Below are 214,555 nucleotides of genomic sequence, written 5' to 3'. Positions count from 1 at the left end.
GCCCCCTTCCCCGGCCGCCACCCAGCCCTGCACCCCCTTCCCTCCGGTGCTACCGGCGTGCCCCGATCAACCAGGCACCTCGCAGCCAGCCGCCTCCCCGCCCCGACACCGGCACCTGCAGTCAGAGCTACTGTCCCCTCCCTCTGGCATCAAGCTCCCTCGCGCAGTGGCGGGTAACCAGCGCCCCAGCCGCCATCTTCCCTGTTGGCACCTCCACCCCGCACGCGGCCGCTGCCCTGAGCTGCAGCTCCCTTCGCTCCCTCACGCAGTCCGCTGCCCACCATTGCCCACCTTCTCCCTCGCCAACACTATTACCTGCTCCCCTCCACGCGCTGCCACGACAGGCCGGCCCAGCCGCCGGCCGTGCTCCTCCTGCGATGCCGCTCCGTAGGCTCCCGGTCGCCTTTTCAGCACAGCTGTCCCCCCATCCCGCCTCATCCTCCAGACTTGCAATCCACTCCCATCTTCTCTCAACCGAGAGCTACTTCTGCCCTTGGAAGCCCCAGGAGCTCCAGGTGACGCTCCCACCCCATCCAGACTTAGGATTTTATTTCCATCTTCCCTCCTGTTAAAGGAGGGATGTCACTGACCGGATAGAAAAACTAGTTATCACGCTATTGGAAAGCCAGCCCTTGCTGCCTACCTGCAAAGGACGTACGTCTATGCAGCATCTCAAATGGTTGCTCTTTCCGTATCGTGGTTTCATAGAAAAATGAGCAGCTTCTCACAGTGTGCAGCATCATATGTTCCTGTTTCTATGGGAAGAGAATGTGGAAAATCGTAGTATGTGCCTGTGTGGGAAAGCCACCGTCAGTGAATACCGTGCCAGGGACAAAAGAAAGTTAAGGCCCGCGTCCTTAAAAGCATTTGTACACCTTAATTCTCACAGCACCTTCAGTAGGTTGCAAGCTTGTGTACAATGGTTAGACAACGAAGCCAAAACAGAGTAATGGGCATAAATGTATGGCATAAATGGTCGTACAAGACAATGTTGAACTGAGCATCAAGGGAGAGGAGCAAGTTCTCATTATGAAGCAGTCTTTGAAGAAAAATCACTTACTGAGGCTGTGAAAGAGGTAAGCCAATCCGGGATCTAAGATTAAAGACCACTTCTCCACCTCCTAAGTGTGTCTCAATCTGACTCCCAGAATTATAGCTTGCTTCTTTTTCTGAAATGTAATATGGTACATGCTCTAACCCGTGATGTTAGAGCAGCCCTCGGCATTTACGTTGTGAGTCATAAACTCGCAGAGGCGTTGGCTGGAAGAGACATCAGGAGGTCTCTAGTTCAGTCCCACCTAAAGCAGCACTGCCAGCAGCATTAGGTTGGGTGAACTGCGGCTTTGTCTGGCCACGTCCTGAAATCACCCAAGCCTGGAGATTCCCCCACCTGCCCGGGTAACCTGTGCTCACCTACGCCTTCGGGAGGAGTTTTTCCTGCCTTCCAACCTGAACCTCCAAACTGCGGGTTGAGCCACTGCCCCTCGTTACACCCCAGCACCGTGAGCAGTGTGGCTTCACAGCCGTCCTTTAGGTAGCAGTGGGCTGCTCCTAGGTGCCCCCAGAATCACAGAATCACAAAGGTTGGAAAAGACCTGTAAGATCATCAAGTCCAACCATCAACCCAACACCACCATGTCCATTAAACCATGTGCTGCAGTGCCATGTCCACACGTTCCTTGAACACCTCCAGTGATGGTGACTCCACCACCTCCCTGGGCAGCTTATTCCAGTGTCTCACCACTCTGTCAGTAAAGAAATTTTTCCTAATATCCAGCCTGAACCTCCCCTGGTGCAACTTGAGGCCATTTCCTCTTGTCCTGTCCCCCGTTTCAGTACGGGGGGAATGGTAATTTTTCTTCCCATAACCAGCATGCCACTTGTCCGATTTGTGGTGAGGTCGCACTGTCAGCTCATGCTCAACCATCTGACCTTTTTCTCTGGGCTCCTCGTGTCCCCGTGCACCTGGTGAGATGCCTTCATCGTCTCTTGTGGCTTAGCATTGTTATCCGTAACTGCGAACTTGCCAGGGACATGAGTTAGAAAGGGGACTGTGTTAGTGTGCATTCTGCTGTCTGTCTGTACTTCACTCTAGCTTCCAGGGTTCTAAGAAAGAAAAAGTGCACATTTTGGATAAAGTAAAACCAGATCATTCATCCAGTGAGCTAAGGAAACATTTGTGGAGTAAGATAATCACCTATTAATTGATTCATCTTAAGGATATGAGCCATCATGTTATTCCACGCCTGTCCACAGTTATTCCACTGTAGATTTACATTAAACCTGGAGTTCTGAGTCTTCAGTTACCGTCTGAAGGTCATTTAATTTCCAAACTGGAGGACAAGCTGGAAGATATTAGTCACTGGCTGATTGATAAATGACACGGCCGCAGCAGCAAGCAACCCTATCTGATAGCAACTGACTGCAGGAAAGGACAGAGTAGGAATATAAGCATTTTCTGCAAAATTATACACCAAATATGAAGTTTTTAAGAGGATAGGTGAGGGGGCCACTTACCCCAGATGTGTAAACAGAACTTAAAAATCTTTATCTAAGAGATTTTATGTTATGGCAGTTACACTCTTTCCACAAATCAGTAGCTGGGAGCTGTCAGCAAGGAGTGGAGGTTATCTTTGTCAGTTTTAGATGTTCTGCCCTCTTTTGCTGTGGATCAATGACAAAAATTCTTGCAGATCCTTAAATTCTGTAGCAAACCACCTGGCAGTTAGAGCATACAAGCGAGGTTCGGGTACCAAAATGCCTTTCAAAAACTGAGAGCTTAATCACAGGCCCATTTAGGGCTTTCTCTGTTCAATTAATGGATGTAAGTTAAGTGCAGCCTCTTCTCCACGTGTCCTTGACCTAGACAAGATCTTTAAGTATAGTGGATTCTGGTCCAGTGTCTGCTGCAAGTCGGCCTCCTATTATCTGTCCTATCCTCCTATCCCTTGAAAATAGACCAAAGATACAACATGAGATATGTGGTCAGTGCACAGAAACAAATACTGAGTTCATATTTACAGAAATATTTACTCTTTACAAACAAATCGGACAAATGGTAATTCATTTACTTACGTATAGTTGGCATATGTCATTGGTTTATTTAACTTAAACAACCAGTTAGTTAAATACACACAAAAAAATTGTGCACATCACATGTGCATGCTTCAAAAGCTCAACACAAAATTAATTGTAACTCTTGTCTTTTCAAAGTACCCCTAATGTTTCCAATCCATAGTGAGGTTTGTGCTAGACTCCACTCAGCTGCAGCCATTCAGAACATTATTCAACAGTCTTGGGCAAGAATTCCCTGTCTGGCTAAAAACGCTGGAGAAATTAGGTCTAGCGACAAAGTGTCCTTTGCAACTTACTGTGTCATTGAATTCAGTATTTCTGGGGAACTGGTCCCCCTACGCTCTCAAGTTCTTCAAGTAAAGTGCATGAGCCAGTACAGCCATTCTCTGAACCGGTTGAATCTATACGTCGTACTGGAACATGTGGCCTGAATTCTCCCCTCCTCATTTGAACCCCGCTCAGGGTGACCATTTACAAGTTCAAAAATGGCTTCTGAGCAGGTCAGAGTTTAATTTGCACCTTTGATGTAAGGACCCACTGATGCAGAGACCTTACATCAGCAGGTTCTAGGCATGGCAGAACTATACCATGGAACATACCACCTTCGTCAGGAAGGATGGTAGCGGGTGTGTAAAAATATCTAATATAGCAGCTTTCCTCTCGATCAAATAGAAATCTCATCCAGGCTGTCACATACCGTACCTCAGTTCCTGCAAAATCCCTCTCCAATGCAGTCGTGCCCTCATTATATCCATCCATTTTCATTTCACCATTTTCTAATCCAGAATTACTCTTCCCCATGGAGCTCTTCGCTGGCTCTTATCGTGTTAAAAATAAGATCCCTCTCTTCCTTTTCAAAAGCTTTCACATCCTACCCTACTTACCGGCTAGCATTCAACTACGTGCCCAAACCCACTCAGCTGGTGATGCCAGCCTCCACTGTCCGCTTGATTGATTTTCAAACCAGCACATTTCTATGCCTTAAAATGTTACCTCTGCCTCCTGTAGCTATCCGTTGTCTCTTCCTTTATGCTTAGACAGTTGTTGCCCCTGCACGCGTGCTGTATTTCCAAGGTCACAGGGCAATTCTGCTCTACAACCAAGAGCTCTGAATTCTACAGTGGGAGTAGCAAATACTTATCATTTGAGATCGAGCATTAGAAAGCCAGCCCTTAGTTCATGTTTCTTACAGCACGGAGTTGCCGTATCCAGCATATTCCTCTCCCACTTTTCAGTCAGCTATAAGCTGGACATGGCTGAGCCAAGACTTCAGCAACTTTCTCCTGCACTTCTAGTTCCAAAGCGGGTCCATGAAGTTGACATGATCTTCCTTTCGTCCTAATCAGTTCCTGCGATGGAACGAATCTACATTTTTCAGACACTGGGACAGGCATTACTAGGCATCAAAATTCCTTTCAGAAGACTCTGTTTCTGCTCTTAAGTCATAAAAGCACAACTCCCACAGCTGTTGTCTACCGCATTCCCCACATCATTCCTTTTAAAGTATAAAATCAAGGGTAAGTTTGTGTACTGCCCTGTTTACAGCCCCCACGCTGGCACCTGGTGATGCATACGAGACGAAGCAAAGCTAGGATTTAACGTGATTCTTCAGCCTTGTATCTGAGTTGGGAATGCATCTCCAGGAAGAGAAGCCACTGTAAAACTCAAGCAGCCATGGTCTGTGTTGCGCTCCGGAGCCTGAAAGCTCATCTTCCAAAGTAAAAATAAAACATAAACAGGCATGACTCACCAAGGCATATATTTTATTCGTAGTAGTAGTAGTGCTGCATCTAGTGTACCACAGTTTCCTTATTCAGAGGAGCATATAAAGAACATAAAGCCAAGGCACATAAAGCTGGTTTTAGAAGTAAAGCCAGCAGCTGTTATGAGGAGGTAAAGTAAAAAAAAGAAAAAAAAGAAAAAAACCCAAACCAACCTCCTGGCCGGCAAGCGAAGAGCGAACTCCCTGCCGTCAGCAGGCAGAAGCGCGCCCGGCGCTCCCCGGGGAGCATCTACAGCTGCACAGAGGAACTCCTGCTCCGCTCTGCGCGCGTAAGTGCCAGCTCACAGCTGATACCAAGTGCTGCCGGTAGCAAAATGGGTCTGCTTTTCAAATGCTTCCGCCGGGGACTGAATAAAACTACCCGAGCCTTTCCTGGGAAACCTGCGGAAAATAATTTGCTCCACAGGCTTTCTTTACAGTGAAGACTTCCCTCTCACTCTTCCCGCTCAGAAGAGATTAACGCAAGGACTTATACAGAAAAAAACCCAAACAAGAGGGCTAGAAGAAACAGTGCATTGATTCAACTTGGAGCCTGTTAGGTAAAATTCTGTCCCCTAAGGTATTTGGGGGGGGCATGATATTTACCATCTCCTTATGGCTTCAGTCAACAGGACAACACATTCCAGCATTCACCATTCCTCTTCTCTTTTGTACCCCGTTAATAATTTGCTGTAAGGGTGCGGTAAAAACCACCATTTTTATCCCGTGCAAGAAAACCTGTTTAGGGCATGACCTTATCCAACCCGGTAAGAGATGGACGGGAGTTGGGCACCGGGCGCCACAGCCGCAGTTGGGAGGAGATCATCATTTTCAGCCAGCTGAAAACTGCCTTTGCTTTAGTCTAGTGCCCCAAAGATGCTCAGAAACCCCAAATCTGCCAGTCTAACAAATTCTGTTCCAAGTAATCTTGCTTCTCTTTGCTCCTACCCAAAGATCAGCGTCACGTTTCCCTGATGGTTTATTACAGCGTTAGGCAATGCGTATAGGCTGGCAGGAAGCCTAGTTTGATACTGCATTTCAGAGAACTGGTACAAGTTATTTTGGCTTCTTTTACCTAGAATGCCTGCACTCCGCAGCTTCGCTGGTGTGCCTTCTGCGGTATAGCTGCACCCACAGACCCTTCCAGGAACCGCCACACTATTCACCCGACTTGCTTTTCTTCTAATATGTCATTTGACTTCCACCTGCTTTTAATGACACGCACACGGGTGACTTTAGCTCTAGCTGTTACCAAAGCCCACTCCGACGGCAATCATTAGTAACTTTGCATACAATGCTCTCATCTGAAAGTTTGACTTGTCCTGGATTTGCACCTGTGCCAAGCTGAGTGTAAAACACTACCCAATGAAGGTTTTGCCTTTTTAGAGATGGATGATATAGCAGCAGCGTTGTCTGCAAAAAACTAACAACAACAGGCAAAAAACCCAGCAGCCTGCTAAAAATGAAACAAGGCTAAAATTTATCGTTTGTGAAGTTTTAAGATGTGCTTTGGGCATTTTTCAACTTTGTTTCTATTATTTCAAAAATTCTGTTATTTCAAATTATTTTGTTTCTAATATTTCAAAATTATTTTCATAACAGAAATTAAAATATTAAAGCTCAAATTATTATCCAGTCTTATTCTTCATGATCATGGGTTTTAAAAGAGTATATCTGAATGTTCTAACACTTAGAATCAGTTTCTGGTTAGCAAATTAACTTTAATTTTTCGAGGTCACTTTTTCACAAGTACTAACAAAAGGCAGTGGAAATAAAGAATCTTTTTTGCTCCTTATCCGTTTTTCCTTGCTTCTGCTTACCTACTGGAGAGCCTACAGAGTCGCTAGCGTATTGCCCTTACTTCCCTGCCATGTGATTATTCCCGCTGAAGCAATAATGTGGTGGTGGTGATTCAAAGTTCAGAAGACATTGGGTATGTTTTTGAAGATATTTGCTTACTTTCCCCTGTAGGGACAAAATGAGATTGACAGTAAAGCTGTCCTGCCCAGGGCAGCCCTGTTCTGCACCTTCCCAAAGGGACCGGGCGCTTAGCAGAAGTTAGAGGCGAACCCAAAATCGCTGCGCCGGCAGCACTGGCAGCTCAGGTGCGGTGCTGTGCTGACAAGGCTGTCCGGTTCCAAACCTGACGCAGCAACTGTGAGCTCAGGGAACGCTGCACCACGTCTCTTTGTGCACTAGAGACCTATCTGAAAGCCTCTCAGAGACCTGAGGAGCTCCTTACCCGAGAAAAGCAGGTTTCTTTGCGCTGTTTCCAATATTATCGCCCCGTATTCTTCCTGTACCTGGAGAGCCCACGCAGAGGAGTCCCTACATGGCGGATAGTGCTGAATGCCCAGCCCGGAGATTTGTCTGTCCAGTGCAAGGACTGTTCTCTAGTCCTGGCATGTCAGGAAATGGAGCAAAGCCCTACAAGCCAAGCAGGAACTACACGCAACCAGGTGCTTCTGGAGAGGACATGCTACCCTGCACGCTGGCACCCCCAAGGACCCATGCTCTGGACAGGTCTGTCTTCCAAAAGCAGCTGTGCAAGCCACAGAACTGAACTGTTGTTATTTATTTCAAAAAATATTCCTCAATCCTCTTCCAATTCATCATTTATCTAGCTCTCAGTGCGCCGAAAGTATAATGGCTGCAGTACAAATTACAGCTTATTAGAGAACGAGTGGCTCGGTCAGCCAGCTGCTCTCAGGGGTCCGTCCCCTCAGATCTAATTTTATCTCTTCAAGCTGTATAGGAGGAAGTGAAGCATAGTTCATTGTAAGAGGACCGGTTCATCCCTGATGGTAAAAGGAAGGACTGACCTTATTATATATGAACCCAGCGCTATCCCACTTTGTAAAAATCAGGAGCGAGGTTATTACGATCATTTTGCTTTAAGCTTAAATAATTCATATTTATTAAACAGGAATTAATGCTAAAGCAGAATTGGTACGTCTGTTTAAATCCTATTTCCAAACTCAGATCTAAAGCAGGCAGTGAGCTGGTTGCGGGTTGATACTTCCAGCCAGGAAAAAGAACATGCAAATGTCAGATTGCTGAGCTAAAACAATGAGCAGATGGCCTTTCTCGTGGGGGAGGGTTATGGGGCTACAACTTCACAGTAATTATTTTAAGTTCTGAAAGTGATACAAAAACCAGGAACCCAAATCTTTGTGCAAATCAATGAATGCAACCTTGAATGCAAACAAGAAATACAACATGGACACTTCACAACAGAGTCGTGTATCGTCTTCTTGACTGTTGTTGCCCATTGGCAGGATGTCTGGGTTGTTGGGAATGCAGATACCTGACCTGGGGTTATGCAGAGCCGGCTCAGGTCCAGCAAAGCATTATCCCCATCAAATCCAAGCAGGCCTGTTGCAGAACCAGCACGCTCCTCAACAGTTGTGTTATTAAATCTGATATAAGTGTGATTGGATGAACCACATTGCTTCAATCAATGTACTGCTTCTGGACTTGGGCTGACACTTTATATTTTCTGAAAAATGAAGTAGTAGGGAATATGGTGCAGTGGCAATCAAGCCGAGTATTTAGGAGCCAGTTTGGCTGCAGGAGAAGTAACAGCTGTATTACTTACATATGTAGATGTGGCACTTGGGGACATGGTTTAGTGGTGGACTTGGCAGTGTTAGGTTAATGGTGGGACTCGATCATCTTAAAGGTCTTTTCCAACCTAAACGATTCTATGATTCTACTTTGAATTTTTCACTATTCGTATCTTTACCTTCCACTGCTTCTGATGGTGAAGCGCTGATTGTTCTTCCTAGGCTCAATGAAAGATTCCTGGCAGCGTTTCTCTGCTGGTCAGTGACGAGAGTGAGGATGACTTCTTAGAGACATGAGGTGTGCCTCCAGACACAACTGTTTCAGCAAAACCGTACGTCTTGCTTGAGAAAGCTAATGTTCCTCTGTCAAGAACTGCAGTCTGCAAGTGGGGGGGAAGATGAAGTCCTTAGTCTTTCCAGCGGCCCTAGCCACAGGCATGGTCGTAAGCCACTTCAAGAGAGGCTCATCAGAGCTCTGAAATACTGCTATGGGCACAGCCCATATGCCGTCTGTACCAGGGTGAGGAAAAAGACAAGATCCTGAAGCCTGGACCTTCCTCACCACATTCCGTTTGCTCAGCGAATCCCAGATTATCGTGTTGGCATGTATGACTGCCCTGGTGCTGCCTTCAGAGCATCCCCCTTTAGCGCCCACACTCAGTCCAGTGAGACTTTTGTAGGTCCCAGTCACCCGGCAGTATCTCTTAAGGCTCCTTTGCCACTTCTTTCCAATAGATTCCCCTCCTTTGCTGTGAGGTGACACGCTGGGGAAGCTCTGGTGTCCTCAGTGTATCGTCACTCCTGAGACTTGCACTACTGGCAGAGTCATCAGGAAAAAGAAATATAAAGGCAGGAACAGAGGCCTTTCATTTTCCATCAGTTCTTCTACCTCAGCAGACATACAGAGAGGCACTCTCTGTCTCCCCGATGAGTGCCTACGGAGGGTCTCGTCACGCTATTAACAGCCTTATACGGCAGTTAGAGGCTTTTCTGGGCTTCAGTCCTCATGGGTTCCTGAAGAGACATACAAAGAAAAGGAGAGCGTTCCCTTTGAAGGAAAGACTTTGGTTAGTGCTGATAAGGGAGAGTTTTTTAACTCAGCTTTGAACTTGCAAGCTATCTTACGATCTTCTGGGCTCCTCCCTTTACCTTGCAGACATCTTAGCGTATCTCCATTGTTCACAAAACTCTCTGTACCTCTCCCTGCCTCTCAGCATGCACCAGGAGCTCCTAAAGACATCGTACCATTGACTAGTGGTGTGATGACTAATGGCCCCATTCCTTTAGTACCTCACTCCTCTGGAGCAACAGTCTGAAGTTACACCAAGGGTGGGAATGAGGATCAGCCCTCCTACCCACCATCACCTATGCCCAGTTATTCAGAAAAAAAGTTTCAGATGATGAACTGTCCTGGCAAGCTGCTACCTCGAACAGTTGGGTACCAGGACTCCCCAGCCTGAGGGTACAGCATCAAATCCTACAAGTCCTCCCATTCCAAACCCCTCTTCAACTTCTTCCAGGGACTCTTCCCGCAATGCCTATTTCAGGTGAAAAGTCATTTGATCCCAAGACGTTACACAATTATTATCTCTTTATTTCAGGAGAAAAGAGTCTTATTACAGGCCATGTCCTGATACAGCAGTGAATAGCAGTTGGAGATTGATTCCGGCCTTAGGAAGGCTGAGCTTCCTTGCTCAGAAATTCAAGGACAGAGTGGTGACACAACCTGGGGCACAGGAGGAGACATACGAGAAGAAATGCAAAAGGAGGAAGCAAAGAAAACACATGGAAAGCAATATTGCTGGGGACATAGCTGGAGACACGCTCTTGGAAGGTGGCACTTTGTGCCAAAGGAGGTACCTCTGACAGGTCCGTGGCGTGTGGATAAGCCACACCGGAGCAGGGACACCCCCAAAGGGACTGCAGCTCCCACACCAGAGCAGGGGAGGTGCAAGAAGCAAGGAGCAGCAGAAGAAAAGAGTAAGAAGCAAGGAGTGGTAGACAGAAACCATTAAGCACTGACCCCAACCTCCTGCATTGCCCATTGCCTCCCCAAAGAGAGTGAGGGCAGTGTGCGGTGAAAAGATGGGGAGCTGAGATTAGCAGGGAGAAAAGCTGTTGGACTGAACTTCAGCCTGGGCAGGGGGAGAAACAGAATTTCCCTAAGTCTTTGTTGAATTGCTTGTCTTCTGGTTTTTCTCAATACCTAAACCAGTAATGAAAAGCTTATGTTAGTTGACAATAAATTAAACAAAGTGAAATTCCCTGAGTTGAGACCGTTTTGCCCATGACAACCTATTGACCTGCGAGACGTTTGCTCCCTCTGTAGGGATTTATCTTCCCTTCAGTGTGTGGCTGATACAACATCCTGTGATTTTTGTCTATTCGCAGGGTCACGGATTTTCACAGAAGTCATGGAATTGACTGTGACCTAACTAAGAAAGGGCAACTGATGATTCCCATCAGGCAAGACAATAGATTAACAAAACACCCTCCCTAGACTGACTCACGGACACTTTGGGACTCACTCTAGATCTTCTGAACGTGGTGGTGTTCTGGGTGAACATGCGGAAATTCCAATTTCTTCCCTCAAATAAGTGTTTCTAGTTGCTATCCTGGATTTATCCTTGGACAGGATTTTGCTACTGCAGAAGTTGTTCTATGCTTGTTTGAAATCATGACTCAGTCAGGCGCGCACCTAGCGATGGGACCGATCAATAAACCCCTACAACGGAAGAAGGCTCAGGGGAGGAGGGCAAGGGCTCAGGGAGCCCAGGGAAGAAAAGGAGGAGTGACTCACCACAGCTGTGGCAAATAAACCTGAACTGATCTCAACACAAAGGGAACTGGAGGGTAGCCTTTGTTATAGATCAACTGGCTCTATCAGCTGAGCGGATCAAGTGGTTGTGTAAATGTTTGTCCCTGAGATAATCGAAAGGGCGTGAACGCCTTCCTGAGTTAGCCAGACCAGCAATAGGGGAGCGCATCCGTGGCTCAGCCCCACAGAGAGTATAAAATCTGGATGAGAAGCCACAAGAGCTCTGAAGAGAGCAATGGGCCTGAGCTGGTCTCAACCTACATATTCCTTTGCAGGGACTAGGGATGCTCGGGGTCATGATGGGGAGCATATTACGGAGACTGGTAATGGGAATCACGTTTGTGTTGTGATTCAACAGTGTACTGCAATTGCTGTTTTCTGCTAACTGTCATATCGACTTGTATTGTGATTTCAGTTCATTGCTGTGCCACTCTGCTTAATCAAAATCACTTGTAACGTCAAATATCTTCAAACAAGTAGATTTGGTATTAAACGTGAAACCCTCCATGCGTGGAATATCTGTAAGATCCTGTTCAGAGAGTGTTGGGCTCTGACAGGCTATAGGTGGAAAAGCTGGCTGGGGAGTCCTGAGTCATTGAACCGCCTGTAACCATATGATTCCTCCTGAGAGACTTTACCTGATCTCCACAAGTTTCACTCTGTTTAGTGTAATTGCCTAAATATCATTTAGTAACCATGTGTTCTTTCAGACAATCACAACTGTCTCTGCTGAGCGCAATTCTAGAACAAGGCACGCAACAGAACGACTTCCAGCGTGCTTCCACGATCCAAAATGACAGTGGAATGTGCCTTGACACTTGGGTGTGAGATCATTTCCAACCGTGTAAAAGCTCAGAGCTGGTGATCTCACCTGTCATACAAGATGCATCAGCATCCTCGAAATCAGGGAGCGAGGAGAGCAGGTCTGTCGTTTCACTCATGCCCACAAGATTGTCATATACGATAACAAACAACAAGATCACTTTGTTCTATTTCCACAAAAAGGATGCAAACTTCATTTCCCTTTCCTTGGGAAGTGATGCACTAAGCACCAGGTGCAACTTTCCGCAGTCTGGAGTCTGGAACGTGTTAGCGGATGGGTTGTTTCGTGCAGCTGGGTTACGGGACCTGTCTTCTGCAGCTGGAGTTTTCCTGTCCGCCTTCGCCGTGCGCAGAAAGAGGAAGGGCAGCCTCCCGAGCCGGGCTCCACGGGCCTCCCAGGGGTATTGTTTCTCCCTTTGTAGGGGAAGTTGATGTACTGCTTTTCTCTTCTGTTCCAAACTCAGCTGAAGGGTAAGGCGGGAGCGATGTGACTAACCGTTTTGGTCTCTGATGGTCTGACATCGTCGCTGTACCAGGAACTCTGCTGACTGGCTGCTCATCTCATCTCATCACTCTCGGTTCAGCTACATCTTCCGACAGCTCACAGCGGGGTGCCGCATGCTTTTCTGAGCGGAAAACATTCCAGTGGACATCTAACCAAAGGGGCTGGAGTTCCTTCCTGATGAGCACCCACCCCAGCGGCCTCCATTCAATTTATTCCACCTAACGTTTTACATTACTGCTGGGGCTGAAATACTCTGGGATCTTCACTAGCCTCTTGTCATACATTTAGTGGCTGTATCTGCTCCCATCCCCAGCAGGAACATTTCTCTCTTTTTTCCATGTTTACAAGTTTGATATTCCTTCAAAGGTTTTCCCTCGTTATATGTAAAATTCCTTGGCAGCGTTTGAGCCCAGTCTCATTTCCTCAGCGGAGCTGTCATGCAAGCCTTTGGCTATCCGCTGTCTTCATCTTTGAATAAAGACAGACTTTTTGGTGGCTATCACCACCGACAAGCTGAAGGGGATGATTAAAATCTGTGAGATTGACTATTCTTCTGTTGCTACCACTTGGGACAATATTACTGATAAAATTCAAGCCAAGTTTTCATCCGAGGTTTAGTCTGAATCTCACCTTGTCAGTATGCTGACTAGTCTTTTCCCCCAAACCGCGTACACCTAGGTCTGGTGTTTTCCCCATATGTGATGCGGATGTCTCTGTTCTGTAGCATGGCCACCTCAAACCCTGTCCACGTTAGCTGAGCCTAATACCATTCATGAGGTCTCCAGGTATGTTCCTGTTGTTGGAAGGATGGTCCTCTGAAAACTCAGATGCTCTCGTCCTAATATTTTGCCACTGAAAACTCTGATGCTCTCTTCCAGCTATTTGGTGGGGTTTGGGTGGTTCTGCTTGCATTCAAATGGAGATGAGCACTCACAGGAGAAGGAAAGTTTAATTCCTACTTCTTCCCGTCCTTTAATATTGCTTTGAGACTGAGGGAAACTACAAGGGAAAGTACTTCCCGAGTACAGACAAGGGTGGAACGGCGTGGGAAGCCAGGAGCTGCTGGGTGTCCCCACCAACGTTGCTCTTCAAGGGTCAGCGCTTGACCGTGAGTATACCCACAATGTGAGTAAGCATATAGGCAACACATTTTAAGGCAGAACAGCTACAAATAATTAATATATCCTTCTCCTGGCACAGAAGTTGGGACCAAGAGGACAAAGCACAAGTATATTCTTCCAGACAGAGTCTAAATCTGGGGAAATTCATTGTGGAGGAGGTCTCAAATCACCAGGGTCCCAGTGGACAGATCGCTTGGAACACCTGAAACCTGCTGCTGCATGGCAAGGTGTGCCGAGGAGCTTGCTTGGTCACGGAGAGGTCTAGGTCTCTCCACCACCTAATTGCAAAACAACAAATGTTAGCAAGACAGCAATGCACAGAACAGCGTACGCCAAATACTCTTAGTGACACGGCTGCCTTGCTAAAAGCCATTGACGACTGAGGTAACAGCCTGAAGAAAACAAGACACTAGAGAAAAATGTGGGGAAACGGAGTAGGAGAGCCGTTGGGGAGAAAAAGAACGAAATGCTTGGGTCTTTGCACAGCTACAGTAGTACAGGGAAAAGTCCACAGGGTGTCATCAGAGCATCAAGGAACAGCAAAAAAACTCACCAAACAAACCCAAAAAAACCTTGCTGGAATAAAGGCTTCCTGCGCAGCTTTTGTCTTGGGAAGTCCATGCAAAATATTTATAGTGGCTGTAGTCACCTTTGTGCTGAAATACTTTAAAATCTACTCAACAGTAAAAACATTTCGCTCTTTTGCAACTTTTTATAACACGTGAATCTCAAAGTACTTTACAAAGATGATAATAAGCTTTAGCACTGCTTTAGCGATAGGAAGATGGGGATTCAGAGTAGCTTGCTCATCATGACTCAGGAACGGGGTCAGGAGGAGAGACGGGCTCCCCGGAGAGCCGGGAGTCCTGATGGTCTTTGTGTCCCCTCTGTACGTGCTCCTGGGACAGGCGTGCGAGAGCAGCAGAACCTCTACCACCACCATCACGAGTGGCAGGGTAGGACTGAAAGAGGAGCAGGGCTCAGCGACAGCAAATATTACCGGTTTTCTTGAATGAGACAAATATGAAGCGTTTGGTAAACCTTGCTTTGAGCTACCTTTGCGTAACTTATCCACACCTCCACGTTTCGGAGACAAGTCGCTGTCTGGGTGGCTCATTCTTCACACACAAGTGGAGAGCAAGAAGAAGAGGAACCAGGAGCTGTATAAATTTCCCTGGACACGTCCTTCTGTCCTTGGCATGGGAGACTGAGGGGTGGCCATGTCAACCCCCCCTCCCTTCCCAGCACAGATGTAATTTTGATGACCCTGGCTCTAGCACCCAGTTCCACTTCAGACACTGAGTCCTCAATTCACATCACTGATCATGTGAATGTCGTTGCTCTAAGAGTGAATCTGGTCCAGAGACCAACATTGCTGGAAACTGCTCTGCAGCCGGGCAGTGACAGCAGTCACTGGCCGTGGGGCAACCCAACACGTTTCTTGCAGAGCTCTCCACTCCAAACCTCTCGCCCATGTCTTACACCGCAGGGAGCAGCTATGGCTCTGCAATTAATTACCCCTGCCCAGCGGGTCTGGGCCCACTAAAACCATCTTCTAGCAGTTTGAAAGCAGAGCTGGATGTTCTTCAGGGAGATGTAATTACTTGTAGGCTGTGGACCTTGCCTCGGTAGCCATCTGCCTTCATCCCATCATACTCACCCTCTGTTAGAGTCACAGAAGCTTCTTGCTGGTTCTTCTGAAGCTCTTTCAACACATGTCTTCGGAGGGATTTCCATCTCCAAGAGAATCTGAACATTGGGGGTTATGTCGGGATTTATTTAAGTTATAAGTAGCTACTCTACCTCTGTGGGCCCCTGATCTTCACCACAACAAACTGCCCACCCGAGTGTATATGGCATATGTTACGTCTTTGCTAGTTCAGCTTCTCCCTCTCTTGATCCTTTGGTTTGTACCACGCTTGTGCCTCTTGGGCCCCTCACACTTGTACTTTCCTTCGTTGTACCTGGACACGGCAGTCACGGAGGGGCAACGAGCCTCCGTGGGCATTTTTCTTCAAAGGTGGGGTGTAGATGTTTGGCCCCTTTAAAATTTTCACTTATGTCCATCATTGAAAATGTGAATATTGGCATATAGAACCATACAAATCTTAGGAATAAATTTTAGATTTATGACAGAAAAAGTCCTATGAATTGTAGTAAGAAAGAAACCAAAATTGTTATAGTGAATTTACCCTATATTTTACAGATTTCAATTAAACATTATAATCTGTTTTGAGCTGTCAGTAGGTGGGACATAGCTCTTCAAAGTCATGTTTCTATAACCTGGTTCCATATTCTCGTAAGAACTGCAGGGTTCTGTGTCATCCTGTAAGGGACGGTTGTTCCAGGGAAGCAGAGCGATCTTGAGTCTGAGAAAAGATTCTCCTCTCTGCTAAAGCCACTGAACGTTGTTATCAAAGATATTGCAGCAGACATTTGTAAAAAGACAAACCAACCCCCCGAGAACAAGGCAAGAAATCACAAAACAAAAGCAAGCTAAGCTGGAAAACATAGACGCTCCTGGGTATTTTCTGCATTGCAAATGTTATGAACTTGGATCATCAACATCCATGAAATGCAGGAGCTGGGGGCACCCAAGCGCTGCACAAACCTCGTGCACCCTCTCCAGGCGCTCGTGCCCTCTTGCCATTGCCTGTGCGCGGGACAGGAGGGAGAGGCAAAGACGGAGGAAATGTTCCTGTTCGGGAAGCCAAACCAGCAGCTGCTCTCCTGGCTGACGCTCTGCCACTGGTGCGGGGAAAACCCAACGGCCCCAAGACTGTAACAGCATTAACCAGACACTGCGGAATTTGCAAGGATGGTGGCTGGAGCATTTTTTCCTACCTGAAGTCACCTTCTTGTCCCGTGGGACATACCACATGCATTGCCAAAGCTGCCAGTTCAGAATGGTTTGGCAGTTACGCTTGGCGTGGAAAAATCCTTGGCCCTTCTCTGCACCTTTCATGCATGATTTCTGAACTCCTTTGGAGGAAGTAGAGCTCCTGACTGCATGGCGAGGCTTATTATTTGATATTTTCCCCCTTTTATTCTCTCTGTGCTGCCTAGGGACCTTGCTCTCTGATCTGCTTGCAGGCCGCCTTGGGTGGCAGCGGAGAGATAAATTGAACATGGCAAAACCCGACGTTCTCCCTTCCTTATCTCATCCCTCTCCGTTTCTTCCAGCTCTGCCCTGGGTGCGGCTGTCCTCCCAGGCGCCCAGACTGTACCTTGCAGTAATTTCAAATCCCAGAATCTCAGAAAATAGGATCGGAAGAGATGGTCAGGGGTTATCCTGTCACCCTTTGCCCTCCAGCGTGATTAACTGCCTCATAAACGGTTCTTGACAGCTGTCAGTCTAATCTGCTCTTAAAAACCTCCAGTGGAAGCAGTTCTGAGTCATACATGTGTAAACTATTCTAGTGCTGTGTTATCCTTGGGGCCTTACAACAGTTTTCCTAAATTCTAATATCTAAAGCTTTCTCGCTGTGTTTTAAGACCAGGAATTCTTGTCCCATCTCCTTTCGGTAGCTGAAACAGGATCATCCCCTCCTTTTGCAGCAGTTGTCTTCAGTGTTTGAAGATCATGATTACCTCTCTTCGCAGTCTTCTAGCCCCGGGCGGAAACCACCCGGTTTCTTTCAATCTTTCATGTTTTCACATCATTCCCACTGATTTCTTGCAAAATCTTTCCAAGTGGTCCCGTTCTTGGTTGAAAAGCGGTGCCCGGCGTGGCTCACCCGTGGAAGTGCTGGGCTGGAGTAGAACAAATCACATTTCTGTCTCTGCTTCCCTACGACCTGTTGTTCCTTTTGGAAAAATCTGCCATCGTTAACTCCACTTCAGCCTCCCGTCAGTGAGCGTGTCAAAGATTTTCACCAAAGTCTCTCAATATGTCATAGTTCCTGCCTCCTCCGTCTCGGCAAGGTCTCTTACTCTTAGCAGAAAATTAGGTTGGTTTGATGTGATTTGCTTTGGACCAAACCACGTTGGCTGTTACTTTTCCCCTTGTTCTCCTGTCGATACAGATGGATTTTGTTGACCCATTCAATGTCTTTTCAGGAGTTAGATTAGGTTGAGTATATCATTCCTTGAGTCCTCCTTTCCCCCATTTTAAAGATACTCTTTACGTTTGTCCCGTTCCTGTTCGGACACCTTGCCTCTTCTTTACGAGTTCCTAAAACCCCTCACTTGCAGATCCGAGATTGCTTTACCAACCTCCCGACGTACATCGGTATGAATTAAATCAGACCCGGCCGATTTGGAAACATCCAGTGCGTGTAAGAAAGCTTTAACCTAACGTTTTCTTATTTTAGCCTGAGTCCTCAGCCCTTTTTCGCTGACATTTATTGTTAGCCATCTGATCATAGCTGACCTTTTAAATGAAAGGTGAAGCAAAAAAAATGCTTGCATGCTTAGTTTTTTCCTCTGATACTATCATTCATTCCCCGCTGCATAATGAAGCATCCTTCTTTCATTTTTCTCTTACTACTGATGCAGCTATGGATTGCCTTCTTGTTCCCTTTCCTTTTCCTTCTCATCGTGTGTCTTGTCCCTAACTTTGTCCACGTCCTCGCCCCTGTGCCCACGGAGGCAGATCACGAGGCAAGGCCGGTGTTAACACAGGCTGGGGAGCAGAGGGAGCCGTGACGGCGGCCGCGAGCGACACCCAGCATCGCCTGCCTGCGCTTCTGCATGCCTTGCGGGTGCCAGGACAGGTCAGACTGCCGAGGACAATCTCGAAGCATGGGAATTCAGTGCCTTTGCAGTGTTTTCTTAGCAAGAGCTGCTTTAGTGCTTAAGACATGGGAATTTCCCCATTTTCCAGTGCCACGGGAAAAATGCCGCGGCACTTGGGAGATGACCAGTCTCTTCCCTGCTCGGTATTGCTGCTCCTGAAACAGTGAAGCCCCAAACTCCTGTTTCACCACCAGCTTTGAGTCTCTTGAACGTCCGTGGGTCCTCCCTCGCTTTCCCCGTGGGTTTAACCTCGCTTCCCTCACTTTGCTTTTACCCCCAAGCTCTTCACTCCTTCCTCTGCAAGACGCACCCTCCCCACGCGCGTGACCTGCGGGTGCTCCTGGCCAGCCCTCCCGCCCGGCTCCGGCCTCCCCCTTTGCCAGCCTCCCGTGCTGCGCCCAGCGCAGGCTGCAGACCTCGCCGCATCGACGCGGATAAACCCGACTGCGCCGGGGCCCGTTCCCGGTGTCGTGAAACAGCAGAAATAATACATGGAGAAATCCATGCGGGCAGGCGTTGGTGCCCCAGCTCGCACGGCAGCAGGAGCCCAAATCCCAAATCCTTGTCTCTAAACACACGCAGCCCGTGAGGTGCCCCTGAGCAGGGGACGCGATGCGGAGCTGCGCTTAGATTAACGCATCGGCTGCGGCACCGCCGTGCCGGCGGGTTCCAGCCGGCCGGCGCTGCGGATGAACGAGGCTGCGGACGCCCTTTGCAATGATGCTCATTCCTTTATTGGTGTCAGTGCCAGTTTTCCGAAGGGTGCTGGCGCTTTCTGCTCGTTCCCAGCACTGGGTCAAAGCTACGTTACAGCATATTGAAGAGGTGTCCATCCAAAGCCAGAGGGAGTGTGAGATTAATGACCTCTCTCCATACAGTATGTATAATATATATATATTTATAATATGACCTGTATATTCCTATGTATAGAGTGACAAGGATGGGCCACCATACAGTAAACTTTTGATTTCTAAACAAATCACCAGAGCAACAGGCACGAAAATTTGGTCCTAATCAAGCCCTCACCTTGTCAATCAATCCGAAACAGACCCGAACCACCCCCCTCGCAAAAAAAATATGCCCAAACCTGAAACCCAAAATAACTAAACAAACAATTAAACAATAAAAAAAAAAGCCCCAGCCCAGCCCCGTCCCCCCCTCCGGGATTTGCCCCCTGTACAGTCACTCACATTGACGGTAAATAGATCCCTTGGCTACACGCGCGCGCGCATCCACACACACCTACACACACTCCTATGTAAATACACACGCACCAACATACAAAGACCAAAGAACATTACAAATATACATCTGAGGTTGCTGCAGCGACGCAGAGAGGCTGCGGAGCCACCCGAGGCGGAGGGGAAAACGCCACCGTGAGCTCGCCCGGTCTCGGCTCAAATCACCAGCATCTGCTTACAACCTTCCTCGGGGTTTGTGCTAAGGACGTTGGGAGGTCGTCGGCAGCGGTGGAGAGAGACGGAGCGCGTGCACGGGAGATTGCCGGACCCACGCACATGATAGATGCGATACAAGCGGCACTTGGATGTTGCAAGCGGCTCAGCCCGTCCCCTGCTCCGGCTGCTCGCCCGCCCGTCCTGTGCTCTGCTGGAAGGGCTTCCACACGGATCCCACCGTGACCACAGTCCTGCTGGACCTCGACCTGTCCTTCGCCGTGACACAGATGAGGACCAAACCGTGGAGACCGTGGGGCACATCCACCCTTCGACACGATGCTCCATCGCCTGGGGCGAGCCAGGGGGAAGGAGAGGACACCATCAGCTCTTGAGCTTTGTTTCCCATGCCCTGGGTAGAGAACGGAGGTAAAAGAGACTGTCACTGGTTCACCACCTCAGGGCTCCACAAGCTGCTGATCCAGCTGAAGATGAACTTGGGGCAACTAGAAAACAAGGAAGGGAGGAAAATACATTCCTGCCGACCTCCCTGCAGACAGCTTCTCCCCTTTCTGAGGCCTGTGCTTCCTGACCCCGATGCCCAGACGCTATCCTGAAAATGAAATAAAGAACCGGGTCTCTCCTCCACTGGGTTTCACGGGGCCAGAGCCAGCTTGCTGCGGGGGATGCACACGGACAACGCCTTGGCTGCCGGCGGTACCTCATCCCAAGCCGTGGAAGGGACCCATCTCTCACTCCTGAAACAAGCCAGCTGCTGGGGCGGGGGAGAAGGGGACAAAGATCTCAGAGAAGGCAGAAGATGTTACAGAGCACAGGTGGGGAAGGGAAGATGGTGGCGGAGGGCAACAATCAAGAACACGAGGCAGGACAACGTTACAGGGATGGGGAGAAGACACCGCGCGGCAGAGCAGGGGATGTGTCAGGAGATGGGTGGGAAGCTCCGTGGACGCCCCAGCCCGGCCACATGGACCATGCCGATGGGACACTCCTGTTGGGTGGGACTTGCACTGCTCTGAAGTAGACGCAACTGATGTTTCTGCTCCGTGTCCGTGCCTCGTTCCCTCTCCCTCCCTCAGCCCGGGTCCTGCATGCAGGAGTCACCGGGGCGAGCGGTGACCAGTCCTCCAGTGGAAGAAACTCTCTTCATCGCCACAAGACACAGTTCCTACCTTGCAGTCTTCTCAGACCTGCCTTCCCAGGGACTGGCCTCAGCATACATCCGACTGAAGACCCGTATCCTCCCACGTGAACCTGGGGGTTGCTCCCTCATTCATTAGGATCTTGTCAAACAAACGGATCTCCCCACCTCTGCACATCCGGAAGCCGTCCCAGGGAAACCACAGCTGCTGGCCTGGCACTGCCAGGGATGGTCTTCAACAAGGACCCACCTTCCCTCAGTCGAATTGCTGAAAGCCGAATCTCTCAGGGACACCGAGGGATGTCCTGGCACCTACGTGTGCTGCTGCCTGGGACAGGTTTCAGATCGCCAGAGTGGCCTCATCGCTTGCCCCCTCTTATCCACTACCCGCTTCACATCCATCCCTCCATGACCCACGCGATCACCAGGAAATTTCTCCCAACTACGAGGTGGTAATACCACCCAACCACGTGGTATTAGCCAGCCCGGAGGAGAGCGATGTTGACGTCACCCCTCCGGGCATGACCATCTCGCCCTGCTTTTCTTCATTGCCTTCAGTTGCCAGGACGGTGATGACTCTCACCTCTGGTTTCACTTAGGTAGCGTTGCTCCCCAGACTACGTGCGCCTTTGGGAGGGGTGGGTGGAAGGGGACGGAGATTTCCATCTCCTGTTCTTGCTGTAAGGAGTTAAACACCCGCTTAGGGATGGGAGCAAGCGGGGGGTCCGGCAACGGAACGGGACAGGGCCAGCCGTCTCCAGAGTGTGGCACAGGCGAACAAAGTCCCGGCGCCACCGGGCCTGACTTGGTTTGGTTAATCTGCAAGCCCTCTGTGTGGATGGAGGTGGCATTCCTGGAGTGACAGCCATGCCCAGAAGTCAATGAGATGTCATTGCTGCCACCAGTGTTGACGTAGGCTGGAAAGTCCCTCTGGCCCTCTGACAAGCCCAGCGCAAGGTGCTGTCACCACGAAGTCCCCGAATCCTTGTAGAGATCGCCAAATTCCCTGGCACCCAGCAAAGCAAACGTGGCACCAGAGTCCAGGGCTGCCTCACCTTCTGCCAAAGCCACCAGAGAAGGGCGTGTGCTCTCTCCTGCCTGCTCTGCGGAGCACGACGGTGACCAGTACGCCGGTGGTGCCCACCCCAGCGGTGTCCCCGTGCCCCAGCCCTGCGGGGGGGCTGCGGCACCGGTGGCGTGGGGAGAGCTGGGAGCTGACCGTACCCGAGGAGCGGTCGGCGTGGTGCCCACTGCCAGCCTTGGATGTCCTCCAGTCCAAACGCGCCTCCTGACTCTGCGCATCAACCACTCCATAAATAAATATGTTAAATAAATAAAGTGACAGATCCAGATCGGGGAGGGGGGGCAGAAGGAAGGAGGGGGTATCTCCCCTCGCCCCGGGGGCTGTTCGTGAGTGTCTCACACAAACACACGCGCACACAAAGTAGCTGAAGACAAAGACGAACTGGGACCGGTGGAGATGCTGCCGGTTGGGGCCCCTTCCTCGGCCGTCGGTGGGGCACAGTCCTCACTGCGAGGCAGTGCGGGGCACGAGGGGGTCCGGGATGTCACTCCTGAGCTGGCATCGTGGCGGTGCACGGGGAGCTGGAGGTGAGGGAGACATGCGTGGTTGAGGATGGCAGCGACCGCGGCGTCTGGCACCTGGATGGGGAGACGAACAGAGAAAACCTGATTTCCTTCTCCTTCCCCTTCCCCTGCCTCCCGCTCTCCCCAAAATCCAGACATTTTCTCAGTCATTTGCTACGCGGGCAGCACAAAAGGACACCCAGTGTCGGGCAGGACGATACCGTGTGTCTTACCATGTGGGATATATCATCGAATCGCAGGATGGATTGGGTGGGAAGGGACCTTTCCAGGCCATCTAGTCCAGCCCCCTGCCATGAGCAGGGACATCTCCAACCAGACCAGGTTGCTCAGAGCCCCGTCCAACCTGACCTGGAATGTTTCCAGGGATGGGGCATCTACCACCTCTCTGGGCAACCTGGGCCAGGGTTTCACCACCCTTATTGTAAAGAATTTCTTCCTTAGATCTGGTCTGAATCTCCCCTCTTTTAGCTTAAAACCATTCCCCCTTGTCCTGTTGCTACAGGCCCTACCAAAAAGTTTCTCCCCATCTTTCCTACAAGCCCCCTTTAAGTACTGAAAGGCCGCAGGAAGGTCTCCCCAGAGCCTTCTCTTCTCCAGGCGGAACAACCCCATCTCTCCCAGCCTGTCCTCACAGCAGAGCTGTTCCAGCCCTCTGACCATCTCCGTGGCCTCCTCTGGACCCGCTCCAACAGGTCCATGTCTTCCCTGTGCTGAGATGTATATGATGATATATGACATCATCACCTTGGTTTTAATACGCATCCGACAACCATTACCAAAGCAATGTCAGCCGTATTTTAAAATCTGATCGCACCCCAACAACTCATGGCCAGTTTCAACCCCAAAAGGGGGCTTACAGCTCCGCCGTGACTCCTCCGCCCGCTCCAAGCCCATGTGCTGCCCCACACACAGCATTCCAGCCACGCCGCAGCCCCCCGCATCCCCCCCGCCGCCAGCACTCACCAGGAGCGGGACTTCCTCACCCGGGAGGCCGCCGGCCGCTCCAGGAGGCTGTCCAGGTGCATCAGCCTCTCCAGGTGGAGAGCCCGGGGGTCCTGCTCTGCCGGGTCCCTGCTCCGCTCAAACTCGAAGATGGCCGGAGGGGAGAGGTCCAGCTCCAAGAACATGATGTTCTCAGCCTGCAGCAGGACAGGGCAAAGAGAAGGCCAACACGGGGAGTCACCACGTGGCAAAACACGGCACCAGCTCCGGCAAGTCCACACTGCGGAGAGAAGCTGACTGGCACACCGGGGAGTGGGACCGTTCTCTGGCTGCCGCAGCCTCAGGGCAAACTCCAAACTGGAGCGGAGGCTCCCTGCCCTGCTCAGGCTCTTCTGGTCTTGCCTGGGGCTGAGTCAGCATGCAAAGCTGAATGTCCCTGTCCTTTCAAATGGCAGGAGCTGCCAGCGCCAGTGAGCCAGCAGCTCAAGGACCGGCTGAGAGCACGGCCACTGATCCTGCCAAGTGGGAGGATAAAGCTGGGAGCTTGATCTGACCTATCTCAAATCATCGTGAGGTTGTTTACTCCATCTTCTCTCCCACTGTTCATCCATCCATCCATCAACCATCTATCCATCCAACCATCTATCCATCCATCCACCCACCCACCGACCCACCACCCATCCATCCAACCATCGATCCATCCAACCATCCATCCATCAACCATCTATCCATCCAACCATCTATCCATCCAACCATCTATCCATCCATCCACCCACCCACCGACCCACCACCCATCCATCCAACCATCCATCCATCCAACCATCCATCCATCCATCCAACCCTCTATCCATCCACCCACCCATCCATCCAACCATCCAACCATCCATCCACCCACCCTCCCACCCCCCACCCACCCATCCATCCATCCCTCCCTCCCTCCCTCCCTCCCTCCCTCCATCCCATTTATCCATCCCATTTATCCAATGACTTCTTGTCCCGCCGGCACGCACCAGCGCCCTCTCACTTACCCGGTACCGAGGATGAGATCCCATGGCCATGGCCACGCGGGCGTACTGGCTGATGGGTCTCTTGTACCCCACCGCAGAGGTAGGCCGCTTCTTCATTTGGTTGCTGTTTCTAAAAAATACATTAAGAGAGGAACATTTATTGGAGAACATAAATTCCTGCTCAAAACGCATCCAAACAGTGACGAATGGAGCTCATCGACAGGGAGTGAAGGGTGGCCCTTGCTGGTGGGGCTTGGCTTGGAGAGGATTTCCACCCGTAGACACCTGCAAGCATCCCGGGGTCCCCGATGCCCGCCCAGCCCCGGGGACATCCCTGCCCCACAGGCAGAGGCTTCGTGCCTGCAGGTCGGCAGCGCTGGGGCAGAGGGTGGGTCGGGGCCCGGGACGTACCCTCCGGTGGGCACCAGCGGCTGGAACTTCCACTGGTCCTCCTCACCGTCGAAGTACAGGCGGTTCATGATCTTGTTCTTCTCTTCCGGTGGGATGAAGTTCTCGATGATCAAGTACCTGAGCGAGTGACCGGCCAAGAGAGAGACGGGGCGGGAGCAAGGGGGTGGGAAGGAGCAGGAGAAGAAGGAGTTAATGTGACAAGTGCCAGAAAACAGGTCGGAAAGGGACGTCAGGAAGAGAGGGAGACACAAGGAAATGGGAAAACATCCAGAAGATGGAAACACGACGGAAATGGAGAGGTTGAAGCAATAGATCCAGCCGACAGAGAGGCGAGAGAGGCAGGAGAGGGAGCGCAGAGGAAGACGGTCATCAGAGAGGAGCAAGGACACTCTCCAAGCAAGGACACTTCCTCCAGGCAGGGACCCCCGTCTCCTCTCCGCACCCGTCCGCTCCCCCAGCTGCCCAACCAGGAAATAAAGGAAATAAAGGGAAGCTCAATGATGCAAAACGGACCCCAAAGGGAATCTTTTTTTCCCCATTTTTTTGGGGCAAATTGAGCAGCTGCAGAAAATTGTTTCGAGTCGCTGAGTTGCTTCATTGAGTTGCCGGCTTTTAAAAAGTTTGAGTCATGTTCGAAGGGAAAGGTGGCAAAATTTGAAACGCAATTTAGTTCCTAGTAAAAGTATAAATATGTTATCTTGAAAATGCTAAAATATATATATATACATAGGTGGGGTTTTTTAAAGATACTGAATAAGATTGTTTGAAGTGGAAACAAACCCACGAAAGGCGGTGGACCAGCAGCTGCATCTCCTGCTGGGAGGTTCCTGGAGGGAAAACGCTGCCCGGCTTTGCCGGCTGCCACTGTCGTGCCGGGAGCCCCCGCGGGGCCGGGGCTCACCCCGCGTCCCCCCGAAGCTGCTCTCCCTCCGAGGACCGCGCTGGGGCCGGAGCAGGTCTCCGGGTGCCCTCGGGGGACGCTTACCTCCAGCCACCACCGCCACGTCCCGTAGCTCAGCCGTAGCCCACACTGCTGCTCTGCTGCCGTTTCTCCTTGTGTATTTTCTGGTTTTTCACCTTTCTCAGCAACTTTTTAATACTCTTGCATGCGACTCACCCAGCGCAAGAGAGTTAAATATGTTTTACACCTTCTGCCACCGCTGACGGGGTAGGAAGCGCTCAGTTGTCCCTGTCAGCAGACGTATCGCTCCCTCCAGCTGCACACCCCAGCTTTGCTCCGTGCACCCCAGCTCTGCTCTGAGCACCCCAGCTCTGCTCTGAGCACCCAGCTCTGCTGTGTGCACCCCAGTTCTGCCCTGCACACCCCTCACAGCTGTGCCCAGGCGCGGGGGACGCACGACCACCTACTTGAGCTTCAGCTCCCGCGTCTGCTCGTTCTGCGCCTCCTCCAGGTCCTGGCGCACGCGGATGTACTCGTCGTGCTGGTCCTGGATCTCCGCCTTCACGGCCTGCAGCTTGGCGTACAGCTGGGGGAGAGGAGCAGCCCCTCAGCCCCGCGCCTCGGGGGCTGCGGTCAGCCCCGGGGCTCCGGCGGCCGGAGGGACGGTCGTCGCCGCCTGCCACGCTCTCACCTTCTTCAGCTTCTTGGTTTTGATCTCCACCTCCTGCTGCAGGGAGGTGTACGTCTCCCGCAGCTCCATGGTCTCCTCATCCCGCAGCAACATCTCCTGCTGCATCTCCCGCTCCCGGCGTTTCTGCAGCGCAGGGGGAAACTCTCAGAGCCGGGAGGGGGAACCGGCCCCCCGGGACGCCCCTGTCGCCCGCCGAAGCCGGGTCAGGCCCCCGTGCCGTTACCTGCTCGGCTATCTCCTGCCGCTTCAGCTCCAGCATCTTCTGCTGCTCGTTCGTGTGGTCCACGATGGTCCTGCCACCGATGAGCAGCTTGCTCTCCATCGCCTGGGAGGGACAGAGCGGGGTGGGGGGTCACAGCACGGCCCCACGGGGTTTGCCCCAGGCCATCCTCACCAGGTGGTCACCCCGTCCCTGGTCCCCGTCCTGGGCACCCTGTCCTCACCCTGGTTTCAGGGAGGTGGGAGCTTTCGGTGCGACACACGCTTCGATCCCCAGCTAATGGGGAGGGGGCTGCGCATGGATGCCAACGAGCTTGGGGCCGGCTCAGCGCCGCCGGGCGCAGCGGCGGGGGCTGGAGCGGGGGCTGCGCGTGCCGTGCCCCCTCCGCAGGGACGTGGCGTGGGGCTGCTGGCGCCGAGCCCAGGCTGTTTCGGGTCCCGCTTCCTTCCGCACAGCTGCGAGCCCGCGGGACGCCGCGGATGTGCAGCAGCTGCTGGCAGCGGGGCCCCGGCCCCGGATGCCCACCCGTGGCCAAGCCATGCTGATCCGTGCCAAGCCGTGCCGAGCCGTGCAGAGCTGGGCGGAGGGGCTCTGCCCGACCCCCTCATCCCACCCTGTCCCATCCCACCCATTCCATCCCACCCCAGCTGCGTTTCCCTTTGCCTCCCTGGGGAAAGGGGCTCCCCTGTCCCATGGCTGCCCTCCCGCACGCACATACGTGTACGTGCACACACGTATGCACGTGCCTGTGCGCAGTCACACCCCTGCACACACACGCACTCGTACGCATGCACATGCACATTTCTACACACACGCCCAAGCGTGCAGATGTTTACGCTCACAGACAGGCACACTCCCCTCTACCCCATGCACACGCACATCAGTACGCTCATGGGCGCACACGCATGCATGCCCATGTGTGTGCACAGGCACAGCGGTGCGCACACACGTGCCGGCTCTGTGCACACATGCCGGATACGCGTGTACACGCGTGCCGGTGCGTGTACAAACGCCGGGTGTCTGTGCGCACCCATGCATGATGTGAGCCTGCTACACAGATGCGTGTGCACCCGTGCACAGCGTGCATGCACACCCGTAGCCGCGTCACCGTGTCAGCGGGACAGTGTGGCTGGCACTGCGGGGGGGCACCCTCTGCCCCCCACGGCTGCGTCTCAGGGGCGTGAGTGGGGATGGATCCAGACATCCCAACGCCACCACACACGGCTTTAAAAATTAATCTCCCAGACAGCGCCAGCGGCAGCACCGCCCGCCGCCGTCCCCAGGGTGTCCCTGCCAGCCGCTGACCGCTACCGCACCAGCACGTGACTGCCCTCACCCACAGGCATGCATGCCTGGGGTCCCCCTGCACCCCCTGAATTGAGAGCCCCGAATGCGGAGCTCCGTCCCTGCTCCCCGCCGCACCTGGGCCCCCCCCCCCCGCTGCCATCGCCAAGGCCCTCCCAGGCAGGAGGGCCGTGACACCACGCCAAGGGGGACGCTGGCGCTGGGGGGGGGGGCACACGTGGCATTCATCGATGCCACCCCTGGGCAGGGCTCTTCTGGGGGTGCTGTGTCCCCTGGCCGCACCCCAGCACCGTCCTGGGCACAGAGGTGGGTGCTCAGGCAAACCGCAGAGCGCCGTTCGCACCGACAGCTAGCTGGGGCCATACTCCATTCCCGTTTTTCCCATTTTCTCCCCTTCCCGGCCCCACTCCCGGCGGGACGGCTGCGGGAGTGCGCAGGGTGGGGTTTTAGGGGTGTGCAAGCGCCCCCCCAGCACCCGTGGGACAACCGCCACATCCCACCATACCACCACATACCACCACTTCCCACCTTCCCCCGCCCCCCTGAGACCCTCACAGCCGTTCACTGCTGTGGGGCACACAGCCCCCCCGACTCTGCTGCACCCTCCCGCCCCCCGACACCGGGGATTCATCCTTCCTCCTGGCCCCACCACCTTGCGTTGGGTGCCACTGGCAGGGCGTTTTGCCGGGAAGCCACCGGGCTGAGACCCCCAAGGGCAGCCCCCCCTGCCCAGCCCCATGCCATGCCCGGGGCAGCCGGACTGGGGGCACTGGGGCTCTAGGGGCCCCCCGCCCCTCACACCTCCTCCTCCAAAGCTGGTTCTTGGCTGGTCCCAGTTGCACGCCGTGCTGGCCCGTGGCCCCTGGGCCCTGCTGGGGCGCATCCTGCCCCAGCGGTACCAGGTGGGAGCAGGGAGGGGACCGGGGGGGACCGGGCAGGTGCTGGGACGATGCTTGGCCAGGGCACGGTGCTGCCAGCCCTCCCCGCACGGTTCACCGCCAGCTACCGCCTTCGCCGGGGGATTAAGGGGCTTCTTAGCGCTGATGTTTTCTCCCCGCCAAAGTATTTATTCCCTTTAACGAAGACAACTCCCAATCTTCTTTAGCGCGTGGGACAGATTGAATGCTAAGCCTCTCATGGCAACTCATTTCCGGCACCCAAATAACTTCCCCGGCACTTTCCCGCCCGCTGACCCCGGCCTCGGCACCAGGCAGAGCCGCCGGGCGAGGGGTCCGGAGCAGCCGCACCCAGCACCCTGGGCAAGCCGGGGCAGGGGCTCCCCCGCAGCCTGCTGCTGCAGCACAGCCCCTCCGCCAAGGTGCACATCTGGGCGCCAAGGTGCACATCTGGGTGCCAAGGTGCACATCTGCCGGGGCGGGCTGGCCCCCGCCTCTCCGAGCTCGATGCTGCTGCCACGTCCCAGCTGGTCGGTGGGGCCGGGCCCCAGCTGTGCCAGGCGGCAGAGGCAGAGCTGACGTCCATGAGCACGACGGGGAGACGGGGTCCAGCGCGCGTCACCCGCGTGTGTGTGGGGCACCCCGTGTCCCACCAGTCACTACGGCTGCCTTTGCCGTGGTCACTATGGAGCCGTTAAAACGCATGAGCAGGACACGGCTCTTTTCATGCCGGGGGCTCCTTGCCTGGTCCCGCTGCGTGGCGGAGACGCCCGCGGGCACCGGGAAGCCACCCAGTGCCCCCCACAACGTCCCCCCACGCAGGCCCCTGGCAGTGCCCAGAGGGGTGAGCGTCATGGCAGGATCTGCCCCTCCATCGCTGGCACAGGGGGGATTTTTGCCCCCTGGGGCGATACCTCGCTGGTGTGACTGTACCATACCCCCGTGCCTGGAGGGTCCCAGCGTGGGGAGCGGCTCCAAAGGCCACCAAAAGGGATGCGGCGTCATCTCGCCTCCGGTCCTGCCTCGTTACTCAGCAGTTACAGGACACGCAGTGGCCCCGAGCCAGCCCCGCTGCGCCGTGCCGGACGAGGAGACCGCGCGGGACGGCTGCCAGCGACAACCTGCACTCCACCGCAGTGGTGGGGGAAACGGCTGCGGGGAGCCCACCTCTGCGCCAAGCATCCTGCTCCACCGGGACACCCATCACGGGACATCCGTCATGCCAGCCAGCGAACGGTGTCGCTCCCACGGCTTCGCTCCGGCGGCATGTCCCAGCGTGAGCCTGCGGGTCTCTGTGCAGGCATCCAGGCATGGCCACGCATCCCTGGGAATGATCATGCATCCCTGGGCACGGCCACGCATCCCTGGGCACGGCCACGCATCCCTGGGGCTGCACCAAACACGGCTCTGGCCATGGAGGAGAGCACGAGAGCATCCCCCTGCTCAGCCCCTGAACTCCCAGGCAGGGACCGACACCCCGGGCACGTCTCCGCCTGGAGGGCTCCGTGCCAGGTCTCCAGCCCGGCCACCGCATCCGGGCCACCACGGTGACGGAGGGGCTGTGCCGGAGTGTGACGCGGCAGGTCAGGGTGCTGGGGCTCCTTCCCCACTGCCGTGACCGTCGTCCCAGCCCTGCGCTCACGCCGGCCCCGCAGCAGCTGCGGGTGGGTGGGAGTGGGTCGGGACCCCCCAGCCTCACCGGGGACAGGGCTGGGGTGGGGGGGACAGTGATGCGGCCCCGGACCCGCAGCACGGTTGCCTGGGGCTGGGCTGGGGCTGCCGCGACCCCGCTCGTGCTCAGCCCCGCGTTCCCCAGCACCCCTGAGCCGGTGGCGTGCAACACCTGGAGGGTGCCAGTAACGTGCCCCCACCCGCCCCGCTCCGGCTCGGGGGTGCCAGGAAGGATTTGAGGCGGGGAAGGGGGACAGGGGTCCCTGCAGAGCTGCCAGGCCCTGCCTGCGGGCTCGCAGCCCTGCCCGTTCCCAGCGGAGCCCTGCGGGCTCGTGGGAGCCGTGGGGTCGGCCAGAACCGGGGGGCAGAACCGGGGGGGCAGGCGGTGCCGCGTCCCCAGCCCCAGCCCTGGGCGTGTTCCCGGGGCCACGGGGGACGAATCTGCAGCATCACTCCCCCCCCCACCCCGCTGCAAGATGCTTTGTTGTGCCGAGGAGGGACGAGAGCTGAGCACAGCAAACTCATGCCACCAACGATCCACTCCCTCACGGCCCTTCCCACCCGCAGGAGCTCCCGCACAAGGTCCCCAGGCAGGTCCGCGTCTGAGGGCGACCCCAGCCCACCGCTACACGGGAGCACGGGGCTGCCCTTGGGCACCTTGCTCGGACATCCTGCTCGGGGACCTTGCTCGGGCACCCTGCTTGGGACCCCTTCACGCACCCCACGAGGGGCTGGAGGCAAAGCAGGGCTTCCCCCAGCATCGCTCGCGAGGGCGCGTGGCGACACGTACCTTGTACTTGGTGGCCAGCAGCTCCGTGGCCTCCTGCTCCTTCCGCAGATCCTCTATCATCTTCTCCTTCTCCTGCAGCAGCTTCTGCTTCTCCTCACTGACCAGGCTGTGGTCATCCTGGATGGCCGCCTTCTCCTCTTCCAGCCTCTCCTTCTGCTCCTTCAAGTAATTCTCCATGTTCTTCTCCAGGCCGTCCTCGTTGTCGTCCTCCCCTTCGTTCTCCGTGGCGCTTTCTCCATCCACCACTTTCTTCCTCCGGCTGCTCCTTCTCCTCTTCTTCCCCAGCATGCCGCGTTTCTCCAGCTGGGCTTTCAGGCGGACAATCTCCTCCTGGAACTCCCGCAGCAAGGTGTCCTTGGGGTCCTCGTTCACCCGGGGCTTGTTCTTGATGTTCTTGGCCCTGTTGGCGAACCTGAGGGTGGAGAGGCTCTCGTCGTAGCTGTGAGAGGCCGGGCCCAAGGTGGCCACCATGATGGTCTTGGCGTTGCCCCCGAGGGAGTCCTGCAGCAGGCGGGTCAGCTTGGAGTCCCGGTAGGGGATGTGGGTGCTCTTGCCGTCCACGAGGGCGGAGATGACGTTCCCCAAGGCGGAGAGGGAGAGGTTGATCTTGGACGCTTCCTTGGGGCGCTCTCCGTGGGCCCCCATTTTGCTCTGGCGCTCGCTGCCGGCCAGGTCCACCAGGTTGAGCTTGCCCACGCGGATGTGCTCCTCGCCGTCCGGCCCCGTCTCGCTGCACTCGATGGTGATGAGGAATATGGCGTGGGAGCGGGAGCTGTGCTCGTTCATGTTGGTGCTGCCCACCGACCGCGTCTGGCTCCCCAGGTTCATCACGTGCTCGATCTCCTTGACGTTCTTGGTCACGAAGGAGGAGAGGTCCTTGATGTACACCCCCGTCTCGGGGTTCTCCTTCAGCTCCAGCTTCTTGCTCTGGTCCTTGGCGAGGAGGTCCCTGATCTCCTCCTGGTAGATCTCCAGGTACGAGGCCCTCACCAGGTACTGCTGGTTCTGCGAGCGGGAGATGTGGGTGAAGATGTGCTCGAAGGAGATGGGGATGATGCCCCGCTTCTCCGGCTCCGCCCAGGCCCCCTGCATGGTGTAGGTCTTGCCGGTGCCGGTCTGGCCGTAGGCGAAGATGGTGCCGTTGAAGCCCTGCAGCACCGAGTCTATCAGCGGCCGGACCGTCTCGTCGTAGAGGTCCGCCTGCTTGGAGCTGGCGTCGTAGACGGCGTCGAAGGTGAAGGTCTTGGGCAGCTCGCCCGGGGCGGCGCGGGGGTTCCGGATGCTCACCTGCCCCAGCTTGACGTCCAGCTCCAGGACGCGCTCGTAGCCCGCCGCCTCCTCCTTCCTGCTCATGGGCCGGCACCGGGCCACCACCTTCAGCGCCTCGCAGCCGCTGCGGGACTTACCGGCCATGGCGGCGGCGGGCGGGGCCGGGCGCGGCGGCGGCGGCGGGCGGTGGCGGGCGGCGGGGCGGCTCAGCCGCGCTGCCCCCGGGGCATCCCCGGGGCCGGGGCCGGGCGGGGGCCGCGGGCGCGGCGGGGCGGGGGGCGGCGGGGCGGCCCCGCCGGGCGCTCGCTCATGGCAGCGCGGCCGCTGCGCCCCGCCCGCGCGCGGGGACGGGCGGGGCGGGCGGGGCGGGGCCCGCGGGGGCGGGCGGCGCGGCTGATTGGCTGCGGCCGCGCGGGGGCGGGGGCGGGCGGCGGCGCGGGGCGGGACCGGCCCCCCCCGGGCAGGCCGGGAGCTGTAGTCCCGCCTTTGTGCTGCGCCGCGGCGGGGGGGGGGGGGGAGGCGGGAGTGCGGGGCGGGGGTGCGGGAGGCAGGGCTGGGATGCAGGATTGGGATGCAGGGCTGGGATGCGGGATGCAGGGCTGGGATGAGGGATGCAGGATGCAGGATGCAGGGCAGGGATGCGGGATGCAGGGCTGGGATGCAGGAGTGGGATGCGGGATGCAGGGCTGGGATGCAGGATGCAGGATGCGGGATGCAGGACTGGGATGAGGGATGCAGGACTGGGATGAGGGATGCAGGATGCAGGATGCAGGATGCAGGGCAGGGATGCAGGAGGCAGGGCTGGGATGCAGAGCTGGGATGCAGGATTGGGATGCGGGATGCAGGGCTGGGATGCGGGATGCAGGGCTGGGATGCGGGATGCAGGATGCGGGATGCAGGATGCAGGGCAGGGATGCAGGAGGCAGGGCTGGGATGCGGGATGCAGGGCTGGGATGCAGGATTGGGATGCAGGATTGGGATGCGGGATGCAGGACTGGGATGCGGGATGCAGGATGCGGGATGCAGGGCAGGGATGCAGGAGGCAGGGCTGGGATGCAGGATTGGGATGCGGGATGCAGGATTGAGATGCAGGATGCAGGGCTGGGATGCAGAGCTGGGATGCAGGACTGGGACACAGGATGCAGGACTGGGATGCGGGATGCAGGGCTGGGATGCAGGATGCGGGATGCAGGATGTGGGATGCAGGACTGGGATGCGGGATGCAGGGCAGGGATGCAGGAGGCAGGGCTGGGATGCAGAGCTGGGATGCAGGATTGGGACACAGGATGCAGGACTGGGATGCAGGAGGCAGGGCTGGGATGAGGGATGTGGGGCTGGGGTGCGGGATGCAGGGCAGGGATGCAGGACTGGGGTGCAAGATAGAGGACTGGGATGCAGGATGCAGGGCTGGGATGTGGGATGCAGAGTGCATGACGTGGGATGCAGGATTGGGATACAGAATGCAGAATTGGGATGTGGAATACAGGACTGGGACAAAGGATTGGGATGTAGAATGCAGCATGCAGGATGTGAGATACAGGATGCAGGACTGGGATGCCCGAGGGAGGGTACAGGAGGTAGGATACAGGTTCAGGATTGGGGTGCGGGATGCAGGCAGGACACATGATGTGGGATGCAGGACTGGGATGCAGGATGCAGAGTAATTTTGTGGGATGCAGGAGGCAGGATTGGGATGTGCAATGGAGGGTACAAGACGTGGGATAGGGGTTCAGGATTGGGATGCAGGATGCAGGCTATATGAGTGGGATGCGGGATGCAGGATTGGGATGTGGGATGGAGGGTGCAGGATGTGAGCTGCAGGAGGCAGGACTGGGATGCGGGATGCAAGGTACATGATGTGGGATAAGGGATGCAGGACTGGGACGCAGGGTGCGGGATGGAGGATAGGAGAGGCAGGAGAGGGCAGGGGGAAGTGCCCAGCCCCAGCAGGCCGGCAGGGAGAAAGCTCTTTCCTCGGGCCTGGCACCTCGGGCAGGGACACAGGAGGCAGGGCTGGGATGAGGGATGCGGGGCTGGGGTGCGGGATGCAGGGCTGGGAAGCAGAGCTGGGATGTAGGATACAGGACTGGGATGCAGGATGCAGGGCTGGGATGCGGGACTGGGATGTGGGATGAAGGATGTGGGATTGGGATGCAGGATGCAGGACTGGGATGCGGGATGCAGGGCTGGGATGTGGGATGCCCATCTCCTGTGGGGCCAGGGCAGCGTCGCCCTCGCCAGCCGCCCCTGCGGCGTTTCGGTGACGCCGGGCTGCCCCAGGCTGTGCGTGCCCTCACCGCAGCAAACCCCGGCCTGCCGGTCCCGGTCCCCAGCCCTGTCCCTCTGCCAGCCCCGGCACGGCGGGCGCGTCCCTGCATGGGCTCGCTTGCGGCCCAGCGGGAATAATCCTGGCGCCTTACGGGAGAGGCAGCCCGGGGCTTCGGTGGGAGATTAAACGTTCTAGCGGTTAATCGAGTCTCAGCAGCCGCCCGTTCCCCGGAACCAGAGATTATCCCATAATTAATTAATTAGGGTATTTGCTGCCATAGGCAGGGCTGCCTGGTGCAATCCAAGCCCTCTTGCGGGACGGGGCGGGGGGGACGGGGGACGGTCCCCTCCCCAGTGGCACAGCCCCAGCGATGGAGGGGGACAGAGGTGACAATGGAGGGCATGATGGAGGGGGTGGAAGGGGGATGCCGCAGGGATGGAGGGGAGATGGAAGTGGGATGGGGGGACAATGGAGGGAGGATGCAGGGGGGGTTGGAGAAGATGATGGGGAGGGTGGAGGGGGGTGGAGAGGGGATGGAGGGGGATGGAAGCTTCAGTGGAGGGCATGATGGGGGGGGTGGAAGGGGGGATGCAGCAGCGATGGAGGGGGGGATGGAGGGGGGGTGGGAGGGACAATGCAGGGGGGGGATGGAGACCGAGGCAGGGGTGGGATGGAGATGATGGGGAGGGTGGAGGGGAATCGAGGGGGCAATAGAAGTGGGTGGAGGAGGGATGGAGGGGGTGATGGGGGGATGGAGGGGTGGTGGAGAGGGGGGTGGAGGGGGTGGAGGAGGGATGGAAGGGCAATGGAGGGGATGGGGGCACTATGGAGAGGGGATGGAGAAGGGATGAAGGGGGCGATGGGGAGAGGGAGGGGGTAGAGTGGAAGGAGGGGATGATGGGGGATGGTGGGGGCTATGGAGGGGGTGACTGCTGGGCTGCCCCGAGCCCAGTGCTGGAGGACGAGGACAGGGCACCGCAGGACTGGGGTTTACCCCGCGCCAGGCTGCAGAGTGGGGCCGGGCAGCACCAGACCCCATGTGTGCGTCCGGGGGGGTCCCACCAGGCTGTGGGTGGGACTGATGCCACTTCTCCCCACGGGCACCCGGGGCAGCCGTGCCCCTGGCTCCGTGCTCCCCCTCGCCTCGGGCTCTGCCAGCACCCGGCACTGCCCCATGGCACTGCCACAGCCTCCGGGATGACGCAGAGCAGCACAGGAGTCTGCACCAGGGCCGCCTCCCCTCTCCTGCCCTGTCCCAGGGAAGGGTCCGTCCACAGGACCAAGGGTCTGCCCCCCTGCAGATGCCCCATGCCATGGGCATGGCTGTTAGGAGGGGGTCAGCCCCCCCCAGGGCCAGCACAGGCCTGATGGTCCGTCCCTGCTGCAGCCCCTGCGTCCTGGCTCCCTCCTAAGCCCCTGTACCGTGGGGCAGGGACCCTGGTGCTGCCCAGCTCTGCCTGTGGCACCGGCCCGGCGTCCCCAAGGCGGATGGGTTCAAGGGCGCCGTAGCCCTGGTCCCCCGGCAGCCCCCGGCCACGGTGCCCCTGCCCCAAATCCCCCGCAGGACTGTGCTGCGGTGACGGGTAGGGGTGACACGTAGGAAGGGCATGACATAAGGGCAAAGTGACATAGAGGGACAAAGTGACATGTCAGGATGGGGTGACCTGTAGGGACACAGCGACATAGGGATGCGGTGACATGTAGGGGCAGAATGACATGGAGGGACACAGTGCCATGCAGGGCAGGGTGCCACGCAGGGCTGGGTGCCACGCAGGACTGGGTGCCATGTAGGGACAGTCCCTCGCCCGCAGGTGTCAGCACCAGACCGGAGCACGCTGCGGGTGGCCGGTGGCCTCTGGCCTGGCCTCGGGGCTGACCTTTAGGGCAGCCCAGGGCTGCCCCCCCGGTGGTGGGGCTGGGGGGCCAGCGGACCCTCATTGTGCCCCTCCTGGGCCAGCCCCGGGGTGCATGGGCAGGGGCACTATGGGGCACAGGGTCACCCACCCCACAGCAGCCCCCAAAGCAGCCGGGGCAGAGCCCTGACCCCCCGCTGCTCCCCCCGCTTTGTTCCATGGGGGAATACAGTGCCTATGGGGCCACACTGTGGGCCCCAGGGGACCCCCATCACCAGCTTTATCCCATCCATGTGTGAGGAGGGGGTGTGGGGACCCTGGGGCAGCCCTGGCCGGGTAGGGGTCCCGGTGGCATGGCCGGTGATGTCCCGGTGTGGCTGGCGGTGCGGGATGGCTGTGGGTGGCCAAGCGCCCGTGGGGCCGGATCACTGGGTCCTGAGTCACGGGGTGGGGTGCAGGGTGAGTCCCGGGGCGGAGGGAGCCCCGCAGTGACTCACGGCCCCCCTGGCCCCCCCAGCGGGTCCCCGTGTGGGGTGAGGGGGGCACCGCCCCGCTCCCACCCAGACCCCAGGGTTTGAGGGTCTCTATGGCCCCCCAGGGATGCTGCCCCCTCCCTCGTTCGCTGCAGGTACCGCACCGGTGTCAGTGCCATGGCCAAGGTGGGGCCGAGCATCATAGGGGGTGACACTGGGCTGGCCAGGACGGGGGACACGGTCCAGGTGCCACACGGGGGTGGGATGCCATTGGAGGCCTGACGATGGGCCTGGGTCAGCCACAGATTGCTGGTGCTGCTGCAGCGGGGCTGGGGGGGTCCCAGTTCCCGCAGCCTCAGCTTTCCCGTTCCTCCCTGTCCCGTGTCCCCATGTCCCACGGCCACCCGGGGACATTGCAGCCATCCCTCAGGCATCATGGCTGCTGTCGGAACAACGCAGACACCCCTGAGAGGTCATATCCATCCCTTGGAAATCTGGCTGGCTTTGGGTACCATGGCCACCCCTGGGACACCACTGCCCTCCCTGGGACACTGTGGTCACCCCCAGGCCACTGCAGCCATCCTTGGGACATCGCAGCCGTCCCTGGGACACTGTGGCCAGCCCTGAGGCACCACTGCCAGCACCGTGGTCAACCCTGGGCCACCAAGGTTGTCCCTGGGACAGCACAGTCACCTCTGGGACACTGCGGCCACCACTGAAACACTGTGGCCACCCCTGGGACACTGCGGCCATCTCTGGGACACTGCAGCCATCTCTGGGACACCACAGCTATCTCTGGGACACCTTGGCACCACTGCGACACTGTGGCCACCCCTGGGACACTGCGACCATCTCTGGGACACCGTGCCACCCCTGGCCATCCCTTGCTCTGCCCCGTCCTGGCCGCCGGTGGTCCCCGGCCCCCCGGGGTGCTAGGCAGAGGGCACTGGGGGCAGTTTCCCCTTGGGTTTCTTCCCACCCCACTGCTTCCCGGGTCCCCCCCGGCCCTGCCTGTGCTGGGTCCCCAGTGCCGCCCCATCCCGGGGTGGGATGGGAAGGGGCTACAGCCCCCGGAACCCCCCACGCTCCCATGGAAACACAGCCAAGCTCCACTCTGGGGAGATGCTCTGCGCTGGAAAAAATGCTGGAAAATGCCAAATGAGCCAATTCCTAGCCCTCGCGGGTGGCCGGGGGGAGCTGGGGGGGCTGTGGTCCTGTATCCCCCCCACCATTGGGACACCCAGCACCCTCCATCCCGGGGCAGCCCACCAGGACAAGGCATCTCCTGGGGATGGGGGTGTCCGGGGCTGCCCAGACTTGGCAAAGCCGTGGGCTGGAGTCATTCAGGAATTCAAGGGGAGAGGGAGGGAAGCCCTGCCGAGCCAGGCAGGTTTCCGGCAGCAGCTCTGGCCAAATCGTGCCAGCGTCACTCGCAGTGAGGCCGGAGGCTGTGCCGATGAGGGTGGCTGTGATGGAGAGCCCTCCAGCTCAACGTCCATGGCACAGTGACAGCGGGGCAGCAAGGATGGATGGGCAGCAGGGCCCTGCCAGTGCCGGGTGCTGGCAGCGGGGCGGCAGGAGACCTTGCGACGCCCTTCCCACCATCTGCCCCAGCCTCTCGGGTTTCCCTGGATGCCTGGCCTGGGCAGCAGCATCAGCCGGAGCTGGGCAGACGTGGGAGGGGAGGGACGCCCAATGCCGGTGCTGGCGGTGATGCTCTGACACCTGCAGGACCCTGTGGTCCCCATCCCATCTCCTTCAGCGCTGTGGTCCCTGGGGCAGTTGGGCCACCCTGGGCTCTCTGCCGCGGCCCTGCACAAGAGGAAATGGTGCCAGGGACGTGCTGCGACCTGCCCCACGTGCCCCAGTGCAGTAGCTCCCCCAAGCCACAGACAGCCCCGTTTCCCCATGGACAGACGGTGCTCAGCCCCCCGCTGCACCCGCCGTGGGGCTGGCCAGTGCCGCTGGCTCCCTCCTCCCCAAGCCCTTGTCCGAGGTTGTCTCAAAACTGCTCCGACCGCAGCCTCAACTCAGGGCTGGGACGCAGAACGGGGCTGATGGCACTTGGCCTCTGCTTCCTCCCGCTAGGCTCCTCATCATCCACACGATCCCTCATTCCCAGGTGCCGGTGCCATTCAGCGTGGCTCGCTGCCCCTGCCCGGGCCTTGGCAGCCCGAGGCTGCAGCAGGAGCGCTCCCAGGCTGCCAAAACCTGCCAGAAAAATGGTGCTGGGGCTCAAGGAGCATCCTCTGGGCAGAGTCCTGCTACAGCCGGCGGGGTCCCAGGGGGCACCACCGTCCCTAGGGGGGACCGCAGCCCTCTGTGATGCTGCTGCGGGGACACACAGGAGCTCACAGGTTGGGAGTGGGGACATGGGCTGGGATCAGGGACACGGTCTCCATGCTGGCAGCATTGGGTTGACATTCCTTAGGCTTTTTCTTGAGGTTTGACTAACTGGTATTGGTGTTGGTCACTCCTCATCTGCCATGCGCTCCTGGTTTCCCTTGTGCCATCCCCGTTTCGACGTGCCGGGACACTGGCGGGGGAGCTTGTGAAGCAGCAGAGTCTCTCTGGCTGCTCCTCTCTTCCCGGCACTGCCAGGGAGCGTGGAGGGTGCCCAAGGAGCTGCTTGTCCCAGATCCCTGGGTGAGCTGCCTCCCAGCGTCCCCAGCTGAGCCCCATTCCGCAGCCAAGCAGCTGGAGCTGGGGGGAGCTCGTCCGGTTGCCCAGGAGTTGCCTGGTGCGAGAACCGGCTGATGTTTGCCTGGTCTCTTCTCCTCGGGACCTGGAGCTGCTCCAGCTGCCCATCGTAGCCTCTCTGAGAGCAAAGGCCACCCCGTTCCGGGGTCCCCCTGCTGCCACCCCCTGCATGTCTCCCCTCTCAATATGGGACACCTTTCTGTTTCTCTGTGGCTTCAGAGATGTGTCCTACCATGCTGCTTCTGCAAAAGATATCTGGGAATGAGCCTCCAGCTGCTGCTAAATCCTCCCGACCTGCGCTGCGAACGCCTCATTCCCTCCACAGACACCTCATACCCAGCGAGTCAGGTTCCCTGCACAGGGCTCGGAGGAAGAAATGGCTCCTGGTTGTCCCCCACGGACCCTGCGGGCAGGACCAGGCTGCCTCCACCTCTCCCAGCCACCACACCTATGGAAAGAGGCAGCGCAAGCGGAGGCCGGTGCAGGGTGGGCTGGGGGAGCCGGGGGAAGGTAAGCTCTGCTGAGGGGGACTGCGAATGGCTGCCGTGAGCATCCCTGGTGACGACCGGCCACAGCCTCAGGCTCCAGCCACCCCTTGGGCTGAGATCAGAGGTTTTCTGGCTTTTTTGGATTGTGACCTGAGCATTCGTAGAGCAGCAGAGTCTGCCCGGACACGGCATGGGAGGGCAGGGAAAGGGGAGCTCCCACAGCCACCCGGGAAGGCAGCAAGGGAATCGCTCCAGTACAAGGTTCACCCCATATCGAAAGGGGGGGCGAGTTGGAGGGGCAAGCGCAGCTCATACTAAGCCTGGATTTAGGATGGATCAGTTTGCCGACAGCTGACTCCTCTATAATTAGATGGCAGCGGCGGTATGGGAGCCAGCTCAGGGCGCAGAGCTCCAACACCTTCCCACCCACAGCCATGTCGCTGAAGGAAACTGCCCTTTTTCCAGATGACCCCCGGATGCTTAAAACAGCCGGGTGAGCGACGAGCTGCATCTCCTGACGAACGGGAGATGAGGAATAAAAGCTACTACAATGTACTGCCTGTCCTGCAGGCCCTTGGGGCTGCCCTTGAGGAGAAGACCCTCTGATGCGGCCCCAGAGGATAAATCCTGTTGGCATGCGGGACTGGATGGCTTAGTGGTATCTCGTGCCACTTTGCCGATCACTAGCCACGCTAATAGGGTGCTGGAAAGGAGCTGCAGCCCTGCCCGGCTTCGGGGGCTGCAGGCTGGGAGCCTACACGTGCCCGATGCCCCTTGTCTGCAGCCCCCGAGCTGCGTCCCCGCTCTGCCCCGACACCTGCGTCACCTGGGGGAACTCCGCAGCTGCCCTCTGAGGTCCCGCAGCCCTGGGCTGTGCTCCACCGTCCCTCTTCCCATCTCTGCTGTTGTCCCGCGGGAGCTGAGAGAGGGGATAAAAGGGACGGCTGGCAACCACGTGGGAGGCTCCAGGCTTTTATCTTGGATCCGGGTTTTCAACAGATGTGGTGTGAGCAATGTCTGTAAGGCAACTAGATCAGCATCATTGCTGAGAGATTAAAGGATTTAATAATCTGCTGGCAAGATGTAATTGAAAGAGGCAGAGCTCTGGTTGTACAGCGCTCAACAAATGCACTGGGGTGTTCCCACGCTCCCCCCGAGATCCCTCCAAACCCTCCCGTAAGCAGAATAAATCCCCAGTGCATGCGGGGCAGGGCTTTTCCACAGGGATCCAGGGACTAACGCTTCATCTTCCTTTGTAGGTAACCACTTATTTATCATTAACGTGCTTCTAAAGAGCCCTTCATTCGGTGATCTCAGGTTGCTCCACAAAGAATAAGGAATCGGAGGCGCCGCTGCCTCTGCGCCAGGTACGCGGCGAGTCCCCGGGCACTGGGGGGGAAGCGGTGCTGCTGCTTGCCGGAGGTCAAAGCGTCATTCAGCAGCGGCGGCGAGCCGGCAATCGCTGCTTCTCAGTCCCTTGTTCTAATCGCTGCTCCACTCCCTGGTGAAAAACCTTAGAAAACAAGGCAGTGACTGGCTCTGCAAAGCACTGACGACAACAATGCGGAGCTTCTTCCCCTGCTCGCCAGCAGCGTGGGATCATGACCCAGCATTACCATAAGCAAGTGGTGCTGCAAGCGCAGGGCAGAAACTTTTGGCAGCAGACGGAGGGGCTGAACGTCTTGGAGGGGGGCAGCTGTCCTGGGGGGGGCAGAGGCACGGGAAGACCAAGGTGCTTAAGCATTAAACCTGGGGAAGGAGCCCCCGCGAGCGCATGGCCGAGGTCTGCCCCATCGCATTGCGCAGAGACAGACCGGGCAGCGGCGAGGGCAGAAAGCTCCTCGGAGGTGCCCAAGCGTGCTGCCCACCGCTGGGCAGAGCCCCACTGAGCCGCCCGTGCTGGCAGTGCCTTGCCAGAAGCCAAGCCGAGGTGACTGTGCAGAAATAAGAGACATGCCCGGCACACCGAACCCTCTGCCAAAGGCACGCTGGGCTCTGTGTGTCCTTTGCATCCTCCCTGCCGCCTGGAAGTGCTGACCAAGTCCTTCTGCTCTTGACAGGGTGGTGCCACCTGGAACAGAAAACAGGGGAGAGGGTCCCCGTTTCAGGGACATGGAGCTGCCCTTCTTGTTCCTCTTATTCTCTGGCTGTCCACTACAGCCCTGCCTGGGAGACAGACGGGGTAAGAGGCAGGGACGTGCAATCCAAGGTGGTGAAAGCCCGACCCCGCCGGCAGCGGTGGTAGGAGCCGCTCCAAACACTGGCCTGTGGCTTTTTTGGAAGCTGCTCGGCCTGGCTGTGCAGATCAGCTGGAGGCAGGAGGGTGGCTGGGAAGCCTGGTGAGACCCAACACCATGTATGCAAGTATCTGCAAAAGAGAAAAGCAGTGCGGGGGACCCTCCTTACATCGCTTTTACTTCCCCTCCTCAGGAATTCATCTGACGAAGCTTGCTGGTTTCTCCAGGGGTGTCTCCAAAAATTCACCCAGCTCCCAGGTATAGTTTGGTTTTTATTTATTTTGAGTTCCCTGCCTTGACGACAACAGCGAAATCAAAAAGGCAGCTTGGCGCTGCATGTGCCTACAGCCGAAGGGGTGGCTGGAGTTCAGAGCTCCTGGTCTGGCGCCCAGGGTACTCGCAGCACGGACCACGCTGTCGTCACCGCTAAGAGGAACGGTGTCACAGGGCAGCAGGTGGAGCAACTACAGCCCCTTTTCCGTTCCTCCTCAGACAGCGTGCTGAGCACTGGGGCTGTCACCACCAGCTCCGTCGGGGCTCCTGTCCTTACACAAGTTTTGGGTTCCAGCTGTTCCTGAAGCGGTGGGAGCCGGAGGTGACTGAGGGCTGGGAGGGTCTGTGCTGGAGGGCTCCATGGGAGCTCATCCCTCAAGGTGAGGAAGCAGAAATGGTGGGACCAGACCCTCCTCAGGTGGCCCGACCTGTGCCTGTGGCCGAGGAGCAGAGCCCCTGTCCCTGCCTTGGCTGGGGAAGGAGTTGGAGAAAACAAAGCTGCTCGTTCGCTGCGGCGGTGGGGCTGCTGATGCCTCCTGGATGACAAAGATCTCTCCCATCCCTGCGCACACCAAGGGCTGGGCCCTGCTTTGTGAGAGGATTTGAGTAACCAGCAAGCCTAGTATGTCACCGCTCTCCTCAAGCAAACCTCCCCAAACTTAAATACTGTTGCACAACTCGCTTGTGATTCACTTTTCCCCTCCCCATGGCGAGATCTGGAGGGCATGCATCTGCGGCGTGGTGTTGCAACCCCTGCGGCTCAGCTGTTCCTGGCAAGCGGGCTCCAACAGCCGGGAAGAGGCTGCCGGGTCCCGATGGCTCTCCCCTTCCACCCCATTCCTCCGAATTTGGTAATTACCCCTTGTCATATCAGATCAGTGCCTTCTTGAGATCAGGGCAGAAGATCCTTGGGAGGATGTGGTGGGGATAGCTGTGAGAACTGTTCCACCTCTCGCTGGACATCCCCAAATATACTGGCCCTGCAGTGACGGTCTCCTGACCGGGACTCATGGAGCAACCAAGAGCAAGGGTGTCCTGGTCCTTGGTGGGGTGTCTCCTGCAGGACCGGCTCCCTCAGGGGGTAACATTTAACATCAAGGCCAGTCTTAGATGTCAGACAGAAAATACTTTGTCTTGTTTGCAGTGGGATATGCAAGACTTCGTATTGCTTCCTCACTAGGATCCTAGAAGATAAAATTCTTTGAAGTCCTTTAACAAACACTCTAGGACAAAAGGTTATTGTAAACATTGGTGCAAACATCTAGTGATGTGCTCGTGCTGATAAACCTTCGGGGACTGACTGGAAGCTGCCCGCCTGTGGGTCCCCAGTTGGTATCTGTGGCAGTGCCTTCTCCGCGGAGCTCTCCACGAATACTGGCGTTTTTCTCCTTATCTGCTCAGTCGTAGACAGGAAGCGTTTCATATGGTGCCCTTAAACTGATCTAGCAAAGCGCTAAAAATAAACCTTCTTTGTGAAGCCACAAACTCCTGCCCTATCTATCTCCTGTGTCAGCTCCTGGAGACAACCTACTGCAAGAGTGCAAGGTTTCTTGAGACAGAGGCTTGCACCCCACTCACCACGGGGGAAGTGTGCCGGCAAGCCGGAGCTGCGGAGGCTCAGAAATCAAAATACAAAGGAAAGAAACCCAAGTGTCTGTCTTCAGAGCCGTGCTAAGCCGTGCTTTGGGAGGGGCCGGGTGGGAGGGATACAACTTGCATTAAACCTTTTGAGGTAACTCATCCTGCTAACAGTGGGAAATTACTGATTGCAGAATACTTAATTATGTACGTGAATTGCAGTTGGCAGTGTGCTGGATCGCGCTGCAGGATGGCTTGGGTTGGAACGTGCGCAAGCGCTCGCTTGTTTGGAAAGGGCTGCTCCCCGCCACGTTGAAGTGACGGGGTCTCTAGCAGCCCCCTGTGAGGCGGCATCTCACAGAATCACAGAATCGCTAAGGTTGGAAAAGACCTGTAAGATCAAGTCCAACCATCAACCCAACCCCCCCACGCCCACTAAACCATGTCCCGCAGTGCCACGTCCACACGTTCCTTGAACACCTCCAGGGATGGTGACTCCACCACCTCCCCGGGCAGCCTCTGCCAGTGCTTCACCACTCTCCCAGTAAAGGAAGAGGCTTCGGCGGTGACTCTGCAGCCGGGCTGTTACGGGAGGGTTCGCTCTCCAGTCTGGTAAGAGCGGGAGCTGTGACCAAGCGCCCACATAGCTGCTGGGAATGACCATCACTTCTGCCGGCGGCGTGACCTGGTGCCCACCGAGCAGCCGTCCGGCTCCGCGGCAAACACACCACGTGCAGGAGGTGCCCGGGCTCCCGGCGCTGGCCGAGCCCCCGAGTCGCCGCCTTCCAGCCCGCGCGGTTGTCTGGTTTTTGCTCCCCGTTTCTGGCAGAGCCTGCCCCAGGCTGCCCGGGGTGTCCCTCCGCACGGGTCCCAGTGCCACTGCTCACGGGAGCTGCCGCGCTCAGGGCCCCGCTACGCCCTCGGTCCCCCGGGAGCGGGGCCATGGCGGTGCCTCTCCCCCGCCGACGCCGGGCTCGGACCGGCTCTCTGCAGGCGGGCGGCTGCTGTGGGGCTGTGCTTACCGCCCCCCGCCTTCCCCGGGTGGTCCAGGGCCCAGGCCCCGCGTGCCGGGCCCGGTGGCTGCGGCCTAAGCGGCAGGCGGCCCGGTAAGGCTCGGCCGGGGCTGGCGGGTCCCGGGCCGGGGGAGGCCGCCGGCTGCAGCGGAGGGTCCCTGAGGGGGCTGGGGGCCACGGCGCGGGCGGGCGGGGCCTGGGGACCCCGCGGAAGGGCCTGTCCCGGGGGGGTGGGCACCGGGGGGGTGGGCACCGGGGCCGGGCCGGGGTCCCCGTGAGGGCCCGGCGCCCGCTCACGCCGCCAGGGGGCGGCCGCCGCCCCGGCGCCCCCCGCCGAGGGTCGTGCTCGCGCCCTGCCCCCGTGACGTCACCCCCGGGGGAGGCGAGACTGGCAGGCGGCCGTACCCAATGGGAGCCCGGCGGGAAGGCGGGACTTCCGGCGGCGGCCGGCCGGCGCAACGGTGGGAAGGCGGGGCCGCCGCCCCCTCAGGCCCCGCCCCGGTGCGCGGCCGCGAGCGCGGGTGGCGTCACCACGCCGGGGTTCTGCGGCGGGCCGCGGGCGCGCGCGCCGCCCGCCCGCCCTCCCTCCCCCCTTGCCGCCCCATTGCCGCCAGGGGCGCGCGCGCGGGTGTGCGTGCTGACGTCAGGGCGTGCGCGCCCCCGCCTGGAGGCCTGCGCGGTTACCGAGGGGCGCGCGCAGCCTCGGCAGCGCCTGTGAGGAGGAGCCGCCGCCGTCCCGGGGAGCCGCGCCGGGCCGGGCCGAGCCGAGCCGAGCCGAGCCGCGCCGCGGGGTTATGAGGCCGGGCGCCGCCGCGTCCCCGTGAGGAACAGCGGGCCCGTGGCGGCGCGGGGAGCGCGCGAGGCGCCGGGGCCGCCCCGCGACAGGAAGCCATTTTGTGGGCCCCCTCCTCCTCCTCCTCGTCCTCCTCCTCCTTCGCCGCCGCCCTCGCGAGCGGCGCGGCCGGTGCTGCCGGCCGGGGTGGGCGGGCGGACCCGCGGCGGGGGCGCCCGGTGAAGGAGGGCGGCGGCGGGGGGGGCGAGCAGGGGGCCGGAGCGGGCGGCGGCGGCCGCCGCGCCTCCCCATGGCGAAGAAAACCTACGACCTGCTCTTCAAGCTGCTCCTCATCGGGGACTCGGGGGTCGGCAAGACCTGCGTGCTCTTCCGCTTCTCCGACGATGCCTTCAACACCACCTTCATCTCCACCATCGGTCAGTGCCCCCCCCGCTCCCCCGGCGGGCCGGGCCCCCTCAAGCGGGGCTCTCCGCCCCGTTCCCGCTCCGGTGGGCTCCAGCTGCCCTGCCCTGCCCCCGGGGCGGCAGCCCTGCTCCCTGCCTTGCCTCCCAGCTTTCGGCCCCGTTTTCTCCTCTTGTGGCAGCCCTCGCCTCCGTGGGTCCCCGGGGACCCCCTCTCGCCCCCCCCCCCTTTTCCCTCCTTGCTCTTTTTGTCGGCATGACATCCCCGGGGAGGCGGCCGCCCTGGTCACACCCGGCACCGGCTTCGCCTCTGCTGCAGGGAGGAATGATTCGGTTTCTCTCCGCAGTTGAGCGCAGCAGTTTTCTCCGCTGTGGGTGACCCTGAGCAACCCTCTCTTTCCCTCCCTTGGGGCTGGCCTTGGCAGCTTGTCCCCCGCACCCTCTGCCAGCTACAGCCAGAGCCCACCTGGCTCCTTCCGTCACTGGTGAATCTCTCCCCCCCTGCACGCATGAGGGAGGTGGGGTTGCCATCCCTGCACAGTCTCTTCACCGCTATTGATGTGGCTTAGCAGAAATGATTACACTTGTGGGTGGGGTCTGTTTTCTCACCCAACAAAGCTGTCCTTCCCTCGTTTGTGACTGAGCCACTGGCCTTCTGGCAAAGCTGATTTTAGCCCTTCGTTGGTGGGCAGCTCCTAACTACAATAGTTCCTTCGACATCATGAAAGAGAGCTGTGTATTTTCCTTAGGCTTTCCTCCTTCTATTTCGTCCACGCTGTGAGACAGGCCTTGTACCTAACATCCTTTCTCCCTAGGTGTATCAGAGAGTTTTGTTTTTCTTCTCCTGAACACCGTCTTGTTTTGCAGATGAAGAGTTCAGGTCAGCAGCTTCTAAGCTTGGTGTCTGACTCTGGCAATTTAAGAGAATTCGTGCCTCCACTCTTTCTTGCAGTACCTGCTGGTGTAATGTGCAGATACCTACCACACATCTGGAAAAAAGAAAATCTTTTGTTCTGGGGGGGGGGCTGAGTTGGATCTGCCTTTCTGTGCTTGATATAAATCCCTGATTGGCCATACAGGTGTTCACCAAGGGTAGGAGAACATAGGGTGTAAGTGTAAATCTTTGTGCTAGGTGTAAGTACGCTCCTGTGTACTTCCTCATCAGTGTTGAAACATCACCCTAAAAATTGCAGCTCAGATGACAAGACATAAAAAGACCCTCTTAAGCAAGGCTTGGGTAATTTAAAGTGGAAGAAAGTATATTTGGGGGACAACTAAGTGTCAAGACGCAGTTTTTGCCTAAAAGCTCTTTGGCCCTCAACTGAGGGTTTTACTTAATTGTTTGGGGGGGGGGGTGTCACAGTCACTTCATCTTGTCTCTTAACATCGCATACCTTGACTATTGAAGGCTGTATTTATTTTGCTGCCGTGGCCGTGGTGTAATTCTGCGCTGCTTGGCAAATTCTCGCTGGGATCATGTGGCGTTTGTTGCTTTCTGAGTTTGCTGGGAAGGTTTATTTCAATTCTCAAAGTTAAAAATAGTCAATGTCATAGTGAAGAAGTCAGCAGATATATGGTGGCTCTTGCTCCAGAGAACTTGTGCTTTTCATGATCAGGGATTTTTAGTAATTAGTAATTAGTATTAGTTCTTGGTCTAACTGCAGTTTTTGAGCATTCAAGCTGAGTATCATCAGGTTTAGTTGCAGGTGTGCATGTGCAGAGTTTGGAAGTGTTTCTGAACATTCAAACCAATTGAGACCAGTAGGTATTTATTTCTGGAGAACATAATCTATTTGTAGTGCATGTAGACCAGAAGGCAAACAAGTTTTATTTCCTAAATTCTGAACTAAATTTCTGGTCATGGTAGCTGTGAACACCGCTTGATGACTAGTTGGTGTGTCAGACTCGCGTCTTTGCGGTGAAATTTAGCAGACTTTGGGGTACAAACAGATTTTCTTTGTGGTGCTGAATTCCAGGTGCTAACCTGCCCAAAGATGTCTTAAATGAATTGTTTCCTTAGTTGTCCTGTATGTAATTGGTTAATGAGGAAACCTGGTGGGAAGGTGTCCCATGCAAGCAGTGTCAGTTGAAAGGGAGACTCTACACTAGCACATTTTAAAAAGCAGCCCATCCGTGAAGGAAGAATCTTGAACTGGGTTAAAACACCTGCTCGCTTAGTTGTTCTCCGCATTGTTGCAACAAAGCAATTGAGTAATCTGTCTGAAAATACATGATCTCGAATTACCACCGGTAACTGTAGTTTTTAGACTTTCTCAAGTTTTTCTCTGCTGCAGCGGTGACGGCAGCAGTGGCAACCCAGGAACGTAACACAGAGCCTGAGAAGATGCTTTGCCTGGTGGGACCTGCTGTGATAAATCCCGCCACGGTAGCTGCACGGTTTGGGCTGGTTCTGCAGCCGGAAGAGGAGAGTTTCAGGAAAAACCTCAGATGGAGTCTTTGACCTGTAGCAACAAGGAAATACTATTTCCAAAGCACTTGTGTACACAGTAGATGACATTGAAGGTGACTGGCTTCTTGGCTGAATCTCTCCTTATACTTAAAAAAAACCAAAAAATACTTGGTAGCATGGCAGCTCTGATTCATGCTTCTCTGTTTACACTGAGCCCCACCGGGAACCTGAGATAGTCAAGCATGTAAAATGTACAGTAGTACTGATGGCTGTAAGCGAGGACTGGTTCAGTCTTTCTAGTCTTTATAGGACAAGGAGGGGTCTCAAAGAATATTGAAACTAGCCCACGTATATAAAATACCACTGGGGGAAGTGTTTTAATGCTATAAAACCAAAGGCTTGTCTGCATATGTAAGTGAATGTACAATAATAATGCATTTCTACTTCACATTAGTAACTTGTAAAGATGAAAGTGAGTGAATACATGTTTTAAGGACTGATTAAGCATGATCCATGATGGCAGTTTGGATATAATTTACTACATGTGTAATTTGGTATACTGTCTTTAACATTTGACTTTGAATCACTTCAATCTAATATTTCCTGCTAAAATAGCAGTTAAGCCTTTGGATGTGATGAGGTGCCTGTGTGAATGATTTCATTACCCTGTCTAGAGGTGCTATAAATAATCCAGATGGCTCTTCTGCAAGAATCCCTAAGTCATCGTAACCTCCCTGGAGAGCGCAGGGGCCTTGTCCTCAAATGCTGTGTTGCTGTTTTCAGGTAGAAAGGGCATAAAGTATAGAAGACTTAGTCTATCACAAACCATTCTTATTTTTAATAGCTCTTCAGTAATTCTCTGGTGCAAAAAATCATTTTTAGGGTATCTTCTTTTGAGAAATTGTGGTGACTTTTCAGTTGTGCTCTACAGATACTCTACAGTTGGGTCAGGTCTGTCTGTGGTAGCTGTTCCTCTGGGCGGGAACATATTGGAGGCTTCTCTTAGACGGTTACCTGGTCTCCCCTCTCCCCAAATGCTACTAATTTTAGTACTTTCTCTGCTGCCACTCCTGTTGCTAGCAGATTTTCTTTATTTTTAATGTTAAAAACGCTAGTATAAGTAGCTTCCAGTCAAGGTATACTCGAGATCTTAATTTTCTCTAGTACTTTTTTAATTGTCATTCAACGTGTCAAGTTGATGACAGCTTGAAGTGAAGAGTCGAAAAATGATCTGTTGGAGCTCTGCGGGCACGCTTTGTGAAGCTCTTCAGCAGGTAAAGCACTGGCCTTTGCTGCCTGGGCATAGGCAGGTAGAGAGGGCTGCTCATGCGAGGATGTCTGTCTAAAAATTTGAATGTCAAAACTGAACTCAAGCATATAATTGCTATTGTTTGACTAAGTAAAATGCAAATTAAGGTGAGTCACAAAAAAATGTTTTCCCATGAAACCTGACTACCTCTAGTAATGTGCTCAAGAGAACAAAGCGTATGTAATCATCGTGAGATTCCCTCTAAGAGCTACTGATGTAGGTAAAGCTTTCATGGACCTTAGCCCATACTGAAGATGCAGTGGTATTCTGTGTTTCTGGTCTTTACTCGCACTGACTGCAACTCTGCAAATCCCGAGAAAGAGAGAAAAAACAGTATGATATCTGAGGTTTGATCACCCCGTATTTTATTCTGAACAGAACAAGGTCTTGATGCCAAAGCTGTGCTAGGAGTGTGCAAAACTGTATTGTTTTAAATGCAAAGGTGTATGAAAACTATTTTCTGATGAAATTCTTTTTTTCTCAGGGTTTTCTTATTTCTTTGGCCTTTATTAGAAGTGATTTTGAGTTGCTAAGCACTTGCTTTGGCGTCATTGCGTATTGGTACATTTAAGCAGTGAAATTTTTTAAAGTCAGTCCTCGGATATCAAAAATAGGAAATAAAGCAAGTTTCTTCATACATCTTGTGAGGATTTGTTTGCCCATGATTGTCATATAGTAATATTGGGAAGGAAGGAGTCCCACGTAGAGAATGGGGAAAAACTTGGTTGATCGTGGGAAGACAAACTAGGTGGAATTTATGTTTTGAATTGTGGAAATGCTTTTCGCTGTATGACGGTTGCAATGAAGTTGGAAAAACAAGTAATTTCTGGGGTCCAAAACCAGAGTATTACTACAGCAGTTGAAAGTACTGTCTTGCTTTTTCCTTGGATTCCTTTTCTGTCTTACATCTATAGCTTGTCGGCTTGCAGGAGCAGCAACAACTTTGAGTTTTGTTTGTATTGTGCCCAGGCTATGGGTTCAGTTCCTATCTGACTCCTGGCAGATGAATCAGAAATAAAAACCAAACCAACAAACCACCTCCCCAGCAAAAACCCCACCCCAGCTCCTGTTCAGTCATTTCCATGACATGGAGTCCAGAAATCATCAGGCAGCAAGAGATGCAAAAATCATTTCTACACATAGGTAATTGAGCTATAAAACTTGATGTCATGGGAAGTTTTGGAGGGGAAAATAGAAATGGGTTCAGAAAGAAAGTAGAAAATTGAAGTGGATCCATTGGTGGCTGTTAGATGTGATGGTTTGGATGCAGTCTGGAGCTTGGGAATCCCCTCAGCTCTTGGTTGCTGGAGGCGGAACGAGTATTCTTTGGCCTGGAGAGAGTGGTTCTCACCTCTGTCTGCTGGGACGCCCAGGAGAAGCGTTACAGAGTGAATTAGACTTAATGGCGTGATACGGTATGATTGAGGGTGTTTGGGTTTTTGTTTTTTTTTTTAAATCTAGGTCATGGATAATGAGCAGCAGTTTTGCTTGTGCATGCCTTGCAGTGCTGATGAGAAGTATGTGGATAGCTGTATGGTGAAGCGCTGAGGAACTGAGCTGGCTGGAAACTTTATTTTTTTCAAACATAGCTATTTTTCAGCTGAGCTGGATCAGTTCCCTGATCTGGCTTCTTATGTTACCATGTAAATCTGTACTGGCAGAGTGCATAGGGCATCTGGGGACATGGAAAGACTGGAATAGGTGGTACTCATACCGAGAGGTTACTTGTAAAAACTCACTTTAGGGTTGCTGTTCCATGCTAACAAAGCGCTTGGCAGCATCGCCGGTGCCTAGTGTTCCCTCCTCCCTGCCCCCAGTGTGAAACAAACCCAAAACTGGGCTTGCTCCTCTCCCTGTGCTTCTGCTGTCACTGCCTCCCGGCAAAAACAGTTGGTGAAGATTGAGAAGAACGCTGCTGAACTCCTTACTCGGGCACATACCTGTGCGGTGGCAGCACAGGACACGTAGCCCTGCTGCTCCTTTTCCTCTTTGTCCTTGCACTGACATGCTATTTATGTTCAGCTGAAACTAATAGGCAGCTGTTACCTAAATGTGCTAAGTGTGATCAGAAGACGTGGAGTCGAATGGGAAGGAGTGTGTGGAGGGTGGCTGCTCCCGCGCTGTGTCCAGGAGGAGACTGAACTGTGGCTTCAACAGTAAGTGGCAAAGATAAAGAGTGGATGAAGTCGCTAATGTTTCCTAGGGTAGAGTGTTTCAGATTTGGAGCGCAGGCCTGTAGCTTGTGACAGGCTGTCCGAATAATCCGTGGTCTGCTCTTGAATTTTACAAGACCAAATGAAATGCCTGTTGACGTTGGTAGAAAACTTGCTCGGGAACTAATAAGCAGGGATGCAGCCTTCATTTTAAGAAACCACGGACTGGGTTTTTTAGTGCCTTGCTGAGTGATAAAGCACAACTGGGGGGTGCAGAGAAGTAATTACCTCTTTCGAAAGGAAAATCTGTTACTCTCCTCAATCCTGAGAAAATGCTTAATCTTTTCCACCCTTACAGTTAATATTGGTATTTAATTAGAGAATTAGTTGGGAGTTTATTGATAAATACTTCATCAGGAGATAGGAAAAAAAAATAATCCCAAGGTGAAGGGGTTTTTTTAGCTTGTGCTAAGCAGCTGTTGCTGCCTGTAGTCCAGTGGTGCTGCGTGTGTGGGGTTTTGTCTTGGCAGGCCACGCTCGCTGTACCTGCTCCTGGCAGCCCTCGGGAGCAGGGTGTGGGCCGCTTCCACCGTTCGGGTGGCAACAGCTTGCTCTTGTCCTCCTCTTTTCTGGAGCTGTGGAAGGGCAGCGTGTTCTTGCTTGTTAGCGGTGTTGTAGAGGAAAGAGCAGGGGAATCTCGGGAAGAATGGCGGCTGGGAGCGGGCTGCTCCTACCAGGAAACTTCATCTGCCTGGGGTTGAGAAATGTCTGGGAAAGACACTGAATGAGAGTGGGTTGCACGGAGTCTCCTGGCAGTGGCAGCCAGTGCCTGTTTTGCTACGTGATCTTCTGGTGACACGTGGAGAAGGGTTTTGTGTAACCCTTGCGAGGGGGTAAGGTACTTCAGAAACACTTTGTGAAGAACGGGCTTGCCAAATTCCCAGTGCTTTGGGAGTTCCCTGTCTGGCCCTGGGGAAACAGGAAAGGGACCAGAGTTGCTGCTGCAAGTCTTGAATGTTCAGTGTTTCGGTACAACTTAACTGTGTGGGTTTTTTTTCTGCGTGGGTTTAACTAGAAGTCTTGTGTGGGTTTAACCAGAAGTCTCTGCATGTTTTTGTTCTTTTCTGTAGCTAAAACAACTCGAGGCTTTCTTTCCCACTGGGATTGTGACTGTCTTACACTGCCTAACCTGCAGAAATACCCGTTTGTCTTCATTTCCAAAATCTGACTTAACGCTCCCTGAGAGAGGCCTGCTTGCTTGATTGCCGTTAAGTGTGGAATACCCACACTGACATCCATACCTGTACAGCTTTGTCCTCAAGGATGCTTTTCAAACTGGTGTTTTTTTCACATTCAGACTAATGATTGGCTCTACAGATACCAGATACGCTGAAGCAGTTGTTGGATTGGGGGGAGTGCTGGAAACTCCCTTCCCGATAACGTGGGTCTGGTGTGGCATGCTGCTTCATGTACTGGGAGTTCCTTTAGTATTGCAGTCCTGCAGTACGGTCCAGTCCAGTACTGCAGTACAGGGCTGTGATCGACATAATGGAATCACAGAATAGTTTGGGCTGGAAGGGACCTTTCCAGGCCATCTAGTCCAACCCCCTGCCATGAGCAGGGACATCTCCAACCAGACCAGGTTGCTCAGAGCCCCGTCCAACCTGACCTGGAATGTTTCCAGGGATGGGGCAGCTACCACCTCTCTGGGCAACCTGGGCCAGGGTTTCACCACCCTCAGCGTGAACAATTTCTTCCTTCCACCTAGTCTGAATCTCCCCTCTTTTAGCTTAAAACCATTCCCCCTTGTCCTGTTGCTACAGGCCCTACCAAAAAGTCTCTCCCCATCTTTCCTACAAGCCCCCTTTAAGTACTGAAAGGCCGCAGGAAGGTCTCCCCAGAGCCTTCTCTTCTCCAGGCTGAGCAACCCCATCTCTCCCAGCCTGTCCTCACAGCAGAGCTGTTCCAGCCCTCTGACCATCTCCGTGGCCTCCTCTGGACCCGCTCCAACAGGTCCATGTCTTCCCTGTGCTGGGGACCCCAGAGCTGGACGCAGTGCTCCAGGGGGGTCTCACCAGAGCGGCGTTGAGGGGCAGAACCCCCTCCCTCGACCTGCTGGCCACGCTGCTGGGGATGCAGCCCAGGATGCGGTTGGCTTTCTGGGCTGCGAGTGCTCATTGCCGGCTCACGTCCGGCTTTTCATCCCCCAGTACCCCCAAGTCCTTCTCCGCAGGGCTGCTCTCCATCCCTTCATCCCGCAGCCTGTGTTGATACTGGGGGTTGCCCCGACCCAGGTGCAAGACCTTGCCCTTGGCCTTGTTGAACCTCATGAGGTTCAGGTGGGCCCACTTCTTGAGCTTGTCCAGGTCCCTCTGGATGGCATCCCCTCCCTCAGGAGTGTCAACCGCACCACACTGCTTGGTGTCATCTGCGAACTTGCTGAGGGTGCACTCGATCCTGCTGTCTGTGTCATTGATGAAGATACCGTCCTCAGTGGGAGGCCGTCTTGGCCCAAGATCTAAGCTTCAGAACCCTTAAAAGATGTGGTTATGAAGGTGGGTAGTACTGTGATAACTTCAGGTGTTTACCCATTTTAGGTCGGGGTACAGTACCACTTACTTGCCTGTCATTTAATTTACGAGGCTATCAGAAGGTTCATTAAAGCTGGTCTTGTCAAGTTGTGTCATCTGTGGCTTATGAGGTGGAACTCTTGTGTCTGTTTCATGGCAACAATCACTGAACAGTGCGCACCTGGTCCTGAATAAAAAGTTACTCTGTCCTCTGAGGTGGTTACATCTTTACTTGGACTCGCCAGCTTTTCCGTCTCCTGGAGTAAAGGTGATTTTATGTTTTACTTCACACATTTGGTTATTAACTTCAGGCCTATGAAGTTAACGTACTGATGCCTGACCTATTGATGTGCCAAGCGTCCTCTGTCCCGCCCTTCTAACCATAGGCATGTTACCTGTTCTTCCTCACCTCCGAACCTCACTGGCAGCTGACTTCCCTGTAGGTAACTAAGTTGATTGCACTTCTTTAACTATTATACTATTGCAGATCTATAGTAAATGTCTGAACTTTGATAATTAAAAAAAGTTGAAAATGTCGGTAGTGGTATTTAGATGTTTCCAGTTCTTAGGTAGCAATCTTAATTTCACACCTTCCAAGGCTTGCTGCAGTCTGCGTCCTATCCTGTTCCCTTTTCTGAAATGGGATTCCTCTAGCATAACTAGCTTGTTAAAAGCTGAACTGTCAGCATGGGCTAGCTGTCTAGGCTCCTTCTGTAACTGGGGCGAAGGAAAATAAGAAACTCCATCCATCTGAACATGGCAGTATGTACGCATGCCTTTCTGTCACTTTAGAGGAAGCTTGGATGCGTAGCTTAAATATAGCTGTCTTAATTGTTGGTTAAAGGAATCCCACCAACGCTTCTGTTTTATTAAGCATGCTGTGAAACGCTTTCATCTCAACATAACTTTTTGATCTTGCCAGTAAACAACAAAATGATTTTTTATTTTTCTTAGCTACTCAAGTTCCTGGCAAAACCAAAGATACTACTGGCTAGTTCTTTGGGTTTTGTACCTAACGTTGGTATGTCTGGGACAGCAGGGACCAGAAATGTGAGTTCTCTGGAAAGTCTGGTGCTTCTCATTCCTATTTCAGTGAGCAGGGATGGTGAACAGAAATGCTGGTGGTTGGGGGCTCAAAAACTCCGCCTGTGACAACGTTAGACTGCTAGTGTCTGCGCAGTCGTGGTGGCCATGTGCCACAGGGCATGTGTCCCAGCGTGCTTGAGGCCTTGACCCAGCCGGAGAACCAAGGGGATGCGGCTGCCCAGGTTCGGGTCCCCAGCGTTTGCTGCGGTGCTGCCTGAGGCTGCTGCCAAGGGCCAGAAGTGGTAGACACAAGTCTCAACAGGGAAAATTTGACCTGAGTATTAGGAAAAAATCGTGATGAGGGTGGTCTGTGACTGGAACAGAAATGCGGAGAGCTGGTGGGACTGCTGTCTGTGGGATAATGAAAATATTTCTAGAAGAGACCCCAAGCAACCCGACTTAACGTGGCCCTGCTGTAGGGTGTTAGAAGTGCACACTCCACGCTCTGCAGCCTGCCTTAGTCTCGCTCTTGGTGCTCGGTGCCAGGACAGGACCTGTGTTGGGGGTCCAAATTCCCAGTGTGTGTCAGAGCTGCTGCTGGATCCGATCAAAAGCACTCCAGTCTGGAGAGATTCCTGCTGGAAGCCTGCTTTTGATCTTCAGGGTGTTAGATAATGGCCACCAGCTTTGTAAAGAGCTTCTAACAAAGTACTTTCTTAAGAGGTAGAAGAAACAGCTGATAAAGAAGGCATGTGATGTCTTGCTCAGAGCGAGCTCAGGTGCTCCTCATCTAGCTTTTGCAGGAGCTTCAGTACTGCTGCCGAGCTCAGAGCAGGCGCCTCTTTGGTCGGAGTTGCTGTCAGCTTTGTGGTTTCTCACCCTGTAACTTACACTGCTGCTGGTCCGGCTATTGGTAAAACTCTTCTTTAACCTCAGTTCTTTCCGTGTAAATCCTGATGTCATGTTCTAACATAGTCCTTTTCAATATCATAGTCAGATGCTTTGTTGCGGAATAGATGTGGGATACAGGGAGTCAGCGCAGGTCCTTTGCCGAGGCGGGATGGCTGACTGTGTGACCACTCCCGGCTCCCTTCAGTGCAAAGGGAAATGGGTTTATTCCATGAGAATTGAAACCTTGCAAGTGAGCATCTATTCTCATCGTCCTGAGGCACAATGCCTTTACACTGGAGGTGAGAGTTGGCAAGGTGCTAGCTTGGGGCTTTTTTCTTCTGGCAGTTGAGGTGTAGCTAACCTTGTTGCAGCATACAGCAAACTAGAGAATCCAAACAAGTCTTACGGCCTTCAGTGCTGCCTCGGGAGAGGCCAGTCTTTTGGGGTAGCAATAACTTTTGATTCTAGGCGTGTCATGCGATGCTCTTCCAGTTTTTCCACCCTTTCAAAGGTACATAATTCCTGTTTCTCGGGCTCTTTCTGTGGTTCGAGTGTCGCAGTATCGGTAATAGCTAAAAAAGGTGATAAGACTTACTTAAATGTGATGCTTCTGGGCAATATTGTAGCAATGACCTTTTTTTTTCCCTTCAGTCTTTTTTCCTGCTAATGAGCTTGACAACACTGCCATTTATCTTCTTGCTCACTGGAGAACTTAGAGAGGTTGGGTAGAAACATCTGGTGGTATAATACTTGATCTCCTCCAAGAGTAGGGAGGTGGAGGAACTTTTCGTGGTCACGCTGTGCTTGAGGTGTGGCAGTTGTCTTACAGATCCCTAGAACTTGGTGTAAACCAAAGATAAGTACCTGCTGCCATGCTTTGACTCTGTGAAGTCTCTGTGTTTCTTGATGCTGAAGGGTTCATACATTAAAGCTTTTTATGAAACTTCAATGTTGGAATATATGTGTAAGTTGATACTCAGTAACTGAAAACATCCTAAATCATATGGCCACTGCTTCAGTAAAATACGTATTGAATTGTACTGATGTAACGCAAGCAATGGAGCTTCATAGTTGAACATACTATATTTAACACTAGACACAATGCCATTCTTTGGAGTCTGTGTAGAAATAATAGGTGTGGCCTTAACCAGCAATTCAGTATTGAAAATTTCGCACAGAAAGGGCTGGGTCACAGCTTATCTCCAACCCTCTTGTAAATGGGAACGATGCTTCTAGGCTGCAGTGCTCCGTGCTTTAGTAACGCCAGTGCGTACCTCATGCCAACGATGACAAAACTTCACCTGCTGCTGTGATGTAGTCTAGGTAGCTTGAGTTAGGGTGCTTTCATAAATAATGGTAATATTTTCTATTTGTAATGAAAGAGACCTGGTTTTCCAGCAGTAAGTAGTTACTTACAAGCACATGTGTTCTTTTCAGTGAGCTGGAAAAGGCAGCTGGTAGGTGGTTTCACCAGAGAAAACATTTAAAAGTCCAAGTGCAGTAACTACCCGACTCCTCAGTTTTGCTCTTAGAAGTTTGAAATCCTGCTGGCGTGGCTGAAACTGGTCAAATACAGGTGGGTGCATTCACTGAGAGTTTACGTTCCAGCAAGTTGCCTGGTCTGAAAATGTAAGTGATAGTCTGTCCTTCCTTTGATAGTTCTAGCAGTAATGAGTTTTAATTACTGAAGCAAGAAGTAACTGACCTGAGTTTCTGCACTGCAGTAAGTCATCGTTAGGGATGTTGGGAAGGCAGAGAGCTCCTGGGCACTTCTTGAGCTTCTAAGTATTTAGAACAGGTTGGCTGGCTGAATCTTTTTAATGACCTCCAAGACACAGTACTTGCCTCTTTGGTAAAGCTAACGCTTTTCCTGAATGAATCTCCTTCCCTTTGTTTGTGTTATCTGTCAATCTGCTGAGTATAAATTAGCCAGGGTAAGTGTTAACTTGAATTTTATTTTTATGTAACTTGAGGACAAAGTTACTGTTACAGCAAGAAGTGACAAATTTTCTGTTTCATAAACAGAAGCCATTTATGTGAAAGCAGATTCATGTACCATATTTATTTTCTAGCTAACAAATATAGCATAAGTAGGCTAAGACATGCATGAAAACCGATTTAGTTGGCTGTAATTGAACTTAAACATAGCGCCTGTTTGCTGGTTTAGAGTAGAATTCCAATTAGTCGTGAATTTGTGTGTGGACTGTCGGCTTGCTGGAGTCCAGACCTTTCCCTGCTGTGATTTTAGGTGTGGGACCTAATGGGCTTCGCTGACAAAGGGGTTCACAGGGAGGTATGGCTGCTTCATGTGGTGCCCTCCCTAAAAAGACATGCTGGTAAAGGCGACTGGCAGAACTCTGCTACCTGGGCCAGAAGTTTACGGGGTATATTAGAAAATGAAATATGTAATGGCAGAGAATTAAATCAGCCCTCAAACCTGGAGTTAACTGACACTAAGCAGAGATTTTTGCTGCATGGGAACAACTCTGAAGTATGTACTGTTTCTTGCTAGAGCTTCATTTCCTTTTTTTCCTTACTACCTTGTGAATAAAAACCTTCTTGTCTCTTGGTATGCATAAAACCTCACTAAAACAGCTCCTTTGTTCATTTTGTCTTGTTTGTGGGAGCCTTGTGTAAGGTTTAGCTGCTGGAATGGCAAAATGATAAAAGTTTCTTTTTTTTCTGGAAGAAGGAACTGCTTTTGTTGAAACTGTGCGTGGTTTCATAGACCTAAGTGGCAGTGTAGGTGGTATCAACAGGAAGCTTCTTTCTGAGCAGAGATTTTTTTTTTTATATGTAAATTTGAACTGTACTTTCACGTGACTTCTGAAACTCCTTCCTTGGAAGGAATACGGTTAAGTGAGGAGAGATCCTGTGGGACCCTCACCGGTTGATCTGCTTACTTTCTGTGGCCGCCTCAGATCTTTCTGTGCAGCGTGCTGTATTGAGGACTGTCTAACACAATACTTAAACTTCACTAGACAAAAGTTGCATTAATGCATTAAATGAGATGAAGGCAACTGGGGAGGAGAGGATGAGAAGGCTTCATAACTGGTTCTGGCCTGAGAAATGGCTTCTGTCCCTGTCGTATGTGATGGGTTACTTGCACCAAAGTGAGACTCTGTGAACCTTCGTCATTGTCTGGGACCTCAAGTTTAGTCTGCTTGGTGTGAATGGCAGGTCGACTCACTGCACCCAAAATTCACGGCAGCTGTGCTTTGAACACATCTACTGAGCTTATGCTGAAGTTGAAGTGCCAGATTCTTAACCACTGGAAACTGCTGTCACTTGATATCCAGAGCCGGGTGCTTGCATCCATTTTATTGGGAAATGGTCTTTGCCCTGATTATCTCCTGAACTTTGCCCAGGCCCTGATATGGAGAGTGCTAGCTCTCAAATCAAACCCATGAGATCAAAACAGTGCCACGAACACATAGTCCACTGGCTGAAGTTCTGGTCCTGGGCACTTCCCTTGCCATCAGCTGACTCGCTGCTGGATGTGGCCATAGCGTGCTCTTCAGCGTTTAGTACCCTGGAGGGTTCACGGGCATAGCTGCGGCGGTTAAAGAGCTCGCCCAAAGTCCCCTGCCCTGTTGCTTTGCCAGAGGTAGAAAACCACGTTGTTCTTTCGTACTGCCTCAGCAGTCTCCATCAATTTAGATCACCGGCAGTGCATTTGTTAATCACCCAAAGTGTGGCTTGAATTGCTGAGGCGTGAATGCCTGTGCCATTGTCACTCCCTCTGAATGTGGAGGAGGACGTGACGCCTCTCAAGGAAAGGTTACTAGAAATCGGGTTGGTTTGAGCTCTTGTAGATTGAGCTTTAGTTCATTAAGACACCTTTCCCTACAGACCTCTAGTCAGGCACCTCTAATTAATGTTTTTAAGCTCATGGATCTTAGTTCCTCCCTTGGAGGAGTCATTGTCTTCACTTTACAGGAAAGTTGTATTTTCTACTAGTCTTTGCAAAGAAGCTTTATTACTAGCTTTTTAGTTTACAGATCAGTATTTAAATGTATGCAGTAGATGGAGTAAGGGAGCTGGAACTTGAGATGTATGTAAACTTCTTAATCGCTGTCCGTGTCATTGTTGAATGAGACAGTGCCGTTTTAAAATGCCTTCCAAGCCGGTACATGTGATGGGACCTCAACTACGACTGTGTGCTGAATGGTAATGGTGCCTTTCTTACCTTCTGATTATTTGGATTTGCTGTTTTAATTCCAGGTATGGGGATGAACAGCACTTCACATTGTAATCAATCTATTAAACATCTGAACAATGTCACTTGAGGAGAAGCAGCTTCATGGAATTCTTGACGTGTTGATACTGTTTGCTTCCTTACAGCCTTGTGGCTTCTGAGACCTAAATGTGTGGACGCAATCTGTATTTGAAAAAGGAGAAGGAAAGCCTCACTGCTTGTGTTCCAGCTAATGTAAAGAGTTGCATCTGCAAATATCCAGTGCATAGTGGCAAGATAATGGAATTCTCTCCGTTGGAGGGGAATAAAGTGGAACAAAAGAGATCTCAAGATTTGTTTCTGAAGATGATTAAGTTTTTAAATATAGGTGACAAGAATAGTGGAGGGGTGGAAGGTCACAGTTGCTATGCAGGTGCAGCAACCTGGTTTATGGATAGCAGATAATTCACAACACCTCTGTCTCCTTGATTATTTGAGGTTTTTTTTTTTTTGATACTGCCCCCAAGTGCTCTTAAAGAATTTCTGGTAGCAATACTGACTTCTGTGATGATTTACTCCATTATTAACATGTAGGTGTTACCTTCTGGTTTTAACATAAATCTCTGAAGAGTGATCGTTGAGGAGGTTACAAGTGAGGCTAGTAATGAGAGGAAATTTTTGGTGCACTAGAAGGCTGTAGTCTTGACCTAGATTTAATATGCATCCTTGAAACGAATTGATGCACAAAGGAAGCTTGCATGCTTACAGCTTGTCTGCCGCTTTGAAGGGAAACAGGAACACTTCAAAAAGAATTTCAAGTTGGGAAAGTGTCCTTCGCTCTGGTCTTTCTGAATCTTGTAATTCCGAACATTGTTGTTTGTCTCTGAACTGGCTGGTGGCTGCGGGTGGAATACGAGGCAGACCGCTTGGAAAGCTCCAGCGAGGCAGCTGTGGATGGGAGGCAGCAGCGTGGTGTGAGGACCCCCCATTTCTGCAAACGATGAAGATGTGAATGAATTCACAGTATGTGGCCTTTCCCAGATAAGAGGTCAGGCTGGATAACAATGGCCTTCTATTGTTTGAGGGGGATTAAGCCAGATATTGGGGGGGGATACGAGCCAGAGTACTGGATTTGTCACCAAAATGAATATTCAGCTGAGTTCCCCATATCAGTTAGTCAGTGTTGATTTGCATAAACCAAATATCCCTGCAATGCTGAGTCGTATTTGTTTGTGATGTGTGACAGCATTTGAAAGCACAACAAATGCAGGCATCTAGGCTGGAAGAATGTAGGTCACACTGAGAAGCTGCCGTCTCGCAGGATTGTCATCTGCTTCGTTAAGAATAGATTAATTGGTAGGAGATGATCTGGCAACAGCACTACTGCTAATGTCCCACATTCTCCCTTAACGTGACCGAGTCTGGAATTTCTCCGTATCGATACGGTATTAGTGAAACTTAGCCTGTAAAGGTAGTTTTATGAAGATACTGTAAAATCATACTGAAAAACTGAAGATTCAGGAAAGAGCCGTGGGGATGGTTTGGAGGGACTGATAGGACTTGATCACTCTGTTGAAGAGGAAAGATACCTTTTTTTTTTTTAAAGAATCTCCCATTTAATCTCTTGTGTTAAAAACTAAAGGTAAGTTGATTGATTGGATTTTGAGAATCTGCTGCATTCCTAAAAATAGATGCTGTAAGTAAATGAGTGGTTTATTCAGATACACACCATCACACTAGCAAGTATCACTGGTTAAGAATCTTTAGCTTATCTTTATAGAGAGAGGGGTGTGGTCATAATTACTTTTCTTGATACCTGCTCTACAAAAGCACACATCTCGGGTACTGTGGATCCCTAGCAGTCGAAGATACAGCTATTCTCCCAGTAGTTTCTCTGCTTGTTACTATGAATGTCACTAAGAAAAACAGTTCCGTGGTGTAGCTGTTGCTATCAGGGTGGTGTGGATTGAGGCTGGTGACCTCGAGATAAAGGAGTGACTGTTTACCCAAGTGATAGTTCATGAGGGTACTAAAACCAAGTGTGCGGTGGGTTGTGCAGTGAGTGGGTGCCGAATGCGGAAGGTCCTTGGGGAGAGGAGAGGCCTCTGGCTGATAGGCTCAGTGTGAGGGTGGGAGGATTGACACCAGTGATGGGATGTGTGGGAAGGAGGAGCGGAAAAAAAAAAGTAACACTAATCACATCATTTGTGGCTGGTGGAATTAAAGTAATTAAATCACTTGTTTCTGTTACCATTCTCCTCCCATGCCTAGCTCAATCAAAACTGGGCTCTCAAACGGGACACTTACCTTCATGGATGTTTTCTCTTAGCCAGTTGTTGTGGAACTTTCTTAGACTACTAGAATTAACTAAGTGTACCTTTCCTAAGGTTTCCTCTAAGGTATGTGTTACTTTATTTAGATGCAACTTCTGGTGCTCTGTAAATGCAGAATTGTCACGACTTGAAACCTTGCCGAGCAGGAAGAGTGAGTTCTTGTTGCTGCTCTGGTTTGCACGCTCCGCACTAGGAAAAACTTAGTGTGGAGTTGATGAAACACATGAATTCACTGAAGTTTTTTTTTACTACCACATGAATCCATAGTCTGCCTGTATCTAGAGTCCTTCGTTGCACTCCTAGCCACTGAATGTCAAAAATTATGGGATTAAAGGTTTAGAAAAGGACAGCAAAGACAGCCAAGAGGCCATTTTAGTGTTGCCTGCTCTGTGATTCCTGATAGCCTCTGTGCTGGTCCTGGGGGCTGCTGCTGGTTCTCCCCATGGCCTTCTGCACGTGGTGGCCGTGGGAGTACTGCACTGCATCGATTCATTTTCTGGGGCCCCTTTGCTCCGACTGCTGAGGCTCTGCTCACCGCTCCTGGCACTGGGCTGCTCTGCCTGAACAAGTTATGTAGGTGCTCTCTAGCCTGCAGTTGAATAGGAGTCCTGACTCATGGTAACTTTGGCGGCTGCAAGGAAACTCGGTCATGTAAGTTTGTATCATAAACGACTGTAGTCTTTTTTTTTTTTTGTAAGCATTTATTTTAGGTCTGACCAGTGCGGTAGCAGCCTTTAGTTAAAATGAATGGGAATCTGCAACATGGTCTGACGTAACCGCCAAGTGTTGTCTGTCATCTGTGTGGAATGGGTACCCTACATTATTTATAACTTGTTTTGTTTTGCAGCAGTTTGTATGGGGTTATCTTAGGCTAACAGCAGCAGTCAGATTGCCTGGCTCCCTGTATTCAGCTGGTGAGAGGTACCTGTTTGCCTCTGTTCTCCATCCACATCGGGCTGTGTTGTTTGATCACCCTGCTTAGCTTAAATTTTTGGAAAGCAACTTATAAGCTTGTTGCTGCATTAGGATATAGAATTTTGTTTTCGCAGAGGAACTAAACTTGCCTTGAGGGCAAAACATTAACTCAGTCACTGACTGATGGTTGCTACCTTGTACAGTTCCCTTCTCCTTTTGTCTTTCTTCTCCCACCTATTCCCCTCCACTAACCAGAACAGGCAGGTTCGGAAACATCTTGTTAGTTTTTGAAAAAAGTTCTATTAACCTATTTATTAAATTTATTATTAATTTTCTTTCATATAGGTGCCTCATTTTTGCTTTGTCTTACAGCCGTGTTTGCTTGTAGTAGATAATGTCCTTTCAGCTTTTGGAGTCACCTGCAGTAGTTGGTGCACTTGGAGGTTTTAGTGTGAGGTCAAGAAAAACGAGACAAAAGGAAGAGTCTTGCTGGAGAGTGTAGCTTGCTCCATGCGTCAGTCTCGAGCTGTTGTCTTGCTGCTTTTATTGAAATTAAGATGACAAAATGGACTTGAGACGCGTAAGTAACTTGCCCCGGCTTTTGTAAGGGGAGGAACTGCCGCTGTATATGCTGTGTGCGCTACGCAAAAGAAAACGAGCCAATAAGCATGCATGTGAAGTGAGCTTTCTCCTGAAAGAGGAAGACTAGCTGTCTTATTTACTTAGTTACTATCTTGTTTACTCATGAGATTAAATGTATTTGAAAGCTGGAGAGGAGGGTGGATTCAGTAGTGTAAAACCAAGAGGTGTGGAGCTGCTGTGCTGTTTGTACATCCTCCTACAAAGGCATGAGCAAAATTAGTATTGCCCACTCAGTTTAGACTAAGAACACTGTGTGTGTGCATCTTGTCAGACTCTGAAGCATCGATAGGCTTCTCATTTTGATTCAATCACTCGTTTTTTGTTGCTGGTCATGCTGCCTTTCCCTCTTCCCATTCTGTTCCTTCCCAAGTAGCTGACCATACTACACATGGTCAGGGCTAAAGACAAGGAGGAGTTCAAGTGCAATGTAATCCCTCACTCCTGATGAACAAATGTCTTGTTAGAGAGGGTAGTTATGACCTAAAGTACCAGTTCCTTACCTGGATCTACAGTTTCTCAATATGCATAAAAGAAGCCAAGTCGTCCAGGTTTTCAGGTTTCCTCTTGGTCTCTGTCACGCTGATAATCTCATTCAGACTTGTTTTAGTGAGCAAGAGTTTGAGACTTTGTCTAGCAACTCCTTTTATTGTTTTATTACAATTTTATCCAGAGAAAGAAGGTGCCACAGAAATCCACCTGTTAGAAGTCCACATGAGATCTAAGCTACAAGCAATAGGGGAGGATAATGTGGGTTCCAGCTCCTTTTAGAGACCAGTTATTAAGAGTTCTCTCCTCTCTAGCTGAACGCCATGCTTTCTGCCAAAGGTAGCAAATCTGTACCTCAGAAAGAATTGCCATGACTGTAGAGGCTTGTCCCAGCTAGCCTAAAGCTTCCTCCTGTTCCTTACTGCGTCAGCTGAATTTTGCTCTCTCTGATAAAACTTACGCTTTTGCTCAAGCTCTTGCCAAAGGATGAGTCTGTGAATAGCTTGAGTTCCTCTTCCAGAACAGTCTGAATGGTGATTAGTTTGCACACTTGCAAAGTATTCCTAAATACTCTACCAAAAAGTTGTAAATCTCAGAAGTGGCACTTTGGAATGGATGCCTATTCCTTTCCTATAGCTGACAAACTTACACAGACAAGTGACGGGAGACATCCCAGGGAGCTGTAGAGAGGCTGCTCCTGCGGCCCTGCAGCTGCCTCCCGGCAGCCCTTGCTAAGAGTAAGAGCTGCAGCCCGTCTGGCAGGGGGAGAAGCCCTGCTGCAGGCGAGGCGAGAGACCGCCTGGGAAAAAACAGTCCTTGGATTTCATAGAATCATCGAATCGCAGGATGGTTTGGGCTGGAAGGGACCTTCCCAGGCCATCTAGTCCAACCCCCTGCCATGAGCAGGGACATCTCCAACCAGACCAGGTTGCTCAGAGCCCCGTCCAACCTGACCTGGAATGTTTCCAGGGATGGGGCATCTACCACCTCTCTGGGCAACCTGGGCCAGGGTTTCGCCACCCTCAGCGTGAACAATTTCTTCCTTATATCTAGTCTGAATCTCCCCTCTTTTAGCTTAAAACCATTCCCCCTTGTCCTGTTGCTACAGGCCCTACCAAAAAGTCTGTCCCCATCTTTCTTATCAGCTCCCTTTAAGTACTGAAAGGCTGCAGGAAGGTGCTTCCTTCTCAGGAATGAGAATTGAGATTATTACCGGATAATCTAATCTGTAAGTTTGTCAGCTATAAATGAACTGCTTTTAAGAAGTCACTGCAGTATTAAAACCGAGTTCAATTTAAGTTTTGCTAAGAAGCAGGTTTAGTTTTTTGGGGTTTTTTAGGGTTTGTTTTTTTTTTTTTAATGTGGAGTTAAGGTTCTTTAAAACAGGTTCGTATATGCTTGTGTAATCCATGTGTACTTGCACAGTTCTCTGTAGGGCTGAATCAAGTGGTGCCAGTGTGCTTAGGCACAAAACAATCACCTGGCCTGGGGTTTGCTATTGCTCCTCCAAATAAACTCTTCTGTCTGAATCTTGTGCTTCGAACACCTTTCACCCCAAGTGCAAAGCATTGTCTCAGCAAAGTCCCAGCTCTCAGAATCGGGTGTGACAGCTGGAAAACCCAATGTTGAGACTTTGTCTTGTGCTGAAGGTGTGAAGAAGGGAGAAAACTTTAGATTTCTAATATAAAGCCTCTGAAAAATAGTACTTAAAATGTTGAGTGTGGTTGGGAATGTTGTATATTCATGCTGTGCAGGTATGAATACCTTGTAGGATAAATATTTTGAATGACCTAAGTAGTAACTGAGATCACTTAAGAGCTTAATTAAAACCAGAACTCTCATCTCGTACCTGATACGCTTGGAAAGAGCAAGTGTCTTTACAGCTGAAGCTTTCTTACAGAATATTTGATCTTAACTGCTTCATTGATGACAAATGTGAATGTCTGCATATTCTTAGTAAAATAACATTCTGAAGTGTTAAAGCTTGTTTGCAAGACTTATGTTGATTTCGGAGAATTTATAATTCTGGACTTGCTATATTTGGAAAGCTTGTTACTGGGAGGGCTTGGAGGAATCACCTTTTTATTAGTGTTATGCTCTAGAGATTAATAAACTTTATAAAGCAGTATCTGTCTTAGGAGTTTGTTTTAGAAGTCATCTTCTGCATTAAGGTATTAAGCTTCAGAAAGACTTGTAATAAATCTGTCTTGAGAATTGTGGGATCTCATGATCAAATAGTTCTGTGCAAAAAGACTAGACAAAGTTCTACAAAGGTCTATGCCCGAAAGTTAATTTTGTAATTTTAGAAGCGTCCAGGCTTAGTTATTGCTGTATTTTCCTACTGTTGGTAAGTTTTCTTGTATTGCGTTTTTGCTTTTTAAATAAAAATATTTTAGGGCTGTTTATTGGGCCCTACTGTAGGCTGTGAACATACCTGAAGGATACAGATTTTCTCTCTGCTTCTGTGATGGTAGTGGTGTGCTGACTATAGGTATGTTGCAGTTTGCGCTCTTTGTATTAATGTGCCATAAGTCAGTGTTCCTTCTGACTTTGTGAATTTGAAAGCTCTTAATTCAGAGAAAGATAGCAGATAGGTTTCCTTCTGCTTGGTCAGTCTCTCTCTTTACTTAATGCTGGAATTTCTAAAAAGTTAGGCAGTAAAGATAACATTTATATCCTTTTGTGGCTATTAAAGCACTTGCAAGAGCTCCACCTTGCTTTAGTTGTTTGAAGTGGATTAGTGTGGGGATATTCAGATGCACCATCAGACCCCTGGAGAAAGTGCCATAGCTCAGGCTGGAACCATACCTCCTTCAGGAATACTGACTGCTGGGAGGGGTGCAGGCGAAAGGGGCCATCCAGGTGCGCATCAGAAAAGTCGAATGTGGCCCGAGTTCTGCCGTGTTAATCTGGGTGTTGATAGCTGCGGTTTAAGTACACTGCTAAGAAAAATACTTGCTGTTTCCAGAGCCTGTAGCACAAAGGTGAGCAGCGTGAAGACACGAGACTTGAGTATGTATTCATGCACGTTTGCTTTTCTTTCCTGAGTTGAAAATACATACTGCTTTGCAAATATACTTTAACAGTACTTACTAACAAATGAAATACAAAATGCACTTATTCATATGCTGCTTACGGTCTGCAGTTGATGGTGATCTGACGTGCAGGTTGACTGTCAGGCTCCTGGCGCGGCAGCGTTGCCCCTCTCTTGCCCTACATTCCGCTTCCTACCTCCCAGCGTCCTCACCGAGCTGAATGCTGTCTTTGTTTGGAAAGAATGCAAACAAAATTCGTGCTGTCTGAAAAGGGCTAGCTCATCATTTGTAGCTCTGAAATGGACTGGAAAATAACTTTTTCTCCCTCCCTCTTGTACTGATGGCATTCTGTCTTTCACTTTTCAAGAATGGTTGGTTTGTGATTTAGCAACAGAAGAGTGATCTTTACAAAACCTTGGCAGGGGCTTGAGATGGTGTAAAGTGATATAGAGCTGTTTGGATGCAGTGATTATGGATTTAAAACACGCCGTTCTGCTGATGCAAGTCCTGGGTCTTCATTAATGTCTTTCGTCTGAGAGCAATGGAAACGCAAAACCCTTGAGCAAACAGTTCTGTATTCACCAAGACATTCAGATACTTAAACTTACACAAATAAAACCAGAATGCTTTGTCGGGAGTTGTTGACAATAACCTCTGCTGATGTAGAAGATGATGGAAGAGCTCAACTTCAGTGGCCTGATGCACAAATCTGACCTTCCAGCTCCTGAAACTCTTCTTGGTCAGCGTGTTTACAGTGATGAGGCAGAAGTGACTTTCAGTATTTGTGTAAGGGCAGATCTTGTTTGCACACATCATGAGATGAACTAATGGTACTTCTTAAGCTTTGATACTCAAAGACCAGTAACCTAAAGGATCCATAGATGGCTTCTGTTTTTTTTTTTAAAGCCGTGAGTTCAGGTTTTGGTCAGACCTGGGCCCATATATTACTATAAGCAACTGGTACAAGACTTGAAATTGTATGGAAACCCAGAAGTGAGCCAGAAACCAGGGATGATTTGCCTGTAAGGAGATTTCATTGTTAAACTGCGTGAGCTATGCTGAAGTGTAACAAACATTTCCAGATTTTTATTTGAAAGTGTAGAGTTATATTAAGTGTTTAATAGGCTGGGAGCATACTTCCAGGTTTTTCTTTGAATTCCAGTTTGCCCTGTTGAAGTTGATGAATATCTTATTGACACTTAATGAGGGAGTAATTTCATGCTCATCTCTAATTCATTAGTTCTGTCATTATCCTCCTGTGATAGTAATATGTCCATTCTGCATGCCATTCAATTTTTATGCCCGTTACCCTCTTAAACTCTTTCCTGAACTTACTGGAAACTCCCCATACCTGTAGTCTCTTCTCTCTGAAGCTTTTGTGTTTCTGCCGACACAATGTCGCCCGTGACTTCTTTGGGAAGACCTAGAACTGAATAGGCATTACAGTGATGCAGAAGTCTAGTTTTTCCAGTCTGTTAAAACTATTTTGAAAGTATTTAGAGGCAAATAGTCATTGCTATTTATAACAATCTTTCTGTTATGAAGGCTGAACTAGTATTACATTGTAATCGGAATGGAAGCTGAGTATAACATGGGATTAGAGATTTATTTTATCCCCAAATACTAGAGTTAGCTAAATCCCTCTCAGTGCAGAGAAGAGTTAATTTCCTTGGCTGGGTTAATAGCTTACTTTATCTTAACGCATAAAAAGTGGCTGTCAAACATCCTGCTTTATCTGGGCAGAACCTAAAAGTAAGTGTCACTGTATAAAATACTTTTATTTATGATCTTTTGGCAAATGCTGTGTTCATTTGTTTGATAGCGTTGCTGTGGAGCACTAGATCATAGCAAAAAACTTGGTTAAATGCTACAAAACGTGGGGATAGTTAAGTGTATTTGGGGCAATTTTGTGTGTTGGCTATCGATCATTCAGGGGGTTTATTTTTCAAACCACATGCATACGATACTAGCTATATTGCTTCATAAATTTAACATCACGTAAGTGATGAAGTACTGCTTTGGCTAACTGGAAAAAAAAAGGAGCACCGACCTGAAACTGCAGTCTGAAGGTCCCAAGCTGACGTCCTAGAATTAGTGGACAACCTTCACCTTTAGTCACTGTACTGCTTTAAATCCTTAGAAATGGGGGATTTTGCCCCTTTACACTCTGGTTCATGTTTATGAAATACTTGGTAACTGTAAGAGGCCCCGTGAGGAGCTGCATTTGGTATTCATTTAAGGGTTATTCTCCACTTTCCTTTTTGGCTGCATGTATGGTGGGTGTCCATCCAGACAGTGCCGTTCCCATTCCTGCCCCTGCGCCACGCAGGCCTGTGGAGAGGGGATTCTCCCCGTGTCGTCCGTCACACACACCCCCCCCATTATGTAGCCTTTCCCAGAGAGACTCTGGTATCGTGATTTTTGTGTGAAAAGATTTTAATAATTTAATATTTCAATGTTAAAATGAAGCAGTGTGTGCGGTGTATATAGAGCTAGAAGGAGTTGGAGTTGGTGGAGTTTAAAGCAGACTTCCCATGTAGACTTCTTACATAATAGTGTGTTTCATAAATTCTATTTAATCTTACTTGGTATAAAATGACCTTGTAGATTTAGGAGGGAAGTTTGTGATTGCGGCTGCTGCCTTTTAAGAAGTCTAAATATAAACAGATTTTTGGAAAGCATGAAAAGTTATCAGCGGTGTTTCTCTGATTTGAATTGAAAGTCAGAACTCTGGCATCTAATTAGTGTCAAAGCATTTTGAGAAGATGGCTTGTAGTGCTCCTGCTCCACTGGGTATAGTCTGTGCTAATAATTCTTGTAGGCAGTTTTGGGAATCACAGAATCACTAAGGTTGGAAAAGACCTGTAAGATCATCAAGTCCAACCGTCACCCCAACCCCACCATGCCCATTAAACCATGTCCCGCAGTGTCACGTCCACATGTTCCTTGAACACCTCCAGTGACGGTGACTCCACCACCTCCCTGGGCAGCCTCTTCCAATGCTTCACCACTCTCTCAGTAAAGACATTTTTCCTAATATCCAGCCTGAACCTCCCCTGGCGCAACTTGAGGCCATTTCCTCTTGTCCTATCACTTGTCACTTGGGAGAAGAGACCAACACCCACCTCACCACAACCCCCTTTCAGGTAGTTGTAGAGAGCGATGAGGTCTCCCCTCAGCCTCCTCTTCTCCAGACTGAACAACCCCAGCTCCCTCAGCCGCTCCTCAGCAGACTTGTGCTCCAGAGAGAAGGTTGAGGGAAGAGAAGGTTGAAACAAGACATGATCCTCAAGCCTCTTCTGCTATGGAGGAGCTGGTGGGGGGTCCTCATCCTGGCTTGTCTTGCATGGCATCTGCCTCTGTCTGAGCTCATCTCTTCTGGGGAAGAGCGGTTAGTTTGTACACGTTGCGCAAATGAGCTTTCACCAAGGTCTTAGACAACAGTGTTCATATTTCTCTGTCTCGGATGGAAATTTCTCACCAGGTATGTGCCTGTTCTAGGGGTTGCCTCTCCATTGGATTATAGTTACTCCGTGAAAATAAAATGGTAATCTCGCAGCCTTCTGTCTCTCGTCTTTGTCATGTGAAAACAGCTGCTGGTTCACAGAGAAATTCTTAGGTAACAGGCATGTAATAATGCATTTTGTACTGCTGACACCCATCCCTTGTTCTTATTCTGTCTTCAAATTTATCAGTTTCTTATTTTAATCATCGTTTGTACAGTGCCTCTCACTTTTGTAAGTAGTAGACTTCAGATAGGACAATTTACTACACCAGGATTAATAATGAAAATATTAAATACTGGTTTCACTATTGGTCTCAGCTAAGGATCTGTCTTCAGTTTGACAGTTTCTTCTTTCCTAAGTTTTCTCAGTACAGCTCTCCTTCGTCTCCTCTTCAGTCAGTCTTTGCAAATCCCATCGTTAACTAACTTCCTTGGGGTACCATTTCAGCTTTGCCACAAATTAACACGTGAATTATTTTGTATTAGTTGGTATTAAAAGTAAAAACCTTACTCATGCTCTGTCAAGATGGTCTCTGCTAACTCTGAGTTTTGAGAGTCGTGGTTACACACATCTGTCAAGTCATGACTTCGCTTGTGCCGTGTCAGAGGCTGGAGCAGGGATGGACCCGGACGAAGAGACGTGGCAGCTGGCTGCCAGCTTACGCTGACAACTTGCCTTTTATTGCTGGTTGAAAGCTGCGTGTTGCTTAAACCCTTCTGCTTACATTATTGAAGCTTGAGGTTGACTGTCTATAAACCATGCGCGTCTGTGTTTCGGTCAAGAGACAATTTAGGGCTTCTGCTGCTTGTTTCAACAGCGTAAAAAGCGAGATGACTGGTTTTAATAGTCTGGAGTCTTGTCACATGCTCTGGTGTAGCCTCTCGCACTGACCGCTTTGAGTTATGTTAAGCAGGGAACAAGCATTAAGATTTCTGTAGTTAATGTTATTCTTACAGGTAGATTACTGGAACACGATTAATGGAAAGGAGAATCTTGGAGAAAAAGGGGCTTCTTTTTTTTTTGGAGAGGTTTCTGAAATGGTCGTATCATAATGATTAGGTATAAGCATAACAAAATAAATAAAAATAAAAATTCACCACAGTATTTCACAGAATTTTTCAGTGTATGCGAAATATTGTGGTTTAATCATGTTTGGGAAAGACTCTTTTAAAAAGTAAACAAGAAGAAAGCTTTCTATTTTGTTTAGGTTGTTTAAATTTATACCCAAAGTCCAAAATTTCTTCTTTTTGGAAGTTCTCCAGAAAAATTGCAAAAACCTGGTATTTTCTTTCTTAAAACTAAGCAAGAAACTTACAGGCTTTTACAAGCCAGATCACCTTAACAATGTTAGCTGAAGGTGTCCGTTGACCGCCTGTAGACCCTTTGAGCCCCTGTTTGCGTTGGGAGCCATGCTCCTCTTGCATTCCAGCTTACTCGGACATCCTTGGTTTACCTGACGATTCAGTAAAAGAAGAAAAAAAGCTGTTCTGTCTGCAGCAATTCTGAGTGGTTGTGGAATTGCTTTTTTTGGTAAATAAATGCTAATTACTTCTTTATGTGTTTGTTTATTTTAGGGATAGACTTCAAGATTAAAACCGTTGAATTACAAGGAAAGAAGATCAAGCTACAGATATGGTGAGTAATATACCCAAGAAGCTACGGTGTGGCATCCTTCCGGATGGCTTCTGTCGGAAGCAGGTTTTCGTGAGAAGAGATTACTCTTTCTGAGATTACATTCAGGTATCTAATTTTGTAACTGTGTTTTGTATTTCCAATAGTGGTAAAGCTCCGTGTGTATTCCCGTGGACTATTTTTAAGAAATGGGGAAGAGATCTGTGTGTTGCTTTTATAACCACTGTTAGTGACTGCTCCCTTGGAGGCTGTTGGCAAATCTCCTGTTTGGGAGGACGGGATCCTCACAGTGGTTAGTGGGGAAGTGTTTTGAAACTGGCATTTTCGAATTAGGAGCTGCCTCGAATCTATGACTATAAATTGACTAGTAGCCTTGCTTTGCATCAGCAAGAAAGTGCAATCCACATCTGCACTTACGTTTTTCCGTGGTAAACTGTGGAGAGTTTCTCAGCTGGCTGAGAACATGGCTGCTTTTCTGTTGGGAAGTCTTAACGTGAGGCAAAACTTAAACTCTATCCTTTTAGCTTGCTATGCATGTCTAACTAGAGATTTTCCTTCTGTTTTAATGGCCCTGTAACAAGTCAGGTCAGGAAAGCTAATGGCTTCTCTTAGCCTGCGTGTTTGTTTGGACTCCTTCCCCAGCCACATACACACTTGCTGGTGCATTCGCCAGCTTTACTGAGAGTTGAGTACCTGAATTTGGTTAGAACTTGAATTTAGCTATTTTGTCCCTACAAATAAAAATATTTTGACTTGATAATGTTGACGTTTGTAGATACAGATGGATGTGTTCCAGTTAGAAGGAAGCACTGGTCTTCCTCTGTCTGGGGAAAACTGGCTGAATGATTATCCTTCCTAATGAATGTATTTCGAATCCTTCTTGTTACCATCGCTCTGAGCATCCACCTTGTCTCTCAGTTGTTTCTCATATCCCAGTCCTGCAAGCAGAAGTTGGCCAACTTGGTTATTTTGGTTTGTGCTCTGCAAGGGAAAGAGTTGTCGAAGTTGATTTTGTTGTATAAACCGCGTAGCCAGTCGATAAGGAAGCACTTGGATGATGAAGCAACACAGCACGCTGGGATGCTTCAGCAGGGAGCCGCAAAGGGTAACTGTCTTTGTAAGGGCAGTGTTTTAGACGGAGCTGTCTGAGGAAGGATGGGTATAGATCAACTGGGAACCGAAAGCGGAGCAGCGGAGAGGAAGGGACTGAGAACATTAGCTAAAGAGGCGTTCAGGTGTAATGCAGCTTCATTGATTGACTTGCTGGGCAGCTCTTGTACGAGTTCACCGGACTGTTAACATTCAGATTTTCAACCCAGATCAAACCATAATGTCTAACTATCATTTTGTGTCATATTTTTCTCCCCAACAGGGTAGGTGCTGTGAATTACTGTGGGATAGAAAGGTAGAACAAAACATTGGAATGATTTAAAGGAAGTGTTAGATTAAACTTAGGAAAAAGTCATCATGAAATGTAAAAACTGAAAATATGGAATACTGAGGCTGTTTAATGTGTATACAACAAAGAAGCTGTATGCATTGTGGGTTTTAGTGGCTTAGAGAAATGAAGAGGGGTTTGGGTGAGCTGAGTTTTATGAAATTGCAGCTTTTAAACGTTGGCAAAGTTGGGAGGCCGTTGTTGGAATCTGCTTCTTCTTCCTGCCAGATCAAAATTCCACATTTGAAATGAAACTCGGAAAGCAGAAAATGAAGTTCCTATGGGACGCACTTTTGGTGAGGGGAAAAAAAAAAAAGTTAAAAAAAAAGTCTAGGCTTTGTAATTTCCAGCTTTTCCTGTACAAAGAGTTTTGCCCAGCAGTGGTTTGGTGGCTAGACCAGCAGTGTCTTTTTGGTGAAGATATTTTGTGCAATGCATCTATATTTAACCATCGCTTCCTGTATTTAAACTCACCCTGTACTTCTAGGAGTTGTGCAACATATTTCCACAATTACACTTTACTCCGGCTGCAGCAGTTTCGTAAGCAAGGGATGCATTTAGAGGAACGTTTCCCTTGTAAACCTGAGGCTGTTCTTGCAGCTTTTCTTCTGTCCAGAGTATGGGTCGTGCTTTTATAACTGAAGTAAACGCATAGGAGCTGAATCAACAAAATATGTCTTCTGAGTCGTAGGCAGCGCTTCCACTGAGACACAGCTCTACACTTGATTAAGCTGATCAGAAGATAACAAAAGATGGGTGGTGAAGAGAAAGCAGACTCTTTCGGTTAAGGACAGGAGATGAGACCCGTGGCGCTTGTGGGCTTTCAGTTAGTACCGCGTTGCAGGTGTGCTTGTATTTATGGAGCATATTCATGCTCAGAATTTAGAGGAGGGATGACAGCTATTTCATTTGTGGTTTCACCCCCCTCTGAAAAACTATCATTCCGTTCGTGAGATTGCCTGTCGCTTTGCCCTGTTTCTTGTACACACATCTGAGCTGCTTCTGGTGGCTTACAGAGACAGGACAGCGGGTGCAATGACATTGGCCCAGTCCACGAGTGTAAGCCCAGCCACGGCTTTCCAAAGTGCCACCATATCGGAGTCCAGCCCTTCACAACGCTATTTTCTTGCTTCCTAACAGTCTCTTGTTAGAAGCAAAGGCAGTTTTGTCTTGTCATTGTTGCTGTTATCATCATCAGATGATAATACTCAGATTGAAACCTCTAGGAGTGGTTTTTTTTTTTAGAATAGTGACATTCAGCTGTTTGCAAAATGACAGATGATGGCAGAATTTTGTACCTTAAAGAACTGAGTATGTGTTAGCCATTTCCCAAATATGACTGAGTTTCTTTACTTAGAGTTGCTCAGTGTTTATGAAGGAGCTGTGTTCAGTGAGCCATCGCTGGCAAAAGTGGTGGCTGAACAAACCTGTTGCTTACCGAATAAGCTTTCTACATCAGTGGGAGTGATTAAGTATTCAATTATGTAGCATTTGTTATTTACACAGGTGTTTTCACATACAGAAAACAACAGAAATAAACCGTTCCTCAGTTTATTGACCTGCTTCTTGCTGATCCATGTAATCCTCCATCACCCACATACTAAATCTTTCTCGTGCTGCTGTCCTGGTACAGGACTTGCTCTCAGACTGCCTGCAAAGCTGTGTCACTGTGTTCTACTGTGGCTGGTACTGGCTTTTGTCCTCCTTGGGGTGGGGTGCAGTCTCAATGGGCAATTAGTTTTACAGAAAACAGATAAAACCGGCACTTTCTAATACAGCTCTGCTGCTTTCCCACCCTGCAGGATAGCTACCTGCCTCTTCCTGGGTATGGAAGATGAGCAGACGTGGCAGTATCTCAGTCGTGCCTCGACCTCTAAAATTATATATAGGAGTAAAGCAGGAATACAAAGGTCAAACTGAGTTAAACCTTGCCAGAGGTGAGAAGCAACTTGATGCTTCATAGCTATTAAAAACTGGGGTTGCTGTTCAGTAAGGATCAAGCTAGGATTAAAGCGTTTTCATATTGCTCCAAATGTAAATGTGCCTGTTGTGAAACGATGTTGAACTGGGGAGAGGGGAGGCTGGGACGAGAGGAAGGGGAGAGTGGTGGGGCTGGGTAGCAAGTGGGACTGTGTGTTCAGGGAGCTTCTGGAGAGCCTCAGCTAGGCTGGGCACGCCCGGTGTGGTGCCTGGGCTGCAAGCAAGGGCAAGGTGGGACACAGCCCTCGAGGCTGGCCTTCTGGAGGAATGAGCTTGTTCAGGACAGATCCATCAGGAGGACTACTGCTATGTCAAATTCTGGGTGGAAGCACATAGAAGAATCGAGTATCTTCTTGGTTAGGTTATTGTACTACTTGTCTGTTCAGAAAAATTGTTGATGTGACAGTATATGATACGATGCGGTATGGAAGGTGACCAGTGGTGGGCTTAGTACAGGATTTGGGAGAAAGGATTTAGAGTATAGATTGGGCAGTAGAAATACTTATGAAGGGTGGGACCTGGGAGGGTTGACAGTGATGAATGTCTTGAAAAATATGAATACAGTAATGCTCGTAGTACGGAGAGGGGAGGGAGAATAAAAGAACTAAAATAAGAGATTTCTGCTCCAGGGAAAGATGGTGTTACCATTGCAAAAGCGATGAAACGCTTTAGAGGAATACAGTAGTAGAGCTAAAAATTCAGCTATGAAGAGTGTAATATCATACACTCCAGGAACTCTGATAGAATTGCTGTGAAATGGAAACCAAAAGGCTTAGGCATCCTGTAATTCACTAAACTTATTAGCATAATGTAGCCATTGAAAAACTAGATGTGATTTTTCTGATACCGCTGGTGCGATCATTTCCAGTGGGCAGGGAAGTAAGTGTCCCAGTCTTGACATAATGTACAATTTTGATTAGCATGCCCTAGAAAGAAAGGGGCAAGTAGGATGATCAGAGGGGTGTAATAGCTATTTTACAAAGAACTGGAAAGATTAGGATTCTTCAGGATGTCAGAGAAGTGACCAAAGCACATTTTTAAAATCCTGAGTGTAGAGATTGGTATAACTCAACTGCCTTTTTCCAATACCAGAATGTTAGTTTTGGCGTAAGGCTAGAAGGTGGCACATGCAAAACACGAGGAAATGAAGTTAAGCTGTGAAACTCTTCATCACAAGATGTTGCTGTAGCTGCAGATGTTCACGGGTTCACAAGGGATTCACGAAGGAACAGTCTGCTTTGGACTGTTAAATACACAGATGGGATCTCTGGCTCCAGAAGTCCTTGAACTACACGGAAGTGGAAGCTGGAAAACCTCTGGCCTGACCATGTACGGCTTTCAACTGCTTGTGAGAATGCACAAAAGTCAGATCTAGGTTTGTCATCCTGGTGAAGCGAAGGCTGAAAGGAAATACTGCTGTCATCTAAAAAATGCATAGTGGTAGCAGACACGGAAGAGAAGGAAGAACCAGCAGAAGTGTGAGACTCTGGGAAAAGCTCTAGTTCAGCGTAATGGAAATGAAATAAAGGGGAATGCGGAGGGGAAAAAAACCTGGATCGGCCAGGTGTTTCAGAATAGAGCTTGACAAATAAGAAGATTGTGGTGTATCCTGTTCTGCTATTGCAGGAGCCCTCTTTCCAGTTACTCACGAATATTCTGTGAAAATTAGTTGCAGAAAATACAGCTACTTTCTGGTCTCTCTGCTAACAGACTCTGCAATCTGAGGAAACAACTAGGAACGTAAGAGGTAATCCTGAGGTGGATTTACATGATGTTGATATTGGGAGAGTGAATCCAAAACAAAGCAAAAAACAACAAAACCCTGATGCTGACTGTGGAATGCTGGAGGGATTGCCATTCAAGAAATAACTGCAGTGTTTGGGAATAGGTTTCTAGGGATTATAAACTGAGTGGGGTTGTGTGAACAGTGGGTGACCAATTGGCCTTTTCAAGAGGTCTGTGTTTGCTTTTCCAAGTCAGAGTAGTAAGTAATCCCAAGTTTCCTTAAACAGCCATGTGATGTATACACATCTAGTGTTAAACAGTCTTAAACTAGTCTTAAACTGATGTTAAGGAGTAACCAAAATACATGGGTAGAGCTGTATGAAGAGTTAGTTTTGCAGGGGTTCATGGGGACCAACAGTTGTTGAGTCCTCACTTGTGACTTTTCTATTTACCAGTTTTTGTGCAGATGCCTGGCGTTGTGTCAGTGTGTGGTCTGTGTTGTTAAGCCAGAACAAGGAACTCTGATAGATTGAGGTGAATGACAGCAGGCACAGGTTAGCAATGTGCTTGGTTCTTGTGCGCCTGGGACAGGCTTGTTTGCAGAACTGCTGCCCCAGGAGTGTCTGCGCAGGCTTGTTGCAATGTGGTCCCTTGCATTGTTAAGGCCAGAAAGTTGAGATCTAGAAGGCTGGATCCTGAAGAGCTTCCAGAGCTGGGTAAGACAAATGATCCGTTTCTCTTCAGTGGCCTGTGAAACAATCACACTTGATAGTGTTGTGTTATTATGGAAGCAGTACGATGACAGAATTGATTCTGTAGTAAGCTGAAAAACACTTAATTCGGAGATTTGAAGACATCTAGATTTTTTTCTTTTTTTCCTACTTAGCTGCTACACTGATCTTCCTGTCTCTACATAAAACTTGTATGACAGTGTATTTTCCTACAGTCTTACTGACTGATTCCAAATTTTAGGAACGGCCTTATTTTTTCAGTATGCAGCTCTTAACTGTGTAGAAAACCATAAAGTAACATTTTCCTATCAGTGCATCTTTACTGGGAACACTTTTACGTGGCTAGAAAAGTGTCCTCAGAATTTTATTTTATTCGTCAATGAGCTCGTTGCAAAAATAATCATCCGACTTGGAACACCCGTCCAGGTGAGAGAGATGTGCAGCAGCATAGCTATCCAAAATAGTTACACGTGTGGAAATTCCCTGTTATATGCAAGTTCTTACATTTATTAAGTATGGTGGTGAACAGCCAAAGCTGCAGACAGCACCACTAACTAGGGTACGATTAGTCTCATTAATTTTTGCAATTATCCTAGGAACTTCTAAAAGTTAACTCTTGCCACTGAGAGCTTTTGAGACCATTCACCGCGTGCATAGCTCAAGTTAGAAGAGACTCTTCTGGCATGTCAGTCTGACTTCCTATAAAACGATTAGATACTTCACTTGTTATAGATTTATATTTTTTTTTCTGGCTGAGTATTTTTCAGAAAAGCTGAAATTTGCTGGTCATGAAGTATCTTATAGATGTTCCTTTGTGAAGGAAAGTCTTCGACCCAGTCGCTAAAGCTTCCAGAGTGTGCCTGATACCAGCAGTACAGTTTCTTCAATGCAGTATTCTGCTGCATAGTTTTAAAAATATTATAAGAAGAAACAGTGGGACAGTAATAAAATTCCTAGGATTATTTTGCTAGGAATTATTTTATTTAATACGTTGAAGACCTTTATTTCAAGCTATGTGGACTGGAAGGATCTTCACAGATCATCAGATATAATCTCTTCTTGTTGCATCCGTGTAAATCTTTCATAAACAAATCATAGTACATTTTAAGGTTTCTTTAGTCTCTGCTAGGTCAACCGGAAAGCTGTCCCAGAAATTCCTTTCTCTGTTGTTTAAACCTCTAATATGATATAGCTTATGCATACTTTAATGTTGGCATGAGAATAACTTAAATAGATTTTTCACTTTCCTTGAGCTTCTTCCTAGTCCCACAGGACGATCTTCTTTGTCTTCATTTTGCAGTGAAACAAAGCAAGTTCTCTCGGTTTCCTCCTGTGCAGTACGGCTTCATTTTCCTTGCCTATCTTAATAGTCCTTTTTATTTTAGCTTGGAGAGCTAGCTAGCTTCCACAAATGTTTTTGCCTGCATCAAGGATTTATTGCATACCCATAGCTTTGGAGCATATTCTTACATCCTAGAGGTTTGAACAAAAGAATGGCAAGCCAGGGCAGTAAACAAGGCATGCGGTCTCCAATTCTCTCTCTCCATTTGCTTAGGGTGGATTCATCAGTCATAGGCAGTTTGAAAACCATAACTCATTTCCTCTGTTTGCTTCAGTCAGTTCTCTAATCTCACATCCATTAAGAGTTATCTCTGAATAATGAATGGAGAATCCATTAAGAAGGGGAAAGGGCAAATATAGTACTTATTTAAAAAAAAAAAAAAAAAAAGGTGGAGGGGGGGAAAACACTCCAGGTTCTTTGCTTTTTCCCTCCCCAGCTTTCTTTTCATCCATTATCTTAGCTTCAGTTGCCAGAAAAAACACTGGAGGAGTTAACTAAGCAAGTTAGTTGTAGGTGCATAGAACAGGACAAGCAATGAGTAACAACTAAGTGTTGCCAACGCCAAGTTGTGTAAAATCAATCTGAATTCTTACTGTGATGGCTACTGACCTTGTCAGGAGGGGAGAAACGGCAGATGCCGTATGTCTCGATGTTTTTGGTAAGGCTTTTCTGACACTGTCCTGCTTGATACAAGCAAGTTAGGGGGAAAAGACTTAGATGAAGGTGCTATCAAGTGGATATAAAACTCACGGGGAGAGAAAATAAATGATGTGTGAGTAAGAGTTGTGCTGAGATATTTTGCAGAAGTCTGTCGCGAGTTTCACGATAGGCAATGTTTGCTTTAATGGTTGGGATAAGGGAATAGAGGGTATGTTTATTGTATTTAAGCTAAGCAGGAAAGGATGAAGTTGCAAAGTACAAATTGTGTAGAGGACTGGATTATAATTCAGATTGCTTTTGACCACTTGGAGGAACGTCGTTGAAAAAGTCGTGTGAAATTCAGTAGAGACAAATGCAAAGTTATCAAGTTCAGTATGTGTAATCAGTTACTCAAATGTCAGAAAAATCTGCTTCATCATGAGGAAAGGGAGTGGGATGTGTAAACAGGCGTGCCTAAGTCTTCTAGAAAATATTCCTGTATGAGGCTGGTAAGACTTCAGCTGGAGTAGTGTCCTGGTTTTTGCTAAGACATGGGCAAATTGGAAGGATTCCAGAGAGTAGTAAGTGAGGCTGCATATCTTAGACCTTTGGCCGCTGAGTAAGGTCTAAAGAGCTTGAGGTGGCTTGAGAAAATTCAGAGAAGGTGCAAGAGCCGTGTTTGAGTATGCAAAAAGCAGTTGTAGAAAGAAGGGAAATGAACTCCTCTTGTTACCTGTGGAAGGTAAGACCAAGGATTGATGGCCTTAATTTGCACTAAGGAAAACCCAGGTGTGCCATCAGGAGAAATGTCCAAATGAGACAGAAAGGAAATGGGGGGGGCGGGGGGGGAATTCAAGGCAGCAATTGTCAGAGGTCTTCGGCAGAACATCAGGCATCTTTCAGGAATAATGTGGGTATCCCTCAACAATTTGTAGAGCCAGGGAACGGACTGGATTGCCTCTTGAGGCTACTGCCAGCGAGCCAGAGCTCTGCGCAGCGTGGCCTGTTAGAACATCTCTGAACAAAAAGGTGCTCAGGTTTAGGACCTGCCCCTGTTCCTCCTCCTCTGCTCTTTGCCCTCTTCCTGGTGTTTGTCATCTCCTAGGAGGAGATAAAAGATGGGGAGCAATCAGCCTCTCAGGCGGCTATCGTGTGTGCTAAAACTGTGATCTGGGGTTTGAGCTAAACAGAGCCAAGAAGACTCTTTAACAAGAAACTTCGTAGAGCGTTTTCCCTGCATCTCAGGAAATTTTCCTCCATGGCATCTTCAGAGTTCAGGTCTTTTTAATTTACTCCCCATTTGCCAACTGATACTTGGCCAGAAATCTGACGCGTGCTTAAACAAATTGATTTGGCAACTACAGTCCGCATTTGTTGGTTCAACTGTAGGTGACGGGGCAGTGGGGAGAGCCGACTTTTCACAGGACTCGGTGCCTGGTGCTGTCCGTGTTCTGCCGAGGCGTTCACTGTGACCTCAGGAATGGTTGAGAGGGAAGTGAGTTGAGCTAGTTCAACTCAGTCCGTGATCTTTTCTGAGGTTACTGGTTTGTGAGTGAGGAAATGTGGGTCAGGGGGGAACGCTGTGTCTTTCTGAAGGTGGTTAGGGAATGTTTAATCTCAGTTTAGACCAGTTTAAATTTGGAGGCACCTTTGATTCTACCTTGTGTGAATAGTGTCACTGAAAACGCTCTGTGAACATGTAATCTGTTAGCTTTATGTCCTCTGCAAGACACGAGAATACACAGTTAACTTCTAATTCGCAACTTACTGGCATGTGCGTTTGTTTACCCAAATCTCATGTGTTCCATCAAAGATATCAGAATTAGATGGGAGAATACATACTGTCATTAATCTTGCATGATCAGTTTTCAGCATATTGCTTATAGAAATCAAGGATTTAATGTTACAGTTACAGTACATCTTCTAGATTTACTTCCATACACTTTGACCTAAAATTTCAGGAATATAAATTTGTAAGATCATGTTAAAGCTTTATAGAACTGACCTGAAAACAAAATTCTTCTCGGTCTTAAGTCTGAGTTCCAGAAAACGTTGAGTGATTGTCTTCATGGCTGCTCAGCAGCCGCTGAAATGGAAAGCGATCTTCTTGGGCACTGCGGTGGTGTTGACTGGATAGTTGGCTCAGGTCATTGCTGGTTGCAGTTCCAGACTGACTTGACAGTGGCACTGCTAAACAACCTACGGTGTTTTGGGAACTTCCTACAGAAACTTGAGTACTGAATCAGCTGGGTTTGTGCAGTGTCTAATCAGGCTGGTCAGTGATTATGGTATGTAACTTAAAAATTGTAGATGGAGTTTTAAAGTGGCTTATTTTTAGGTTCATTTGGAAAGAACTGGTCAGTAACAGGAGAGTGTCTGGGACAACAATGTTTCTGGGGTTGTACAGACACTCCCACTGCTGGAGCTCACAGTCCCGTTGAAGAGTTGGTAGAGCATTTCTTGCTCCTGTTTTCGTCCTGTCCGCTACCGGGTTCCACTGAGGCTCAGAAGTCTGAGGCACTTCCCTGAGATATGAGACTTGGAAATAAAAGTTTCTCCTTTTGGGTGCAAGTTTCAAGTTGTCAATAAAAATACAAAGTTTATAATGAACAAATTTCTACCATGACTTGATACTGCGTTTATTTATTGTGGTAAGAGACCAGAAGACCTACTGCAACTTACCACTTTGCTGTTCACCACTTTGCTGTTCAACAGATAGCTTAATCTTCTGCCACCTTAGTCGTCTAAGCTCAGTTAAGCAGTCCAGCGTCTTCTGTCTGTCATAGTTGACTCTGAAATGTGTTTTGAAAAAAAACATCCCCTTTAAAGTAAAATCCAAAAGAGAAACTTCAAGCCCTAAGTTTCTGTACCCTCATGGGCTGGCTTACTGAAGCGTGCCCTTTTTGTTCTCTAAGTGTTCAGCTACGTCTGGGAGGGAGTGGGCCTTCCTTGAAGCTACTGCTGATGCACATTGGAGTGTGTCCTACCGCTCTTGGAAGACATTGCGCATCCCTCGGTAGTGGTGCAATAGAGCACGTACCACGCCATGCACACTTGTCTGATAGGTACACCGTGCTGGTTTCTTTAGAGCTTGCCTCTGATACGTACTCTTGTCTGTTTTCCGCAGGGACACAGCAGGGCAGGAACGATTTCACACCATCACCACCTCCTATTACAGAGGTGCCATGGGGATCATGCTAGTATATGACATCACCAATGCCAAGAGCTTTGAAAACATCAGCAAGTGGCTCAGAAACATAGATGAGGTGAGTAATGTCTCTAAGATCCCGGAATTGAGCTGTTTGTTGTGACCCATAGAGCATGTGATGAGTCCCACAGAACTCAGCCTCTGGATTGCAGCTTCTGCTTCTACCCTGGCAGAAGGCATAGCGCATGAATTAACACGGGGGTTTGGATGCGGTTCTTAGGCTGGCCTATGTCCTATGTTCCCTCCCTCCACTCTCCCTCGAGCAGTGGCGTGAAGGATCGCAACACTACACAGGGGCTAGTGGTGTCCTAAAGCGTCCAACTCGTACATGAGCAAACTTTGTTTCTGTGCTGGAGAATGCTTAGAGGTAAGGAATACACCTTGTGCTAACTGGGAGTTGCAGTTTTCAGGAGGAGCTGGCACCACAGAGTGGTGTGCAGAGAAGCAATGCTAAGCTGTGAGCTGTAGAGTAGCTATAGAGTACGTCATTTCTAGTACTAACCTGTTTTATAAGGACGACTGTCTAAAGCCTCAAAGATAACTAAATACGATCACCTCCACTCCTTCAAAATTGATGTCATGAAATATTTGCAAGTTTATCATGGCTGTTGCAGGTAGTATGGCAAACTGCTGTTGGTGAATGTTAGCAAACTACTCAAACCTGCGTAACTGAGTTTTTGTCCTTGTTGGAAGAGTACCGAACAAGGAGGCTGGTAAAATTTCAGGGAAGGTCAAGTGAAGCACAAGAAACTGATGTGGAAATATTCAGTGCCTGGATCCCGAACAGCTCATTCTCCGGGAGTTCTGAGGTGTTAGAGAGCAGCACAACTGTTAGTTCTTGCTTTTGTTATGCTGTTCCCAAGTGGAATAAATGTTTGGATTTTCCAGCTTCATTATTTTCTTGGAAAGCATCAAGATGGCCCTGTGGGACTGAGCGTCAACAGTTGGGTGCTGTTGGGTGTTGCTAGTTGAAGCCTTGAGGCTGGTGAAAAGTTCTTACGGAGCAAAAATGGGACTTAGTTTCCCATTTCTCAGGCTGGGATATCAATACTGTTTATGGAAAGGTACACGTTTTGGTGGCTATAGAAGCGGGGGGGGGAGGAAGTAAGACAGCACAGGAAGAGACTCAGCGGTGAGTTGAATGTCGACTTGAAACCAAGGCCTTTAGATGCTGCAGTTGCTTTGTTTAAAGAAACGTAGTAGTATCCAGGAAGTTGAGTAATGGATGTCATTCATGCCGTTGTGTCTGAGCAGCGAGTGTTTTTGCTGACCTCATGTTTTCAAATCTGTGTCACACAAACTCTGCAGCTGATTTCAGGTGCGTTGGGAAGGCTGCATGGTTACTGCAGTTTAATAAGGGATGTTTGACACCTTAGGAAGGCTTTTTTGTTACAGAAGGAGCTCACTAATGGAGTGCGTTTGCAGAAATGGCGGGTGAAGTCATCCTCTGAGGCTCCAGATGCAGTGTTGAGGCTTCCTGCTAAAATGTGTGGCAGGTGTACCCACTTGTGTACAGGATTATTGCAAATGATAGTTGTGGATGAAGTAACTCAGTGCTTTGGTTTTACAAGGAGTTAATATTGCCAAGGATATTCTCTCAAGGAGGAGAATTTTCAATAAGCAAGCTGCTGTTCTGAATTGCTGTTCTGTGCAAGGATATTTGTCTTGACTTAGCAACAGCCAGGAAACCTAGAAATGTTACTCTTTGGTTCTTGCTAAATGCTTAATTATTTAAAGGTCACACATTCTGCAGATATGTACTATGCCGTGCGCTTTTGCTTTGGGCTGGTAGGCATTAGTTGAGTTGCTCAAGTGCACATTTTGTACGTTGGAGCTGGCTGTATTTGAAAGAAGTCTGTTGGCGTGTAAGCAGTTTTGTGTGTGTGTGCCTGAAAAGTTAACGTTTTCAGAGTCTTATTCTACGCGGTATCTTAATCTGCCTTCACTGTCTGATTGCTCTTCCTCCTTGTGACCTGAAGGAAAAAAACTGGGGGTGATTCTCCTGAGGAATGTGAAGTGGGTTATTACTGTAAGCAGGAGTACTGGGTACGGGGATCTCTTGCCTCTGTAGTTCTATTAGTAATTCTACCGTAAAGTAGTATTAAGACTGTTGGAGTGAAAGTAAATTTAGATTAGGCTTTCCAGGAAGCTTCTCATGGCAGGTTTCAAAGTACTTCAGTTATCCACTTAAGTGATGCTTTGTGCTGCGGCTGCTGAAGCTTTTCTGCTAGTCTGGTGGATATCTTTGGCAATATTCTTTCCTTACTATGATGGATATTGGCAGTACTTCAGTAACTGAACAGCCAAGGATTTTTGCTCATTCAGCATTCCTTGAGAAAGCGTTGGCACTCGCTTTTGCCTTACAAAGGTGATTCCCTGCTGTGTGGTCCTGCTTTTCTTTGGATCCTGAGCGTTAGTGTGGTGCTCACTTCAGTTTTCCCTTTGCGATGTCCTGGTTTATGTGCACTTGGTATACAGTCTGCGTGCCGTTTCACTGCATGAGTTTCTCAACTTCTGTGTGAAGTACTCAGCAGATAGAGCCAAAGCACAAAGCTGACATGCAGTCTTGCTCTGATTGCAACATCAGAGGAACAGCATGATGCTAGAGAGCTGTAATTTCCCTTTGCTGGTTAACTCGGTAACTCCTCTAAAAACAAAAAGTACAGGCAAAAGGGGGTTCTACTGACTTCCTGGTTATTTGGCTTTGTGATGGTTGAAAGCATAGTTGCAGTTGTTAGGGAGACTTACCTGTTTACAATAAAACTATGCAAAGGATCCTTTAAACACAAAAAAAGTAGTTGTGTCGGCTTGGGGCCGCTCCAGTGCATGAACCTTGATTGTTGGCAGCTGTAGACCTGGGGTGGTTCTTGTGCTGTAATGTTTTGTAGCATCATGTCTGTAACGTGCTTGTCTTGCACACATAAAATCTGACACCTCTAAGTGCCAGGCAGGAAGTTGATTCTTGTCTCACATCACTGAATGCAAAGTAACGAAGATTTGGTTAGGCTAGTGTCGTTAACTAGAAGGATCTGCGTTGCAGAACAGCACTTAGTCTTTTTCAGAGAGGAAGACTTCACGCTTAAACTACAGAAATAAAGAGGAAGGGGGGAAATTGCTCGCATTGGGATGGTGATAGAGCTGTATCAAACCTGTAGCTGTTGTCCCATTCCACTTCCAGGGCACATGAGCAATTCAGGCTAAAGGCACTGTCTGAAGAATGATTTCTAGCAGCCTTTCTTACAACTCAGGAAAGTGCAGGATGCCAAGACCTGTAAACATTAGCCTGGACTTCAAACAGCCTGGAAATATGGAAGCAAAGTAGGTATTTACCGCTTGTTGGGGGAGACGTGTAAACCTGTCTCTTGTCTCGTTTTAGCACGCCAATGAAGATGTGGAGAGGATGCTGTTAGGAAACAAGTGTGACATGGAAGATAAAAGAGTTGTCCCTAAAGCAAAAGGCGAACAGGTGAGCGTTGGACGGAAACTTGCTCGTCAAAGTAAGCAAAGCAGTGCTGAGGCTTCCTACCATCTCCAGGTGGTTGAGGTGCCACAACGGGATGTGCCGGGGAACAAACAAGGTAGCTGGATTTGCTAATGGTTTGTAAGTCCAGGGAATGTTTTCTCAGAAGCTGAGTTGCAAAGAACTGCAGTGAATGGAACGAGTTCGGCTGCAGTTTCTCCTTTCTTTGATAACTAAAAATTTTCAGGCATCCTTTGTTAAGTTACTTACCACATGACAGGCTTGTATGGTATCTGTTGTCTTACGTTCAGACACTGACTTGTGATGTAATGCACTTTAATTGCTGTTTCTGAATCATTAAGTTCTGAATCTTCCTTTGTGACACTTTGCCTAGCTAGTACTTCTGATGCCTGCTACGGCTGAAAGAATATTACATGCTTATAAATGCCGCTAATCCCGAAGTTGTAGCAGCACCAGTTGATTAACTCTGCAGTAACGCTAACCACCTTCTTTCTTTTTTGGTTTAGATTGCTAGGGAGCACGGTATTAGGTTTTTCGAAACTAGTGCAAAAGCAAATATAAACATTGAGAAGGCATTCCTCACATTAGCAGAAGACATTCTTCGAAAGGTAGGTGCTTACAGGATCCGTTTGGAAAAAATACCCTAAAATTTCAGCTCCTGTTGCTTTTGATGTTTACCTGAATTGTTGCAGCTTTTGACTTTGGCAGGCTAAGACAAACGAGTCCCTGAGGGAGGAATATTGTACATCTGAAGCTTCTAAGCTTCTAAAGCTTGTTTGATGTTTTGTTATTGTAGGGGTACTATCTAGAGAGAGTAGTATACATCAAGGAGCCAAGGAACGTAAAACTCGTAGTTGTTTGGCCCTTAAACTCATGGTCGTGTCATACCTGTGCTTGGAGTGAAAACAATTCACTTGGCGCGGAAGAGAATTGTCCTTGCCCTGCCACCATATCCATCGATACGCAACATTGTCTAAAAAGTCCTGGGAGCCTGTTTAGGTAGTTTAGACGTGGTTGATAGAATAGGTGAACGGGCTCTGTCACTTCCTGCCTTGTTTCCAATGATTAGCCCTCTCGGCCTCCGTGTTTCGTTGGAGGTTTTATTGGACGCTTATATTGCAACTGAGAAGAACGTGGATCACCAGTTCTTCCTGGCTCCCCCTCCTGAAACGTGCAGCGTACACGTAAAGATGGTTGTCTTTCCTGTGGCGTGTACCCAAATCTTTGTACGCCTAGAGCTGCAGGATACTGCTATTCTTGTATCCCTGGTATCTTTGAGTAGAAAATGCATCAGCTTTCAAGAGCTGCCACTGTTTTGTTGCAGGATTGAGCTGGGCTGGATACGTGGGTGGCTCCAGGGCTGGTTCCCGTTAGTTGATGTACTCCCATAGCCAAGGACTTGATTTGCACGGTAGCCCCTGTGCTAGCACATTCCTGCTTACCACCCTAGCACGGTTCCTGCCTCTCCAGCACCGAACCTCCGTGGAGCTCGAGAGGTGTGGGTTGGCCAACTCTAGCATATGTGCTTTGCTCCTAGCGAATGACCCTACGTGTTTTTTCTGCACTCCAGCTTAGCGCTAGGGACTGCTCTGTATTGAGACTGCCTTCCACCGCTCTCCTGCTATTGATAATGTCATCCGAGTTAATTGGTTAGGAATTTAGTGCGAGGTCAATGATGAATCTTCGCAACCCCTTTAAATACACATCTGCTCAACAATGCCTGGTTCGCCGCTGTAGTTCTGAGTTGTTTCTTAATCGGATTTTGACAAGCTTTTTGTGAGAAACTGGATGGAAATCCCTGGCCTTTGGTGAACGGGAGGTCAGGCTAGCAAGTTTTACTGAGCCTTTCGACCTTTAAATTTTTATTTTGGGCTGCAGTGTCTATCTGAAGAACGGGGGCTGTGTTGCTTTTGCAAGGCTGTGCCAAAGAGAATAATAAAAGGAATACAGAGACGGAACTGCAGTATTCTGAGGAATGTTTAGGTTAGTTTCTAAACAGCTGAAAGTAGATGTTAGCATCTGGTCAAAACCACTTGACTTGCATTTTTGCTTTGGTCTAACCAAGTTCACATCCCATGACGCAGATGAGCCTGTTTTGTCCGCTGCCTCAGAAACTGGTGTCCTGGTTAACTGGAAGGCAGATGCTTTTGAACAACCCCTCTTTATCCATAAATTACTCTGTGTTTTTTTGAGGTCATTAGTTCACATAATTTAACTTCAGCTTGTGTTGTTGTACGCTGTGATTTACTTACTCCACCAAAGTCCAAGTGTCAGTTCTAAGAACAGGATCTAGAAATAGTTTTAGTTAACTTTGGGGTGGTCCAAGTTCAAAAGGGGGGGTTCCAGCTTTTTCCAATCATTGTTTATTTAAAACAAAACAAAAAAACCCTTAAATTTGCATACTTCTGCTGGAGGAGGGAGGAGGATTCCCTGCATTTCTTTGGAGCTCTTTGTCCAAAGTTTATTCACAGTATTCTTTGGTGATGTAAGTCTTTTTGTAAGCCGCTGTCTCATTGGCTTTGAATACTTTTCCTTCGGATGTCTCGAGTCATCTAACTTTTTTTTCCTTGTTTCATTGCAGACCCCTGTAAAAGAGCCCAACAGTGAAAATGTAGATATCAGCAGTGGAGGTGGGGTGACAGGCTGGAAGAGCAAGTGTTGCTGAAGGTTCTCCTATATCACCAATCGCCATCCACCGCCCCTTTTTTCTCGCTGCAAAACAAACCACTCTGCCCGTTTTTAACCGTAAACCAATGTTTTGTTCCTCATCTTAACAAGCTCCTGTCTCCCTTTGTTTTTCCGTTTAGGACAGCTTGCGTACTATAATTTTCTCAACAATGTGTATAGGAAAATCATCTCCGTGACTTCATTTTTTTCATGTACCTGCTCAACTTACCACTACGTTTTGGTTGTATTATAGTCCCGTTCCTCCGACATTAAAACATATAGCAATCATATTCAACTCTATTCTGCAAATTGTATAAGAATAAAAGTTAGAATTAACAATTTATTTTGTACAACAGTGGAATCTTCTGTCATGGATAATGTGCTTGAGTCACCGTATTCTCTAGATGCATCAGCAAAAGAGCCAGGAAAACACTCATTTTCGCCTTGAGTCTGTGAATGGGGTTTATTTTGTCCTGTGCCTTATGTGGAAAGGAACTTCTGTTTTCACTTTTTTTTTTAATTTCTTTTCTTCTGGTGGAAGCATGTGCAGGAGACATACCATCCATACTTGACCATTTTAAAATACTGAACTCCTTTGTGATTGCTTTCTGTAATTGTTGGTGTAATGCATCGAGGACAAAGGGTGGTGCAAAAAAGAAAAAAAAATTACATTTAATCTGCTGTGTCTCCTTTTTGGTGATCTAGCCATTCAGAACTGTTCCTGCTGCCATTTTTTTTTCCTCACTTGCAGCTCTTTCCTTTTGCCTGCATGCTGCTTTTATTTGCATTTCTTCATGGTGTGATGTGTTAATTAAAAGGACGGCAACGTGGTATGTTTGCCAAAAATTTAATACAAAGCACTGATTTAGCTTTCAAGGTAAAAATGTTGACGATACCTACTAATTTCCCTCTAGCCAATGTCAGTTCACTAGTATATCTTCTCTCTCCTCCTGCATAGCCCTTGGGTTTTATGATATGGAAGAGTTATTTGCATGCACTAGTTTTCTATGGAGGGTGATGTGGTTGTCTACTTTATGTGTATGAATATAACATGCAATTCCCAAACTGACAGCAGTTAACATGAACTTTTAAGTTCTCTCTTACTCTTAGACGCTCCAACAAGTTGTTCGGTAGCCTAGCAAAAGGCTGAGTGAAACTAGAATTTAAAAAAAGAAAGGAGAAAAAAAAAAAGTTGGCAGTTTAATTTATTACCTCCCTGAAAACTTTCCGTTTTCCAGTGTTAAAGCTGAGTCATGGGTACTCGGGTCGGCCTTGCTCTCAGTCCCGTGCTGTGGGAACGCGGCGGGTGATCCCAGCAGGGCTGCTGAGCCCCCCGGGGATTAACTCGCTTTTCCAGCTTGCCTTCTCGCTCCGCCCGCAGCTCCGGGCCTTGCTCCGGCGTCGCCGATGGCGTGGCTTCGTCATTTCTGAAAGGAAGGGGGTTAAGGACTGCCAGTCTGACTTTGTCCGCTGCTCCGGCCGAACCGGGCGTTCGGTCTGCAGGAGCGTTTGTACGTTCGCTTGCCTTGCGTTTGAAATGCCACCTAGGAGAGCTGCTCCTGCCGAGGACAAAAACGTTTTAAATAGACGCTTCTTCCTCCCCAAGCCTCACGTTCTCTAAAGTTGGACAAGCTTGTGCCTCGCTCTTGTCCGCTTGCGTTTTGGACTGTCTCCAGTAAAGAATTAAAGTAGTGAATAACGCTGATTTAATTTTAATGAAATGACAGTGTTTAAACATTGAACTTCTAGTTTTGAACGGCTTCCCCTGTAGTAACTTGACTGAGGTGTCCCCCTTTTCCTCTGTGTTTTGGCATTTTGTCTCCGTGTGTGTTAACCCTTCCCAGTCGAGTGGCTGTCGGACTCCGGCAGGGCGCGGGGACTGGCGGATAAATTGGCACCTTGGCGTTTCTCACGTCCCGCACCCGCCGGTCGGCGTTGTAAATAGAGTACGTCTACCTTTTGGTTAAATCTGCACTTTCTAACGTTATCAAAAAGGGAAAAATGGAGAAATATACATCAAGGGTTGGGGTTTTTTTTTATATAATCCTTGTTTTAAACGTGAGCTTTTTATTTGCTTCCCGGGGCTCGGCTCCCTCTGTGTAAATCCCTCGGGATCCTTTGTAGACGCTGTGTTCGTTGCAAGCCAACAGGTAGAGAACAGGCCACTCGCTGGTACTACTAGCTCCCACCTCCATTTCGTATTCTCCTTACCGAGTTAATAAACTGAAATATTTCTAGATGGTCTACTTCTGTTCATATAAAAAAAACCAAACATGAATTTTAACCGCGGGGCTTGGCTTTGTTTTGTGTTGTGGAGTGCAAGGCCCAGGCGAGGAGGAGTGAGCAACGAGCGTCGATGCAGATGCTAAAAAAAACCAAAAAACCAACCCCAAACAAAAGTAATAATCATGTTGGAGGAATTTGCAGTAACTTTATTTCTGCTGGTATCTAAACTTCCTGCTAGCTAGCCAACTAACTGCTTGTGAAACCTCTACTTGGAAGACACCCCCCTCCCCAGCCCTGTGCGTGGAATGAAGCCTCAGGCCAGCCTAGAAAAGGATGCGAAAGCAGCTTTTCCCCGCGCCCGCCGCCGCCGTGCCCGGCTTTGCCCGGTGCCGGCTGTCGCGCTGCAGGGAGGCTTTAGCCCACCCGGCCCGTGGAGCAAGGCTCGATGCTACCTTTTTGTCAGGGCAAAAAAAAAAAAAGGTAACTTGATTAAATTGGTCACGATAAACTAAAACCCGAGGTTGAATCTATCCTACGAGTGTGTTCACCGCTTTCCGGTCAGTGCTTCGGCGCTGCCCGGGGAGCTGCTGGTGCCGCGGCCGTGCGCGGCGGGTGTAAGAGCCTCTCGGACTCGGATGGTGGAAAAACAGCATCAACTTAAGGTCTAGGATTAATTCCCATGCCTACAGTTTTTTACTTAATCTTTTAATATTTTTGCTACTCCACTCTGGCTTTTTATTTAAAACACATTCTTTTGTACCACTTACTGTATCAAATTGTATAAAAGATCACTGTCCCATTCTTGGTCATACCAAGAGCAAATAAAAGCTTTTATAAACTTGCATTGGTTACTTCCCAATTCCCTCTCGCCAAGCCTTGGCCGGGGCGCCGGCGGCCCTGCGTGCCGGGGAGAGGGCCGAGCACCAGCCCCGCTTGCGGCTGCCCCTCGGAGGAGGTGGGGGCCGGGGCTGGGACGAGACCCCCTGAGCCTTTGGGGCCAGAGGAGAGCTTTGGGGCTGCTCTGAGACCTGGCAGCTGAGACCGCTTGGCCGAGCTGCTGAAACCTGGGAAGCACAAGCTGCTTTCCACCGCTGAGAAATTACTTGGCTGGGGGTAGAGCTGATGTTTTCTGTCTTTTCGGCAGAAAAGCTTTAGGCTGTTAATTTTTCCAGGGCAGGACGGTGCTCCGAAGTGCTGCCGGCGTCTGCCTGGTCCCAACGCGGAGCCTCCGTGGGAGGGGGTGCACCCGGCTCTTGGCCGTGTCCCCGGGGATCCCCGGCTCCTTGGGGAGGACTTTCGCAGATGCATTTTTAAGGAGAGAGGGCATTTCAGCCCTTCCCTCTGCGCACCCCCCAGGTCCCAGTGGGTGCGAACTACGGGCGCGTTTTCCAGCTCCCCGAGAGCCCCAGCAGCCTCCTGGCTGTGTGTATGTATGTCCTCTATTTATTTACGTCCTTCCCCGCTGATCGGGATCCGTTCCCCCGTGCTGGTCCCCTCTTTGCGAGCTCTCCTGCCCGTGGGGCTGTGCCTTTGGGCACTCCTGGGTCGGGGATGTCACCCACCTGCAAAAGCTGGGCGAGGGGCCTGTCCCCATCCCCGTGGCGTGGGATGGCAGAGTGGGGACGTGCTTCTCCTCCGTCCTTCCCGCTGCCATGGTGTCGGTAACCGGGAGAGGGTGTTTTTGTGCTGCTGTCAGTAATAAAGCTGCTGCCGAGGCTGCGAGCGTGTCACGGCTGCGGCTGCAGCCCCCGGCACCCCGTGGGTCCCCCTCGCAGGGGGACGAGGCCGTGGGGAGCAGCTCAGCGATCCTGATTCCGACCCGGAGACTCGGCAGCGTTCTGTGGTGGGGAGGGAAGAGGTTGTCCCTGGCCGGGTCAGTGGGGCTCGGCTGCTGCTGCCATGAGGAGCCGGGGCCTCGTGCGCTGTGGCGGGGCCCGGGGGTTCACGGCATCACCGTTGCGGTGCTGTTTGTGCGAGGGGTTCCCGGGGGGCTCGGGGACCTGACAGGGACCTTCCCGCACGGACACCATCCGGCAGCTCTCAGTGTCCCCCCACTTGTTGGTGGCGTCCCTGTCAGTGAGTCTTTCCTTCTCGTCCTCCTGCCACTGTATCGTCTCTGCTCCATTTCCACCCCTGCTTCATCCCTGTCCCTGCTTCTTCCCCTTCCCTGCGCCTTCCCCATCCCTGCTTCATCCCCATCCCTCCTCTTCCATCCCTGCTCCTTCCCCAGCCCTCCTCCTTCCTGTCCCTGCTCCTTTCCCATTCCTGCTCCTTCCTGTCCCTGCTCCATCCCCATCCCTGCTCTTCCATCCCTGCTCCATCCCCATCCCTGCTCTTCCATCCCTGCTCCTTCCCCATCCCTGCTCCATCCCCATCCCTCCTCTTCCATCCCTGCTCCTTTCCCAGCCCTCCTCCTTTCGCATCCCTGCTCCTTCCCCAGCCCTGCTCCATCTCCGTCCCTGCTTCTTCCCCTTCCCTGCGCCTTTCCCATCCCTGCTCCTTCCCCATCCCTGCGCCATGCCCATCCCTGCTCCATCCCCATCCCTCGTCTTCCATCCCTGCTCCATCCCCATCCCTCCTCTTCCATCCCTGCTCCATCCCCATCCCTGCTCCATCTCCGTCCCTGCTTCTTCCTTTTCCCTGCGCCTTTCCCTTCCCTGCTCCTTCCCCATCCCTGCTCCATCCCTACCCCTCCTCCTCTTCCATCCCTGCTCCTTTCCCAGTGCTGTGCCATGCCCATCCCTGCTCCATCCCCATCCCTCCTCTTCATCCCTGCTCCTTTCCCAGCCCTTCTCCTTCCCGTCCCTGCTCCTTTCCCATTCCTGCTCTTCCATCCCTGCTCCATCCCCATCCCTGCTCCATCCCCATCCCTCCTCTTCCATCCTTGCTCCTTTCCCAGCCCTCCTCCTTTCCCATGCCTGCTCCATCCCCATCCCTGCTCCATCTCCGTCCCTGCTTCTTCCTTTTCCCTGCACCTTTCCCATCCCTGCTCCATCCCCATCCTTCCTCTTCCATCCCTGCTCCATCCCCATCCCTGCTCCATCCCCATCCCTCCTCTTCCATCCCTGCTCCTTTCCCAGCCCTCCTCCTTCCCGTCCCTGCTCCTTTCCCATCCCTGCTCCTTTCCCATCCCTGCTCCATCCCCATCCCTCCTCTTCCATCCCTGCTCCATCCCCATCCCTGCTCCATCCCCATCCCTCCTCTTCCATCCCTGCTCCATCCCCATCCCTGCTCATTCTGGGAAGATTTTCATGTGTCCCGACAGGTTTGGGCTTTGCCCCGCAGGACCCCACTGCCGCTGCTCCGATGGCACCTTTGGGTCCCCCCAGGACCCACAGCAGGACCCCACCCTGCGCCGAGTGGGGCCCTCGCGGAGGGGTCGGGCTCTCGGGCACCCCTCGCCGAGGGGCTCTGGGGCAGCCCCTGTGATTTGCCCGGGGGTGCTCCTGGGGGACAGCGGGGTGGCAGGGCCCAGCGCGGGTGGCTCGTCCCCGGGGCTGCCCACTGGCCCCGCAGGCGCCCTCCTGGTCCCACATCTCCCACTGCCCGGGGGGGTGGCCGGGGGTGCACCCCGAGACCCCTGTGGCACCCGCGGGGCCGGAGGGGGCCCCGAAGCGGTGGCCGGTGGGTGATGCTGAGCTGGGCCGGGGCCCCACAGCCCCCACGGCTGTGAGCGTGTCCCCAGCGCAGGGTGTGGGGCCCCCCCAGCCTGCTGTCCCCAGCTCAGGGTGGCCCTGAGTCCCCAGGGTGCGGGGTGTCCCCAGGGCTCGGGGTGTCCCCAGGGTGCGGGGTCCCCCCATGGCGCAGGGTGTCCCCATGGCGCAGGGTGTCCCCAGGGTGCGCTGTGTCCCCAGGGTGCGGGGTCCCCCCCAGGGTGTGGGGTCCCCCCAGGGTGCGGTGTGTCCCCAGGGTGCGGGGTCCCCCCCAGGGTGTGGGGTCCCCCCAGGGTGCGGTGTGTCCCCAGGGTGTGGGGTCCCCCCATGGCACGGAGTGTCCCCAGGGTGCGGGGTGTCCCCATGGCGCGGGGTCCCCCCAGGGTGCGGTGTGTCCCCGGGGTGTGCTGTGTCCCCAGGGTGCGGGGTCCCCCCATGGCGCGGGGTCCCCCCAGGGTGCGGGGTCCCCCCCAGGGTGCGGGGTCCCCCCATGGCACAGGGTGTCCCCAGGGTGCGGGGTCCCCCCATGGCGCGGGGTCCCCCCAGGGTGCGGGGTCCCCGCTCGGTGAGCCGGTGATGTCCCCGCCGGGGGGTCCCGGTGATGGTGACAGTCCTCGCCGGGGGGTCCCCGCTCCCCGTGCCGGTGCCATTCGTGTCTCGGGTCGGTGGGCAGCGCTGGGCCGGGGGGGGCCCCGCGGCGGATGGGGGTGTCGGCCCTGTCCCCCGCCGAGGCCCTCCGCGACCCCCGGCCCCCGCAGCCCCCCCCGTCTCGGCCCTTCCAGCCCCGGGGGCTCCTTGGGAACCCCCCGCCGAGGCCCCCCCCGCCGCACCGGGGCCGGATCCGGCAGCGCCACGGGCCGGGGGGGGGCGGTCACCCCTCGCCCCCTTCCCTCGGCGGCCAAAGGGAGCCGAGCCCCCCCACGGCGCCCCCCGGGTCGGCGGGGCCGAGCCCCCCCCGCTGCCCCCCCCCCGCCCTCCTCCGGGCGGCGCGGGCGCGGCCACCCCCATCCCCGGGGCAGCGCCCCCCCCCCCCCCGGCACCCCCGGGAGCAGCCCCCGCCCGGGGGGTCCCCGCCGGGGGGGTCCCCGCCCGCCGCCGCCGCCGCCTCCCCCCGCCCCCGGCGCGGGGGGGTCCCGCCTGTCGGGGCGGGCGGGCAGGAGGGGCCGGGGGCGGGCGGGGGGCGGCTCCCGGCGGCCCCGCTTTGCCCCGGCCCGGCGGCGGCGATGGAGGCCGGTGCGGCCGCCCCCCCCCGCGGCCCCGGGCCGGCCTGAGCCGCGATGCGATGGAGAAGCTGGCGGCGGGGCTGGCCCGGCTCCGCTGGAGCCCCGCGGCGCTGCCCCTCGACGCCATCGTCAGCCAGTGCCGGCTGCCCACCCTCGTCTGCCTGGGGCAGGGTGAGCGGCGGGGCGGGGGGCCGGGGGGGGCTGGGGGGGGCTGGGGGGGGCTGGGGGGGGCCGGGGGGCCGGGGGGGCCCGGGGGGAGATGAAGGCGGGAGGGGCCGGGAGGAGAGGGGGCCAGGGAGGCTGGAGTGATGGGGAGGAGGGAGGGAGGAAGGCTGGAGTGATGGGGAGGAGGGAGGGAGGAAGGCTGGAGTGATGGGGAGGAGGGAGGGAGGAAGGCTGGAGTGATGGGGAGGAGGGAGGGAGGAAGGCTGGAGTGATGGGGAGGAGGCAGGGAGGAAGGCTGGAGTGATGGTGAGGAGGCAGGGAGGAAGGCTGGAGTGATGGGGAGGAGGGAGGGAGGAAGGCTGGAGTGATGGGGAGGAGGCAGGGAGGAAGGCTGGAGTGATGGGGAGGAGGCAGGGAGGAAGGCTGAAGTGATGGGGAGGAGGGAGGGAGGAAGGCTGGAGTGATGGGGAGGAGGGAGGGAGGAAGGCTGGAGTGATGGGGAGGAGGGAGGGAGGAAGGCTGGAGAGGTGAGGAGGAGGCTGGGAGGAAGGCTGGAGTGATGGGGAGGAGGGAGGGAGGAAGGCTGGAGTGATGGGGAGGAGGGAGGGAGGAAGGCTGGTGTGAAGGGTAGGAGGGAGGGAGGAAGGCTGAAGTGATGGGGAGGAGGCAGGGAGGAAGGCTGGAGAGGTGAGGAGGAGGGAGGGAGGAAGGCTGAAGGGAGGAGGGAGGGGGTGGAGGGCAGAGGGATGGGGAGGAGGGAGAAGGCTGGAGAGGTAAGAAGGAGGAGGGATGGAGGGATGGCGATGGGCGGAGTGAAGGATGAGGAGGGAGATAGGAAGGCCGGAGAGGTGAGGAGAGGAGGAATGAAAGCCTGAGAGGTGAGGAGGAGGAGGGAGGAAGGCTGGAGGGATGGAGAGGAGGGAGAAAGGGGTAAAGGGAGGAGGAGGAGGAGGGAGAGGGGAAGACTGGAGGGGTGAGGAGGAGGAGGAGGAGGAAGGAAGGCTGGATGGGTGAGGAGGAGAAGGGAGAGAGGAAGGCTGGAGGGGTGAAGAGGAGGCGGGAGGGAAGGTTGGAGGGATGAGGAGGAGGCAGAGTAGAGAGGACCAGGAGAAGGGAGGAAGGCCGGAGAGGTGAGGAGGAGGGAGGAGGAAGGCCGCAGGGCCGGGTGAGCCATGACCCAGCTGCTGCCCCAGGTCCGGGGGTGCTGTTCGGGCTCTTCTCCGGGGGGGGCCGGGGGCTGCCCCCACCCCGTCCCTGCGCCTGGCGGGTGGGGGGTGAGTGGGGGGGTGGGGGCCCAGGCTGCCCCCCCGCCCCCCAGCCATGGGGCTGGGTGCTGGGCGCCCTCGTCACCCTTTCGGGCGAGGAGCGGCGGTGGTGGCACCGGGCTGGCAGGGGGTCGCAGCCCCTGTCCCCTCCCCGGGCCACGGCCTGGGGGGGCCCTGGTGTGACCCCCCTCCCCAGGCTGGGGGGGATCGGGGGGGGCAGGGAGCGGGGTGCACTGTGGGGTGCACAGGCACCAGCACAGGGCCACCCTGGAGTGGCCGTGCAGGCGGTGCCCCCCCAGAGCAGGGTGCATCCCTCCAGAGCAGGGTGCCCCCCCTCCAGATCAGGGTGGCATCCCTCCAGAGCAGGGTGCCCCCCCCAGATCAGGGTGCCCCCCCCTCCAGATCAGGGTGCCCCTCCTCCAGATCAGGGTGCCCCCCCAGAGCAGGGTGCCCCCCCCCTCCAGAGCAGGGTGCATCCCCCCCCAGAGCAGGGGTGCATCCCTCCAGGAGCAGGGTGCCCCCCCCTCCAGATCATGGTGCCCCCCCAGAGCAGGGTGCCCCCCCCTCCAGATCAGGGTGCCCTCCCCAGAGCAGTGTCCATCCCTCCAGGTCAGGGTGCTCCTCTCCGGAGTGGGGTCCCCCCTCTAGAGCGGGATCCATCCCCTCCGGAGCAGGGTGGGTGCTCGGGGCCGTGCCGGGGGTGGGTGCCGGGGGCTGTGGGGTGCAGCGGTGGGGAGGCCCCCCGGCTCAATAAACTTCTTGTTTGCGGCGGGCTGCAGCTTTTCAGGGGGACAAAGAAATTGTTTCCTGGGCAACTGGCGGCTCTTGGCAGCGGGCACCTGCTCATCCCTCCGGCTGGCTGTCCGTCTGTCCGGCCGTCTGTCCGGCCGGCCACCCCCGGGAGCCCCGGGGAGGGTGGTGGGGGGTGTCGTGGGGATGGTGACAGCCCCGTCCCCCGGCAGGCGAGCGCGTTGGAGGGGGTGAGCGCCCAGGACGTGCTGCTGGTCCACTCCTGCCGGCAGTGGACGACGGTGACGGCTCACAGCCTGGAGGAGGGACACTACGTCATCGGCCCCAAAATCGACATCCCGCTCCAGTACCCAGGTGGGGCGCGAGGACGGGGGTCGGTGGCCCCTGGGGCACCAGGGCTGGGACCCCACCTCGGCGGCTGAACCGGGGGGCTCCGGTATGGCCCGGTCTGGGGGAGGAGATGCTCCGGTCCGGGGGCTGCTCTCCGCCTCGGCCACCCTGTCAGCACCCAGCCCAACGCTGGCGTGAGGATGGGACGGGATGCGGCCAGGGATGGGAACAGGGATGGGACGAGAACGGGGACAGGGATGGGATGGGATGGGGACAGCAATTGGGATGGGGATGAGGATGAGGGCAGGATGGGAGAGGGCCGGGGATGGGAGTGAGGATAGCGATGGGAAGGGATGGGATGGCAACAGGGACTGGGATGGGGTGGGATGGGATGGGATGGTGACAGGAACTGGGATGGGATGGCGACAGGAACTAGGATGGGAAGGGATGGGACTGCAAGAGGAACTGGGATGGGATGGGATGGTGACAGGGACTAGGATGGGAAGGGATGGGATGGCAACAGGGTCTGGGATGGGATGGGATGACGAGAGGAACTGCGATGGGATGGGATGGTGACAGGGACTAGGGTGGGATGGGATGGTAAGGGATGGGATGGCAACAGGGAGACTGAGATGGGATGGAGATGGGATGGGATGGGATGGATGGGATGGCAAGAGGAACTGGGATGGGATGGTGGCAGGGTCTGGGATGGGATGGGTTGGTGATGGCGAAAGGAACTGGGATGGGATGGGATGGGATAGGATGGCGAGAGGAACTGGGATGGGATGGGATGGCAAGAGGAACTGGGATGGGATGGTGACAGGGACTGGGATGGGATGTGATAGGGACAGGGATGGGACCAGGGTAGCGGCTGGCAATGCAGATGAAGGTGCTGCGATGCCGGCAGCCGCTGTGGCGAGCGCCTTAATGACCGCTCTAAGTGCTCGCCATGTCGGTAATGAGTCCTGCTAATAAATAAATAATGGGAAATGGAGGGGGGGGAGGGGTTAATCGCCCGTCCCAAGGTGGGGGGCCGAGAAGGGGGAGGGCCGGGCTGTGTGTTAACCGGCTTTGGGGGGGGCTTTGGGGGGTCTTGGCTGTGGCGGAGCTGGCTCAGGCACCACGGCTCCAGCCTCAACCGACTCCTGCGTCCCCTGTGCCGTGGCCCCGGCTGGGACCCTGCCGGGCGAGGGGCAGCGTGGCCCCCAGCACCGCTGGCCCGAGGGGCTGGCAGCGGCGGAGCCGGTTGGCGCGGGCGCGTCGGGGGATTAATATTCCCCTCAGGTCCGTCCCCGCCGCGGCGATGCGGATGGCGGCAGTTTTGCTGCCGGCCGCAGCCCCCACCGCTCCCCACTCCTGCCTTCGCCTCCGCCGCCAGCTCTGTGCTGAGCCGCTGGGTCCCCTCCCCGGTGGCTCTCGCCCCCAGAGTGGGGGGGGTGCGGGGCCCTGGTGGGGCTGGGGCCGGGTTTTGGGGAGCAATGGGGCTCCCTGTGATTCTGGCTGCTCCGCTGGCCCTGCTCCAGAGGGGTTCCTCCATTCGCGGGGCATTTCTGGGGCCACTTCGGGGTGTTCCCACAGCTCTGGGGGTGCCGGAGCAGCATCACCGAGACACCCCGGGGCTTTCTGCTTTGTCCCACCCAAAAGCCCCCCCCGCCTCGATGGGTCGTTGTGGGGGGTGCTTGTATGGGGGATGCTCTGGTGTCTTGTAGCACTTGGACACACGGAGTGAAGCCCACAGAAATGCCCCCCCCAAATGTGATGGGGACCCCAGGCCATCCTCGAGGGTGGCTGTCCCCCCGTGAAGGGCCGTGCTGGCCCCCCAGGTGGGTCACAGCAGGTCCCCGGGGCCAAGCCCCGGAGATGGGCTCCGCTCACCACCATGGGTCTGGCTGGCCCACACAGGGAAGTTCAAGCTGCTGGACCAGGACCGGGACATCCGCGAGCCCGTGCAGTACTTCAACAGTGTGGAGGAGGTGGCCAGCATCTTCCCGGACCGTGTCTTCGTCATGGAGGCCATCACCTTCAGTGTGAAGGTCGGTATGGCGATAGAGGGGACAGGAGGGGACAGTGGTGGGACAGCAGGTGAATGTCAGGGAGTGGTGAGGTAGCAGAGGATGGTGGTGGGACATTGGGGTTGGTGGTGGGACATCGGGATGGTGGTGGGACATTGGGGATGGCGGTGGGACATCAGGGGATGGTGGTGGGACATTGGGGTTGGTGGTGGGACATCGGATGGTGGTGGGACATTGGGGATGGCGGTGGGACATCAGGGATGGTGGTGGGACATTGGGGATGGTGGTGGGACATCAGGGGATGGTGGCGGGACATCAGGGATGGTGGCGGGACATCGGGATGGTGGTGGGACATTGGGGATGGTGGTGGGGCATTGGGATGGCGGTGGGACATCACGGGATGGTGGTGGGCCATCAGGGGATGGTGGTGGGACATTGGGGATGGTGGTGGGGCATTGGGGATGGCGGTGGGGACATCACGGGATGGTGGTGGGCCATCAGGGGATGGTGGTGGGGCATTGGGGATGGTGGTGGGACATCAGGGGATGGTGGTGGGACATTGGGGATGGTGGTGGGACATCAGGGGATGGTGGTGGGACGTTGAGGATGGTGGTGGGACATCAGGGGATGGTGGTGGGATGTTGGGAGAGGACAGTGGTCCACCAAGGGATGGTGGTGGGACAGCAATCAAGGACTAGTGTGGGGACATCAGGGAGCAGCGGTGGGGCATCAGGGGATGGTGGTGGGAATCAGGGGATGGTGGTGGGACATCAGGGGATAGTGGTGGGGCATTGAGGATGGTGGCGGGAACCATGGGTGGTGGTGGGACATGAGGAGATGGTGGTGGGACATCAGGTGTTGGTAGTGGAACATCAGGGAATGGTGGTGGGATATCAGGGGTAGGTCATGGGACACCAGGGACAGTGGTGGGACATCAGGGTATGGTGGTGGGAATCGGGGTGGTGGGACATTGGGTGTCAGTGGTGGGACATCAGGAGAAGACAGTGGGACAGCGGGGGGGGGGGTGGTGGGACATTAAGGGTTGGTGGTGGGACACCAGGGGATGGCAGTGGCACATCAGGGGTTGGTGGTGGCACATTACAGGATTGGTGGTGGGATGCCAGGGGACAGTGCCAGGGCAGCGGGTCCCATGGTGGGGCTGTCCCGGGGCAGGTTGGTGTCGGGGGGAGTTCAGCGAGGACAGCGAGGTGTACAACTTCACGCTGCACGCGGGGGACGAGCTGACGCTGATGGGCCAAGCGGAGATCCTCTGCGCCAAGACGGTGAAGGAGAAGTCGCGCTTCAACACCATCCTGCGGAAGCTGGGCAAGGCGGGGCCGGCGGCGGGGGCCAGGCAGGTGAAGGGCAAGATGCCCTGCCTGATCTGCATGAACCACCGCACCAACGAGAGCCTCAGCCTGCCCTTCCAGTGCAAGGGCCGCTTCAGCACCCGCAGCCCCTCGAGCTGCGGCTGCAGGAGGGCGAGCACACCATCCGCAGCATCATCGAGAAGGTGCGGCTGCCCGTCAACGTGGCCGTGCCCAGCCGCCCCGCGCGCAACCCCTACGACCTGCACGCCATCCGCGAGGGCCACTGCTACAAGCTGGTCAGCATCATCTCCAAGACGGTGGTGTTGTGCTGCATCCTCCGCCGGGACGAGCTGGTCCCCTTCCACTTCCTCCTGCTGACCGACATGCCCCGCTTCCAGCTGCCCGAGGGGCTGCTCGCCGGGGACCCCCAGCTGGAGAAGCTGCTGCGGGACAGTGCCGCGTACTGCCACGACCGCTTCAACCCCGACGAGTACTCGCGGGCCGTGCGCGAGGCCAAACCGGACTTTTCGGAGGAGTGCGCCAGCCCCCGGCGCCTGCGGCTCTGCCTGCCCGCCTGCGCCCGCGAGGAGCTCAGCCAGCCCCTCCAGCGCCTCTCCCTCTGCGCCTGCAGCACGGGGGTCCCCCGGGAGCCCACCGCCCGCTGCCAGGGACCGCGGGGCAGCGGGGGGCGGCACCCCACGTCCGCCGCTGCCCGACTTCCCCGACCCCGACCGGGAGTACATGACGCCCGACTGGGCCGAGCCCGAGTTCAGGACTCAGGACCCGCTGGAGATCCCCTACGAGGAGCTCTGGAGCAACCCCAGCCCGGAGGGCTGCTGCGAGCCCGGCAGCGGCACCGGCCGGCAGGACCTCGTCTCCTTCAGGGCCGTCACCCCACTGGGCTCCCCGCACCGCCCCGGCGTGCCCGGGGACGAACCCCGCGGGGATACCCCACCCCCTGTGCCACCCAAGTCGGAGGCGGTAAGAGCCACGGTCCTGTCCCCAGGGATGGGGAGTGACACCCCTGGGGTCCCGCTGGCTGCCAGCCACCCTGGCCGGCCGGTGAGCCCTGGCGCAGCCCCGCCGGCAGCCCCACGCCATGGGCAGGGGGTGCACAGGCCGGGGCTGTGCTGTCAGCCCCACGGCACGGCCAGCCCGACTCCCCTGGGTGCTGCGGGCGTCTGGACTGGGAGCCCCTGTCCCCCAGCTCCAGGGTCCCTCCCCAGCTCTGTTGGGTCACCCGAATCCTCTTGGCTCCCGGGCACCACAGGGTACCCTGTTTCCCAGGGCTGCCCATCACTGGGGCTACCCGAATTCTCAGGACAGCCTTGTACCATGGGGTCCCCGGTTCCCCCGGGCTCTCTGCACCATGGGGTACCCGAATCTCTTGGGCTTCCCAGCACTGTGGGGGTACCCAAATCCTCTGGGATCCCCTTCACCATGGGGTGCCCAAAACCTCTGGGATCCTCTGCACCATGGCTTTTGGAGTCCTTAGGGCTCCCCTTCACCATGGGGTACCCAAATTCTTTGGGGTCCCTGCACCATGGGGTACCCAGTTCCCTGGGGCTCCCCGTTGGAACCCAGCGCCTCGTGGCTCAATCCAGGCTGGCTGCCCCCGAGCCCCCCATCACCCCCTCCAGCTGCGGGGTCCTGGGGCAAATCCCCCGGCACCGGTGACCGGGGGCCTGACAGCGCTCCCCCCTGCTTCCAGGTGAAGGAGGAGTGCCGGCTGCTGAACGCACCCCCCGTGCCACCCCGGGGCAGCCGCCCCCCGGCACCCTGCAGCCCCCCGGCACCCCTGCACTGCCCGAAGCTGGCACCCCGCTCCCTCGCCCAGCCCCAGCCTCTCCTACTACTCCTCGGGGCTCCACGATGGGTGAGTGGCTCCGGCGCGGCCGGGGATGTCGGGGTGCTGTGGTTGGGGATGGGGTGGTGGGTTGACACCCCGGGGTGGGATGTCCCTGCTGGGGCTGGGGGGGGAGCGCAGCCCCGGGGTGATGGTGATGCTCCCTTTCCTCCGGCAGGTCGGTCCCGCGGAGCGGCAGCGGCTCGCCCTCGCCCGACGCCTACTCCCTGTACTGCTACCCCTGCACCTGGGGCGACTGCAAAGCCGGGGAGGCCCCCGGGCGCCCGCTGCCCCCCACTGCCCAGCCCGCCCCCACCTCCTGGTCGGACCCCTGGGCGTACGCCGAGGCGGGCAGCGGCTGCTCGACCCCGCTGCCGGGGGCCGAGCCCCCCCTGAACCCCTACCGCAGCTGCCCCCCGCCTCAAGCCCCCACACCCCCAAAAACGCTTTGCCCCCTTTGGGGCACTCAACCCCTTCGCCGGCCCTGCTGAATGGCCGGAGACCCCAGAGTGGCCCAAGCCGCCTTCGGCCCCGGCCGCCCCATCCTCCTCCTCGCCAGAGCCCTTCGCCCCCGTCGAGGAGCTGGCGCCCCCCCCTCGCCCACCCAAGGGCTTCGAGGGGGACAGCATCGTCATCCGCGGGGCAGCCCCGCTCTCGCCCACTGTCCTGCGCGGAGGCCGAGGGCGGCGTCACCCGCGTCTACCTGGCACAGGGCGTCATCGAGGTGCCGCCGGCGGCGCGGGGCGATGGGGGGGCCCCGCCGGCCGCCCCCCGTCCCAGTGGGGATGGCTCACCCTGGCTGCCCCCCGCCGACCTCTCGGCCCTCTCGCTGGAAGAGGTCTCCAAGTGCCTGCGCTTCATCGGCCTCTCCGAGGACGTGGTCAGCTTCTTTGCCCGCGAGCGCATCGACGGCAGCATCTTCGTGCAGCTCAGCGAGGAGATCCTGGCCGACGACTTCCGCCTCACCAAGCTCCAGGTGAAGAAGATCATGCAGTTCATCAAGGGCTGGCGCCCCAAGATCTAGCCACACGCTGGGGACCCCCTGGACCGTGGGGGTCCCCCAGCCACCTGGACCATGGCTCTGGCTCTTCCCGCTCCCATCCCCTGCCCCACTCCGGGGGTGCTCCGATGCGGCAGTGCCCACCAGCTGTGGGCTTTCCTCCTCCCTGGCAGCTCGGCCCTATCACCCAGCCCTCCTTCCTTTCTGTTTTAACACTGGACGGTAATTTTGGCCCGAAGGGGCTGGAAAATACTGGAGTTTACGTTGACTGGTTTAACTTAATCCTTGTGGATTAGTGTAATAAACATACGGGAGAAAAACAAGCCACCGGAGAAGCCCCTTGCTCAGGGAGGAGGGGGAAAGGGGCTCTTGGAAGGGATGGAAGCTCCGGGGGTCACTCCTCATGGGAAGGGACCTGTGTCCCCCCTGCAAAGGACTGGGAGCTGCTCCGGGCTGCCTGCACCCCAGGGTGATTTCAGGGGCCTGGAAGGGAGTTCCCCTGCCTGAGGGACACAGCCGACCCTGGGAAAGGGAGGCAGGGACCCGTATCCACCACCCGAAGCACCCCGCTCTCTCGAGGCATTGGTGAGGTGCCCCTCAGATCCCTGAGCTCCCCAAGCCCCACTGCACAGAGCTTGATGGAGCCACAGCAGTGGGAGGGTCTGGGACCCGACCTCCCCAGGCCCCAACTCTGGGGAGCCGGGCTGCCCCAGACAAGGCTCACACCCCACAAGCACAGCCCTCCACGCAGGGGGCAGGTCCCGGGGGCTGCTGCATCCCCCCAGAGAGGGCTGGTTACCAGCTCCGCAGGCAGCCCCGTGCCTACCCCAGCAGGCTGCAGAGGCAGGATGAGATGATGTCTCAGCCTGATTTTGTCCCAGTAGCTTTGAGAAACAAGCACAGACGTGACACAAAAAGAGCATCGCTCCGCTCTTGGCCCAAGGCCTGCCAGTGCAGGAGGAAGGCTGGAGCCCAGGGAGGCAGCGAGCGGCAGCGGGCCGGGGAGGCAGAGGCCAGGCCAGCTCTGGAATTAGTGACAGGTGCACAGAGATTTAAAGCCTTTTAGTTTAAACTGAGCTCTCCCCAACAGGGGACCCTTCTGGCCTTCGGCTGCTTGATTTGCAATTACAGGCGGGTCCATCTGCCAGGAGAACCCCGGCGGCAGCGCTCAGGGCCAGACAAAAGAGCCAGAGGCTCCTCACAGACCCTGATTGATGGCAGAGGTGACAGAGCTGGTCTTTGTTCTGCACTACCGCCCTCCCCTGCCTTTCCCCACCCTCCGGCAACTGCCAGCAGCCCCTTTGTGGGTCTCTCAGGCGGCAAGCACGGAGAGGATCCCAAAGGACTGCCTGAACGATTTATTTCCGCCTCGAGCGGTTCCCTTCCTCGGTGCCGAGAGGCTGCTGCCCCAGTGAGACAGGAGGAGAAGCAGATATGGAGTCCAAACCCAGGAGATAGGGATTTATTTTGTTGGAGGTTTACGGAAAGGCAAGGCCGCAGGGCCAGCCAGGTGCTGGGTGCTGCCTGCCACACCGGGAGCTCTGGAGGTTGCAGCATGGAGGTGAACGCAGAAGAAATTTTCTCTTCCAGCAAGGAGCCACCAGGCCCGTGCTGGCACAGGACGGACGTGCCCAACACACAGTAGCTGATAAGGCACTTGAAACGACTAGAAGCCATGAGGCAACCTGCTGCCACCCTCCTTCCTTCCCTGCCTCCCCCCCGGTGCTTTGCAGATTAACCTACAGAGAATGGGGTGTCACTGGAGAGCCGGTGGCCCTGGCTCGAGCTGTCAGCGCGTCACGGGCGGGCGGAGTCAGGCCACGCTCACTGGTGGAATTTCTTGCTTGGGCTGTTGGCGTAGTCCAGCAGCAGCTGGCACGGCGTGAACTGGCTGCCATAGACGGCTTCGTACTTTCGCAGCTTGTCCACCAGCTGCTTGGCTCCGTATGAGTCTGCGTACCTGAAGGGACCTGCCAGGGAGAGGGGGACACAGCTGTGCCAAGGAAGTGAGAAGCACCAAGGTGCCTGGAAGAGGGACAGCACTGGATTCGGGCAATCCATCGTTCTCCAGATGAGACCCCCAGTCTCTCGGCAGGGCAACGCAGAATGCTGCTCCCTGCTCGCCCACCTGTGCTGAGCAGAGGCAGACTGGATTGCTGGGGCACAGATAATTGGGACTGCTCCCTTAGTCCCAGCTTGCCTCAGGGAGGGAAAGTGCTAGGTACTCAGCAGAAGCACCACCTCATGCCCAAGAGCCCTTAGTGTCCTTCAGTTGTGACCCAAACCTCAGCTCATGCTTCGTCCACTGCCCAGGCCATGGCCACAGCCACCCAGCCAGGTTGCAGATGGGTCCAGGAGAACTTGGCCCATGCTCTTGGCTAGCACCTTGGCATGAAAAGTGCTGTGCACCACGGCTGAGGTTATCAGCTCAGCTTCATCTGTGACGTGTGCGGGCATGGGGGGAACGGTGCATCCTTGGGCACCGTTTCTCAGCTCTGTGTGCAGCACAAGACCAGGTTTCCAGAAGTACTGCAAGACACCTGCCTGCCCGCCCAGGCACGTAGCAATGGCAAGAGATGAGATATCAGAGCCTCGTTTTTCACCAAGCACCATATGGCTGCACAAACCCCAGGGATTTCTTAAAAACGTAGGGCCTTTGCAAGCCTCCCATCCCACCTACACCCCCACGACTATCAGGCATGGTAAAAGCTCTTCCTTTGAAGTTCTCGCAGGAAGTGCTGAGGAGGCTGGAGCCAGCATGGCTCTGCCTTCTTATTCAAACCTGAAGACACAGCAAATGGCCTGGTTAGAGTCCCCTGATCCTCACCAGCCACAGCTCTGGGAAAAAGCTGCACCAGCAGAGGAACTCCCCAAGGTCCTGGCAGAAATGCCTCACAGCAGCTCTCGGGCTCACTGCCACCTCTCCTGGGGTGGGAACACTGGAGCAACCTCTCTGGCTCAGGCTTTACGTGGGAGAAGGACACGCAGGCTTGTCAGACTGCAGCTCAAACCTGGCCTTAACAGCTGACCCACCTCTGGTGGCTAGAGCCCACTAGGCAAGCCCGCTATGAAGCTTTCGAGCCAAGCCGTGCAGCCTCGCCCAAAGCCCAGCTGAACCCACTTACCTCCCAGGCATGGCGGGAAGCCCAAGCCGAACACAGCACCAATATCTCCCTCCACGGGGTTGCTGAGGATCCCTTCCTGCAGGCACATGGCTGCCTCGTTCACAAACCTCGTCACCAAGCGCATCTGGATGTCCTCATCAGTGCAGCTGCAAGGAAAGAGTCTGTAAGGGCTGTGCAGGTAACAGCAGCTGGGTGGAGGAGCACTCGAAGCCAGCACAGACAGGGGACAGAGCCTGGCCTGGGGTAGGGGAGAGAAGGGTTTCTCACTGAGACAGTCCTTATCCTCACACGGACAGGGACAAAGTTCTGTGTTGTGACCTGAGGCAGGCACGTAAGAATGGCAAAGGCTCGATCAGGCCAGACGGGAACTGCTCCAGGAGATGTTTCATTGCCAGGCTGTACAACAGGTCCAATGCCAGGAAGATCATGGCAGAAGCTGCACCAACCCGCCTGCCCAGACAAGCCCCACCACAGAAAAGCTTTCTGCAAAGGTGCCCAAGCAAATGCTGATAAATTCGAGGATGCCCCATTCCTGCTAGTGCAGGCTCTCCAGAGCCAACAGCCTGTCCCCCTACATGCCAGCTGGGAACAGCCAAATCCCATCTGGAGTGACTCTGTGTTCAGCAATGTCCTCCAGTGCTGCCTGGTGCAGCCCTCGTGCTACTGCTCGGAGGCAGAAGGAGCTGGGCAGGGGTGAAAGCCAGCCCACACCACCGCTCAAGCATGCACAGCTACTTACACTTCAGGTTTGGCTGGCACTTTGAACCGCGCCAAGATCTCATCCATGCCAGAATTCACGCTCCTGTTCTTCACCCCCTCCTGGTAAACATAAAAGCCTTTCCCTGCCTTGCGACCTGCCAGGGATAAAAAGAGACAGTCACATCCTGCCACGCGTCCCGTTTGCTCGTGACACCTTCACCTCTGAGCTCCTTGTGGCTCCTGCTTCTGTCAGCATGAGCAGCTCCTCCCAGCACAGGCAGCATCTCTGCAATTCAGAGCGAGCCTGTTCGCTGCCTCACCAAGGACAGAAGGAGGGGGCCCACGTCCAGCTGACTCCTTGGCAAGATGCTGCCACTGTGACAGGCACTAATGCCTTCACTAGGTCCAGAGGACAGTCAAATAACGCCACCGTTGCCGTGGCTACAGCAGCAAAAAGACACAGTCCTTGTCCACACTTGGGAGCAAGGGACAGAGACGACAAGATCTCCTGAGTAACCCTCACTGCCAGGGCTCTGGTTGCAGCAAGGGTCACTGGAGGGAGACAGCTGTCATGGCACAAGTGCAGGTCCCACTGATGGACGCTGCCCCGTCCGTGTGCTCAGAGGCACAGCTGCCGCTGGCACAGCTTCTACCTTACGGACAGAAACGTAATTTTTTCATTGCACAGTGCTTCTAAAGCTCAGCTCAGGGCTTGTTTCACTTCAGCACATTTATTTCCAGCCACTTGCTCCACACGTCCTGCAGCACTTGCGCAGGTTTAATGAAGGGGCCAGACAGAGGTTCATGAGATCTTGCCTGCTGCCTTTGCTCCGGGCAGCATCTTTGCCTGCTGCTGCCATTTCTGCAAAGGAAGGTCTGGCTGCAGACAAAGGTCTACCCAGGGTAGAGCTGGGAGGGATTCCCGACCCATTCCCAGGACTGTTCTCTGACTGCTTTCACCTGAGGCAGAAGAGGCTGATGGATGCTGGTGCTCTTCCTTGAACAAAGGGGAAATGTGTTGGATTAAAACAGCCTAGTGTCTCACCTAAGAAGCCTTTTTCCACCATGAGCTTGAACAACTCGACGTTGCCTCCTCCAAAGCGCTCGCCAAAGGCCTTGCCGAGGTCCTCAGCCACGTGTGTGGCCACATCCACACCCACCTCGTCGATCAGTGTGGCAGCACCCACAGGAAAGCCAAAGGCTGTAGAGATGGCGTCTATTTTCTTTGGGTCAATGCCCTCCTGCAGGAATGGAAAGGGGAAACAATGACGTCTCTGGGTGAGGGTCCTGGAAACCCAGCGTGAGGGCAGAAAGCCCTCACTCATCTGGGGCGACAGACTGCGACCAGCCCCCTTAGCTGTTTGATTACGGACAGGAGCAGCGTAATGGTGCTTGCACCACTCCTGAATCTCCCCTCGTGCCATGGGGGGAGGAAAGAGCCTCATCACTGCCTGCACCAGGTCTCATCAGATCACAGCTCAGCCAAGAGCAGGCTGGGGATGGCCATAGGCACCGGGGCTGGTTACCCACCTCCCTTTTTGGCCAGGGCTGGAGTCAGCCTGATCAGGGGCAAGGAAGAAGTAGAATTTACACGACTATTTGGTGGACGTTTGGTAGCCAACAGGATACACACCTGGAGAACTCGGACCACTTCTGCCAGCATCGGCCCCAGGCACCTGGTGGTGTAGAAGCCAGGCCCGTCCTAGGGAAGAGGAGTGCAGCAGGAAGGCAGGTGAGTACAAACTACAGGAACATGGTGTCTCTCGGCAGCACAAGAACTGCGTTTCACAGCCCAGGCTGCAGTTCGGGCACCGACATGCACGGCAGACACGCTGAACTCCATGTCTAACACTATGTTATCGACTGCTAGAATAGTTTTTTTTTCCTGTAGGGCTCATCAGTGTTTGAAGACTTCCATGAACTTACTCCCTGGAAGTTCCCACCAGAATGTTTTTATTTAAAATAGTTTTTATTTAAAATAAACAGGCTGCAGAAGTCCCCTTGCTTCACCAAGCCCAAAAGGCTGATGGGGGAAAGGGTGCTCAGTGCAAGTGAAACAGACATAAACCGGTTGTTTCAGCTCTGATATTGCTCACAAAGTCAGGAAGCAACAGATTAGGTGCAAACTGCCATTCAGGGAAGCATCTGATGTGGGGAGGAGGGTTAGAGAAGCAGCACTGTATCTCCACTGGCCTTTAGAGATGCTTAGAGCACTTGTAGACCAGCCGGTTTTCCCAGCACCACAGGAGAGACCTGCTCAGCATTGCTAGCAACCTCACGCATAAGTGAAAAGACCAATCCAAAAATATACTCAAACTGCCCTGAGCCTACCAGCTGAACCTCCCACACAGTTGAAACAGCATCACTGATGCTTTCTATGATGGAGCATGAGACCAGCTCTCTTTGGAGGGCCGTGTGTTCAACAGCAGCCATCAGCCTAACAAATCACTGAAAGCCCATGGCTTTTCTGAGGCTCTGCTGCCTCTTCCTACAAGTCACAGCCGTTTGTTCTCAACTCCTGCCCTGCTGTGCTGTGCTCAGTCTCCTCCCTCTGCTTGGTACAGCCCTTCCCCTACACTTGCACGTATATTTCTGCCCCCTCTCACAAAAGATTTAAATCCAGAAAGAGGAGGGTTACTGCTCACAGGCCCCTCTGTCCTTGAAGCTTGCCAGGGAGAAGAGGTGATGAGAGTCCTGCCCAGACTCTGCTCCATCTCAGATGCCACTACAGACTTCAGCCTCCTGGAAACTGTTCCTGCACCTTCTGGCCTTCCATGGCTGCTCCTAAGGACACTTGAGGGATAGCTTGGGCACCCGCCTTCTTCTAACCTCCATTTTTACTTCTCAGCATGAGTAGCTAATGCCAGTGTATTCACAGCCACGTTTCAGCCCTCCCTCAGTGTACAAGCCTGCCCTTATTCATTATCCCAGCACATATTTTGTGCAGCGTTCCCTCACCTTTACCACAATGACGACCTTGCCCTGTTTGAGGCCAACAGCAACAGCAGAAGCAGCCGTGTCCTGGGATGTTTTGTCTGTGGTGATGATTTCCAGCAGCTGCATTTTGTCAACAGGGGAGAAGTAGTGCATCCCGATCACCTAGGCAGAAGGAAGATCTCAGGGTTAAGCAGGGTTAAGACAGACTTTGGCTCCCAGAGTAATCTGCTGGCCAAATCAAGTGCCCAACTGCAGAAAAAGGAAGCAGACCAGCACGGGCTGAAGCACCCACCACCACAGCCCACTATCCATTCAGCCACACACTCCATTGTATCCCGTCTGATGGGAGTTCTCTCCAACTCCCTTTCCCTCCCTGGCTTTCCCTAGGACCTAGCACATCCCCACAGCTCTTGCCTCAGTGAGGATTTAGGTATAATGCTTACAGGACCAAGAGTGCTGCTTAGCTCCCTCCGTACTTGTTAATGGTTTGGCAGCAAAACCTGTCTGGGCATCTTAGTCAAGCTCAGTCCGCAGGCAAATTACAGGCACTGCGTGATCTGCAGGTACTACCTGAGCTGGCAGAGCAGCCACACAGCTGGGTGGTGTTTCTTCTGGAGGAAGGGAGTGGACAGCAGTCACGGAGACAGATGTTGAGCAGTCCCTGTGTTCTGCTTGTGAATGTGTTGGTGTTTGGGGTTTTTTTTTTGGGTGATGAAGTGAATTTAAGGACAAGAAGGCATGTTTCCAGAAACTAATTACAGAGGTAAGTGCAGCCTTCCTCTGGGAACAGCGTTTAAGTAGAGATTATTCGGCTGTATGCCTCACTTTAACACAACCATGTAATCAGCATGTCACCATCATGCCTCCTGGAAGCTACACTTGGAACTAAGATCTGTGTAAGTCAGAGGCACCTTGCAGGAGAGTTGCAGACCGCAAAACTAATTAAAGAAAATACACAAATTAGTTAACTGATTTCCTATTAGCTTCCCCATAAAGAGCCATTACACAGGCAATTTATACAGCAAGAGGATGTTATTTGCAAGTCTGAACAAATAAGACTTGGTCTGCATTTCCGATGCAACTAAGGTCTGACAGCAAACCAGGAAGGGGCTCACGAAGGTCACAGGAACCTCTAACAACTGGGACACATGTTGTCACTTTATGGACTTTAGAATAGAATATTTCAGTTGGAAGGGACCTACAATGATCATCTAGTCCAACTCTGCAGATGTCCATGGAACTTCTGCAGGAAGACAAGCAGCAGAGGCAGCGCACTGCCCTGGGCAGGCTTGAGACCCTTGTAGAGTTTAGGGAACCAGCCAAGGCTACCTGTGCTTTTGCATTTGTGTAACACTTTTCAACCAAGCTCTAGAGCTTCCCCCTCCTGCCCAAGCTGCTACCGCCTCCCCATCCCGCCTGTTCTAGAGAGGGAGATGGGATTATCTTGCAGCGGAACTGCTCGCTCTTCCCCACATTTTCTGCAGCCCCATGTAGGCAAAGCAGATTCCTCAAATGAGGGGGAAGCGTTTCCCCCTTTTTATACCAAGGCCGCCCTAGGCTGATGCTTAGCCCTCGGAAGGTGACTCCAGCTGCTCACGCAGATCCCTCACACTACTCAAGACGCCGCAGTGTCACGGCTAGTCTCCTGCTGCTGCTCCCTGAAGGGTGCAGGTCTCCTGTAGGGCCTGTGTCAGATCTGCCAGCCTCACGCTAGCAGGTATCACAGGTACCCTTGGCAGTCTCCGACAGCAATGAAAAACAGCGCGCAGCTGACTCCTCCCAAACCAGCACATCCACACCCCTCAGGCGGTAACTCCACCAAGCACGTCCCTCAGGGCAGGCTGCTCTGCGTGAAGCGGTGTTCCTTACTCAGCTGTGCTTGCCCGGGCTAAGGGATGAGGATGCAGCTACTTTATATGCTGTTTAGACTTCAAGCAAAGGGACGAAGAAGTTCTCTGCTCCAAAGCTCTGCCACAAGCTGCTATGTTGCTCTTGGTGCCCTGTTCACATGGATCATTTGGAGCCAGAGAGAAAACCCCACCACCCCCTCAGGAACTGATCCCATGGCTGACCCAGGCTTCCATTTCAGCACCTCCGAGTTCAGCTTCCAGCCACCAACTTTTCTTCCCTTTTTGCTGCTAGGTTAGGGCCTTCTCCTTGAGAAGGCGTTTTCCCATCATGGCAAGTCACTCCTACGTCTAATCAGTTTAACAAAATGACTGAAGTCTTCCTGGCTGGAATTCTCTGAGCTTGAGTCCTTCCACAGCTTCTCTGCCCCCATATGCATTAACGTTTCCTGAAGCGCTCTCACCTCGCCTCGTCAACATCACACTGGGGATGAGTCCACCTTCACCCCCTTCCCGCCTGTCCCAAAGACCACAAGCTCTTTGTTCAAAGCTTGCACTGGGAGCAGAGGATGAGCTGTTTCATGATCTGAGGAGGAAGCAGAAGATCCCAGCGCTCACCTACAGCAAAGCCAGTTTGCCACTAACAGGCAGCTCAGCACAGACTCATAGCAGGCACATGGCACTGGGTACTCACCTTCTCTGGCCTCTTGCTAACAGCAGCAATTTGGCTGATGGGGAGGGCAGATGTGTTACTGGCGAAGACACAGTGAGCAGGGATCACCTGTAGCAAGGGGTGGAAGAGACAGTGTGAATGCACCAGCTTCAGAGTCAGATCCAGAGCGTGATGTGCAGAGCCCTGAGAGAACAGTATCAACACCTGGTAACCCTGACAAACAAGGCAAATTCAATTTTCTCTGTCTGCCCTGACAGCATTAGAAACTAATTCTAAAGCAGCAGCCCAAGTCAGCCAGATCTGATTTCCCCTGAACTCTCCGCAGGTCTGCAATATTAGTCTCAGAGCCCCCATGTTTCTGCCAGACCACTGCAACTACATTAGACACTGCAGGGAGGGACTTCAGAAAGGTGCACAGACCAGCTCCTTTACCATACAGTTATTTCCCCAAGTGTGCTCTTTAACAGAAAAGAGCAGTGGCAGCAAGCTAGCAACAGTAAGTAAAGAACTGTAAGTTGTGGAGATACCAAAAGACATTACTGTCTTATTGACTTTTTTGGAGCAGCTCCCAGGAGTCAGGGCATGTCAGAACTGCCTCATTCAGCTAAGAACTAGTGACTCCTTACTGAAGGGTGAATATCCTTAGTGAATAGGAAGGCTGCCCTTGACACTCACCCATGTACCGACATAAATAACTTGCACCAAGCACCAAACTGCAGCACAGAGGAGATGTGACAAACCCAGCAGCACAGGACACACTGAGGCTCCACCGTACAGGGGCCACATCTAGCACAAGCTGCTCAGAACTGATACTCACAGCCTCCACTTCCTTCAGCACTTTGTGCTTGATGTTAATGTCCTCGAACACAGCCTCGATCACCATGTCTGCCTTCTCAAAGCCCTTGTAGTCCAGCTGGCCCGTCAGGTTGCTGAGAATGGAGTCTCTCTCAAACGATGTCAGACTCTTCTTCTTCACCTTGCCGTTCAGCCTAAGGAAGGACAGCTCTGGTCACAGCTCCTGGGCAGGGCAGGCCAGCCCAGACTGCTGGAGGTGCACCACAACACCAAGGGCACCCCTCCCTCCCTCCTGGAGCTGGGACCCAAACCACCATCTCCAATCCAGCAGGACTGTCACTCTGCCTACTGGCCCCTCCTTCCATCTGGAAAAAGCAGAGCTATGCTCACACAACTCAGCTGGTGCATTGGTCTGAAGGTCAATCACTGACATTCCTGATGATGCACAGCTGAGCACTATTATTGCTGAGCCAGGAGGACCGGGGAAAGAAATCCAGCTTTTCAGAAGTCTGACCCAATGCCTCCTCTGACACAGGCCTCTAGGCAGCCAGGATTACTCCCTCCCCCCTTAGCTCTATAAGCTACTGCTAAATCTAAAAGCTAAAGCAATCATCTGTTAGGTTGTCTACCTACCTAAGGAGCTAAGGCTGAATACACTGGGCCTATTTCGTAGCAATATCCCAGCACACTGCATAGGGCAACCTTAAAAGAAAGCATTTCTGTGACATCTGATGGTAGAAGACTCCAGAGGAACAGAGGTGTCAGGAGTTCCTGACTGCCTGAAAGCAGAGGAGTATTTTGACTAAAGGAAGTCCCAGCCCATCCCAAGCAAATTTCTTTTAACTCACGTACCCCTTGAAGACCTGCTGCTGTCCTCTGTCCAAGCCTTGCTGTGCTGTGTCCTTCAGAATGGTCTTCAGTCCCTTATCCACCGAAACCTGTGCGATCCCAGCTCCCATGAGCCCTGCTCCCAGCACTGCCAGGGTCCTGCACAGAAAAGAACAGGGAGGGACACATTCAAAGCTAGAAATAGCTGAATTTCCATTGTTACCATCAGACTTGCACAGATCCTGTCCACCCAGGCACTATTTTTAGTGGAGTCACGCAAGAAGATTTCACTTGTGGGTGAGACCTGCAAACTGCAGAGGATTAACCTTCTGGAGGCTGGAAATCTCTCTGCTCTGCTATGCTGCTTTTCAGGACTCTAGGTCCCGAGAGCCTTTTAGCAGAGGTCCTCCAACTGCTCCTTCAGGCATCCCACACTTGCACTTACTTGACCTCTCGCTGAGGTGTTCCAAACTTGTTCTTCTTGCAGCGCACCTGCCCATGGTAAAGCCCAATCAACGCCTTGGACTCCTTAGTCACTGCAAGCTGGCCAAAGCTCTGGAAGAAAGGCAAGAGGGAAGCAGAGAGTTTGGCATTTAACAGCTGCCTCCCCTCCAGCGTGCACATGTCAAAAACATGGCAAGGGGAGAGCACAGCCACCCCTGCAACTGCACAGACTAGTAACCTGCTTAGAAAAGGAAGAATGGACAGGGCATATGTATCCTCTGCAGAGAGGCACCTTCTAGTGCTAAGCACAGCCCACTTTGCACCACTACCTCCCATGTGGGCTGTCAGAAAGCGGTAGGAAACTGCTTGTTCAATGTCCCTTCCCATAAACAATATAATTTAAAGCATCTGAAAGAGTGTGTATCTCTAACACTTGTGTCTGGAGGGGCAGGGGTTCTGCCAGGGAACAAGAGCAGCCACAGTATTTCCACATCCATCTCCTTCCTATCCACTGAATCAGTCACAGCTCATTTCCACCCTCCCAGCACAGCTTTGGGAGGAACATTCCCTGGCAGTTCACTGGTGCGATGGTAAGCCAGAAGCAACCCAGCTGCCTCAACCAGCCAGCAGCTGCGGGGTGCTACGAGATCAGTGCAGGAGCCACTTCTACTTCCCCAGAGGCAGGACTGTATTTCACTGACATGGGACCCTTTCTCCCTCACGTGCAGCCTGCACTAGCTGGGGCCATTGCCCCCAGGGCTTCCAGGTGGAAGGGCCCTGCCCTCAGGCTTTGAGAAAAATCTTTCAACAGGCCAATTCTCACTGACAGCAGTAGCCTGATACTATTTTCAGAGGATCATAGACAGGCAACAAAATCAAAGTCCTGCATAACCTCCCAGCACTCAGCATGAAACGGGAAAGTAGTCAGGAAGACAAAAGACAGCGTAAGGCGACAGAAAACTAGTGTTGTCTGAGCCAAGCCAGCTAAGGAAAGCCGCCAACGCAATGTAGTTTAGAGCAGGCTGTATCTTCCTTTGCCACTGTCCTACGAGTTAGACGCTTGTTAAAATATCAGAAACACAAAGCCTGGAAGAGAATCTGCAAGTCTCCTATTCTAGGGGAAAGCGGGAGGCATTAAAACAGACACGACACTGACACTTATTATTCTTTAGAGGGTTCTGGGAAGATCTCCGTCCTGCTGCTATTCTCAGGAAAAAAAAACCATTCATTCTTTTCTGTGAGGAACAGAGTAACCCAAGCCTTTTATTTAGCAGCAGACCAAACGTGGGTGGAATGCATAACCAGAACAGATGGGTTATACCCAGGAGGTCACAGTTAAGGTAGGAGGCAGACAGCTACATCTCAGACCAGGACCTTGTCACCAGAAAAGAACAAAAGGAGCTACTAAGCACGGCAGGAAAGACTGCAGGATGTGACAGATAGCAGCATGAGAAGCTGGTGAAAGTTATAGATAGTACTGTGGGGGACAGACGGATTTCACCAGCGGTTAAGGGGCAGCGACATGAGAGATGACCCAAATACAGAGATAATCAGATGGGAATGTTGTGGATCTTCTGGGGAATCAGGTCTTGCAGAGCCAGCAGTGCCCAGGTAACCACACCAGTGACACTGTGCACAGCCAGAAGTACCTCTTCACTATCAGAAATAACAAATTTGAGTACCGGTGTAGCAAAACTGGGACCAGTGAGGAAAAACTAATTAGGGGCAGGTTGTTTATTAAGGTAGAGACAAGGGCAGAGAAAGGGAAGGATCAAGATGGCTGAGGATGAACAAGCATGGGAAAATAAAGACTCTGTGTGTGTGGAATAAAAGGCTCACGCACAAGCAAGCCGCTGGTGAGTACGCTTGCCTGCTCAAGCCCTGGCCCTGCCCACCACAGTCTGTCCTACCTCCATATTAAACTCTATTCCTATTTTCCCCAGTGCATCACTAGCAAACCTCAAGCAGGACTGGATGGCATTTAGGACACAAGGTCCATGTGCCAGCAGCTGGTCAGACCGGGCCCGGTGGCCAGCTAATTGACAGATGAAACATTACAGCCAGCTACTAAAGGGGTGTGTGTGCGTGCACATGTACGCTTATTGCCGCATGTGAACTTCAATTCTGATCAGCCAACCAGGAGGAACAGCATCAATCATCCACATTGCCCATGCCTGTGAGTGATTTGTGTTTACGTGGGTGTCACCAGTAAAGGCACTGCGCTGCCTGTGCAGCCAGCCGTGCGTGTACTCTGTGTTTGTGAACATACGTGTGCGTGTACCTACACCTCTGCAATAGGATACCTCTTCTATGATTCTAATAACTGCTCAGCCTCACCACTGGCTGGGCCTACGGAGGGGAAAAGCAGCAAGCAGAACAAGAGGCGATGTCTTCTGGGCTTTAAAAATGCAGAAGACTTGACTTCCCTTAACAGGTACTATTGGTGCTAAACTCAGCTGATGTGCCAGGGAACTAAAGAATTGAATCATAGAATCGTTTAGGTTGGAAAAGACCTTTAAGATCGAGTCCAACCGTTAACCTAACCCTGCCAAGTCCACCACTAAACCATGTCCCTAAGCGCCTCATCCACACGTCTTGTAAATCCCTCCAGGGATGGTGACTCCACCACCTCCCTGGGCAGCCTGTGCCAGAGCTTGACAACCCTTTCAGTGAAGAAATTGTTCCTAATACCCAGCCTAAACCTCCCCTGGCGCAACTTGAGGCAATCTCCTCTTCTCCTATCACTTGTCACTTGGGAGAAGAGACCAGCACCCACCTCACCACAACCCCCTTTCAGGTCGTTGCAGAGAGCGATGAGGTCTCCCCTCAGCCTCCTCTTCTCCAGACTGAACAACCCCAGCTCCCTCAGCCGCTCCTCATCAGACTTGTGCTCCAGACCCCTCACCAGCTCCGTCGCCCTTCTCTGGACACGCTCCAGCACCTCAATATCCTTCTTGTTGTGAGGGGCCCAAAACTCAACACAGTATTTGAGGTGTGGCCTCACCAGTGCTGAGTACAAAGGTAGGGAAAGTGAAGGGAAAGGAAGAATGAAATAGAGGCTTATTTCACAGAATCACAGAACCACTGAATAGCTGACACTGGAAAAGACCTATGGAGATTTTCTTGTCCCAACCCATCGCTCAAAGCACAGTCAACTAGAGCAGGCTGCTTTGGATTGTTCCCGGTTGGGTTTTGAGTATCACCATGAAGGGAGACTCCGCAGCCTCTCTGGGCAACCTGTTCCAGCATTCAATCACCTTTACAGTAAAAAAAGTTGTTTTGCATATTTAAGTGGAATTTCCTGTTTCAGTTCGTGCCCATCACCTCTTGTTCTGCCACTGGATACCACTGAGAAGAGTGTAGCTATGCCTTCTTTACTGCTTCCTACCAGACATTTACACACATTGATTAAGATCCCCCCAAGCCTTCCCTTCTCCAGGCTGAACAGTCCCAGCTTTCCCAGCCTCTCCTTGTGTGCCAGATGCTCCAGGCCTTTAATCAGCCTCGTGGCCTTTCTTGAGTGGCTACTAAATAGGTAAGTTCAACCAAGGGATAAGGAGAAAGAAGTCCTGTTCTGGGTGAGAAACCACTACCAAAAAAACCCCACCTAATTTTCAGAAGCACCCAAAATTATCCATGGGTGAAAAAGGACCAGCACAAGGTATCTGGACTAGAAAACAGGACAAACAGCAAAACAAGAGTCATGGAGAATCAACACCCTGAACGAAGATGATTGTGAAAAAGCGTGACAGAGTAAACAGAACATTGGTAAAAATGAAAGTTAATTTTTGGAGGAAATTACTTGTTTGCCCCAAATTGCCTGGAAACACTGATGAGACTGAGAGCACTACACCCACACCTCCAGGTTACCCATCCCATGCAACAATCAGAAAAACAAACAGTGCTCACACACACAGAGAAATCAAAGTCCTGTTATGTGAAACCTAGATTGGTGAGCTCTGTCTGGTTATTCCCCACTCAAAAAGATAACACAGACAGGAATGAGAAAAGGCACAAACTGTTTTCACAGATGAAAAATCCTCACAAACAGTTCTGTTCTTCAAGATCGGCCTTTTTCACAGCCCCACTGCCAGAAGAAGGGGCAGGGAACAAGACACCATTTTGAGCAGACTGTGATGAATACTGTCCTTCGTGCGTGGTTAAACACAAATCCCGCTCCCTCAACTCCACAACTTACCGATTACTACCAGGGATCTCATCTCCTTACCTGGGATTCAGTGAGGTATCCAGCGTCACGCCCCTGATCGAGACCAGTCTTTACAACCTAGCCAAAGAACAATAAAGATACGCCGTTGTTAAGACATGTCTGCCAACAGCTACGCTTTAATAAGATTACACATTTAGCTGCACCTCCTGTTTTCACCAGTGACCCCTCCTCAATATTCAAGGCACACTCTGGGTCCTGTCCATGCTGTTCAAAGCAGAGCTATGAATCACCTTGTCCTTCTAGCACAGAAAATTCCTTGCTGTTGTAGCTATTCTATCAGGTTAATTTTCACACATACCTTGTGGTTTCAGGAATTGTTTTCAGTAGGACTGTGCTCCTGTAATGCCATTGCTGTCAGAGGGGGGCATTCACAGGTTTTAGAGAAGTCTTGGCAACAACTTAAGTAGTGAAAAGTCATTTTAAAATAGGATTCAACCATGGACAGTGTCTGTAAGTAATACAATGCCTGTGTAACTCAGGGGACTAACTTTTAAAGTATTGTGCGGTTAGTGCTATGAAAACAGCAATTTATATTTTCCTGGCTTCAGACAGGTTAACCCAACTCTTTAGAAACTGTATAGGAAACCTGGAAAAACTGCAGCTGAAAGTTTCACAAAGTACTCCAGCTAAGCCTTTCCACAGTTGGGATTCTTGATCTTCCCCTTACTGGTACCAGTACCACATAAACTGGTGATCATATTCTGGGAAGCTATTCTGAATTTTACCATGCTTGCTCGATACACCACACAGCCAGCACTCATCAAGACTGGTCTTCTGTGAAGATCAGGATGTATGGCTTGACTCAGAGGAAGGAACGACCCCCCCTCTGTCTGTTGCCATACTATCCCACAGATCCACCTTCACTGTAGTTTCTTGGGCCTCGCAGTGGGAGTTACCTCAATGATCTTTAGTGGAGCAGGGTAGAGTCCTTTGGTTTGCTTCTGAACTTTGCTCTCCACTGTCTTGTAGACTTGCTGCCTCACAAACGGAAGAGCCATAGCATAGTCTGTTATTTCTGCAAGATGGAACAAAACATGTCTCAGCACAGTGCTATATGCACAATCAGCCTTTAAATGATTAACCTGAAAGTTAAAGATGTGAATGTTGCATATCTGCAACAGAAACGTGCACCTGAAACTCAGCCACAGGTAACATGGTCTGCTCAGAAGGGTTTCTATGGCTTGTTCCACAGACAAGTCTCATTTAGGGCTAAAGTATCTTCCTAATACAACTGGTGACAGACTGAGCTCTCTGGAGTAGAACTCACACAGAGATGTCATAATTTCTGGGCTCTGCTAACTGCATAAGGGTGTTGCTAAAGAGGATTAGTACAGAGCAGACCCATGTGCCTCTTCCCACTTGATTACACAAGCTCGGTACAGAACTTGCTACTAAAACTTTGAAGATGGATAGTCCTCTGGTAGCTGTTGCTCTCCCCCTGAGGCCTGGCTGCCTTCCAGTACACTTCAGGAGCCACCATGTGCAGCTCTGGCAATACCACTTGAAGATCAGATCTGCAGAGTAATGTTTTCTCTACCAACCCACCTGGCTCAAGAGATGATTACGTGAAATAATTTCACGTTTTGAAAATGGAATTAAGTAGAAGCACGAACACATCCCTGAGAAGCAAAGCTGGATTATACTCACTGCAGTCCCTTGGGATTTGGCTATGATGCCCACAGACTTACTCTGCATTAGCCCTTTCGATCTTTTGGCGGACACGGTCCTGTTTGCTAGTCCTCTGGCAAAGCCAACTGCCACCTCCTCCAAGTACTCAATTGTCCGTGCTTCTGGAGTCTTCACACCTGGCCCTGTGAACAAAAGAGAAGTCTTGAGGAAATGCAGCAGGTTATCACTGATGGGTGATGATGCAGAAAAGCAAGGATGAGACAGCAACATGATGTGCCTTTGACTTGCTACCACTCTATTCCTCCCGCCGCCCGTTTGACTTTTCTCGATTATGAACCATGATGGAAAGGGCCAACAGAGGCAACGATATGAAGGCCCCAAGGCATTTCATATCCACGGCATTATAGAGAAATGCCAAAATGCCACCTCCCAATGGGAACAGACAGCAGTATGTCACTTAAACATCAACACTTTCACAGAGCCATGGAATAGCTTTAGTTGGAAGGGGACATGGGAGGCCATCTGGCCTGACCCACTGCTCAAAGCAGGGCCAAGTTCAAAGTTGGATTTAACTCTGGAATTAGATCAGGTTGCTCAGGGCCATGTTCTGCCAGTCTCCAAACACCTCCAAGGATGGAGGTCCCATCACCTCTCTGGACCCCGTTTCAGTGCCTGACCACCTTGTTGCAAATTGTGCCCGTTATTCCTCAGTCTTCTACTTCGTATAATTGCAGGCACCCCTGTATCTCAACAGAACTTAAGTGTTCTGCCTCCCCTCCCTCTTGTTGCACCTATCCTTTCTTAGTAAGTCTGCACAACTAAGTTGTACCAACATTGTTGCTCTTAAACACATAGACAACGGTTATGAAGCACCGTGTCCCTGAAAATTACCTGCACTGGAGCTGATGTCCAATGAAACCTCAACCTTTGACCTCAGGTGCAGGAAATCTCTCACTCGCTTTAGCCAGTGCCCCACACAGTAACACCTAGCCAGGCTCCAGGTGGTGTGCCATCCATCTTGTGTCCCACCGGTGCTAATTTAAAGCTGTCCCACAAACAATGAAGCAAGCCACCACAAAACAAGTTTTAGCAATCTCTGAGGGCAGGCTGCAAAATTTGCAAGCACAGGACTTGTATCACCAGTACAGGAGGATAGAGCACAGGGCTGAAAAGGCAGTTGTGTAAAGTTGCTGGAGGCAGATACAATGAGTCATTAATGACAGAGCAGTGCCCAACAATTCTGCACAGGGCCACCAGCTAAACATGCAGCCTTGGGCTGCCTCTGGACTAGAGGACTTAGAGTTTATTGGAAATTTGAGTGCATTTGGGACTTCAGAGCTCAAACCTTACCAGCTTCCAAACTCTCTTCCCACCACTTCAAGGCAACATGTCTGAGACCTTCAGCTTTAGTGACGTGATGTGCTACAAGATGTGAATACCTGATTTCCCCTTTCCATTAGCTTGGGTGTTCAACACCAACAAGCGTGGGACTTCGATACTACAGCTGAAGAAAAGAACTGTTTATTTGTAAGTCTGAGCTATAAGAACTATTCAGGCAAGGTGGTCAAACCCACGTATGTGGGTTTACTTTACTTGTGGTTACCTCTCAACATTTTGTAGTGTCCTAACCCAGGAGCTCCAAGCTGTTGACTCACATCTGCTTTCTTAAATAAAAGGCACACGCCAGAATTAGATCTGGGCACAGCATTAAGTAGATCAAGAGAATGCTATAGAGCTCCCTACTGAAGGAGAACTGATCGCACCCCATGAAATCGCCTCCTGATTAATGCTGTCTCTCTCCTTCAAAGCTTTCTATAATCAGTTAAAGCATCACCCCAGTTAAAGCTGCTTTTGCCCAGACGTTGAGAATGAATATGAGAATACTCAGCAGAAAGCCTTCTGGCACTGGCTGCTATTTGAATGAACAAGAAACGCCTCTAATGCTTGCATATAATTTGGTTTTTGTGTTCCTCCTACGTGCTTATCTGGTCTGAGCTAGGATTCCAAATAGCTCTTCAGAAAGTTCAGGTTTCCTTTAAGCAAGCCAGTGTAATCATTGGTATATAAAGCCACGTTTTCTGCCTCTTAGAAGCCCATTCACATTTAAGCAAGCATACGGTGGTAAAGTTTGTTCAGGCAATTTTAACTCAAGTCTGGGTACCACTGATCCGTTTTATAAGCGAGAATACAGCTAAGGTCATCTCATCCAGCTGAACACTGGCATGTGAGACAGAACAGACGCAGGGGCTTCCCTTGCATTTCTCAGGGTAGGCAGCAGCACCTTTTCTTTTTATTTCTTTTGTTTTCTTCAACTTCAGGAGCTAAGGGCCACCAGGGTACCCTGGCCATGCTCTGCCTGGGGAAACCAAGCTCAGCGCAGTGCAACTGCGTGGCAGTACCAGCTGGCACAGTGGTTTCCATTCTAACTCCTGGCTGCAGCTGCTCAGACCTTTCAGAGGAGGCTGTGGAGGGTTTGCCCCTCCATTTAGTCACCTTCCAAGAAAGCGCCCCTAGTGAAGGAACAGCAGAAGCAAGAAATTATTCACTAGCCCACTCAGTACTTGGAAGTGCTATTTGGTCTGCAGTTTGCAAGGAATTTCTGCATCCAACTTAAAGTCAGTTGGCAATTCGGAGCACCTAAGCTGTGGGGGTTGGCTTCTTCTCAAGATCTTGTCACAGAGATTAACATCTGCAGGCTGCATAAAGGCAGCATCGGTCATCTGTTCTCCTTTCATTACGGGTTGCAATCTGTCCCTCTGACATGATAAATGAGGAATGCAGGTTCTTATCTGTATAATTAGCTTATGCAAGAGAGCCAGCAGGCCTGCCCTCTATGCTAACCTTTCCCTATCCGCTTAGCTTTAGCTGGAGGCTGACATTTCAAGGTCCCTGTGCACACACCTCTAAGGTGGGAATGGAGATTGCACTGCAGAGCACGGTAAGGACTCTGCAGTCCATACGCTTTGCCCCCACTAGACTGCTGATTGCCTCAATGGCTTCTCCACCCATTTCAGTAAGGTGGAGAGGTTAACTGACAGGCAGCAGATCAAGCAACTGAGAGGCATCACGTCTGACCTAGTGGGTCCACCAGCTGGTCAACCAGACCCATCTTCTTTGCTCTGTCAGCACGGATGTTCCTTCCGGTCAGCATCATATCAAAAGCAGCAGGAAGTCCCACCTGGAAGGGCAGAAAGGGGATTTCAGAATGGGAGCATGCCACGCAGCAGAAGAGGCTATCGAGTGAAGTTTTTCTCCTACTTACCATCTTTGGCAGCCTCTGAGTACCCCCTGCCCCTGGCAGGAGACCCAGTAACACTTCAGGTGTTCCCAAGACTGTTTTCTTGTCCTTTGTTGCTATTCTGTAGTGACAGGCAATAGCAACCTTAAAAAAGGAAGAGAAAATTAAAGGTTTCCCTGTGAAGGACCACAGAATAACTGAGCACGCATCACGAAGGTCTCTTCCACACACTGCCTCAACTTTCTTCCCAACTCTACCCCAATTCCCTAATTCAACTGCCCAAATTCCCTCTGCACTCACTGATGGCTTCTTCTTCCAGCAAGAGAAGTGCACGCAGGGCAGACGATAGCAAGCAGCTATGACATGAACGTGAAACTACCAAACTGAGCCCAACTATTTTAAAATCTCGTCTAGACCATCAAGGGCTAAATTCATTCGCTACATGGAGAGCACAGTCCCACTTACAGATCAGCCACAATACTTGGTTTATCACTGGATCACCAAGTCCAGAACTGTCACCACAGTGCTTGTAAAAAGCTGTGACTGCTTGAGAAACCAGTATGCAACTGAAGAGACTCCATTCCCACCAGGCTATTCTGTTTTAATAACAACTTTGCTCCAGGAATTACCACAGTCTTTCAGTTTACAAAATCCTAAATGGAGATTACGAAGCAAATACTGCACCCAGCCGAAGTGGCAAGCGAGGGAGCAGAGTACTCAGGCCAGGGTGGAGCCTGGCCAGGTTCCCCACACTCATCCCTCTCACAATAACCTTTAAAAGAACAGAAGTTGCTGGGATACGAAACTCAGTTCATCTGAAAAGCAGCAATTTCCAGCCTGGACTCTGCCAGCAGCATTTATCCAGATCCAATGCCTGCCGGAAACAGCCGGTTTTCCCTGGGACGCTCTCATCTAAATATTAGCCTGGCCCACACAGATTCATATTTGATTAGCTCTCTTTCAACAGAAGAAGAAAAATTAGCATGGCAGAGCCCTGACGCACAACCAAGCCATTACCTTGCCACAAACTCATTTGAATGGCTGTAATGAACCCACGTCAGGTCTCAAATCCCTCTCGCACTAAGTAGTCCTGCAGGCATCGTTTGGATAGTTTAGAGAACCAGCGCTATCAGCTCCCACTCCTCCTTGTCAGACCCAGAATTGTTCAATACCTCCAGTCCTCCTCCCAGGCAGGAGCCACTGATGGCAGCAACTACGGGCTTTGGAGACTGCTCAATTTTTTCTAGCATCTTCTGTCCTTCCTGAGAAAGCTGAGTCACTTCCTGAGAAGTCTTGCAGGCTTCAATCATGCTGCAGTGAGGCAGAAAGGCTGATCAGCATTGGAAAAGCACTGAGAAAACAGCAGTAAAATGAGAGTGCTTCAAGGAGTTTGTTCCCCTTTTCCCACAGACTGACAGACAGGCAAGAGCTATTCAGTCCCCCAGTCTTAGATTAACAGACAACACAGGAAGACTACTAAATTCAGTGGGTTAAGTCGCTGCATGCTGACACTGGGCTGCGCCTGCAGGCAGTGAATGAGTTTCCTTGTGTCAGAGCTGTGAAAGCCTTTGGGGGAGAGGAGGAAGGGTCATAGGAAGCCTCAAAGCACTTGCCAGGAAGGGTGGAGGGGAAAGCCCAGGATCACTTTTTAGAGGAGCAGATGGCCAGTGCTCTGATGTTGCACTCCGCCAAGTAGAGACTCCCTGTGCCAATTATTCTCACGGAGGCTAGCAGCGTTTGCCAGGCAGGTGCAATTCAGGAGGCTCATAGCATTGAGACCAGCAGACACCTCTTCAACACAGCCTGTCCTTTTGCTCTGCTTACCAGCTCTAGCTACTGCCTCCTTCCCACCACAACATATAGCAAGACTCTGCCCCTGAACAAGGCCAGCCAAAAAGGTAATAAGATTTTGAAGGGCCTATTTGTAGTTCACCTTCTTTCCTCAGAGCTTTCTGGCTTTTAAAGTCTTTACACAACTGTTCTGTCCTGCCTGATGTCAGGACTAGGAGCCAATAGCACTCCAGGTCCCAGTGAGAGCACCCACACGGGTCGTCCCACACCCTGCAAAAGTTACCCACACTGAATTAATTGCCTGGGAGGCTGCTCAGATGTTCCACGTGGCAAAGCGCCAAATCCTGCCTAATCAAGGGGCCATGCTGGCAGACTGCCAGGCACTCAAACCCAGCTTAGATGAAGTCCTGCATGTAAATTATCTGCTCTTGTTGCATCCCGGACCAAAGGACAATGCTCACCCCGGAGCCAGGAAGGGTTTCCTTGGCTGCACCCCAGCACGCAGGAAGGAGTGATCAAGTGTTACAGCCAAACGGGGTTTAATGACTTGCCATGTTCCTCTTCATCAAGGTCCTAACTTCATTTGAGCAAGTTAGGCACCCTGGGCACACGGATTTCATTCCCAGCCTCTGCCTCACCCCTGGGGAGATGTCAGTGACAAACTGCTCAGACTTCACAGCGCACCAGACCACTGGCCCTGGATGCTGCACTTCAGGGATAGCTCCAGCAGTGTAACTTCTAAGGCCCCCCATACTTACTCGATATCTGCTCCAGCAATGAAAGAGCCTGGCTTTGAAGAGATGAGAACAGCACTTTTGACAGCTTCATTGGCCCAGATCTCATTCATTACATCAGTAAACTCTGAGTTCAGTTGTCTGGATAGAGTGTTCACCTGAAGGCAGCAAATAAGCATTGTAAATAGGGAGCCCAGCAGACAGCGGAGTTTAACCTCTGATTAAGCACTGGACTCAATCATCACATCACCAGAAAACTTGCACAGAAGACACACTGACAACAAAAAGCCAAAGCCAATGGTAGGTCTGAATGGATTTTCCAAGCCAGTAGGAACAGCAGCTCTACAGCCTTTCACGATTTGCCTTCTGAAAAGTAAAGGACTAGACCATACAGGAATTCGCCCAACAGCCAGACTGTTGCTTGGCGCAATTATAACGCTTCTGGGGCGTGGCAAATTGAGCCCAGATTTGCTATAAAAGTTAGTTCATCTTGTGCCATAATACAGCAAGAAAAAAATCTCCAAGATGAAATGCTGCAGCAGGTCATCAAGTCAGCTGTTATTAAAAAGTTCCTCCTTAACCTCACCAACAGTGGGTTTGTCACACCTCAAACACAGATTTTATGAGCTTCTTTTTTTTTTCTATATAATGGACATTCTCCTTAACCATCTTGAATCCAAGAACTTAATAAGATTTAGCGGTATCTTGTGCCAGTGAGAGAGACAAGTTAGCTTAGTACATACAAAATATTTCCATGAGGCATTTTCAGAGGCCTCATTAAACACCCAAATGCTCATTTTCCTATTTCTGCTTTGCTCACAACTTTGAAAGGCTGCAGGTTAGGCAAGTTCTTAGTCTTAAATTAGAATTTTCAATGCCTTCTCCGTACAACTGCTATTCCTGCCATTTCCACTGATATGCCTATTAACCACAACCAGCTAAAACAGTACCTTTGAATTTGGTGTGTTGAAGCGTACAACAGCGACATCTCCTTTGATATCATAGCTAACGTGGGTTCTAGCTGGAGACAAACAGAAACAGGTTATCAGCTTATGCTCAGTGGATTTTAAGAAAGAAAATGAACTCACATAGAAAATTTTTGCACTTACTCTGAAGAGCAGTGGAGGTGGAGATGTTACGGCAGGCATAACCTAAAGAAAAGACGTTGCAGTCATTAAAGGAAATCTCAGTAGTCTCGGCTTAAGTCTCCTTTGTTAATGTATCCTCCCACCTCCCCGCATCTGCCAAGTACAGCGTTCTGGAAAATCCTGAGTACGAGCCAGTTCCTTCTCTTATGGCTTGACCTGTGCCACCACCAGAGTTCAGCAGACTCCACGCTATTGAAGTGACCTTCACAACACAGATTCCACACCGCAGCTTCCAACACCAGCAATGCCAAACTGAGGGCAAAAAAAATATAATCAAAGCCTTCTTCCCAAAGAGCTGACAAGAGATGAAGCGGGCGGCACGCAGGGGTGTTTTGCCTTTAGCATGTACAGTTTAACACTTCTTCACACGCTAAACCAGAGACCTTGCTGCACTTTGGAGAGTTTCAAGCCTCCAAGTTAACTTCTCTGCAAATCAAACATAACTGCCCTAGAATATTTCTGTAAAAACACACTGGAGTGGCATCATTCACTGGCACAACAAGTACTACTTCACAGATCTCAGGGTATACAACTGGTGAGCCACAAAAAGAGCACACAAAATATTTATTCTCGCCTCCACCTATCAGCAATATTTGATCCATCTTTACTAATTACATGTGAAAGCACCTAGACAAACTTGTAGTGTTTCAAAGCACTCGGAAAACTCAGACCACAGTATGAACAAGTTCTGTCCACAAGTGAAATGCAACTTTTCTGATTGATAAAACCCAGATCCCCATTTTCTGCTGAGAAATTGGATTTGGTCTGATGGTCTCTCATGACACGAATGAATCTCAGTTCCATTCAAGCGACCTTGATCTTGACCGAGAGGATCCCCTAACGCAGATCTAGGCTGAACCACTGCCAAAGCTCCTGTAAGTCTGAAATCTAGTAAAAGCGTTACTTCTTAAGCACCATATGCACATCTATCGACCGGATCACAGCCATTTAGCTAGGGGAGGTTTACTGCTCAACGCTGATAACATGTTCAGGAATGAAACATTCCCATTCCCAGCAGCAAGAAGGCAGAAAAGCCGGTACAGGGAGAACAAACGCAAAAACCTCAGCCTGCACCTCACCAACAGGTGCTTCGCCCTCCCCGCAGCCCCGTGACATGGGCTCAGGGCTGGAGCCCCACTGCACTTTGGCCCTCTTTCCACTTTGTCTCCGGTGCTGGCGGCAGGGACTGACCTTTGCGCTCCATTTCCCGAGCCCAGGATATGCGGTGGGAGGCTGCGGGAATGGAAAGTCAGTGTCAGTCTGTCCCGGCAGCCGGGTTTGTGTGCGCGCCTGTGTGTCATGTGCTCACAACACCATTTTATAAACAAAGAGTGAACTGGTTTCCACTCCAAAGCTACTTTTGAGTATTTTTGTACTAGGACAATACCCAGATTGTGAGTGCTGCAGCCAACATTAATTTCCCTAAACTTTTTGCGTGCTGAAGTCGGGTATTCCTGAAACTAAACGCCCGTGCTCTTTTCCCACAAAACTGAGCATGGTTTGACAACAATTTCTCTGCTGACAGATGCTCCTCAGCAGGATATGATGCACTTTTAATGACAGTATTTTAACTTGATAAAAGCCGCACAGCCTCGCTAGTTTAAAAAGAAGGCAAGGACTGAAATACCTTATGGAATTCATTACTTCAATCCCGTATTGCTGCACACAGCTAGGCACAGCAGGAAGGAGAATTAGACCAAACAAATCTCAGCTGCAAGGCAAGTGATAATGTTTTCCTTCCACACTCTCAGTCAGGCATCTGCTAAGGCTGGGATGTGGGAAGGTAAGCAACATATCCCTCTCCAGCGCTTACCGAGAGCAAGGCACTGACTACATAGTAAAAACTATACCACATGCAAAACACAATCTCAATTAAAAATAAAAAGGGACTGGATGAATTAACTTCTTTGTCTTTCTATGGTCTAACATGCTTTCCTCTTTCATATCAGTTCCCAAACAGACTGCTTTACATGAAAACCTTAAACCTTGAATTCCACTTTGCCTTTCAATTCTAGCAAAATAAAAGATATGAAGTAGGAAAAAACACATCAAGGGCACGACTGAACAAATCTCAGTACGTTTTACTATAAACTCTTTTGGGAAAGGTACAGTCATCAGAGTAACAGCTGCTTAACATTTGAGTAAGATTTCTTTAGCCTGAGAGTATTTTATTTTAGAGCCCAGAATACTTTTGGAAAACATCTTCCATGTCTAAAACTAAAAGCACAGTTGCTTGGTCACAGTCACAGCACATCTGCTTTAGACATCGATTCATTCAGCAGTACAATGGTAACTTGCCAAGATTGGAGCCAGAAAAATCCTCCTTCAAAATGCTGAAGGAAGCAGCAGCGGGCCAGATGTACACTTCCGCCATTTCACTAACATTCACTCTACAATTAAAAGCCTTGAATATCGGAATATCGATTCCATTTCCACTCCTTCACTCACTCCAATTAAAAGACTGTCGAGAGCAGAGACACCAACACTTTAGTTGCTCTCAGGACTTCACCGAGAACTCGGATGCAGCAGAGAATGGAGAACACCCCTTTCACACAGTCTAGCCGGGACCCGTTTCTTCCCACTTTCTATTTTCTGTGTCATTTACTCTGCTGCTTCCCTGTTCAGCACTTCCCCTTCCCGCCTTTCCACTCACCCAGATGCGGCATGCCACTTGAAGTGGGAACAGCATCCATGGATGGTTCAGGAGAAAAGCCTTCTTGCAGTCCTGCACCAAGCCAAGCACCAGTGGAGCGAAGCAGCTGAAGCTCGGGATGACAACTGCCTGCGCTTTCAGCCTGTACCCGTGAGCTGAGGGCATAGAGCGCCGACGTGCGAGCCGCCGAATGGGAAACTTTTGACAAACTGAGCTCTCCTAAGCAGGGTTCCCTTCTGGGAACCTGCTAGCACACGGCATGTGGCTCAGCAGGTACGGCCAGCTCTTGAGCTCACACTGTCTTCTGCCTGCTTGCTGCCTTCTGTATGCTTTGGGCCTGCCCTGGCGAGGTTTACATCCAGCTTAACAAACACACTGTTACAGCAGAACAATGCTATTAATTACGGTGAGTGGCATCGTCCTCACAGCAGCTCCGGGACTGTTTGTGACGAAGAATATTGCCAGTTATAACAAGAACTCCAACCAATGACAGCCTAAGCGATGGCAGGAGTTACCACAGTTCTGCTCAGTATGGATTGCAGCACCCTGCTCCTGGAGCAACCGGCTCACGTACAAACTTGCTCCAAAACCGCGTGTAAGACAGGTATTAGGCTTAAGCAAAATGCTGCTAGATTTCAGCTTGACATCGACACCAGACCCTGAGGCCCTTCAAAGGGCAGAAATAAGAACCGATTTCCGATGCCTCTGAGCCTTGTTCTTCGGCCTTCCTAGGGGCACCAGGCGACTCCTTGCTTTGGTAGCTCTGCAAGGAAGCACCACGACCCAGCACCGCAAACAAGCGGGAGAGTGCCAAGGCCCTGCCCGGTCAGCAGATCGCAAGGGAGCATTAGTCAATGGCTGAACACGCTTGCATACCAAAATAAAGACAGATTGTGGGCACCTGAAGATGCACACACACCTGGGGGCATTCTCCCCACCCACCCGGGGACATGGGGATACCCCATCCCACAGACACACCTGTGTGCCTGGAGGACAGCCCCAGGATCCAGATGGCCAAGGACACGGGGACATCCTCCCCCCCCAGGGCATGGACACAGGGGCATCGGGGACACACACAGTGGAAGGACACAGGGACACCCTCTCCCCGTGGATCAGCTCATCTGCCGAGGACAATCCTGCCTGGAGAGTTCCCCCACCCCACGCAGGGTCACAGGGACCCCCTAGAGCCATACTCGGAGTCCCCAAATGTGCCCATGTGCAAGGACACGGGGAGCGTGGCCGGGCACACGAAGGCCAGCCTGCCTCGGCGACTGGCATGGGAGTGTCTCCCCCGTGGGGGCACCCACGCACCCCACCCTGGCCCCCAGGACGGGGAGGCACAGACCCCTGCTCTGGGGAAACCTTTGGGGCGGGGGGGGCATAGGGATGCCCCCGCGCGATTCACAGGCCGTGGGAACAACACCCTCGTACGGGACACATACACACGCAGGGACACCCCACGGCGGCAGCCCCCACCCCACAGCCCCCCCGGGGAGACGCAGACGGGGAACGCCCCCCGCCCCGTTCCTCACAAACCCTTCCCCAGTAACGCCCCGTTCCTCGCAGCCGCCGCGCTGACACGCAAAGCCACACCGCCCGGCGACCCCCTCCGCGACCCCCTGCCCTCCCCCCCAGCAACCCCTCCCGCGCGGGCACACCGCCCGCCGCCCCTCACGGCCCCACCGCAGCGCCCCCCTCCCGCCCGCCGCCCCTCACAGCCCCACCGCAGTGCCCCCCTCCCTCCCGCCCGCCTCGGTGACACCCCGTCCCTCACCCCCCCGTGCCACCCTCACGCGTGGGAACGCTGCCCGAGACAGGCTCACGCGGGGATCCCCCACCCAACCCCGAGAGACCGCGCCCACTCCACCACCCCTGCGCCTGCCCCCCCCCATCTCCTCGCCGCCCCGGAGGCTCCGGCTCACCCGCGGGCGGCGGGCGGCGGGACGGGCTGTACTTGGCGGCGGCCGTGAAGCGCCCGAGGCTGCCGATAGCGCGCACCGCGGCCGCCATCTTTGCTGCGCGCGAGGTCGAATGAGGGAGAGGCCGCCCGGGGGCTTGGCCACGCCACCCCCGCCCGCCCCGCCCCGCCCCCGGCTGCCCGCGGCGCTGCCTGTCCCTTCCGCCGCCGGCGGCTCCCGCCTCCCTCGCTCCTCTCTCCTCACACCGTGGGGCCTCGGATGTTTTCGGTCCTCTCCGAGTGGGAACGGCGGGTAGGGGAGCGGGAGGGCGCGGGTAGGGGCTGCGGGGCTGGCCGCGTTCCTCAGGCGGGCGGCGGGGCCGCCCGGCGGGCGGGGCGGGCGCGGGGTCCTTCCTGAGTGGCGGCGCGGCGGGCGGTGGCGGCGGCGGCGGCAGTGCGGGGCGGTGCTGGGCGCGGGCGGAGGTGCGCGGGCGGCTCGGGGGGGCGGCGGGGGCCGCTGAGGGTGAGGGGGCCGCGGGTGCTGGGTGGAAGGGTGGTCTGTCTGTCGGTCTGTCTGTCGGTCTGTCTGTCGGTCTGTCTGTCTGTCTGTCTGTCTGTCGAGTCAGTCAGTCAGTCCCGGATGGAGGCGGGCGGGGGAAGGGTGAAGGGGGGCGGTGAGTTGTGGTGTACGTGAGGGGCGGGTGCCTGGGGGGGGGTTGTTGCTTAATTTTGGGGGGTCTGGTGGGGTACGTGCGGCCCCGCGAGTGTGTACCGGAGGGGGGGTTGCCCGCGCGTGGCGGGTGTGCGGCTGAGGAGTGGGCGCGTAGTGGCCCAGGGCTGTGCGTGGGGTGAGGAGCGGGTGTGGGGTGTGAGAGAAGCGGGTGTGTAACGTGTGACTGTTGTCAGTCGGGCAGGGAAGGTTTGGAGAGAAGGTTCACTCAGGTTCAGCGGGGAGGGAGCTCGGCACAGCTGGAGGAAGAGCCCTCTTGCAGAGGGATGACACAGAGGGGGATGCCGGGGAGGAGGAGGTCTGTTCTCTGCACCTTTACTGACGTGAGGAGCCAAGGTTTGGTTTGTGGGATGCCAGCGGAGCCGGAGCGGGCTGGGGAATGAGGAATGCTGCGTGGCCTGTCGCAGGTGTGGAGCTGTAGGGCGTGAGATGTAAACGTGGAAAGGGGTGGCTGGCAGCTTAGGCTGAGTTTTGAGAAGCTGCAGAGAGCTGCGGTACTTGGCTGGGCTGGGTTTGGGACTGCAAGTGTTTCTCTAACCCTCCTGGGAAAATGTGTGGTTTTGGGGGAGAGAGCGCTGTCAGCTTGAAGACTAAAAGTGTGACAGGATAAGGTGAACGTTGCTGGGACGCAGCCAAAGAGCTGGAGCTGCAGGCACTGTTTTTTGCCCTGGGCAATAAAAACTGCAGATGAGGATTTGTTTGTAGGGAAGCCCTGTTTTGGAATAGGCTTTGGGAAAGCTACAGAGGAAGTTTTTGGGGTAGCGGATGCCATCTTGTTCTGCTTCCCGTGGAGATATGCGACGGAAGTTACTGAGGTTAGCATCGACAGTTAAAACGAGGGGTAGTGGCGTGAAATTGTGCCAAGGAGTGTGCACCAGGAGAGTCACGCTGGCAGCGAGCTGGGCTGGGCACTGGGACAGTGGAACGGTTATTGGGAGGGGAATCAAAAACTGCACTGGCTGCTGTTAGTACAGTGCTGGGTCACTGGGGAGATGAGTATTTATTTACAGGAACATTTGCAGGCCTCAGTCATAAGCCAGACTTCTCGTGTGTTACATGCTGTTTAAAAAGTGTAATAGGAAGTAATTCTTCGCACCACTGCCCTTGGAGCGTCTTCTGTTTCTTTGCTTTTTTGGCTCTGTGTGAAGCAGGCAGATCGCTTACCTTGAAATTGTTCCGAATAGACCAGATTGGACTAATATCAGTCTTTCTCCACCTCTCTAGATATCAAAATGACTTCCATGCTGACCCACGCCATCAGAAACCTCCCTGCTTCCTCAGCATGGGCTGCCAGGGTCTGTAAGTATCTTTACATTTATTAAAAACTTGAATTGGTAGGTCATAAAGTTCTGGTTTAAGTGTTGGGTTTGGAATGGATGCTTGTATCTGAATCTCTGTTCTGTTGTTGTCTCAAAAAAGATGACAATGTTTTTTGGTTTTTTTTAAATAACTAATTCCATTGTTGCCATATTTGTCCCTTCCAACATCAGATGCGGGAGGAATCTCATGTTAACTGGTGATATGAACTGTATCTACTATCTATGAACTGTATTACTAACAGAGTAAAGTAAAAAAAATCTCCCAGGTGTTCAGGTGCAGTTGTTTCACTATGTCATTGTATTATTTTTTGACAGTTCTTACAGAAACTAGAAATGCTTTTAACATCTAAGGTTTGACAGACCCTATTTTTTCATTTCTTGTTTTCCAGTTGCTCGATCGCTCAGCTGCTCTTCACAGTTACAAGCCACAGGTAACGTGAAAACACCAGGAATCTCAGTGGGTCTGTGCTGTAGAAGACTATTTTTGAAGCCGCCCCCCTTCTCCAGAGTGTCATTCTACTTAAATCTTAGAAACACAGTGCAAACTGCCTTAGTTGGAGTGCTCTTCAAAAGTTGCAAACGAATAAAACTACAGGCAAACCGCTGTTCGCAGCAGAGTCCTCTCAACCTCCGAATGCCCCTCACTCCCAGCAGCTATGCCCAGTCCAGAGCTCGTGCCCCATCGTCACCTGATAGATTGCTATTTCTGGAACTTAAAACAGAGGGGCTAAGCTCAGGGTTTATAAACTGTCTGGGCATAACCACATCGCTTGCCCAGAGGGGAGGGGATTGTCCCTGATGAGGAGAAGCTTGTGGAATTAGCTCTGAAGTCCAGCGAGACGAGTAAGAGGCTCAGGTCTCGGTGGAGCCGCTGAGCACACGCAGTTATGTGGGTTATTAGCTGTGGCCCTTACTGAGCGGTCGGGGTGATCCGGGGTTCTGGGATTCATTAAGGGGGGGGTTGCTCAGGTGACTGTAATGGTTTGAGCTGCCTGGATTTTGGAAACTGGCCTAGGCAGCAGCTCCCCCTCGTCTCCTTGGCTTTGCGCAGAGCGCCTTATATAACTCAAGAACAGTGCTGGAGTTTCATACCGGTGCTCGCGCTTGCTCGAGCACAGTATTTAGCTGGACTTAATCTGCTTTTACGAGTCTTTGTCCTTTTCTGGCTTGTAAAAGGAGCTGCCCCATGCTGCCGTATATGCTCATTAAGATTTGCAGGCCTGATTGCATTAGGAAATTCTCATCACTCCAGAAGAGCTCTGACAGTGGCCTGTTGAACAATACTGTCTTGAACCTGAGATGCTCAGACACCTTACGGAGAAGTAGGAAGTTACCCACAGCAGCTGTACGCACTCTTCTTGCTACTGCTTTCCTATGGGAGTGCAAGATAGTTGACTTCTTGAACTGTGTTTCGATTTACATTGAATTATCTCACCTTTACTGTGCAGTAAGAGCACATATATGGGCAGTTACTGTGGAAGGTGTATTGCTGTTTGCAGTCCTTGCTGCGCCCAAGTGAGAGATCTTACTCAGGCTTTGAGTTTGCTCTGCCTCTTTCATGCTGTGAGCTGTGCAGCGTTTTTAGAGGTATCTCTTCCTGCAGCATTCTTGTCAGTGGTAACAGAGACCGGGAGTTATGTGCCTTTGTTCTCAGCCGTGCTGTTGCCTCAGTGGAGTTACAGATGAATCTGTCTGCTGATGGGGGAAGTACTGAGTTGTTAAATCATTTTTCACAGATCACACAATTAACCAGTTAGAGACAAGATGACAGCTCAGGTGTCCTACCTACTCTGCTTTTGATTTGGGCACCAAAAGAGAACAATTTCCCTGGTTTTCTAGTAGTTTTAACAGAATTTTACTTCAAGCTTGTTGGTATTCTTGTTAATAGTCACTTTTCTCTTAGCAGTCCAGCCTAAGAGTAAGAAGACCTTAGCCAAAAGTGGCGTGAAGAATATCGTTGTGGTAGAGGGTGTCCGTATTCCGTTTTTGCAGTCTGGCACCTCGTAAGTATAAAATAAGAAGAAAATACATGCTGACTTGGTTAATAGTAGAATATTTCTGTGAAAAAAGTTGGCTTACTTGTTCATTGTAATGTAGTTATTCTTACGCCTACGAGTACTGAAGTGGCAATGAGTTAAGCTGCTACAGTTATTCCAGCTTACCTAATAAAAAAATGTGATTTGAAGAAGATTGTTGATGTATATGAATTCTGAGAAGAAGGAGGATTTATGCTGCACATCTAGAGGAAGCTGTTGGTGAATCTATAGCAGATAAAGCAATGAGTTTCACAAAACTAGCAGGACGGGTGCAGAGAATCTGCTGTAGATTCTTCTTACTAGACTGTTATGCCACCAAATTCACAGCTGAATTAGGACCAAACCTAACTCTGAGGCTGGGTAGGGGATTTCTTCATTCTGTTACTGCTGCTTTTCAATGTTTTTAGTACAGCGATTGTGTGCTGACCTATACGCAGATAGTCTTCACAACCCGGGGTATGAAATGTTTGATTATAAATGCAGTGGAACATTTCTGGTACGTCACCAGTTCTGTGCTGCTGATGGGCGCTTACAGTAGTGAAATAGACATCTGTATCGGTTTCTGACACCCCTAAGTTTCTGCCTCTCTTGTTTAACTTCCAGGTATGCGGATCTTATGCCACATGACTTAGCAAGAGCAGCGTTGCAGTAAGTAAATTGAATACTAGAAGGGCCCAGAAAACTCGTTGAACTTCTGGAGTCCCAATGTTGGCACGGTGGCTTCAACAGATTTGAAAGCCAAGGCTTTAGCTTTGTCTCTGAACGATACGATCCAGGCGGTTCAGTTTTCATGGTCTGCCACCGCCTTAGTAGGTGGCTTAAGCAGTAGGGTTTACAGTCGGCTTGTGTTAAAGTTTATTGTTACACAGAGATGGCATTGTCCTGCTCGACAAATTCTAGTTAATTTGAATTCTGACTGTGGTTTTCTAAATACAGAGATCATAGCTACTGTTGAGGTGTGCTTACAATGCGTGGGAAAAACAATCTGGGCAATGCAGAGAAAACTAAGCAGCAACAAAAATAACAAGCTAATTCTCCTCTTGCCTGTCCCTTCCATTCTGCAGTGATTTGATAAAAGCCATAGGTCATTAGCAGTGGGTTTGGTTTGTTGAGAAGCAGGGTGAAGTGCTGTCGAAAAGAGAGAAGGCTTTACTAGGGGGGAAAGGAGATTTCACGGCCGAAGGAAAGATCGTGAGGTTGGGTGTGGTCATGCCAAATCTGAATGCCGTGTTTAGCCAAGGCAGGCTGATTTGGTTGACAGGCAGTGTGTTAGTCGTGTGTGAGGGCTGTGTCCTGGACATTTTAGGGGGTTTTAGTGTGCTGCAGAAGGGAATTGATTGATTGGAGGCCTTTAGTTTCATTTTTATTTGGTGCTTTGTAGTGCATGAAACGATATTTGAATCCCAGTGGCCTTAAATTCACTGCCTGCAGTGGGATTTGCTGTGTTGGTGTGTTTGTTAGGATCTTCTGGCAAATTACACAGTATGTTTTCTTGCGAACTGTGAAAACACACCACTCATTTTCTGTGTGTCTTTACTGAAATTTTACATGTTCCTACAGCAAAGGTGATTGGTTTTATTATCTCTTAAGGCCTTCTTCCTTTAATTTTGATGTCAGAATACTCCAAATTGGGGCAGATACTAACAACCGTTTTGGGATGGGTGGAGGTGTACAGTAGTGGCTTTCTTGAAATTATGTAATAATTTATAGTGGTATTATCGCCGTGATTATTTGCAGTCCGTAGTCAATTACACTTTTCATTAAGTACATATGCACGCGAGCTTTCTTCGGAACTAGGGGTGAAAGATGTTGCTCCATTGTTGCCTTGTTCTTAAGCCAAACTGGTGGAAAGAGGATGTTTGAGGACCGTGACAAGGCTATTGCTTACATGATTTGAATTCTGTTTGTTTTGATCTTCTCCTTAGGGGGTTGCTGAACCGGACCAGTGTCCCAAGGGATGTTGTTGATTACATTGTTTATGGCACAGTTATCCAGGAGGTGAAAACGAGTAATGTCGCCAGAGAGGTGGGTTACGTGCAGCATTTCCCCTGTGAGCCTGATTTCTGCAGCTACTATGAAGATGACAAACACTTAAAAAAAAAAAGATTCCCAGTATTGTGGTTCATTTAACCGTGATTTGGGAGTATGAACTAGTTGTGCAGTATTGCCTGTCAAATAACTGTATGGGACTCTGCCTCCTGTTAAATTTGCCATAGATCCAGTGCATTTTAATGCTGTGAAGCCTCTGCTTGATTCTTCCCTCAAAGGGAAGCTTTTGTTAACAATTGCTGATCACTCTAATTACCAGTTTGACTCAGATGCTGGCTTGTCTGAAGTACTTGAGAGGACCAGAGCATGCTCGATAGATTGTTTTGCTGTGGTATTTATTTATTTTAGTTGGCTGATCAGATGCAGCTTTTGAATGACTTGAAATGGAGTAGCTTGTCTGCCCTTTTTTCTGGCAGTCAGAAAACACAATTTGCATGTTATACACAGAAAGAAGCTGGTGTAGTGAAGTAATGTTACAGAGGTGGCATGTGATTTTCTATAACCTGGAGCCTCTGCCGTTGTTCTCTGCAACCGGGCAAAACCATGACCTAACCTGGGCTGGAAAGACTTAGGAGGTTATGAGGCTCTCCAGTTCCATCAGCAGTTTTAGCCTTGTATATGCAAATACTTGCTTTGGTCACCTGCCAGTCAGATGAGGCTGTGGTGTAATTTTAACTTGGGAACAACTGCTGAACTTTAAACTAGTTGGCCACGTCTCAACTAGGGAAGGTCTTGCTGTGAGCAGTTCTCCTGTGATGGGAGGCTGTGCTCTCAGCTGGGTCAAATGAGACGCTGCATTCCAAACTGCAGGAAGTGTTTTCTGTTCTCGGTAAAGCAACTCACGGTGCCTCATACTGAGGGGCCTAAATAATTCCTTTCACGTGTTACCTTTGCAAATAAGGTGAAGCAAAGATGATGTCAAGTAGTTGGAAGCTCTTTTGAAATTGTGAGGTGTGCAATTAGTTTTTCCCTTTATTAATGGGGGGCCAGTGACTGTCCGCATAACGCATTGAGAGCCCTGGCAGCTGGGCAGCTGCGGTCTCCTCCTGCTCCCAGAGTCTGGGGAGGGGAAGAGCTGCTGCAGTAATTGCCTGAATGAAAACTCGATGTACTTGTTTTCAGCTTAGTCTGCAAAGGTGTGTTCCTGGGCAGACGGTAGCTCTGACCCTGTGGAGCAGAAAGTGTAGGTTTTAACAGTCATTCTTTGCTGCTCATAGGCTGCCTTGGGAGCGGGTTTCTCTGACAAAACTCCAGCCCATACAGTCACCATGGCTTGCATTTCTTCAAACCAGGCTATGACCACAGGTATGTTGGCTGAAAGAACAAGCTGTGGGTTTGAGACTGAGCTTAGCAGCTCCTCTACGTCCCTCATCTAACTTGCAGTGCTTGCTGAATATAACTAAGCATCTGAAGGATTCTGGAATGGAAGGAAGGTTTTTGAACCAACGAAATACAATACGAATTGAGTGTCTGCTGTAGACACCCTTTGCATTCAGTGATAGTCTCTGCTCAGTGTCCATGTTAGCTTGGGAGGTAAAGACTACATCATGATAAGGAAGTTGCTGCTTTTCAGGCTACTTTCATCTTTGACTTAGCCTAAACAGAGCAAAAAAAAAAAAAAAAATCGAGACCCAGTTACTGTGCTAAATTGCTGGGGATATTCTTCTCCCAACTGCTGTGTGTGACAAAGAGAAGTGGAAGCAAAGTTACAAAACTAGTGTGATTCAGAAAAAGTCTGTTCAACCTGCTCAGTCACTGTTCAGCATGTGTTGTATGACGTGCCCAAAGCCAGAGGCTGGAGAAGGAAAGAAGATGTAGTAGTATCCAGGGCACTAATGGGGTAAGTGTCACTTCTCCCTGCCGCTCTCATGGGAAACTCTGTCTCGTTCTGCAGGCGTGGGTATGATTGCGGCTGGACAGTGCGACGTCATCGTAGCAGGGGGTGTGGAGTTAATGTCAGACGTTCCCATTCGTCACAGTAGGAAGATGAGGAAGACTATGCTCACTCTTAACCGAGCCAAGACCTTGGGTCAAAAGCTCTCCCTGATTTCCAAAATTCGCCCTGACTACTTTGCTCCTGAGGTAATTTTTTTCCCAGGCATTTAGATATTTAAGCTGAACAGTTTTATAAGGAGGTGTAAAACAAGTTGGCTTAGGTAACTTTTTTAGCCTCAGCAGAGAGGATTTAAAAAGGGAGAGCCAGCTGCCTGTGGCTCGTGTTTATTGGATCCCTGTCCTGTGCTTTCGGTTAAAACTGCAGTTGATTAATGCATCTCATAGCATTCGTGACTCACTGCTGTGTCTTCTTACATGTTGGTCTTCAGTAAACCTAGCTTATTTCAAAACCTCCCTCTCGTTCTGCAACTCCTAGACAAACTGTGCTGGAGACTACAAAGTAGAAGCTTTTTTCCATCTATATAAAACTTAAGCAAGGATCCTAAAGGGTCAGAATAATTTTTGTTTCCTAGATAATAGAAGTAACATGCTTAATATCAGAGAGGAGTATCCTCGGTCTATTAATATAATTGTTGTTTGATTAATGCATCTTAAATATTCCTTATGATTACTGCTCCCAGCCACATCTTGCTGGGTGCTGAATGTGTTCAGCTCCCGTGTTTAGGCCCTGATGAGAATGGGCGGTCTGCTGGTTAATGTCAGGAGTCTGCTGTAGAAGGAGCCGCTCTTCTGTCTTGGAGGTTGTGAGAGAGGTGAATTATGACATGGTGCAGATGGGAAGGAAAAGCACGTCCCTCCTTACTACCACCGAACTCTTCATGAGAAAACCATGTGTGTCCATGCCACTGCTGGCTGCCTTTAGCGTCAGTGCAGCGAAGCACAGCGTACATACAGCAGAGATGAGATCCAAAGTCCGAATAAGATATGAAAATTGCAGACTTGAATGCATGCAGGGATTTCCTGTGTGCTGCTGGAAGAATAAAAGCTAAGCTGAAGTCACCTGCTCTCTCTGGTTTTCCTTGAGGAGGTATTTGACAAGGAGTTTTAAGGCCCCAGGACGTGTTGTTTCACCTTAGCCCAAAAAGTCTGGTCACCCTTCGCAGAGGAGTCCTTGTTAAATGCACAGGGCAGCTGCTCTTTGTCTGCGTGTGCAAATGCAATACAGTTCTTGAAGCCCTGGAATAAGCAGCAGTCTGGACCTCATTTTTATCCATTTTTTTTTCTAAGATCTTTGAAAGTGATGGTTCCTCTAATACGTTTGACCAAGTCACTTCTGGTATGATTACCATGTGTTAATTGCATAGCTCTAATATTAACTGCTCTGCTTAATAAACAGAAGGGCCTCACGGGCTGACTGTGCAGGGCTTAACCAACTTCTGAACTTTCTATAACTGCCCCCGGGCAGGTCTTTACGTGTGCTGACTTTATTTTTCTGTTTTGTAGCTCCCAGCCGTGGCAGAGTTCTCCACCAGCGAGACTATGGGGCACTCTGCCGATCGTTTGGCTGCTGCTTTTGCCGTTTCCCGCTTGGAGCAAGATGAGTATGCCCTCCGTTCACACACGCTAGCTAAGAAAGCCCAGGATGGAGGCTTGCTACTCGATGTGGTACCCTTCAAAGTGCCAGGTAAAAGTGCACGTGTTTCATTGCTAGCATGCACTAGTTCAATAAAGCAATATTTTATTTAGAAAAGGAGGGGAAGTGCTGAGGTCAGATTCATAGTGTTCTGTGTGCCTGATACAGATTTTTAACTTTTTATATGCTGTCTCTTTCTCCTTGAAGAACTACTGAATAGGAGCATGTTTCTAAACGTGCATATCTAAATATATAAACATATCCTTACATATTTAAATTTTGTCGTACCCCTCTCGTATCCATGCTAATGTGGTGAGAGAGCAAGGAAAATCAGCACGGTTGGACCCCAAATCCCCCTGCTCTTTCAGTCAGGCAAGAGAACCCATCTTTATACCCCAAGCTATTAACAATAAATAGAAAGCCTGATAAAATCCTGGTCTGGTAAATCAGGTGCTGGATAGGAAGAGCTGAAAGGTGTTCCGCTTGGTAGACTCCAGTTCAGCAGGCATCATGGTCCTTGCTCAGATATGAAACAGCTTGGGGAGAAACTTTAAGCTGTCCTTTCTGTGGCCTGATTTCTACCCTCATCCCCCATCAGCCAGTAGGCACGCTTTGGTGTAATACCTACTCGTTTGGGGCACTTTTACGCTGTAGTTAGTTTCCTAGAGAGACCTTACTTTTGTAGATCCGCGGTTACGTATGGTCTTTATACTAAAATTGGTGCTTTTTGTTAACTGGCTTACTTAAGCAGTTGGTATAGTTGAAGATGCATGTATTTGGTTCTTCCCAGTGCTCTTGCTTCCTCAAAACTTGGCACATAAATATATACTGATTAGGCCCAGTTCTCCAATTTAGGCTTTATAATCTGAACTTAAATTCTTTTATCAACTGGGTTTTCCATGTGGTAGGTTTTTCTTACAGTAAGTAGATTGTAGCGCTTCATTTTTGCAGTCTTCAGAGAGAAAGTAATGTAGCTTCAATTTTTAAGTGCTGTTTTTTAGCCATGTTAAATATTCTGATACCATGAATGTATTTTCCCTTTTTTTTCTCCTCCTGTCATAAAAAGCACAGTTTTCTGATATTTTTTTTTCCTCCTGGGCTCCTGATGTGCAAATTCATGTATGTTGCTGACTTTCGTAGTTTAAAGATGCTTTTTTCATCAACAGGCAAAGATACAGTTACCAAAGATAATGGGATCCGTCCTTCCTCAATGGAGCAGATGGGGAAGCTGAAGCCAGCTTTTGTCAAGCCGTACGGAACTGTCACAGCTGCCAACTCCTCCTTCCTGGTAATGCGCCTTCCCATCACTGCGAGCTGGAGGGGAAAACTGTCCGGTTTACCCTCTGCCTCCCATAGATCAAGCTGGTATAATCTGTGGGAATGAGTTGTTTTCTTTGTGGTATCACCTCCTTTCGGATTTTTCAAGGGTAACTTTGAACCGTACTATGCTAAACCCCTGAAATTTTGGTCTGTCGTACCTATTTGCTCTTTAAGAGGCAGCTACGGAGAAGCACAGGGGGTTGATCATTCAAAGGCACGTGTAGAAATTCTGTCCCAGGATGGGATTGATCACACTACAAGTCTAGAAGTTAGTTTTAGTCTAACTTGTCACTTTAAGGCTTGCCCTGTAATCTACAGAGGGGAAGGAGAGATTTCTCTAGCACATCTACGATAAGCTCTCTTCTGCATATGCTCCTTTTTCTCTCTTGAGCACTTTTAAAGGAAGCTTTTTTAAGATGCTGAAGTCTAAGGTAGCTGTGTAAATTAAGTGAGGTGTATCTGAGCCCCAGTTCCCAAGACTCAGGAGAAGGTGGTTGCCACTGAAGGTCTCCCGCAGAGGGCTCGAGGTGACTGACTTGTTCCTGCACGCAGCCCTGACAGATTCCTGTCTGTGAAAAGGCTGTTCCGCAGTTTGTGACGAGCAAGTAACTGCTGCTGGGGCTCTTTTGGCAGCAATGCTTTTTAGTCTTAGCATTCTCGGGGACTTACAGAGCCTGGTAATGCCACAGCCTTGGTGTTAGGAACAGCTGAAACACTGTTGGTGTGCTGTCTGCAGCAGATCTGTAGGCCAGCTTGGGCTATTACCCACGAAAGCAGCGATCATGTGCCAGGGCCGTGATGTTCGTTTTTGGAATGTGGTAAGCCTGTGGCTTGTGTCGTCCCAGAATTATAATCGGTTTTGGGATGGAGCTGAGCGGACAGGTGAGTGTTTGGGGTAACCAGCTTGTCCTCAGCACTGGTGGGGCAGTTAGGCACCTCCGTCCTATTTGAAACCAGGGGGAGTTGTGGGTCTGGACTGTAAGGAGGTGCTTCAGCGATGCGTGTGCTAACATCATTCAGAGATCGTCCATCCATCAGCTCAGTCATGCAGACTTCTTCTTTGTCCCGTATCATCGGGGGATGTCCTGGAAGCTCCGGTTGTATCCGGGTCCTCTCTTGGCAGCTGCTCTGCGGGAGGGCTGTCAGGCTTGTCTTGTGCGCAGGGTGCGCCTGCGTTTCAGGCGGTGACCTCACTGGCTTTGTCCGCCTGTTTCAGACAGACGGCGCTTCGGCAATTCTGCTCATGTCTGAGGAGAAGGCTCTGGCGATGGGATACAAACCGAAGGCCTACCTAAGGTAAAGAGGGACTGCTCTACATGGCCTCTGAAGCCTGCTCTCGCTTCCGTCTTCTCCTCTTTCTGTTACTAATAGCATTTCTCCCGTGCAGGGACTTTGTGTATGTGTCCCAGGATCCAAAGGACCAGCTGCTACTGGGGTAGGTGGCGATGATTGAGACCATCCCCTGACAGTCCGTACGAGCACAGCAGCCTTGACTTGCCATTACGTGTTTGGTTTTTGGGAAGTATCTCATGGGATATTACATGTCTTTGGGCTTTCTCGCCAAGGTGCGAGAGCCGCTGCGTGAGGTGTGACTCATCAGGGAGAGGTGGCTAATGTGGGAGAGCGGCTGTGGCAGAAATGCTCCCCCCGATTTGCTGGGGGGCATGTTGGCGTGTCGGCGCTAGCCGTAGTTACTTGAGGTTGTGTTTCAGTCGGAGTGGGACAGGCAGAGAGCTGTGCCACGCACCCGAGAGAGGAGGAATGTAACGTGGGGCGCTGTGGAAAAAGGGGACGATGATGTGAGGAGACATATTCATGCCAGGCTTGTTTCTTAACTCTTCTTCAGTCCAACATACGCTACTCCCAAAGTGCTGGAGAAGGCTGGTCTAACCATGGCTGATATCGATGTGTTTGAATTCCACGAAGCTTTTGCTGTAAGTGCTCTGAACATTAAGGATGCCTCTAACTGTGAAATGCCATTCTGTCGACATCTGGTTTTGTGTTGGTGAAAGCTCTTGTGAAGACCTTCACTAAATGTAGATAGGTGTAATTCTACATTTATGTCTAAATATAAGTACTGTATATATTTTAATTATATACCATTTTCACATTGACACAGTCCATGCTAAGAGTGGCTTATGTTTCTTGAAGTCACCAAAGGGATACAGATTCCTCTAAAATAATACATTAAAAAAGTAATCTTACTTTCCCAAGACCCTTGTATGAAAGAAACCATGCTGCACATCCTCTGCTAATTGGGGTGGGGATGTGTGGACGGTGAGGTGGCCTGTTAATGAGACAGTGTCTTTTTCTAGTTAAGGTTGATTACAGGGCTGATCCTGTAAAATGCTTTTTTCAGTTGGCTGTATTAGTTTTGTGGCTGTAGCTAGTCTCAAGGTATCTCCTACTTGCTAGCGCTGTCCATAGGCTTTCCTCAAAGTCTGCCGTTATCCTTGTTAACGTCGCCCTCCCCTCCTTTTCAGGGGCAGATACTGGCTAACCTGAAAGCTATGGATTCAGACTGGTTTGCACAAAACTACATGGGCAGAAAGTCAAAGGTAAGACACAGTCAGGACACTTTTATCTCTAGTTTAGTTTTACTTCAGGACTGATTGAGTTCCACCTTGCAGCCGGGCGTGCTAGTGCTGCAAAGCAGGGCTTCTGTTATGTTCTCTGAGGAGAAGCAGTGTTTCTTGAACTCCGGGTTAGCAAATCCCCGTATGAGCGGTTTCTTTGGGAACGATGGCATTCCCGTTGTCAGCAGGAGGTGGAGATCGAGAGCCACAACAGTAATTGTTGGAGAGGAGGGAATTAAAAACGGTGGGAGGGGTTCAGTCCTCCTGCATGCCTTCTGGCAGCACGGGGTATACCTGTCTGGCTGGAGGGGAAGCATCAAAGCCTCCGGCAGAGTTTTGTGCTGTCATCACGTACTTGTACATGCCACAGAACACTTCGCAGCGGCCCAGGCTGGCTGGGGAGGTTCAGTGGTGTGGTGAGGCCAGTCTCCTTCCAGACAGGTGATTGTGGCTGTCCCTCTGTGTGTTCTCGCAGGTCGGAGCCCCTCCTCTGGAGAAGTTCAATAACTGGGGTGGCTCCCTCTCGCTGGGACACCCTTTTGGTGCCACTGGCTGCCGTCTAGTCATTACCGCTGCCCACAGATTGAAGAAGGAGGGGGGACAGTACGGCCTGGTTGCCGCCTGTGCTGCGGGAGGGCAGGTAAGGATGCCGCATGCTCTGGCGCTGTTCCCTCTGGAGGGAGGGGCAGCAATTACATTTCTGGTCCAGGTGGTGCTATGAAATCCTGCCCAGTTACTCCAGTTGTGGGGGCACCTCTGAAGTCCTGTGGCACTGGGTGTTCATAACGCCCTCCGGCTCGTCTGGCTGCCTCCTGATCGCAGCTCAGTCCAGCGAGCTCCCTCCGCCTTGTCCACTGTGAGACTCTCCAGCCCATCTCGGAGTCGCCCCTGGGCAATGGTCACTGCAGCCCCTCGGGTACGAAAGGGAAGGAGAGATTTCTGCCATGTTCCGAGGGTTCCTTTTGGTGACTCTCAAAGACTTCCCAAATCGTGGTTTGTCGGCATCGTTCTTCTAATCTTGGAAAGAAAAGTCTTTGCAAGAAAAATAGGGGTGAGACTCTCCCTACAGCTCTTGAGGCTGTGGATGGGAGCCCTGGTTTGCGTTGCGGTGACTGGTGGCAGTTCTGTGGGGACCCGACCCAGCTGTAATCTGGGGGCCCCAGTCCCAACATTGCCTCCACCCTGAATTCCCAGTTTGGTTCTCAGGAGAGCCTGATGCATTGGGCAGGGTGGGCTCCGGTGCCTTGAACAGCCTGAAGCGCATCTGTGCTGTCCCGAAGCCATCGAACTACTGTCTGCAGAATCCTCTTCATGAACCGGCTCTGGATTTTCACCTCCCCTTGTCTTTTAAGACAGTCAGGAGATGGGCGTCTCCTGTTGAGTGTGTGCCTGTAATAATTAGTCCTTTCAGTGACCGTCCTCTCTCTCTCTTTCTCTCTCTCCTTTCAGGGGCACGCGATGATAGTGGAGCTTTACCCTCAGTAACGGGACAAGGGACTGCTGAGCGGGTATTTGTATGTCCTGTGCCTGGCAATGCCATTTCAATGCACTAATAAAAACATACATGCAGTCCTTCTCGGAAAGGATTTTTGGTGGCCTTTGTAAATACCTTTTAGCTACTCGGCTGGTAATTTTCAACTAATGAATGTGCTCTAAGAAATACTCCACTTTCAGGAGAATAAAAGTTAATGTGGCTCTTAGTCTCTGCAGGGTCCTTGTAACCTTTCTGATTTCTACTGTAACTCTTCAGTAAGCAAGAGAAGAATGATTCCAAGGCTGTGTACAGAGAATTAAGTTTGGAGACAGGGAGAACATAAAGTACTGGTGGTCGGTGGGCTGAGATGTGAGTTAATGTGTCCTTGTAGGGCATAACAAGTGTTTTCAGGAATGGGTTCAAACGGAGTGGGCTGACCTGGTTCGTAAGGAGGAAGTTTGCTACACGATGTCCAAACAGCACTGGAATTAGCAAATTGCTTCTGACAAATGAGGGTCACTGATGTTAGACACAATAAATCAGGAAAAAATCCCAATAGTCTGGCTTTTTTCTTTCCTTCCCCTCCCCTGAAATATGTCGGGGATGGTTTCTGTGGCGTTTGCCGTGGGGGCTGCGTGTTCTGAGTTGGCACCAGCTGTCTGCTTTCCTAAATCATAGAATCATAGAATTGTTTAGGTTGGAAAAGACCTTTAAGATTGAGTCCAACCGTTAACCTAACCCTGCCATGTCCACCACTAAACCATGTCCCTAAGCGCCTCATCCACACGTCTTGTAAATACCTCCAGTGATGGTGACTCCATCACCTCCCTGGGCAGCCTGTGCCAGAGCTTGACAACCCTTTCAGTGAAGAAATTGTTCCTAATATCCAGCCTAAACCTCCCCTGGTGCAACTTGAGGCCATTCCCTCTTGTCCTGTCACTTGTCACTTGGGAGAAGAGACCAACACCCACCTCCCCACAACCCCCTTTCAGGCAGTTGTAGAGAGCGATGAGGTCTCCCCTCAGCCTCCTCTTCTCCAGACTGAACAACCCCAGCTCCCTCAGCCGCTCCTCATCAGACTTGTGCTCCAGACCCCTCACCAGCTCCGTCGCCCTTCTCTGGACACGCTCCAGCACCTCAAGGTCCTTCTTGTAGTGAGGGGCCCAAAACTGAACACAGCATTCGAGGTGCGGCCTCACCAGAGCCAAGTACAGGGGCACGATCCCCTCCCTACTCCTGCTGCCCACACTATTTCTGATACAGGCCAGGATGGCGTTGGCCTTCTTGGCCACCTGGGCACACTGCTGGCTCATCTTCAGCCGGCTGTCGACCAACACCCCCAGGTCCTTTTCTGCGGGGGAGCTTTCCAGCCACTCGTCCCCAAGCCTGTACCGCTGCTGTGCTGGTTTTGTCTGGGATAGAGTTAATTTTCTTCATAGTAGCTAGTATGGGGCTGTGTTTTGGATTTGTGCTGGGAACAGTGTTGATAGCACAGAGATGTTTTCGTTACTGCTGAGCAGTGCTTACACAGAGTCAAGGCCTTCTCTGTTTCTCATCCCACCCCACCAGCGAGTAGGCTGGGGGTGCACGGGAAGTTGGGAGGGGACACAGCTGGGACAGCTGACCCCAACTGACCAAAGGGATATTCCATACGATACGATGTCACGCTCATTATATAAGCTAGGGGGAAAGCTGGCTGGGGGACGGCTGCTTGGGCTGGGCATCGGTCGGAGGGTGGTGAGCAATTGTTTTCATTTGCATCACTTGCCTTTCTTGGTTGTTGTTGTTATTTTCCTTTTAATTAAAATTTTTATTATTTTTATTTAATTTCACTAATTAAACTGTTCTTATCTCAACCCACGAGCTTTCTCACTTCTACTTTTCCAATTCTCTCCCCCATCCCACTGGGGCAGGGGGGGAGTGAGCGAGCGGCTGGGTGATGCTTAGTTGCCAGCTGGGGTTAAACCGCGACAGTTGCATGGGGTTGTTGTGACCCAAGTGCAGGACTCGGCACTTGGCCTTGTTGAACCTCATCCAGTTGCCCTCGGCCCATCGATCCAGCCTGTCCAGATCCCTCTGCAGAGCCTTCCGACCCTCCAGGAGATCAACACTCCCACCCAACTTGGTGTCATCTGCAGACTTGCTGAGGGAGCACTCGATCCCCTCATCCAGATCATTGATAAAGACACTAAACAAGACCGGCCCCAGTTCCGAGCCCTGGGGAACACCACTTGTGACCATCTGCCAACCGGATTTAACTCCGTTCACCACAACTCTCTGGGCTCGGCCATACAGCCAGTGTTTTATCCAGCGAAGAGTGTGCCCATCCAAACCATGAGCAGCCAGTTTCTCCAGGAGAATGCTCTGGGAAACAGTGTCAAAGGCTTTACTAAAGTCCAGGTAAAAACGTCCACAGCCTTTCCCTCATCCACTAAGCGGGTCAGCTCGTCATAGAAGGAGATGGGAGAGAGCTGCTCCACAATCTGCCCAGAACCCGCCTCGAGCTCCAGAGCCCCAATCAATCATCAAAATACGTGCTTTTGAGACTGTTTTGGTAACTCCTGCCTCTCCAGGGCACCTTGGTTACACACTTTCGCTGTCTGGCATTTTGAAATTCAGAAATAGGGGCGGCGTAACGCTCGTGCAGAATCGAGTCGTTGATAAACTCCAGCTGTGCAGGCTTGTGGTCTTTCTCCCAAGGTTTTGGGAAGGTGAGACAGCTGTTCTTGCCCTTTTAGCCAATGTTTTGGGTTATTTTCTTCACTCCTCTCTTTGTGGTTTTGTTAGGCTGAGGATGGCTGCCGTTACTTGCCAGCGAATCGAGATTCTTCTAAAACAACCCGCAAAAACCTTCGAGTCCTTTGCGTGAAAGAAATGGCTTCTGCGACCCATCAGCTGCCCCGTACAGCCCCGCAATTCGGGAGGCGCGCCTGAGAGAAGGGCCGGCTGCGACAGTCCGTGCTTATTCCCGGTTGGAACTCTTGTGCAATGCCGCTGCTCTGCGCGGGTGGGAAGGCGGCGCAGGGAGGCGGCTGCGGGTGCAAGAGGGGAGTCGGGGGCCTGTTGGCTTTAAAGGCAACGTAGCACCGGGCGACACAGTTGTGTAGCTGCTTGCTTTGTGGATGGGGCTGAGCCCGCCCGTCCTGCCTGCGTGGGCACGGCCCTGGCTGCAGCAACGGATGGACGGGGGGCACAAGCACCCCTGCTGCAAGCCCGGGGGGGCTGTTGTGGCTGCGCTGGAGGGAAAAGCTGCAGCCAAGGCTTGCTGCAGGGACCGGGGGGGGCTGAAGCCTGTACACTGCTCGGTGCTGGCGTGTTTGGGGCGGGGAAGGTGCTGTTTGTGCTCTGCTCGGGGGGTGAGCTGAAATATCACCCCGACTCGGGTGCAAGCGTGTTGCTGGTGTCCTGGGGCAGCCCTGGCAGCCCCGTTGGACCGTTCTGACCTGCCTGTTCCATGGTGGATCATTTTCACAGTTATTTGGGGGATTTAATCCTCCCCCTCCAGGGTCTCGGGGGGCAGTCGCAGGTGGTGGCTGGGTGCCTACACGCTCGCTCGGCGGGGCAGGGCTGCAGCCCTTCGGGATGTGACTCATCCTCCAGGCTCATCCTGCTCCTCCTGCCTGCTCTGCCGGTGCCTCTCCCGCGTCCCCGCCGCCCGCCGGGACCCTCGCCACCACCGTCATCGTCGTCGTCGTAGGCGAAGCTGCTCGGGTGCGTCCCGCACCCGTCTGTGTGGGGAAGGTGCTTGGGGCAAACGGGGTGGGCTGGCTGCAGCAAACCGGGAGGGGAGGTGGAGGAGCCTTTGCAGAGCTCCTTTGCCGGCTCTCTACGGACGGAGCCCGGCTCTGGGTACGGATGGAGCCCAGCTCTGCTCTCCTCCAACCAGGCCTGGGTCTGACCCTCGGCTCCCCGAAATGGCGGGGAGTCCCCCGCAGCCTGCCGGTGCTGTTTGCCGGGGGAAACCGGGCTGTCGGGGCGTGCACAGGGCTGTGCCCGCAGAGGCAGGAACGGGGCAAAGGTTTCTTTCCCTCTCCTGGTGTTCCGGATCGACCCGGGGCGGAGGTGTGAGGTGGAGCGCGGTGAGGAGGGAGGGGGTCAGGCCGGGCAAGGGGTCCTGGCCGGGCTGTGGGAGCTGTGCCGTGCCGGTGTCGTCCCCCCCAGGGGTGACGGAGGCGACGGGCACGGGCGAGCCAGGGCTGATCTCACCTCCTGGGTGTGCCGGGCTCTGCACGCTTGCGTGGCAGGACAGGCAGCGGGGCCTCGCCGCGGTCCCTGGCCTGGCATCCCGGTGAGCAGCCCCCGTCTGCTGGGGGGGGGGTGGGGGGCATGGACTGGGTGGCATCGGGGAGGACAGACACCCCCACCTGCATCCCCTTGGGGAGGTGGCGGTGGGCAGGGGTCCCAGGATGGGGTGCTTTGTCCTGGCGGGGGGGGGCTGGGGGGGTATTTGGCTGGCAGGACTTGGGGGGGCTGGTCCGGGGGCAAGCCACAGAACCCGCGGCTGATGAAGTCCCGTTTGCAGGGAGCCTGAGCTGCCCCCGTGCCCTGCCTGTGCCCCGCATGGACACCCGGGTGCAGGATGGGGCCGAGGCACCGCTGGAGGGATGCCCAACGGCCGAGGTGAGGGTGGGCAGCAGCTCGGGAGCCAGAGACACCCCACAGATAACTGGGGCTGGGGGACCCCCAGGGGTGGAGGATGGGGATGTGGGTGCTGCCACCAGCAGCAGTGTGGGGCTGGGAGCCAGGGTCATGTTCAGGCTGGGTAAGGGGGGACTGTGGCACGGAGGAGCCAGCCTGACCCTATAGCTTCCATGGGGCTGGAGGGACAAGCTGGGGGACAAGGGGATGTCCCAGCTCACCCCTCTCCTCCCGGCACAGGTGTCGGAGGGGGCCCGGTGGGAGCAGCGGCCGGCGGGGCAGTGGACGGTGGCGGAGGTTGGGGCCTGGCTGGCTGCGCGGAGCGGGGCCGGGGAGCTGGCGGAGCTGGCCCACGAGCACGCCGTCTCGGGCCGGGTCCTGCTGCGGCTGACGGAGGGGACTCTGCGGCGCATGGGGGTGGCCCCACGGAGCCGACGCCGGGAGCTGCTGCGGGAGCTGCTGCGGCTGCGGCTGGAGCAGGAGCTTGAGGAGCTGCTGAGCGTCGTTGGGGGTGAGCATCCCTCACGCCGGGGCCGTGGGTTGAGGGTGGGCACCGGCCGTGACGATGCCGGGGGGCTGGTCCCCCCAGGGTGCTCACCATCACCTCCCTCCCCAGAGAGAAGATGATGTCCCTGCGGACGTCCCGGAGCACGCAGATGGAGAGCTGACGCCACGGGAGGACAAAGCAGCAGCTGGAATTGAGCACCCAACGCAGGAGCGGTGCCGGAGGGAGCCCCGAGGTCACCGTGTCCCCCCCAAGGAAGCCCAGACCTGGCAGGCGTGGCAGGGAGAAGCGGTCACCGGGCCCCCGGCGGCACAAGTGGAGGGTGGCTGCCCCTCACGCTGCTGCCGGCTCCCATGGGGTCCCACTGGCTCTGGCAAGCTCCGGGGAGCCCCGTTGGCCTCACAGCCCCCCAGGATCCTGCTGCAACCCAGGGGCAGCCCCAGGAGTGACCCTCCAGTGACAAGGCACAGCAGTGTCTGTCTGCCTGTCCGTCCACGGGGCAGAGGGGACAAGTTCCCGAATTGCTGCACTGGGGAAATCCGTAGCCTCGGCGCCCGGGGCTGGCAGGAGGAGCAGCCAGCCGGCCTCAATAAACACCTTCCTGGTAATGACAGAAGGGTCCCCGCTCCGAAATTTCCATCAGCCCAAGCCCGCCACACCCCTGGCTGGCAGCCCTGGAAAGGGAGGCTGCAGCGTCCTCTCCTCTGCTGTTTTCCCAGCCAGAAACTTCTGCAATGGTGGGGAGGCAGCCAGCCCCCGCCCCGGCACAGCCGGCACCAGGCAGGCTTCCCCAGGCAGCTGTGAGCTGCAGGGGCAGGATCCGTCCCCGGGACCCGGTTTCCCATGGAGGAAGGGGGGCGAGTGCTCCCTGCCTCTGCAATACAGCACCCCAAATCTTGCGCGGTCCGAGGGGTCCAGAGGGTCCAGCCAGATCCTGTGTTCCACCCCCAAAGAGGGAGGGGGTCCAGGAGGTGGGGGAGACTCCGGGCAGGCAGCGTCAGCTGGGGCGCACTGAGGTGGGTCTGGGGGGAGCAGGTTTGGGGGAACCTTGGGTGCAGGGCTGTGGTTGGGGGGGGTGATGCCTGTGGGGTGCCTTTGGGATCCCCCTGAGGCAGCCCCGGATCAGCTCCCTGGGGTGGCTCGCGGGGGCGAGGTGTAGAGGTGACAATGGCGGGGGGGCTGGGGGGCACAGCATCACCCCGAGGGGCTGGAGCCGCGCTGTGCTTTACCCCTGTGCCCCCTTTCTCAGCAAAAGGGGCATTGTGGCTGTGGGGGACAGGGCTGGAAAGGCCCTTGGGGTGCACCCTGGGGTGGGGGCACCCATCCGAAAGCAGTGGGCGGGGGGTGTCTCCAGCCCTGGCATGGGCATGGCCCCTTTTATAGCTGATGTGGCCGTCCCCAGCAGATGTGCGGCTGATGCGCAGGGAGTGGGGCACGGGAGTGGGGTGTAAGCGGTGTCGCCCTGCTTCATGCACAGTGCTTACAAATTGATCGTCTGATGGTTTGCTCGGGTGGCTCCAGCTGTGGGAGCTGTGCCGGGGGGGCTGTGAGTCCCTGGTTCACATCTTCCTCCATTTTGCCTTGCTCCAGCCCAGGGGCTTTCCCCATCACAGAATCACAGAATCACAGAATCACAGAATCACTAAGGTTGGAAAAGACCTGTAAGATCATCAAGTCCAACCTAAAAAAAAAAAAAACAAAAAAAAAAAACCACACACAACACACCAAAAACCAACCCACCCAACACCACACAGCACCATGCCCATCAAGCCACATCCCACAATGCCACATCCACACGCTCCTTGAATACCTCCAGGGAGGGTGACTCTACCACCTCCCTGGGCAGCCTCTTCCAATGTTTCACTACTCTCTCAGTAAAGAACTTTTTCCTAATCTCCAGCCTGAACCTCCCCTGGCGCAACTTGAGGCCATTTCCTCTTGTCCTGTCGCTTGTCACTTGGGAGAAGAGACCAACACCCACCTCACCACAACCCCCTTTCAGGGAGTTGTAGAGAGCGATGAGGTCTCCCCTCATCCGCCTCTTCTCCAGACTGAACAACCCCAGCTCCCTCAGCCGCTCCTCATCAGACTTGTGCTCCAGACCCCTCACCAGCTCCATCGCCCTTCTCTGGACACGCTCCAGCACCTCAAGGTCCTTCTTGTAGTGAGGGGCCCAAAACTGAACACAGTATTCAAGGTGCGGCCTCACCAGAGCCGAGTACAGGGGCACGATCCCCTCCCTGCTCCTGCTGCCACACCATTTCTGATACAGGCCAGGATGGCGTTGGCCTTCTTGGCCACCTGGGCACACTGCTGGCTCATCTTCAGCCGGCTGTCGACCAACACCCCCAGGTCCTTTTCTGCGGGGCAGCTTTCCAGCCACTCGTCCCCAAACCTGTAGCGTTGCCTGGGGTTGTTGTGGCCAAAGTGTAGAACCCGGCACTTGGCATTATTGAACTTCATCCGGTTGGCCTCAGCCCATCGATCCAGCCTGTCCAGATCCCTCTGCAGAGCCTTCCTGCCCTCCAGCAGATCAACACTCCCTCCCAACTTGGTGTCGTCTGCAGACTTGCTGAGGGAGCACTCGATCCCCTCATCCAGATCATCAATAAAGACATTAAACAAGACCGGTCCCAAAACCGAGCCCTGGGGGACTCCGCTTGTGACCGGCCGCCAGCTGGATTTCACCCCATTCACCACAACTCTCTGGGCTCGGCCATCCACCCAGTTTTTTACCCAGCGAAGAGTGTACCTGTCTAAACCACGGGCCGCCAGCTTCTCTAGGAGAATACTGTGGGGAACAGTGTCAAAGGCTTTGCTGAAGTCCAGGTAGACAACATCAACAGCCTTCCCCTCACCCACTAGGTGGGTCACCTGGTCATAGAAGGAGATCAGGTTGGCCAAGCAGGACCTGCCTTTCATGAACCCGTGCTGGCTGGGCCTGATCCCTTGGTTATCCTGCACGTGTCCCGTGAGTGCCCTCAAGAAGAGCCTCTCCATAACCTTCCCCGGCACCGAGGTCAGGCTGACAGGCCTGTAGTTCCCCGGATCCTCCTTCTGGCCCTTGTAGATGGGTGTCACGTTGGCAAGCCTCCAGTCGTCCGGGACCTCCCCCGTTGACCAGGACTGTTGATAAATGATGGAGAGCGGCTTGGCAAGCTCCTCCGCCAGCTCCCTCAGCACCCTTGGGTCCTGCACGAGCTCTCAGGGACGACGGCTAATGGTTTTGGAGATTGTCTCCCACATCCCTGGCTTGTTCAAGGGACCTTGCTGACTTGAGCATGGCTGACGAGCCACCATCCCCGTCCCTCGCCGGCTCCATCCCCTATACCGGGGCTATAGGTCTGGCTGCCCCATACCCTTCCCCTACAGAGGCAGGAGGAGGCACCGAGCATCTCTGTCCCCTCTGCAGGACCTGCTGCCTGCTACCTTCCCCACTCCTTGCTGCGGCCCCGAGCTCTCCTGCATCCACCTCCTGTTTCGGGGTGTTGACAGGGTTCCCCTTGTGCACCTCCAGCCAAGTAACAGGGACCTGGCCGACCTCCCCTGGGCCAGAGGAAGGGGGACGCACATTTGCAGGAAGGCTTCAAGAGCCCCCTCGTGATGTTAATGACCCCCCTCCCCATTAATTGCCCACGGGGGAGACCATGGTCTGCAGCCATGACTTGAGGGCAGACAAACAGCACTTTGCTCTCTGCTCTCCCGGGCTGCTGCTCCTTGCACAGGCTCTGGGCAGGTTGTGGTTTTTCCTCCTGGCTTGTACTTCACCCGGCTGCCGTTCCAGTTCTCAGAAATCGGAGCCCTTCTCGGAGTGGGCTGGGGCAGCCTGTGAAACTGAAACTGCTCCTCAGGCTCATGTGCTTTCAGGCAAAAAAGTTCATTTCTCTCTCCTCAGGTTGAGAGTTTATCCTCCAAACCCCTGCCGAGGATGGAGGATGCCAAGAGGCGCTGCTTTGGCAGAGCTCCCTGCAGGAACCAGCCAGCCGGGTGCTCCCAGTGCTCTCACAGCCCCTGGGACTGGTGCCTGTGGGGCTGGAGCATCTCCCATAGGGCAGCTGGAGGGATGCAGCCCCTGGGACCAGTGCCTGCAGGGCTGGAGCATCTCCATCAGCCCCTGGGACCAGCGCCTGTGGGGCTGGAGCATCTTCCGCAGGGCAGCCGGAGGAACACAGCGAAGCACCTGCTGCCCCAGGGGCCTGACCCACACTCAGCCAAGCCTGGAGAGACAGGCAGCTCACCCTGGGGCAGCCGGCCAGATCCACTCTCCTGCGGAGGCAGAGGGATCCCTCTCTGCTGCAGAGACCTCGTCCTGCGGGAGCTGAGCCCCTCCAGCTGCCCCGAGAAGGACTTGGGGGTACTGGTGGATGAAAAGTTGGACATGAGCCGGCAATGAGCACTCGCAGCCCAGAAAGCCAACCGCATCCTGGGCTGCATCCCCAGCAGCGTGGCCAGCAGGTTGAGGGAGGGGATTCTGCCCCTCGACGCCGCTCTGGTGAGACCCCCCTGGAGCACTGCGTCCAGCTCTGGGGTCCCCAGCACAGGGAAGACATGGACCTGTTGGAGCGGGTCCAGAGGAGGCCACGGAGATGGTCAGAGGGCTGGAACAGCTCTGCTGTGAGGACAGGCTGGGAGAGATGGGGTTGCTCAGCCTGGAGAAGAGAAGGCTCCGGGGAGACCTTCCTGCAGCCTTTCAGTACTTAAAGGGGGCTTGTAGGAAAGATGGGGAGAGACTTTTTGGTAGGGCCTGTAGCAACAGGACAAGGGGGAATGGTTTTAAGCTAAAAGAGGGGAGATTCAGACTAGATGGAAGGAAGAAACTGTTCACGCTGAGGGTGGTGAAACCCTGGCCCAGGTTGCCCAGAGAGGTGGTAGCTGCCCCATCCCTGGAAACATTCCAGGTCAGGTTGGACGGGGCTCTGAGCAACCTGGTCTGGTTGGAGATGTCCCTGCTCATGGCAGGGGGTTGGACTAGATGGCCTGGAAAGGTCCCTTCCCACCCAAACCCTTCTGTGATTCAATGATTGGGGCGTAAGAGGAGCAGGTCGGGGAGGTTTCCAGCCAAGAGCCCCAAGCGCTGCCCAGCCCCTGCTGCCTTTCGCCCCAGTGGCAGGCAGCAGCTTTGCCAGCACCCCGCCGGCGCTGGACGGGCACCCCTGTGCAGAGCCCAGGACAGGATTTGGGAGCCTGGTGTGGGTGCAGGGGGCTGCTGGTGCCTGCTGAGCTGCCTGGCTCAGCTCCAGCGTAGCAGCAGCCCAGTTTCACTTTCACATTCTGCTACTGGCAATGGCCTGATAGCCGGAAAGCCAGAAGCCCTCCCCCCCGCCCCTACAAACAGGAGGCAGGAACCCATCTGAGACCTGGAGCTACATAACGGGAGGGTTTGGGCTGGGCTGACACCAGCCTGGGAGCTGCCAAGCACTGGAGGAGAGAGACGGTAGGACCTTGCTGATGAGCTCTCGGGCTGGGAGCCAGGGATCAGCATGGAGCAGGGATCTTGTTTGTCTTCTGCTTCATATTTCATGCGTTTTCCCATCACTTGAGAGGTGCCAGGGGAGGAGAGAAGGGGTTTTAGGGCAGCAGGTGAATGGTCTCTGCTCTGAGCGTGGGATAGAGGAAGCAGCCTTTACTTGCCAACGTGTTTGAGGAAGGTTGGGGAACCTGTGTGTGCTGCACAGGTTGAACTGGGAGGGTAGGAAGGAGGCAGGGGGGTCAGAGCAGGAGCAGGTGGGGAAGGAGGAGACATCGGCGGGGGGATTCAGGGGCAGACTGACGTCTGCAGAGGTGCAAAGCCCGGCTTCAAGAGCTGGCAGCCAGGCTGGATGGGGATGGACCCACTGTCTGCTCCAGGGACAGACCCCTTGCGGAGCCCTTTCCCTGCCGTGAGCCGGTGCCCGGGCTGGGAAACGTTCCACCCAGCCAGCACTGATCCTGCCCGCCCTGGGCCCGCCCCAGCCCCACGGTGGGTCAGGATGGGTGCGCTGGCCTGAAGCCCAGCTGTGCTGGGGGCTGGGGGCCGGGAGCCGGGGCGGCTGCGGAGCTGTGCATGCATCTGCACCCTGGTGCCGTTTGCTTCCCTGCTCTGGAGACAGGGGACCGGGCTGGGACGTGGCAGAGCGAGCCTGCAGGGCCAAAGGGAAGGTGGGAAGGCAGCCCTGCGGGTGCCCTCGTGGCCTCAGAAAATGAAACGGATCATTTGGGGAACACCACCGATAATAACCTTCTCCATAGCTTGCTTTGTCAGCATTAACGGGGGTGCAGAAGCAGAGGGTGCAGTCCTCGGGCTGGCGGTGCGGGCAGCTTGGGTGGTGGTGCCTGCCTCCCACGCCGCTCGTTAGAGAGCGTGGCGGCACTGGGGTAACGAGCGGCATTCGTGGGACATCCTGCTCTGCCCCCAAGCCTAGGGGGAGAGTTTTTCCTTTTCTTTTCTATGGAGTGATGGTGGGATTCACCTCTCCCAGCCTTTCCCACCGTCTAAACTTCACCACCCGAAGTGCTCTGGTCCCTGGTGCAGCCCCTCAAAGGCACAAGCGCTTCCAGAGCCCGGTTCCCCTGGGGCAGGGCTGGGGAAAACACTCTCGAGGGGGCTGTTCCCGTGAAGCGGGGTGCAGGCAGTCCCATGACAGGTCATGCTGCCAGCCTTACTGCTTCCCTAGTTTGCTTCCAAGGACGGAAGCGATCCCAAGTTGTTCCATAAATAAGCTTAGTGGTCCTCTGCGTGCACTGACACAATTGCACGTGGCTTTTTCCTTATTCTTGAAGAAATATGAAGCCACGCTGGGCCTTTGAAGTGTGCTAGTTCAGGGTCCAGCTGGGCTGGAGTTAATGTTCTCCATTGCAGCCGTGCGGTGCTATTTCGGGCACGTGAGCCTGAAATAGTGCTGGTATCAGGTCAAAGTGCGAGAAGGCCCGAGGCCAGTTGTATGAGGTTCAACAAAGCCAAGTGCCGGGTCCTGCACTTTGGTCGCAACAACCCCATGCAACGCTACAGGCTTGGGGACGAGTGGCTGGAAAGCTCCCCCGCAGAAAAGGACCTGGGGGTGTTGGTCGACAGCCGGCTGAAGATGAGCCAGCAGTGTGCCCAGGTGGCCAAGAAGGCCAACGCCATCCTGGCCTGTATCAGAAATACTGTGGCCAGCAGGAGTAGGGAGGGGATCGTGCCCCTGTACTCGGCGCTGGTGAGGCCGCACCTCGAATGCTGTGTTCAGTTTTGGGCCCCTCACTCCAAGAAGGACATTGAGGTGCTGGAGCGTGTCCAGAGAAGGGCGACGAAGCTGGTGAGGGGTCTGGAGCACAAGTCTGATGAGGAGCGGTTGAGGGAGCTGGGGTTGTTCAGTCTGGAGAAGAGGAGGCTGAGGGGAGACCTCGTCGCTCTCTACAACTCCCTGAAAGGGGGTTGTGGGGAGGTGGGTGTTGGTCTCTTCTCCCAAGTGACAAGTGATAGGACAAGAGGAAATGGCCTCAAGTTGCGCCAGGGGAGGTTCAGGCTGGATATTAGGAAAAATGTCTTTACTGAGAGAGTGGTGAAGCACTGGCAGAGGCTGCCCAGGGAGGTGGTGGAGTCACCATCACTGGAGGTGTTCAAGGAACGTGTGGACATGGCACTGTGGGACATGGTTTAGTGGGCATGGTGGGGTTGTGTTGATGGTTGGACTTGATGATCTTACAGGTCTTTTCCAACCTTAGTGATTCTGTGATTCTGTGAAGTTGGGAGGGGACAGAGCCAGGACAGGTGGCCCGAGCGGACCATGCCGCACGGCGTCATGCTCAGCAATCAAAGCTGGGGGGAAGGAGGAGGAAGGGGAGATGATGGTGGGTGCGGCATTTGCCATCCCAAGCAGCCATCACGTGCGTGGAGGCTCTGCTTCCCAGGGAGCGGCTGGACATCTGCCCGCCAATGGGAAGTAGTGAATAAACACACTACTTTGCTTTGCGAGCGTGCGCAGCCTTCCTTCACTTGCTAAACTCTCCTTATCTCAACCCAGGAGTTGTTCTTACTTTTGCTTTTCCACTTCTCTCCCCCATCCCACTGGTGGGACTGCACAGGCTGCTGGTGGGTGCTTAGTCGCTGGTGGGGGCCAGCCCCGTGGTGTTTCTCCCCCTCTCTTTGGGGGCTTGAGCTTCACTCACAGCAGCAGATGACTGTGTATCTGAAGCTGGGACTTTTCTGCAGGTCTCCAGGCTTTGCTCTCGCAGACCAGCCTACTCGCCATCCTTCAGCCTGCTCTCCATCCTTCCACGTCTTCTCCCCTCGAGAAAGCAGCGTGAGCCCTGCGCTCTCCCTTGCTGGTGGCTGCACGATGGTGGCAGGAGGGCCAGTATTTGAGGGGTCAGCAGGCAGTAGGGCACCGGAGGGTCCTTTTTAATCAGATTGAGCTTTGGCTTCATGTCCAGGCTTGGTCTTCCTCCCCGTGATGCTGCTATGGTGTGCAAGCATTCAGTCCCGTTCTGAGTCACTCCTGGGCACCTTTTGCTGTGTGCAGAAGAGGCGCTGAAAGCAGGAGATCCGTACTTCGCAAACTGTCCCTGGGCTAACGTACACAATGGGTATGTGGGTTAGGTCCCAGGTGAAACCCTAGTCTGGTCTCTGCCCCAAAAAGGCCCTGATGAGTCTTTGCTGGCTGGGCAATCATCACTGGTGGAGAAGGGATGGCCTCCACTGCTCCCTGGAATGAATCCTCTGTGTTGATGGTTTACTATCTCCTGGCCACCTGGTCTTCTCCTTTAGGATTTTGGGCCTTTCCTTCCCAGTTTTTTTCCTCCTGAATTCTTGAGGTGGTCCCTATCTTCATCTTAACACCCCACCCTTGTCTCCCAGGCCTGCTGCGTGATGGTGTGCTGAGTCAGCTGAGCTGGGGAGCTTGGCTGCCTGTGTCCTCTGGAAAGTCAAGCGTCTGACCGAACGGAGCATCTGCTGTGAGGTGAGATGAATCAGACCCCACATCCGTTGAGCATATTGTCTAAATCTTCCCTGACTTTAAAGGAAAAGCTGACACTAAAGGCTCTGAAATGGTCCAAGAGCCCTGTCACAAGCACCTCGGATCAATACCTGTGTTGGTAAGAGTCTTGTGTCGTTGGTAGGACGAAAGCTGAATGCACGGGAAGGTTTTGTGCACTGAATAAATCTCTTCAGTATCCAGCTGAATTGAGACAGAGACAATTATCAGGTTTGTATAGCAGTGTAAAAATAAAAATTGTATAAAGGCGTGTGGACAGTGAGAACGTCAGCTCCATTAAGGTTAGCAGTCAAGGACCTTTCCAATGCATATGGGATACTAAGTGAAGGGGGAAAAAGTAAACAAAACCACACAGGGACACAAACTGGACAGACAGGGGGTCCCGGAGACAATGCCAAAGACCCAAAGTCTCCAGTCACTAATGATGGGCCAACAGGACGCTCCAGGTACAGCTCTGGATAGGGACAACCTGGATTTTTCCCATCTACTGGGGTGGGAACGATGTGTGTTCCGAGAACCAGTTCCTGGGGGGAACGGGTGTGAGTGAGAGGCTCCACACCGGCAGCTGGAGCAGGACCACAGGTCACGGCCCATGTGCCTGGCACTGGGTATTTGGGGTGAGTGTGTCCTGTGAGTGGGGGGTGCCCGTGAGACGAGTGTGTGAGTGCATGCCTCTGTTTGTTGGTGAGCACCAGGCTGGACCAGCCAGCGAGGAGGAGACCCGTGGGGGTGGTAAGAGGGTGCGGGATGGAGGCAGGGGTGTTGGATGGACAGAGGGGCTGTGCTGGTGCTCGAGGGATCCAGGAATGCCCATGACTGTCTGTATTTATCTATTTATGAGCCCTCTTGGGTATATGTGGTCTCTGTTGAAGGCAGCGCCTTGCCCATGGCAGGTTGTGTGGCCAAGTCTGTGTGTGTGTTGTCTCCAGAATACACACTCAGCTTCAGGGTTGAAGCTGCAAATGGGAAAGCAGCATCTACTGTCCCAGGACAGAGACCCCCAGGTCTTGGGGTGTCCTAGGCTGGGCTCCAGCAGCTGGGTAGGAGGAATCCCTGGGCCTCCAACTGCTGGAGAGTCCTCTTATAAGAGGCCATGGTCTCTTATAACATACCTTAAAGAAAGTCTGTTTTCCTCTTCCACAGCCATGGATTCACAGCAGGACATACTAGAGGGTGATGAAAAGGCACATCTAGCTAAAAAACTACTGGCAGAAGCTTGTGAGAAGGAAGGACTGGATGATGGATACTGGCTCCCCAAACTGTCGGAGATACTGGGAGTCAAGTCCAGAGAAGCCCTGAAACATCTGCAATATGAAGACTACCTTAAGCTGGAGTGTGAAGCACGGTACCCCTGGGAACTAAGGGCGCTCCGAAAACTCCTGGAACTAACAGACAACAAAGCAACTTTTGAGGAGCTGCAGAAGGAGCGCTTGGAGACGACAAAGCAGAGACAAGAAGCGGCCAAGCTAGCCCTGAAGGAGCTGAAAGAAATGCACAACAGCCGGAGCCACAGCAAGGACGTTATAAGACAGAAAGAGGAGGCTTTATGGCAAGCCATGGACATTCCCAAAGAGTACTGGGCACCACCGGAGAAGTCACTGGTGGATGTGCTGGAGAGCATCCAGAAGCAGCTGGAGCAGCAGGAGTCGTCAGTGGGCAGGGGTGAGAACGTCTCCGACATAGAGGTTCTGAGGCGGGCGTCGGGGGGACTGGCCCTGCAGGGCATTTACAGAACCAGTAGCCTCGCAGATGTGCTGGCGAAGCGAGACCAGCTCATCAGGGTTCCCGATGGATTCAAGCTTGCTGGACCAGAGCAAGGGTCGCTGCTTGAGAGGAAGGAGTTCTCCTGCTCTGCAGCAGAAGCCACTTTCACCAAGTCCATGGAGCAGCTGGGGTTCAGCATCAGCGTTTCTGCCAAAGCCAGGTTCTGGGGGTTTAACATTGAAGCTGATGTAGATTACAGCAGCTCTTCGCGGTCAGAGGACACCCACCAGTCCCACTCTGAGCAGAGCTACATTTGCACCACCAAGTACCAGTACATCCCTCTGGCCTCCTGCTACTTCCAAAAGCATCAGCTTCGCCTCTCAGATGCGGCCCTGCGGGAGCTGCAAGACATCGAGCATCTTTGGAGCATCACTCAGGAAGCAGACAGGTCCAACATGCTGAAGAGCAGGTGTGCAAGCTTCTTCAGCAGGTTTGGGTCCCACGTAAACCAGGGTCCCCTCCACTTTGGGGGGATATTCTGGTGGAAGGCATCTACGGAAGGATTCAGAGCTGAGGAGCGGGAAGAAATGAAGCGACAAGCATCTGAGGCACTGAACTGCCACATCGGGGCCAGCTACAGCGGCTTCAGTGTCAGCGTGGCAGCGGACACGGATATTTCAAAATCCAGCTCACAGGCTTCTTTTCAGGGAGGAGACAGAAGGAGTGCCTACACAGCAGTTCAGGTCTACGTGACCAACACAGGGGGCCCATCAGAGACGGATTCTCTTCCTCAGTGGAAATTGGGGCTTGTAACTAATAACACAACCTGGTGTGTTATCGACCGAGGCTTTCAGCTGATCCCAGTGTGGGATGTGATCCTGTTCAATCACAGCAGCGATTTCAAGTCCACCTATCAAATGAGCAGCAGCCTCAGGGCTGCGTACGAAGCATTAACGAATTACAGCATCGGCACCATGTTTGGAGAGGAACTGGTCAGTACAGTGGAAGAGGCCAGAGCTTTCATGGAGTGCGTGAAGGCCTGGGAGGTGACGGTGGATGAAAAGAAACTGCTCACCCTGATAGATTTCAAACAGAATCTGAATGAAAAAACCAAAAACCATAGTGTCTGGATCAACGTATGCCTGTCGGACAAATCACTGCAGGAGTTCCTGGTGAATACTGTTCTGTTTTGCAAGAAGTCACCTCCAGAAAACACCATCTACATCAAGTCTCTCTTGAGGTGCCTCCTGGATCCTCATGTCTATTCTGTCAAGGACTTCCCCAGGTCTTCCTTCATTATGCAATGGATCTTCCATACTGAGCACATGCTTCCCGAAACTCCCAATGTTTCTGAGCTTGAAGATCTCACCAAGACACTGCTGCAAATGAAGGAGTACATCCAGGAAGTCACCTATGCACCAAAAACCTCTGCATCTGCCATTCATGAAGCAAAGATAAAAGCCACCTTGACTGCAAGCCTAGCTGTTTATTCCTTACTCCAGTTTCTCCAGGAAAGGGCACAGAAAGACATAGAGCTGTTGGTGCTCTTAATTACGACCAGCACAGGATACCAGGTGGAAAGCCACACTTTTCAGTACCTCCTTGGATGTCCGGAAATTATCTTCATGATAAATGAAATGCAAATGGGACATAAGGAGTATCTGAGTCTGAAGGAGCAAGATGTTTACAGAGCCCATGCCTTCCTGCTGCTGACGGGTCTAACTGTAACATGCGAACATAAAGAGGTGTCCCCTGAGCAGAAGAATAAGCGTTTAGTTTTCATGGAAGATCAAATGAAAAACTTGTGGTCCACAGAGATAAAAACTCTCCTCAAAAAGCACAGTGCATTCAAAGACTGGGAGATGCTGGAAAGTGACTTGCAGTCCTTTATCAATGGGTGCTTGGATGACACATGTGATGATCTGAAGAAACACAGTATAATCAAAGACATGGAAGACACTTTTCAAAGAACAGAGCCTTGCAGTCAGTCCAAATCCAAATCAGATGGCAGCGAATCCAGAGCAAATCAAGCCATTGCAAACCAAGAGTTCCTCCACTTACTTAAGCGCCTTGGACTAGAAAGTCACTATCCAAGAAAAATGGGGACAGAAGATTTTCACATCATATACAAGACATCTTTACATGACAGTCAGCCCAGCAAGGACAATGAACTACCATTTTACTTCTTGCAAAAGCTATTAACCGTGGATTATCGGGTGAGGTACCTGACTTGCAAGAACGAGAGCAAGCCAGGACTCGCACCCGTGCCAAAAACCACAGAGCAAGAGCATGAACCCTCGGATTCCTTTGATGACTTTTTTGCTGATTTGGAGGAAGAATCCCCTGAATCTGCAGCCAGGGAGAGTTGTGTGCACCCCATGGACCTCCAGATGGCAATTTTTCATTGCGCTGATGATTTCATGAGACAGTACATTTCAACAAAGCTTGCTTTCTGCCAGTTTGCGCTACCTCTCCTGGTACCAAACCCGTGCACTTCACGGATTGAGTTCCCCCTCTGGTCCCTCAGCCAAATCAAAAAGAGCTGGAAAGGGGCTGATAAGTCAGGAAAGCAGGCCATAATTCACAGTTACAAAAACAAACTCATTTATCAGGCAGAGACACCCATCGTGTCCTTCATACGGATCGGCAGTTCTCCCTCCTCTTCCAAGTCTCAGATCCTGAATGCTCTGCTGAGCAAACAAAAGCATGACACTTTTTTCCACCGACATTGCAAAGGCAGCACCAAAGACTGTTTGCTGATGAAAGGTGTTGTGGAGATCTCCTGGTACTGTCCCCGGGGTAGCGACGATGACAGCTTTGACTGCTGTGTTGCTTTCTGTAACCTGCATGGAGATGCAAGGGATCATGAAGAACAGCTGCAGTTTTTACAGGAGATATCCGCTGTGAACGTGGTGCTCATATCCGAGTCTGATCAGAGTGACAAGAAAGGAATGAAAATTTTACGTGACCTGTGGCAGTCACAAAGGCCTTTGGTTTGTCTTTTCACTGAAAAAGAGAATGTTGCAGCTGGCCGATCTAGCCAAAACATAAGAATAGGTATCAAGAACAGAAACGAAGCAGAACTAATGGGCGAGCTGACAAAAACAATCAGGGATCTCCTGGAAGGGTCTAACACGCTTTTCAGCCTTGACTCCTGCATGGACAAAGCTCGCAAGCACGGATTCTTAGTCGATGAAGATACAGATGCCTGTGTGACAGCCAAAGAAAAGGCAAAGGCGCTGGTGAAGCTTCTGAAGAAAGAGAAGTTGTTTGAGATCAAATCCCAGCTGCTGCCTCTTCAAGGAAAACTGTGGTACACATGGTGCAAAAAGGACAAAGAACTCACTCGCTTGCAGGAAAAGAGGAACAAGAGCATAGAGCATCATCGGAGCCAAATTGAATCAGAGAAGTCAGCAATAAGAAGAAAGCAACTAGAGAAAGCATTCCCCCTCAATCAGCTGATGAAATCAGTCCTTGGCTTTCTCCAGTCACAGCCAGAAGATACCAAAAAATACTTCCTGCACTGGATGAAGGTCTTTATGGATGACCTGTCCTCCGATCGCCTTGATGAACTGAAGAGACAATATCACCAGTTATGGTCTCAAATCCTGGCAATAAAGAAAAGCAATGAAAAAAACAATCTGAAACCTCTGTTGCTGACTAAGTTAGATGCCCTCTCCAATGAAATCAATGATTCGTCCATTGGCCTTGAGCATATTTTGAGAGAGGTAGGGCAGATTTATGAAGCTCTGGAATCAATGAACTCAGAGGATAAATGTTTTGTCAAACTACCTGAAATTGCAGCTAATCTGATGGTTTCAGGGTATCCCATTGAGCTGATGGATGGTGATGCTTCTTATGTACCATTACGATGGGTTGGAGCAATCTTTGACAGATTAATTGTGAAGCTAGAGGACAAACGAGTATTTGTTCTTTCAGTGCTTGGCATCCAGAGCACAGGGAAGTCAACCCTGTTGAATGCCATGTTTGGTCTTCAGTTTAATGTCAGTGCAGGGAGATGCACCCGGGGAGCATTTATGCAGCTAATTAAAGTGGATGAGAAGCTGCAGCAGGATTTGGACTTTGATTACATGCTAGTTGTTGACACAGAGGGACTTCGTGCCATAGAAATGGCCAATAAACAGTCCCTTAACCATGACAACGAGCTGGCCACCTTTGTCATTGGCATCGGCAACATGACTCTGATCAATATCTTTGGAGAAAATCCTTCAGAAATGCAAGATGTCCTTCAGATTGCTGTGCAGGCTTTTCTGAGGATGAAACAAGTAAATCTTTCTCCAAGCTGCCTGTTTGTGCACCAAAATGTGGGAGAAATAAGTGCCAAGGAACAGAACATGGAAGGACAAAGACGTCTGCAGGAAAAGCTGGATGAAATGACGGTGACAGCCGCCCAGCAGGAATTCTGTGATGTCTCCTGCTTCAGCGACGTCATCCGCTTTGACGTCAACACCCACATTCATTACTTTGCTCACCTGTGGGAAGGAAACCCCCCAATGGCACCGCCCAATCCCACCTACAGCCGGAATGTCCAGGAATTAAAGAGCAAAATTCTCCAAGCTGCCAAGAAGGAGTCACAGGGCAGCATTTTGAGGCTCTCGAGCTTGAAAGTTCGTGTTAGTGACCTCTGGAACGCCTTGCTGAATGAAAACTTCATTTTCAGCTTCAAGAATTCAGTGGAGATTGCTGCGTACAAGAAACTGGAAACTGCATTTGGTCAGTGGACCTGGCAGCTGAGGAGCCACATCTTAGACTTGCAAATGAAACTGGACAATAAAATTCGGAATGGGGACTTGCAGAAGGTCACCACAGAACACCTTGAAAAACTAGTGCAAGGAACAAGTGATGCCATCACAAAAGACATGGAAAAATATTTCAGTGAAGACAGAGACTGTGAGATACTGGTCCAGTGGAAAGGCAGCACGGAACTGAAGCTGAAAGAACTAAAAGAATCTCTTCTTCTTGAAACTAGAAAGAAGTGTGAGAATCTTATTGAACTAAAGAAGAACCAGTGTAAACTGGATGAAAGGAAGTCAGAATACGAAAACGAGCTCCTGAAAAGGAGTAGGCAGTTGGCTCTGTCTCTCAAAGGCCAGAGACTAAGTGAAAGAGAACTGAGAGACAACTTTATTTCTCTCTGGGCAATCTGGATTGCTGAAGTCTCCTCTGCTGCTCCCCCTCCGGAACAGGTTGATATCGATGTGGACATAGAAGATGTCCTTCTAGAACACTTTAAGGAGCCTCACTCACATGAACGAATCAGGACATTTCCCAAACTCAGAGGATTTTCTGTTGACTTGGAGAAACATGTCACTAAGAAAAAACGTTGGGTTATCTTGAGTGTGAATTTTGATGATGCTGATATGAGCAACATACACCGCATTACAGATAATGTCATAGCATCCGTGAGGGCAAACATTGATAAGAAGGAAAAGGAGAAAAGGGATTACAGTCGAAGTTTTATTCATGAAATACTAAATGAAGTACAGAAAGGTATGGACTCTGTCCCTAGAAATGCAAAATACAGTTTTAATAAAGATTACAGAATAGATTTATCACTGTATCTGTGCAGAATGGCAGCAGAAAGGTTTAAAGCCATGCATGTAGCGTTCAGAAAAGCAAATGATCCGGCCATCTACCTGGAGAGCAAGAGAGAAGATTTCTTTAAATGTTTCCAGATTTCCTGCCAAGGAGCCACTTCTATCACAATGTTTGCTGTCTTCCTGTGTGACAAGATTGCCCCAGCCCTTCATCAGGCGGTCTATGAGAAGACAGCTCTTGACATAGCTCGAGACATGAAGAGTAAAATCACGGATTTCACTGGCAATAGATCCTCTCTGGAAGTTTGCATACTGAGACACATGGCAGAAGAACAAAATTTTGAGAATTTCAGGGAGTACCTTGATTGCCCACAAGACTTTTTACAGCGTTACATTGAGACACGTGTTGAGGCATACTGTTTAGATAAGAACAGGAGGCTGGAGAAGTTTTTAGATGACTCCCTTACTCACTACTATGAAAAAATCCAGTCAGCTGTTTCTGCATCCACCACCGTTGTCAAAGACAGAAAAGACAGAAATGACAAAATCTCTCTTTGGCTGGATGAATTTTGCAGCGAACTTGAAGAGGTGCTAAACTTGCCCAGAAGGGACCTGAAAGGCATTGAGCATCAGGAGGTAACAGACATAGAGTTCCTGAATAATGCCATGACAGAAGCACTGGCTCCCCTGAAGGATCATCTCAGGGAAGAGTTTGCTAGTGCTGATATGAGCTCATTTGAAAGGCAGCCTCACACAATCCTGGCTGAACAGTTTGCAGGGTGCTGGGAGCGGTGTCCCTTTTGTGGGGCTGTTTGCACAAACACCATGCAGAATCACGATGGACACCATCAGCTTGTCTTCCATCGTCCGCAAGTTCTGATGGGATACAAGTGGCATAAAACAGACAATCTGGTCATTGATATTTGTTCTAGTAGTGTTGCAAGTGACTGTTTATTCAGGATTGATGGAGACACATGGATCCCCTACAAGAGATATCGGGATGCAGGACGTCCTTATTCCACTTGGAACATTCCTTCTGATCCGTCCATGCAAGCATACTGGAAATGGTTTGTGTTTCATTTTAGGACAGAGCTAGAAAATCGGTACAATGGGAAATTTCACGGCAAAGGAGAAATCCCTGCTTCATGGAAGAAAATTACAAAGCAGGAAGCACTTGACGAACTGGCGAAGCTTTAGACGAGTCGATATGAAGGAAGAACCGCATTTTAGAAGAACATAGTACAAGTCTATCCACAAAATGTTGTTATAATGACTATGACCTCAAGCCACATGAAGAAAACAATATCTAATTGCTCACAAAGTTGGGTGAAATAAGGCGTGCTGGTTCTGCCATCGCTCAGAAATTCCCTTGCTTCATGGTAAGGTCAGAATCATCTTCCCTTCTTGCCAAAACCATTTACATCTGCTTTGTCTTAGAGCAAAAAAGAGCAGTCATATGGCCAAGATTAAGACGAAGCGCCAGACGAAGAGCAAAGGCAGCATTAGAAAGTACCAATTTTATCAGCTGCTATGAGAAAATAAGTGACACTGGCAAAAAAATAGTTTTCCTGCAGCAAGTACTCATCCTGCTTAAAGAAAGGGCTGCAGGATCTGAGAGCAGCTTAACATTGGCTGCAAGCTGTGCTGTTTTGCTTTTTGGGATCATCATTCCCTTATCGATCCCTTATTGATGACCTGAGCTAGTACTCAGATCAGTAGCTGTTCTGTCTCCAATGTCATTAACGCAGTTAACACAACAGCCTATGTGCATTTAGGTAGTGGTTTAACTCCATGTTCGTTAGGTGCACTTCATCTCACAGAATCACCACGGTTGGAAAAGACCTGTAAGATCATCAAGTCCAACCGTCAACTAACACCACCATTGTTACAGGGCATCTTGACACATCCTAGCTAGAGAAGTCCCAACCCAATTAAGCCCCCTACTCTCTGAGCATGCGTGGTGAATTAAAAGAGAACTGTAACTTTAAGATGAAGTAAGAAAAGTATTAACCAATAGTTAATTAAGGGGTAGCACCAGTAGGCGTAACTAACTTTGTTAACTGTTTTAAATACCTGTCATGATTTTAACCCTGTGTGCAAGCTTTGTGGAGAAATCCCCTTGCACCTGGCACCGCAATAAACATGCCTGCTTTATAACTCTGTGTGACTTGTGAAGTTCGTTTCCACGTGTCACCATGCCCACTAAACCATGTCCCACAGTGCCACATCCACACATTCCTTGAACACCTCCAGTGATGGTGACTCCACCACCTCCCTGGGCAGCTTATTCCAGTGTTTCACCACTCTCTCAGGAAAGAAATTTTTCCTAATATCCAGCCTGATATTATATACACCATTCCTACGCAGGTGCCTGGACCTGATGAACTTTCCTCCAGCTCTTAGCCATAATAGCAACTCCTCTTGCCGTTTGCTTAGCTGTCGAGCAAAAGCCTTTGTATGACTGATGTGGAGAACTACCTATCTTTGCAGCTCCCTCAGCAGCCATCGGCAGGGTGTGACGTCAGTGTTTGTGCTGTCAAGACAGGCAGATGGCACGGGGCCGTGGTCTGGAGAACATGTAACCAGCTGGGACTGCAGCAGTCAGGTGGTCGGTGTTTTTTGCTGCGCAGTTCCTGCAATGCCGCTGGAAACCCAAGGACCGTGCCCTCCTGGAGAGTTGGCCAAAGTGGTGATTCAGTATAATCCCTTGTAATCTTTGCTAATAAACTAATCGAGTTGGGCTGGACTGGTCTCTGTATCCTTTATTTTCAGGTGAGCCACAGCTGTGTGTGACTTCAGGGTTTGAGCTGTGAAGACAGGCAGGTGGCAACTGGGCAATGGTCTGCGTAAGGGTGTGTGGAAGGAGAGTGTCTGCTCCTTTCAGGGTGTCTGATCATGGACCTTCTTAAATGTCTCAAGGGATAATAAGAAGGGGAGGAAGCCATAAACAAGAACATCCAGTTAAATGAATCTGACCGACAAATGATAAGGGATGCAGTGGTGGGAACCAAGCCTGGTCACTCACACTAACTGATGAGTGAGAGGGTGACAAGGTTTATTCCGGTGAGGTTATCTGATCGGGGAGCTGGTCAGACGGGAAACTGAGGGGAAAAAGGGGAACCAAACCCAAAATATACCAAGACACAGACCTGACAAAACAGACATGGAGACAATGACAGGAAACACACCTTGCCAGTGTGAGCGTGTGCTGCAAGGACTAAGTGCCAGTTACTGGTGAGACCTGTGTGTGTGCGAGAGGATTTGGGGCCAGCTACTGGAGTCAGACGGGGGAGCTGGGTGCCCCTGGCCTGTGGTGTTAGCTACTGGAGTGAGTGGGGTCCCAGTGCAGCTACTGGAGTGAGTTGGGGGGGGTGTCTCAGTGCCAGCTGCTGGAGCAAGTGGGGGTCTTTAACCTCCAGCCACGGGGGTGGGAACGGTGTGTGTCCTGAAAATGAACTACCTGGGGGGACGGGCGTGAACAAGGTGAGTGAAGGGCTGAGCACCGGCAGCTGGAGCAGGACCGTGGGTCACCACACACGTGCCTGGGGAGGGCTGCTGGGCTGGGAGCAAGTGTCTGTATCCTCCAAACCAGCTGTGCATGGGGCGTGTGTCTGAATTCACCAGCAAAGTTCAAGCCGGACCAGACGGCGAGTAGGGTGGCCTCAGGTCCAGGCTGGGTTATCAGGCGGGTGGAGGGTCTTTCAGTATCTCTGCCACTCCACCCTGGCCCGCGTCTCCCTCAGAGGGATCGTCTGGCATGTCCTTCCTTGCAGACATTGCTGTGGGAAGGAAGGCAAACATGCCTTCGAGTGACACAGGGATGCAGTAGCTCTCCCTGTCTGCAAGGTTTGTAACTAAGGTTCTCAGTGACACTGGCTGGTTCAAAAGGAGTCATTAGGAAAGGCAAAAGACCTGATGATGGTGGGATGTGAAAGTAAAGCTGCCTGGGAACTGTCTGGTGGGGGTCTGTCTGATGCACGCGGTGGGAAAGATGGGGGCTGGAGAAGGCAGGTGACGGGGCTGGGGTGACAGGCTGGGAGGAGGCCAGGATGGTGCTGGAAGTGGAGTTGGGGAGATCTCAGTGTACCAACTCTGCTTTCACTTTCTCTTCTCCCCTTCTTTGCTTTATCTTCTTCTCCCCCTCCTTGCTCTATCCTTTCTGTACCTCCTCCCTCTGTGTACCCCCCATTCCCTCCTCCCCATGGGATCCCAAACACATATCCCTTGTCCCACCTGTCCCCGGAGCCGGTGGGACACGGACAGGCTCCCCACGGAGCCCATAGGTTCCCCTCACCCCAGCCCTGCCCTACACGCTCCTGGGGCTCTCCCACCGGTCCTGGCCTCAGTGTGCATGGAGCCTGGGATGCTCCCAGTCCAAGCTGCGTTGGGAAGGTCCCCCTGTTCTGGCCCCTTTGGACCACCTATCTCGTTCGCTTTCCTGTAAAGGAAAAATGCTAAAACTGCAGCAAAACGCACAAGTGGAATAAGCAGGGCTGGGGCTGGGCAGATGTTCCCATGAGAAGGGAAACTGAAAACGCTGATGTTTTTCTTTCCATTGGGCGGAAAGCCGTAAAATCCCGGAGTTCCCCACTGAACAGCGACGGGGGATGAGGCGCGTGGGGGAAGACACATAGAATCATAGAATCGTTTAGGTTGGAAGAGACCTTTAAGATTATTGTGTCCAACTGTAAACCTAACCCTGCCAAGGCCACCACTGCCGCCGGTCCCCTCAGCGGAGCCCCAGCCGCCTGCGGCAGCCCCTGCTCCCTCTCCTTCCCCTGAGGAGGGGCTTCTTTTTGACCGAATACCTCCTCCCGGCCCGCAGGCGTGGAGAGAGGGGTCAGCAGCCCCCGGGGAGAGGCAGGCTGCCCGGGATGCCGGCTGCGAGCCCGGCCTCAGCCAGGCGGGAGGCAATCCCCTCGTCTCCCCAGGGCGAGCCGGCCTCCCTCGCCTCCTCATCGCCTCCGCACCAGAGAGGTGCCCAAGGCAGGCCGGCCTCGCCCTCCTCTGCGCTTGCGGCGGGGCCCACCCCTACGGGACCTCCCCGGGTCTTTATTTCCCCCCAAAAGCCCCTTTTTAGAGCCGATACCTGCCAGCAGCAAGCCGCCCCTCAGGAGAGGCCGGCCGCTCCCCTCACAGCCCGGCGCCCTCCCGCCCTGCAGGCGGCGCCCTCCCGCAGCCGGCCCCTCGCCTCGCCCGGCCGCGCGGCGGGCGGGGCGCCGTGACGTCACGGCCACGCCGGGTGGGCCGATGCGGCGGCGGGAGGCGGGCTACGGCGGCCGGCGCGGGCCTGGGCGGGCGCGGAGCGGCGGGACCGGGACCGGGGCAGGGACCGGGACCGGGGCCGGGGCCGGGGCCGGGGCCGGGGCCGCGGCCGCCATGGAGTACGTGACCGCCGAGCAGCTGGCCGGCTTCGGCAAGTACAAGGTACCGGCGCGCCGAGCGGGAGGGACGCGCGGGTTGGGGGGCGTCGGGGGCCTGGCCGTGGGGCTCGGGGGTGCCTCGGGGCCCGGCGCCTTGAGGAGGATGTCTGAGGGGGCCGCCGTGCCTGGGCGGGAGCTCTCGGGGGACGCCGTTGGGAGGGGAGATGCGTGGTGGGGGGGCTGCAGTGGGGCCCGGAGCCGGAGGGGGGGGGGGGCCGGTGCCGTGGGGAGGGGTGCCGTGGGGCCCGGTGCCGTGGGGAGGGGTGCCGTGGGGCCCCGTGCCGTGGGGAGGGGTGCCGTGGGGAGGGGTGCCGTGGGGCCCGGTGCCGTGGGGAGGGGTGCCGTGGGGCCCCGTGCCGTGGGGAGGGGTGCCGTGGGGCCCCGTGCTGTGGGGGGAAGCTGCAGTGGGGCCCTGTGCCGTGGCGGGGAGGGCGGGGGCTGCTGTAGGTCCTGGCCCCGTGGAGGGGGGGCTGTGGGGCCCTGTTCCGTGGGGCGGGGGCAGCCGCAGTGGGGCCCGGCGCCGTGGAGGGGGGTGCTATGCAGTGGAAGGGTGGTTGTATGAAGTGTGTGACACCCCCCCGCCCAACGCTGCCCCAGGTTGGGGTGCAGTGAGGTCTAGGGCAGTGCAGTGGGTCCTCGTGTCCGTGCAGGCCACCCCCCCACCCCACGTGCAGTTCCCCGGGTGGGCCATGCCGTGGGGACCAGTGCAATGCGGTGGAATAAAATGCTTTTCCTCTCTCCTTCCCCCCCGCCCAGCTGTTTCACGGTGGGGGGTGCTGGGTGCAGTGAGGACCGGTGCGGTGAAGGCGTGACCGTGGGAGACGTGGAACCCCTTCCTTGCGGGAGGGGACAGGGGGACCCTCGTGTGCCCTGCAGCGAATCAAGGGGTGTCCGCCTGCGAACTGGGCACCCCCAGCCTGTTTCTCAGCGGGGACGAGGACGCAGTGTGCGGTGCCGCTGGACCCAATGTCCAGTGCAACGTGGTCCGAGCGTGTCCGCACGCCAGGTGGGCACCCCCGGGCTGTTTGCCCCCCTGGGGCAGGACAAGCTGTGTGCAGTGGGGTCCGGCGTGGGGACAGCGGAGTGTGGGGCAGTGGCACACCATTGCACGCCAGCTGTGCTCCCCCAGCCATGCTCCTGGGGTGGGGACACACCTTCACGTCCTACAGCACGGTAGAGTGTTTCTGAGTGGGGCGTGATCACGTTCAATGCTGTCCCTGGGAGTGGGGGGGGAATTGCTGGGTGCCGTGTGGGTGTGATTGGGAGCGGTGCTGTGGCAGCTTGCCTGTCCCCCCCACCCCTGCTTGGGCTGTCAGCGACATGGTCAAGAGGGGCGGCTGTGGCACGTCACCGCCCGCAGCGAGGTCAGCACCTAGCCAGGTTGTGCTGTGGCTGCCCCTGCCGTGAAGGGGCTGCAGAGGAGGGGGCTGTGGGTCTGTGTCGCGGTGGGAGTGCAGCCAGCCAAAGGGCTCCCGCCACGTTTAGCTCAGGACCAGGTTGCTCCTGCCCTGTGGCTGTTCCCTGCACAGTCAGACCCACAGCAACATGCTGGAGATCGTCCCCGTCTCCTCGTGTGAGCGTGGCAGTCTGTTTCTTGTTCAAAGCACTGGAAACCTTTGAAGGAAGCCGCCGTAAGTGCGAACAGGCTCTGCTGTGGCAGTTTAAATCTCTAGGAGCTGTTTTTGGGCCAAAGCATGTGGCATCCTTAACACAGGGGACCACTGGATTGTGTGTTTATGTGGAGGGGAGGGTGTTTGCCATCTTTTTTCTTCTCCTGCAGCAGCAGTGAGGCTAAAAGGTTTCACCTCACTTTCCCCTTTGCTTTGCTCTTGTTCTAGGATCTGTCACATTGGGTCATGTTGCAGTCGTCCTTCCAGGGTGGTTCATGGGGTGTCATGTAAGCTTGCAGGACAGTTAGGACAAGTCTGATGAATTCAGGGAGCGAAGCAGGTGATGTGCTGTCTTGTGTAGCTGGGTGAGGCTGTCTGCATGGGTTTCATCTCCTCCTGGAGCAGTCTATGGGGGCAGGAGTGGTCAGGGCCTCCTCACGCTCTTCTTTTGCGCGCTCAGAGCTAATGAGCTGGAGATAAGTGGACTTGGTAGAGCGAGTTTGACCAATGTGACAGGTTGCGTGAGGTTCCCGGTGAAAGATGGATTGTATGGGGATTCATCAGTAAACTTTTAAATGTGTTTAGAAAGGCAGTGAAAGATAGTGCGTTTTTGTGAGTGCTGGAAACAGGTAAGCAAAACATACCCAGCTTTGAGCCAGGACTCCCAAAGCAATGAATTTTGCTCCCGCGAAGACAATGCTCTTTTGCTTAAAGAGGGAGACTGTCGTGTGTTCAGCCTGTTCCAGTAGTGCCGGGAGGGATTTGTGGTGTTACTGCCTTCCCTCCCAGTACCTGTGTGGTGATGAAGGGGTCTCCATCCTCTACAGGTGGTGCTGGCAGTTGAATTTGGGAGGGTCCAAACAACTGCAGCAACCTTCTCGTTTGAGTAGCAGGCACTAAAGACCTGCTCCCAGGTCGTGGTCTTTCTGGAGATGCCTCTGATGGAAATGCCTTGCGGTTAAATCTATGAACAGGACCCTGAATGCAGACCAGGGCGAGGAGGAAAGTCCCGTCTAGCACATAAAGCATGGGGTGGGCAGCATCAGCGGCTTACTGTCACCAGTTACATGCTGGCGTTGTGCTTACTGGTCTTGGATTCGGATGGCATAGGGCTGAAATGTGCAAGCAGGTCTCCGATGGAGACATCACTCCCAGCCTGGCACAGCTGAACCAACAGGCAGAGGCCCATAAAGCTGCGTGTGTCCTGAGGGCAGGAGTGGGGTCTTACTGGCAGAAGTAGCTTTGCTTGAGAGATTGTGGTTTTACTGAGTCAGCAAGGACTTTGATAAGAGTGGGTGGGTTCACACTTAGTGCTCAAAGAGCGTCATTTCTGCTTTACACTGATGCCTCTTTGGATGGCACGCAAAGTAACGGAAGAGTCATTTAGCTGTTGCTGAGCTGCTTTCTCTGCCTCATCCCCAAAGTGGGGGGACGCATTGGAAGAGGTCGGTGCGTGGCAGCAGCGCAGCAGGTCACCTGAGAAGGTGGTTCACGTTGTGTAACTTGAATACGTACCCGAAGCCAGTGTAGTGGGAAAGCAGCTAGGACGAGTGACAGCTCTTAGGAGGGACCAGCCAAAAAGGTGATGCCTAGTCAGAACCAAACCCTCCGCAGTTCCTGCTGCAAACGGCTCTGCAGCCTTTGACTCTGCCTCAGTCTTTAAGCTGTGCCTGGCAGAAGCTCTCCAGCCCGCACGTGATAGATTTGGAGGAGAGCAAGCAGATTCGTGGAGATACGGAGGAGGCAACATGTGTCCAAGAGAAGGAATGTGTCCCTGCTCTCTGAGAGGAGCTAGTGTCCCTGGAGCTGATACAGCAGGAGCAGAAGAGCTTCATGCAAGATGATCCACAGCTTTCTCCAGCCCTGGCTGGTTTACTTCTCCTGTTGCTGCCAGGAACGCATATGGGAAGCGGCGAGTCAGGAGTCCAGATGGTTTTAGCTTTGCAGCGTGCACATTTCTCCTGGCTGGGGGAGAGGTAGGTGTATGCTCCTTCTGTCACAGGCTGGCTTGGTGCCACGGGGGGTATGGGTGTAGAGGGAACCGTCCTTTATCTGCTCTTGAAGATACACAGAAGAGCCCCTCTGCCTGAGGAAGCTGTGCAACAAAAAGTGCAGCGTTATCGGAGAGTTTTTCTTTGTACCTCTATCACTTCTGCAGTAGGAGACTGTGTGATTCGGGTGTAGCTTATGTACCTTTGGAGACAATTTAAGTTAAGCTAACCTAAAATGGGAAGAAAGGGTTTCTCTGCCGGAACAAATACATCTTTTGTAGCTAATGTATTACAGTCCTGCCTGGCAGCAGCGTGCTGAGGCTTCCCCTGAGGAGATGCTGTATGTGGCGGTCATAGTGCCAGACAAATCCTGAGTGTGTCTACTCCTGCACTTCCTCCGGCTTGTTAGCCTAGTTCGATCAGCCGATGCTTCTGGCAGAGCGGAGGCCTGGATATCAAAAATAAAGCTGTTGTTTTGAGGCTGTAGAGCAGGATGCATGTGTCGACCTTCCAAAGAAAAGCAAGCCAGACACTCTGCTATTGTTGAGTATTGAATGTCCTCTGCCAAGAAAGATGCTGTTTCGGAGTAGTTGGATGCCAGAGGTCATGATCTGCTTCTTAAAAACCTGTCTGCGAATAGCTTTCTGGCAGGCTTCTGGGCAACCTCCTCCTATAAATTTATGGGGAGGAGGGAAAATGGGACCGTCTGTAACCTTCACAGAGGTGTCTGCGCCTACTTTGCTTTCTCTAGGAGAAAGACCTACCCCTTTCTTCCCTCCAGACTGCCTCTGAGTCCTGTTTCACAGAGCAACCCAAACAACTCTCCCTTATGCAAGTTGTCTCTGTCTTTCCCGAGTGTGGTGCCCAGAGCTGGATGCAGCATGCAAGCTGGAGCCTTGCCAGCGCAGCGGAGAGGGGAAGGAAGGCTTCGTGCATTGCATACAGCACTCGTATTGCTACTGCTGGTGCGTCTTGATGAGCTGCACGTTGCTTTCTGCAGCACTGTGACTCTTGTGGCTCATTTCAGTGGGTTGGGAGGCTGTGCTCGCAGCTGCCACGGTGCCAAAAGCAGCGGTGGGAAGTGAGACTGACTGCAAGTGAGGGCAGAGCACTGCAACTTCACGTGTCCTGCTAGTTACAGACGGCTTCAATGGTTTGTCAGTGTCTATTGGTATTCCAGTCACGTGCCCTGCATTTCCTGTACCCTTTCCTTGCCCAGTGTTGTCTGAGCTGCTTGTGATTCTGCCTTATTCAGCTCTACCCTGTGGGGTCCTGTACTGTACTGGTGTCTTCTGGTGTGATGGAGTCACTGGTGACTGTTCCTGGGGCACGTCTTGCAGCCAGATGTGTGCTCGCTGTATGGTTCTTTCATCCAGCTCACATAGGAGAAGGGAAAGTACTCGAGTGATGAGTGTTATGTATGAGGTTCTGGCCATGTGTGCAAGTGGTCTCTGCTTGTGTGTTTTCCTCGCCGTGTGAGCTGGGCGGGAGTGCAGGTACGAGCCTCTGTCATGATGCCATCTGAACCTCAGGCTTTCCTTAAGGGTACGTGTTATCCTCAGGAGTAATGGTTTGGTGGAAATGCCAGTGAAGGAGGACGTGGGAGTGCCGGTCCTTACGTGTGGCATGGGAGGGACGCAAGAGGGAAGGCAATGACACGTGTCGTGTTTGGGTCCAAAGGTGGGACAGGCTGGTGTCTCACCCCAGAACCTTTGGGAGCAGGTATGAGTTCAGTAAGAGGAAAGCGAATTGGGGCTTGGGAAGTGCCTTTTATAGCAAAATTACTGCACCCTAAAATCCTTCCATTTCTGCGTCCTTGCTTCTGAGCAGGAGCTGGTGATGGCAGCTCATGGGGAGCACGCAACCACCAGTGGCATGGGGCAGGCTGGCGGCAGCCCGCTCACCGGTGGCTCTTGTGAAAGAGGTTCTTTGTCTCATTACCCGCGTGGGCAGTAAAATGAAGTCCTCTTGGTGTTTGCTGCCGCGTGCCTGCTGGGCTGAGGCCTGGGAGCAGCCGGCAATGCTTAAGCACTAAGAAAAAATGTCCAGACCCACTGCTCATCCCAGCTTCTCTCTGCAGTGACCTGCACTTCGCTGTGGCCTTGGCCATCAATCTGCTGTGAGCTGGTAATGCTCTCCCAACGCAGAGGGGAGCACCTCAGCAGGTCCCAGCATCACTCTCCTACCACGGTGTTTGGCGCAGAGCTGCCCAGAGCAGCCACTGCAGGACGGCTGCAGCAGTGAAGGGTGACATCTCTTGCCTTGGGAAAAGAGGGCTTTTCTCCAACTGCCTGTTCCTGAGGGTGGAGAAGGCGTCTTGTGCTGAGCATGGCTGTGTGGTTGAGAGCGTACAAGCTCTGTGGTGGGTTCATACACAGCAGAGATTTTGCACCAGGATGTGCTGGTCTGTTATCCCAGTAAGAAAGGCACTTGAACTCTGTAAGGTGACGTTTAAAATGCTATTTATTAGAGCTAACACTATAAGGAGAGAATAGTATAGATAATCTTACATCCCTTACATCCGATCCATGCACTGCATGCTGGGCAGACCCTGTCCATAGAAGATATTTCCCAGATCTTGATCGTTTGAGCTATTATAGGATTTTCTTACAGGAAAACAATTCTGTTCCTTGTTTCCAGGGTCGGATGGAAACGACGTTCACAAGAGCTTCTTGCTGCACTTCTAGATAAAGGCAAGGACAGGCAGGTGGCCCAGTCACTGGTAGTGAGTGGGAGCTGCCCACAGGCTCCTCCGCCGCAACGAGCTGGCTGATTTTATCCTGTGGCCAAGGGATTTGTGCAGCTCAACACAGGCCTGGGCACACTCAGGCTGACTGCGATGTGGGTCGCTGACTTCTTTGTCTACAGCAGTCTCCTGGTCAGGGTCACTACAGGGTTTGCAGTAGCGTATCGAGCACGGTTGTCCTGCAGTGTCAGATGAGACCTTAGCTTGGGAGACCTGGTGTGCTGAATGCACCAAAGGGCTGGGCATCTAGCTTAAACGATTTCTTTTTATTGTGGGAAGTACTCCCCTCCTGGATGCTCTTCTCCCTTTTCTGTACCCTTCTTCCAGGTGGAAACCCCTGATCTCCTGGGCTGTCACCAGATCTGTCATCAGCAGATCTGCCAGGCACTGCAGTTCCACGAGTGGTGCGTGTATCATGCTTTGGCTGTTGATTGAACAGTTTCTATAGGTCCCTGAAGCCGGTCCCGTGTGGTGTCTTCTCTGCCCTGAAGAAGAGGGTGCTCTTCCCCTCAGCCAGCCTCAAGAAATCCTCTTGCCTTCAGACTTTAAGTCCTGTGGAGAGCAGGGCTACAGATGCTGCGCTGTGGGAAGCAGATGGCTGGAAGCTCTCCCTGGCAGGCTTTTATAGGCTGCTCTGGAAATACGAGCCCTAAAGAGATCTCTGCAGGGTTTGCTCTGCTGAGCAGAGACACCAATGTGTGCCAGTGGCAGTTCAGACCAGTGGAACAACAACAAAACTGGTAGCCAGAGCAGCAGAAAGGAAGGCCTTTTGATGCTAGCGATGTGGTTGTGAGGCTTGAGGCCATGGTGATTAAAAGGCCAGTCTTCCTCACCCCCAGACAAACAGCTTGCCTTCTCCTGCAGGGTCCTTAGCAGGAAGGCTGTGGAGGAGGGGAAGCCTTTGAGCCCTGTTCTTGAATCACTTAACTCCTTCCCCAAGGGCTTTTTTAATTGCTCTGAGCCTGTGTGTGTCTGTGTCTGCCTTTAAACAGCACACAGCTTCCCAAGGTGCTGCTTGGCTGCACTGTGTTGTGGAGGATGCTCTAAGGAAGTCCAGAAGTCCTCCTAGGCTCCATGGCTTTTAAGATGAGCAGCTGTAAAAGTTAGAGTTGTTTTTCTTCTTTCTTCTCCTGTTCTGCGGTTAAATTCAGGGTTTTGAACCTCTGCCCAGCTAAGTGTGTCCCTTGCAGCTCTCGTGGTCTGAAAACTGCCCAGCTGCCGTGGTTGGAAGAGACAGAAGCAGCGCTCATAGGCTAACTGGAAACAACATGGCTCATGACCCTTGACTGAGCTTTTGCTCTGTGCTAAGCAGTGAGATGAAGGTAAGGGATTTATCTTGCTTTCTAGGGACGCTTCTGAGGTGTGTGGTAAGGTTTTGATGAGTGATGAGCTAGTTCCACTCCCGGGACCTGGTCTGTGTGTGTTTACATCTCATCACCGTGAAGAATCCTGAAATTGCTGCCGGCAGCTCAGGGCGCTGTTTGCTGCTGCTGCAGGTCTGGTTTCTGCGTGGCGGCCTTTGCATTACGGGATATCGAAGATACTGAACCATGTTTTGGTGGGGGATTCCCAGACTCTCTGTTGTTAACCACACAGTGGCAGTGATGAAGCCCTTTGAGGTCAGGGACCTACTGCTACTTCAGTCGATGGTGGGTCCTGCAGGGTTTCCTAGGAGGAACTTTAAACCTCTGTGGGTTTTTGTATGAGAAGGTGACTCGTCCAGGGACACGCAGCTCGGCTGTATTGGCTGCCAAACAGCCGGTGCATCAGCACGACTGTCAGGCCAGGGCTGCTCTTCTCTGGGTGGTTTGGTTGATGCTCACAAGGTGAGGCTTGTGCTGCTGCAGACCACCTCTCTGCCCCTTCCTTCTGGGGAGCGGAGCTGTCTTTGGCTCTGCACTGCTCTGTGTGGGTTTTTTACTGCAGTCCCTACCCGTAAAGGCATGAACTGGGCCGCTTGTGCATGCGATGGGTAGTGGACTCCTTGCCCTGTCCCGCAGTGGGAGGTCTCCCGGCTCTTCTCTTGTTGTGCAGGTGAGGGATGCAAATCCTGCTCTGCCCAGCTGACTGCTGCCTGCATCCCTCTGCGGCATCCCTGTGTCCTTTGCCCCACCTGAGGCAGAAGACTGCTGTCCCCAGCTGGTGGTTGGGGACATCTGCTAAAACCGGGTGCCTTGCTCATGGGTGTGAGTGCAATGGAGGAGTAGGAAGCAGAGCTGCTCCTCAGCAGCCTTTTGCTCTTCAGGTTCCCTTTAAAAAGAAAAAAGTCTGTTAGTTACTGTGCATTTTTGCTTTGGATACCTGATAGGTCTTTGCACACATCTTCCTCCTTTGCTGTCCTGCTTGGGGTCTGCTGTGATGGTTGTATGTGTCCCCCGTACCCTTCCTTCTTTCTAGGGAGCAGGCAGCTGGCCGAGCACTCCGTCTCTGCTGCGCTTCCCCGTCCCTGTTGTCAGTGTCAGCACAGAGCCGGCCCCAAAGTGAATGACCACGGGGATGTGGAAGGGAACCAGTAGTTGAGGTGGGCGACACCGATAAGCGCGCTGGTGTACTTGGCTGTTTGACCCCTTTCCACGCGCTAGCGGAGCCTCCCTAGGCCTGTCAGAGAGGCAAGGGTGGCGTGTGGAGGAGCTGGGTCGCAGCTCTTGCCTTGAGTGCTCGCCCAGTGTTGCAAGAGGTGCAAAGCAGTCACTTAAAAATAGCGTAGGCTGCCCATCTTGGGTCTCTTTAATTGCACTGAAAGTCTACTGCAGTGTTTATTGGTGCGTGTTGGATCTTGGCTACAATGAACTCCATAAAAGTCACTCTCTGCTAATTAGCAGCAAGTTATTTGGCCGTTGGGAGTGTTTGGAAGAGAACCGGAGTGCATTGTGGAAATTAAAGTATCACTTCCCGTAGCTGGCTCAGAAAATGGCCGCGTTATTAGGGCTTCTATAATTGACCTGACTTGCTGTGCTTCAGGTCTTGCACAAAGCAGGATGTCAGGGCTTACGAAGTAACGCAGCTTTTTTCTGTTACTTGTGAATTTCCTCTTTGTGGAGAGGCAGGACGAGGGATATAGAGAGGCAAAGTGTTATGTGCTATAGAGGGTTATGTGTTTTGGAAAAAAAATGTTTTATTTGTGCCTTTCATACAGGCTCCGTCGAAACTTGAAGGTAGTCTTCCCCCTCCTTTCCCCACAGTGCCTCGCTTCATCTGTAATCATCTCCTGATGTGCGTGGGCTTGTGTTTTTTTTTTTATAGGTATACTTAAAAGTTCAACTTGATTTCTTTTTCTAGGGGTTGTAATAAATTCTCTTTTCTTGCACTGCCTTGTGTATTCTCCTGGTTGGTGGGTTGACATCAAACCCAGCTCTGTGCTGGATTCGGCGCAGTTCTGCCGTGGCCTTGTCCTTTGGAGAGGAAACGGGCTGCGGTCTTGCGAGTGTCTGCAGCTCTGTGATGGCTCACAGGCACCTGGAGAGGCCAATTCACCTGGCTGATCCAGCAGGAAATGGATTTTGGGGTGGTCTGTGGGACTGAATGCCCTCGGGAGAGCACAGAGTGGGAGTTGAAGCGTGCCTGGGGTGGGGATGGTGAGTGGCTGCTGCCTCCTCCCCTGCGCCCTTGCCCGGGTTGCGCTGCCGTGCTCGCCCTGGTCCCTTCTGTTCTCCTTGGGCACCAGGAGCAGGCTTGCAAAACTGGTCTGATCCTCCTCTCAGGTACTTCAGCCCTCTTTTTCGAAGTCGAAAACAGCTCTGGCAGGAGTGGGAAGGTCTTTTGGCTGTTGCAGCGTTATTGTAACAGGTTTCCTGTTTATGCATTTTTGCTTCTGCCTTTTTTTCCTTCCCCCGTTTTTCCTCCCCAGAGTTGCTGCTCTGATCTCTGGATTCCCACTCCAGAGGCTCATCGCTGGCTGATCCTCCTCTAACTGCATCCCTGCCTCAGGCCCCTGAAGGTTCATCTTTCCCACTCCTGTGCTCACCATCTGTGCATCCTTTCTGCAGCCGATCACCTCGAACTGTAGAGGAAGCGGTGGTGACCCATATTCATGGATATTTAATGCTCCCAAACAGAGACAGCTCCTGGATGCAGCGGAAATTGGCAGGCTGTTTGCTGAAGCCTGCCATCAACATCGAGTGTTGCTCTGTGTTACGTATCCACGGGGAAATGATTTCCTGTCCCCCAGCACAGTGATGGGATGGGGTGGGGACTCAGCAGTAGGGTGGTGGGGCTGGCTGTCCACTCCATCCCACGCCGGGGTGACCCCGGTGCCGGTACAGAGCTGCGGCCCTCTGGACGAGCTGGCTGGAGCCAGGATCGACTCAAGTGTGGGCTCCCTGTCGGGTGGGTTTTTGTAAGGTGAGCTCCTGGGGTGACCACAGGCAGGTCCCTTCATGAGCCGCTGGGCTGGAGAGCGAGTCTGGCCCATGGAGGGGCCAGATGTGAGTTCGGCTGGGTGGAGATGTGCTGTGTGTCGCTTGCTGATGCTTTGCATTCAAGCGTGCTTGTTTTACCCCCCTGCAGTACCTCTGCTCTGAGCTTTAATTGCTAGAGGTCTAAAACCTGCACTGTGAAAAACAGGCAGGAGGAGGGAAGCGATGCTGGTGTTGAAGCTTGTGCTGCCGGGTAGCGTCTGCCGGCTGCTCCGGCAGTGCCTCCCTGCTGCGGGGCAGGCGGATGGGACATCCTTCATGCTCTTTCTGCCTGCTGCTCATGGTGGGAGCCAAACCCATCGGCTCGTGTGGTGGTTGTGGGTTTACCACTGCCAACGTGCTCCATTCTTATGCCAGCTGAGAAGTGACCTTAGAAAAGATAAACAGGACTTGAGTTAATAAGTACCGTTAAAGCACGATGTGACTTCTCATGCATCAGCAGAGTGTGGGCATAGTGCAAACGTGACTTGTTTGCGCTGGCACGGATCTGCTCAGTTACGTTTGCTGGGGTTTGTCGGGTTTGCTGCCTCCTGGCTTATCTTGAGCCTGACGGGAGAAGGTTCTTAGCCTCATGCCCTCTTTGTACTTAAGGAGATTTATAGGAAACAGCCTTATGGACTTGCTGGAGCTGCTCTACCGAGGCTCCGTCTGCCCTGCTCCTGCTGCCAGTGCAAGCAGTGATATGCGGGCTCGTGGCTGGCAGTGCAGGCTGCTCTGGACCTGGCTGGAGCGCCTGTGAGCAAAATGGGGTGTACAAATCCATCTTTGCTTGCTGTTCTCCCCCAGCCCACCCTAGATCCATTCAGGTGTCTGACATGGGTGCACCCGGGGCACCAGTGCGACAATGTGTGGTCTCCTGCTGGCTCCTGGTGACCGGATTACTTAAAAGCAGCATTGTTTTTCTGGACAGGAAGGCTATTAGAATCTGAGCTATAAATCTGTATTTTTTTTTTCCTCCTTGGACACATAATTGGATCTTCCAGAAATGTCCTGGTTGCATGATTAATGTTGTTTTTAAGCTGTATGAGCCATTTGCGTCTTTAAATCCCATAACGATGCAGTCAGCTCACCGCTGCGCCTGCGATGGCTCCGTGGCAGCCGGGACTGTCTGCCGGCTGTCGGGGTGCCCTGTGGCACCCTGCGGGGTGGCTGGATGGAGCAGGCGGGGGGCTGAGCGATCCTGTGGCCGTCCTGGCACGGACGGGGTGCAGGAGAACCTGCTGCTGTGTGGTGCAAGTGATGAGATTGTTGCTGCAAAGTTGGCTTTGCTCTTTTCTTAAGAAGTTTAAAACCAAATCCTGAGGGGACTGTCTGGGCTGGGTTCCCTCCTTCCTGCAATCATAAAGAGAAGCGGTGTCTGCATGCGTGGTGCTATTTTAGAGCAGGGCCTGTTGCAAATGCTTCTCTGCTTTGAGAAGGAGGCTCTGGGGCATATGAAATTCCTTCTGTGCACTCGAGCATTTTTGTTTGACCTTCTCTCTGAAAATGAGGGAGGAATTAAGAGTCCTAGCTGGTGGTAGTCATCGGCCGTGATAGAATAATGACTTGGAGAAGGGTGATAGTCACACGTGTGAGTCACTAGACCAATGCGTAGAGATCCAAAATGGAAAACGTGATGCCAGTTTGCAGTGAGGATGAGGTGGGTGAATGACAAAGCCGGTGCCATGCGTGGTGAGCTAAAACACCGCTGTGTTTATAGCCTTGAGAGTGTTTCATCAGAGCAACCACAGCAGCTGAGTGTGTGAGGAGCTTTGGGGGGGTACGAGCCCCACGCCTCAGCCTGGTGCTCTCGGGGGTGGTTGGGCCCCTTCTCAGCTTTGCTTCAAGGTGCAAGTGTGTATGGACAGGCAGATCGAGACAGATATCCTGAGCCTGTATTTCTCTGGGAATGTCAGTCTCCAAAAATGTTGGCCCTGGAGGGCTGACGCAGGAACGAGGAGCCTGGCTAAGGGCTTCCTTCAAGGACAGGCTTCTGCCTCCACCACCAGCGTGGCATGACCTGCTCTCTTCCCGTGGCGTGGGCTTGGAGGGTGAGCAGCCAGAAGGGTGAGCTGCAAGTGAAGTGTCTTCCACAGCTTGCTTTGCTTCCAGCTCTGACCAGGCAGAGGCCCCCTGCACCCTGAGGAGGTGGTGAGCGTGCCCATGTTGCCTGTCCTTGGCTGTCCCTCCTCCTTCGCGCACTGCCAGTGTCCCCAGCAGCGCTGCTGGCTTGCTGTCCCTTACGGAGCGGAGAGCGCGCATGCCATGCAGGTCAGGAATCCCTTCTTGCTAGCGCAGAAAGGTAAAGAGGTGGAATGTCTATAGGAAGGAAACCAAATGACGAAAAGCCATTGCAGAGAGGCTGGGTATGGTGGATGTTTTTGAGTTCTGTAGCTGAAGATGCCTGGCAGGTCATTGGTATTCTGGCAGGCGGCTGTGCCGGGCAGGCAGCCTTGTCCTGGCTGTCCGGGAGCGCCGTCCCTTAGGGTGACAGGCAGCCTGGTGCCGGAGCCAGCCCCAGCTCAGTCCCTTTGGTCTGTTGGTGTCCTCTGAGGTGGCAGAGCACCTACCTGCCTTTCTCAGCAGGCGAAGAAGTGTCCCTCCAGGAGACCGGTTGAAGTTGGGGTGGTTGCATCAGCAAACCTCTGCAAAGCAGCTGCCCTTTCCCCCTGAGAAACGGGTCATTCCAGGTCTTTGAGTTCTGCAAGCAAGGTGGGAACATGTGTGGCCATGGGGAAAAGCCGCTTACTGACTTTTATCCCTAGTCCCCAAACGCAGGGAGAGAGGGGAAAAAAGCTTCCTGGGACATGGGCCTGGGGAAGCTTCCCTGAGGTGCCTTACCAACACGAGCATAGAAACTCCAGAGCGCTTCCCCTGCCTTGCTCCAAGCATTGCGTCTGTTTTCTTGTTCCAGGCTGTTTTGGGGATAATGAGATTTAATCAGTCTCCAGCTCTCCTCCTCCCCTAAACAGTGGTTCAAATCCTATTATCTCGTAAAGCGTTTGGAATTCTGTCCCCAAAATTGCATTAAGCTGAGATGGAAATTCCTTGCAGCTTAAACCTCGCCTCCGTACGGCGTCGAGTATGGGGTTTTGCTGCATCTTGCTCTGCAGCTCCTATGGGCTTGCTGGCTTGGGGATGTAAGCGCTGGGGCTAACCCCCAGAGAGATGGACTGATCTGCCACGGGGAGGGCAGGGAAGAGCTGGTGGGGGTACAGAAATGCTTGCCAAGGACGGGATTCACCCAGTTAGGAACAAATGCTGTAAGCTCTTAGCCTGTGCGCTCGGAGCCTGGCGGGACCTGGTGCCCCTTCCTCGTGCTGGCATCTGTCTTGTGGGGTGTTGTTTTGCCTTTTCCCACCGCTTTCTTCCCAGCTTTTGGAATGGACAGACTGCTTCCAGGGGACACGGGGTTTCCAGCTGAGGAGAGGAGCACAGAGGGAGGAACAAGGGAGGTGCCAAGAAGGCCAATGGCACCCTGGGGTGCATCAAGAAGAGTGTGGCGAGCAGGTGGAGGGAGGTTATCCTCCCCCTCTACTCTGCCCTGGTGGGGCCGTGTCTGGAGTGCTGGGTCCAGTTCTGGGCTCCCCGGTTCAAGAAGGACAGGGAGCTGCTGGAGAGGGTACAGCAAAGGGCTACGGAGATGATTAGGGGACTGGAACATCTTTCTTATGAGGAAAGGCTGAAGGACTTGGGTCTTTTTAGTCTGGAGAAGAGAAGACTGAGGGGGGATCTTATTAATGCTTATAAACACTTCAGGGGTGGGTGCCAGGAGGATGGGGCCAGTCTTCCTTCAGTGGTGCCCAGTGACAGGACGAGAGGTAACGGGCACAAACTTGGTCATAGGAAGTTCCACCTAAACGTGAGGAGGAACTTCTTTACTTTAAGGGTGGCAGAGCACTGGAACAGGCTGCCCAGAGAGGTTGTGGAGTCTCCTTCTCTGGAGATATTCAAAACTCGCCTGGACGCATTCCTGTGCAATCTGCTCTAGATGAACCTGCTCTGGTGGAGGGCGTTGGACTGGGTGATCTCCAGAGGTCCCTTCCAACCCCTGTCATTCTGTGGTGCAGAGACGGTGACTAGTTAAAGGCCACGGGATGGGTGGGGACCCAGAGCTGCTCTCTGCTGATGGGTTTCCTTTTACCAACCAAACTCCCCTTATCTCGGGGAGTGCATGGGTTATGTCCGTGGCAGCGCAGGAGGGGTGGAGGCTTTGATTGCTTTCCATAACACTGCTCATAAACTTGGGATTAGACTCGCGTGGGGTGGCGGCAGGTGCCAGTGCTGGGGAGCTGTGGGGGTGTTGTTCCAACCATGGGGACCCAGGGTGGGTGGGTGCCGGGAGCTGCCCTGCTTGGCACCGAGCACGTGAGCCGAGGAGTTTGGTAGCCTATGTTATTTTTCTTGGGATTCTTATCAAAGTGTTACTTGGAGAAGAGGACTTTAGACAGGGTAATCTTTGCTAGGAAGGGGCTGTGAGCTGCAGAGCAGATAACAGCTTGTGGTGCTCTTGAGAGCCAAATGATGTCAAATTTTAACTTTCTAATTGGAAACTGTTTCATGGCTTGTTTAGGTCTTTGTTTATTTCTATTTTTATTTTCCCCACCACGTATACACCCTGACCACCTCAGATGATCTAAAAGCAGTGGGATGAGGGGTAAGGGCTCTTCCTCCCCATTTCCTAAGGGCAGCAGCTGCCTCTGCAGAAATCTCAGCTCCTTAGTGGAGAGGAGCCCTCTGAGCCCCGTCCTGCGTGGGGTACCCACGGGCCTCCTGGTGTTCACCCACCAATCCTCCCCCTTTGGAAATGTGAACTCCAGCTCGCTGAGCTGGACACAGGCAAGGAGCAAGATGCTGATCCTTCACCAGCTCAGTGGGCAACTGCTTCAAACTGCTCTGCCCTAACCGAGTAAGGAAAAATGAGGTGGGTCCTGCCTCCAAACAGGGAAATCTGTCACCTGTTCTGCTACGATCACTTTGTTCCCTTGCTGGCCCCAATCTCTGTTCCCACCTTCTGCGGTGGGACTGGGAGCCCCAGGTCCCGTGGTGCCTAGGAACCAGCCCAAGTCACCTGCATGGCTGCACTGGGAAGCTGGTGCCTCTGTGCTTCTCTTTAGTGCCAAATGACCCTCCGTGCCTGAAACTGTGACAGGATGTACGGGATTTGGAGATACTTGTGGATGTGTGATGGCATGGTGGTGCACGTGGTGTTTTGGAGTATCTGCAGATCCTGCAGGACAAGGGAGGGGGTTGAAGACCTTGCTTGTAAAGATCTGCTGCCTTTCCGGGAGGAGAAAGTCTCTTCCAAGTGACTGGGTATGGATGAGACAGTGATAGCTGCAATCTCAATGGTCTTAGTCCTTGACTGAAGCATGCCAGCTCCTGTGCAGGACCTCTGGGGTCAGTCACTGGTTGTGTCTGGTTCGCTCAGAGCTGTCAGCACAGAAACGTGTCCCTTGAAGCTCCTGTTAGTATCCTGTCTGAGAACAGTCTCCCGTTTTGGGGACCTCACCAAGGGGGCTTGTCACTGTCCTTCTGCATCCTTTGGCAAAAGGGGGTGCTGGAGTATGAACACGAAGGAGCCTGGAGACCAGCGGGGCTGCAGCAGTGGCCCCAGTTCTCGTGGTGGGTGCGGAAGTCTCCCCCTGCCCTTCTGCATGGCACCATTGGGTGCTGAGCCAAGAAGGTCCCTGGTCCTGCTCATCTTGTGGGGCAGGACTCGACAGAGTTGCTAGAGCAGGACTGCACCAAGCTGTCCTCGGTGGGTTGGTCCCACAGTGTGGTGGCTGGGGACTGTTACTTCTCCGGCTTGTGCAAAGTGCTCCCAGGCCTACGGTGTGGCTGACGGGGCGCGGGGCTCCGGTGGGAGCGTTGGCTGCAAAAGAGGTTGTGTGTCCTTGAGGCTCTCTCCACCTTCCAACAAGCGCTGCAGTGGGCAAGCTACCCACTCTTCTCATGCGGCTGCTCCCTGCGCAGGGGAGGGAGGGGGTGCAGGCATGAGACGTGCACCTGAGAGCTGCCTCTGTGGGTCCGTGGCCAGTGTCGCTGGAGTTGGTGGGTGCTTTTCGGGTTGTTTAGCACCGTTCCCGGTGAGACTCCATCCCTGACCCGAGTGTCTTTGCAATGCCAAGACTTGGGTAGCAGGTATCCTCAGGGAAGGCTCGATATTTGGGATGTCTGGCTTCCCACAACTGTTGTTGGAGCCCTAATGTTTTTTGGTTTTCCTTTTCTTTACAGTACAGTGCCGTGGACAGCAACCCCCTGTCTCTCTACGTCATGCATCCCTTCTGGAACACGATAGTGAAGGTGAGACCTCATCCTGTCCTGAGTGGGATAGCAAAACTCTGGTCACCGCAAAGTCTTCTCTGCAAAACTGTCAGCTGAAAGGCCCTGCTTGGCTGAAAAGACCTGCTTCGTTAGTGGTGCAACTAATTACAAAGGGCACTGCCTTCCAGCCTGCAGCTTTCTGCTGCCCCGTGATATGTCAGATGCAACTAAGCAGTGTTGTCTAACGCCCAGACGATTGTAACCAGGTCTCTGCCGTGGCTGGGAGCAGCGCGTGGTCCTTATTACATGTTTTAACGAGTTCATGTATTCTTTTGCTGCTTTCCCATAGATCTTCCCTACCTGGCTGGCCCCAAATTTGATAACGTTTTCTGGCTTCCTGCTGCTTGTCTTCAACTTCTTCCTCATGGCATACTTCGACCCTGACTTTTATGCTTCTGGTAAGGCTGCCTGTTCCTGTTTGGATGTGAAGCATCGGAGTGGTGAAATCTGTCACCTCCTCTGCTGTGATTTCTGGTGCTCATTGATCAGGCCTCTTACTCTGGGCCTTCCCAGAGGCAGGTGGCTGTGCCAGAGGAGGGACAGAGTTGAGGGGTTGAACTTGCTGGGCTTCATGATGAATAGCACACCTTCCCTCCGGCTGCGGGGTGGACATAAGCCTGGCTGGCAGCATGCGGGCGAGGGAGGAGGAAACAGCCGAAATCTTGAGTAGGAATCGGCTCTGCCTACAGAGCAGACAAGAACCCAGTGCTCTTATTGTAAAATCTAACAGGGTAATGTGGGAAACTCTGCTTTCCCGAAGTCAGCAGGTAGAGCCTTGTTCTTTGCATCCCAGCTAATTGCCCTCTTGCAAAAACATGCCAGCACCACAGTCAGACTAACAAAGGCAAAGTCCTCTTTCTCAGTTCCCCCATTCTGCATAAGGCAAGGATATGCACAGCTTTAAACTTTTTAACAGTATCCATGTTCATCTATTCATAAATCCAAAGGTTCAGTTGTGTCCCCTTCCTTATGGGGGTGTCCCAGGGAAAAGATTAATCCAGCATGATAACTCTCAGTCACTTATCAGTAGCTTCTGTATTTTTCTCTCCCTTTGCCCCTGCCAGGTTTGGTTGAGGTTGCTCAGGAGAGTTCAGCTAGTTCTTCTAAAGCTGGGCCAATCATCAAAACACAGTTAAGTGGGAAAAATACTGGTTTCTTGGGATAGCTTTTATTGGTAGGTAGACAAGTACTGTTCTCAATATGCTAGGCTTTCAAAAGCTCCGGTGGCATCAGTGGCTGTTAGCTAAGATTTGGACTGTGTTTTGGTCCATGAGCTGTGGGAAGAAAAACTGACAGTAGCTCAGGGAAGGAAGCTCAACGTGAGAATCCCCAGGACATCAGAAGTCCAGAAACTTGGGCTCTGCCAAAGGGATGATGAAGCTCATGCTTTGGGACCCTTCTACATACGTGTTATACATGTCCTGCCTGGAAAGAGAACTTCTCATTTTGCTGGTGAGGCCTCCAGAAACTTGTGCCTTCCCTCCTCGTTGGATGCTTTTGTAGATGTGATGCCCTCCGTTGGCTCCTGAAAGGCACCATCATGCTGCTCTAAGGGAACGGGAGGTGGCATTTCATGGAATCATTGTTCTCCCTCGGAGACCTCCATGTGCCCTTCTGCGAGGCTGCTGCCAAGAAGCCATGCCTCTTCCTGCTTTTTTCAAATGCACCTTTGAGCTCTGAGTTGCAGACGGCTAAGCTGGCGATTTGCCGAAAACAGTGCTGGAGGAGGTGGAGATGTTTTTAAGGAGGAACTCTGCTTCAATTGGCAGGATGCAGGCTGGAGACTGGGCGGGGAATCCTGACATGTTTCTGCAGAGGCAGGGTGTCGCCACATCTCGAAGAGGCTCTGCTTGATGCTCTGTGAGCAAGAGATTGAGGAGAGTCTGATCTGCACACACTTCCACGTCATGCATTTGGGCTACAGTTGCTAGTTGCCATCGCCAGTTCTTAGATCCCCTGAGTCTAGGGAGCTGGGGACAGAGGTCAAGTATGTCCTGGAAAGCAGTCCTCGGTGACCTGGTTTCACATGCTGTTGTGGAACAGCTCTGCTATCATGTCCTGGAAAGCTAACATCTCAGTTTCACTGTTTGAGTTGTATAGGTGCTTTGTCTTGGTGAGCTGCCGGTCCTTGTTGCTGTGCCTCTTGTGCCAAAATAAACCCATGGCAAGTACATTCTGACCTGTCCTGACTCGGGTCTTTCTGATCTCTGCAGCTCCTGATCACCAGCATGTTCCGAACGGAGTGTGGGTCATTGTGGGTCTCCTCAATTTCGTTGCCTATACGTTAGGTAAGACTTTATCTAGTTGATTGTGGGGGTTTGTGTCTGTCGTCTGTTCATGCTGCGGCTGTGTGTCATCTTATCTCCGAGCCCGTTGAGAAATTTTTGGTTCTGGGCTTCTGCCATGCACTAATCCAATTGCTGCTCGGGCTGGTAGAGCAGTTTCTGTGAGCTGCTTTGCGAAGTGGATAGAAGGAAGTTCTCCCAGGGCAGCTGATGTGAAACGAGGATGCTGGAACTGACTTTGAGACGAATTGTGAAATTCTGTCTGCTTTAAAGAAATGTAATCTCATCAGACTTTATCGTATTTTTCAGTCTCAAGTAGAGCAGGGGGGTGGGAAGTGCGCTCCCTGTTAGAGGACGGAGGTAGTGAAAGCTGCTGTTCACTGGCTGCGTGCACTTTGTCAGCTGCAAACTGGTCCATTGCTTTGTGTGGGGGTGTCCAGCAAAACTCCCTGTTTCTCCTTCTTCTCTTCCCAGATGGCGTTGATGGGAAACAGGCTCGCCGGACCAACTCCAGCACGCCCCTGGGAGAGCTTTTTGACCATGGCTTGGACAGCTGGGCGTGCGTGTACTTTGTCGTGACAGTCTACTCCACCTTTGGACGGGGCTCCACGGGTGTCAGTGTCTTCGTTCTCTACCTCCTCTTGTGGGTGGTCTTGTTTTCATTCATCCTCTCCCACTGGGAGAAGTATAACACAGGGATCCTCTTCCTGCCCTGGGGATATGACATCAGCCAGGTGGTAAGTACTTGCCGCAGCCGGGCTTCAGCAGAAGCTCAATAAAGTGCTAGCGTGCCTGGGGTGCAGTAGTGCCCACTGAGGTGTGCGAGGGACGCGTGCAGCTCTGCCACGTGTCCGAAGCCTTGTAAATGGGTCGCTGCAATGCTCTCTGGAGGTGGGTGTCTCCAGCCTGCCTCCGGGCATTATGGAGGAGGAGAGCTTTCCAAGGCTGCTTGCGTGACTTTGAGCGTTAGTGAGCCAGCGTCATGTGGCACTAGAGTTTGACTGCTCAAAACCATTAAATCCAAGGAGGTTTGTATGGTGTGGTTCTTATTTTGTTCTGAGTAGCTTTTGCAGATGGACTCTCCACAAAAAACGAGGCTTGAAGAATGGATATTGCCTTGTGTTTCCTCTGCCTGGTTTCTGCTGTCCTAAGATGCGTGTTTTGGCCACCCAAATTGCTGCTCTAGTTAGTTTTCTGCAGAATACCAGCATGGGTAAATTCAAGCCTAGAATTTTGGGGTGCCTTTTGGCACTAGCAGAATGTGTCCCAAAATGTAGCAGAGTAACTACTTGGCACGTTAATCACTGTGCCTGGAGGAAAGGTTCCTGGGGAGGTGCCCCTCCATGCTGAGGTAACTGGGCAGCCGATGTTGAGACTGATGGTGATGGACCCTTTGGTATGCTGGCATGTCCGTCCCTCATTAAGGACTTCTCTGCAGGAAGCTCTTTCTGAAGAGCCGGTGGGAACTGGGAGCAGGCTCTGGATGGTACAGCTCACCCTTACTGCTGGCAACTGTCCTTCCTAGCCAGGCTGCAGTCTCACAGCACCGCGCAGCCCACAGCACTCCTTTATCTTCTGGTTTATCAGGCGCTGGGTGGGAAATGCAACAAGTTGGAAGAAGAGTGCCATTAATGGAGCTGCATTAATTGCAATAATAATCTCGGCTAGTAAAAGGAGACCGTAGCTGGTCCCCTCTGACTATACTCTGACCCCTTTCTCCAAAACCTTAACCCTAGTGCTTTCAGATCTCTGCCTGTTGCAGAAAGGTGGAGGGCTAAGCTGCCCTGCAGCCTGCTTCACCCAGCTTCAGGGTTGCTATTAAAACTGAAATATCCCTTGTTAGCTTTTTCCCTGTGGTTGCTTCAGCAGACGGATAAGAACGAGTCCCCAAACAAACCCTCCAGAGTTGGTCACTGCAATTTGTAATATAAAACCTGTCTCTCTGTGCTTCAAGCATCTTGTGAGTTCAAGCTGTGGGAGGGCATCTTTGCTCGTGCTGCGAGGAGCAGCTCTCCCGGTCGCATTCTCAGCAGCTCACTACTATGCTTATTAGACCTGGTCTGGTAACACGGAATCCTTGTGTATTTTTTTATTAATTTTTCTCCTTCCTGCCGGTGGGGAGAACTGAACATGATGTAGCTTAAAGCGCACTTGTCGAGCTGCCTGGCACGCGCGTTGTGCCGCCGGGTCGGGTGCTGCCAGACTTACCTGTCCGGTTGCTCACGCCTGCTTGTCCTGTGCTTTCTTTCAGACCATTTCAATTGTCTACATAGTGACAGCCATTGTGGGAGTTGAGGCCTGGTATGCACCTTTCCTGTTTAATTTCTTATATAGAGACCTATTCACTGCAATGATTATTGGTAAGAAACTCCATGTTGAAGCCTGTCTTTTAAACTCCACCTTTTTAACAAAACCCAATGTCTTAATTATAGGATAATGCTGTTCTGTTTGCTGTAATGAAAGCTCCTGTAGGCTGTTATTGAAGTGACTAATTGAGGGTGTTCTTGCAGCCTGCCCTTGCCCAGGATTTCAAAGTATTGTTGTCTTCTGCATAGTTATTTTGGAGAAGTTAACTCCAGTCTGCCTGGGTCCGTGTTGACCAAAAGAGCAAGGAAGCGGAGCGCTGCGCTCATGCCTCAGATATATTTTGTGCCAATCCTGAGGGCACAGGCGCACGCTGCTGCTCAGGGCATCAGCCCTGGCGCTGCCTGCCTGGGGCTAAAGGGTTTGTGTGGGTAGACACCAAATGGTTCCTGGCCCGGAGTGGTGTAGTGGGCAGACGAGAGCGGCTGAGGGTTGTGGCTGCTGCTCGGGGCCGGCTGTGCCAGGGTGCTGGGAGGCAGCTGGAGCCGAGCACCAGCCCCTGGATGCTAAACAGGAGACTCCCTCATGCCTGGGACCTGCGAGTGTGTGAAAACACGTCTCCTCCGAATAGCCGTGTTGCCCGAGTGCCCAGGCTGCGGGCATCGCAGTGCCCGGGGGAAGCGCGGTTTGTTTTCAGTGAGAGCCCTGGGGTTTTCGGGGGATAAAACGCAGCCCAGTGTGCGGGTGGGTGCTGGGAGCCAGCGGTGACCCCCCCTGCGCTCGGGCTGTTTGCAGAGCGTGCTTGGTTTGCTGCCCGGGGCTTTGTCTCACCCTGCAGCATGGCTGGGGCAGAACCCAGAACCCAAACGCTGCTGCAGGAGGGAGGTTACAGCCACGGAGGTGGGGAAAAGCACTCTGGTGTTTGGGGATCCTGCCCTCCGTCCACCCATCTAAAAATTAAATAAAAAATTAAATAAAATTAAATAAAAGCCCAGCCTTTCTCTCTAGGGGTCAGTTGGAACAACCACTGCAAAGGGGGGAGTAATGCAGGTGAAGCTTAGCAGGGCAGAGCTGTCTTTGCTTAATGAAATTCAGCTTATTCAGAAGTACTTGCTTAGTTTAAATTTTCTTAGTCTGTGTCCCTTTCTTTAGGGGTTAATTGTAACTACTTAATTTCAAATCAGTATGTCTTGAATTGTTATGTTAAATCTAATGCTGGCAGTTTTCTTAATCAGGTGGACATTCTGAGCTTTCCTTTGCCAGCCGTGTAACTTAACATATGAATAATAAATGCACTTTTCCGATGTGAAAAATAGAGCAGGATGCCTACATGGCCCGGATTTGTGCACTTGGATAGGAGTTGGGTTCTTAGAAGCAGGAGTATTTACAGCTCTGTTAAAATACCTACTGCTAGAGTTGTGATAGACTCTCACGGGTTTGAGTGTAGCAGATGATGTTCCCTGTTGAGGTCTAAATTTTTTCAAAGTTATTTAGACTCTTTGTATCATTTGTCAAGTTAAACGACAAGAACTTTTTTGCACAGTGGGAACTGAAAATGCTTGCTCACAGTGGGAGAAATAGCAAATTGGCTTTATTATGAAGACTGAAAACTGTTGTGCACAGCTATGTCGCTTGTGGAGTTTGAACTCGCCTCATGTCTCATTAAAGACAGTATTATAATTAAACTTTGTAACTGTTTAAAGCACAGTACTGGGCTCATTAATGCAACTTTTAAAAATTGAAATGTCTTTAATTTATAGGACACCTTATCTTGTAATTACAGCTCTTGGCCCAGACTTACGAGCACCTACTTTTAAACGTGCCGAGCTATTCTCGGTGCACCTCTGAGCTGTTTTTGTTGCGAGCAACTTAAACCAGAGCACAACCACCTGCCCCTTTGTGGGATGCACGTGATGGTCTCCCTCTATTGTGGGGCAATAACGTGGCTCTTTCTCTTCCAGCTTGCGCGCTCACTGTGACGCTGCCAATGAGCCTCTATAACTTCTACAAGTAAGTTTTTCCATCCTCAGGTCTCCCTCCCTGCACTAGCACCTTTGCAAGAGCCTCCAACGCCTCTTAGAACTTGTTTTCCTTAGTGGTTTTCAGACAACTGTCTTCAGACCTGTGAAGTGGCTCTGACACACCAGAAGGTCCCAGTTTGCAGGGTGCACTGGGAGGAGCGGGCTGGCAGCCTGCTCAGCAGGGTCTTTGCAGAAGGGCCCCTAGCTTTTGTAGGCTTGTCCTGTTGGTCACAACCCAGAAGCCAGATGTCCATGTGCCTCTGTAATTCAGGAGTTTTGGGAGGTTTGGGTTAACAATGAAGGTGTGCAGGTGTGCATCTTCCTTGTCTGACCGTGGTTATGACTGATCCTGTCAGTTTTGACTAGCAGAATGGCCAATGAGATTTTGCAGCCCTCTCCTGAAGACAGGGACCAGGTGTTTCTCAGCTGTACTTCCAGGTATTTTCATGTCTTTGCTTGCCTTTCAGGGCCTATAAAAATAACACCTTGAAGCACCACTCTGTGTATGAAATCATGCTGCCACTGGTATCCCCAGTGTTGCTGTTCCTGCTCTGCACCACGTGGATCTTTATGTCCCCGACAGACATCCTGGAGGTCCATCCCAGGCTCTTCTATTTCATGGTTGGAACAGCCTTCGCTAACATTTCTGTAAGCGTCTTCTGCTTTATGCTCCAGTTTATCCCCTGGGGAGCGTGAAGCTTGCTAGGGCGCTTGGGAGGCAAGAAGAAAAAGACCAGCTCAAATGCGAGGAGAGAAGGGAGATGTGAAGATTAGCTTAACAGCTTTTCTATTTTGCTACGATTGAAAGAACAAACGGGAAAGTAGACAGGGTTTGGGGTCTGTGAATTTTGTGCTGCAGCTCTCGCTGTTGAGAAACTAGAGAATTAGTTAAATTGGGTGTATTTACACACGTGTGCATCCTCTGTGTTGTGAATAGCAAACTGCTAATACGAAAGGAGTTCCTGCTTCCTTTTTTGGGATAAACTTAAAATGGGGGGGGACCAAAGCTTTTGTCAAAATTGGATTTAGCTGCATATTGCATCTCTGCTTGCTTGAGACCTTAACAGAGGCACCTGTGCTCATCTCCTCAGGCATGTGGCTGAGCAGCTCTGTGCACACCCTGGGGCCAGCAGCTCACGCTGCTGCTTGGCAGGATTTTCTGCTGATCATGCAGATAACGCTGGTATGGCTCGGTCAGCTCTAGGGAAACTCCTTTTTCTTTTAAAGACACCCTTGATGCCTGTTTCTGTATTACCTGCCTGCCCCCCAGGGCTTTGCTCCCTGTGTCCCACAGGAATTCTAATGCACAGAAAGATCCTGAGTGAGAAACTCGGGGAAACTGCGTGATGGTAGCTGTAAGCGCGGATGATTGGTACATGTACGTGTGTGACCATCCTGTCTGCACTGTGGACAGCTCTGAGCTTGCAGAGTCAATACTGGGTGCAAGCTCTGACAGCTTTCTCTTCCTGCAGTGCCAACTGATCGTCTGTCAGATGAGCAGCACGCGCTGCCAGCCTCTAAACTGGATGCTGCTCCCCATAGCGGCGGTGCTCTTCGTGGTGATGTCTGGGTTCGTGCCGAACAGCGAAACACTTCTCCTCTACTTGTTAACTGCTTTCCTCACCCTGGCACACATCCACTATGGAGTGGTCGTGGTAGGTGAACTCAGCGCGTGGGCTTTGGGCTTGGCTGCTGTGCTCTGACTGCAGGCTTTGCTTCGGTGCTGCTGCTGTTCAGGGCAGCGAATACTCCGCTTAAAAACAGGAATGCCAGTGGGAATGGCTCTCTGCGTCATGCTGTCTGTGACCACATGAAACTTGAGCTGACTTCCTTGTGAGAGGTGTGTGCGGGCTGTTGCATGGGTTTGAAACAAACTTCGCACAACGTGATGGGGGGCTGTTGTACCGGAGATTAGTTTGAAACAAATACTCCTATCTCTGCTGCCCTGTTCAACTCATCCTGGCTGCGGTTGCAGCTTAGTGACCAGCTTGGATGTAAGCCAGCAAGGGTGACTTGCACCGTTGGGCAGTGGGAAGGGTGGCACCAGTAGGTACCCAGAGCAGCAGATATTGTGTCTGCATGCTGGGCAGGAGTGCTTAATTTGGGAGTCTTAGTATAAAAAGTTAAGCTGCTGTTGGTGTTGCTTTGGTTGATGAGTTCGGTCTGCGACCTCACTGACATGCCCCGTGCTGGAGTCACTGGGAGAGCCAGGGTGGAGGGGGGATGTCCCTACCAGGGAACGTGTGGACACTGCAGCTGCTCTGCTTTCTCCCCTGCTGCAAGGGCTGTGTAGAGATCCAGGGACCGATTTGCTCCCCTTGCTCTGTGCCAGCTCTGCCTGACTGCCTGAGTTTTGATTAAGAGAGAAAACAAACTCGGAGGAGACAGAGTCCCATTAGAAATGCCCCAGGAAGCTGCTGAGGAATGAGGGCAAGGGACCCCATGTCCTCTGCGGAGCTGGCCGCTGCCACATGTGTACACCCTGCTTGGGAAGCCCTGGGCACCCCAGCTCTCATGTGGAGCCTCCAGAGTCGAGTTTGAACTGTAATTACAGCAAAGAAGTAATAGCCAGGTTGTCTTGTCTTTCCAATTAGTGTAATGAGGCTTCTATGCAAGAAGGATTTGGATAGCTAAGAAGCTTAAATAAATTTGATCTTCAAGATGGGGACTGACCGGATGGTGTAATCCTCCTGCCCAGGCTTGCCCATCCCCTGCAGTGAGCTGCTCAGTGCTCTGCTCCCCGGAGCTGGTGTTCCCCTCGTTCCCCACCTCCACCTTTCTAAGGCCCATCTGTGCGGTCTCTTCTTCCAGGATAAAAGAAACTTTGAACTGAAGAGTCTTTTAAGGCTCTGTGGCTGGGACATAATCCCAAACTGCTCTGAATTTCAGAGTAATGATTAGGAATAAGCCCTCTGCCCTGACTCTGTGCCCAGCTCAGCCTCTGGTGCTGCTCAGCACTACTCGTTTTGGTTCTGCGATGACCGTTACCTTACAGTCACCAGACACCAGTGCCACACCATCCGTTTACCTTCCTGTCTGCATTCTCTGAACCGCGCCTGAAAGCTTGTTTCGAGGTCCAGCTCTCAGTCCTCTGTGGTTTTCTCATGTCCTCAAAAGAGGCAGTGAAGGCTTCTTCCAAAGGCTGGTGTAAAAGGCACCTGATTATCCAAAAGCTGGTGTTGGGTTCCCCTCCTCCCTGTGTGTTCCCCTCCTCTGCGTGTCTTCACGGTCAATGCAAAGCACGCGACCCCCAGCTTGAACTGCAAATGGATTCAGGGAGCGATTTTTCACATAGGTATCTGAGATGATCAAATTAATTTAAGCAAAATAATAGAGATACTGCTGGGAGGGGCAGAGAGGGAGCAGTACCGCAGGGTAGAATCCTGCATGCCTGGGCTCAGGGCAGGAGTTTCTGACTCCCGCCTCTGAGGAGGGCAGGGTGGAGGTGAGCCTGCTCCCTAACAGGCTTGGGAAGGTGTGGGAAGGGAACAAGCCCCAACATCGGGCTGGCAGGGATGGGGCTTAGTGCCTGGGGAGGGCAGCCTGGCCGGCCCCGCAGATCAAGGCAGAGGCTGTGGTCCAGATCTGCTGTGCCCGTGGGGAGCGTGTATGATGGGGAAAGTGGGTGCAGGAAGGTGGCAGGGGCTTTGTCGACCGGCCGTACAGGGAACGGGTCTGGTGCTCTGCCTGCTTTCCTCCTGGTCCCTCCGAGCCTGGCTAACCTGGTGGTGTCATCTGCCTTGTCCCCAGGTGAGCCAGCTGAGCAGGCACTTCAATATACGGCCCTTCTCGCTAAAGAAGCCCACGCCAGATTGACTAGGAGTGGAGGAAGAGAAAATCGGCTTGCGGTCTGCAGAAGTACTGTAAATAACTGCTGCAAATACCTGTAAATAACTTCAACCATCACCACAGATCTAAACCTATCCTCTGGACAGACATCAGGGTACGCACGGTATCCGGTGCGGCCAGGGCAGGACTGGTACGGGGCAGCCCCCGCTGCTGTTCGACGAAACTTTCGGTTCTGGGTGAAACTGGACGAGGAGGGTAGTCTTTCAGGTCACTATTACTGTATATTAGACCGGCTGAATGTTCCCAGTGAAACCTCAGACTCCAGCTCTTGCTCAGGAAAAGCTGGTTGGAGATGCAAATGGCTTTACCTGAGCAAAGCATCTTGACCTGTCACCAAAACCAACATGACAGCTGATTTCTACAAGGTCAGGGGAACATCCTGGTGGTCGGGGGAGTTCCTGTCTGTCCCTAATCCTGCTAGACAGCCTCGTCCTGGGCTGGTACTTAGGGAGCAGATGGTGACAGTTCTCCCACATTTGTCCTGCCTTCCTGCATTCACTTATTTGGGCAAATACTTGCACCTTTTTTTTTTAAGAGGGGAAAAAAAAAAGAACACCACACAAAGCTTCTAGTAATATTCTACTTGGGGGGCTTAGAGAATCAGGGCTCAATTTCCTGTAAAAGCGGGAAGGCAGCTTCTGCCTCCCATGCTCGAGCTGTGGGTACCTGGGACCACATCTCGACCGTGTTCCTGTCTGTCCACGTGCGTTCCCCGCCTGGGAGTGGGGTCTGGGCTCCGATCAGCAGCAGAAAGTGGCTCAACGCCAGCTGGTCTAACACAGAGCCAAACTCCCCCCCCTCTTCCTACCAGTAGGAACTGTTTCAGGTCGGCTCTGCTGGGTCATTGCACGCTGCTGGGCCTCTTCTTTTGTAGCAGCGCAGCCAGGCTCAGTCTGCACATCGCCCTTCCCACCAGACCATCAACGGCAGCAAATCCACCGCTTAGAGAAGCACCTTAGTAAGTGTTGCGTTGGTTGTGTGTGCACTTTCAGAAAGCTCACAGGCGTGTGTGTGGTGGGGTCCTTTCCAAATATCACTTTATTTTCAAAACCGTTGTCCCCGGCGGCTGCATGTCTCATCCAGGGATATATTTGTTTACTGTCCATTTGTAAAAGACATGTTTGCATTGATTTTTTTTTTTAACTTGTTTTTGTATTTGAGTTAGAGTGGGGTGGTGAAGACTGAATGCTGATTTTCTTTTCTGTTCACTTTATTTAATGAAGATCTGTGCTTGAATGAAGAGTGTAGCTTAAACCCAGGCTCTGGAAAGGCTGCATCCGGAAGCGAACAAGCACAGCAGACTGTGCATATGTAATCTACCATGGGAACAAAGTTGCTTATACACTGATTATTGTGCAACGTGGTTTGTAGAAGCTTGGTCTCAGCATTTTCCTTCTGCAGGTGAAGACTCCTCCTGCTTTAGGAAACCTTCAAACTGTAACTACTACTTAATGCTTTTTCTTTTGTAAATTTGAATCATTGTCGTGCAGACTGTGAGACTTGAAATCCCGAGGCAAGCTCACGCCGTTCACTGTGCCGTGCGACGTCAGGGTTGCTCGGTCACAGTATGCCCTGCGAGGAGGAGCGAGCTGGTGCATTCATCTGGGCTGGCATCGTGGGAGGTCTCGGCTGAACGTCTGTATGCTCGTGTGTCTGTACGGCTGCGACGTGTCTGGGAAGGGTGGCTAATCTGGGAGAGGGGGCAAATGGTTTTCAGAGTTTATTTAATAAAGTAGCTTACTCCTATATATTTTACTGATGTTGTACAGAAAAAAACCCTAAGTGTACAAATGAATTGGGCTGCGCTTGAATTTTTGACTCTTGCTATTTAATGAGATATACTTGTGAAGGGAGATAAATTTAAGCCACGCTCACACGAGAATTACAGGGAATCTTAAAACGGGACACTGCGCTTATCTATAGGACGTGTTCAGATAGCAAAATTGTGCTAGCAGCACTGACAAAAAGTGGAGCTTGGGAGGTTTACTTTCTAGTTAGTAGTTTGCAGGACCAGGGAATAACCGAGCTGTTCCCTCAGGCTTTCAGCTGAGCTCTGGGGTCCCAAGCCTGGACCTTGCCTCGTCCCGTCTCTTCCCACCAGCGTTACTGGGCCAGTGCTAATGCTGTGAGAAGTTGGCTGATCTTAAATCTTAGGACGTCACTTTGCCTCTGTAATACACTGTTGTCTCACCAGGCTGTGAGCTGGTGAGCCTTTTCAGCGTGTAATATACCCTGGAAAACCCTGCTGTGAAGTTACAACCATGTGGAAGCAGGGCTTCCTCTCTAAACTCCTGCAAATGCTTGTTGTGGCGTAGGAGAAAGATCTCTCTTAAAATCTGGAACCACTTCCTATCTGCACAGGCTTTGTCGAGTCCTGGATTTTTGGTGCCTTAATTTATTGCACCTTGAAACTAGAAAAATATCTCCTTAAATCAGTGCTGGAAAACAGGCTTGCTCGTCTCTAGTGCCGCCGGGCTTGTGGCAGAGCGAGGAGAGAGCAGACCTGATCTCAGTGCTCGCGCGACTCTGTTCCCAACTTGTGCTTCCGCGAAGCTGGGGGTGGGTTCTGTTTGGGCTGTTGGAAATTAAGTGATTTCTGCTCCCAGGTTCTGAGAGGGGAACGGACACAAACAGACCAAACCATCTTGCCGTGGTGGGGTGTGGCATGCTGAGAAACAAGCTATTTATTAATAATAATGGTTTTAAGTCTTAAGAATTAAATGTATTCCTCGCTAACAGCATCTGAGGGTAATTGCGTCACGGTGGTGGTTGCTTGCTGTGCTGGCTAGACTCTGTCCTTGCGGCGGATGCGCTCCTTGGGACGGGACAGAGTCCTGCGCAGGCCGGGAAGGACGTGCGCTAGCTCCTCAGCTCCTCCTGTCCGGTACTTGAGAACTGATCTGTGTTGTCTTTTCTTCCAGGAATAGTGTTAATCGCATTTTCTTAATTACTGGTGGACCTGCTGAGTTGATAATAGGACTGTCTTATGCTTTCCTAAATCTGTTCTGCACATTTTTATCTCAATACAGAGTATTACTGGGGAAAAAAACCTGTTCAGGGAGGGGTGCAGTCCTTCAAGACCCACTGGGATGTCGGTCTCCTGGCCTCGGGCTCCGGGCAGGTTCTTGCGCTGTGGGAAGAGGTGGCCAGCACTGCCAGCTGCTCCTGGTCCTCGCTGCACTGCGGCTGGTCAGCCTTTGCTCTGGAGCAGGTTTTTGTGGGAGCTTGGGACACGCCGGCGTGCCGGCACAGGACTTGCGTAGCCGAGGCAGAGAGGCGGCCTCGCTTGCAGCCTTTTTCATCTCGGTCTTGCGGTTCGTATCGCAGCTCCTGCCTCTGTGCCGATCCAGGGACCTAGCGCCGGAACTCGCAAGCAGAGCCGGGGTTTTTTTGTACTTGTTTTTACAAGTGCAAACGCTGAGGCTGACCGGTGGGCGTACAAACACTAGGAAAACCAAGCACCTACGTGCGGTGGTTTTAGCTTGTTCCTTCCCCTGGTGCTGCAGTTAACTCCTCTCTTCTGCAGTCGGTCACTGCAAGGGCTCGGCAGCAGTTTCTCCTCTCGTAAACATCAGCCACCTGATACAGGCGGCTTTGCCAGGGCCAGAGGAGCAGCATGTTGTAAGTGTGAGCTTCTAAGGCGCTGGAAACATATATTTAAGCTCCTTAAATAGAGCTGGCCTGATGTCACCTCCTGGGTGCATTGAGTACCTGCAGTTTGTACTCTGGGAGCTGTTTTGATCTCAGTCAGATCAGCTCTTGTAAAGCCCCTAAACTCCTCTCCTCTGAGAGCATCTGTGCCTGCTTGTGATAGACCTGGAAAGTCTCTAGAGAAGTAGCGCTTTTTGGAAACTAGCTCAGATCTTTTTGGTTTTTTTTCTTCCATACAGGGGTCCAAGGGAACAGTTGATTTCTGTGCAAACACAAGCTGTAGCTGAGCTCTGGTCACCTTAGTTGATGGCAAAACTGTGCATGGGGTTTCTGTTTCCTTCTGAAACCTGCAGGAGCTTCCCTGAGGCAGAGTCTTGTTTCCAGTTGTCCCTTTTTGCTTAGCGTGCATCGCTTGCTTGAGAAGTGGGAGTCCTTCAGCGCACTGGCATTCCCTCGCACCCTGCCCCGTCCCAAAATCTTTCAGTGCAGTGTGTCAGCCTTGCTTCGGTGCCGTGGGCCAGCGGTGGTGATGGAGCTGGCTGAGCTAAAAGCTCGTTTACTCTTTGCTTTTCTAACGCAGATCTGCAAACCTGGCGTGGGGTTGCAACCTTGACTCATCCTGCTTTTACCCACCTATTCTACCTCGCAGTGCTGTGTCGAGACAATGGCCGAGGTGACTTGGAGGCTGCTTTTGGTGGGACATGGTGATGAGGGGGACTAGCTGGCCTCTCTGCTTCTGGAAAAGGTCAGTGTTAGTTGGTAGAAGACCTTTTGGCCCATCCAGGTGTGGTCAGACCTGGCTTGAGAGGTCTCTAGGCTGGTCTCCGAGGAAGTGGTCAGGGTGTCACTGCACCAGGAGCGGAGGTTCTCGGTGAAATTCACTGCTCATCCTCCAAGGTGCCGTTCATCTCGGCCAGCGGCATCTGTGGTGGCTGTTCGGTAGAAGCTGGTGCTGTGCTTCTGGTTGGAGACCTCATTAATCAAAATCTTCTGCCCTGCTCCCCCCCGGCAGCGTTTCAGACTGACCTGCTTCTGTCCCTCGAGCTTTCAGCTGAAGGGGACACTGGTTTTGGTAGTGGTCCATGTTGCGCTGGCACCAGCCCCTGTGGAAGAGGAGGGTGGTGGATCCCAGGCTGGTTTTGGCTCTGATCTTCTGAATGAGCGCTGAATTGCTCTCTTCTCCAGCTGTAACCCCGCACCTAAAGGCAAACCAAGGCTGCAGCGGTAAACCCAGCCGGCAGAAGTGGGGTGAACTGTGGCATTTCAGACTCAACCCTTACACCTGGGTGGTTTTGCAAACAGTCCCGGCTCTCTGGGCTCCTACCACTGGGGTCCTGCTATTAGTGCGGGACAGGGAGCTTCTCTGCAACCCTTCGGAGCACCTTCGACAGCCTGTGTCCATGCGGCTGTTCAGTTTTCCTGGGCAGGGTGGGGAAGGAGTTGGTGATGCTGCCTCATCCTTCTAGAAACAAGTTTGGAGGCACTAACTGGGTGCTGCAGCCTGGTCTTCTGCCGCTGACCCCCTGCGCAGCGGGGCAGGAGGGCCAACGCTGCCGGCTGCTGTCCTGGTTCCCGGAGCCGTGGGGGCTGTGAGATGATGTAGGGAAAGACGCGTTTGGTGCTTGTGCTGGTGTGGTGGTTTGGTTCTGTCCCTTCCCCACTGAGCCTTTCTGGGGAGCCGCCGTCAGTGGGGGCCTGGCTCCCCTGGGGCTCAGGGTGCTCCGCTGGGCTCCCCACCAGAGCTGAGCAAGTCCGGTCCCTCTGCACAGGGTTGCCCCTAAACAGAGGTCGGATGAAGCAGCCCGGCCGTGAGCAGTGGTCCTGGCCCTGCTGCAATCCCTGGGACCCCCATCACTTCCCTGGAGTCCTGTCGCTGGGAGTTTAGGTACTGCAGTGGGTTTGAATTCCAGTCTGTTAAATGCTATTACTGAAATATTTATTGTGTTTTAAACCAAACAAAAAACTATTAAAGTTCAGTAAAGAATAAAATTTTCCAAGCCTTTTAATGGTGTTTGGTTTTTTTTTTTTTTTTTTGTCTTTCTGACAAAAAAAAAGAGCAGGTTTGGGCAGCGGTGCCTGGGCTGGAGCTCCAGCCCCACTGGGAGCACCTGTGCTTGCCAGGGCATGGGTGGAAAAGCTCCTGGAGCCATGGGTTTTATTCACCTGCTGTGCCAGGCCACGGTTGTGGTGCTTGTCCTGGGGCTGCAGCATGGGGAGGACTTGGCAAGGAGAAGGCAGAGCTGCGGCAGAGCTGCCCTGGGCTGTTGTATTGGGTTTGTGTGGCAAGGTTTTGGTAGTGGGGGGGCTGCAGGGGTGGATTCTGTGAGAAGCTGCTAAATGCTTCCCCCATGTCTGATAGAGCCGACGCCAGCCGGCTCCAGGACAGACCTGCTGCTGGCCAAGGCCAAACCTGTCAGCGATGGTGGTAGTGCCTCTGGGATAACATATTTAAGAAGGGGGAAGCATCAGCTTTATCGGACATGGGGCAAGCTTCTAGCAGCTTCTCACAGAAGCCACCCCTGTAGCCTCCCACTCCCAAAACCTTGCCATAAAACCCCACTACCCCGTGCCCTGGTCCAGGTGCTGTCCCTCTGGGCTAAAGCCTAGGTGTATTTAAGTGATGCCTCATCCTTTATCAGCCATCTCGACGGCTTCCTCTAAGAGGATTGTTGTGGTAGGTGTAATATACTTAAGGGATTGTTAATAACAATAGCGTTTCGGCAGCACACCGTGTGCCGGCGGCGCAGGCTGCTGTCACGGTCCATTTGGATCTCTCAGATTTACAGGACAACGTTCTCTGTAAATTAAACTTTACTTTATGAGCTTATTAGGAAAGAAAACAAAGAAACAAGGGCTCGATCCCCTTTGTGCAGACCAGGCAAACGCGTGAATTCACTAATTCATCACTTTTAATTAGTGGTCCTGCCCCGTGCAGAGATGTTTGCAGCTCGGGGGGAGGCAGAAAGCAAATCCTGTGTCCTCCCGTCACGCTGGTGAGGGAGGGCAAACCCCTCTCCAATAGCTACTTGATGTCGAGCCAAGAAACGGTCAAACGCGTGGCCCCAGAGCCCTGCACATGCCCTTTGGGACCTGGGTGATGTGCAGGTGCCGGAGAGGGACCGGTCCGCTCCCAGCTCCTGAATTTGCCCAATTTCGGGAGTCATTTGGTGCGCAGGTGAATGAGGAACAGCGTCCGGCCGGCGGGAGCTGGGTGAGGCTGGGGAGGCGATGTGAGCAGCCATAAAGGTGACCGGGTTGGAAGGGGAAAATTACTGAACAGAAGAAAATGTCTGCTGAGATACTGACAGAGAACGTGGGAACGTGGGCTGGGAGCCAGAAGCATCCTTGAGAAGCACAGCTGCCATCACCGAAGTGGAGCTGGGTACCAAGAGACAGGAGACGTTGCGAGATACCGCTGATAAATGCAAAAACAAGGAACTGTAACAGCAACTTATGGCCTGAAAAGGTGGAAAATAGTCTGGAAAAAGGGGGAAACATCCTCAGAAAGTAAGAATTGGTAACCACCACCAGCCGTTCCAACTGCGAGAACAGGAAAACAGTCTGGAAAAATAAAAATTGGTCGGAGAGAACAGAAAACATCATCATCTATTGGCTGTTCCAGGTGAAAAATAGGAATTAACAGCATATATTGGCTGCTCAGAGTGGTGGTGTCCTACGCCCTCTTATGTCTCTATGACATAAAGATGACTTAATTCTCACCCAAACGGAGCTTCTCTCTCTGAGAACTTCCCATGCTGCACAGACTTTTCTCTTTCCTAAACAGGTCTGCACGAGCTTCCGACGAGTTCTTGGACCCTTGCCGGGGACGCCTGGCTGACTCCAAATGCCGTGACATGGATGGTCTTCGAAGCGAGACCCTGTGATTTCAGTGGTCCCCCTCTGGGCCCTGTGCTGGGGTTGGTTCGCTTTGTCCTGCCACTTCTGGGACGGTTGGGTCCCCTTCTGGGATCCGCCTAATGTGCTTGATATTGCAAACACACATTTTTTATATATTTTTTTATATATATATATGCGCATATAATTAATCTATCATATCTAGTGTAATATTATTTATGTTTGCTTCACTAGTGATAAGATTGTAGTAATCCATAATATTATATATATTTGCTGCTATTAGTGATTGCTGCTATTATTGATTGTTGCTATTAACTAATTGTTGCTATAATTAGTTCCTGCTATACTATCGATTGCTGATAATTGTAATAGCTTGACATGTATTATTCATAGAATCATAGAATTATTTAGGTTGGAAAAGACCCTTAAGATCATCGAGTCCAACTGTTAACCTAGCACTGCCAAGTCCACCACTAACCATAGGTATACTTGCTAGAAGTGATTTTTGTGGTATTTGTGGCAATGTGAAATTTAGAGAAAGAGAAATGTAGAGATCAAGCTTCCGTGGCCTTGTGTATTAGGGAATCCTACGGACCCACGGGCACGATTTCCACACACCCTCAGGCTGGAGAACCCTTTAGGTGATGGCATGGGGTCAGGCCGGGTTTGGGGTCCTGCAGCGGCAGTGGGGCACGCTCGGCCGGGGCATGTCCCATGTGGATGCCTCTCCGTGAAACAGCTGCTGCGGAGCGTGTTCAGGTGCGTCCTCGGTGCAGGAGCCCAGCAGCTGTGCCAGGAGGGGCTCCATGCCCCTGGCTGCTGCTTTGCTCATGGTTTGTGCTGGCTGACAGCTTGTCCTTGCCAAACTTGTTCCTTTGCTGCACTTCTCCTGCTCCCTCTGGCCACATCTGCCCAGCCCGCATGGCTGCATTGCTCGTGACCCGTGCACGTCCGTGGTGCACTGGGTGATTGGCAAGGATACAGGCAAAGCTTGGCTCACGGCGATGGGAACACCGGTTCCGCCACCTCCAAAACAGCGTGGCTGCTGCAGAAAGCAGCTCGGGACCGACTGGTGCAAGCCTGGGTGGCAGCGTGCGCTGGGGCGGGGGGGCTACGCCACTGCAAATGCCCGGTCGCAGACTCGGCTGTTGCTGAGGAGCGGAGATGCTGCCAGAGGAAATTTCACCTCTTTGGGGACCATTGGGATGGTAGGAGATGACAAAAGTGCCCTGAAGGGTTTTGCTTGATCTGTCTGGATCCTGTAAACAGGGGCTGGTGCAGGCTGAAGACCAGCGTGCGGGAGAAGCGGGGTCGGTTGGGGACAGCAGAGATCTTGGCACCTGCCGGCACCACGGGAGGGGACCGGCTGCTGTCACCCACTCTCCCTCCACGGGCTCACCCGACCCCTCGCTATGCGCCTTGTGCTGCTGGGCTGGGCTTGGGGTCCCCAAGACCCCACCTGACCCAGAGCATCCCAGAGCTGGCTGGGCTGGCTCCAGGAGCTGGGAGATCACCCACTCGATCAGGAGATGGCAGAGAGAGGGGGCTAGGTCTATCCCATCCCGCAGAAGCCCCCACAGTCCAGCCGGTCTTTATCCCACAGGTCAGGGAAGCCCCAGGGATGAGGATGGTGGGGAAGCAAGTGCAGCAGGGAAACATCCTCTGCAGGGAAGCTCCCCTGGGAGACAGGAGACCTGGGTCCAGGTGGAAGTTTCCTTGCTGACACCAGCTCGGAGCTCCTCAGGAACCAGCCCTCCATCGCCAACACGGAGGAGCTCTCCAGGTCTCGTCACCAGGAGCTCATCTTGTGCAGCCGTAGAAGCTGTGTTGTTCAGGTGTTTCTGCAGGACCAGACGGTGTGGTCTGGGAGCGTTGGGATGACGGCGAGGGATGTGATGGCCTCTCATTGGTTTTTGGTTGGGACACAGAGGGGACTGCTGAGAGGGAAAGCAGGCGGAGAGGCAGGATCCGGCACGGAGGCAGAGAGGGGCGCAGGGCCCCTATGCGGGGAGAGGCCAGGGGAGGTGGGTATCCTGGGGGGCTTGCGGAGGGCAAGGGGAAGTGCCAGGGAGATGCCCGATGCCCGCCGCTCACACACCCCAAAGCCCCTTCACCCAGGGCTTGACTGGAAGAGCAGCCAGCGATGAGCCCTCTCCCCACTAACGTGAGACCTCGGTGGAGAACCCGGACGTGAAAGCCGATTTTTATTGACCGATT

General features: G+C 52.4%; 7 protein-coding genes across 9 annotated transcripts; 5 read left to right on the top strand and 2 right to left on the bottom strand.

Moving 5' to 3' along the window:
* Positions 1 to 22,292: 22,292 nt before the first annotated feature.
* KIF3C (kinesin family member 3C) lies at positions 22,293 to 32,814 on the bottom strand. 2 transcript variants are annotated; one of them, XM_059832778.1, is made up of 8 exons: positions 31,402 to 32,814; positions 26,743 to 26,844; positions 26,520 to 26,642; positions 26,296 to 26,414; positions 24,928 to 25,044; positions 24,538 to 24,646; positions 23,531 to 23,706; positions 22,293 to 22,621 (listed from the first exon to the last, which is right to left on the bottom strand). In XM_059832778.1, exons 1-8 carry the CDS (start codon positions 32,812 to 32,814, stop codon positions 22,528 to 22,530), a joined length of 2,253 nt encoding a protein of 750 aa, XP_059688761.1. In that variant the 3' UTR covers positions 22,293 to 22,527. The 2 variants fall into 2 exon arrangements, with proteins under 2 accessions (XP_059688761.1, XP_059688768.1); XM_059832785.1 differs by having other exon boundaries at positions 24,538 to 24,640.
* A 13,800-nt stretch (positions 32,815 to 46,614) lies between these two features.
* RAB10 (RAB10, member RAS oncogene family) lies at positions 46,615 to 94,112 on the top strand. The gene is made up of 6 exons (XM_059827622.1): positions 46,615 to 46,763; positions 73,776 to 73,836; positions 84,816 to 84,954; positions 88,273 to 88,362; positions 88,884 to 88,985; positions 90,959 to 94,112. The coding sequence occupies exons 1-6, from the start codon at positions 46,637 to 46,639 to the stop codon at positions 91,040 to 91,042; spliced, it is 603 nt and encodes a 200-aa protein (XP_059683605.1). The 5' UTR covers positions 46,615 to 46,636; the 3' UTR covers positions 91,043 to 94,112.
* A 4,093-nt stretch (positions 94,113 to 98,205) lies between these two features.
* On the top strand, positions 98,206 to 106,848 carry GAREM2 (GRB2 associated regulator of MAPK1 subtype 2). The gene is given in 11 exon segments (XM_059835693.1): positions 98,206 to 98,321; positions 100,544 to 100,680; positions 102,559 to 102,693; positions 103,842 to 104,120; positions 104,123 to 104,691; positions 104,693 to 104,959; positions 105,690 to 105,805; positions 105,807 to 105,854; positions 106,003 to 106,237; positions 106,239 to 106,499; positions 106,501 to 106,848. Coding segments are annotated over 11 exon segments (2,511 nt in total).
* A 1,416-nt stretch (positions 106,849 to 108,264) lies between these two features.
* Positions 108,265 to 135,603, bottom strand: HADHA (hydroxyacyl-CoA dehydrogenase trifunctional multienzyme complex subunit alpha). Its single transcript, XM_059830037.1, has 20 exons — positions 135,516 to 135,603; positions 130,902 to 130,943; positions 130,743 to 130,813; positions 129,817 to 129,950; positions 128,440 to 128,578; positions 127,292 to 127,411; positions 127,105 to 127,207; positions 124,089 to 124,211; positions 123,297 to 123,415; positions 122,401 to 122,457; positions 118,174 to 118,283; positions 117,753 to 117,887; positions 116,923 to 117,094; positions 116,127 to 116,213; positions 113,607 to 113,747; positions 112,282 to 112,350; positions 111,694 to 111,889; positions 110,689 to 110,803; positions 109,950 to 110,095; positions 108,265 to 108,794 (listed from the first exon to the last, which is right to left on the bottom strand). Exons 1-20 carry the CDS (start codon positions 135,601 to 135,603, stop codon positions 108,649 to 108,651), a joined length of 2,313 nt encoding a protein of 770 aa, XP_059686020.1. The 3' UTR covers positions 108,265 to 108,648.
* Positions 135,604 to 137,218: 1,615 nt separating this feature from the next.
* On the top strand, positions 137,219 to 151,079 carry HADHB (hydroxyacyl-CoA dehydrogenase trifunctional multienzyme complex subunit beta). Of its 2 annotated transcripts, none has more exons than XM_059828854.1 (15): positions 137,219 to 137,519; positions 137,929 to 137,970; positions 139,446 to 139,542; positions 140,179 to 140,223; positions 141,501 to 141,600; positions 142,842 to 142,929; positions 143,519 to 143,706; positions 145,024 to 145,204; positions 146,320 to 146,441; positions 147,690 to 147,769; positions 147,861 to 147,908; positions 148,320 to 148,407; positions 148,957 to 149,031; positions 149,525 to 149,689; positions 150,499 to 151,079. In XM_059828854.1, exons 1-15 carry the CDS (start codon positions 137,453 to 137,455, stop codon positions 150,532 to 150,534), a joined length of 1,422 nt encoding a protein of 473 aa, XP_059684837.1. In that variant the 5' UTR covers positions 137,219 to 137,452; the 3' UTR covers positions 150,535 to 151,079. The 2 variants fall into 2 exon arrangements, with proteins under 2 accessions (XP_059684837.1, XP_009812330.1); XM_009814028.2 differs by having other exon boundaries at positions 139,443 to 139,542.
* Positions 151,080 to 165,765: 14,686 nt separating this feature from the next.
* Positions 165,766 to 173,093, top strand: LOC104254868 (interferon-induced very large GTPase 1-like). The gene has a single exon (XM_009808760.2). It carries the CDS (start codon positions 165,766 to 165,768, stop codon positions 173,077 to 173,079), a length of 7,314 nt encoding a protein of 2,437 aa, XP_009807062.2. The 3' UTR covers positions 173,080 to 173,093.
* A 21,215-nt stretch (positions 173,094 to 194,308) lies between these two features.
* On the top strand, positions 194,309 to 204,799 carry SELENOI (selenoprotein I). Its single transcript, XM_009818220.2, has 9 exons — positions 194,309 to 194,352; positions 194,663 to 194,771; positions 196,587 to 196,661; positions 197,133 to 197,395; positions 198,910 to 199,018; positions 200,924 to 200,972; positions 201,451 to 201,631; positions 202,456 to 202,638; positions 204,734 to 204,799. Exons 1-9 carry the CDS (start codon positions 194,323 to 194,325, stop codon positions 204,797 to 204,799), a joined length of 1,065 nt encoding a protein of 354 aa, XP_009816522.1. The 5' UTR covers positions 194,309 to 194,322.
* The last annotated feature ends 9,756 nt before the right edge of the window (positions 204,800 to 214,555 follow it).

This window comes from Gavia stellata, chromosome 2, assembly GCF_030936135.1.
Source record: "Gavia stellata isolate bGavSte3 chromosome 2, bGavSte3.hap2, whole genome shotgun sequence".
Classification (NCBI taxonomy): Eukaryota; Metazoa; Chordata; class Aves; order Gaviiformes; family Gaviidae; genus Gavia; species Gavia stellata.
Note: the sequence above shows the minus strand (reverse complement) of the source record. Positions and strands in the feature narration are given on the sequence as shown.

What these genes read in the sequence shown, in the direction of transcription:
- LOC104254868 (XM_009808760.2), top strand. Translation starts at nt 165,766, where the DNA reads ATGGATTCACAGCAGGACATACTAGAGGGTGATGAAAAGGCACATCTA.
- HADHB (XM_009814028.2), top strand. Translation starts at nt 137,453, where the DNA reads ATGACTTCCATGCTGACCCACGCCATCAGAAACCTCCCTGCTTCCTCA. An exon ending in AGCATGGGCTGCCAGGGTCT is followed by an intron (nt 137,520 to 137,928) that starts GTAAGTATCTTT and finishes CTTGTTTTCCAG; the next exon opens with TTGCTCGATCGCTCAGCTGC. An exon ending in CGAGTAATGTCGCCAGAGAG is followed by an intron (nt 141,601 to 142,841) that starts GTGGGTTACGTG and finishes TGCTGCTCATAG; the next exon opens with GCTGCCTTGGGAGCGGGTTT.
- SELENOI (XM_009818220.2), top strand. Translation starts at nt 194,323, where the DNA reads ATGCATCCCTTCTGGAACACGATAGTGAAG. An exon ending in GATATGACATCAGCCAGGTG is followed by an intron (nt 197,396 to 198,909) that starts GTAAGTACTTGC and finishes GCTTTCTTTCAG; the next exon opens with ACCATTTCAATTGTCTACAT. An exon ending in TCCACTATGGAGTGGTCGTG is followed by an intron (nt 202,639 to 204,733) that starts GTAGGTGAACTC and finishes CCTTGTCCCCAG; the next exon opens with GTGAGCCAGCTGAGCAGGCA.
- KIF3C (XM_059832778.1), bottom strand. Translation starts at nt 32,814, where the DNA reads ATGGCCGGTAAGTCCCGCAGCGGCTGCGAGGCGCTGAAGGTGGTGGCC. An exon ending in ACGCGGGAGCTGAAGCTCAA is followed by an intron (nt 25,045 to 26,295) that starts GTAGGTGGTCGT and finishes TCACTCGCTCAG; the next exon opens with GTACTTGATCATCGAGAACT. An exon ending in GATCTCATCCTCGGTACCGG is followed by an intron (nt 23,707 to 24,537) that starts GTAAGTGAGAGG and finishes GTCCTGCTGCAG; the next exon opens with GCTGAGAACATCATGTTCTT.
- HADHA (XM_059830037.1), bottom strand. Translation starts at nt 135,603, where the DNA reads ATGGCGGCCGCGGTGCGCGCTATCGGCAGCCTCGGGCGCTTCACGGCC. An exon ending in CAGCAGCAGGTCTTCAAGGG is followed by an intron (nt 117,095 to 117,752) that starts GTACGTGAGTTA and finishes GTCCTTCCTTAG; the next exon opens with GCTGAACGGCAAGGTGAAGA. An exon ending in GGTGGAAAAAGGCTTCTTAG is followed by an intron (nt 110,804 to 111,693) that starts GTGAGACACTAG and finishes TATCCCTGGCAG; the next exon opens with GTCGCAAGGCAGGGAAAGGC.
- RAB10 (XM_059827622.1), top strand. Translation starts at nt 46,637, where the DNA reads ATGGCGAAGAAAACCTACGACCTGCTCTTCAAGCTGCTCCTCATCGGG. An exon ending in GGCTCAGAAACATAGATGAG is followed by an intron (nt 84,955 to 88,272) that starts GTGAGTAATGTC and finishes GTCTCGTTTTAG; the next exon opens with CACGCCAATGAAGATGTGGA. An exon ending in CAGAAGACATTCTTCGAAAG is followed by an intron (nt 88,986 to 90,958) that starts GTAGGTGCTTAC and finishes GTTTCATTGCAG; the next exon opens with ACCCCTGTAAAAGAGCCCAA.